At 38.2% G+C, this 242,043-nt stretch overlaps 6 protein-coding genes across 12 annotated transcripts in view; 5 read left to right on the forward strand and 1 right to left on the reverse strand.

Annotated features, from left to right (window-relative positions):
- The window catches only part of LOC125806135 (voltage-dependent R-type calcium channel subunit alpha-1E-like), a 12,244-nt gene extending 8,191 nt beyond the window's left edge, over positions 1 to 4,053 (forward strand). The window contains exon 2 of the mRNA XM_049486022.1: positions 3,947 to 4,053. Within this exon, the coding sequence (XP_049341979.1) occupies positions 3,947 to 4,053 (107 nt within the window). The remainder of the gene's footprint in view (positions 1 to 3,946) is intronic.
- A 5,039-nt stretch (positions 4,054 to 9,092) lies between these two features.
- Positions 9,093 to 100,656, forward strand: LOC103030200 (voltage-dependent R-type calcium channel subunit alpha-1E). Of its 3 annotated transcripts, none has more exons than XM_049485769.1 (45): positions 9,093 to 9,327; positions 11,067 to 11,206; positions 27,855 to 27,958; positions 28,205 to 28,363; positions 34,198 to 34,388; positions 34,539 to 34,642; positions 36,671 to 36,786; positions 37,933 to 37,986; positions 38,217 to 38,306; positions 40,545 to 40,754; positions 42,449 to 42,561; positions 43,134 to 43,246; positions 43,668 to 43,799; positions 44,124 to 44,193; positions 46,120 to 46,237; positions 46,645 to 46,712; positions 48,735 to 48,826; positions 58,970 to 59,725; positions 61,642 to 61,829; positions 62,590 to 62,692; positions 63,931 to 64,060; positions 65,909 to 65,968; positions 68,721 to 68,827; positions 71,855 to 71,951; positions 72,105 to 72,265; positions 73,661 to 73,798; positions 73,882 to 74,083; positions 74,461 to 74,625; positions 75,705 to 75,815; positions 76,087 to 76,167; positions 76,472 to 76,588; positions 77,907 to 77,972; positions 78,075 to 78,166; positions 78,267 to 78,426; positions 79,866 to 79,993; positions 84,189 to 84,285; positions 86,559 to 86,664; positions 86,967 to 87,074; positions 88,359 to 88,459; positions 88,547 to 88,653; positions 88,760 to 88,880; positions 92,514 to 92,612; positions 93,807 to 93,948; positions 94,098 to 94,270; positions 94,368 to 100,656. In XM_049485769.1, the coding sequence occupies exons 1-45, from the start codon at positions 9,235 to 9,237 to the stop codon at positions 94,854 to 94,856; spliced, it is 6,372 nt and encodes a 2,123-aa protein (XP_049341726.1). In that variant the 5' UTR covers positions 9,093 to 9,234; the 3' UTR covers positions 94,857 to 100,656. The 3 variants fall into 3 exon arrangements, with proteins under 3 accessions (XP_049341726.1, XP_049341727.1, XP_049341728.1); XM_049485771.1 differs by having other exon boundaries at positions 9,094 to 9,327; positions 59,087 to 59,725; XM_049485770.1 differs by lacking the exon at positions 92,514 to 92,612.
- A 2,764-nt stretch (positions 100,657 to 103,420) lies between these two features.
- On the forward strand, positions 103,421 to 154,700 carry si:dkey-21p1.3 (collagen alpha-1(I) chain). Of its 2 annotated transcripts, none has more exons than XM_049485773.1 (66): positions 103,421 to 103,684; positions 116,983 to 117,063; positions 117,220 to 117,295; positions 118,327 to 118,755; positions 120,108 to 120,178; positions 120,903 to 120,947; positions 121,065 to 121,184; positions 122,417 to 122,455; positions 123,489 to 123,542; positions 123,657 to 123,710; positions 124,212 to 124,319; positions 124,427 to 124,480; positions 126,395 to 126,448; positions 126,613 to 126,657; positions 127,637 to 127,690; positions 127,781 to 127,825; positions 127,908 to 127,961; positions 128,058 to 128,102; positions 129,603 to 129,656; positions 130,442 to 130,486; positions 130,567 to 130,620; positions 130,794 to 130,838; positions 130,961 to 131,014; positions 132,864 to 132,971; positions 133,793 to 133,846; positions 133,977 to 134,030; positions 134,175 to 134,219; positions 134,319 to 134,372; positions 134,538 to 134,582; positions 137,312 to 137,365; positions 137,450 to 137,503; positions 137,654 to 137,707; positions 138,214 to 138,267; positions 139,184 to 139,237; positions 139,416 to 139,460; positions 139,553 to 139,597; positions 139,678 to 139,785; positions 140,313 to 140,366; positions 140,460 to 140,513; positions 141,292 to 141,345; positions 142,327 to 142,434; positions 143,074 to 143,127; positions 143,227 to 143,334; positions 143,434 to 143,487; positions 143,562 to 143,615; positions 143,713 to 143,766; positions 144,398 to 144,451; positions 144,527 to 144,634; positions 144,747 to 144,800; positions 145,493 to 145,546; positions 146,378 to 146,431; positions 146,791 to 146,844; positions 147,203 to 147,256; positions 147,335 to 147,388; positions 147,476 to 147,529; positions 147,634 to 147,687; positions 147,777 to 147,830; positions 149,585 to 149,638; positions 149,727 to 149,744; positions 150,632 to 150,694; positions 150,795 to 150,875; positions 151,152 to 151,305; positions 152,031 to 152,137; positions 152,323 to 152,394; positions 152,935 to 153,144; positions 153,715 to 154,700. In XM_049485773.1, the coding sequence occupies exons 3-66, from the start codon at positions 117,232 to 117,234 to the stop codon at positions 153,847 to 153,849; spliced, it is 4,551 nt and encodes a 1,516-aa protein (XP_049341730.1). In that variant the 5' UTR covers positions 103,421 to 103,684; positions 116,983 to 117,063; positions 117,220 to 117,231; the 3' UTR covers positions 153,850 to 154,700. The 2 variants fall into 2 exon arrangements, with proteins under 2 accessions (XP_049341730.1, XP_049341729.1); XM_049485772.1 differs by lacking the exon at positions 103,421 to 103,684 and adding an exon at positions 107,153 to 107,397.
- A 1,497-nt stretch (positions 154,701 to 156,197) lies between these two features.
- LOC125806090 (zinc finger protein 665-like) lies at positions 156,198 to 159,408 on the forward strand. Of its 2 annotated transcripts, none has more exons than XM_049485789.1 (2): positions 156,198 to 156,247; positions 157,826 to 159,408. In XM_049485789.1, the coding sequence occupies exon 2, from the start codon at positions 157,935 to 157,937 to the stop codon at positions 158,934 to 158,936; it is 1,002 nt and encodes a 333-aa protein (XP_049341746.1). In that variant the 5' UTR covers positions 156,198 to 156,247; positions 157,826 to 157,934; the 3' UTR covers positions 158,937 to 159,408. The 2 variants fall into 2 exon arrangements, with proteins under 2 accessions (XP_049341746.1, XP_049341745.1); XM_049485788.1 differs by lacking the exon at positions 156,198 to 156,247 and adding an exon at positions 157,210 to 157,391.
- A 1,281-nt stretch (positions 159,409 to 160,689) lies between these two features.
- On the reverse strand, positions 160,690 to 214,234 carry kif5aa (kinesin family member 5A, a). Of its 2 annotated transcripts, none has more exons than XM_049485781.1 (30): positions 214,020 to 214,234; positions 213,722 to 213,889; positions 208,953 to 209,040; positions 204,073 to 204,146; positions 202,373 to 202,477; positions 200,933 to 200,981; positions 200,762 to 200,817; positions 200,488 to 200,575; positions 199,564 to 199,688; positions 197,604 to 197,708; positions 194,394 to 194,542; positions 192,067 to 192,215; positions 190,295 to 190,515; positions 189,446 to 189,514; positions 185,757 to 185,963; positions 183,308 to 183,454; positions 181,323 to 181,511; positions 181,016 to 181,133; positions 180,054 to 180,115; positions 179,652 to 179,755; positions 177,948 to 178,049; positions 176,584 to 176,644; positions 175,254 to 175,325; positions 174,409 to 174,513; positions 172,672 to 172,888; positions 172,432 to 172,573; positions 164,478 to 164,542; positions 164,335 to 164,362; positions 164,152 to 164,243; positions 160,690 to 162,316 (listed from the first exon to the last, which is right to left on the reverse strand). In XM_049485781.1, the coding sequence occupies exons 2-29, from the start codon at positions 213,848 to 213,850 to the stop codon at positions 164,165 to 164,167; spliced, it is 3,105 nt and encodes a 1,034-aa protein (XP_049341738.1). In that variant the 5' UTR covers positions 213,851 to 213,889; positions 214,020 to 214,234; the 3' UTR covers positions 160,690 to 162,316; positions 164,152 to 164,164. The 2 variants fall into 2 exon arrangements, with proteins under 2 accessions (XP_049341738.1, XP_049341737.1); XM_049485780.1 differs by having other exon boundaries at positions 179,652 to 179,758; positions 214,020 to 214,233.
- Positions 214,235 to 219,329: 5,095 nt separating this feature from the next.
- Positions 219,330 to 235,869, forward strand: stac3 (SH3 and cysteine rich domain 3). 2 transcript variants are annotated; one of them, XM_049485791.1, is made up of 13 exons: positions 219,330 to 219,476; positions 219,844 to 219,901; positions 222,753 to 222,831; positions 223,783 to 223,939; positions 225,773 to 225,870; positions 226,805 to 226,865; positions 228,522 to 228,619; positions 230,513 to 230,579; positions 231,412 to 231,458; positions 232,315 to 232,397; positions 233,157 to 233,208; positions 233,362 to 233,499; positions 234,578 to 235,869. In XM_049485791.1, exons 2-13 carry the CDS (start codon positions 219,885 to 219,887, stop codon positions 234,674 to 234,676), a joined length of 996 nt encoding a protein of 331 aa, XP_049341748.1. In that variant the 5' UTR covers positions 219,330 to 219,476; positions 219,844 to 219,884; the 3' UTR covers positions 234,677 to 235,869. The 2 variants fall into 2 exon arrangements, with proteins under 2 accessions (XP_049341748.1, XP_049341747.1); XM_049485790.1 differs by having other exon boundaries at positions 219,855 to 219,901.
- The last annotated feature ends 6,174 nt before the right edge of the window (positions 235,870 to 242,043 follow it).

The following is a 242,043-nucleotide window of genomic DNA, read 5'->3' on the forward strand; positions in this document are numbered from 1 at the left end:
GCTACTTGTTCTTAAAAAAAAATACTGCCTGAAAGGTCCAAATTATTATGTGGAATAATAGTTCATCAAAAACTATTTAATTTATGATTTTTAAATTATGATTATGTTTTTACTTTTTTACTCAAAGTACATTTTAAATTGAGTACTTTTTTACTTTTACTCGAGTAGATTTTTAGATGGGTACTTTTACTTTTACTTGAGTAGAATTTTAGCAAAGTAAAGGTACTTTTACTTAATTACAATTTTTCAGTACTTTTTCCACCTCTGGGGTTATGTTCTATTTTGAATCATTTCCATTCAACATATATATATATATATATATATATATAGTTGAGTAGCAGTTAATAGACATTCAGTTTAATGTTAATTGAATGTCAGTTGAGCATCAATGAGGCCGTCAAATGGACCATCCAAGTAATGATCCATTACACACACACTTATCAACTGAGGGTTGTTAGAAAAACTTCTCCAGAGAATTAAAACATGTTTACACTGTGATTTTAACCCTGTGCATTTTGGTTAAATCCTGAACATGATCTGATGACGGCTGAATCGACTGTATTCAGGCTAATGCTGTTAAAACTGGTTAAACTAGGCTGTTGCTTTAATGAAGCTGCAGTTGGGCAGCAGCTGTTCCCCCTCTGATCCCCACTGGGGTGGTAAGGGAAGTTCCCACTGAGATTATAATCAATAATTGATCCGTTAGTCTCCAGAGAGGAGGAGCTTTAGTGTTTTTCTGCAGAAAGGAGCCCACTTAAAGATTCTGCGCTCTGGTGTTTCTTCAGCACAGATAATGGCTTCACTCTGCACATTATTCTCACAAAATATACACTATACTATACGTGTCATTTATATGATTGTGGAATGCAGACTTTTTTAATAAAGTAAGTCAGTTTTACACCAACCAAAGACGGACGCACAAATCATTAGTTGGACACACAGAAAGGGGGAAAATATCTGTTTCTCAACTGCGCTGAAATTAATAGAATAGTTATTAATAGAAACATCACTATCTGACACGCTCGTCACACTAGAGGGTTAATGATCATCACTGACTCGCTTTTAGGTGATATTTAATGTGAATTTGAGATGAATTTAAGATCAATTGAATCAAGGTGAATTTAGGGTGAATATTAGGTGGATTTAAAGTGAATTTCAGATGAATTTAAGGTGAACTAAAGGTGAATTTACAATTAATTTAAGGTAAATTTAAGGGGGGGGGGTTAAAGTGCATTTAAGGTGAATTTAAGGAAAATTTAAGTTTTTAGTATAGTTGAAGATGAATTTGGGGTGAATTAAAGGTCTATTTAAGGTGTACTTAAGGCAGATTTAAGGCTGATTTAAGGTGACTTTCAGGTGAATTTATGGCAAATGTGAAGTGGTTTCCTAAGTGTCCATTGGTCAGTTTTACACCAATTGTAGACGGACACACAAATCCACCAGTTAGACACGAGGAAAGGGAGAAGATCCGTTTCTCAACTGCGCCAACATTAATAGAGTCACACTACAGTCACCTGTACAGATACAGGGTTAATTATCATCACTGGCATGCTTTAAGAATGGATGATTATTAAAATGTGGATATATTTGGAATTTAATGTGAATTTGAGGTGATTTTAAAAACAATTGAAGGTAAATTTAGGGGGACTATTAGGTGAATTAAAGGTGAAATTTAGATAAGTTTAAGGTATACTAAAAGTAAATTTAAGGTGAAGTTAAGGAGGATTTAAAGTGGATTTAAGGTGAATTTAAGGAAAATTCATGACAAATTTTAGGTGAATTTTAGATGAATTGTTGATGACTAGGGTGAATTAAAGGTGTATTTAAGGTGGACTTAAGGTAGATTTAAGGCTGATTTAAGATGAATTTAAAGCAAATGTTTGTGATTTCCTAAGTGTCCATTGGTCAGTTTTACACCAAACGTAGACGGACGCACAAATCCACCAGTTAGACACGAGGAAAGGGAGAAGATCCTGACATTAATAGAATAGTTATTAATAGAAACATCACAATCTGACACGCTCATCACACTAGAGGGTTAATGATCATCACTGACTCGCTTTTAGGTGATATTTAAAGTGAATTTGAGATTAATTTAAGGTGAACTGAAGGTGAATTCAAGTCGAACTTAAGGCGAATTTACGATTATTTTAAGGTAAATTTAAGGGGGGGTGTAAAGTGCATTTAAGGTGAATTTAAGGAAAATGTAAGCTTTTAGTTTAATTGAAGATGACTTTAGGGTGAATTAAAGGTGTATTTAAGGTGGACTTAAGGTAGATTTAAGGCTGATTTAAGGTGAATTTAGGGTGACTTTCAGGTGAATTTAAGGCAAATGTTTAGTGATTTCCTAAGTGTCCATTGGTCAGTTTTACCCCAAACGTAGATGAATGCAGAAATCCACCAGTTACACATGAAAAAAAGGCAGAAGATTCTCAACTGCACTGACATTAATAGAATAGATATTAATAGGAACATCACGATCTGACATGCTCATCACACTACAGGGTTAATGATCATCACTGACATGCTTTTTAGAATATCTGAGCATTTAAATGTGGATATATGTCGAATTTAATGTGAATTTGGGTCAAATTTAAGATCAGTTGAATCAAGGTAAATTTAGGGTGAATATTAGGTGAATATACAGTGGATTTAAACTGAATTTCATATGAATTTAAGTAGAAGTTAAGGTGGAATTAAGATTAATTTAAGGAAAATTTAAGGAAAATTTCTGACAAATTTTAGGTTAATTTATATGAATTGATGATGACTTTAGGGTGAATTAAAGATGCGTTTAAGGGGGACACAAGCTAGATTTAAGGTGAATTTAGGGTAAATGTAGGATTACTTTTAGTTGAATTTCAGGCAAATGTTTAGTGATTTCCTAAGTGTTCATTGGTCAGTTTTACGCCAAACAAGGTAAATTTAACATGAACTGAAGGTAATTTTAAGGCGAATTTGAATCAAGTAAAGTTATATTAGGTGAATTGAATGTGAATTGAAGGCAAATATAGGGAGACTTTAAGGTGAATTGAATGTGGAATTAGGGCAAATTTAAGGAGGTGGATTTAAGGTGAATTAAAGACAAATTGAGAGTGAATTTAAGTTAAGGTCAATTAAAGGTAAATTTAGGTCAAATATAAGGTAGATTTAAAGTGCTATTTAAATAAGTTTAAGGTGAAATGAAGGTAAATTGTTAGGTAAATTAAAGTTGAATTTGTTGTGAAGTTAAGTGAATTTAAGGTGAACAGAACGTGAATTAAAGGTGAATTTAAGGCAGATTTAAGGCAAATTATTAGTGAATTTAAGGTAAGTTTAAGGTAAATATATGGAGACTTTAGGTGAATTCAGTGTGAAATTAGGGTGAATTTAAGGAGATGAATTTAAGATAAATTTAATGGAAATTTAGGGGAAATTTAAGGTGAAGTTAAGGTGAATTTAGGGTCATTTTAAGGTGAATTTAAGGAAAATATTAGGATAATTTATGAGTTTAAGGTGAACTGAAGTGAAATAAAGGTGTATTTAAGGTGAAGTTACGTGAGTCTAGGGTGAAATGACCGTGAATTAAAGGTCAATTTAAGGCAAATTATTGGTGAATTTAAGACAAATTTAAGGTGAATTTAAAGTGGATTTAAGGTAGATTTTAGGCTTTTATTTTAAGGTGCATTTAAGGTTACTTTGTACTGTAGTAAAGGTGTATTTGTGGTGTACTTAGGGTGACTTTTATGTGAATTTAAGGCAAATGTAAGGCATGTAAATGTAAATGTAAGGTGTCTGTTCCCGACAGAGGTGCACTGGGTGGAGGCAGACAGTTTAAGCTTGATTGATTTTGCGTAAATTAGGCGCTGTGGCTTTGAGCCAGGTTCACTCATTACGAGAAGAAGCTCATTAGTGGATTTGCTGTGAAATGCTCTATTCTGGCTGTTTTTTGTCTCTCTGATCTCAGTGCTTATGTCAGAGACAGAGCCTGACCCCGCCTCGCCTCCGTCTGTGCCTCTCCTGGAGACAGATCAATCTGAGCAGGACGGTCTGCGTGAGGAATGGATGCATTAGTGCTGCAGCCGGTGGCTTTCAGTACAGATCCACCCAAAGAGAAAAACACAGGCTGAAGAGAGAGAGAGCAGATCTCAGTACTGTGATGATAAAGATCAGAGATTCTGTATAGAAGATCAACATAATTCACGCATCAGGTAAAAGCAACACTTCACAGGAAGTTTCAGTTTCATCTTCTTCAGCATCACAGAAGATATCAGAGCATTTTAGTGCCTGGGGTTATCACCTATAAAGTGTTCCAGCTTATGACTATGATTCACACTACACGTTTTTTTGCCCAGTTCTTCAGTCGCAGACAGTTTTTCAATGGAAAGTTTTTCGTCAAAAACTCAGCTTGATGGCAAATCAGGGATCTATCGGCTCTCGCCCCAGTCTTGTGGTGTGAACTACTGAAAGGCTCTTGCTGATCCGTTGCCGATTCATCATGCATGCTAAATATCTGACCCAGTGAAACACCAGACAGATAGGGGTGACGCTTGCCGAATAAAAGGTAAAGACTGGTTTATTTACAGAGCCGTAAACAGAAAAACACAGCCAGATAACAGATCGAACAGAACTCACAGTATAAACAGTAGAAGTAGTACAGGAAACAGTCCAAGATCCGAAGCCAGAGAGACAGTCCAATAATACAACAAATCCGATAAGGGCAAAGACAAAAGGCAAAATCCGTAATACAGGAAAAAGGGTCATAACAAAAGGGCAGACAGAAAATGGTTTGGAAAAACGCTCAGTACGCAACATGAGTCGACAATACCTCGCAAGGAACATAAGCTAACAGAACCCTATATATACAAAACATAGAATTACTATGAACCGGAACAACTTAGAACACAGGTGACTCTGAACGGGGGAGCGTAACGCGATTGGGTGAAGGTGAGCGGCTGACAGTGACGTCTTCACCAGTGGGTTCATGGGAAATGGAGTTCGGGAGTGTGAAAGGAGAGGCTAGAGACGTGACACCCAGTCTGCGACTGGGAGTCAGGAGCTGTGGCTACCCACAGCAAACTCTAGAGGGAGCTGCAAGTGAGTTCTATATGAATGGAGTGATTAATAAACTACTTGTTCTGAGTATTTCTTTAATTTTAGAAAGTTGAAAGTTAGAAAGTTGTGTATTTTACTAATAAAGCAAGTGTGTTTGTATATTTTAATTTATTCACAGAAAACAGGTTTTACACTGTAAAGCACTAGCATTACTGCTACTGTGAGCTGATCATGGAGCTACAGGTAGAGCATGTTTAAAAGGCTTATAAGTGAGGTTTAAAATGATAAAAAATGATGTCTGCGGTGCTGAAACATATGATATATAGTTCTGTGTTAAGGACATAAGTACGTATTTCAGTATAAAACTGATCAGACATTCATAAACTCGCTCAGTTTGTTTAGGAGGACTGCTGCAGGAGTCTCCAAAGCCTACAAAGTTGTAGTTTAAGATGTAAATGACTTATTTTACTGCAGATAAAAAGAAGTTTGTATCACCTGCATATGGGCCAAGGCATGTTAGGGGGTAAAATCCTAGCATCAGTCAGTGTAAACGACACCAAGGTGACCCATCACAGTGTTTAGAGAGGTGGAGTGTGGAGAGTCTGTGGTGAATATTGAGATGTTCACAGCTCCAGTTGGACGGCAGTTTTCAGTAATCCTGCACCTCAGAGAAGAAGCTGGTGTGGGGGTACCTGAGTATGAAGAGCTGTGTGAGTGGTGGGCGGGGCTTGTCGTCTCATGAATACAGAGTGTTGGTGGAAAAGTGGTGTGGATGGTCGATCAGGAGGACCTGACCATCTTTTCCACTGAAGGTCACTGGATTAGCTGGGATTACTGGTGTCTCCCCATCATTGACACCACTTCAGAAATGCGTGAACAGTGTTACAGATCAGATATCAGGTGTCTATTAGTATGGCAGTGCACTGCAAACTGTACTGTTATCTAATTCATATTTTTATTATTAATATTTATTATACCATTGTTAGTTCCGACCCTGCAATGTGATTTGCTAGGAGGCGTTTTATGAGTGAAATTATTAGCAATAACGCACTGTAACCGAAGCTCTCCATGTATTACTCCGCCACATACAGGTAACCTAGCAATGATGTGGCGCTTACAAGCCAAACACAAACCAAATGCTTTGTCATTTAACAGCTCTGGGAGGCGCTAGATCCCATAGACGCATTGAATAAACTGCATGTCTCCAATAGGCGGCGCAGACAAAGACGCGGTCCACACCAATAAATAAGCCGCAAATAAATAAATAATTAGAAAATACTCATTATTACACACATTATCAGCCACCAATTTCTGGTTAAGGGTTGTTATTATAAAAATAAAAGCTTAAAGCAGCACTAGGTAGGATTTCCTTGATTTTTGATCTTTTTAAAGAAGTAAAATTACAGCTTGAAACTCACTGCAGCGCTGCATTGAGGTGTAACAGGAGGAATAGCGGTGCTCTCGTGTCTGTGCCGGAGCTCCTCTGAGCTCAAACCAGATTCTGTAAGTTTTCCGAGGCGGCCACGACCATCGCTCGCGAGAACTGCGACCTGCTTTCCGACCTTTAGTTCTAACAGTTCTACAAGAACTACTGGTTAATTCTTTACAAACTAACATACAGACACTCTGGCAGAAGCTGGAAAGAGACCGAATATGTCTGTGAAAGCCAGAAAACGAGAAAGAGAAACTAAACTCCGCCTGAAACATTTATTACACTCTATAACTGTAGGGGGAGCCCACGAGCACAAAATGTCCATCCTACCTAGTGGAGCTTTAAGTGTATATATTTTCCAGTTAATATAGGGTATTTTAAGCTGAATGTACGGTGGACTCTTGTAATTCCGCAGGTCTCGCCGAAGGGGGTGCTGAAGTAAACATAACTTTAATTCTTAAAAAAAAACATGTTCTTTCAGTCAAACGAGCGCTGGACTTTAATCTACACAGATTTCTCTCCTAAAAACCATTAATTTGGGTGAGTAAAGCGCTTCTGTTTATTTACTGTAAGCTTAGATTTACACAATTTTGACTGAAATGGTCGATAATGCAGAGCTTACAATGCAGCTACAAACAGAGCAGTAATGGGACTATTTTAACTGGTGGAGTCTTTATAACCAAAACGATCGTATTTTCTCATCCTGTTTTACTCAAAATATTTCAATAAACAGTGATAATGGAACTGTGGTGTGATCGCAATAATACACTCGGGGTTTTGTTCTATAACATATCATGATCGCATCACAGCAGTGCCAATATGACACATTATAGCACTCCCTCTCGTGTATTATTGCTTAATTAATATTTATTTATCTGTCTGTATTTCTCTGCGTATCTGGCCTTGCCAGTTTTTACGATACAGATACTGTTGGATTTTTTAATTGCTGAGTAGTCTGATTGTCTGAGCAACCACCTAAGATACCATAGCAACCACCATGCAACAGAATAGAAGCTAACTGCCAGGCATAAACCATATCACAGTGACCACCTCGCAATACTGTCGGCAACATCGTAGCAATTAGCTGACGACACCATAGAAACCACCTGGAATACCCTAGCAACCCTGTAGAACACCTACATTTACGTCCCTGTTGTAGACAGCACACGTGTTCTGTTCACTGTCAGCGTGTCTCGTGCTTTCTCGTTTCTTCGAGTGTGTTTTGGCGGAGAGCGTGAGTCATTATTTTACCTCCATCTAACGAGATTTGGAGCCAATAACAGACACACACACACACACACACACACACATACTCACACACATGCAGACAGCACTGCGTTCCATCCACACTGCTATTTTTAAACCTGTGTGAGACGGTGTGATGTGTGTGTGTGTCTGTGTGATGTGTGTGTGTCCCGAAAGCTCTCATTAGAGACTGGGTTTGTGCGCAAGTGACACATTTCTTCTGGGTTATGATATGATTTATAGATCGTATTAATCTCCCCTACATCAATAACTACTGTAGCATACTGAGTCTATGTATAATCTGCTACACAACACACACATATACACAAGAGGCACACAATACACAACACACACATTGTACACAACACTGAGTGTTTCAGTGGGCTAGTATCTGATAATCACTGATTTAAATCCCCTATAATGCTTCTTCTCCATCAGCAGCCAGAGTCCGAGAGAGCACATTTGGTCTTGCTCTCTCTGTTGGTGGGTAGGTGGCGCTCTCTCTCCTCTCATTACTCCCATTGTGATGGTGGCTGGCACGGCCATCTGTTGGCTAGTGTATCAGAGCTGGGGATCCAGCCCTTTTTAATTGGCTGAGATAAATCAATTGAGGAACCAAACGGGATAAACAAATTGTAAACAAACACACAACACACTATTTAATATGCCTGTGTGTGTGATGAGGGCGCTCTGAGACGTTTTAACTGCTGCTGAGTTGTGGAGATGGGGCTGGAGCCTGTTGCCACGGATACAGCTCGCTGTCTTCGGTTATCAAACATCCCCCTCCTTCCCTTCCTCTCTTCCTCTTTCTCTCTCTCTCTCTCCCTCTCTCTCTCTTTCTCTTTCTCTTTTCTGGAGGTCAGATAATGTTGGTATGTTATCGGGAGCTGCCCAACTCACATAGTTCTCCACTTAACACTTAACCCCCTAATTCCTTAGCCCTATAACCTTTTTAACCCCCTTATCTCCTATCCCCAAGCTTCTTCTCCATCAGCAGCCAGAGTCCGAGAGAGGACAGTTGGCCATGCTCTCTCTTGGCGTGGGTGGGTAGGTGGTACTCTCACACCTCATTACTCCCATTGTGACGGTGGCTGGCACAGCTTTCTAACCCCTCAATCCCCTATATCTCCATAACCCATAACCTCCTTACCCCATCCCAATTACCCATCACCCCCTTATCCTTTATACAGGGCCACCTGCACCTTTTTGTCCCCTCAGGCAGGAGGCTGTGGAGTATCAAGTGCAAAAAAAAAAAAAAACAGACTGAGAAACAGCTTCATTCCATAAGCTGTAAGACTCTTAAACTCCTCCTTAACAACACACTGCACTGACATTTTATCTATTTTGTTCTATTCTATTTTTATTGTGTTTTTTTATTCTGTTAAGTCTCCTATTGAATCCCCCATTATCTGTAACTCCCTTAATCTCGATTCACTACTAGCCATAACCCCTAATTCCCCATTTTACAGTATGTGAATAATGTCTGTTCTCCTTAACTTGTGTGCTTTACTCCGTTTGAGTATATGATTCTGGCGACTATCATCGCTAACTGCATCGTTCTGGCTCTGGAGCAGCACCTGCCTGCAGAAGACAAGACCCCCATGTCCAGGAGACTGGTGAGAGTACACACACACACACACACACACACACACACACACTACTATTAACACAGCAACCATGTCAGTTGTTATGTGCAGATTCAAGTAAGAAACTTCAATTATAAAAAGGAGTGACACAAAGAGTAGTCAGAATCTGTAGGGTCAATACTGGAGCCAACAGGAAATAACATACCAAAAAGAGATAAACAGTCAAAGATTTAAATACAGCCAATCAGCAGTGAAGGGCAGACAGGAAGGAAACATGGAAAAGATCGCCTTGTAAAGCAGGAAAAACCAAAACAATCCTCAGCACTGAGTGAGCATTCTGAACAGTCTTATATACAGAGTTCTCCAGGTGATTAGAATTCTGGTGATTGACTTTCTGAAAGTGCCGTGTGCAGAGTCATGTGATCATGTGTTTATATGAGTGCGTGTTGTCATGGTGAGGTGTGTTCTGGGTAACGTAGGCCCAGAGGCCAGAGACTGAAGATCGCAGGCGTGACAGTCACTTTCACTCACTTTAGCAACCAGGTGCACTTTTCCTGATTCTGATGTTGATGTTATGTTTGTCTTTAAGGCAACAAAACACATCAGCCAATCAGATTATCCTAATTACTCTGACATCATCTGTGTAAATCTTGTCTGCCAATTAAAAATTGAAACCAGGAAAGCCAAAAAAAAAATGAATCAAGGTTGAGTCTTGCTTATGTTCCCCTACTGAAGTGATGGTTAGCATAGACCTGTGCTGTATATTTTCTCTGTTTCTTTAATGTAGCTGTTACTATGGAAACTAGCCAACTAAGTTATGTACGTAAATGCCTTATTGCAGGGGCTGGCAATAGGTGGCCCACAAGCCAGATAGGGCCTGCAAGCATGAAACATCTGGCCCGTGAGGTTGAAAATGAAATGTTTCTCTGGGGAGCTTTTGTTTACATGCCTCCCCTGTCTCTCTGTTGCGCTTGACATGACTTTAGTTGCTGCCTGTTCTAGTTTTTTCCACCAGTTTTTGGGCTCCCTGTCTCCTTATAAGGGCGTTTTTTTTCCAGCTGTGTCCCAATTCACTAGCCGGGTCAGCGGTAGTGTATTGGACCCTGACCCTGACGACACGGGTTTGATCCTGCGTGAGGAGCGGTGTGTTTATTTACCTGCTTTGAGATCAACTGTTCTGCAATTGGGTTCAGCAACCCTCTGGGCTGGAGAGCTGCTAGTCTGTAGCACTCCATCCCATTACACTTCATTGTCGAAAATGATTGGAAGATTGGAGATTTTTTGTGGCCTGCCACGTAGTAGCTTGGAAAATATATGGCCCACGGCCAAACTTAATTGCAGACCCCTGCCTTATTGGTTATAAGCTGTAAGGGAGAAAATTCTAGTATGTAATTTCTAAATATGTAATATGTAAATGTGATTATTTTTTGTTTCAGGTTTTGATTCACCTTTTTGTTTGAATGGAGTTGGAGTGGTTGTCCACCCACACACCCACACATACACACACACACACACACATACACATATACAGACACTCACATTCATTCATCACCATTATCCAACAGTTTTACCTTTAATGTAGCACACACACACACACACTTACTGTCTTACTCACTATTGTCTCCGGGCTAACCCTCTCTCGCCCTTTCTCTGTCTTACACTCTCTCTGACACATATTTACACACAGTAATATAAAGCAGTTTACCTCTTTTGTTAACTGTGTGTTTGTTTACTGGTGTTTCTCTTTCTCTGTGTTTCTGTTTCTGTAGGAAAAAACGGAGCCCTACTTTATCGGGATGTTCTGTTTTGAAGCGGGAATAAAGATCGTAGCTTTGGGATTCGTGTTCCATAAAGGATCGTACCTGAGGAACGGCTGGAATGTGATGGATTTCATCGTGGTGCTTAGCGGGTCAGTTCATTTGCAATTGGTTTAATTCTTTGTCTTCCCTCTCCAGGCTGGAACGATGCAACTGCACTGTTACCGTATAATGTACCTGGGATTTTTTTTTATTCCCAATTTACCTAGGCAGATTTCCCACCCATTTAGCTGCTACTCAGCTGTATATCCCCATCACTGGTGATGCTGTAACACAAGGACTGCAAAGACTAGCACATGCCTCCTCTGATACATGTGAAGTCAGGCAACGCCTCTTTTCAAACTGCTGCTGATGCAGTATTGCCCAGTAGCATCACAGCACAGTGCACTCGGAGGAAAGTGCAGCGACTCGGTTCTGATACATCAGCTCACAGATGCCTCGTGCTGATCAACATCCCCCTAGGAGGTGATGATGAGGGGAAAGAGAGCAAACTATCCACCCAGAAAGAGCAAGGCCAATTGTGCTTTCCCAGGGCTCCGGCAGCTGATGGCAAGCTGCATGACCAGGATTTGAACCAGTGTCTTTGGTGTGAACCTCGGCTGTGCACCTCATTCATTTGTTTTTGTTTAACTTTATAAAGTCAGAGCGAACGTAGTGGGAAAATGTTGAGACGTTGTTGGAAGGAAAAAGCCATGAGCCCAGAGTCGTCTGCTGGAGTTTCTCTACTGGGTGAGGAGTTGCCCCCCCACAAACCATGGAGAAGAGACCCTAACCACCCCTTTATTTCCTCTACTAGCCCAAATGGCTGCTCGCTCTACCTGAGCTCCTCATTCTGAGGCATGTTGCCCCTCACTCCAGGCCAAATTCAAAGAAAAAATTCCGAGAAGACTCTTTAGAATTGCTGTCAACTTTGAGTGTACCACCTTCTCTGCTGCATGACATGTTCTAGAGGGAACACCAGACCTCCACTGGCTACGACGGCATCACCAAGTGTCTCAGTGGGCACACTGAAGCCACTCCTGGCCTTGACTCCAGCCGTCATGTGTCCTAGAGGGCACACTGCAGCCATCCCTCATCTTGTAAGCTCTGCTATAGTTGCGAAGGGCACGCCAAAGCTGCCGCTGGCTGTGAAAGCACAAACAAGTGCCACAGAGGGCACACTGGAGGCCTCCATTGCTGACCTCGTGAGCATACTGGAGCTGCTGCTGACTTAAACAGAGCCGCCTCATGTCCCAGAGATCATGCTGAGGTCATTGATTGCCACCTTGGTGTGGCTACATGCCTCAGAGGGCACATTCAAACAGTCTCAAAGCAAGCCAGGTCCCATAGGACAACCTCCCTATACAAGGTGGCACCACCAGCCTCCTCAGCACATGTCCATTTGACCCTGGTGGTTGGTCACCAGTTTGGGCTGAAGAGCACTTTACCGAACCGGTGCTGCTTATAAGGGAAATCTGTTTCTGGGCTCAGAACTCAAGAACCAACAAGAAAGGGACTTCTCTAAGAGTATAAGAGATGCTAAAGACCTGGGACAGGAACTACATTATGTCGCATGACTTAGTGATAAGCATATTCTCCTCCCAGCACTGGGGTTCTGGGTTCAAGTCTCTTTCTGGGTACAATTTCCGTAAAACATTTCCTTCAGGGACTCTGGTTAATTGGTTGCTTAGATGCAGTCCTTTAGGTAGATGGTGTTTTCTGCTTGAGTATGCTGTGCATAATTGGCTGCTGCTTCTTGAGAATGCGTGTTAGTTGGATGTTGGACGTTCACACCAATTCTGATGTGTTTGTTGGTGGTGTGGTGCAGTGGATAACACCACTACTTGTGACTATGCTGTGGTAGACCAATAAGAGTCTTGATAAGAGTGTCAAATGCTATAAATGTAAATGTAATGCATGCAAATGTTTGTTGCCATTGTCGTGATGGAACACCCAATAATTTTTTAACCATCTGGCACAGTAGCAGAGGACTCTAGTTCTGGTGCGCCAAGTTCCTGCACATTTTGAGCTTTTTTCCTGCTCAAGAAGCACATTAGATGCACCTCACCTCACCTCACCTGGCCCACCAGAACTTCACCCCATGTCTATCGGATGGTTTGAGATTCTGCTGAAGAACTCTGCTAAAGAGAGACACAGTCATCCTTCCTTATTGTTCTATCCACGCTGTTTCTGTTCCACTGGCAGCAGCTCTACTGCATGATGCGCCCACCACCATGTTTAACAGCTGCTACTGGTCTCCATCTAATCTGACTGTAAAACATTTCTCTACAAGGCGTTTTCTTTCTCTATGAGCTTCATCTGCAAACTTTGGATGAAACGGATGGTGTGGATTTTTAAGACAGAGCTTTTTTTCAGGTAGTAGTCTGTCCGTTTATGGTATGGGTTGAATCTAAATAGCATTATTGGTGTTCCAGCAGCTTCCAGTTATTAGTAGAATGGTTCCTTGGTGGTTTCTTTGCCGGTTCCAGATGTTAGCTTACCCTGTAATGTCCGTACAGCTGTGTGTGTTGTATTTACAGATCTGGTTGCAGAACCAAGCAAGTGTTTCGAGTCTAGAATAAGGTGATACAGGAGATATTTTGACTAATTAAAATGTCCACAACATGCTAGAAGACACACACACACACTTTAGGAGATAGAGGTGAATTATTAATGTGTGTCTGTTCTGTAGAGAAGCGGGTTCTCGGTTCTTAGAGAATTTTACATGATCTCACATCCCGTCCATTATTAATGAACTCCGACTCTCCGGCTTTAGACGGAGTCAAGGGGGAGAGAGAGAGACACACACACACACACACACACACCTGTGGTGGTACGTTAGCGATGACTGCAAGGGGAGTGAGTCATTAAGAGCTGATAGAGAGAGAGAGACACTGTCAGTAATAAAGCTGAGGTTGGAGAGAGTAATAAATACTGTATTCCCTCTCTTTGCTATTTTCTTTCCCACTCATATGAACATTATAAAGCATTATAGAGCGCCCTCTACACTTCCTGTAGTGTATTACAGTCTGTCAGAATGAGTGTGTAGATCGTATGAACATTATAAAGGATTATAGGGCGCCCTCTACAATTCCTGTAGTGTAATACAGTCTGTCAGAATGAGTATGTGCATCGTATGGACATTATAAAGCATTATAGAGCACCCTCAACACTTCCTGTAGTGTAATCTAGCCTGTCAGAAGAAGTATGTGGATCATATGAACATTATAGAGTATTATATTGCGCCCCCTCATTTCCTGTAGTGTATAACAGTCTGTCAGAATGAGTATGTGGATCGTATGAACATTATAGAGCATTATAGAGCAATCTCTACACTTCCTGTAGTGTTTTACAGTCTGTCAGAATGAGTATGTGGATCTTATGAACAGTATAGAGCATTATAGAGCATCCCTAAATTTTCTGTAGTGTATTACAGTCTGTCATAATAAATATGTAAAACATATGAACATTATAGAGCATTATAGAGCGCCATCTACATTTCCAGGATCATATAAATTTTATTGACAATTGTAGAGCACCCCTTTACTTCCTGTAGTTTGTTACAGTCTGTCAGAATGAGTATGTGGATCGTATAAACATAATAAAGCATTATAAAGCATTATAGAGCACTCTCTACTCTCTAAGACTATTTTTTTTTATTTCTTGCTTATTGGCATCTGATTAGTGTAAAAACAAAAAAAATATCTTTTTACATGACGTAGTTTCTGAGAAAAAAAAATGTCCACATATGTGGACTTTAGTTTTATATTGAGATAGAACTCAATGAAGTCGCAGTTAATAATGATGTGCCAAACCTTTATATTTTGTACCTGAACACAGCATCATTTTTTTTTTTTTTGCATTTTTCTGAGTGTAAAACAAAAGTAGAAACAATAATTGTTGTCTCAATTAAAGCATAATTAAAGTGCTGCTTCAACACGAAGACATAAAAAGTAAAAACATAAACATTTACTGTTATTTATTTACTGTTCATGTACATTTCTAAACAAAATTCTGAACCAAATTGTAACGTGTTACACTCTTCTGTCACCACTAGGAGACTGTATAATGTGTATAATGGCCTCATACGTGGACACCAGGCCTTTGTAGAGCAAAATTTAGTGTTGCGGTCTACACAACCCGAAATGTGATATCCACACATGTGGTTGCCAGATTCTTGGAGGTTAAAGAGCATTATAGAGCATCCTCTACACTTCCTGAGTGTAGTACTGTGTCTTTGAATACATGTGCTAGTTCGATAAAAATCTAAAAAAACTAAAAAGCTGTTTGGCTTTTCTGTTCAGCTCTGCGTTGCTTCTAAGTTCATGTTCTCATGTCTTACATTTGTTCCTCCATGTTTATGCTTTTGTGTATGAGTGTGTTGTGGGGTTTTTCTGCGTTAGTGATCTTATGAAGCATGTGTGTGTGTGTGTGTGTGGAGGAAGCAGAGATTAGCTCAGTGTGGTGTCTGGGTGGAGGGCTGTGATTGTGAACCGTGTGTGTGTGAGAGAGAGAGAAAGTGTGTGTGTGTGTGTGTGTGTGGGTGGGTGGATGAGTGGATTGCTGCTGTCTTAAAGCCTGTTATCTGCAGCCTCAGGACTCCACTCATTTGAATGTAAATGCAGTGCTGGCGCTCTCGGTCCGGGCCTCGGGCCTACAGGCAACAGCAGCAGCTAAAGCAGGAGAAGGGGGCGGGTCCATCCTGCTGGAGTTAATGAGCACTGCTGTCTCACAATCACGCGCAGGCCTTTCATTAGCCCACTGCTCTGCAGCCTGTTCACTCCTGCCTGTCGCTTAAACATACCTCGTTACTACACGCCTCGCTGCTCTGCGGCGTGAGACGCGTGAGACGGTAAACAGGAGAAATAGTTCCGAGAAAAAGACACAAGACGCTTTTTGAGCGTCTTGTGGAGTTGATTTGACGCCGTCTTGCCCTTAAACGACTTGTGACTCCACGACTTGTGAGACTCAAGGCTTAAGTCATCATTCTGTATTAGTACTTTAAACTTTTAGGCCTGTTGTAACAAGGCAAGCAAACCAATCAATTGCCTAAGGCCCCAAATTTGCTAAGGGCCCCCAGACAGCGACTGGTTGTAAATTCAAATCAAATCAAATGTAATCAATTTTCAAATCAAATCAAACATGGGCGGCACGGTGGCTTAGTGGGTAGCATGTTCGCCCCCCAGCACTGGGGTCTTGGGTTCAAGTCCCTATCTGGGTGGAGTTTCCATGTGCTCCCTGTGTCCTTCCACAGTCCAAAAACATGGAGATCAGGTAAATTGGATGCTCTAAATTGTCCAGAAAAATTGATTACTCTAAATTGATCTGGTGTGTATGTGTAAAGTGTGTGGTAAGTGTGTGTGTATGACTGTGCCCAGATGTGGATTGGCACTCTGTCCTTGGTCCGGGCTGTAGTGCCCGATGCAGTCCTCCAGGTGGACGGTGGTTTCTGGTTGAGAGTACGCTGTGCGCTATTGGCTGCTGCTTCTCACCGGTGTGTGGATGAGTGTTGATGTGTAATGTGCTTGTGTGTAAAATGTGTTAATTGTAAAGTGTCCTTGGGTTTCTAGAAAGGCGCTATATAAGTTGAAATTCATTCATTCAAATTTATTTGTATAGTGCTTTTTACAACTGGTTTTGGCACAAAGCAGCTTTACAGAAACATAATCACAGGACAAAGAATCAGGCAAAACATTAAACATAAAAAAACAGAATACAGAACCCCCAGCGAATGAAATTGAATTGAATCTAATTGAACGTCACAAACTGTGTGAGCCCCCCTTTATATTTTGTGGTGGTCAATGCACGAAAGTTATCAGAATCACCCTTTAAGGAAGCCCCTTCCACTACCTCCCATAACGTCCTCATGCAATACAAAATGTGCCCCGCCGGACAGAGCTGTCAGCTTTCAAAACTTCCACATCAAACCTGAGAAAGCATGTGGTGGTGAGTATTTTTATCATTAAACAATCTGCTTGAATGTTAATAAAAAACATGTAAATAGCAGTTAAAGTATAGCAATGGCAATTTAAAATATAAAAATGAACTGTAAAACTGTAAAAATACAATATTAACTAAATATTGTTTAGATTATAATATATTACATTCAGCTTGGAGCCCCCAAATGCCTTAAAGCGGCTCTGACTGCACCATGAAACTTTGGTGGAGTGAAAAAGACAGTTACACTCCACATCTGTAAATCAAATATATTCATAAATAAAATCTTGCAGCAAAGCAGTTTAGCAGAAATATGGTAACAAGACAAATACTTAAAAAAATTAACCATCCGGTGAGCAAGCCTTTGGAATAAGCATATGATCAAACATAATCAATACAGAATGTACTGTGTTGTACTTTGGAAACCAGTGCGTTTGAGTTAAAGAGGTTTAAAAAGAGGAAATTTGAGGAAATCCGCTGAACAGATCCTAAGGTTCTTTCATGCTGAATTTTAAGTGCAACACTTGTGTGTGTGTGTGTGTGTGAATGAGTGTGTGTGGGTGTTTTCTCTCCGCACACACAGCTGTCGCCCCTCTGCAGGCCCTGACAGGATTTTACTGTCCGCTATTTTAAACAGCGCAGTGCTCAGAGGGACAGTGCTACAATGGAGAAACTCTGTGTGTGTGTGTGTGTGTGTGTGTGTGCGTGTGTGTGTGTGTGTGTGTGTGTGCTTTGTTGGTTTTCCCACAGTCCTGCTGTCTGAGTGTGTGTTGGAGTGTGTGTGTGTATGTTGGGACAGAGCTGTAATGAGTTGGACAGGTAGAGGAGCAGGTAGGAGAACAGTGTGAGGGACAGTGAGAACATCTGAGTGTTAATTACAGAACCTGCCTGCCAAGAGCTGTCCCACATTTGTGTGTGTGTGTGTGTGTGTGTGACTCATTTTCTGAGTCTACAGTGGCCAAGAAAGCTTCTGCACTGCTCTGGTTCAACAAGTAGAAAGAGAATCAGTAAAGACTGTCCCTTCCATGATTTTAGAGAAGGTTTTGGAGAACTCACCTGTGTTGGTCCTGCTGTAGATCATGATGTCATTGAGGTAGACGACCATATATTGATAAACAGGGGTTGGACAATGAAACTAAAACACCTGGTTTTAGACCACAATAATTTACTGTCCTGAAGGACAGTTCTGGTGGAAACAGGAGAGTTGAGGTGCACATTGAATTCTGCCGTGATTTGATCAGCCGTGGTTTTATGTTTTTTGGATACAATCCGGGTTAGCACCCGAACATCCCTTTCAGACAGCTTCCTCTTACAGCGTCCACAGTTAATCCTGTTGGATGTGGTTTGTCCTTCTTGGTGGTTAATGCAGACATTACCCTTGATACTGTGGCTCTTGATGCATCACAAAGACTTTTTATCTTGGTCACAGATGTGCCAACAAGAGGTGCACCAACAATTTGTCCTCTTTTGAACTCTGGTATGTCACCCATAATCTTGTGTGCATTGCAATATTTGGAGCAAAACTGTGCTGAGTGCTCTTACCCTGCTAATTGAACCTTCACACTCTGCTCTTACTGGTGCAATGTGCAATTATTGAAGATTGGCCACCAGGCTGCTCCAATTTAGCCATGAAACCTCCCACACTAAAATGACAGGTGTTTCAGTTTCATTATCCAACCCCTGTATGAGATCTTCCACTCATCATCTTCTATCATCCTCATCAGTTACACACTAGGTTGTACACATTGTGCAGGTCCAACTTGTTGAAGATGGATGTCTCCTGTAGAACCTCAAATGCTGAGGGGCAAAAGTGAAAACGGAAAAAAATGGAAATGGAAAAACTACCCATGTGGTGGAAATGTTTGAGAGAGAGCACTGAGAACAAAAAATAATAATACCAGGGGAAACACTAGCCACCTTAAAATTGGCAAAGAGAAGGATAATTATAATTTCTATAATAAAATATTAGCTCTTAGTCCTCTAAAAAGGGTACAGACTGTTTGTGTTTTCTCAACATTATACAAAGACCCAGCATGTTCCAGCTGCTTTTCTGCTCTTTCTATTGGTTGTTTAGAGTCTGTTCCAACCCTTACAATTCTAGTTTATAGGAGTGTTTATTCAGGGTGTTTATAAACTTTTTTTTTCCTATTCTAGTGTATAGATGTGTTTATTGAGGTGTTTAGAGACAAATATCTCAGATTCTAGTTATGTGAAATTAGTTGTTTTGATGTTTGTGGACTAATGTCTCCTATTCTACTGTATAGAAGTGTTTAATTGTAGGTGTTTATGGATTCAAATCTAATATTGTAGTGTATAGAAGTGTTTTTTTATGGGGGTTATGGACTAATATCTCTTAGTTTAGTGTGTGTTTAGTTAGGGTGTTAGAATGGATCAGTATATCCTTTTATATTGTATAATAGTCTTTATGATGTTTATTTGGGTGTATATGGACTAATATCACCTATTATAGTGTATAAAAATATTTATTGGAGGTATTTATGGATCAGAATGTCATATTCTAGTAAAAGGAGTGTTTATTGGAGGTGTTAGAATATCCATCTCTATGTTATAGGGGTGTTTATTGGAGGTGTATACAGTTTAGAATTTCATATTCTAGTGCATGAGTGTTTATTGCAGTTATAGACAAACATCTCCTATTCTAGTGTATAGGAGTGTTAATTACAGATAGTTATGGACTAATATCTCCTATTATAATTTGTATGAGTGTTTATTGAAGGTGTTTATGCACTAATGTTCCCTATTCTACTGTATAGGAGTTTTTAGTAGAAGTGTTTATGGATTAGAATATCATATTCTAGTATATAGCAGTGTTTATTGTGGGTGTTTAAGAATGAGAACATATTATTGTGTACTTTTCTAGTGTATATGAGTGTTTATAAAGGGTTTTTATGCACTAATCGTTTATTCTATTTTATATGCGTGTTCATTGAGGGTGTCTATGGACTAATATCGCCTATTCTAGTCTATATGAGTGTTTAAAAAGCATGTTCATGGAGTAATATCTTCTATTCTTGTGTATATGAGTGTTTATAAAGGGTGTATATGGACTAATATCTCATATTCTAGTGTATAGGAGTGTTTATTGAGGGTGTTTAAGGACTGATAGCTTCTATTCTAGTGTATATGTGTCTATATTGAGGGTGTTTATGAATTAATATCTCCTAGTGTATAAGATTGTTTATAAAGGGTGTTTATGGACTAATATCTCCTATTCTAGTCTAAATGAGTGTTTATAAAGAGTGTTTATGAACTAATATCTCCTATTCTAGTGTATAGGAGTGTTTATTGAGGGTGTTTAAGGACTGATAGCTTCTATTCTAGTGTATATGAGTCTATATTGAGGGTGTTCATGAACTAATATATCCTATTCTAGAGTATAAGATTTATAAAGGGTGTTTATGGACTAATATTTTGTATTCTAGTCTATAGGAGTGTTTATAAAGAGTGTTTATGAACTAATATCTCCTATTCTAGTGTATAGGAGAGTTTATAAAGAGTGTTTTTTTTGGACTGATATCTTCTATTCTAGTGTATAAGTTTGTTTATAAAGAGTGTTTATGGACTGATATCTCATATTCTAGTGTGTAGGAGTGTTTATGGAATAATATCTCCTATTCTATAAAGGCTGTTTATTGACTAATTTGTCCTATTCTAGTTTATAGGTGTGTTTATGGACTAGTATGTCCTATTCTAGTGCATAGTAGTGTTTATTAAGGGTGTTTAAAGATTAGAATATCCTATTATAGTGTATAATAGTTTTTATTATATAGTTATGGACTAATGTCTTCTATTCTAGTGTATATGAGTTTTTATAGATGGTGTTCATGGCCTGAAATATCCTATTCTAGTGTACATGGGTGTTTATAAAGGGTATTTTTGTACTAATGTCTTCTATTCTAGTGTATATACGTTGATGGTGTTTAAGGACTAATATCTCCTATTCTAGTTCATAGGAGTGTTTATTGGAGGTGTTTATGGACTAATATCTCATATTGTAGTGTATAGGAGTGTTTATAAAAAGTGTTAATGAACTGATGTCTCCTATTCTAGTATATGTTATTCATTTTCAGCTGCACTGTTGTTTGAACCAAGAGATCTGAATCTTTTAACTCTATGGTATTCGTCCTGTCACTCAAGAGGCTGGCACGGATGTGCTGTCAGTCTGGCTGATGTGTTTGGACATCTGTCCCCTTACTCCACACATCAGAAGATTATTTTGAGTGCAGCATGTCTCAGGACTGGAGGAACCCTTTTAGAATCCAGAGAAATTCAGTATGAGGAGAACACTGTACTCACTGCAGGAGATGATGCTAATAGTATCTTGTCCTGATTAATTAGCTGATGTTGCAGTATTGTTAATGTTGATGTGTTCTACGTCCCTGATCACATGATGAATGTTCTGCTGCAGGGCTCACTGGGTTCCTGAGGGTTCCTCCGATGTTCACAGGGTTTCTCTGGGTTTCTCAGGGTTTTGCTCCAGGCCGAGAGGAGTCCGTTTCCATGGTAACGCATTATTGTGTTGTGCCGCCTCCTGACAACACAGATGGCAAGTTGGGCAGCGCCAACAAACAATGAAACCAGTCCAAATACACCATCATTCAGCACCCACTAGTCCCTCTGCACAGCATGTATCTCCTGCACTCGGCTTTAGGGGGTTTATCTGTGTTTATTTTATCATAATAAAACACTAGTGCAGAAGATGATCATAAATTATAAATAGTGTAAATCTGAAACAGCAGTTCTCCATATTGACTGTAGTAACTGTGGTGAAGAAGCCTGTAGTTTAACTCTAGACCTGCCTTCACTACTGATACCCATATGATTAAGACTATATGATTGGCTGTTGGGTTGCTTTGTGTTTGTATATGATTGGCTGTTGGGTTGCTGTGTGCTTGTATATGATTGGCTTTTAGGTAAATTTGTGCTTGTATATGATTAGCTGTTCGGTTCCTGTGTGCTTGTATATGATTGGCTTTTTGGTTAATTTTTGCTTGTATATGATTGGCTGTTGGGTTGTCGTGTGCTTGTATATGATTGGCTGTTGGATTCCTGTTTGCTTGTATATGATTGGCTCTTGGGTTGCTTTGTGTTTGTATATGATTGTCTGTTGGTTTGGTGTGCTTGTATATGATTGGCTTTTAGATAAATTTGTGCTTGTATATGATTGGCTGTTGGATTGCTGTTTGCTTTTGTATAATTGGCTGTTGTGTTGTCATGTGCTTGTATATGGTTTGCTTGTATTTAATTGGTGGTTGTATTTGTTTGCTTGTATGATTGGCTGTTGGGTTGCTGTGTGCTTGTATATGATTGGCTGTTGTGTTGTCATGTGCTTGTATATGATTTGCTATTGGGTTCCTGTATGCTTGACTATGATTGTCTGTTGGGTTGTTGTATGCTTGTATATGATTGGCTGTTGGGGTGTTCTGATGATTGGCTTTTAGGTAAATTTGTGCTTCTATATGATTAGCTTTTTGGTTAATTTGAGCTTGTATATGATTGGCTGTTGGATTGCAGTGTGCTTGTATATGATTGCTTTTTGGGTTTCTGTTTGCTTTTGTATAATTGGCTTTTGGGTTCCTGTCTGCTTGTATTTGATTGGAGGTTGGGTTTGTTGACTTGTACATGATTGGTTGTTGAGTCCTGTGAGCTTGTGTATGATTGGCTGTTGGTTTGATGTGTGCTTGTATATCATTGTCTGTTGTGTTGATGTGTGCTTGTGTATGATTGGCTGTTGGGTTCCTGTTTGCTTGTATATGACTGGCTGTTGGGTTGCTGTGCGCTTGTATATTATTGGTTGATGGGTTGCTGTGTGCTTGTGTATGATTGGCAGTTGGGTTATTGTGTGCTTGTATATGATTGGCTTTTTGGTTAATTTGTGCTTGTACATGATTGGCTGTTGGGTTCCTGTGTGCTTGTATATGATTGGCTATTGAGTTGTTGTGTGCTTGTATATGATTGGCTGTTGGGTTGTTGTGTGCTTGTATATGATTGGCTGTTGGGTTGATGTGTGCTTGTGTATGATTGGCTGTTGGTTTTCTTTTTCCTTGTTAATGATTGACAATTGACTGTTGGGTTGTTGTGTGCTTGCATATGATTGGCTGTTGGCTTTCTGTTTACTTGTATATGATTATATTCAGAAACTGTAGTTATTTCAGGGGTGGGTTGTAGTAAGGTTATTTGGTTGAACAGGGGGTGATGTTTGAGGAGAGATTTGGGAAGAAGGTGGCTGGTGATTGGCAGGTGATCTGTTGGTTGATGGGTGTTGGGGGAGTGATGAATGACAGCGTGAGGAGCTTCCACAGTGGGGAACTGAGCTAAGAGGGAGCACAAATGCCAAACTCAAATGGCATGTGGTGTGTGTGTTTGTGTGGGGGGTTGTGTAGTAAATTCATTAAGGTCTTTAATAAAGGGTGCCAGAGTGCATTATTATTATTATTATTATTATTATTATTATTATTATTATTATTATTATTATTATTATTATTATTATTATTATTTTATAATAAACTATAAATGCTGGTAATAGTGTTTATGGTGTTTGTTATTAATGGTGTTGATTGCGAGTTTAGGGTAAATTGTGTTATTTTCATGCAAAACCAATGTGGTCAAGAAATTGAACCCTTATAATTCCTCAATCTCTTTCACTACAGTTCAGTTTGATCCCTCTCTCTCTCTCTCTCTCTCTCTCTCTCTCTATCTGTCTCTCTTTCTCTCTCTGTTAGCTCAGTGTTGCTCTTTAGCCCTGATGAATAATTGATCTGCTGCTGCTGTCTTAATCATTCATATCCCATCTGTCACAATGTACTGTGTGTGTGTGTGTGTGTGTGTGTGTGTGTGTGTGTGTGTTTGTGTGGGTAATTAATTCCAGTTATAGTACTGTAACTGAAATACAGTAGTGTTGAGGAGCGGCCTGTTGAATGTGTCATGACACATAATAGGAGAGATATTACCAGTGACATCTACCTCTGGACAGATTAGAATTACATTATATGAAATTATATTAACTCATATTTAGGTTCAAATATGTATTTAATAATATGTTCGGTAGCACTTTAAAATACGACTACCTTTATAAAGGGTTCGTAAATGGTTAATTACAACTACTTTATTAATAGTTACTAAATAGGTTGTAAATGCCTTAAAAATGATTAATAATCAGTTATAACACTTATAACACGTAGAAAGGGCAACAATGACCTGTCGTTTGCCAAATAGTGAACCCATAGCCATCTATATTGTTGCCCTTTCTACGTATGTGTTATAACTGATTATTAATGTTTTATTTAAATTAAGCCATTTTTACAACCTAATTAGTAACCATTAATAAACTAATTGTAAACCATTTATAAACAATTTTTTAAAGCAAATATAAGCACATTTTTAAAGTGGTACCAAATGTTCTGTATGTTTGGAACAGTGTTCATGTCTCCCATTGGAGACACACTCATTACCAGTCTGCAGGAACTTGCTCCTAACCCTGAGTCTGAGTTTAAATTGAGACTGATTAAACTGGACTCTGTGTTTCAGCACTGTGCTGTTTCTGGGAGCTGCACTAGTAACAGGGTTAATCTGACCCTCTTCCAGCTCAGGGTTAATTACAGTGCTACATTACATGCTACACTGCTCCAGTTTAAAGTAAAGATTCATTATTTAATTGTGAGAATACACTGTGGCATTTCTGGGCCGTTTTGAGACAAATTTTTGCCTTGCCCCTTTATTGCTTCCACTTTGTTAATAAACTGTGTGACTGGTATATATATATATATATATATATATATATATATATATATATATATATATATATATATATATATATAGTGGTAGGCCCCTGGGGTTAGGGGCGTGACCACTGTGACCCGGAAGGAGGAAGCACACAGATAACACAGACACAGGGAGTAAATGAACTCAAAACATACCTTTATTTGGTTAGATAACTTTTAAAGTGTTACATATGAGTCCGTGCAGCCTCAGCCCTCAGCTCCCCAGTGAAAGTCTTTTCTGAGTGAGGGCTGAGGCTTAGTTTAAATGCCTGTCCCAGCTGGCTGTTTAATCAGTCCTGATGCAGACCAGCTGAGACAGGCATGGTTGAACGTTCCTGCGTGGGGCGGACCCCCGGTTCCCCCACCTCCTCACGCCACAATATATTTGGGGTGTTACGATTCAGAAATCAATCGAAATTATGTCATGGTCTCGAGCCTCGAAGTCAAAAAGAGGATCGACGATCCCTCCATCTAAGCTACGCAAGCACGCGCGCTACACAAATGGTGCAGCACACTGTAGCCGACGCCGCGGACATTGTGACTGCTCAAAGAGCAGCCCTTTCTCCAGAGAATGTGGACATTTTCATCTTCTTAAATAAAAACTAAAAATAGAAAATAGAAAATGAACAGTGGTTTTGTCTAGCCTCAAATATGTGAATAAGTTTGTTACCTTAAGGAGCATCTTTCTCTCAGATAAAGTTAATAATATATCTAATAATATATAAACCTGTCATTCTCATGGTCCGAAAAGTCTTATTTTTCATGTTTAACTGTTATAGTAGGATAGAGTTCAGTTTGTTAAGGCTCTAATTGTTCTATTATTTTGTACATGATTTGTTATGTTGCACATTGCTGTTTTAATAGTGCACACTGCCGCTACCAAAAAGAGCCACTAGATGGCATTACATATATATCTTAATTAAATTATTTAAATTTGACCTTTAGTGCCTAATGTGGTGTATCACAGATCACTTGTATCACTTTGCATCACTTATATCAAGCCCACCTTTTGAAATAAAATATTGTAAATTTGATGAATCAAACCAATGACTGACCACAGACTAATCTAAAACTGGCATAGGCCTCTCTGCTGTAAAAAAATCAATAGTAAAATCGAGAATCGAATCGAATCGTGACTATAAAAATTGAAATAAAACCGAATCGAGTATTTAGATAATCGTGACACCCCTAATAGAGAGAGAGAGAGAGAGAGAGAGAGAGAGACATTTCGTTGTCAGTTTAGCTTCTTTCTCAGATCTTAATTAAACTCTGACACACCAGTGACACTCCAGATGGGACTGCCATCTGCAGAACAGTATAGCATTGTCTGTGAATTTGAGTGTGTGTGAGTGTGTGTGTGTGTTTGTAATTGGCTCTATTTTTGCAGGTAGTTTAATTTAAAAAGCTCCAGTATGAATCTGCTTTGTTCAGTGGTCTGGAGGGTTATGAGCTTTACAATTTTATCTGTATTTGTTTAACGTATGTATTGGAACCTTAAGTAGGGCATAAGTGCAGTGTTTAGAGTAGGTACAGGTCATTTTATTAATCCCACATGGTTTAATAATAAAGGAGTATGATGAAAATGTTAAAGAAAAGTGTGGAATGTTACCTGCACATGGGTGGAACAGGGGCTAGGTTGGTTCCAAGTGTGTGTGTCGTTGGGCTTCCATAATGGGCCCCACCATTACAGCCCACCTTAATCTCACATGGGTCCCATCTAGACCCTGTGTACAGTGTAGAATCCATACAGGCCCACATTTTACCCTTCCTGGTCCCATTACAGACCCTAATGGGCTGAATATGTGGAGTTAACAAGGTACAAATAAACAAAACATTTTGTTTCCCAGTTGGGATACCCTTATATGTCCCACATTGATATGTATCTTTCCATTTGGTGAGCCAAATTTCAACTAAACCCCGCCCCTCTCTCAAGAGTGTCCTCCACATCGGTGAATATGCAGAGGCATCTCAAAAATTAGAATATCTTTGAAAAGTTAATTTATCCCAGTGATTCAGTTCAAAATGTGAAACTCATCTATTATACAGATATATTACACACAGAGTGAGCTACAGGGGTTGGACAGTGAAACTGAAACACCTGTCATTTTACTGTGGGAGGTTTAATGGCTAATTTGGAGCAGCCTGGTGGCCAATCTTCATTAATTGCACATTATTGCACCAGTAAGAGCAGAGTGTGAAGGTTCAATCAGCAGAGTAAGAGCACAGTTTTGCTCAAAATATTGCAATACACACAACATTATGAGTGACATACCAAGTTCAAAAGAGGACAAATTGTTGGTGCACGTCTTGCTGATGCATCTGTGACCAAGACAGCGAATCTTTGTGATGAATCAAGAGCCACGGTATCCAGGGTAATGTCAGCATACCATCAAGAAGGACCAACCACATCCAAAAGGATTAACTGTGGATGTAAGAGGATTGTATCCAAAAAACATCCACCAGAACTGTCCGTCGAGACAATAAATTATTGTGGTCTAAAACCAGGCGTTTCAGTTTCATTGTCCAACCCCTGTATTTTAAGCGTTTATTTCATCTGTTGTTGATGATTATGGCTTACAGGTAATGAAAACCCAAAAATCAGTGTCTCAGAAAATTAGAATATTATATAAGACCAATTGGTACTTTTGGCAGTGTGGGCAGTGTGTTCGTCCTGCTGGAAAATGAAATCCACATCTCTATAAAAATTGGCAGCAAAGGGAAGCATGAAGTGCTGTAAGATTTTGTGGGAAAACAAAACTGCACTGATTTTAGACTAGATAATAAAACACAGTGGATCAACACCAGCAGATGAGATGTCTCTCCAAACCATCACTGATCATCAGTAAAATTAGCATTTTATTTGGAAATCAAGGGAGCAGAGTCTGGAGGAAGAGTGGAGAGACACACAGTCCAAACTGCTCGAGGTCTAGTGTGAAGTTTCCACAATTTGGAGATGATGATACTGATGATGATGATGATGATAATAAAGTTCAGAACCGATGATTGTTTGTAAATGATTGGCTGTGTGTTTGTGCATCTGCAGGATTCTGGCCACAGCTGGAGCTCATATGAACATCCCAGTGGACCTGCGGACGCTGAGGGCGGTACGAGTGCTGAGACCGCTGAAACTGGTGTCCGGAATTCCCAGTACGTTTCTGATCCGCATCCAGACTCTTTATTAAAAAGCTTTGTATTACCAAGAAGTAGATGACTGTATTGGATCTTGTTTGGATTGGATTTTTATCTGGGAAGCTGTGAAATAGTCCTTGTTTTCCCTTTCACCCAGTTGTTGAACAAAAATATTAATTGTTTATTTTTTATTACATTTGTATTTGAGAATCAAAATTAAACATAGAGAACCACTTAAAAGTTTGGACTTTGTGTGTGTGTTAGGTCTACAAATTGTGCTGAAGTCCATCATGAAGGCCATGGTGCCTCTGCTGCAGATTGGCCTGTTGCTGTTCTTCGCCATCCTCATGTTCGCCATCATCGGTCTGGAGTTCTACAGCGGACGCCTGCACAGCACCTGCCTACCCGCTGCAGATATACGAGGTAACATCTCTTTACTTCATCTCTTTGGTTTATTATATAAAATAAAAAACTGCTATATTATTGTAAGAAGGCGGGCTAGGCGGGGCTACACCTTGGAATGGAAGTGATTGACAGACAGACCGTGGCTGGAACTGACCGGTTATCTGTATTACATGGAGTAGCTGAGTTGTAGTCAAGTTGACAGATACTGTAGCTAAATACAGTTTGATCACCTCTAATAATTTTCATGATTTTCCTTTATAAATCATTGGTTATCTGGATCATATAGCAGATTAATAGAGTAATATGTGAGAAGTGAAATTAAGAAAAAATTTAACAAAATTAGGCAGGTGCCTATATAAATTTGGGCCCCCCAAAATAAAAATGTGAAAATTGCCCTGAATAATTGAACGATGCTCAGTTACACCATCTGCAGAGAGATGATGATGTAGGTCTTTCGTGCTGTGGAGGTCTGTGGGTTGACTATGACTGTTCTCACCATCCTTCTCCTCTGCTTATCTGAGATTTTTCTTGGCCTGCCACTTCGGGCTTTAACTAATTTAACTAATTTTACCTTAGAAAACCAACCTTAGATCCTTAGAAAAACCAACTGATGTCACTTCCTGTTGTAGATGTGACTTGTTGTAGAATGTTCCCGATGTTCCAGATGGGGTAATGTGTTACAGTAACAGGAATGAGCGAAAACCCAGGCACACAACCAAAATGTGTTTTAGTTTTAACTTAAATATTATGAATTTATTATGATATTATATTGTAATATTTATATATTTTTAAAGCATAGCTAGGATTTGGAGTCACACAACAATGCAAAAAAATAAATTACATCTCTGGATTTTAATAATTATATTTAATGATAAAGTTTGTAGTTAGGGACTATATTAGGGACAGGTAACAAATGCTATTTTTTTAGTGTTTTAATTAATAGTTTTTATTAAGGTTTTACTTTGGCAATTAGGTCAATGTACAAACTCTAATGTATTTTTAAGTTATTTTTTGTGCACGTTTATACATGTCATTTCCTAGGAACAGAAATGGCACCCATTTGGATACCATAACTGAGCAAAAAGTGCCGTAATTGGGCAGCACTTGGCTGAGATCCGTCTGCTGTCTGGGAGGCATTTAAGAAACCCTCAGTGTGAGTCAACTGGCATAATGTTGAGTCTCCAGGGCATCTGTTTTTAAGTTTCCTCACCCACAGGTGGGCACTGGTCTTGGCTGTGGAATGTGCAACTCGTCTGGCTCGACACTCGCTGTCCTCTCGCCAGGCACAGTAGGCTTACCTTGTGTCTGCCAATGAGTAGTTTATGATTTAACGTCTATGATCCTGTTCTCAGTCCAGCCTGTCTAATTCTTATTTCTTCATGTAGCTCTGGATTACCCAGAATCCTCAGGGTAGCCTCAATTAAGCGATGCTCATAATGATCAATATATGAATAAAAATTTGGGAACTCTGCCCCAGCTTGCATAGCCATGTTTATGAAGCCTTTTCGGGACATACACTACCGGGCAAAAGAGTAAATTCACCTTACATTCAGTGTTTTTTTTTTTTTTTTTTTTAATAATTTTATTTCTAATTTTTCCCTTTTTCTCCCCAATTTACACGGCCAATTACCCAACCCACTCATTAGGACTCCCCCTATCACTAGTAATGCCCCAACACACCAGGAGGGTGAAGACTAACACATGCTTCCTCTGATACATGTGAAGCCAGCCACCGCTTCTTTTCGAGCTTCTGCTGATGCAGCATTGGAGGAAAGCGCAGCGGCTCGGTTCTGATACATCAGCTCACAGACGCCCTGTGCTGCAGACATCACCCTAGAAGTGATGTGAGGAGAGGGCGCCATCTACCCAACCGGAGGGAGCAAGGCCAATTTTGATGGCCAATTTTGATGGCAAAGCTGCATGAGCGGGGGATCAAACCTGCGCTTATAGTGGCAGCGCTTTAGACCGCTGGACCACTTAGCGCCATATTCAGTGTTTTTTATCATTTTAAAATATTCTGCATTGTAGATCCATACTCAAGTCATCCAAACTATGAAGAGAAAGAAACCTATGCAGAGTATGTTTTATATTTTAGATTCTTCTAAGTAGCTAAGTAGAGTCACCTGGAATCCAGGCTTTCAGTTAAAAGCTGTGCTGAACTCGTCAAGAGTTAATTACTTGAATTTCTTGCATCTTAATGTGTCTGAGAGCATCAGTTGTAAAGTTATGAAGAGGTAGAGCTGGTAATGTTCTAATTTATATTATGGCAAGAACTACTCAACTACTCAAGGTCAGTCAATCTGAGTTTTGTCACAAAGTTCATTAAAAAAATCTTGATGGAACTGGCTCTAATCAGGACCGCTCCAGGAAAGAAAGAGCAAGAGTTGGTAATGCTTTATAATACAGCCCATGTTTTAGAGGGTAACTACTGTGTACTTACAGAGTAAGAATGGTAGAACACTGTACACTCCATAATACAGCCCACTGCCTGTTGTTTCTGAGTACTTACTGAGTAAGTACTGTGTACTTATAGAGTAAGAACAGTAATAATGAGGTGGGGTGCGGGTTTATTAACTATTAATATAAAACCATGTGGTTTCTGTGTATTAATGAATACATTTTAATTAAAATCTCAGCATTCCTGATTCTGTTATTGAAGATATATAATTATTACTGTATTTTAGTCTTGACACTACAAACTATATACTTTTTCTTCCTGCTCCACCCTGACTGTCTTTAGCTGCTCCACCCTAACCCTTTTAAAAGCATAATTCAGATTCTCGTCTTCGAGAGTGACTGGAATAAAGCCTTCATAACTGCCAAGAACAAAGGACAAAATGATTATATATTATTTTATATGAAAATTGCACCACAGTTTTAGGGAAATTGCAGGTTCTCCTGTGTTTTATTTGTACCTATACATTTAAGTATAATAAGGACCCCATAAGCGTTTTGTATTAACTGTTTTATAGAGAACAGTTACACAATAAGTGCTGGGAAAATACAAGGCTAATTTCAGAAAGCTATCTAGTTGTTACTCTTGTGTTCCTGGTTGTACTTTCTTTATACCTACAGTTAAGTGCTCGTAGGACCCGGTAAGTATTTTGAATGCACTGGTTCATCTAGAGAAGTTACACCGTGAGTAAAGGGATCTTACTCTCTAAAACGCGGGCTGTATTATAAAGCGTTACCCAAAAGTTTCCTCTGTTGTACAGGATAAGTTCATGAGCGTTACCAGCCCCAGAAACCAAGTTAACAGAACCTAGATAAGAGCACCTAAATGCTTCACAGAGTATTAGCAGAGATATTGGTTTGTTTAATACATTTTAAGTTACGTTTAAGTGGGAAAAATAAAGGATAAAATCGTTAAATGAGAAGATGCAGATGAATCAGGCCATGATTCAGAAGATCTGGACCTTTCACACCTTCTATTTTGGTTTGGACCCAACTAAAAAGTTTGAAAGTCTAGACCAAACAAGGTAGGTGTGAAAACAGCCTTGGTTTAAGTCCTTTAAACTACTACTGAGTTTCTTTAAACTTTATTTTTAAGAGACCAAGCACTAAAACTAAGGCTGCTGTCGCACCTACCTTATTGGGTCTAGACTTGTTTTCTGACTTTTTAGTTTGGTTCAACTTAAACTGAATTTCTAAGCTTTGAATTCTGATCTGAAAGTTTACACTTTTTTTTACACAGGGTTTAAGGGTTTTTCTATTACCTTGGTGTACCAATGTAATGTAATGTAGGGTTCTTGCCCAAGGACTCTTATTGGTGTAGCACAGCATGGTCACCCAGACCTGGAATTGAATCCCAGTCTCCCACGTTGTAGCTCACTGGCAGGCAGTGGTGTTATCCACTGCACCACACCAAAAGCAGTTGCATTGCTGCATTTCAGACATGTCTTAGATTTCAGTACCACAGATTGAAGTGGTCCAAATTTCATTTAATTTGAAAAGAATCAGATTTAGTGTGTTTTTGCTGTTCACACTCTCATACGTATAATAAATCTGTGTCCCATTTGACCATAAAATTCAAGTTTGGCCCACTTTTATATCCTGAGAGGTTGGCTGGAGCTGCAGTTACTGCCGGTTTAGACCTCTATCTAAACCTCGGGGGAATTTGTCAGTGGTGGTTTTTGACATTCTGGAAGACTGTGTCCTCATTCCTCCTCCAGATTCTGTTCTGTAAGGCGGGAGCTTCAGTCTGAGAACCTGACAGTTCTCTTACAGCATATGGAGTTAATCACACAGGGTTCCCGGGTTATCTCCAGTTCAGGATGGCATCTACAGATCATTAGCACAATAATATAATCTTGATTTACAATACTGGGATTATCAATAACATGATCAGCACTGTACCTCTGTACCTTTTCAGGTAAATTCTGTGTTGTATTATATAATATGGATAGCATTAAACTCTACACCTGTATTGTAAGTTGTGAGGTGTTATCTTGTGAGTAAGGCTAGACACTGGTCAGTGTGCTCATGGCAAGGCCAGGTGAAGTATGGGAGATGGAGTGAGAGTGAGGCCTGATAGTGGATGCAAATGGATGGAATGAAAATGAAATTTCTGATATTGAGCGCATATTTACTGTTACACTCCTCGACCCACACCCAGTGTCATGTATGTACCAGAAATATGCCGTATAAGGCTAATATTACCACCCACAGTGGACAGTGCAGTGCTGTTTGTGGTATTGCTGGTGAATCTGAACGTATGTTGGTAATTTTCTAAATATAATACAGTTACAGCTCTGGAAAAAAAATAAGAGACCACTCCAGTTTCTGAATCAGTTTCTCTGATTTTGCTATTTATAGGTATATGTTTGAGTAAAATGAACATTTTTTGTTTCATTCTATAAACTACGGACAACATTTCTCTAATAAAAATATTGTCATTTAGAGCATTTATTTGCAGATAATGAGAAATGGCTGAAATAACAAAAAGGGTCAGAGCTTTCAGACCTCAAATAATGCAAAGAAAACGAAAAGTTCATATTCATAAAGTTTTAAGAGTTCAGAAATCAGTATTTGATTAAATAATCCTGGTTTTTAATCAAAGTTTTCATGCCTGTTGGCATGCTCTCCTCCACCAGTCTTACACACTGCTTTTGGATAAATTTATGCGTTTACTCCTGGTGCAAAATTTTAAGCAGTTCAACGTGGTTTGATGGCTTGTGATCATCCATCTTCCTCTTGATTATATTCCAGAGGTTTTCAATTGGATAAAATAAAAAAAAAACGCATAATTTTTAACCCTTGTGTGGTGTTCATATTTTTGTTACTCGTTTACTTTGTTACTTGTATTTAATTCAGCAAAATTAAGCAATTCTACATTAAAATGCTTTACACATGCTCGCTTCACCTAAATTGCAAGCTTTATAAACAGCTTACATGGTTAATGTTTTTTTATTCGTTTTTTAATAAAATATAAAAGAAAATGAATTAAACTCAAGATATGAGTAGAACATTTGTTTAGTTTCAAATTTACAAATGAAACAATGTTTATTAGCCCTTGGCCAAACATACTGTATGTAATATAAATGTGTAGGGGGGGGGGGGGGGGGTGTACAGTGTGTGTTTATCGAAAATGTGTTTTGATATATGTTTTTCACAAAAAATTAGCCAATGCCAATGAGTTTGAGTTAGAAAAAATATTTTTTAGTATCATTTGATAAAAAATGAAAACGGACACCCAAACACCACACAAGGGTTAAGTGGTCTTTTATTTCTTTGTATATAATTAATCATAATAGTTTTTACATGATCCTGATCCTGGTCCAGCTGATTCTAGTCTAGATGTTTGAAGTTCTGTTTATTTTGTGTGTGTGTGTGTGTGTGTGTGTGTGTTGTAGAGAATGATACAGTGGCGGTGTGGAAGTTGGAGTTTCCCTGTGGGTTCAGGCCGTGTCCGAACAAATACTTCTGCTCAGATCAGTGGATTGGCCCGAATGACGGAATCACGCAGTTCGACAACATCCTGTTCGCTCTGCTGACTGTATTCCAGTGCATCACCATGGAGGGCTGGACCACCGTGCTGTATAATGTGAGTACTGTGTACGTAAGTGCTTATCCCAGTCCCAGTCTGCTCCCAGTGCTGATCTGCGCCCAGTTTATGGGTTAAGAGAATTCATGTATATAATAAAGAGATCATTAATATGAAATATTATTAATACAGTGTGTTCTGGTTATGCAGGCTAATGATGCTCTGGGTCCCTCATACAACTGGCTGTACTTCATTCCGCTCATCATAATCGGATCTTTCTTTGTGCTGAACCTGGTTCTGGGAGTTCTCTCTGGGTAAGTGCTGGTTCTGGGAGAGGTTTGGTTCTGGGTGAGTGCTGGTTCAGGGTGAGGTTTGGTTCTGGGTAATTGCTGTTTCTGGGTGAGGTTTGGTTCTGGTTAAATGCTGGTTCTGGGTAAGATTTGTTTCTGGGTAAGATTTGGTTCTGGGTAAGGTTTGGTTCGGGGTGAGTGCTTGTTCTGAGAGAGGTTTGGTTCTAGATAAGTGCTGATTCTGGGTCAGGTTTGGTTTTGGGTAAGTGCTGGAGCTGGGTAAGGTCTGGTTCTGGGTAATTGCTGGTTCTGGGTAAGTGCTGGTTCTGGGAGAGGTTTGGTTCTGGGTAAGATTTGTTTCTGGGTAAGATTTGGTTCTGGGTAAGGTTTTTTTTTCAGGGTGAGTGCTGGTTTTAGGTGAGATTTTGTTCTGGGTAAGATTTGGTTCTGGTTGTTTGTTCTGGGTTAGTGCTGGTTCTGGGTAAATGTGGTTCTAAGTACGATTTGGTGTTGGGTAAGTGCTGTTTCTGGGTGAGTGCTGGTTTTAAGCATTAGTTTTGGTTCTGGGTAAGGGTTTTTTTTCTGTGTAAGTGCTGGATTTGGGCGAGGTTTGGTTCTGGGTGAGTGCTGGTTTGAGGGTAAGTGTTGCTTATGGATGAGGTTTGGTTCTGGGTAAGGGTTTTTTCTGGGTGAGTGGTGGTTCTGGGAGAGGTTTGGTTCTGAGTAAGGGTTTTTTCAGGGTGATTGGTGGTTCTGGGAAAGGTTTGGTTCTGGGAAAGTGTTTTTTCTGGGTGAGTGGTGGTTCCGGGTGAGGTTTGGTTCTGGGTAAGAGTTTTTTTCAGGGTGAGTGGTGGTTCTGGGAGAGGTCTGGTTCTGGGTAAGGGTTTTTTTCTGAGTGAGTGGTGGTTCTGGGAGAGGTGTGGTTCTGGGTAAGGTTTTTTTTCAAGGTGATTGGTGGTTCAGGGAGAGGTTTGGTTCTGGTTAAGAGTTTTTTTCAGGATGACTTATGGTTTTGGGAGAGATTTTGGTTCTGGGTAAGAGTTTTTTTCTGGGTGAGTGGTGGTTCTGGAAGAGGTGTGGTTCTGGGTAAGGGTTTTTTTCTGGGTGAGTGGTGGTTTAGTTCTGGGTAAGTGCTGTTTTTTGGGTGACTTGTGGTTCTGGAAGAGGTTTGGTTCTGGGTTAGGTTTTTTTCAGGGTGATTGGTGGTTCTGGGAGAGGTTTGGTTCTGGGTTAGGGTTTTTTCAGGGTGATTGGTGGTTCTGGGAGAGGTTTGGTTCTGGGTTAGGTTTTTTTCAGGGTGATTGGTGGTTCTGGGAGAGGTTTGGTTCTGGGTTAGGGTTTTTTCAGGGTGATTGGTGGTTCTGGGAGAGGTTTGGTTCTGGGTTAGGGTTTTTATCTGGGTAAGTGCTGGTTCTGGAAGAGGTTTGGTTCTGGGTAAGTGTCAGTTCTATCTGGCGTTGGATCTGGATGAGAGCCAAGTGCCTATTTTAGAAAGGGGTCAGTGGGTCAGTAAGTGTTTGTTCTGGGCAGTTAATAAATATGAATGTGGGATATGGGCTGGTGGGGTTCTGGGTGATTGGTAGTGCTGGGTCACTGTAAGTTCTGGTTGAGTATGAGATCTAGTGTAGGCCAGTGCTGGTTCTGGTAAGTGTTGGATTAAGGGCTGCTATATTCTGGGAAAATATTGGACTAGGCATTTGTTGGTTCTTGGCAACTGTTGGTTCTGGTTCTGGCTGAGAATCAAAGCTAATTCAATTGTCAGTTCTGGGCAAATGTCTTATCTGGGCAGCTTCCAGTTTTTAGGTAGGTACATTTTTAATTTAGGGCCAAAGTTGTAGGCAAGTGTGGGTTTAAGATTCTGAGGATGTGTTGGATCTGGAAATGTTGGTTCTGGATCAGAGAATGATCTGGACACGTGTTGGTGTGATGACCTAGCGCTGGACTGCCAGCCTGGTTCTGGTACAGTGTTTCTGCAGATGCTCATCTAACTGCCTGTGTAATTAAATGTAATTTGTAATTAAATGAAGGTAATGTGATTAAACATGTGTGCAGGGAGTTTGCGAAGGAAAGGGAGCGGGTGGAGAACCGGAGGGCGTTTATGAAGCTGCGTCGGCAGCAGCAGATCGAGCGTGAGCTGAACGGGTACAGAGCCTGGATCGACAGGGCAGGTGAGGCTCCGCCTCCTACACATTACTCACCTAACCCAGTCCCAGTCCAGACTGGTACCCAGTGGAGAAAAGTCCTGATTATGGTTCCTATATGATTTAAAATTTGCCAAGCAGCAATTAATAATTATATATTATATTACTAAATAATTAATAAATTAATATTTAGTAATAAAATGTAGTTTTTGTTTTTTGTCTTTTTTCATATTCAATCATCGGGACATTTGATCTTCATGGGATTAATACTGAGAGATGGAGACTTATATACAGTGACTTGTAAAAGTATTCAAACCCCTTGAACCTTTTCACAATTTGTCTACAAAAAATGATACATGGTTTTTGAAAGCCCTTCTATATTAATACGTAGTAGAGCCACCCTTCAATACAAATAAAACTGCAGGTCCTTTGGGGTTTATCTCTACCAACTTTTCACATCTAGAGACTAGAGAGATTTTTGCTTCATTCTTCTTTGCAAAATAGCTTAAGTTCAGCCAGGGGTGAAGCTCAATGGGACTTTGACTGAGCCATTCTTACACATGAATATTCTTTGATCTAAACCACTACTTTACTGTAGCTCTGGCTGTATGTTTAGGGTCATTGTCTTGATGGAAGATGAATCACCTTTTCAGACTCAAGTCTTTTGTTGCCTCCAACAGATTTTAATCCAGGATTTCTCTCAAATTATCTTCATTCATCTTTCCATCAACTCTCACTAGCTTCCCTGCTGAAAAAAAGCATTCCCACAGCATGATGCCACCACCACCATGTTTCACAGTGCAGATGGTGTTTTCATGGTGATGAGAGTTTTACTTTGCTGCCACATGTAGCGCTTTGCATTTAGGCCAAAAAGTAAAATTATGATCTCATCTGACAAAACCTTCTTACACATGTTTGCAAACAGCACTTCTTTCATTTTCATTCCACTTCTACTTTGTAGTGGCCTATCACTTAAAAAACTAAAAAAAAATCCATTTATTTGTATAAGGTGACAAGATGTGTTCAAGGGGGAATAAATGTTTTTGTAAGCCACTGTAACTAAACACAACTGAAGGAAAGTCTTTAAATGTCATTTATAAAATATAAATAATAGAAAGGTAATTTTGTGTCTGATAGTTTGAGTGTAAAGGCTGTTTGCTCACTGTGTTTTAGAGGAGGTGATGCTGGCTGAGGAGAATAAGAACTCTGGACCTTCTGCGCTGGATGGTGAGTGGATCTGCAGCTTCTGGAATCTTTCAGTCTAATAGCTTTAGCTGTTTTTCTAAACCTCCCTACTGCACATCCTCACTGACGCTCCCCGTCCTTTACTCTAAATCAGTATAAATACTCACAACACTAATCTGAGGAGTGTTTATGGAGAGTTGAGAAACAGTTAGGGGTTTTTCTGTTTGTGTGATCTGAGCTCTGACTGAGAGCTGTCTGATTCTTCTGGTCAGTGCTGAAGAGAGCCACCACCATAAAGAGGCGAGGGGTGGACGCCATCAGGCGCGGTCCAGAGGAGCAGTACGCCGACATCGCTTCTGTAGGTAAGACCAGATTACACATCAATACAGACCACACATCTGCTGTAGAGGTCTTTAGACTGGGTTTAGACAGCATTTAAACTGGGTTTAGAAGGTTTAGATGGTCTTTAAATAGATTTAATACGGTATTTAAACTGGGTTTAGAAGGTTTAGATGGTCTTTAAATAGATTTAATACGGTATTTAAACTGTGTTTAGACGGCCTTTAAACTGGGTTTAGAAGGTTTAGATGGTCTTTAAATAGCTTTCATACGGTATTTAAACTGGGTTTAGAAGGTTTAGATGGTCTTTAAATAGATTTAATACGGTATTTAAACTGTGTTTAGACGGCCTTTAAACTGGGTTTAGAAGGTTTAGATGGTCTTTAAATAGCTTTCATACGGTATTTAAACTGGGTTTAGAAGGTTTAGATGGTCTTTAAATAGATTTAATACGGTATTTAAACTGGGTTTAGACGGCCTTTAAACTGGGTTTAGAAGGTTTAGATGGTCTTTAAATAGCTTTCATACGGTATTTAAACTGGGTTTAGAAGGTTTAGATGGTCTTTAAATAGCTTTCATATGGTATTTAAACTGGGTTTAGAGGGCCTTTAAACTGAGTTTAGAAGGTTTAGATGGTCTTTAAATAGCTTTCATACGGTATTTAAACTGGGTTTAGAAGGTTTAGATGGTCTTTAAATAGATTTAATACGGTATTTAAACTGGGTTTAGACGGCCTTTAAACTGGGTTTAGAAGGTTTAGATGGTCTTTAAATAGCTTTCATACGGTATTTAAACTGGGTTTAGAAGGTTTAGATGGTCTTTAAATAGCTTTCATACTGTATTTAAACTGGGTTTAGATGGCCTTTAAACTGGGTTTAGAAGGTTTAGATGGTCTTTAAATAGCTTTCATACGGTATTTAAACTGGGTTTAGAAGGTTTAGATGGTCTTTAAATAGATTTAATACGGTATTTAAACTGGGTTTAGACGGCCTTTAAACTGGGTTTAGAAGGTTTAGATGGTCTTTAAATAGCTTTCATACGGTATTTAAACTGGGTTTAGAAGGTTTAGATGGTCTTTAAATAGCTTTCATACTGTATTTAAACTGGGTTTAGACAGCCTTTAAACTAGGTTTAGAAGGTTTAGATGGTCTTTAAATAGCTTTCATATGGTATTTAAACTGGGTTTAGATGGCCTTTAAACTGGGTTTAGAAGGTTTAGATGGTCTTTAAATTGCTTTCAGAGGGTATTCAAACTGGGTTTACAGGGTCTTAATCTGAAAAGTTTAAGGTATTTTATCAAGGCTTTTTAAAACTAGGTTTAAATGGTATTTTACCTGGATTTACAATGTTTCTATCTGGGTTTAGATTTTTTTAATTGTGCTTTAGAGAGCCTTTAAACTGGTTTTAGAGAGTAATTAAACTGAGATTAGAAGGTAGTTAAACTAGATTTAGAGGGTCTTAATCTGGCTTTATATATCTTTAAATATTGATGGTCCTTACACAGGGTTAAGAAGGTATTTAAATTGAGGGTCTTTAAACCAGTGTTAGATGATCCTTTAAACAGGGTTTAGATTTTTTTAACTAGGTTTAGAGAGTATTTAACCTAGGCTTAGAAAAGATTTGGTATTTAAGCAGGTTTTATATGGTAATTAAACTGGGAATGTTAAGGTAGTGTTTAAGTTGCTTTCAGAGGGTATTTAAACTGGGTTTAAAAGGTCTTTAAACTGGGGTTAGAAGGTATTTAAACTGGGTATATAGCACATTTAGGAGAGTTTAGAATGTCTTTAAACAGGGCTTAGAGCGTCTTAAACAGGGTTTAGAAGGTTTTTTTGGGTTTAATTTTTTTTAAACTGGGTATAGACAGTATTTAAACTGGTTGTAGAGGGTATTTAAACTAGGTTTAGATGGTCTTCGATCTGGGTTAAGAGGGTCTTAATCTGGGTTTAAAAGGCATTTTATCTTTTTAACTGGATAAATCTTTTAAACTCGGTTTAGATGTTATTTAAACCGGAATTAGAGAGTATTAATCTGGTTTTAGATATCTTTAAACTTGTTTTTTTTTAACTGGTTCTTTAGAGGGTCTTTAAACTGGGTTTAGATGATCTGTAAACATGGTTTAGAAGGTATTTAAACTGGGTTTAGAAGATATTTGGTATTTAAGCAGGTTGTATGGGATATTTAAACTGTATTGAGTGTATTGTGGGTTTATAGGGTGTTTAAACTGGGTTTAAAGGGTATTTCTCCTCTGTTGCTGTTCTCAGGTGTTCCTCTGAACAGGGCGAGTATCCGCAGTGCTAAACGAGGACCGACGGCGTATTTCCGGAGGAAAGAGCGACTGCTGCGTATCTCCATCCGCCGCATGGTGAAAACACACACCTTCTACTGGACCGTTCTGGGCCTGGTAGCCCTCAACACCCTCTGTGTGGCCATAGTTCATCATAAGCAGCCCCACTGGCTGTCCTGTTTCCTCTGTAAGTGTTCACTGTCTCTCTATAGTTATGTTGTATATAGCTCAGTATTAAACTGTAAATAAGTAACAATTAAGTATGTAAATGTTAATGAATCCCATTTGAGACGTGATGCATGGTTGGTTGTGTAGTTCTGGAGATGTTTGGACCCAACAAAGTTCAGCATGAGTGATTACTAGTGTTGTAGTACTTTAAACAAAAAACAAGTGGTCTCGGTCTCTTGTTTGGGTCTTGTTTCGGTCTCGGGGTGAGGTGGACTCTGAGACCGTGGACGAGACCGGCCGAGTCTGAGTCCTCTGTCTGAGGAAGTTCATTAGAAACTGAACCTGAAACCTTTTTTTCTGTTGTTACTGAGCATCAACAATTCATTTAAACAGAACGGCGAAAAAACAAGCTAGGCTACTCCCACTTTTGTTCAGTATCCAATCAATGCACTTTTCATTTTGAATAGTCCGATGTTAAGTTGGTGCCCTTTTTCACCAGCTAGCTGGAGTTATACTCTTTGTTTATGTGAAACATTGTGACCTCGGGGACCACGATAAGTTTAAATTAACGAGCTACCTAAAATTCTAATGTTACCAGGAGGAGATCTGAAGCTAGTGACGAGCTAGCTAACCTTAACAACAAGCTAAATTACACATTAGTGTTACCGGGAAGTAAACTGATGCTAGTAAAAAGCTAGCTAACCTTAGGGATGAGCTAGCTAACCTTAGTGAGAAGCTAGCTAAAATACTAATGCTACCAAGGAGAGAACTACAGTTAGTGACAAGCTAGCTAACCTTATTGAGAAGCTAGCTAAAATACTAATGCAACCAAGGAGAGAACTACCATTAGTGACAAGCTAGCTAACCTTAGTGATGAGCCAACTAAATTTAGCATTGAGCTAGCTAAAATACTAATGTTACTGGGGAGAGAAATACCATTAGTAATGAGCTAACTAACCTTAGTAACGAGCTAGCTAACCTTAGCAATGAGCAAGCTCACCTTAGCATTGAGCTAGCTAACCTTAGTGACAAGCTATCTAAAATACTAATGCTACCGGGGAGAGAACTGACCATAGTAATGAGCTAGCTAACCTTAGTGACGAGCTAGCTAAAATACTAATGTTACTGGGGAGAGAACTATCATTAGTGACGAGCTAGCTAACCTTAGCGACAAGCTAGCTAACCTTAGCGATGAGCTAGCTAACCTTAGCAATGAGCTAGCTAACCTTAGCAACAAGCTACCTAAAATACTAATGTTACTGGGGAGAGAACTATCATTAGTGACGAGCTAGCTAACCTTAGCGACAAGCTAGCTAACCTTAGCGACAAGCTATCTAAAATACTAATGCTGCCGGGGAGAGAACTGAATATAGTAATGAGCTAGCTAACCTTAGTGATGAGCTAGCTAAAATACGAATGTTACTGGGGAGAGAACTATCATTAGTGATGAGCTAGCTAACCTTAGCAATGAGCTAGCTAACCTTAGTGACGAGCTGTTTGAGGGCAAATTGTGATTGATTTTTTACATTTCAGAATAAAAATGAATGGAATTTGAATTTGAATTTTTAGATTTAAATCTTCATATGGTCTTGGTATTGGTCTTGGAATTGGTCTCGGCTCTAGTGGTCTTGACTACAACACTAGTGATTACTGCTTAACAGTGAACAGTAAATTATATTTTTATATTTCTGTATATTTTTTTTTTTGCTGTAGATTATGCGGAGTTCCTGTTTCTGGGCTTGTTTCTGACGGAGATGTTCCTGAAGATGTACGGCCTCGGCCCACGCCTCTACTTCCACTCCTCCTTTAACTGCTTTGACTGCGGGGTGAGACCAACATCCGAAATGTTCGAACCACTAAGCGTCTAATGAGATTTATATTTAGGATTTTTGTTTAAAATATGATGTATTGTGGTGGCTGAGCATTTCTGGAGGCGTGAGCAGAAGATCACTGTACTAAATTAACTAAATTCTCAGCCTTTTTCCCCTCACAGCCCACCTGTTAATATCAAAAAGGCATAACGGCCAGCAAGAAAAAAAACGTTTAATGTTTGTTTATTTATTTATTTATTTATTTTAACTCCTTAAGATAACACAAAAATATTTTAAGCAGTGGCACCTTTTCACTGCACAAAGCCCACAGCATTGCTGTTCTGCTTCCATAAAGTTTGAAAAATCTTATAAAGATATAAACATTTTCCCTTGGTTTCCAGTTTTTATTAGGTAATGTCGGGCAAAGGTCACATGACTGGAAATCAGAGCCCATCCCATTTGAGCCGATTTATTGAATTTGAGTTTTTATATTTATTGATCAGTTTATTTCCCTCTTTAACTCACAGTCTAATATTTCTGTGTAATATGTATTGTGTGTGTTATGTGTGTGTTTCATGTGTGTGTAGGTGATTGTGGGCAGTATATTTGAGGTGATCTGGGGGTTCTTTAGACCGGGCATGTCGTTTGGTATCAGTGTCCTGCGTGCTCTCCGACTGCTGCGCATCTTTAAAATCACCAAGTGAGTGACAAACAGTGGGTGTGTAAAGTGTGTGTACAGTAAATGTATGTGTGTATGTAAAGTTTGTGTGTGTAAAGTGTGTGTGTGTAACACAGGTGTGTGTAAAGTATGTGTGTAAAGTGTATGAAAGTGGGTGTGTATGTATAAAGTGGGCGGTGTATAGCGTATGTGTGTGTGTTTAAAGTGGTTGTGTGTGAAATGTGTGTAAAGTAAGTGTGTGTGTAAAGTGTGTATGTGTAAAGTAAGTGAGTGTAAAGTACATGTGTGTGTGTGACAAGTGTGTGTGTGTAAAGTGTGTATGTGAAGTATGTGTGTGTAAAGTAAGTGAGTGTAAAGTGTGTGCACAGTAAATGTATGTGTGTATGTAAAGTGTGTATGTAAAGTTTGTGAGTGTAAAGTGTGTGTGTGTTTGGTTTTTCAGGTACTGGGCGTCATTGAGGAACCTGGTGGTGTCTCTGATGAACTCCATGAAATCCATCATCAGTCTGCTCTTCCTCCTCTTCCTCTTCATCGTGGTGTTTGCCTTGCTGGGGATGCAGCTCTTCGGGGGGCGGTAAGTTTTCTAGTGTTTTCATGCATTTGGCATGATCTCCTCCACCAGTCTTACACACTGCTTTTGGATAACTTTATGCTGCTTTACTCCTGGTGCAAAAAAATTAAGCAGTTCAGTTTGGTTTGATGGCTTGTGATCATCCATCTTCCTCTTTATTATATTCCAGAGGTTTTTCAATTTGGTAAAATTAAAGAAAGTCATAATTTTTAAGTGGTCTCTTATTTTTTTCCAGAGCTGTATGTTGTTCAGGCCGTCTTTTAAATGCTAGTGATTCTGAATAAAGTAAGAACTCTGGTCTAAGTCCTGCCTTCTTTTCTTTTGCAGGTTCATCTTCGAGGATTACACTCCCACCAACTTCGATACCTTTCCAGCTGCCATCATGACTGTGTTTCAGGTACAGAACACTGACTAACTGTGTTATCTCTCTTTAGTAGAAATGTTTGTTATCTGAACTTTCTACTCCTTACAATTAAAAAAAAATAGCCTTGTTACTCCTATTTCATTTCAGCTTGTTTTCGTTCCAGCTTCTTTTTGTTAAAAATAAACCCAGATAAATAGAGTGAATCTAATTGTAATTGGATGAGGAGTATAAACATATACTGTATACCAGGAGTGTCCAAACTTTTTTTGTTGGGGGCCAGAAGGAGAAATATATGTTTGAAGTCACGGGCCACACTCTGTAATAAAACAAATAATGAAATATACCACTTTAAATAATACATTTTCCTGATTATTTCATTTACACACCATTTTACTTGACTTACTATCTTTATCTTTGACAGTGTTGTGTAAACTATGATTTTTCAAATTGATGTTTAATTTCATGATGTCTCTTAATATAAAACTCCTTAATTACGGCAACTTTTAGACTCTTTGCCCCGTTTTTCTGTGCTAGAAATGCACACTCTCTCCGCTTTTAGACTCTTTGCCCCGTTTTTCTGCGCTAGAAATGCGCACTCTCTCCGCTTTTAGACTCTTTGCCCCGTTTTTCTGCACTAGAAATGCGCACTCTCTCCGCTTTTAGACTCTTTGCCCCGTTTTTCTGCACTAGAAATGCGCACCCTCTCCGCTTTTAGACTCTTTTGCCCCGTTTTTCTGCACTAGAAATGCGCACCCTCTCCACTTTTAGACTCTTTGCCCCGTTTTTCTGCACTAGAAATGCGCACCCTCTCCGCTTTTAGACTCTTTGGCCCGTTTTTCTGTGCTACAACTTCACTCCTGTCGCTTTTAGACTCTTTGGCCCGTTTTTCTGCGCTAGAAATGCGCACTCTCTCCGCTTTTAGACTCTTTGGCCCGTTTCTGACACCTAGCGTTCAAACTTTGAATCTCACATTATAAAAACCTGCTTAACAGCGGGCCAACTTTCATTCTATTTCTAAAATACCTCGCGGTGCCGCTCCAAAAAAGGAAACGGGCCGCAAATGGCCTGCGGGCCGTAGTTTGGACACCCCTGCTGTATACAGTGCCATATCACCCACCCCTAATTATCTTGTCAGGGTACTACTTTTTTTACTGTTTTAAGCAAAAGAAAAATTCACACTGTTTTCATTTCCCATCGTATATCTACTAGAGACAGATTATGTCTGCCCAGTATCATTTATTTAATTTTAATCCTGGACATATATGGAGATATTTGGAGTGCGTTATTGACAGAGACTGTAAAAAAGATGAACGTCGTCTCGCCGTTCCCATTCATTCACTGAAAAAATGAAGTGATTACTAAAATCTTCTGCCATGTTGGTGATCCTGATACCCGATTCTGCGCAGTAGAGACCAGAGGAGGGAGAAAGACTGTGGAGAGACAGCCTACTCATTTAAATAACCCCGCCCCTGAGGGCTGCCTCCACAGAGCTGGTCCCACCCCGGCTAGGTGTAACCCAGCCCTTTTACACACCAATAACCACACCTTTTTAAATAGAGCTGCATAACGTTTTAAAAAATGAATTATATGGGAATATAAAAATTTAACAATATAAGCAGAGGTTACACTAGAATTACAGTATATTGGGGAAAAAAAAAACATGCTTGAAAGTTGTCTGTTTTGCCATTGAAACCTATGGGGATGGGTGGAGTTACACAGCTTTCTGCAGCCGAACAGCAGGGGGCGCCTGACCTGTGGTGGCTTCACTTTTAAGAGACGATGCTCTGTCCAGCTATACACAGTCTATGATTATTGGTTAAATATTTTTTGTCATATCAAAAAGAGTATCGTTATCACTTTAAATATTATTATTAAATATTGTGATATTATTTTAGGGTCATATCGCCCACCTCTAGTCAATACTTTTAACACCTTTGGTAATGTGTCTTCTTCCTGCAGATCCTGACGGGAGAGGACTGGAATGAGGTGATGTATAACGGCATTCGCTCTCAGGGCGGAGTCAAGTCTGGAATGTGGTCCTCCATTTATTTCATCGTGCTCACGCTGTTTGGAAACTGTATCTTTTATCATATTTCGATATCTTCATCTTCAGTTTGGTAAATATTGGTTTAGAACCCAGCGCTGGACGCTGAAGGAGCTTCTTTTAGTAAATTCTCAAATTTTATTGTACCTCTTTAATAAAATCTACTAAATATTGGCTATTATTTAAACTAGTTTCAATCGTAATGTGTGATACATTCTGAATTTTTAGTTTAATATTTATGAACATAAGACAGTCCATTAGTTACAGTCCATGTCCAATGTTGGTCAGTGGCGTTATCCCAACATTTCAGTTATTCAGGTCCTGGCTGATTAACTGAATCTAGGCTCAGAGATCAATCATGTTTTTGAGATTTTTTACCAAACTGCGTGTTTATCAAGTGTTTGGTCCCCCTCCCAGCCCTGCCCTTAACTGCAGCTCAGATACCCTGCTGAACGTCTTCTTGGCCATCGCTGTCGACAACTTAGCCAACGCCCAGGAGCTCACCAAGGTGCTGCTTCCATCACATTCAGTGTTCATGCTCCTGCTGCTCTATGTGTAGAGTCAGATCACACACAGATTTTACAGCTTTTAACACCAGCAGGGGGGGCACACCATTACTGCACTCTATACACAGTATATACTGTCCTATATTAAAGCTTTAGGGAGTTTTCACACCTGTAGTTTGTATGTTCTGGTCTGAACCTGTTAACAGGTTTCGTTTGTGTTGTATTGTGCAGATATGCAGCTTTATGATTTAAACAGAGGATGAAAAAGTTTGCACACTTCAATAGGGCTACAAAAAATGGGATTAGGCCAAACACAAAGCGTTTGGGGTACAAAATAGAAATGGGATTGGGCAAAAAAAAGGAGAAGGGTTACAAATTAGACATGGGATTGGGTTGAAAACAAAGGGATAGGGTTACATATTATAAATGGGATTTGGCCGAAAACATAGCAGTAGTGGTACAAATTAGAAATGGGATTGTACTGAAAACATTGGTGTAGGGGTACAAAATAGAAATGGGACTAGGGTAGTGGTACAAGTTACAAATGGGATTGGGTTGAAAACAAAGGGCTAGGGGGTACAAATTAGAAATGGGATTAGGCCAAAAACAAAGGGGTAGGGGTACAAAAAGAAATGGGATTGGGCCAAAAGGAAAGGGGTAGGGTTATGAATTAGAAAGGGATTGGTCTGAAAACAAAGGGGTAAAGACACAAATTAGAAATGGAATTAGGCCAAAAACAAAGGGGTAAGAGGTACAAATTAGAAATGGGATTGGGCCAAAAACAAAGGTCTAGGAGTACAAATTAGAAACAGGATTGGGCCGAAAACAATGGGGTAGGGGCACAAATTAGAAATGGGATTGGGCTGAAAACAAAATGGTAGGGGTACAAATTAGCAATGGGATTGGACCAGAAACAAAGGGATAGGATTACAAATTAGAAATGGGATTTGGCTGAAAACAAAAGGGTAGGGGTACAAATTAGAAATGGAATTGGGCCAAAAACAAAGGGCTAGGAATACAAATCAGAAATGGGATTGGAACGAAAACAAATTAGAAATGGGATTGGTCTGAAAACAAAGGGGTAGGGTTACAAACTAGAAATGGGATTGGTCTGAAAACAAAGGGGTAGGGGAACAAATTAGAAATGGGATTGGGCCAAAAACAAATTAGAAATGGGATTGGGCCAAAAGGAAAGGGGTAGGGTTATGAATTAGAAAGGGATTGGTCTGAAAACAAAGGGGTAAAGACACAAATTAGAAATGGAATTAGGCCAAAAACAAAGGGGTAAGAGGTACAAATTAGAAATGGGATAGGGCCAAAAACAAAGGTCTAGGAATACAAATTAGAAACAGGATTGGGCCGAAAACAATGGGGTAGGGGCACAAATTAGAAATGGGATTGGGCTGAAAACAAAATGGTAGGGGTGCAAATTAGCAATGGGATTGGACCAGAAACAAAGGGATAGGATTACAAATTAGAAATGGGATTTGGCTGAAAACAAAAGGGTAGGGGTACAAATTAGAAATGGAATTGGGCCAAAAACAAAGGGCTAGGAATACAAATCAGAAATGGGATTGGAACGAAAACAAATTAGAAATGGGATTGGTCTGAAAACAAAGGGGTAGGGTTACAAACTAGAAATGGGATTGGTCTGAAAACAAAGGGGTAGGGGAACAAATTAGAAATGGGATTGGGCCAAAAACAAATTAGAAATGGGACTGGGTGGAAAACAAGGGGTAGGTTTACAAATTAAAAATGGGATTGGGCCAAAAACAAAGGGGTAGGGGTACTAAATAGAAGTGAGATTGGAATGAAAACAAAGGGGTAGGATTACAAATTAGAAATTGGGATTGGGCCCAAGTCTTTGTGGTGCAACCAACATTCTGCACATTCAGCTAGATTTAATCTAACTGCAATAATTTACATTTTGGACTTGGAACCCTTACTTACGGTCCAGCATACACTCAGCTGGTGCTACCGGCTACTGCTTTCTCTCACAGTGTTTGTCTGTGGTTTGTCTGCAGGATGAAGAGGAGGAAGAGGAGGCCTTTAATCAGAAGCATGCTCTGCAGAAGGCGAAGGAGGTGGGACCCATGTCCTCCTTCATGTGTTCAGAGTAAGTGGACTGAGTCCAGCCTGCCCGTCCCCTCCTTCTCTGCCTGACAGGATGCTAACATGCTAACACCGCTAACCCTGCACTGTGTCGGAGTCTCTGTGTCTGAAGGTGTCGGAGACGTCGTGTTTGTGATGGTGTTGAGTCGTACTGGGCTTACTGGTTCAGGGTCTGATTCTCGGGTGCGACAGGTTGGTAATGTGTGTGGTTAGTGTGGATCTGCTGGGTAGGGGAGATGTTTGGGGGGGTGTATAAGGTGACAGATGGCGTCACTGTCGTGTTTCTGTACCCAGCCTGTGAGCACTGTGGGTGGCTGAAGGGTTGCCAGGTCAGTCGGGTAGAGGGGGGAGGGATGAGCAAGTGAAAAATACCCCTTTTAACACTGGATTTACAGGTTAAACCCAGTTTACATGTCAGGAAGTTCTATAAAAACTATAACTCCTCCAAATTACATGCATACAAACAGTGACTTGCAAAAATATTGAAACCCCTTGACATTTTGTAACCATACAACCACAAACCTAAATGTATTGAATTGAGCTTTTAAGTGATAGACCAACACAAAGTAGCACATCATTGTAAAGATGACCACCTCCAAAGAGCTGCAGCATCAAACAGAGTCGCCTGAGGTATGCAAAAGCACACCTCAGTCGACTCTGTTTGTGGCGTGCTTTCAGAAATGGCTTCTTTCGCACCACTCTCCCATACAGCTTCTCCTTGTGCAAAGTGCGCTGTATTGTTGACCGATGCACAGTGACACCATCTGCAGCAAGATGATGCTGCAGCTCTTGGCCTGCCACTTCTGGGCTTAACAAGAACTGTCCCTGTGGTCTTCCATTTCCTTACTATGTTCCTCACAGTGGAAACTGACAGGTTAAATCTCTGAAACAACTTTTTATATCCTTCCCCTGAACAACTATGTTGAACAATCTTTGTTTTTAGATCATTTGAGAGTTGTTTTGATGAGCTCATGATGCCACTCTTCAGAGGAGATTTAAATAAGAGAACAACTTGCAATTGGCCACCTTAAAAACCTTTTCTCATGATTGGATACACCTGGCTATGAAGTTCAAAGCTAAATGAGGTTAACAAACCAATTTTGTGCTTTTGTGCTGTGGAAAAAATTCAAGGGGTATGAATACTTTTGCAAGCCACTTTACAATGTCTAACTATGACTAACCGGATACCATTAGTGCTAGCAAAGTAGTTTGTCCATATAGAAGCCACCAAACTGGTGGCTTGGGAACACCTGTCACTCTTGTATAAGTTATGAGGTGTTATCTTGTTAGGTTGATTTAGCTTTGGCCGAAGTACTCATGGAAAAGCCAAGTTATAGGTTATGAGAGTTTAGAGCATGTTAGGACGTGGAGGGAACTTCTTGTGGATGTTCTGCAGGTTCTGCGCTATGTTGCGATGCTGAAGCAGTGGCGGTGTGAGCTCAGGACAGTGAGGCTTCGTGAGGGATAAATCCGAGGGCTGTTGGAGTCAGAGGCGTTCCTGGACGTTGTTCAGCTCCTTATTGATAGATTACATTTATCACGTCGCTGAAGCCGCGGAGCGCTAATTCACCGTGAATCCAATCGCACGTTGTCCTGGCGACCGGCAGACTGCCAGACAGTGCGGGATGAGAGTATTGGGTTGTTATAGAGACATTTCTCCGGCATTAGAGGAGGATTACCGAGCAGATTTCTGCACTGTGATCTTACAGCTCAGCTTCAGTCACGCTCAGCTTCCAGATATTTCTGAAAAAATCTCCACCCACACCAACAGTCCAAACCAGAGCGCAGGAACAGCTCACAACAGAGAACAAGAACGAAGTTTTCAGCCGGCAGCTCCCTAACCGGTACCACTGCAGCCCACTGGGGGGCGACGGGGAACAGGTTCAATACTGCTGATCTAAACAATAAAACCACAACAGAGATTTAACACAACACTAACGCAATAGACATTTTTACTATTGATATTTACACACAATTGGAACATACAGGGGTTGGACAATGAAACTGAAACACCTGTCATTTTAGTGTGGGAGGTTTCATGGCTAAATTGGATCAGTCTGGTGGCCAATCTTCATTAATTGCACATTATTGCACCAGTAAGAGCAGAGTGTGAAGGTTCAATCAGCAGGGTAAGAGCGAAGTTTTGCTCAAAATATTGCAATGCACACAACATTATGTGTGACATACCAGAGTTCAAAAGAGGACAAATTGTTGGTGCACGTCTTGCCGGAGCATCTGTGACCAAGACAGCAAGTCTTTGTGATGTATCAAGAGACACGGTATCCAGGGTTATGTCAGCATTTCACCAAGAAGGACCAACCACATCCAACAGGATTAACTGTGGACGCTGTAAGAGGAAACTGTCTAAAAGGGATGTTCGTGTGCTAACCCGGATTGTATAAAAAAAAACCCACAAAACCACGGCTACCCAAATCCCGGCAGAATTCAATGTGCACCTCAGTTCCACCAGAACTGTCCATCAGGACAGTAAATTATTGTGGTCTAAAACCAGGTGTTTCAGTTTCATTGTCCAACCCCTGTAGTCATACTTTTATTATTAATAGTATTATTATTATTATCTCCCTGCCTCTGATTTATATGGAAGGCCAGTTCGGCAAAAATTAATTAAATAATAAAAACGGAAACAAAGCAAGAAACAAGAAAAGAGGAGCAGCTGCGCACCATAAATTTAAACCATAAATTGGATGCAGTGTATGGAGCGTAGATTTGAAGCTTAGGTTAATGTTAGGGTAAGGGTTAGGTGTAGGGTTTGATTTTAGGGTTGATTAAGGGTTAAAGTTAGGGTTAGGTGTAGGGTTAGATTTTAGGGTTGATTAAGGGTTAAAGTTAGGGTTAGGTGTAGGGTTAGATTTTATGGTTGATTAAGGGTTAAGGTTAGAGTTAGGTGAAGGGTTTGATTTTATGGTTGATTAAGGGTTAAGGTTAGGGGTAGGTGTAGGGTTAGATTTTATGGTTGATTAAGGGTTAAGGTTAGGGTAAGGGTTAGGTGTAGGGTTTGATTTTAGGGTTGATTAAGGGTTAAGGTTAGGGTTAGGTGTAGGGTTTGATTTTAGGATTGATTAAGGGTTAAGGTTAGGGTTAGGTGTAGGGTTTGATTTTATGGTTGATTAAGGGTTAAGGTTAGGGTTAGGTGTAGGGTTTGATTTTAGGGTTGATTAAGAGTTAAGGTTAGGGTTAGGTGTAGGGTTTGATTTTATGGTTGATTAAGAGTTAAAGTTAGGGTTAGGTGTAGGGTTAGATTTTATGGTTGATTAAGGGTTAATGTTAGGGTTAGGTGTAGGGTTTGATTTTAGGGTTGATTAAGAGTTAAGGTTAGGGTTAGGTGTAGGGTTTGATTTTATGGTTGATTAAGAGTTAAGGTTAGGGTTAGGTGTAGGGTTTGATTTTATGGTTGATTAAGGGTTAAGGTTAGGGTTAGGTGTAGGGTTTGATTTTATGGTTGATTAAGGGTTAATGTTAGGGTTAGGTGTAGGGTTCGATTTTATGGTTGATTAAGGGTTATGGTTAGGGTTAGGTGTAGGGTTAGATTGTATGGTTGATTAGGGGTTAAGGTTAGGGTCAGGTGTAGGGTTAGATTGTATGGTTGATTAAGGGTTAAGGTTAGGGTTAGGTGTGGGGTTTGATTTTAGGGTAGATTAAGGGTTAAGGTTAGGGTTAGGTTCTATTTTGAATCATTTACATTCAACATAGGATTAAGTTCAATTTAATGGACATTTAATTCAGTGTTAGTTGAATGTCAGTTGAGCATCAACAAGGCCATAAAATGGACCATCCAAGTAAAGTGTTACCGACATTCTTAACAAACTAGTTAACAAAGTTAATGTTGTGTTGCTTTTGTTAAACTGGGGAAATGGGTTGCATGGACTGTTCAGTAAACAGTGTCGGGTTTGGAGCCTCGAACACGAAGGAAAAGCATATTTTTTCAGAAATATCAGATGGTGGAGGACAGGTGATCTGAGCTGCCGGGCTGAGAATGGACGTCTAATACTCTGGTGATGAGCCTGCGTACAGCTGCATGTCTGCTGGAACTGAAACACTGCATGGCTGTGATGTGGGACTCCCGGTACCGAGCATGTGCTGACCCGGCTCTCCCAGTGGCACGGTGTGGGAGAAAATGGGTCAGCTCTCCTCTCACACCCGACGACTGACTCCCGGTCTCAGATCTGTGATATGTTTTAAACACACCCAGAGCCAGACAGCACACCGGCACCGAGGACCGGACCGGACCTCAGGACCTCGCTCAGAAAGCCCGGGTTCAGTCCGAATGCCGCCGCGTTCCTCGTTTTTTACTTAAGTTTTCTGTGATTATTTGTTTTTGTTGTTGTATATTTTCTGAGCTGGGAATGCAGCAGTGGGCCCTGATTGGACCCTGCATGTGGGGCGGAGAGACGGCATGAACCCGCACCAGAACTCTCTGAGACGTGAGCGCATGTTGCCCAGTTAGCATGAGACACAGCAGAACCTGCTGCACTGCTCCACAGTAAAGCTCTAGAACCTGAACGCTGATGGGTGTTCTCACTTCGTATCAGTAAATGTATGTGTTTGTGTGTGTTTTGTGTTTGTGTGTGTTTTGTGTGTGTGTTAATGCTTCTGCGTATGGAACCCATTTATATCTGTATTATATCTGTGCACTGTTCCTAAATGTCCTAAAATTCCAGATTACTGTGGACGCTCCTGATCTGATGCTGCTCATCCTGTTGTCATGTGACGCTTTTGCTGCCCAGTTACTCAGACCAAAACCAGTAGACACGACAAGACAACCATATTGACCAATACAGTATCCATATTTAACCTACCCATAAAGTGAACACATAGATACATATACTGTACATAAACACTATTGAGCTATAACTCTCAACAGTGGTCTAGGCCTTGGTATCAAACCTTTGACCTCATTTATTACCCAATTTATTAGTAATTATTATTACTTTATCAATGAACAAATGCTGTCATTGTTGCTGCTCCATATTAAGCTGTTTTTACACTGAACAAGAAATGTGCTAGGTATCGAACCCACAACCCTGTCATCAATAAACCGGTGCTCTAACCCGGAATTGTGCCACCACTGTCCCTAGAACGGTCCCTAGAACATATGTGGATGGTAACCAGTTCTATGTACTCAAGTAAAGGCAGCTAAAAGTTTAAACGAGCTCTAGTTCATTTGCACCCTTGGTTTGGTTCGTTTGGGAGGTGGGAACACTATATTGGCTCATGGGTGTGGACCAAATCAACCGCACCAAGATGCCAGCGAGAGCAGGTTGTCTTGGGCTGGTCCCAAACGCACTTTGGAGCAGTTTCTTTGTGGTGAGAACCGAGATCCAACCTCAGTTTGACCTTACTGTCTGTACAGGTGCAGGTTAACCTGATTTATTATCCAAATAATTACCACAGTTTTTAACAAATGCTGTTGGAGCAGTTAGAAAAGAGGTGGTGTCTGACTTCATATGTGTTGAAGGAGGCATGTGCAAGTCTTCACCCTCCTGGTGTGTTGGAGCATCACTAGTGATAGGCAGAGTCCTAATGAGTGGGTTGGGTAAATGGCCATGTAAATTGGGGAGAAAATGGGAAAAAAATTGAAAAAAAAACAACTGTACATATAGATAATAGGGAGGTGTATCTAATATAACAAAGCAGGTTATAGGCTCTGAAAAAAAAACATCTTGTTCGTACTAATTAAAAGAGTAGATTCCACTTGGTGTTGCGATTGGCCGATTGTTGATCCTTGGGAAACCTCTTTAACTGGTAACTGTCATTAAACCACAGCAACAGTTTTACTTGAGTATGTGCAGTCCTGTTACTCAAACTCCGCAAAGGGGTGTGGCTTTAAAAAAACTGCAGTATAGAGAGTAGACATTATTTTTGATATTTATTCAGTTCATTTAAGATACACAGTCATATAAAATATAAGATCACATATAGATATAAGATCATATAAGATGTTTACGCCATGCCAACCAAAGTTTTAATTAAATGTATTAAATGTCTTTATATATATATATATATATATTATTTTATATCATTTATTTCCCACAATACCCCTCTCTGTACTGGATTGTAGGTATGGTGAGTTTTGGACTGGGTTTCTGGGCTTGTTCTGTCTTTGTTCATAAAAGCACTAATGTCTTGTTTTCAACCAACTGCTCATTGATTACACGGACCTCACAAGAGTTCAAGCGCCAGTAAGTAACACTGTCTGTTCATTCCACTTCCTCTTCCTCTTCCTGCCTCTGGGTGAAAAGCTTTCCGTTCTGTCATTTTCTCAGACGTTTCACCTCACTGTCACTCTCCAGTGTGATCATCAGTTTCTGAATTCGTTTCTGAATTCGTTTCCTGAACGTCTTCTTTTGGTGTCCATTCTGAACAGACTCTTCTCCTAATACTCTTCTTTTGATATGATTTGGTTTTGTTTTAATTCACATCGACACCTCAAATCAGTTCATTTCCATCTGGGCGGTTTGAGCCGGCTGAATCGTACATTTCAAACTCTGAACTTCACCACAGTCGACCCTTTCTACAGTGTGCCCCAAACTCCTGCACCAGTGTTGGAACTGGGTTGAATTAAAGATGAATCCATGATAAAAACAGTAGACACCTTTACTGACCATCTTTAATATATTTTCTTTATACTTTGTGGAAATAATACAGTGTCAGTCAAATGTTTGGACACTTTTTATTTGGCCAAAAACATAAAACATTCTAAAATTTAAATTGGACCACTTTTAGCTTTGATTGCAGCACACATTCACTGTGGCATTGTTTTAATAAGCTTCTGCAATGTTACAAGATTTATTTCAATTCAGTGTTGCATACATTTTTCACCAAGATCTTGCAGCAGCATTGGTGATGGTAGAATTACAGCTGATCCTTTAAGTCCTGTTAGTGAAAATAAAAATGAGGTAAAACAGTTGTCTGCCAATGCCAAACAGCTTATTGTGCCATTGACTGGTTTGGTGTTGGACAATCTTCTTTGGACGCCCAATGCACACCCTGTTTCTGACATACCCGTTAAATAGAGCTTGGTCTTCAGTTTGGAGATACTGGTACCAGGGTTCACTCAAAATAATGCATTATGGGCCCTATCCAGATCAGTCAAACGTTGCAGGATGCCCATTTATGGAGCTCAGACACCTACTGACCACGGTAGCACAGTTCATGCCCACAGGTTTAGCACCTGCAGGAACCAAAGGCTCAAAACAAGATTCAATAGCAACTGTAAAATGAGCTGTTTTGCAGTGGCAGAGAGGATTTTGCAATTTGTTTAGGGGCGTAACCCATATATTCCTCTCACAAATGCATGTTCCTCATAAATTTGGCTTCATTTAAGTGAAATTACCAGGCTTTCCAGCATTAAAGGATTTACAACAAAGAACAAACACAAATGTACTTACTTTTTGTGCTCTGTGTAGAACCATGACAGCAAAGAACCATTGGGTAACACTTTCTACGAATTTCATCTCTATTAGACTCTATAAACACATTCATAATAGTATACATATAAAATAGTATACATCTAGCATTAATAATCTCGTTTAAAAATGAAAGTCTGACCTGTTATAATACAATATAAGTGACTACTAGTACCTAATAGTATTTTCAAGACAAGTATAATTTATAATTGATTAAAAACAAGTATGTCCAAAACAGCAACTTTACAGGAGAGAGATAAAACCTTCTTAACTTTCTAGAAATTTTAACACAGTGTGAGGGACAGTTTCTTTTTTTTTTTTTTTTTTAAATAATGTAGTAATCTAAAAATCCACAAAAATGGAGGTACTTGTTTTTCATTGGACAGTGAATTATTTATTTAGAATATTTAGAGCATTATATAGGTTGTGTTTATAAGTTGGAAGCTTTTTTAGGCATAATGCGTAATTCTGCAAGCTAGGACTAAGTTTCTTGTTATATATTAATATATAACATGTTATGAACACAGCTATTAATGCATTATGATCACTATTAATAATTTATGGTGCGTAATAAACATGGCTATGATGGGTTATACATTTTTATAAATGTGTATATTCATGTATATAATGCCATATGAATGCATTTATAATAAAATGTTATGAGTATGCTTATAGTGTCTTATAGAGATGACATTCATAGAAAGCGTTGCCAAACCTTTGGAATAATTAAATAGACATTATCTCATAAAACTATTAAACAGGTCTGAGACGGTCAGCTGGTCAGGATTTTGCATGGATTTGCCCCAATTTTCTGTTTAAAGTAAAAAAGAGACAAAATGTTTGGGTCACCTTTAGAAATGGTTTGTTTTTTTAATATAATTGACTTTAATCTACTGTAGATTGTCCAGTAATTAAAGCTGCAATTAAATGTTATTATGTAATTAGAGATCTAAGATATTGAGCAACTCAATCCTTACATCCCATCAGATGGTCCAGAATTCTGCTCCTACAGTAGACTTGCAGCAGGGACTCTGTCTGGTACTGTCTGGTGGGCTGGAAGGACTAAGTTGAGATGTGATAATTATTAAAGTGGCCTGCAAAAGTATTTATACCTTTTTTAACTTTTTTACATTTTTGTCACCTTACTACCACCAACCAAAATGTATTTTATTGAGATTGTAAGTGGTAGAACAACACAAAGTAGCACATCACTGTGAAGTAGAATGAAAATGATACATGGCTTTAAAAAAAATTATCAAATAAAAATCTGAAAAGTGTGACATGCAAAGGGACATTCACCTAATCCGTCTAAATCTACCTAAAATACACCAATTCTGTGAAGGCCTCTGTGGCTTGTTAGAGAGTGAACAAACAGCATCATGAAGACCAAAGAACTTACCAGACAGGTCAGAAGGTTTAAAGCAGGGTTAGGTTATAAAAACATATCCAAAGATTTAAGCATCTCAAGGAGCACCTACAATCCATCATCCAAAAATGGAAAAAAACGATTCTCTACAACTACAAACCTACCGTGGCCATGGTCCACCCTAACTGAGCAAAGAGAGCACTGGTCAGAGAAGCAGCCAAGAAGGCAAATATGGTCACTCTGATAGAGCTGCAGAAATCCACAGCTCAGGCAGAAGAATCTGTCCACAAAACAACTATTTCCGGTACTTCATTGAAGTACTGTTTGAGTTTATAAGAACCGTGGTGCATTTCAGCGAACCAGCCCACATTTCCATTAGTTTTAGTGGAACCGTCAAAACATCACATCATACGTCATCAAAAGAGGGCGTTGCACAGGGGTGGTGATAGACATGCCCACAGATGTCATCACAGTTCGTGCAGAAGAACCTAGTATTCTTCACTTCCCACTGCAAACAAAAGTTCCTGGTTCCGAACGGTTAAAAATTAGGTTTACGACTCGGAACAGTGGCGGTTCCACATTGGTGGAAAAGTGCTATCAGTGTCTAGATGCGCAAAGCTGATAGAGACACACCCCGAAAGACTTGCAGCTGTTATTGCAATGAAAGGTGCCTCTACTCTGTATCTATATACCGGGGTTGGATAATGAAACTGAAACACCTGTAATTTTAGTGTGGGAGCTTTAATTGCTAAATTGGAGCAGCCAGTTTTGCTCGAAATATTGTAATGCACACATTATGGGTGACATACCTGAGTTCAAAGAGGACAAATTGTTGGTGCACGTCTTGCTGGCGCATCTGTGACCAAGACAGCAAGAGCCACGGTATTCAGGGTAATGTCAGCATACCACCTAGAAGGACCAACCACATCCAACAGGATTAACTGTGGACACTGTAAGAGGAAGCTGTCTGAAAGTGATGTTCGGGTGCTAACCCGGATTGTATCCAAAAAACATAAAACCACGGCTGTGCAAATCACAACAGAATTCAATGTGCATCTCAACTCTCCTGTTTCCACCAGAACTGTAATTCAGGTGTTTCACTTCCATTGTCCAAGCCCTGTATGTACCATTTTTGTTCCAACTACGACTACTGTGTTGGTTTATCACTTAAAATCTCAATAAAATACATTTAAGTTTGTGATTATAAGGTGACATAATTTAAAAAGGTTCAAGGATTGTGAATACTTTTGCATGCCACTTTACATAAGTACAGATAGGTGGTTTTTCTACCTACAGGAGAACCATGTCTGACAGTTGATGGTATCTGACTGTGCTCTCTGTGTTTCTCCCTCAGGAGGAGGAGGAGGCCCTACCTGTACAGGAAGCGAGCGATCCACCGCAGCCGAGCCGCCTACTCTCTGGAGGAGTCAGACGTTCCTCCTCTCAATGCCTCTAACTCTTTCATGTCCAGGAGAGAAAGAAGACGGCGGCTGACCTTGTCCGTGTGGGAGCAGAGGACCAGCCAGCTGCGGCGCCACCGGCAGATGTCCAGCAGGGAGATCCTGTACACCAGCACCAACGAGGAGCGGACCTCGCCCTCGCACAGCATCCGCCGAACTGCCGAGGTGTCCAGACCGACGTCCCACAGCCTCAGACTCCCCACAGAGAAGGACGTCCATGCGTCCCTCAGCCTGAGACGACTTTCAGACCTCACTGCTCTGGAGCCGGCACCCCTGGACCTCTCCTTGGGCGAGGAGGACGTTTCATTACCTCTTCCAGAGCCGCCCATGGCAGTGAACATTCCCGCCCCAGACGCTTCCTCAAGCCTGCAAGTACCCGAGTCAGAAACCTCCCTCAGCAGCTCTCAGAGCTTCGGGAACCGCCTGAGGCTCAATGGAGAGAAGAGGCAAAGGGCGATCCGGAAACACAGACCACCCCCGGATTTGGATTCCAGGTCCTGGAGGCCGCAGCAGCTCAGAGACGCAGAGGATGACCAGAGTCGCTCCAGCAGCCAAGAGAGGAGGACGGGGAAAGAGGAGGAGCAAACAGAGGAGAAGAAAAACGGCAATGGAGGACAGACCAGCCCAGATGGCACCACGGCTGAGCAAAGGCAAGACAGACCATGTTCTCTGTAGCTTATAACAGACATTAGCCTGAATTGTCTGAATAGTCTCTTTCCATAAAGGGTTCTGCACATCCACTCGACATTCTAAAGCTCAGGGAAAGTGAATGTGTCAGGAGCTGTGAAGTCTTTTATTGAGTAAGTTAACCTAGGAGAAAACCTAAGAACTTCACAATAACCTGACGTATCCACTTCACCAGAGCTTCAGAACCGAGACATTTCTCTGGGTCAGAATGGTTTCTCCTCCAAAGAATGGTTTGTGGTGATCTTTTTAATTTAGTTTCTTCAACCACAGGATCTCTTCTCTGGAAGGTGGTGGATGTAAGCTCCACAGCATGTTTTTGTGTTGTGTTTTTAACCCTCTGATCTTTTTTCTTGTACTAGTAACACTCCAATATTTTTGTCATGTGTTCGTAACTCTCTGATCGTTTTGTGGTGTTCGTTATAGTCCATTTTTTGTGCTCTGTTCTTTAAACTCTTCTTTTTTTGGATGTTTGTAACACTCCAACCTTTTTTTGTTGTGATCGTAACTCTTTGATCTTTTTTTTTTTTTAGTATTAAAAACACTACAATATTTCTGAGTTGTGCTGATCTTTTTATTGTTGAGTTTGTAACTCTAAACTAATCTTTTTGTGATGTGTTCCTTTTTTGTACTCTGTTCTATAAACTCTACATTTTTTATGTTTGTAACAGTCCAATCCTTTTTTGTAATCGTAACTCTCAGATAATTTTGTTTTGTGTTCGTAACCCTCTGATATTTTTGCGTTGTGTTCGTAATCCTCTGATCTTTTTGTGTTGTGTTTGGAACCCTCTGATCTTTTTGTGTTGTGTTCGTAACCCTCTGATCTTTTTGGTTTGTGTTCTTAACCCTCCAATCTTTTTTTGTAGTGTTCATAACCCTCTGATCTTTTTGTGTTGTGTCCGTAACCCTCTGATCTTTTTGTGTTGTGTTTGGAACCCTCTAAACTTTTTGCGTAGTGTTCGGAACACTCAGATCTTTTTGCGTTTTGTTCGGAACACTCAGATCTTTTTGTGTTGGGTTTGGAACACTCAGATCTTTTTGTGTTGTGTTCGGAACACTCAGATCTTTTTGTGTTGGGTTTGAAACACTCAGATCTTTTTGTGTTGTGTTCGGAACACTCAGATCTTTTTGTGTTGTGTCCGTAACCCTCAGATCTTTTTGTTTTGTGTTCGTAACCCTCAGATCTTTTTGTGTTGTGTTTTTAACACTCAGATCTTTTTGTGTTGGGTTTGGAACACTCAGATCTTTTTGTGTTGTGTTCGTAACCCTCTGATCTTTTTGTGTTGTGTTTGGAACCCTCTAAACTTTTTGCGTAGTGTTCGGAACACTCAGACCTTTTTGCGTTGTGTTCGGAACACTCAGATCTTTTTGCGTTGTGTTCGGAACACTCAGATCTTTTTGTGTTGGGTTTGGAACACTCAGATCTTTTTGTGTTGTGTTCGGAACACTCAGATCTTTTTGTGTTGGGTTTGGAACACTCAGATCTTTTTGTGTTGTGTTCGGAACACTCAGATCTTTTTGTGTTGGGTTTGGAACACTCAGATCTTTTTGTGTTGGGTTTGGAACACTCAGATCTTTTTGTGTTGGGTTTGGAACACTCTGATCTTTTTGTGTTGTGTTTAACACACTACAATATTTCTGTTTTGTTTAGATTTTTGTATTGTCAGTAATACTCCAATGTTTTTGAATTGTGTTAGTAATACTGCTATTTTCGCTTTGTGTTAAGAGTACTCCGATCTTTTTCTGCTGTTTAAGTGTAATTCTGATCTTCTTCCATTCTTTAGGACATCCTTTAGCTGATTATACTATACTATGGTCCTGGTGTTTGTAGGCTGATGTTTTAAGTTGTCTTTACTCTGGGTTCTCTTTGTTCTCCACACAGTGAACCAGCAGATTCAGAGCCAGCCACACTGCAGATCACCGACAGCACAGTCCTGGAGCACAAAACGACCACCAGGGGCGCTACTGAGGCCGAGAACAACAATGCCCCCTTCTCTCTGGACCAGGATAAAACCAGTGTGATGATAGAGGTGACTGATCCTCAGCAGGGTCTGGAGCTGTCCACCACAGGTAGAGAACCTAGACTTTACTACTACTCTACTTCTCTTTATAATGGGTAGTAAATGTAATTGAGCTCTTTTGATTGGCTGCCCTGTACTGCCCTGTACAAATGTATTATTAAAAATGTATTCTGCAGTATCAGACATTTTTTAACTCATTATTGCTGGATTTTTGGAGAACAGAGATTGAGAACAGATTGTCTGAGTGAGGCTAAAGACCCCAGCTGATCTGTATATAACTATATACACTATATAAGTATAACCATATAACTGTATAGCTAACTAAAAAGAGGGAGCCAAAAGGTAACATAGACATGGGGGTCTCTAAATTAAACTCTAGGCTAATGCAGAGCTGATACACCTGGGCCGATGTCAGATGTTCTAGTTATATTACGCTGTAAAACCTGATAAGTTGACTCAACTCAATGCAAATAGATTGTGACAGAAGCCAATGGAAAAGAAGCTGTTAATGGCAACAGACTAAACTCAGTTATTATAAGTTGGTTCAATTCAAAGATCTCAGTTTGAATAGTACAGTATATGTGCCCACACATGTTCAACTAACTCAAAATAGTTGAGGATTGTTTAGAAATCTCCAATTTTATGTAAAACAGACTTACTTTATTTGAGTTCAAACAACTTCTGGGTTTACAGTGTAGTTTTTGTGGACTGCATTCTGAAACTTTAACAATGGGTAATAAACACACACATGTTAACATCCAAAAGCATCTAACTCATTTTTGTTGGATCTTTTGGTATTTCCTTAATAGCTAACAGTAAAGACCAGGAGGCCACAAAATCAGAGAAGGAAGATGAAGAAGTGCCAAAAGGTCCACCTCCAAACAGCATGTTCATCTTCAAACCTCACAACCCGTAAGACCGCCTCCTTCACTACCAGCACTCAGACACCAACTCTCTCTATAAGCAGAACCAATACAGTAATGTTACCACCAACTGAAAAATTACTCTAACCTAACTACCTCAACTCTAGAATACAGAAAATTCCAGAATTACTTAATTTCAGAAGTAGGAACTTGCAAAATTCCCTTTACTACAGAACTACCCTTACTCAACAACGTCAACTCTAAAAATATCTCCAAAACCACTCTAACTCAACTACCTCAACTCCAGAGCTATTGTAACTCCAAACCACCCAAAATCAACTACCTCACTTCCAAAGCCATCCAAACTCCAATATCATCCTAATTTAACTACCTAAACTCCCAAAATACTGTCACTCCAAAACCACTCTAACTCAACTACTTCTACTCTAGAACTATCCAAATTCAACTACCTAAACTCCAAAACTACCGTAACTCCAAAACCACCTTGACTCAACTACCTCAACTCCAAAACTACCGTAACTCCAAAACCAACCTAACTTAACTACCTTAACTCCAAAACTACCGTAACTCCAGAACCACCTTAACTCCACTACCTCAACTCCAAAACTACCGTAACTCCAGAACCACCTTAACTCCACTACCTCAACTCCAAAACTACTGTAACTCCAAAACCACCCTAACTCAGCTACCTCAACTCTAGAGAGATCCTAATTTGACTACCTAAACTCCAAAAATACCGTAACTCCAAAACCACCCTAACTTAACTACCTCAACTCTAGAACTACACTAATTCAACTTCCTCAACTCCAAAACTACCGTAACTTCAAAACCACCTTAACTTAACTACCTCAGCTCCAGAACTACCCAATTTAAAAACAACCGTGACTCCAAAACCACTCTAACCCAACAATGCCAACTCCAAAAAATACTGTAACTCCAAAACCACCCTAACTTAACTACCTCGATTCTAGATCCAACCTAATTCAATTACCTAAATATAACTCCAAAACCATGGAAACTACCAAAACCATCCTAATTCCAAAATCACTATAACTCAACTACCTTAACTCTAAAAACTTTGTAACTCCCAAATCACCTCAACTGAATAATTAACCTAATTCAACTAAATCAACCCCAAAAATCCCGTAACTCCAAAATCACCCTAACTCAACTACTTCAACTCCAACTCCAAAACGACCCTAACTCCAGTATGAATAAAAACTTCTCCTCTCTCTCTCTCTCTCTCTCTCTCTCTGTTTCTCTCAGTGTGCGTAAGGCCTGTCACTACGTGGTTAATCTGCGTTATTTTGAGATGTGTATCCTGTTGGTAATCGCTGCCAGCAGTATCGCTTTGGCTGCTGAAGATCCAGTGTCCACAAACTCTGACTGGAACAAAGTAAGACTCATCTTCACAGATATTATACTTATCATTTTAGGGTACCACTTTAAAATAAGACTACCTTTATAAAGGGTTTATACGTGGTTTACAATGAGTTTAATAATGGTTACTAATTAGGTTATAAATGCCTTACAAATCATTAATAATCAGTTATAACACATACGTAGAAAGGGCAACAATATAGATGGCTTTTTGACAAACATCAGGTCATAGTCGCCCTTTCTTCAAATGTGTTATAACTGATTATTAATGATTTTTAAGGCAGAATAAACAAATTGTAAACCATTTATAAACCCTTTAAAAAGGTAGTCTTTTTTTAAAGTGGTACCCATATTATACTCATCACATTATACACATCATATTATACTCATCATATTATTCTCATCGCATTGGAAGCAGGCGTTGGTCACGTGACTAAACACAAATGTAGCATTTATTTTACTGTCCAATCCCAGTGGTGATCCTGCACCAGTGTTCTGAGTTGGATTGGTGGAATGATAATAATGGTAAAATTAGCGGAACATATGAACTAATACATTTTTTTTGGGGGGGGGGGGGGGGGGGGGGCTATATTTGTCGCACTACCAAGCATGTATCCCTCCACCATTTTAATGATATGCGATTTTAAAAGCAGGTCTAAACCTCAAGAAAAACAGACAAATTTGTTTGTTTTATTTATTTATCATTTTTTTTGCAGATGCTGTGTTGTTGTTTTTTTTCGTGATTTTTGTTTGTTGTGTTTATCTAGTTCTGTTAAGATTAGAGATGCATTAATATTAATATTACTTTATAATACAGTAAGGTATCTGTTCTGTTACGCATGTTTGTGTTAATGTAATGAATATGAGTTTAAAACAACTTACGACTTTATGCTTCCTCTCATTTCCTAAAATGTAACAGTGATCCGTTAACCCTTGTGTGGTGTTCATATTTTTGTTACTCGTTTACTTTGTTACTTTTATTTAATTCAGCAAAATTAAGCAATTTTACATTAAAATGCTTTACACATGCTTGCTTCACCTAATATATATATATAATATATAATATAAACAGCTTACATGGTTAATATTTGCACTTTACCTTTCTTATGTTACATTTCTTTCAAAAAGTGCTACTTTTTTTTTATTAGTTTTTTAATAAAATGTAAAAGAAAATGAATTAAACTCAAGATATGAGTAGAAAATTTGTTTAGTTTCAAATTTACAAATGAAGCAATGTTTATTAGCCCTTGGCCAAACATACTGTGTGTAATAAAAATGTGTAGGGGGGGGGGGGGGTGTACAGTGTGTGTTTATCGAAAATGTGTTTTGATATATGTTTTTCACAAAAAATGAGCCAATGCCAATGAGTTTGAGTTAGAAAAAATATATTTTTTTGTATCATTTGATAAAAAAAAAATGAAAACGGGTCCCACAGACCCGAAACACCACACAAGGGTTAAACATCCAGCGTCGCACTGATTGAACGGTTCTGAGTATACTGGACTGAGGTTCTGCTACAGGCTTTGTTTTGGCTGTGGTGTGTGACAGGTCCCGCTGAGTGATGCCGTCTGCTCGGTGTCATCATTGTCGTGCTGCGGGCGAACGATGCTCCGGATTAAATGATCCAGAGACGCTGGAACAGAACCATCGTTTGGGTCTCATTAGAACGTTAATGACCGCCATTCATCCGCTTTCATTACTGCACTAAATGGACTGAGCGTCCAGAGATGATTTATTCTGTCTGTAGGGTGTGGGAGTGTGTGTGTGTGTGTGTGTGTTGAAATTGATATTTAATATTTAGAGTGTGTGTGTGTTTGTGTGTGTGTGTGTGTGTGTGTGTTTGTGTGTGTTCTGCCTTCTACAGGTGCTCCGTTACTTTGATTACGTATTCACCGGAGTCTTCACCTTTGAAATGATAATTAAGGTGAGTGTGTTTCTGCAGGCTGTGGATCTGATGGAGGTTAATAAAGGCTTATTTCACTTCCGGCGCTCGGCTTTGTTCACTCTTTATGAACGTTTAGTTTAATAAAGACTTTACAGAGAGTTCATTAACCCTTAGGACCCTACAGACAGATTTTCCGTCCAAAATCGCACCTTGTGTTCTCAGCCTAATTATTCTTCACACATAAACATAATCCATATATGGTTAAAAAGAGGCGGAACTTACTATTTCTAAAAATAGCAATGACATCCCACTCTGTAAAACCCGATAAGTTGACTAAACTCAAAACTTTTGTTGTAAACGATTACCTAATAAATTTTAAGTTCATGTAATATAATTTTTAAGTACAGTGAACTTAACAAATACATATACATATATATATATATATATATTTAAAATGAATATTTTCCTGAACTTGTATTTAGTCTTCTTTCTGGTTTCGTTCAACTATTTTTTTAAATACTCATAGAAAAGTAGATGAAAGAAAACAGTAAAGAATTAAAAGTACTGAGAGCACAGCGAGAACACAGAGTTACTGCAGCTCAGTAAATGATGCTTGTTCTACAGCCGACAACACAGAGACCAAGCATTTAATCATAATATGTAGGAAGCCCAGGGTGAATCACTACACACTGATGGTGAGTGTTAGTCAGAAACTGTTGGACACACCCAGTATGCAAATAGATTGTGACAGAAGCCAATGGAAAAGAAGCTGCTAATGGCAACAGACTAAACTCAGTTATTATAAGTTGGTTCAACTCAAAGATCTCAGTTTGAATGTATATATGTGCCCACGAATGCTCAACTAACTCAAAATAGTTGAGTATTGTTTAGAAATCTCCAATTTTATGTAAAACAGACTTAATTTATTTGAGTTCAAACAACTTCTGGGTTTACAGTGCAGTGCAGTAAAGAGAAAACTCTACAAGAAACCCATTGAGAAAAACACCTAAAAAAGTGAGATAATCTCCTTCCCCAACCAATATTATTTACCTTTAGTGCTTCACACATATTTATATGATGTTTCAAACCAAATAATAACATAAAAATACTCAGTAAAAGTGTCCCCAGAAAAAGTGTGAATCTACCTGCTTTACTTAAACTAAAGTTTTATATAGTTTTCATTTTACTTGCACATTTTTACTAAGTAGTTATTTTGCACTAAACATTTTTAGGTACCACTTTAAAATAAGACTACCTTTATAAAAGGTATATATATATATATATATATGGTTAATTACAATTCGTTTATTAATGGTTACTTATTAGTTGTAATTGTAAATGCCTTAAAAATCAATAATAATCAGTTATAACACATACATGAAAAAGGCAACAATGACCTGTTGTTTGCCAAATAAATATTCATGCATTTCCACTGAATTATTTTGCAGTCTGTTCCTATATTCTACCAAGTCATTCATCCTTATCAGTGGACTTATCAAATTGTTAAAACACTTTAAAATTTTCTCTTTTAAATGTCAGGGCCCTCAGAATTCTTCTACTTTAGTTTTGTTAATGGTGTAAAAAATGTGGTTGGTGCAGTGGATAACACCACCGCCTGCGGTTCATTTCCCAGTCTGGGTGACTATACTGTGATAAACCAATAGGACTCCTTACACTACACTGGCCAAACTCTGTAACAGGAACAACCATGTACGTCGCTCCAAATAAGAGCGTCAATCAAATGCCATGAATGTAAATATAAAAATAGTGATTTCCAGAGGTGGAAAGTAAGGAATTACATTTACTCATGTTACTGTAATTGAATAGATTTTATGAGTAATTAGTAATTTTTTAAGTAGTTTTTAAAATAGGTGACATTACTTTTACTCAAGTTCATTTTGACTCAAGTAATTTACTTCACTACATTTGAAAACAATCGAGTAGATTTTTAGATGGGTGCTTTTACTTTTATTTAAGTAGAATTTTAGCAAAGTAAAGGTAATTTTACTTAATTACAATTTTCAGTACTTTTTCCACCTCTGGTGATTTCTTTGCACGAGTAACGAGTATGCCCCTATCACTTGCATTTTAAGCCTGTTGGGAGCATCAGCTAAAATCGTCATATTTCTAAATGCTAAGGGGGAAGTGGAGGTGGGCTATTCAACAAAAGTTCCTTCTCGTTTTCATGTTTAGCTACAACCCAAGTCCATTTTACACCAGAGTTCTCCTTTAATGTGACCAAGAGCACAATACCACATGATCAATAATAGATTGAGTGAACTGAATATTAAATAAGTGCTCATCAACAAATTAAAATGCCATGTAATGTAGATAATTAATCTGTTCACTTTATTCCTAAGTGTAGCACAGCCTTCTTACAGTAATATAGCAGAATAAAATTTAAAATTCATAAAATTCAGTAACTGTGTTTATTGGTTTTTAATGATTTTGGCTAATGAGACAGTATTGTTGCTGTCCTATAAAAAACACTTATCTCCATTTTTGTCGTTTTTAGTTTACTACATAATTTCAACAGACAAACTCTCTTACAGTCTCTTACACTGTGCCAAAAATTCTTGATGAACGGACCAATAGAAACTCTTCAAAATGACCTGAAATAAACCATTTTTACATTGACTTCCATTGAAAGTTTAGAAGGTTTTTTCTCTCTCCTGTAAAATTGCTGTTTTGGAGATAAGTGTTTTTCATTGGACAGTGACGATATGCCAACATCATGTTTTGTACTTTAATATATGTGTGTGTGTGTGTGTGTGTGTGTGTGTGTGAGCAGATGATTGAGCAGGGACTGATACTTCATGACGGCTCGTATTTTCGTGATCTGTGGAATATCCTGGATTTCGTGGTGGTGGTGGGAGCACTGGTGGCGTTCGCTCTCACGTGAGTGTGTGTTTCAGAATGTGTGTGTACTCTGTGAGTGTGTGTGTGTGTGTGTGTGTGTGTGTGTGTAGTGTTTATAAGACATAATCAGGCAAACAAACACAATGCTTCTGATTCAATGTGTTTTCTTACTTTTTATTATTTTTTACATTGTAAGTTTAATATTGAAGATTATATTAAAGCTATACAGGAACACATGCAGAATTATTCTGTAAACTAAAAACAAATCAGAATATGTTTTATACTTTAGATTCTAGTAAAAAGTAGCACATTTCTCTTTGAGGACAGATCTGCACACTCTTAGTATTTTAATCTCAGTGTCTTCATGAGGGAGAGTCACCTGGAATAGTTTTCTCAGCATCTTGAAGGAAGGAGTTCCTGGAGGTGCTGAACAACAGTTACTGCTTTTCCTTCTTGCTGGGTAACTCCAGATCATCGCAATTAAATTACCCCAAATCACCATCTCAGTTCATCAGATTTAGATCAGGGACAAACACATTTTTTTTTGTATTACTCGTGCCATATATGTAAATTCAGATTCCACCTCTTTTCCAACTTCCAGTTCTGTCGTTTTTGGTGCTGTGTGTTGGTGTCGGTCCTCAGGGTTCAGTTTCAGAGTAAATGGGTTAATGAGTGAATCAATGAATAAGTGAATCAATGAATATATAACTCAGTAAATCTGTGAATGAGTGAACTAGTGAATTGGTTGTAAAATGAATCTGTCAATGATTGAATCAGTGATTGAATGAATTGGTAAATTAGTGAATCAGTGATTGAATGAATTGGTAAATGAGTGAATCAGTGAATGAGTAAATCAGTGAATGAGTGAATCAATAATTGAATGAATTGGTAAATGAGTGAATGAGTAAATCAGTGAATGAGAGAATCAATAATTGAATGAATTGGTAAATGAGTGAATCAGTGAATGAGTAAATCAGTGAATGAGTGAATCAATAATTGAATGAATTGGTAAATGAGTGAATCAGTGAATGAGGGAATCAGTGATTAAATGAATTGGTGAATGAGTGAATCGGTGAATTAGTGTTTCAGTGAATAAGTGACTAGGTTATTGAATGAATCGGTAAATTAGTGAATGAGCAAATTGATGAATGAGTAAATCAGTAAATGATTAAATCGGTGAATGAATGAATAATTAAATGGGTGAATCAGTGAATGAGTGAGTTAGTAAATGAGTGAATCAGAAAATTAGTAAATCAATGAATGAATTAATTACTGAATGAGTGAATCAGAAAATGAGTGAATCAGTGATGAGTAAATTAGTGAATGAGTGATTCATTGAATTAGTGAATTGGTTATTAAATAAATTGGTGAATGTGTGAACCAGTGAATGAGTGAATCTGTAAATGAGTAAATCAGTGAATGGGTTATTGAGAAAATCAGTTCAATCATCTGTGAATGAGTGAATCGTTAAATGAGTGAAGAAGTGAATGAGTGAATCGGTAAATGAGTGAAACAGTAAATAAGTGAATCTGTGAATGGGTGAAACAGTAAATGAGTGAATCAGTGAATGTTGTTAGTCTGAGATTGTTTGTTTGTAAATGTTCTAAACTGTTTATTTCACTCCTCTGCACAGATTCAGAGCTCTGCACTGTTTCCTGTTTATTTATGTGTTTATTTGTTTGTTTGTTTTTGTTGGTTTCCTGTGGATGATTGTGATCGCCTGCGTCTGCCAGGAATGTTCTGGGGTAAACCATTTTCTTCATCACTCGTAACATTGCCCCCCCCCCCCCCCCCCACCCTCCTCAGAGTGTGTGTTTACTGATGACCTCACTTCCTGTTGAGCTGCACTGTAAATGGGTCTGTTTACACTGAGCCTCTTCACATGTGATTAATGTACGATTGCTCAGATTCTTTACCCAGCTAAATTTCCTTTGGGATAATTAAAGTATCTATATATATATATATATATATATATATATATATATATATATATATATATATATATATGTGTGTGTGTGTGTGTTAGGAAACTTTAGATCAGGTCAGATGCTTGCAGAAACGGGCTAAAATACAGTTTAATTGAGCAAGGTAAAGCAGAAACTGAGCAGAGAGTCCAATACCAGGAGAGCCAAAAAGAAGGCAGATAAACAGTTCAAAAGGGCCAGAAGCAGACAGGAAATCAGACAATCGGGAATCAACAACCAGACCGAAACAAACAGGAAAACACTTGGTGTGCTCAGCTAAAACAGATTAACTTCTGATTGGCAGAGTGGATGCATGTGACAGAGCCCCTTAAATAAGGAGGATTATGGGAAATGTAGTGAAACAGGAGAGTGGAGATGGAATTATAGCTCCCGTTGGCCAGAGCATCCCTGGTAGAACTAAAAGTCTAACAGATCAGATTATCTACCAGCTTGAATAGACCACTAACAGAGGAATTAACTCATCATCTGAAGTAGTACAAACTAATGTGTCTATAAACAAACCAATCAATGTAAAAGTTCGAGATATCTAAAGAGCAGAAAAATGTTACAAGCTTCAGATCTCCAAATTTGCAACGTTACCTGAGAAAATCTTCTCAATTTACAATGGAAGATTTTTTTCAAGTAATTTTGGAGCATTTAATTGTTGCATTCATTTACAAATTTTGACATGATTTAGGGTGTAAGGTTTTATCTCCAGCATGACGATAGTATGGAACATCTACTGTAAGCTTCAAATGATCACTTTTGATCTAGAACAGCTATAAAGAATGCTCCAGTGTTGAAAGGTTCCAGTAAGTCATACTGATGAAGAACCACAGACAATTCTTTTTACACTAACCCAAAGAACTCCAGGAACCCGAAGAGACCTGGAACCAGTCGTAGATGCTTAGAATGCTTAGATTAAAAGGATCCTGATGGTTCTTTTGGGTTTGATTTAGAACCATTGCTTTTACTATTTAACCCCTGAAAAACCTTTGAAGAGGCTGAATGTAACCCGGTTCTATTATTGTTTATGAACGAGTGAAACCTTGACTTCACGGTGTGATGCTAAGTGTGTGTGTGTGTGTGTGTTAAATTGCAGGAATAATAAAGGGAGAGATATTAAAACCATTAAGTCTTTGCGGGTTCTGCGAGTTCTGAGGCCTCTGAAAACCATTAAGAGGCTCCCCAAGCTGAAGGTAAAGATCATTCCAGATTTACCATCATCAAGAGGTTTATTATCTTTTATCATTACTAAAGTACTGGGGACGCTGAAATGCTGGGAATGCTGGGAATACTTGTATGTATGAAGGAATGTGAATTACATTGTTTGTTTGTGTTTTTGACTGAAGGCAGTGTTTGACTGTGTCGTAACGTCTCTGAAGAACGTCTTCAACATCCTGATCGTCTACAAGCTCTTCATGTTCATCTTCGCGGTCATCGCCGTCCAGCTCTTCAAAGGGAAGTTCTTCTACTGCAATGACGGATCAAAAGATACGGAGAAAGAGTGCCAGTAGGTTTACTTTACATTACTATATTGCAAGCGCTAACAACCATTAAAAACCATTAACACAATTAAAAGATTACTCGTTTGAATCCCGGTCATGCAGCTTGCCTTCAGCTGCCGGAGCCCTGAGAGAGCAAAGTTGGCTTTGCTTTCTCTGGGTGGAAGGATGGTGCTCTAATTTACTCTAATCACTTCAAGGGGTGATGTTGATCTGGACAAAGCATCTGTGAGCTAACGTAGTCGCTGCACTTTCCTCCGAGTGCGCTGTGATGCTACTCTGCAATGCTGCATGAGCAGCATTTTAAAAAGAGGCGTAATTGGCTTCACATGTGTCGGAGGAGGCATGTGCAAGTCTTGTGACATCACCAGTAATGGGCCAGTTTTCCAATTGGCCTAGCTAGCTTGGGGGTGGGTGATGGAGGCAATGGAAAAACTCCCTGGAAAGTAGTATGAAATCTTGGAGAACTGAGGTTGTACAGTATGGAAAACCATCTTCTTCTAGTTGGCGCTAGAATGTAAAAGCTGTTTGGCTTGTTAACATGGAAGTTAGGAGTTCTGGGAATTGATTGAGGTATAGTTGTAAGTAGCTTGAATTTAATAACTGGCTAGGACACAACACAATCTCCATTTGCTTCTTCTTATGCCACACTTTTGTTGCCTTGGCTGTACTTTTTTGCTCATTGTCATGCTGGAAGACGCATCCAAAACACAACTGGCTGAGGCCAATTCTCATTCCAGATTCTATGGTACATGACCCTGTTATTCTCCCCTTAAAGAAGTCAGAGAAACAGCAGTATAGCAGAATTTTTCACCTATATGTTTGATAGTGGGGATGTTTTTTTGGGGTCATAGTCAACTTTTCTCCTACTCCAATTTTGGTATCTAAATCATTTAGGTGTTTATTGGCAAATTACAAATTACTATTACAATCTATTACAGCAAAGTGTGTTACTTGTTACTTGACCGTACCCCTAGCTCCCTTGAGATCATTAACAATTAACAAGCTCCTCCCTCCTTTCTCAGAGACATCTTTATTCCACAAGGTGAGATTATTGTTTTTGGGTTTTTCGAATGATCAGTTTCATAACCGGGCACATAACCGGTCTGTGGGGGTGAGAGCTCATGCTGGTTGGCGGGGGAGGGTAGAGAATGGCAGGTGAGGAGTCAGGAGCCAATCAGGACAGGGGCAAAAGCGGTAGAGAAAAATGTTGGGTTGGATTTTGGAGAAGAGGAATCCAACAGAAGCAGCATTAACCCCACTAACCTTATAAAAACTACCAACATTAACACCATCTAATTCTTTAACACCATTAACTGATTAATATCTGATTTGTAGCTGATTTAAAAAAAAATATTTATTGCTCTGTGTTTTTGTGTGTGTGTGTTTGTGTGTGTGTTTAGTGGGTACTACATAGATTATGATAAGGATAAGAAAGAGTTGAAGAAGCGCGAGTGGAAGAGGCACGATTTTCACTACGATAACGTGGTCTGGGCCCTGCTGACCCTCTTCACCGTCTCCACTGGAGAAGGATGGCCACAGTAAGTGTGTGTGTGTGTGTGTGTGTGAGAGAGTGTTTGTGAGTGTGTGAGACTTGTTCTGACCTGTGTTGTGTTGTGTATAGGGTCCTGCAGCACTCGGTGGACGTGACGGATGAAGACCAGGGTCCGAGTCGAGGGAACCGGATGGAGATGTCTATTTTTTACGTTATTTATTTCGTGGTGTTTCCGTTTTTCTTTGTAAACATTTTTGTAGCTCTGATCATCATCACCTTTCAGGAGCAGGGAGACAAGATGATGGAGGAGTGCAGCCTGGAGAAGAACGAGGTGAAATATGCACACACACACACACACACACACACACACACACACATACACACACACCAGCATAATGAACCTGACCAAGACATTTTAGTAGGATAGCTGAGCTGTTTGCCCAGCCTAATCAGACTTGAGCTTTACCAATAGAGGACGTGTTTTTATCTGAAGAACCACCTTTCCTCCACCTTCAAAAACCAGATTAGACCATCTAAAACCAGTTACCAGAAAAAAATGGGATTTTCCCCATAATCCCCACACAAGTGATTATGAATGGTATTGTTTTAATAGCAGAAACAAATTATGAGATCTCTTCACATTGATTTAAATAGATAAATGTGAATAAAGGTGTTTCGTGTCTACAGATGTGTTGTTCTGTGTTTCAGAGAGCTTGCATTGACTTTGCCATCAGTGCCAAACCCCTGACCCGCTACATGCCCCAGAACCGCCACACCGTTCAGTACCGGCTGTGGCACTTTGTGGTTTCACCTTCATTTGAATACACCGTGCTGACCATGATAGCCCTCAACACCATCGTTCTCATGATGAAGGTACACTGCATGTGCAAAAGTATTGGGAACCTTCGCATTCTTTATTAAGGGTGCTTTTACACCTGCCTGGTTTGGTCTGGACTTTCAGACTTTTTTTAGTTTGGTCCAAACCAAAGTAGCAGGTGTAAAAGGGGCCACGAACCAGGACCAGATTTTGGTCCGACCAAGAGAGGTGATCTCGGTCCGGATCTTCTGAACCATGGTCCGGTTCACCTGCAGTGTGGAAGTGCTTTTCTGGATGGTTCGAACTTTCGGACTTTCGGAGAGCGGAGGGGGGTGAGGAAGGGAGCGCGGTGTCTGTGTGTGTGTGTGTGTGTGTGTGTGTAAGTGAGGTGGAGAGAGAGAGAGAGTAACGCACAGTGACTTGGATAAGTAACTTTAATCTGATTACTGGATTGGAAATAGTAACGTGTTAGATTACTCATTACTGAAGAAAAGGGTCAGATTACAGGAACATTACTGACATCACTGGGAAAGAGTTAGTTAGCACTTAGATAACTTAGTGTGCTTAACTTAGTGGCTAATGCTAATGATGCTCCAACCTCGGTACTCGAGAAAATTTAACATGGTAGAATTCATACATAAGGTGCACCAGATTATAAGGCGCAATGATGATTTTTGGGAAAAAGGATTTTAAGTGCGACTTATAGTCCAAAAAATATTGTAAATGTCAGGCCCTCAGAATTCTACCAATAAAGTGTGGAGCTACTTTTGAGCTACTAAGTTTGTTAATGATGTAAAAATAGCGATTTGCTTGCCTGGTCAACGCTATTGCCAGCATTGTATGCCTGTTGTGAGCATCGATTAGAGCGATGTATTTCAAAATGCTGGGGGTGAACAGAAGTGAGCTATTCTACAAAAGTTTGTACTCGTTATCATGTTTCACTACAACCCAAGTTCATTTTACACCTTCTTCTTCAAGCTCAAAAATATGTATATTACATATTTTTTGTGACTTGACTAACAACAATTCAGTACATACTTGCACCTACTGGGAACATGGGAATTCCAGTGCAGCTTAAGACCTTTATTATTGGTGACAATCTCTCTCTCTCTCTTTCTCTCTCTCTCTTTCTTAGTATTACTCGGCGCCCCCTATGTATGATGTAGTTCTGAAACACCTGAACACGGCCTTCACCGTGCTGTTCTCTGTGGAGTGTGTTCTGAAGATTCTGGCATTTGGTTTTATGGTAAGCCTTGTTTAATATTAATACTCAAATTATTAAGTTTCAATGAAATTCAGAAGTAAGATAAAAGTTACCAGGAACAATAAATGATAAATCATTTAGACTGATATGAGCAATATTTACTGAGCTACAGATACAAAAGTAGTGTGTAAAGGAACATACAGACATCTCAGCATGGAGTGGTAGAGGTTCCTAATGGTGTCCTGGTGGTCTAAATGTAAAGAAGCACCAAAAAAATCTCAATCCTCCCATATTTCTCCTTCCTGTTTTCCAGAATTATTTCCGGGACACGTGGAATATTTTTGACTTCATCACTGTGCTGGGGAGCATCACTGAGATCGTGGTGGAGCTGCAGGTATCTGCTGATGTTCCTCTGTAGAATTTAAAGAAATATATATATAACTTTCCTTCAGTTCTTCAGACTGAATTGATTCTCCTCTTCCTCTTGAGCATCAGTGGATCTGCTTAGGTTTTTAACTGGTGGTAGACCAGAGGGTTGCTATGCTGTTGCTAGGCATTGCAGTGTTAAGCCAGGGGGTTGCTACAGTATATTGTTGCTAAGCATTGCTGTGCTAGACCAGGTGGTTGCTATGCTGTTGCTAGGTGTGATCAGACAGGCCTATTTATTGGTTCCTGTGTTCTGTTTGGACTTTTTTTAGTCAGCATCCTTCAACATGAGCTTCCTGAAGCTGTTCCGAGCGGCTCGGCTGATAAAGCTGCTGCGGCAGGGCTACACCATCCGTATCTTACTCTGGACCTTCGTCCAGTCCTTCAAGGTCAGACTTTTCATTAGTAATATTAGATGTTTCTCTCTTATTTCAGACTTAAATTATTATAAAAAAAATATTTGTAATTGTTTACGACTGCTAAACTGCGAACAAACAAAAACGAGCATCTACAGTTTCGGATACAGATGCATCTCAAAAAATTATAATCTCATTGAAAAGTCACTTTTTTTCAGTAATTCAGTTTAAAATGTGAAACTCATGTATTATATAGATGTATTACACACAGAGTGATCTATTTTAAGCAATTTTTTATCTTTTATTGTTGATGATTATGGCTTACAACCAATGAAAACCCAAACAATCAGTGTCTCAGAAAATTAGAATATCATATAAGACCAATTGGTACTTTTGGCTGTGTGTGCCAAGTCCTGCTGGAAAATGAAATCCACATCTCCATAAAAGTTGTCAGCAGCAGAGGGAAGCATGAAGTGCTGTAAGATTTTGTGGGAAAAGAAAACTGCACTGACTTTAGACTTGATAATAAAACACAGTGGATCAACACCAGCAGAAGACATGACTCTCCAACCCATCACTGACCATCAGTAACTTTTACATTTCATTTGTAAATCAAGGGAGCAGAGTCTGGAGGAAGAGTGGAGAGACACTCAGTCCAAACTGTTTGAGGTCAAGTGTGAAGTTTCCACCAATCAGTGATGCAGATTTCATTTTCCAGCAGGACTTGGCACACTTCCCAAACTGCCAAAAGTACCAACTGTTCTTGTCTAATATTCCAATTTTGGGTTTTAATTGGCTGTAAGCCATAATCATCAACAATAAAATAGGTATATAAAACACTTTGTGATTTTCCACTTACCTGTGTACATTTGTGGCTCCGCCCCTTAGTCTCAGGTGTTTCCTGTTTCCCGTTTGTGTCCACCGCTATTTATAGTCCTGTTTCCTTTCTCGTGTGTCGATCCTTGTACATTTTTTTTACGTCTGTTAGTGGTCCTTGTGTTTTTCCTGTTTATACTCAGTTCTGGTTTCTTTGTTAAGTTTATGTTTATTTTGTGTTTGTTTTCGATATTAAATTTAATATTGTTTGCATTTGCGTCCGCCTCCGCGTCCTCCCTGCTCCAAACCTGAAACACTTAAAATAGATCTCAATTTGTGTAAAACATTTACTATATAATATATGAGTTTCACGGTTTGAACTGAATGACTGAAATAAATGAAATTTAATTATTAATGATATATATATATATTTTTTTTTTTAGATGCACCTGTATATAGAGCAAAAGACACAGAGTGGGCATAAATGTCCTGCATTATTTTATTACTATTAATAATTTGGGTTAATGTTTGTCAGGCTCTGCCATACGTCTGCCTCCTCATCGCCATGCTGTTCTTCATCTACGCCATCATCGGGATGCAGGTAACCCCCTTTATATACACACATTATTACCTGTATTATTATTGATTAATTCATACTGGATCTGCTGGATCTGCTGGTTCTGAATGTTCTGGATCTTTGCAGGTTTTCGGTAACATAAAGCTGAATGAAGAAACTCACATTAATCAACACAACAACTTCAAAACCTTCTCCAGTGCCCTAATGCTACTCTTCAGGTAGTACTCACTGTCTGTGTGTGTTTGAAATAAAGGATGGAATAAAATATAGATGTTTATATTCATATGTGTGTGTGTGTGTGTGTGTATGTGTGTGTAGGAGTGCTACAGGTGAGTCGTGGCAGGAGATCATGTTGTCGTGTTTGGGGGGTCAGAATTGTGAGGCGGACCCCTCGCTGAACTCTGAGCCTGACGGGGGCTGTGGGACGGACTTCGCTTATTTCTACTTCGTCTCTTTCATCTTCTTCAGTTCCTTCCTGGTGAGACACACAAACTCATTTACCCACATAGCTTTACATTATTAAATTATACATGTATTATATTTTATATATCTCTATAGCTATATACAGTCATGGCCGAAAGTGTTGGCACCCCTGAATTAAAAAAAAAAATAAAATAAGTATTTCTCCCAGAAAATTATTGCAATTACACGTTTTCTTATACACATGTTTATTTCCTTTGTGTGTATTGGAACAACACAAAAACAGAGAAGCATGTTGATGGTTATAGAAAGCGATTGATTTCAGTTATTATTTCCAAAGGGTGTGCTACCATTTTTGGAGTTGATTATGTAAAATTATGTCAAATTTGCCTTTTTTTCCCTCTGTTTTTTTGTGTTGTTTTTGTGGGTCCAGAGCAGGCAGGCTGACAGCATCATATCTGACATGTAATTAACTTTATAAAACTTTAGAATAAACCCAAATAAACATAAAGTCAGTGGTAAATCAGTTAGAGTGTCTACCTGTAATTAACTTTTATATAACTTTAGAATAAACCCAAATAAACATAAAGTCAGTGGTAAATCAGTTAGAGTGTCTACCTGTAATTAACTTTTATATAACTTTAGAATAAACCCAAATAAACATAAGGTCAGTGGTAAATCAGTTAGAGTGTCTACCTGTAATTAACTTTTATATAACTTTAGAATAAACCCAAATAAACATAAGGTCAGTGGTCAGTGAGAGTGTCTACCTGTAATTAATTCTATAGAACATTGGACTAAACCCAAATAAACAAGAAGTCAGTGTTAAGTGAAAGTGTCTGCTTGTAAATAAGTTTATATAACTTTAGACTAAACTCAAATAAACATACAGTAAGTGTCTACCTATAATTAACTCTATACAATGTTAGAATAAACCCAAATAAACATAAAGTCAGTGGTCAGTGAGAGTGTCTGCCTGAAATTAAGTCTATATAACATTAGAATAAACCCCAAAAAATAAAGTCAGTGTTCACTGAGAGTGTCTACCTGCAATTAAGTCTATATAACATTAGAACAAACCCAAATAAACACACAGTTAGTGTTCAGTAAGTGTCTACCTGTAATTAACTCTATACAATATTAGAATAAACCCAAGTAAACATAAATCAGTGGTCAGTGAGAGTGTCTACCTGAAATTAAGACTATATAACATTAGAATAAACCCAAATGAAAAAAAATCAGTGGTCAGTGAGTGTTTCTACCTGTAAATAACATCATATAACTTTAGTATAAACACAAATGAGCATAAGTCAATGGTAAATCAGTAAGAGTACTTGTAATTAACTCTATATAACAGTATAGTGGGAGCGTCTAACTGTAATTGACTTTATATAACGTAAATAACTCTTTATACTATTAGAATAAACTGAAAGAAGCATTTAGACAGGTGATGTAAAGTAGTTGTAACGGTTGTTCTCTCTCTTCTTTTCTGTGCAGATGCTGAATCTGTTTGTTGCTGTTATTATGGATAATTTTGAGTATCTGACTCGCGACTCCTCCATTCTGGGTCCTCATCACCTGGACGAGTTTGTGCGAATGTGGGGGCAGTACGACCGAGCTGCCTGGTGAGAAGGGGGTCCGCACTATGCTGATGCACTCTTGCTGAAAGTCTTATTGTAGTGAAATCAGCTTAGAAAATTCACCTTTTTGGTGCCACTTTGTTCTTTTTTTTTTGCGGTTTTGCTAAAAAGCACATAAATCCATTGATGAGCAAAGAGTTTTGGCCCAGTAACTTGTGAGCACTGGTATTTTACAGTATAGGTTAGGTGTGTATTTGTCATTCTATAATAACGCATTAGTGCTATAAGCTGCTATAAGCTGCTGAATGTTAACAAATAAGTTATTTTTCCAGATCAGGATTGATCGTGCAGTTATGTTATGTGGTAAGTTAAGTTGGATTGGGCCTCCAGTTTGTTTTTTTCAGTCTGTAAAATGGAAGAATTAATGTTGCTAGAAATTAAACTCTTCTCTTTGCAGATCCAAGCTTAGAAAACCAGGGTCAGAACACAGGATCAGCCACCCGCACTCCATCCAGCTAGCCACCACTGCCCTTAAATACAGTCATATGAAAACGTTTGGGCACCCCTATTAATCTTAATCATTTTTAGTTCTAAATATTTGGGTGTTTGCAACAGTAATTTCAGTTTGATATATCTAATAACTGATGGACACAGTAATATTTCAGGATTGAAATGAGGTTTATTGTACTAACAGAAAATGTGCAATATGCATTAAACCAAAATTTGACCGGTGCAAAAGTATGCGCACCCTTATCATTTTATTGATTTGAATACTCCTAACTAGTTTTTACTGACTTACTGAAGCACAAAATTGGTTTGGAAACCTCATTGAGCTTTGAACTTCATAGCCAGGTGCATCCAATCATGAGAAAAGGTATTTAAGGTGGCCAATTGCAAGTTGTTCTCCTATTTGAATCTCCTCTGAAGAGTGGCATCATGGGCTCATCAAAACAACTCTCAAATGATCTAAAAACAAAGATTGTTCAACATAGTTGTTCAGGGGAAGGATACAAAAAGTTGTCTCAGAGATTTAACCTGTCAGTTTCCACTGTTCATAGTCACTGGTGGCCTGCTCATCTGGTCAATAGTGGAGGTGGAATCCAACTTATTCCACTTCTTCAATCTGACCTGCCTATGTGGTTAAATCATTTAACCACTAGCTCCATTGACCACTGCAACCATTGAAAACTGCTATACATCACCAAAAGCCCTCGCATTAGAACAGGGTCAGCAAAAGAAATCATACAGTGTGATACCTGAGCACTGTTACATCAGAAGAGTTAGCATAGCTAATGTAACTGTCTTACACGAGTTTATTGTAATTTTGTCTAATACTGTAACAACTGTCCTCTTAATGCTGTGTTGATGCAGCTTTCTCCATCTCCTTGAAGTAATTTTCCACACTCCTGTTGATGTGGAATTGAGGAGTAAAAGAAATGGATGTTAACTTATCCTGTTTTTGTGTTCCTGTTTTTTTGATACTGAACAATTTACAGCTCTGGAAAAAAGTAAGAGACTACGTAAACATGAGTTTCTTTGATTGTACCAAATTGAAAACCTCTGGAATATAATCAAGAGGAAGAGAAATGAAAAAAAGCCATCAAACCAAACTGACCTTCTGAAATTTTGGCACCAGGAGTAAAGGCTGGTGGAGGAGAACATGATGCCAAGATGCATGAAAACAAATATTGATTTTTGAACTCTTTTTTGCCTTATTTGAGGTCTGAAAGCTCTGCATCTTTTTTCTCATCTTTATTTCAGCCATTTCTCATTTTCTGCAAATATATGCTCTAAATGACAATATTTTTATTTGAAATTTGGGAGAAATGTTGTCCGTAGTTTATAGAATAAAACAACAATGTTCATTTTACACAAACATATACATATGATATATATTTTATACAAACACATACAAATAGCAAAATCAGAGAAACTGATTCAAAAATTGAAGTGGTCTCTTAATTTTTTTCCAGATTTGTATATACCTAACTTATTAGCTTGTCATTTAACCTAACTAGGAGGGAGTCTCATGAAGCTGGCAGTATACCTTATACTAGGGGTTCTTAACCTGGTGGTTGGGACACCTCAGGACGTCATGACATATTTCCAGGGGGGTCACGTTTTCTCAGCAAAATTTGGGCGGCAAACTTTATTTTTGTTTACTGAATCAAACTGACTCATTCTCAGGCTTGATTCTGGGTGCCACATGCTTTAAATAGGTTGCTTTTTTATAAAGTTTTCTTTTCACTGAGCCAAGCTGACTCATTCGTTGTTTCTACCCAACTCTTTTATCTCAATTTTGATTCAGAGTCACACGTGTGCCGTGGCTCTGCAAGTCCAGGCTGGTGTTTTTTAAAAGGTCAAGCTTCCAGGAACGTAAAAAAAAAATTAATATGATGAAATGTACTTGGAATATGGATTTACACAAACAAGCAAAGGAGAGCATGCACAACTGCAGGGTGTGGTTTGTGCCAAAGAATAATTCAGTTAAATGGCTTTTCTGTACTTGTCTCGAAAAAAGCACAAAAAAACAGAGCCCTCTCAATGTGGAAGATGATTTGCAACATTTTCTGGACCCTATTAAACTTATAATCGTTTAATGTGTGCTGCGAATGATGGGAGGGGGGGCTGGGGTGGGGGTGGATGGAGGGTTGCAACATTTTCTGGAGACTACAAGAGGGTCTTACAGTTACGAACAAAGGTTAAGAACCCCTGCCTAAAACTATTTTGAACTATATTGGATATTTTGAATAAGACAGCACTGCGTTTGGTTTTTGCAGTACACCAGCCTGAAATCAGCATTTCTAAGCACCACACTGCTCTAAAACCTCCCACTTGTCCATAATAACCAATCACAGTTAGTGAGAGAGGTCTTAGAACTTATCACTCTCCTTGTTTTGAGATCTTTTGAAGTCTGGTTTGGATCTAGTCACTGCATTCTTTGTTCTAAGATCTTCCCTTAATGAAGATTGATTCGATTTCAAGCCCTATTTGTCTTAGGGTCCTCTCCTGACTACAATTGGTCCTGGTCACCAATTGTTTCATTAAAGACCTCCTTCTGAGTGTGATTAGTCCTGATCACCACCTTGTTTTATCTGCTACTGATTTACTGACTTTCATTTAAGGTATACTGCCAGCTTAATTCTGAAATGTGTTTCATTATTATCCCACAGCTTTCCCTATGGTAATAAACCACAAAATGTGAATAAACAGCATTTTATTTAGACATTTCAAATCATTATTGATACTATGGGCTTTCAGATTATTTAATTAACTGACAAAGTGATTAGAAATATTTTGCTTGTTGAACTTTTAATAATAATTGCTGCAAAAATTGTAAAAATGACAAAATGAGTTAAAAATTCCCTTCATCACAGTAATGTCCAGGTTCTGCCTCTCTGACAGCTAACAGTCTGTGTTTCCTCTTCTAGTGGAAGGATACATTATAAGGAGATGTACAAAGTAGTGCGCACTATATCGCCCCCTCTGGGCTTTGGGAAGAATTGCCCCTACAGGGTGGCATGCAAGGTTTGGCTCACCCACAATCTACCCCACAACTTGATTCCTGTCCTCTTTGCATTCTTCCCAATTTCTTTTGCCCCTCCTCACACAGTCCAACCCTAAACCCCTAACCCCTCCCACCCTGCTCGGTCCTCTGGCCAAAGACAAAGTCAAAGCCTCTGTGCACACAGAGTAGGTCCTGCTGGCCTCTGTACAAGTCTTTAGGTGGTAAACTAGTCTCCTTTTGAGCGGGTTAAGTTAGGTAGAAGCATTGAAAGGGGTTAGGCTCTCTGTGTCTGGCTCAGATCTGGGGTTTATATCCTGCATGACTCTACCTGGCCTGTCTCTGTGGTTAAACACTGTAACCACAGCACTTTTATGTTCTTTTCTCTAATTGGACAGTTTCAGTTCAATACTTTCAGAACTCACTATAAACCCCAGATCCCAGAGGCTGACTCCTGATCTCTTTGGCCGTCCTGATGATTTCTCTCCTCAGATGTTTCTATGCTGAAGAAGCATAGAAAGAGCTCCAGCTGGATTTTCCTGTTACATGCTTTCCTTTTCAGTCTCTTTTCGTTATTTGTGACCGAGACACGTTAAATGACCTACCCTTTTCCTCTTCCTCTTCCTTTCTTTTCCTACTCCTCTTCATATCCTTCCTCTCCCTTCCTCATGGAAATGCTTCCTCCTGTTGCTACTCACCCTCCTTCATCACATTGCCCTCGGTGATGCCCCCCAGTGGCCGTATTCACTACACTGACATGTACGAGATGCTGACCTACATGTCTCCGCCGCTTGGCCTGGGCAAGAAATGTCCCTCCAAAGTGGCTTATAAGGTAGTCTGAAATGTGATATATCACTAAAGACCTGGCATTGGCTCATTTTTATAGTTGGTGTGCACTTGTGTGTGATGACAGTCTGCTCTAAGCTTTGATTCATTGGGCACTGCTACCTACTGTAAAATTGGACCAAACCCACATATGGATGGACACAAAAGAAATTCACATATTGTGTTACGGTGGTTGTTGTTCATCATCTCAGTGACACAGTTGTTACTTTAAGTACAAAACCAATTCCAAACAAGTTGGGACACTGTGTAAAATGTAAATAAATGAAAATAAAACCAGAATGAATTTTCAACTCACTCACTGGGTCAGTCAAAATTGAGTAACAATTGTAGAAAAAAGTTTCACAACGAAGACTTTGGATATTCCACAATCTGCAGCCGATAATATAATCAAAAGTAATCCCTGTTTGTAAGAGACAAGGCAGGTGATCAGTATTGGTCAGTAGAATGCTGGTGATCTTCCAGCTCTCAGGCACTGCATTAAAAACACATTTCACTATGCACTATCAACAGTGCAGTGAATTCTAGTAGAGAAACATGCCTTTTTTAATGCAGTACCTAAGGGCCCAAAGATCATTAGCATCCAATACTGATCACATCTTTTCCCTTATGCACAAGGACTTAAAATGTTGCTGCCATCAAGTTTTTATTTTTCATGAAATTGTAAAATGTCTCACTTTCACTATCTATTCACTGTCTATTAGGTTTACTAATCATTGCAATCTGTTTTATTCACATTAATTTACACAGCATTCCAACTTTTGAATTGGGGGTTGTATATTTCTGTGCTGATTTTTTACAAAATTATTAATAAATTGTACTTGCATCTTGCTTGAATATATGAGCTGTTTAATCTGATACACATAAGTTACAATAGTATGTTTGTGCTCTGAAAATCTGAAGTTTAAATAGAATGATTTCTTAACAGCTTGTGGGAAGTAGATTCAGTGATGCAGTCATTCCAGCCATTGTCTTACACTCATCGTTCTGCTTTCTGCTGTTTGATAAACTGTTAATTCACTGTCTCACAGAACTTTTCTCTGTTGACTTTGACTTGATTTGGAGTCCAAGAAGACTTGCAAATTTTCCCTGGTAACTTTTAGTTTTGAACTTTAGGGACTTGCAACTTGCACTCCATAGACTTCAGGAAGTAGTCAGACTGAAAGCCCACAGACTGTAGACTTGATTAGCAGCTTGAACTGCAGAAAATGTATTCATACCCTCACTCCAGACTTTACCCCTGAGTCAGAGTCAGACCTTAGAAATTTGAGTCAGACCCATATTCCAGAGACTCACCTCAGAGTTGAGACCTAAATCAGGCTTGTAACCCAAAAGGGCTTAAGACTTACAGTAACTTGGATTTGCATTCAAGAGACCTAGCTAAAACTTGAACCTCAGCTAGTTACTGACCTTGGACTCACACAGAGATTTAGGACCCTATTGTACATCCTCTGCCAGGTGTGTCGCTATGCTCATTCCTATCTTACATCCCATCGACAGTCTATTTTCACACCTTGGACCCACGTCATAAGAGTAGCTTTGTTTAGGAGTAATATAATCTACACTAATGTGCATGGTGTCCTGGAAGTAAGGTGTTTTCAGGTAGATTTCTGGTGTGTTGCTATTTTGGCTTCGTCAGAGTTGTGCAGGGCATATTTTTTGTGCCCTTACGATAACAAAGATACACTGACGTGCCCTTAACCCAGCTGCATGACCACAATTGAGACTTACAGACTACAAACTTTCAGAGGCTTACTTGTGTCCGAGGTTCGAGAATCAATTGAGACCTACACTTTAGAGCCTGGACTCTCAATTCCGACTTGAACTCCATAGATTCAGTTACAACTTAAGACTTATGCCTGAAACTTGAGAATTGGACTCAAACCATAAAGACTTAACATTGACACTAATCCCAAAAACTGTAAAATCTCAGAGACTTTACTGTAGAGACTTCAGACTAATACTCCAAGGACTCCAGACTTGGACTTTGAGCCCAAAGACTTGTACTTAAGTTTAAACCTTAGTGAACACTCATTAGTTCCACACTGTAAAGGACTGGATGTTTGAATTGTTCAGTCTGACGGTGGATTTACAGGGACAGCATCTGGTTTGGCTTTATTTGTCTTCACAGTGACCTCATGGTGTTACAGTGTCCTGCTGTCTGTCTATAAGCATGAGTAAACAGTAATGTCTCCATGGTGACCTGGTGCTCTCTGTCTCCGTGGTGACCTGGTGTTCTCATGGTGTTGTGCCTGTGTTCAGAGGCTGGTTCTGATGAACATGCCAGTGGATGAAGAGATGGCGGTCCACTTCACCTCCACCCTTATGGCTCTGATCCGCACGGCTCTGGAGATCAAAATTGCTCGAGGTTTGAACCTCCCACTTACTTTTTACTTTAGGGTCTTTAAGTCTCTTGCATTCTCTGTTTAAATTACTATTTTGTATCTATTTTGTTTTAATCTATCAGTTTCAGGATGCAAGCTGCAATTCGTTAGTGGAGCTTCTCCAGAATGGGAAATTCCTCTTTCCAGTGATATCTGGAGTTTTTACACTAAACATAAACTATCTACTGATTAGAGGAAACCCTGTGTACAGTACTTTATATACTTGTATAAGAGTATTTTCTGCATTTATGAATGGTATTTATGTGTGTGTGTGTGTATTGTGCAGGTGGTGAGGACAGGGGTCAGATGGACATTGAGCTTCAGAAGGAAATCAGTGTTATCTGGCCTCACCTCTCCCAGAAATCGCTGGACCTGCTGGTGCCGATCCACAAAGGTGAGACATGGGATGAGTTGTGAAGTTGGGGATGAACATCCTGACCCCACTAATGCTTATGGTGGTGAGTGCAATTAAAAAAGGACCTGCATTATTCTTTGGGAAGAAGAAGATATTCTTCTCTGTCGAGTCAGTTTACATCCATATGTTTAGTCTATAGCAGATTAGCTCTACCCACTCACACTCGTTTACTGTCACAGTGTTTTCACAGTGCTTTACATGCTGTTACATGCTGTGTCACATATCCTGTGTCTGGTCAGCATTTTAATTGTGCATATTTTTTTAAATAAATGCGTTGGGAATGTGATGCGTATGTGATGTGCAGTATACAATATCAGTCCAGTCAACAGTCCAGTGTTTTTTAAACAGTAGATGTGGAAACCTGGCCAGTGTCTCTAGTCTGCCCTCTTGTGGATGCCTCCAGTAACTTGCACTGTCTATTTCTCACAGTCTTGCATATTCTGCTTTTGTGCATAGATGCAGTGCACACAAAACCACTAGGGGCAGTACAGCACTTGCACATCAAACCGAGGGAAAGTTTTGAGGAGCAGCTCTGCTGATGCATAGCAAAAATTATGCTCTTTATAACAACTGTTGAGATGTCGCAGTGGAAACGTGTAAATTGAAATGGAAAGAAATCTGTGATGGCAAAGGGACCGATAGGATGTTTTGATCAGCAGTCATTAGACGCCTGAGCTGCCCTCCAGCCTACAATAACACACGGAGCACACAGGCAAGTGTGTGAACAGATAGGTTCACAATGTAGAAAGTCATCTATGAAGATGCATGAGCAAACAGAAAGTATGTATCTACCCTTAATGTTACAGTGCCAGTAGCAGTCTTAACCCTGAGGGTCCAGTGGTCTAAATCGCTGCCATTATGATTGGATGGAGATTGCTGGTCGAATCCTGGTCATGCAGCTTGCCATCAGCTGTGGTAGCCCTAAGAGAGAACAATTGGCCTTGCTCTCTCTGGATGGGTAGATGGCTCTTTTTCCCCTCATCACTTCTAGACTGACGTATTGGAACCGAGACACTGCGATTTGTTCCAAGTGCACTGTAATGCTACTCCACAGTGTTCAGGCGGTGGCTGACTTCACATTTGTTGGAAGAGGCTTGTGCTATTCTTCACCCTCCTTGTGTTGTTGCATCACCTGTGATAAGGGAATATGTGGGACAGTTAGCTAAAACAAATCCTGGAACTCACTCAATTAATTGGTTTGCTGTGGATTGTGATTCTGTTGAGCTGCACTGAGTCAGGTGCGTATGTGTCTGTGTCCTGCAGCCAGTGATATGACCATCGGCAAAATCTATGCAGCCATGATGATCATGGACTATTACAAACAGAGCAAAGCCAAGAAACTCCGCCAGCAGCTTGAGGAGCAGGTGGGTACAAATACATAAGCACACACATACACAGACACACACATACACAAACTATAATATGGGCTTGTTTTTGTGTGTTTTGTGTAGAAACACGCGCCAATGTTCCAGAGGATGGACGCTTCATCACTTCCGCAGGAAATTCTCTCCAGTGCCAAAGCCCTTCCGTTCCTCACCCACAGTGCAGGATCTGCACTGTAACTACCCTATATACAGTGTTTTGTGTGTATGACTGTGTGTGTGTTATCAAAAATTCTTTGTTTAAAGGTGTAAAGATGTCCATTACATGTGTTTTCTCTGCAGAACCAGAGGAGGTTTCGTGGCTTTGAGCCCAATCTCCCCTCAGGAACTTTTCATGCAGCCTCCGAGTCCAGAACCCGAGGAGGAGGAATACCGAGTGCAATACCTTCCCCCATCAGACCCGGTAACACACACACTCAAACACACACAGTCACAGTATGCGTATTCACTCAGTCCGTGATCATTACACTGCCCTCTTCAGGTTCATCTGAATCACTGACTGTATAATAGCCTGGGCAGCACAGTGTCTCTCAAAGTGAAGCCACTACCCATCTTCAGTCTCGTTTTTCTCCTGTAATCTGTCTTTCCATCTCCAGTGTGTAATTCCAAAAGTAAGTAAGGTGAGAGTTCTTCACTTAGAAATGAAATGATTGACAGCCTTGGCTGGAACAGACCAGATCAAGAGAAAAAATACGCTCTGCTTCTGGATGTTTAGCTTGAGCTGTAAACTCAATAAAGCCGGTGTGAGACACAATTGGTCTGGTACAAGGAGGCAGATAAATACATGTCTGGCGCCGCCTCTGGTTACAAATTTAAATCATGTAAATTCTCTTCAATAAGAAATCAGAGATCTGCCCAGGGATCGGGGGATCGCTGATTCAAATCCTGGTCATGTAGCTTGCCATCAGCTGCCGGAGCCCTGAGAGAGGACAATTTAGTTAAATGTGCTCTTTCCCTCTCATTACTCCTAGGGTGATGTTGATCAGCACAAGGCGTCTGTGAGCTGATGTATCAGAACCGAGTCACTGCGTTTTTTTCTCCGAGTTCGCTGGCTACTCAGCAATGTTGGGAAAGAGGTGGTGGCTGACTTCACATGTATCAAAGAAGGCATGTGCTAGTCTTCACCCTCCTTGTGTTGTGGCATCACTAGTGATGGCAGAGCTAAATGGGTGGGACAATTAGCCCTGTTTAGAAAAAAAAAAGAAAGAAAAAAAAAGAAATCAGAGCTATATTGACCAGATTTTAAATGCAGGATATCACTACGCAGGGTCCGTTTGAGTACAGTGTTCCTCTGTGGAGATCTGAAGCCGTCGCTTCCGGCAAGAAGTCCCTTTGTTCTTCCTGAGATGTCAGTCTGTCAGATCTGTCAAATCTGTCAGAACCTTCAGTTTGAAATTTTTACAGATGATGACATTGGTGTGGAGACAGGGGTTCTGACTCTGACATCAACAGAAGAGCCTTAGAGCATTTCACACATCAGGGTGAAAACGATGTTAAGAAAAAATACAAGTGAGATTTTCAACCTAAAATGTCTGGAAAGGTTTTAGATCTGAGTAAACAATGATAAATATACCTGATACACAAGCATTTAGAGCATCTAATAACAGAGAATAATGAAACATTTTATGTGTGCATTTTTACAGAGTCTGGAATTATGAGTGACTGTAATAATCTAATCTGATCACATAATTAAGTTTGGGTTTTAAATCTTGTTCTGCTTTAAATGTCTGCCTTTAAATGTTACCGTCTTTACATGTTATCATTCATTACATCATCATGAAGCTGCTTTATATGTAGCATATTTTTCTATAACTATAAGGCGCACCGGATTATAAGGCGCACTATTAATGAACGTCTATTTTCTGGTATATTTTATATATAATGTTCACCGGATTATAAGGTTCATTTAGTGACACTAGTAAGGATGCCTGCATGGAAGTGAGCAATGGTGTCGCCATGTAATGTAATTCCCTTGTAATGGGGAAGCTAGAAAAAGACGCCTAAGTCTAAGTAAGCTTAGACTTCCAACATTTTATCTAAGGATGAGTTTTCAGTGAAGTTTCTCCAGCACTAAGGCTGGGTGCAGCAGCATTAGCATTAGCCGCTAACTGCAGCGCTGGCGGGACGTTACTGTCGCCCGATAGCGCTAGACTGAGGAACCCTGAGTGTTCTGAAAACCCTAGCTGCTTGTCCCACGTAGATCTAATGCTGCGGTTAGCGGCTAATGCTAATGCTGCTGCACCCAGCCTTAGTGCTGGAGAAACTTCACTGAAAATTCACCCATATAACCCTGTACTTCAGCGGAGTGACTTTACTGCTCCTTAAGACCTGACTGGTAAAATTCGTACATAAGGCATATTGGATTATAAGATGCACTGTCGATTTTGTGGAAAATTAAAATATTTCAAGAGCGCCTTACAGTCTGTAAAATACGGTAATACAGACCATACTGCTCATATGCAGTTTTGTTCTGTATCATAACAATAGACTGTGTTATGCTATAGATGTGAACATTATTTGCTGTCACTCCATTATGTGTGTGTATATATTGCTTTTTTACAGACATTTTGTTTTGTTATGTATATATGTATATTTATATGTATACATATATATGCGTAGATATGATGTGTTTGTAATATCTTCAGAGTGCCTGTATCTACAGCACACCATACAGTACTTTCATTGTTACCATTAATTAAAAACAAATTGACACAGCCCAGCTGTGAAGCATGGTGGAGGGAGCCTCTGGGATTGGGGCTGATTTGAGTGCCCTGTGGTCACTGAGAAGGTGGTAAAAGCTTTACAGGCACCTAATATGCTGTGTATTAAACTCTGGTTAAAGAGCTGTGGGTGTTTTTGGCGTACGGTTTAGTTTTTTCCTGTGGTGTATTTCCGTTCTTCTGCTCATCTTTTATTTTATCTGGCATTATTTGATGCCAGCTCACTCTGGCTAAGTCTGCATGAGGCTTTTCTTGGTGCTGTGATGTCACACCAGGTGATAGTTGCTTATCTTCGGCTTCAGCTTTGGTGTTTGTGCTTGTGACACTGCAGTTTTGCCTCTGAACAGTTGTGTCTGCTTAGCTTCCCCCCTACCACCCTTTAATTTACCTGCTTTAATCCCGACACGTCTGTAAACAGGTAGGCCTGTCACAATAACTACATTATCGACTTATCGTTTAATAAATGGACATGACCTCCTTCATTTTAATAATCGTTATATTGTGACTGTACCTTTATTAGGAAAAATGCCCTCTATTAACACCCAAAACAAACTTAAAGAAGCATAGTAACAGCCCAATGCAGGTCTAGTTGCTTAACTTTAGTGTCTTAGGTTCGTGTTACCTCAGCCTTCTATTTACCATCAGCGTATCTCTGGAGTGAAGGCTGAGGCAGGTTCTTTATGCCGGTTCAACGCGTGCCAGCTGGGACAGACCGGGGCTGCACATCATGGTGTGGAGCAGACACACGGTTCCCCATGCCCCCGCACTTTACAATGTGTTTGTATATATATATATATGTAGTACACACTGAAGAACCTACTATATCCTATTTTTGTTCAAGCTGGAACTTTTTTTTAGTTATTTTATTATTTTATTAGTGCCAAATCATTGCTCTAAAAATGGCAGCAGTATCGTTTATCGCAAAAATTACTGGGACAAAATATCGTTTGCAAAAAAAAATTATCGTGACAGGCCTATAAACTGGTGTATCCTACAGGTAACAGGTGTTTGGGATTACAGGGCAGTCTGAATGTGATGTGAGTGGCCCCCTTCTGGACATTTGCTGTAATGCTGTTTGCTGGGACAGTGTTGTTTCAGTGGTTAGAGTGACGGGTGTGGGTTCAACACCCTGTTTCGGAAAGCTGCCACTGTTTAGCCCCTGAACAAGGTTCTTAACCTTCACTGCTCCAGAGTGCCGCAGTGATGGCTGTGTGTGTGTAAGCGTGTGTGTGTGATGGTGTGAGTTGGATGCTTGTCTTGTCTGTTTTCTCTGGTTCAGACTGTCCCTTCCTCTGCCCCCCTCTCTCTGATTGAAGGTACCTGAGCACAGGGACTTTAGTGCCATGCTGCAGGTGCCCGACAGAGCAGCGTCTATCCGAGCCTCCTCCATGCCCCGGCTGGCAGTAGAGCCACAGGTACTGCAGCCCAGATTAGCCTCCCCTCCCTTTTCTCTCGCTCTTTCTCTCTTTCTCTATTATCTCCCTCTGTGCTTACGTTTACATGGTGCTGGTTAAGTGGGTAAGTGTAGTCTTAGCAGTGAAGCTAAAGCTCATGTAGTTCTAAGCCTTTGTTTTAGAACCTGCTGGATTCCGGGTTCAGGGTTCCGGGTCATTCGGGTTAGAGTTCTGTTTATTAAGAGATCAGTAGGCCATCAGATCTGGGCTCATATGTCTATATGTCTGTTTCTGTGTTTCTCTATAGAGAAAATGTGTAATCATTTAAATGTGATTGATTAAATGTTATGGTTGTAAATAGTTGTATGTAATTAGTCTGTTGTGATTGGTTGGATGTGTTTTGATGGTTGTAATTGGTTGAATGTGGTTAGTTGGTTGTGATAGGTCGGTTGTGATTGGTTGGATGTGTTGGTTGTGATTTCTTGGATGTGATTGGATGGTTGTAATGTGTTAGTTGGTTGTGATTGGTTGGATGTGGTTAGTTGGTTGTGATTGGTCGGTTGTGATTGGTTGGATGTGGTTAGTCTGTTCTGATTGGTTGGATGTGTTGGTTGTGATTTCTTGGATGTGATTGGATGGTTGTAATTGGTTGGATGTGGTTAGTTAGTTGTGATTGGTTGGATGTGGTTAGTTGGTTGTAATTGGTCGGTGTAAATGGTTGGATGTGATTAGTCGGTTGTGATGTGATGGTTGTGATTTGTTGGATGTGATTGGATGGTGGTAATTGGTTGTCGGTTGTGAATGATTGGATATGATGGTTGTGATTTGTTGCATGTGATTATTCGCTTGTGGATGATTGTGATTAGTCACCTATGAATGGTTTAAGGTGGTTGGTTGGTTGAATGTGATTAGTCAGTTGTGAATGGTTGGATGTGGTTGATTGGATGTGATGAGTCAGTAGTGAATGGTTGGATGTGGATGATTGGATGTGATTAGTCAGTTGTGAATGGTTAAATAAGGTTGGTTGGATGCGATGGTTGTGATTTGTTGAATGTGATGGCTGTAAATGGTTGGATGTGATTAGTCTACTGTGAGTGGTTGAATGTGGTTGGTTGGATGCGATGGTTGTGATTGGCTGGATGTGATTAGTTGGTTGTGATTGGTTGGATTTCTGTGCATGTTTATTCTGTATTTTATGGGATGGATGTTTTGCAGGCGGGTTCGGAAAATAAGCTGATGAAGCGCTCGTTCTCCACCATCGGGGATCAGTGTGTTAACGGCGTGTGGCAGGAGGAGTTCTCTCTGGAGCGGGTCAGTCCGGACCGGCTGGAGAGACCGAGGCAGAGGAGCTTCAGAGGTCAGTCTTCATCACCCTGCTGCACAAGCATTCATATCTCCTGTAATACTGCAGTGTACATAAATCTAATAAAGCATTTTTTTCAGAACCAATATCAATTAAACAGAATGTGTGTTTATCTGTGTGTGTGTGTGTGTGTGTGTGTGTAGGTGTCAGGTCTAACCTAAGGGAGCCGGATAGGAGAGAGAGAGGGCGATCGAAGGAGAGGAAGCGGCTGTTGTCCCCCGACCCGTCTCGCTGTAACTCAGAGGACAGGAGCCAAACCCGCGAGGCACACTCCCGCTCACCCAGCCTGGGGAGAACACAGACACCACACACACAGGTAAACACACACCTCATATACATGTACACACCTCACACACACCTCACACTCAGCTTAAAACGCACCACAACATCCCATCTCTTCTCTGTTTTATTAGGGTGACCAATCAGCCAGTCCCCTGCACTCAGACTCCGGAACCCCCAGGGGGCGCCGTCAGCTTCCCCAGACGCCTTCTCGGCCCCGCCCGCACATCTCCTACTCGCCACTAGTGTGTCGTGGCCATCTGACGGCAGAGGACAGCCAATCACGGACCCAGCCCGTCGGAGAGGGGGAGGAGTCATCGTCCCGTGGAGCAGGCAGAGGGGTTATAAGCCACGCCTCCCCGCAGCGCTACATCTCAGAGCCATACCTGCCGCTACATGAGGACTTCAACAGCCCAGACGCCAGTTGCACCGAGGACACTCTCACCTTTGAGGTTGCCATAGCAACAAGCCTGGGCCGCAGCAACGCCATAAGCTCCGCCCCCCAGCTGCGGCACACCTGGCAGGTGCCCAACGGGCATATCCGTAAGCGTCTGGCGCAGGCGTCGGGGGGCACGTCGGGCTGCGAGCTGCTGAGTGACACTGACGAGGACGATCGGTGCTGAAACAGTAGCAGAACCGACTGGACTGACCCGACGGTCCGGACTCAACTCTGGACTTCATTACTGACCCTCAGTCTGACCGATCACCTGGTGATCAGTCATCGTGTGTTTGTGTCTGTGAACAACAGGTGATATCTGCTCTGCACTGCCCGGCCATACCCAGCATTCCCAGTCTAGACCAGCTCTCCCAACAACATCAACCAGTACAGAGCTTTACCCCATTAACCCATCTGTGTCCAGAACCTTCGTCACAACTTGTTCCAACTGGACAAAAGTCAGGAAGTTCTACACTACAGTTCACAGTCTAGTACACAGTCCAGCCAGAATATTATGACCACCTCTTTTTATGACACTCATGTGATTCATTAAGGAAACACCATGAAAACCTTCGTCTTTTTGAACATATTTAATGATAAAGATCTTTGAGCTTCATTTGAACAACATTAAGATGATGAAGAGCTTAAAGCTGATGTCTGTAAGTTTTGGGATTTGGGGGACTTAGTGCCCTCTCTGGTGAGAATAGGTAATTGCACTGAATCATTTTAAACTGGGTGGGTGTGATGCGGTCTCCTTTCCGAGTGGATAAATCTGATTCCAGGTTATGTTCAGTCATAGATAGAGATAGAGAGAGAGAGAGAGAGAGAGAGAGAGAGAGTGCTCAGTCAGAAACTTCACTCCTTCGTTTCTTTGTTTTTACTATGAGTGAATGAGCTACTGAGCTCTGAGTTTCCCCTTCTGAAGTCTCCATTGCTCCACCAGCCTGTCGTGTTCAGTAAAACTGAGCCGGATCCTCTTTTAGAGGCTGTACGTGTGACGTAAGTAAGTAAAGACATGTGATTTGGTCAGAAGAAGAACTCCCGTGAAAAGTGACCCGACACCCCAGATTTTAGAATTAATATATTATTATTAGGCTTAGCAGGAATGGTCGTTTTAGCACACTGGTACCACAATATTAAACACAATATTTTATTCCTTCTCCACTCAGAAATGCTTCTGCTAGAAAAGTAAATTCTTGAGTTTTATTTGTTTGGTAATATAATCTCCATCCCTTAATCTGTTCAAATGAACCTCAAAAGCACGTACAATTAAAATAGTAAAAAAAAACAACAAAAAAAAAACCCAAAGGTCTTAATGGGGGGTCCTTATTAAACACTAATCATTCTGTTTTTCGGCATACTTGATTATTATCATCTTGTCACGCTGTTCTTCAATACTCAGGATCCCACAGGAGAGAAAACACTGATTAGCATGGTGGTGGTGTATAAGGTGCTGTATGCTAGTTTGTGTGTTGTGCTGGTTTACAGTGAATGGGTCAGATGCAGCAGTGCTGCTGGAGTTTTTAAACACTGTGTTTAATCACACACTGTCCTCCACTCTATTACACACTCCTACCTACACCTGCTCCACCTTGTATTCTCTAGTCCTTCATCAGTGGTCACAGGACACTGTTGGTGGACAATTCTTAATCCTGCAGTGAAACTGAGGTGTTTAGAAACTCCAGCAGCACTGCTGTATCTGATGCACTCACTGTACCAGCACAACAAACATTAACACCTCATAAACCACCACCATGCTAATCAGTGTTACTCTGTGGTGGTTTTCTCTCCTGTGGGGTTTTTATTACAGAACAGGATAAAAAAGGACAATAATATGCAGTATACAGAGAAACAAATACAGAACTACAGTCTGTAATTATATAACTACATAGTGCTCCTATATATGATCAGTGGAGTTAATAAGATGGACACTAATTTGATGAACATCTACACTTACCCATATCAATTTTAATTAAATTTTGTTTTAGATATATTTATATGTATTTATATTAAATTGCAAACATCACTTAATCAGTAATCTTCTGTGACCAAAAGACACATTTATCCTTTTTGTTCACAATATTCTGATTTGATTCTGATTTGAGCTCAGACTCTAAATACAAATGAACCAAAGGTAATAACATTTCAGTTTACAGAACAGGAAAGTTGAGCTCAGTAGAACGTTCTCCTCCCTCTGCAGAACCCAAACACACAGGAGAAAGAACCATTTCTGAATACCTCTAATGTCACTGAAACTGTGTGCTTTTATTGGCGGATCACAGAAACTCAGGAGATTCACCTTCTCTAAAGACCTGGAGAAGTTCCATCCAATGCCGCGGTGTCCAGCACTGAGAGTGTGTGTGTGTGTGCTGAGAGTGTGTGTGTGCTGAGAGTGTGTGTGTGCTGAGAGTGTGTGTGGTGAGAGTGTGTGCTTTGGGGTATAAGGGAAGATTCAGTAATTAATTAGTCTATACAGGCTTCGCCCAAAACACATTCTAATATCTAATCATCTGTAGCTGCACCTCATTATGATATTAAGACTCTCAACATAAAGACTCGTAACATAAAGACTCATAAAGATTCGAAACATAAAGACTCGTAACATAAAGACTCATAAAGCTTCGAAACATAAAGACTCGTAACATAAAGACTCATAAAGATTCGAAACATAAAGACTCGTAACATAAAGACTCACAACATAAAGACTCACAACATAAAGACTTGTAACATAAAGACTAACAACATAAAGACCCATAATAAGACTCACAACATGACTCGTAATATATAGACTCGTAACATAAAGACTTGTGACATAAAAACAGGTAACAAAGACTTGTAACATAAAGACTCGCAACATAAATACTAACAACATAAAGACTTGTAACATAAAGACTAACAACATAAAGACCCATAATAAGACTCACAACACGACTCGTAATATATAGACTCGTAACATAAAGACTTGTCACATAAAGACTTGTAACATAAAGATGCGTAACATTAAAAACAGGTAACATAAAGACTTGTAACAAAGACTTAATAAAAACTCATAACATACAGACTCGTAACATAAAGACTTGCAACATAAAGACTTGTAACATAAAGACTAACAACATAAAGACCCATAATAAGACTCACAACATGACTCGTAATATATACTTAACATGAAAAAAACAGCTAACATAAAGACTCGCAACGTAAAGACTAACAACATAAGGACTTGTAACATAAATACAGGTAACATAAAGACTCATAACATAAAGACTAACAACATGAAGAATCATAATATAAAGACTTACAACATTAAGACTTGTGACATTAAAACAGGTAACATAAAGACTTTTAACATAAAGACTCGTAACAAAGACTTACAACATAAAGACTCTTAACATGAAAAAACAGGTAACATAAAGACTCGCAACGTAAAGACTAACAACATAAAGACTTGTAACATAACAACAGGTATCAAAAAGACTCCTAACATAAAGACTTGTAACATAAAGACACGTAAAATGAAGACTTGTACCAAACACATAACAAAAAGACCTGCAACATAAACACTCTTAACATAAAGATTCTTAAAACAAAGGCTTGCAACATAAAGACTCGTAAGGGTCCTGAATATTACCTTTACAAGAAAATTACATTTTCATAATTACATTTTATAAATAATATAAAAAAGGCCTTGTTTCACATAACTGTGTGTTTGTGGGCGGTGCTGGAGTAGATTGATTGATTGTAGTGTTTTTTAGGGCGGTGCTGGTGTAAATGGTGTATCTGCTTGCTGGGAGTGATGTGCTGGACAGTGCGTGATCATCTGCCCTCCACCAAAACAGAACCAGAACATCTTATTTTCTGAAGTCATCTGAAAGCCATGTTCTCCTGTACAACTCGTCCCGTCTCATATCAATCTCTTTCTACCTGCACCTGAGTCTTTATTCGGAGCAGCGGAGAGTGTTTATAACAGGAGTGTGATGTTCTTATGCATGGTGAAATCACCAGTGTTTAGTTCAGCCCTGCATGAGCAAGAGCAACACTGCTGATTCTACTTCCTCTTCCTCCTCTTTCTGTTCTGTTATTCCTCTCCTATGCTCATGTTCCTGAAGTTCCAGGATGGAGGATGGTGTGGGTGGCGTGAGTGTTAATGCTGGGCGTCTGCAGTGTTTGTGTGGTTCCGGTTCTGTGTGTGGTTCTGGAATGATGTGGTGAGCTGTGTGCTGGAGGTCTCCCAGATGGAGCACCATCACTGGGTTGAGGCTGTAGGTTGTAGGAAGTTACTGGGAGTATTGGTCAGTGTGATGGTAACTCAAGTGTCATCTTATCAGATATGAGCATCTGTCTAATATTAGTTTACAACAAAATTAAAGTATATAATTTCCCCCTCTTTTCTCATGTTGTGTTAGAATCAGGAGGTGGAACGGTGTGATATTAATATTATTAATCTGTAGCGCTGTAGAACGAAAACCTCAGACCTCTTCACGCTCTGCTGCAGGTTTTAGACTGGTTTGATGTCTAATGCAGTTAAAAAGGAAATAAGATTTCTGATTTATTTAAAATCTGATATTTTCCCCACTGAAGGCATGTTTCTGGGTCAAGTGTTGTGCTGTACTATTTTGCACTGATCAACCATAACATTAAAACCACTGCTAGGAAAAATAAATGACATCAATGATCTGGTTCCAGTGGCCTCTGTAACAGGGCCATATGTATATATATATATTTACATACAGTGGCATGAAAAAAAATTGCCCCCTCACAGATATCTTTTGTTTTTATATTTTTATTATACTTAATTTTTTTTTATTATCAAACAAACTTTAATATCAGACAAATAAAACCTATAAATATAAAAAACACTTTTTAAATGATGATTTGGTTTAACAAGGGAAATCCAAATCCAAATCAGTCTAGTCCTTTCTGAAAAAGTGTTTAATCACACTTTTATCATTTAAAAAAAGTGATTTTTATATTTACTCAGGTATATAAAAAATATAAAAATAAACATTTACTTTCTGGATGGGATTCGTTTCTGGAACGTCTGTGTGTGTGTGTTTTTCTCAGACATCCTTTAAAAAAAATACAGGCTGAATTGCCTACTGTTTTTCACTGAATTCCATGGTTTTCTAGTAATTTTAGTCCCATCCGGACTCACATCTCTGAGTTTCTTTACCTTCCCTTAAATAAAATAGCTATTTGTCCACTGCTACACACTGTAATTACACTTGTTCGTTTCCACGGAGATCCATGTAAACACAACAGCGAGTGGAAATGGAGGAGCTACTGAACATGATGTCATGTGACCCAGAAAGCCAAAAAACTAATTGGTCCTCCTGTTTTTTCAATTGCAGTCCAAATGCAAGAGTTTTATAACTGTGTAAAAGTGTGAAATATTTTTCAAAGACATCCCCCTAAGAAACTAATCCCGTCCGGATAGGACTTTTGTCTGATATTAAAGTTTGTTTACAAGTTTGTTTGTAACAAAATGAAAAAAACTTTAAAAAAAGGGGCAAATACTTTTTCACACCACTGTATACACACCAGTATATTAGTACCTATATATATATGTATTAGTACCTATATATAGAAGTACCTACCAAAAGCAGTATAAGCTCCATAAGTATAAGCCAACAACCAGTGATCCAGCTCTGACTCATGGTCATGTGATTAAGACTCACAGGTCAGAGCTGGAGTGGTCCGCACAATATTAGGCTGGGAGTTTTAATGTTATGGCTGATTGGTGTGTTTGGTGCACGTTCTTTAGCACCACAGCTGTGTGAAATGTGAGTTTTAAAAGGTTCCTCTTATGCCTGATACTGTGGTGTAGAACATGTAGGACGTGTACGAATAGTTGGAGAGTGTTGGACAGTTTGAACACAGACATTATGTGTTTAGAATTTGTTTGTGAAAAGATTTTGTTTTTAATTTTGCACTCAAATCCCATTGATTAATGATTCATATTTAATAAAACATCTCAGGCTTTCCTGACATTCTGTGGTTTTTATTTCTATCTGAATTACTGTACAGTATAACTATTAAATCTTATAAAAACTTCGCTCTAAAAGTATTGGAACAGTGAGGCTAATCCCTTTATTTCTTCAGTAGACTTAAAACATTTTAGATTGACATAAAAAAAATCAACATTTCAGCTTTTATTTTCAGGTATTTACATCTGGATCTGACATACAGTTCAGAAAATGTACATTTTCTTGTCTGAACCCACCCACTTATCTTGTGAGAAAAATTATTGTAACATGTGCCTGTCAGGCATGTTTTGTTGCTCATGTATGTCCTGATCCATTGACTATTCAAACATCAAATAGCGCTGAATGTCTACACCCAGGCTGTCCAGTGGGGCCAAGGAGGTCCATCCAACTGGCTCCAACTGGCTCCAACCCAGTCACCAAAGAGCACAGCTGGGGAAACGGTGCGGGGGCCAGTGTCCCGCATTCTCCACCACTGTGGCTCAGCCCTAGGGATAGGGGCATGGCCACCGAGGCCTGGTGGTAACCACACAAACAACAAGCTTAAAGCAGCATGATAGCTGTTTGCATCCTTAACACTTTTTTTTTTTTTTTTTTTTCGGTCTACAGTCTCTTTACAAAGATATCCTATTTAGTTTTCATTTTTAAATGTTATCTCTGAAAGCAATTTAACCCATTTTTTTTGGCTGGCCTCACTACTGCTCAAAATGGCATGCATTACACTGGCAGATTTCTTACTCTCTATATTGCTGTCAGTGGAATATACCTTTATTTAGTGTTCTCAACTGCCAAGATTGAGTGGAGTAACATAATCAATACTACGATAAATGTCTGGATTGTTAAACCTCTCCCTTCCTTGGTCTGCATGTGATCTTCCAGAGAAAATATTATCTATAATATTGGGGTCAGATTTGAGTTAGACAGGTGTGAGTTGTCTCAGGCTGCCTGGAGTCGACAGTTTTGTGGTAAACTTTACATCGGCCTGTGAAGTAAGACCAGGTCAGGTCTCTCTTTCAGTGTTTATCACTCACATACAGCTCGCCTGGATATGATAAATTCACTTAAAGAATTTGAGAGATGTTTTTGATACATATTTTGTAATGGTAATTGCTTTGCACATAAATTCTGCTTTGAATTTTATGGATGGGTGAATAAAATAGATTTGCAATCAGTTTTTAGAATACTCAAAAAATACTCATAGCCATCAAAATTAGATGGGGAAAAGTATAGTAAAAAGAGTATAGCCAACACAGAGTTAGCAACTCAGAAAATGATGCTTGCTTTTACAGCCTACAACATAGAGACCAGACAGTTAACATAATATATTTAGATCATAATATAATATATTTTATACCCAGCATGCAAACAGATGCCAATATAACAGAGCTCTGTTTGAATGCATATGTGGTTACTAATCTTCACTGAACTCAAAATGTTTGGAAATATCCAATTTTAAATCCAATCCAAACTAACTGTTTGTTTACAGTGAAACATAGGTTTTATTATTCTATTTCTATTTTTATTAAACCTAAACCTTAAGGTAGCACTAAATCCCTTGATTTTAGGTGACTCCACACCTTTTCAGAATTTAAAAAATGCAAAACAAATGGGAAGGGTTATTTGGGAGGAGCACTGGGTGATGTATGGGTTTAGGAGTGGGCCAGAAGGGAGAGCTGATTGGCTGAGCTGCAGTGCCAGCAGTGTTTCTCTGATAGCGGTGAGATGAAGATAATTGGACGTCAGCAGGAGGGGGAGGCGGCATTATTGATTGACCGATCTGCATATTGAGAGCGTTCTCTGACAAAATTATACAGAAACATTAGAAATAGAAATAGAAATTACCACAATACCACGTTTTAAGAAGCAGAAATGGTATGTTTACATAATTATTGATTACTTCAAAAAACTTATTTTAGCTATTAATGAAACAAATGTGGAAAAATGGTTTAGTGGCTCTTTAATCATCATATCAGCTCCAGGCCCATTTATTTTATTGTATTCTTTATTGTCTACAGGCTTTTAATCAGATTTAAAGAGAACTGTTCTATTTCCAGTTTATCCATGAATCTCCACCAGGTTCCCGTCAGGATTTATAGGAAAGTTGTGGGTGAGTTTAGTGTGTATGTGTTTGTCTCTCGGTGTGACCCACTCTTTACTGTAACTCAGGCGCTCTTGTGGTCAGTCTGCCACATTCCTCACTGGAGCAACACCTCCACCACACCAACCCCCCAGTGCTTCTCTCAGATGATTTCAGGCAGCTGAGCTCTGAGCCAGTCAGAATGTTCTGGAAGAGGTAGATATTACACTCTAAAAAATAGTAATATTAGTAGTAGTATTTTATGATTTTTAGTAAAAAAAAAATACAAAAACCTTATGCTAGTTTTACGCCATTTTTTGCCATTATTGAAGTAATGTCTGTTTAAAATGTGTAGGGTTCTCCTTAAAAATAAGGTTGTACTACATTTTAACTAAGCAAAATTCACAAATTATCATTTTATGTGAACTCTTCTAATTTTAATTAGCTAAATTTACTGAAGCTCAATATTTTTTTTTCTTTTCTTTTATAGTGTATTAACCCCAGATTATTTGTCCTTTTGCACCAGTAACAAAAGAACCAATTTATTTTTGGTTATTCTTACTAAAAATCATAAAATTATGCAAGTCTAAGTTTCACTACAGACTTTTATTTTGAAAAATCTGCTTCTCAAGTGAGTAACATGCAGCTTCTACTGACATAAACCCTTTATAAAACTGTAGCAGGTTTAAATTCCTTTTCAATACATTTATAAACATTCATAAGCACACAAATAAATCATAGACCATGTAAAATTAGCTTTATTTATTTTTAAAATATTTTTTTAGATTTTATATTCCTGCTCTGGCGGAGGTGACAGAGGGGATTCTTTTGCTTGAAGTGGCAGAAAGCAGCAATAGCAGCGCGCTAGCAACATCTGCGCTCCAACCACCAGGCTCATAGCGACATGCTAGCTGCATTAGCAACACCAGCGACCAGGTTTGGAACTGACTCTATCAGGTGACTAGCCAGCAAGCTAGCTTAGACAAATTAGCCATTTGACCTTGAAAAATCTACAGTTTCAGCTAGCTAGATAGCTATTTGATTGATTTACCTACGGCAGAACTAGCTATAGCCACTAGTTTAAGGAGGTATTGTATTGTATTGGTGGTTTAATACTTGCCTACTTCTAAGAAAGTGTTTTATAAACATAATTCACTGCAGCGCTGTGTCCCTAAAACCAACTCAGACTCCACACCTACAATAAACAGTCAATTTGCTCAAAACCTAGTAAACCTTCTTTAAGACTTTTTGCATGTTGGCTTTACAAAGTTTTCTTCTGTGTCTTGCATACCTGTCAAGTTTTAGATTTAAAAATAAGGGATATTTTCCTCTGTCCGCTTAAAGCCGTCCCACCAGCCCAACGAAGGTTCAGTATCCCTTACATTTTAAGACAGGTTTACAAAAAATCTAAAATAACCACATGTGAACCACTTACACACTACAATTAGATTATCAGAATCTGAAATGATGTGGACATTCCTACATATGTCATTCTTTTAATACAGCCAAATTAAAAATCCTTTCTAGATATTAAAAAAAAAGTTAAGATTTCATGTCTTTTTTGCCATAATGCACTCTTTTATATTATATATTTTTTTATTTATTTAATAGATTTAAAATTGAACAAAGGGTGCACAAATTCTGCAAAATGACTGTAGGTGACCTAAAAATAGTATTATGAGCTTTTACTTAAAGGACATGGACCAGATATATTCCATCAGTAAAAATTAGTCCTAAGTGGCCTACACAATTAATAATTTTTAATGAATACTTCTTTCTTTTGATCACTCCACCCCTGATCAGTTCAGTTCATTTCGGTCCTCTCCACATTTCTAGTTAAACTGAGTCACAAGCTGTAATTTTTTTATTTTAAAATGTTTAATCTGTGTGTTTTATTTCGGAGTATTTTTAAGCAGCTATCAGAAAAATCTCATCACAGTTTACATGATTAGCCTACCGTTACCTTTCTTTAAGAAAAATCTCTGAATATCCAGATCTGTTTTAACATCAGCAGTTCCGACTAGCTGCCTGAACTCACAGCGACTGGGGGCTTCACCACACTGACTCTCCTTTGCAAGCTGATTGGCTGTTTCTCCTGAAAGGCGGGACTTTCTCTTTGAACAGGCTCCACGATTGGTTAAGAGACACAGCGCGGTCAGTGTCCGGTCTCCTCAATAATATATATATTTTTTAATTTTAATATAATACGGGAAATTTACAGGAAAATACTAATACGGGAGGATGGCGGGAAAGAGGAGTAAAATAGGGTAGTTTCCCGGCCAAAACGGGAGACTTGACAGGTATGGTGTCTTGCCACATGTGGAGTCTTAAAATATTTTGCTCAATCCTGTCATGTTGACTTTACTTAAAATTTTATAACATGTTTCTGCAAAAGCCTGAACACAATGCACACAAAAAATATTGGTATGTACTTATTTGTTTAATTAAGCAAAGTTTAAAGGGTGTTTATATATTTAGGTAAAATATTCTCATTAGTATAAGTAAAGATTATGAGGACTTTATTTATATGAAATGTTTCTACAAATTTCTAAACAATATTCTAGGACATAAGTAGAATATCACTGAAAAGTTAATTTATTTCAGTAATTAATTTCAAAATGTGAAATTCCAATATTATATGGATGTATTACATACAGAGTGATCTATTTTAAGCGTTTATTTCATTTATTGTTGATGATTATGGCTTTTTTTTTTTTTGCTTTTTTATTTTGAGCAGAAGATATACAATACAGCTTCTCAAAAAGGAGTGGGAAGAAGAAAACTTATTTAAACCTACCCCTTTCTTCAAAATTAACATAACTTACATAACTTACATAGCCACTTCCCATCAACTCAAATTAAAAGAATTTAACAACAGAGAAAATTATATTTACAAATACTTAGAATCCTCTAACCTAGATACCAACGACGGTAGTAAAGAAAGTTCTAATACTATAAACAAGCAGCGACGCATAACAACATACCAACAATGGTAAGAGGGCAACAATATAAAACGGTAACAAATAAAAAAGAAAAAAAAAGAAGAAGAAAAAAAACAACAAAACAAACATACAAAGCACATACCAACAGTGATAAGAGAACAACAAACATGCAATGGTAAGGAAAAGAAACAATCATAAAAGACAGATACCCACAATATTTTTTTTTTTGGCTCTTTTTTCTTACAGCCAATGAAAACCCAAAAATCAGTATCTCAGAAAACTTGAATATTAAGACCAATTGACTTTAGACTTGATAATAAAACACAGTGGATCAACACCAGCAGAAGACATGTCTCTCCAAACCATCACTGACCAAACAATCTGACTTAAAATAGATCACTCTGTGTGTAATACAGCTATATAATATATATATATATATATATATATTAAATTTTGAACTGAATTACTGAAATAAAGTAACTTTTCTTTGATTTTTTAATCGGTAAAAACCCAATATTAAGCTGTACTTGCTGTTTTAATCAAGCAAAGTTCACAAAGTATAATTTTAGGTAAAATCTTCTCAAAGTTTATATGCTCAAGGATAATTTTTACAGTGTATAAACCCCAGATCATTTGTGTAATAACCAGTGATGGGAGTAACAGGGTTGAAATAAACTGCGTTACTAACGCCGTTACTTTTTTCAGTAATGAGTAATCTAACTAATTACTCTGACTGTCACTTTAACGGCGTTACCATTTCCCACACCCCGTTACTGCACGTTACTTTAGCCGCTCAATGAACTTTTTTGGGGGGATAACGCAATAGTAACGCAATAGTTACTTTTACTGGTAACTAGTTACTTTTATAGTGGAGTAACTCAGTTGGGGGATAACGCAATAGTAACGCAATAGTTACTTTTACTGGTAACTAGTTACTTTTATAGTGGAGTAACTCTGTTAGTAACTCAGTTACTTTTTTGGAGAAGTAACTAGTAACTATAACTAATTACTTTTTCAAAGTAACGTGCCCAACACTGGTAACAACAGACTCAATTCAGCTCATCCTCAAACAGCTAGCTTTCCAGTGGGAACTGAGACACAGGAGTGGACACAGGTCAGAAACACTACCATCCACTTCATCCTGTCCTCACTATGACTGATCTAAAACTGACCACATTCCGAACCTGTGACCTCCTGTGAGTGGCGTTATGAACAGTCCACTACTCAGACTTTAACTGGGTTCTGCAGACGTGCAGTTTTCTGCAGAGCGTCTATATTTATCCTGCCCGTCGCTTTGAGAGATGAAGGCCTCTCTTCATCTTGGCCTGTCGGTGTCAGAATCTGCAGGATGACGCTGTTCTTCCAGAACTTTCTTGAAAACCTCTCCTCCCACCTCTCTCTTCATACACAGCTCATAAAGCTATGAGGACTGAAAACAAACAGCTGCAGTCTGAGTGAGGAGCATGAGGAGAGCATAGTGTGGTCTTGGACAGAGTCGTCAGGTGGACGTGTGTGTCTGTGTGTGTGTGGTAGATGTGTGTATAGTGGCTGTTTTGTGTTTGAGCCACTCTGTGTTTTTGCTTCTGGGATATCTTTGCCATGGGAAGTTCTGGACTGTGCAGCATCAGCATTTTCCATTAAGGAACTTTCATTAGCATCATTTCAACCCAAAGCCTTCGTGCTGCCATGCAAGTCTCCAGTGCTCTCGTCCGGCTGCTGTGTTGTGTAGTAAGTGGCTTTTAATTTGCTTTTGCGAATTTTACGAAAGAATGGAGTAACTCATTCTAAAGGCTTGTTCTGATTAATGATTCCTTGGGTAAACTAAAGCCACAACGTTTCTGAAGGTTTTAACTCAGGGGTGTCCAAACTACGGCCCGCGGGCCATTTGCGGTCCGTTTCTTTTTTTTTGGAGCGGCCAGCGAGGTATTTTAGAAAAAGAATGAAAGTTGGCCCGCTGTTAAGCAGGTTTTTATAATGTGAGATTCAAAGTTTGAACGCTAGGTGTCAGAAACGAGCCAACGAGTGTGCATTTCTAGTGCAGAAAAACGGGGCAAAAGAGTGTAAAAGCAGAGAGAGTGCGCATTTCTAGCGCAGAAAAACGGGACAAAGAGTCTAAAAGCGGAGAGTGCGCATTTCTAGCGCAGAAAAATGGGGCAAAAGAGTCTAAAAGCAGAGAGAGTGCGCATTTGTAGCGCAGAAAAACGGGACAAAGAGTCTAAAAGCGGAGAGAGTGCGCATTTCTAGCGCAGAAAAATGGGACAAAGAGTCTAAAAGCGGAGAGAGTGCGCATTTCAAGCGCAGAAAAATGGGGCAAAAGAGTCCAAAAGCGGAGAGAGTGCGCATTTCTAGAGCAGAAAAACAGAGTCTAAAAGTTGCCGTAATTAAGGAGTTTAATATTAAGAGACATAATGAAATTAAACATCAATTTGAAAAATCTTAGTTTACACAACACTGTCAAAGATAAAGATAGTAAGTCAAGTAAAATGGTGTGTAAATGAAATAATCAGGAAAAAAGTATTATTTAAATTGGTATATTTAAATATTTGTTTTATTACAGAGTGTGGCCCGTGACTTCAAATATATTTCTCCTTCTGGCCCCAACAAAAAAAGTTTGGACACCCCTGTTTTAACTGAATATTTTCTGCCTATTGATTGAGAAAGAAGAGCTTAAGAACGTGAGACTGGTGAACCAGTGTCTTTATTATCATTATAGTTAGATCTGCAGCTAAATTTGGTCTGAACTTTATAAAATCAAGATGAAAGCCTATAATAAAGACTACACACAGGCTGATATGTAGCTCAGTTCCCGCTGTAAACCAGCTGAAATGACAAAGTATACACCTAACTCAGTAACACCACATTTGGTGGGTGTGGCCTTTTATCTAAACTGTTAACTGTGCTGTCAAATTTGATGGATTAAACCTCTCACAGCTGCTGGAAAATTTCCTTCCCAGGTTGTCAAAGGTGGAGTATGGAGCTAGTGTTTTTATTTCCTCCACTAAAGCTCTCAATTATTTTTGTCACTCTACCAAAAATACAAGAAAGTTGTGCTGTAAAGAGGTACAGTTGGTATACAGTGAATATCCATATTTGAGTAATGTTGTAATTCATATTATGGCAAGAAATACTCAATAGAATAAAATAATACATTACTTTGAAACATTTCAAGAACTTTGAAAGTATCCTCATGTGCATATTGATGAAACTGGCTCTCATCAGGACCAGCCTTAAAGTTATCAGCCTCAGAAACCGCAAGTTAACAGCACCCCAGATACATTTTTGGTTTGTTAAATGCTTTTTTAAAACTTTACTTTAAAACATTTACTACATGATTTCTTACGTGTTCCTTAATACTCTGGATAAAAATGTGTCCACACTTTTGACTGGTACTGTTATTAGATTTTTTTAAAAAATCTAACACTTTTTTTTACATTTAAAGGTCTAATATTAAAAGCTCTTCAGAAGAATAAAAGGTGTGATTATCATAATTAATCATAGAATTCTTAGAGAATTAATCTGATTATTTTAAAATCAATCAACACCACTTGTAAACTAGACAAGTTCCAGCCCTTTGAGGTTGGGGCTTTACTGTATATTAGACTAGTAGGTGTTGTCCGTTGCCTAATTTAGTGTGTCTGCTTGCTCTGGTTTCTAAGTTTCTCAACTGGGCTCTGATTGGTTTAAATCCCTGTCTGTTTATATTTGCTGTGAATTCAGCCTTTATACACATCAGGCCACAGGATCCTTTTTTGGACAGGTGATGTTCACACTCGCCAAACAAACACAGTTCATTTTGGGAAGAACTGCACTCCTCCTGTTTTTCCTCCCAGAAAAAAAACTGCTTCCTGTTGGAGCACACTGTCTTTATTCAGTGGAGCTGAGGACTGATAAAGACCCTGCTAAAGCGATTATGTAATGCCATGATGTAGAATTTCTGCTTTAATTAAGAGAGCTGATAATATTCAACAAATGATTTATACAATGAAGTAAAAGCTTACCTACGGTATTTTTCGCACTATAAGGTGCACTGTATTATAAGGTAAGGTGCACTATTAATAAACATCTATTTTCTGGTCTATTTTCATACATAAAGCACAGTGGATTATAAGGCGCATTATGCGACACTAGTAAGGAACATGGCTGTTGCTACGTTTTCCTTCTAATTTATCAGGTCTTGCCGCTTGGTGGCGGTGGGGGAGTAACTAACTAAGTTAAATAAAGTTAAGCTAAGTAAACAAAACTGTAATTATTAAAAAAACATATTCTATTAAATTCAAACGAGCACTGATTGTGAATCTACACAGATTTCTCTCCTAAAAAATGTTTATTTGGGGGAGTAAAGCATTTCTGTTTATTTACAGATTTCCATTAAGCCCGGGTGCAACAGCAATAGCATTAGAATTAGCGGCTAATTCTGCCCGACAGTGCTATACTTAGGGACCCTTGGTGTTCTGGTAAACCAGGGCGATATAATTACGGTTAGCAGCGTGCTACAAGCCAATAATACCTCTGAACAGCGAAAGAGCTAGCATCTAGTGCAGTTACTGGCTAATGCTAATTCTGCTCCAGCAGTGTAGCCGGGGTTTGCAGCAGGTTACAGGCCAATAATACTCACCTCTAAATGACAAAAGAGCTAGCGCGTAGTGTGGTTAGCAGCTAATGCTAATGCTGCTCCAGTCTCAAATCTGGGTGCTGGATAAACTTCACTGAAACTCCTGCATAACTACTGACTGGTAAAATTCATACATCATGTGTTTGGAAATATATATTGAGGTAAGAATGTGATGTGTAACAGTTTTGGGGGTTTGGAGGTGGCCTATTTTACGTTGTATTTAGGTCCTGTTGGATGTTCTTTTGAAGGAGGAATAGCAGTTTTGACATTATTTTACTGTAGATTGGAAAAAAAACACAATTCTACTCTCTAGAACTGATTCAAGGTCAATTTTAAGGAAAAAAATATATGTTTATTTCATCATTCTAAATTGTTCAAAACTAATTTCTCACTTCTTTAGCATGATAAAAGTTTTCTGCTCAATCAAGTGAGTCTGACTGTAGTAAGAAATTTTGAGTTGTGGATTATGATCAGTTGTTTAATTAAATTAATTAAGTTTCTCTTGACCCAAACCCAAACTGATCAGATTTCAGTCTGAAACAGCCGTGTTCTGTTATTCTGTGGTTATTACGTATGAAAATAGCATGAAGGCTTTTTCCTGATCTGCCGCATTCAGACCGCAGCGCTGGACCTTTAGCCTGAGTGAGGAATGTAAACACTGACCGCTGGTTCAGAGCCAGTTATGAAGGAGCAGTCTGTCTTCAGCTCTTTTGATGTTTAAAGTATTAAAGACCTCAGCACTTTTTCAGCTCCTGACAGTCTGTGCAGTGCTGTCCTGTGCTGCCCACTGTGTTTATATGTGTGTAAATTAAATATACCTGCTGGATTCTGGATTAACTGGCCAGGAGGATTTGATTAATGTCCAGCTCATCAAAGAAATTGTGAAAACTAGTCGTAAAGGAAATTAGTCATAAAGATTAGATGGGTACGATTCAATATGGCAGAGCAATAGAGGCTACTTTGGGCCCAGAACCAGGAAAAAGAAGGGAACAGTATTGGCAAGAGAACTCTGTAAAACCTCTATTGTTAAAGGAGCTGTTTGCAGCCAATCAGAAGCTTTCTCCAACACAAGGGCGTATATTAGGGGTGTCAACGCACGCTGATAATTTGGAATCAGTAGCGCGTTACTATTTTTTTTTACGCAAGTTAATTAAGACACCAAGTTTCCTACTTCTGCTATAATCTGCCCCGCCTCCACCCAATGCACTGATCTATTTTCTGGCTGAACGACTGAATGGCGCACTCATACGGTGTCCAGCAGTAACGCTCCGGTTCAGACTTCCAGCTCAGACCCGGTTAGAGTTCTCTCTCTCTCTTACTCATCTGCAATTTATCAGCATTCTTTATTCCAGCACCCTGCGTTAATTTGATCTCCCCTCAAACATATAAGTATATACCATTATTTTAATTGACACCACTAATATAAATATAATTGCATTTACATTTCTTACATTAATTCTTTTATTTACATTTAAATATCCATTATAATAATTTACGTCTGAAGAAAAACAAATGTGATTAATCGCAGTTAATCACAGAATTTTGTTGTGATTAATCGGATTAATTTTTTAATCGATTGACACCACTAGTAAATAAATATATATATATAGTTTTTTTAACAATATGTATCCTCATATATAATGTTTACCACTATAATGTGTAGTTATATCTTTTTTATTCAGTTAATTTAAAATGTAACTGTCACGGATGAGAGGGATGGACGTAGGTGCAGATATATTACAAATATATTTATTAAACAAACAAGATAAATAAAGCCAAAACTGAAAACAAAACACGGGTAAACGTAAAAACTCAGAAATATAAGACTAGGATATATTTTAAACTAAGACAAAGACAATGAAAACTAAGGCAACAAGAAACTCTAAAAAACTAACTTTAAACAAAGTATAACTAGAAAATACAAAAACAACAGACCTGGATCGTAGTAACAAAAAGATACTAAGGAACACAAAACACAAACTCTACTCACAAATATACAGTCACAAAGATACAAAACACTCTACAAGCAAACACTGGCTATTTATACACAGGGAGGGTGAAGACTGGTAACGAGGGGGCGGGGTTACAAACAATATACAAGGTGACAACACTAATGACTAGGGCAGGGCTAGGGCGGGGCTAGGGTGGAGACAGGACAATAACAAAACAATGCCATGTGCTCAAAAAAGCACATAGCTGGGAACACATGACAGGAAAACAGAGGGCAGGAGCACAAGGGACCAAATGAGGGAAAAACACAGGAGAGACATGGACTAAGGTGTGACATTAACAAAAGGTGCACAAAATCTGCAAAATAACTTTTGGTGACCTAAAAATAGTATCATGAGCTTTTACTAAAGGACATGGACCAGATATATTCCATCAGTAAATCCATTCCTTAATAAATGATGCATAACAGTACGTCAACAATACATTGCATGTAACAATGTAAACAATTCACTTGTTTCTAAATTGTTTTTTAGCTCCAACATAAACATAAAAATTATATCAGTCTATTAGTTTTTGAACTGGGCTCTGATTTGATTAAATCCCTGTGTGGTTCTATATGCTGTGAATTCAGCCCTTATAAACGTTATGCCACAGAATCCTTTTTTCGTCTGGACAGGTGATGTTCACACTCGTCAAACAAACACAGTCAATTCTGGGAAGAACTGCACTCCTCCTGTTTTTCCTACCAGGAAAAAAGACCAGCTTCCTGTAAGAGCACACTGTCTTTATTGAGTGGAGCTGAGGACTGATAAAGACTATGCTAAAGTGATAATAATAAACTTCTGTTGTTAGAAGAGCTATAGAAATAAACCTGTAGACCAGGAGTGTCCAAACTACGGCCCGCAGGCCATTTGCGTCCCGTTTCCTTTTTTGGAGCGGCCAACGAGATATTTTAGAAACAGAATGAAAGTTGGCCCGCTGTTAAGCAGGTTTTTATAATGTGAGATTCAAAGTTTGGACACTAGGTGTCAGAAACGGGCCAAAGAGTCTAAAAGTGGAGAGGGTGCGCATTTTTAGCGCAGAAAAACGGGCCAAAGAGTCTAAAAGCGGAGAGAGTGCGCATTTCTAGCCCAGAAAAACAGAGCAAAGAGTCTAAAAGCGGAGAGAGTGCGCATTTCTAGCGCAGAAAAACAGAGCAAAGAGTCTAAAAGCGGAGAGATTGCGCATTACTAGCGAAAAAAATCGGGCCAAAGAGTCTAAAAGCGAAGAGAGTGCACATTTCTAGCGCAGAAAATTGGGACAAAGAGTCTAAAAGCGGAAAGAGTGCACATTTCTAGCGCAAAAAAAACGGGCCAAAGAGTCTAAAAGCGGAAAGAGTGCGCATTTCTAGCGCAGAAAAAAGAGCAAAGAGTCTAAAAGCGGAGAGAGTGCACATTTCTAGTGCAGAAAAACAGGCCAAAGAGTCTAAAAGCGGAGAGAGTGCGCATTTCTAGCGCAGAAAAACGGGCCAAAGAGTCTAAAAGCGGAGAGAGTGCACATTTCTAGCGCAGAAAAAAAGAGCAAAGAGTCTAAAAGCGGAGAGAGTGCACATTTCTAGCGCAAAAAAAACGGGCCAAAGAGTCTAAAAGCGGAAAGAGTGCGCATTTCTAGCGCAGAAAAAAAGAGCAAAGAGTCTAAAAGCGGAGAGAGTGCACATTTCTAGTGCAGAAAAACAGGCCAAAGAGTCTAAAAGCGGAGAGAGTGCGCATTTCTAGCGCAGAAAAACGGGGCAAAGAGTCTAAAAGTTGCCGTAATTAAGGAGTTTAATATTAAGAGACATCATGAAATTAAACATCAATTTGAAAAATCTTAGTTTACACAACACTGTCAAAGATAAAGATAGTAAGTCAAGTAAAATGGTGTGTAAATGAAATAATCAGGAAAAAAGTATTATTTAAAGTGGTATATTTCATTATTTGTTTTATTACGGAGTGTGGCCCGTGACTTCAAATATATTTCTCCTTCTGGCCCCAACAAAAAGTTTGGACACCCCTGCTGTAGACAATTTGCACAAGAAGAACATAAATTGTATAGAAGGTAAGGGCATAAATGATATTCTAAACCAGGGGTGTCAAACTCATTTTGGCCGAGGGCCACATTGGCATATTGGCTGTCCTCTGAGGGCCAGATGTAACTTATAAATGTAATAAAATGTAACCAGATGTAATATAAAATTAATGTAATTACTCCTTAATGTTAAATAACTCTCAATATATTATTTATTCAATCAAATATTACAGTTGCATGGAAAAAAATGTTTGCTTGTTGCTCTATTAACATAAATCCTTTTAATTTGTCATGTTATGAAATCCAAAAACTCCACCAATCAAGAACCAAACTATTCAAGTGAATAGAAATGACATAAAATACAAGTTATATTAACTTTGATCAAAACGTTTAATACTGAAATAAGGCTTAATAAATATAAAATCAAAAATTGTGAGCTGTTAAGAACATGTGACAGATTTAGCATTTCCTCAGATTTAGCAGTTCCTCATCCAACCACTAGTGGGAGCTGCAGCAGCACAAGCCTGCAGTCTTTACTGAGTCAGAGCTACAGCCCAGCCACGGGCTACAGGGCTCAGCTGAGCCAGTCTGGAGCGTTTTTACAGTTTTTAAAGTTCTTCTGTATAGGAAATAAAGGTTTTAACCGCACTAACCGGATAATACAGCTCTCTACAGTTCATCTTTCAGCCCAAGCAGCTAACAGCAGCAGGTTAGAACAGCCATCCCGGAGTCACTGCTCGGATTACATTATAAACAGGTCAGTTAGCGCGCTGCTAACCTCAGGATGTTTATAACTACGGAGTTTAGAACACACCACGGCTGCAAGGTTAGACTATAGAAGGCTCCTGAAGACTATTAAAGGCTATTGGAGGTTATTGAAAGGGTATTGGGGGCAGAAATCAGTACAGGCTGGTTAGATAAGTGATTCACCTCCTCGTCCTTTGCTGGGTCACAGTGATGTTTATTAACATCATTAAAACAGATTTTGTCAGCTATTGTCTTATAAATATTTACACATAACTTATATCTCTCCTAAAAAGCGTTTATTTTGGTCAGTAACACTCTTCGTAACACAAAAGGCATACCGGTCTTTCGCCTTGAAGCACAGCCGTCCGTCTGCATCAGCTTCTTTTTTTCTGGACATTATGGGATAAACATTTATATGTCTCAATTCCACCCGCGAAGTTACACCTTCCCTCCGGCAGGGTTTCCACATCAATGACTACACTGCCGTGTAGTGGCAGTAAGCCGTAACTTTGCGGGTAATACAATCGACAAGCATTGTGGGAAATGTAGTTTTTGGTCAAAGAACGCTTCTGACCTATTTATTATAGACACTAAGATTTTACAAGCTCTCGCGGGCCACATAAAAGGACGTGGCGGGCCACTTTTGGCCCGCGGGCCTTGTGTTTGACACATGTGTTCTAAACCATACCTAAGCTTTCTCCAACATAAACAGTAATTATAGTAAGAAAATTATATTGAAATTACTCTCATTGTTTTCTCCATGTTGGCTATGCATTTATTTTATTTAATGTTTGCCTGTCATGTTAGTGTATGCTTTTAAACACACATGGTATTTAATAAAATTGAATTCCCTGTATTCTGTCCTTCGATTTTCTTCCTTCAAACTTCTATTCAGCTGTTTATAGGCTTGTCTCTGTGTTTATTGATAGATGATGTTAATCAACCATAACAAAGCAGGGGATAACTGATGCACTCTGCACTGTGGAAAACTATGTTAGCTAGTTAGCTAGCTACATTCTTAATGTTTTACAAATTATTTTTACAAATGATATAGCTATACAATAATATTCTACATCCAAGTTTACCCCTCTGAGTGTACACGTAGCTAGCTAAATGCTACAGACATTATGTATTTCAGACAATTGTAGTCAGCTGTATTGTTGAAAAATACTTTTAATTGCTTTCATAACAACATTGAAACTGCTTTTATGGCTGTGCACAGTTGTCATTTATTTACCTCCTTATTGCTGCATTCGTGTCATACCCTTGCCCTGTTTTCCCTGTGTTCCTCGTTTCCCAGAGTGATCCCCAGTAATTTTTTTTAATCACTTGTGTGTAATTTGTAGCTCCGCCCCTCGTTACCTGTTGCCCCAGGTGTTTCTACTTCCCTTGTGTATTATATAATCCTCCTGTGTCAGTGTTTGCTTGTAGGTCTTTGTTGCCTTAGTTCATATTTCTGTGTTTATTTCCCCTTGTTTATTTCTAGTTTATTCATTTGTTTATGTTCCTTAACCTGTTTAGATTTTTTTCTATCTTGTTTTAGTTTCTTGTTTTTGTTTATTAGCCTCCCCGTTGTTATTACTATTATCTCTCGTTTGTTTTTCGTTCCTTTCTCTGTTCCTTGTTTCTTTGTTTATTTGTTATTTATTTAATAAATGTACCACCTTACCTGCATTTGCGTTCGCCTCCACGTCTCCCTGCCTAGCACAACGTGACAATTAGCAACATGCAATGTACAAAATGAAAACTTTATTCTTATCAAAAATAAAGGAACAAACAGAGGAAGATAAATATAAAAAGGAGAACTGCTTTATGCTTAATCATTTTCTGTTAGTACTAAATGGATTATCATGTCAATATTCAGTGTACTAACCTGTCAAAACCACACTAATCAATAATCGTATTCCTCTGTTCTCAGCAAATTTCAACACTGAGTATTTCTAAATGTTTCCTGATAGGCTGCCGTGCAGCAGGTGGTTGCTGTGACGTTCCAGACTGCGGTTGCCGAAAACCACTGTGAGGATTTGGTCTGTGTTCAGGTATGAAACAGTGTTGCAGAAACTCTACAAACTAGAAGCACAGGAGCAGCCATACCTGTTTTATTCCCAATGATGAATATGAACGAGAGAGTTATACTTCTGGACAAACATTGTTCAGGGTGTCTAAATAATTCTGTTCGGTTCTTGTTTCTGCAGGAGGATTCAGGGATGGGAAAACAGAGTGGAGAACCTGTGCAACAGAACCACACCAGAAACAGTCTGGACCCAGAAGGTGCATCAATTACTGTCAGATTACTGGGCCTAATCTGACAACATTTTGAGGAGACATCTGATGATCTTATAATCTAAAGATGATTATGATTATCTGATAATCTGATGATGTTTTTGATGACGCTGTAAGAGCTGTCACACCCAGACAGGGTATATAACACAGTACATAACCAATAATAGACAGTTACTTTAAATTGTATTATACAGCTTATTGACATCCTGCTTTCAAGTAACTCCAGTGTGGGTGATGGACAAAAGATGGAGAATCTGATCAACAAACCAAACTTAAAAATCAAAAATCTTGATCTTGATGAAATTTATTGTTGTCAGATTGCTTTACCTGAACTTCATAAACAAATAATTTGTTACAGTGCTCTCGCTGCATAGCTTTATTGTGAGGCGGGGCATATTCTCTGTTAGTCAACAGTTACTCAATTGTGCTATATCTATACTAGCGCATCTCAAAAAATATCAAAGAATATAATTGAAAAGTTACTTTATTTCAGTAATTCAGATCAAAATGCGAAACTCATATATTATACGGATATATTACTAGTCCTGCTGGAAAATGAAATCCGCATCTCCATAAAAGTTGTCAGCAGAGGGAACCATGAAGTTCTGTAAGATTTTGTGGGAAAACACAGTCGAAACTGTGTATTTATTTCTGTTGGAAATTAAGGAAGGGACTGTGTGTCTCTCCACTCTGGAGGAAGAGTGGAGAGACACACAGTCCAAGCTGCTTGAGGTCTAGTGTGAAGTTTCCACCAATCAGTGATGGTGTGTGTAATACATCTATATAACATATGAGTATCTCATTTTAAACTGAATTACTGAAATAAAGTAACTTTTCAATGATATATATTTTTTTGAGATGCATGAGTATGTTTTATTATAACATCATCTGTTTCTAATAAGCATTACGAACCCCTGCACTTTGAGAGTCTTAACTGATCTGGGACTTTCTATTCAAGAACAGTTAGTCAAACATTGCAGTTCTGGTAACTCTATCAGTGGCTGTTTTTTCTCTTACAGCGCCCTCTAAAGGCCTGGAGTTAGACTCAAATAAAACAGAAGAAACCGGAACTGGTAGCAGTGCAAACTCTTCTACAACACCAGCGCTGGAACCACCTGAACCCACAGTGGAGGAGAAGTCGTCAAATATAGAACACCCTACAGAACAAGAAGCTGCAGATCTGAAAGAACCTGCAGCTACTGAGACTGAAACAATGGTTCCAGATGTATCCCCCACCCCCACAGAATCCAGAGAGGCTAGCTCTGTGGGTAATAAAGGAGAACCAGCAGGAAAGTTCAGAGAAGATCTCCAACCCGAGGAGGAGAGGGAAAGTACTGGTCACAATCAGAACAGAACAGAACCTGAACCTGAACCTAAACCTGAGCATGGCTCGACTGATACATGTGATCCAGACTCACAGTGCAGAACCAGAACAGAACCACAGACAGGTAAAGTAATGCTGGGCTAGAGTCATTAGTCCACTAATAAAACCTGTTTATTTATGTCTCTTTGTTTGTTTCTTTGTTTGTGTCACTGAGTGGTCAGGGGTTGGACATAGAGAGGAAAACACCAAGGACAGGTTATAAATGTATGCAAATATTTATGAAAGTATATATCGTTTGCTGTCCAATGAAAAGCAAGTATATCCATTTTTGTCAATGTTTAATTTTCTGCATATTTTGAACACAAAAATGGTCCCTAACACTGTGTCAAAATCTCTTGATGAATGGACCAATAGAAAGTCTCAGAAATTACTGAAAAATAAACTATTTTTACCTTGACTTCCATTGACAATTAAGAAGGTGTTATCTCTCCCCTGTAAAGTTGCTGCAAAAATATTTACATTGTATATTATTATATTAACTACTGGTGATATAAAAGGGTAAAACAAAAGAGGTAGGGACAGTGAATGAATGATTTGCTGGAAGCAGGGCTTGAACCAGTAACATTGTCAGTACTTGGCAAACACCCTACCACTGCACTACTGACAAGGATGTGTAAAAAAAGGAGAAAAAGATAGGAAAGACAAACAAAGAAAACACCAATATTGCCTTGTTTAAACAAAAAGAAAGGTAAAACCGAAATACAAGCAATTTTAACTAGGGGGGGGAAATATTATACCTTTTTTACACAGGTTAGAATAGGTCTATGTTCTATACAAAACATGTTTTAGATTTTTTTTTTGCACAAAATCACTCTCATATTGTTTACAATTAGAGTCTTTTTCTTTTTTTAATGAGTCGTTTAAGGGCTCGGTCCCCTATTATGCGTCATCTACTGACTTTTCACGGGCAGTAGGTACAGATCCCTCTCTCAGATGAAGTCTGCTGGCTATTTCTGTCAACCAAAATAACCGAAATGGCGAATCTTCAAGTGATCTACTGGGTGGGGTTCTGATGGGGCTTGACGGGTAAGGGGTGGTGCCAGGGTGGTTCTATGCAGGTTACCTTATTGTGGCAGCATACAGGATTCCTGAAACCAAACTGTTTCAAGTGATTCAACGGAAACTGGAAATTGAAAAAAAAAAGAAATTAGTAAGCCCTTTTTTTGTCTTTTCTCTTTCCTGTTTTTTTTTGTCTGTCTTTTCTTTTCTTCTCTTTTCTCCTCTTCTCTTCTGACAGCATACCTTACTACTGACAAATGTAGGATACAGGTGGGCACCTGTGACCTTTACAGATTAAATGTTCTAAGAACGTTCAGAATTGTTATTATGGGATTTTGAGTTTTCCTGGGTAACAGTGACTGTCATCTACTGGCAGCAAAGGCTGAGCCTTACAGTCTGTTTCTATATTTGTTTTAGGTTCTGTTCCACTCGGGTCCAACCAGAGAGAGGGAGTACACACACACAGAACCCAAACCAGAGGACCTCAGGTATTACACACACACACACACACACACACAGAACCAGAGGACCTAAGGTATTACACACACACACATGCACACACACACACACAGGAATGGGCCTCATAGAGTCTCAGGTCCTCGGCAGAAAATTGTGTTTGTGAAGATTTAATCGAATTAGAGAGAGAGAGAGAGAGAGAGAGAGAGAGAGATAATGATCTCACAGGGGGTGGAGTATATGCTTAAGTCATTTCAGGATGCGCATTGGCGCCCTCTAGTGGAAAGCAAAGGCCTTACAGTACTGAAAGGGAGCACAATGATCATATTAACAGAAATACACACACACACAAAACACAGGCACACACAGAACTGGGTGCAAAAAATGGTAATAAGAGGTTTTTGTAAGATAACATATAAACCTAACAGACATGCTCAGTGGTTAGTGTACATTTTACTGATACTTTGGTACTGTACACTTTAATTTATACATTACTGTATGCTTTACCTGTACACTTTACTGTACGCTTTACTTTACTGTATGCTTTACTATACACTTTACTGTTGACTTTATTTTACACATTACATTTTACTTTATACATTACTGTATTACTGCATCACTGATGCTTTACGGTAAACTTTATTGGTGCATTACCTTTTGTTTACTGTATGCTTTGCTGAAACAGAGATGTTCCTTCAGGTTCAAGAACAACTTTTAACTCTTTTATTTTACTGTTTGTTGTGTTCTCTCTTTCAGGGTCCACCAGGGTTGCCAGGTCTTCCAGGACCAAAAGGAGAAAAAGTACATGAGCTTGTTATTCTCGATAGACCACAGTCTCAGAGTAACACTGCTGCTACTGGAACACTACCTGTATTTTTTTTTAGTAATACTATTTGACTTTGTTCTCGTTTTCCGCAGGGTTATGCCGGAGTCATGGGCCGGACCGGAGTCACCGGATACAGAGGCCCAGTTGGACCCCCCGGGATGCCGGCAATTATAGTGTGGAAAACATCTGAGGAGGAATGGCAAGCCTTTAAAGTAAGGAAAATTAAAAATAAATTATTTAAATATATATATAAATAATGCTACAATAATACTGCAGACTTTAATAATCTTGTCCCACCCCAATCCCTTTCTGGCCCATCCCCAATCCCATTCCTGTCCCATCCACAATTCCATTCCTGTCCCACCCCCAATCCTGTCCCTGTCCCATCCACAAACCTGTTCCTGCCCCAACCCAATCCTATTTATGCCCCACCCCCAATCCCATTCCTGTACCACCCCCAATCCCAATCCTGGCACATCCTTAATCCCATTCCTGTCCCACCCCAATCCCATTCCGGCCCCATCCCCAATCCCATTCCGGCCCCATCCTCAATCCCATTTCTGTCCCACCCGAATCCCATTCCTGTCCCATCCACAAATCTGTTCCTGCCCCACCCCAATCCCGTTCTTGTCAAACCCCAATCCCTTTTCGGCCCCATCCCCAATCCCATTCCGGCCCCACCCCCAATCCCGTTCCTGTCCCACCCCAATCCCTTTCCGGCCCCATCCCCAATCCCATTCCGGCCCCATCCACAAACCCGTTCCTGCCCACCCCAATCCCGTTCCTGTCCCACCCCCAAACCTGTTCCTGCCCCACCCCCAATCCTGTTCCTGTCCCACCCCCAAACCTGTTCCTGTCCCACCCCAATCCCGTTCCTGTCCCACCCCCAAACCTGTTCCTGCCCCACCCCCAATCCTGTTCCTGTCCCACCCCCAAACCTGTTCCTGTCCCACCCCAATCCTGTTCCTGTCCCACCCCAATCCCGTTCTTGTCAAACCCCAATCCCTTTTCGGCCCCATCCCCAATCCCATTCCGGCCCCATCCACAAACCCGTTCCTGCCCACCCCCAATCCCGTTCCTGACCCACCCCAATCCCTTTCCGGCCCCATCCCCAATCCCATTCCGGCCCCATCCACAAACCCGTTCCTGCCCACCCCAATCCCGTTCCTGTCCCATCCACAAACCCGTTCCTGTCCCACCCCAATCCCGTTCCTGTCCCACCCCCAAACCTGTTCCTGTCCCATCCACAAACCCGTTCCTGTCCCACCCCAATCCCGTTCCTGTCCCACCCCCAAACCTGTTCCTGCCCCACCCCCAATCCCGTTCCTGTCCCATCCCCAAACCTGTTCCTGTCCCACCCCCAATCCTGTTCCTGTCCCACCCCTAAACCTGTTTCCGTCCCACCCCCAATCCCATTCCTGTTCCACCCCTACCATCCCTGCAGAACACTACATTCTACAAGAAGCTGGTGTCCTCATGGCCGGTAAGAGACACATGTATTTATTAGATTAAGAATTAATTCTCTATTTAATTCCCTCAGTACAGTAATTCCATCAGTGCAGGTTATACGGTTAGAGTTTTAGCACAGGAACAACCAGAAGACTAGAATTAAAGTTTTTGGGATACAGAGCATATTCTATTTGTAATGTTAAAAGTCATTTTTTTTTTTTAAGTGAGCTATTTCAATTTGAACAGGTTATTTTCTCTTTTTTATTTTATTCCCATCTGAAACGCCATGTACATGTTTTTCTCTGACGTACTCTGAGAAAATTACAGGCTGTTTTTTGTTGAACTCCATGGTTGTTCGGTTATTTTAGTTCCGTCCGGAAGCACAGTTTCGTCACCTCGCATATAATGAAATAGCTATTTGTGCATTGCCACCCACCTTAATGACACTTTGGGTGAACGTTTCCACGGAGATCCACGTAAACACAACAGCGAATGGAAATGGAGGAGCTACTGAATGCGATATCACATGACATCGCGTTCAGTAGCTCCTCCATTTTCATTTGAGTATTTCCATTTCCAGTAGCTCCTCGATTTACAAGAAAGCCAAAAAACTCACTGGTCCTCCTGTTCTGATGCAAGAGTTTTATCTAGAAGTTGTCCCCCTGAGAAACTAAAGCCGGATAGGGCTTTAAATGTAGGTTTCATTAAATCAGACGTTTAATGCATATCATTAAATTTTGTCGAGTTTACTTAAAGGAATTTTGTTTATCATTTTTTTTTACTTAATTGCATTTTGCCAACTAAAGTCATTTTTACTTAGACTGAGTATATTCTGAGCTGTTGTTTTTTTTTAATTCCCTAAGTGTGAAATTTGGTGTGAAATTGATTAAACATCACCGTAACTCAACCCTTGTGTTTAAATGTTAGAAATTTAGTAAAATTATAGTTATCTATAGTTATTTATGTTTTATGCTCTTTTGAATGAGTTGCATTGATTGTAGTTATTACAATTGTATCTCATGCTAAAAGTATGAGGAAGTCACATTTCTTTTCGTTGATTTCTGTAGAGGGTAAAAGGTCTGATGGGCCTAGTTGGACCACTAGGAGATCCTGGACCCCCTGTAAGTGATGACAGACAGATTCCAATATTGTACATGTTTCTATGCTTGACATTAAGCACAGTGTGACATGTGATCAGACTGTGATCTGATCTAGTTCTTTGCCTTCATTTGTAGGGACCGCCGGGAATTCCAGGGAAACAGGGAAGGAAAGGAGAGTCTGGACCAATGGTAGGAATCCACAGATTCCCTCTATACACTAACAGGTTCTGTCTACTGTACACACACACACTAAAGCCCCAGTGTCCAATATCATAGGAAGGAAGTATTGTTACAGAGTATCTCTGGCTTTTTGATAGCTCTGGATGTGGATGGTGGATCTTCTCTTTACAGCACCAGTCTTAGTACAAGAGTAAACAGCTGATCTGTATTTCTATTAAGGGCTTAAGAAGTGCAGTTAATAAGCAGGATGTGATACATCAGCTCACAGATGCATTGTGCTGATCGACATCACCCTAGGAGTGATGAGGGGAGAGAGCGCCATCTACTCACCCAGAGAGAGCAAGGCCAATTCTCAGTTTCTCCAGCAGCTGATGGCAAGCTGCATGACCAGGATTCGACCAGCAAACTTCCAAGAGACTGCTGGACCACTCAGCACTATTTCACTGAACTCCACCAATATCCCAAACATTGTGTTGAACAGCCTCCATTACTATCTGTTTATCTGTGTAGGGAGCAGCAGGTCCTGCTGGGATACCGGGACCTCCAGGAAGACCAGGACAAGATGGTTCCCCTGGAGAGGACATTGAAATGGGCCAAACCGGACCCAGAGGAGAAGATGTATGTCCTCTTTACTCAGTTTCATATTTATATACATTTATAAAATTCAGATATGAGCACTACTATAGATGATGAGGGGCACTAACTGTAGGCTGATATGTGGGCAGGGCCCTCAAGGATACAGAGGAGAGCAAGGCTGCAAAGGGGAGCCGGGTGAGTGGGTAAGAGTTCTTTATGAATCTGAGTAATGATAACAGGAAAACACGTGTTTAAACCTTTTTCTTTTTTCCTGAAATCCCTACTGATTAATACTGAAAGAGGGAGGTAATATAACTCCTGATTAAATGTCTTCATATCTATAATAATGATTTAGGATCACCGGATAGACAGCATGCTCAGAGGAAAGTGCAGTAACCCAGTTCCTATACAGCCTCCAACAGACGCCTGTGCTGACTGACATCACCTTGGGAGTGATGTAGGGAGGGAGCACCATCTACTTAACCAGAAAGAGCATGGCTATTTGAGCTCTCTCGGACTCCGGCTGCTGATGGCAAGCAGCGTGGCCCGAGATTCGCACCTGTGATCCTGAGTCTGAGTTTAAAAAAAAAAAAAACTTCCAGAGTCATCACAGACTACACTGAAAAAAATGATGCGTAAAATTTAAATTAAATTTAAATTTAAGTAACTTCAACTCGGTTTCAAGACTTAAATGTTACATAGAGTAAATAAGTGAACTGAACTTCAGTCAATCCTTTCTTTTAGTAAACTTTACTTCATTTATATTTGCTGAATAAATCCATTCTTCTAGTAACCTTTACTTAATTTCTGCATACAATATTACCTAATTATAGTTACTTAATTTATACAATATTATTATATATAATTTCAGTTAAAACACACATTCAAATATTTACATACTCTCAAAAATGTATTTTGTAAACATACCAAGTCTCACTGTCTCAACACATGGTTTTAGTATACTAGTATAAATAATGTATTAATTGCCATCCATGTGTTGAGACAGTGTAATATGTGTCTTTTAACTAAAAATATTTAAATTTCAGGAATTATAATATATTATGTATCATAAATTATTTGAGTAATATTGTATAATTTTGTCACATCCTGCTCTGTTTCCCAGTGTGTTTCCCCAGTTATTTTCCGTCACGTGTCTGTAATTTGTAGCTCCTCCCCTCTCCCTAGGTGTTCATTGTTTCATGTTAGTATATATAGTGCCATTTTGTCTATGTTTATCTGTCGGTCTTTGCACCTTTCCATGTTGTCTGTCTTGCCACGTTTGCCTTTGTTTATTTCACGTTTACCAGTTTATTCCTACGTTCCTTAGTTCTTCGTTTCTTTATACTCCTTGTTTATTTCTTGTATATATTTACGTATTTATCCCTTGCATATATCCCTATCTCTGTTTAGTTTGTTATCTGTTTAGTTTAGCTCCTTGTTGTTCTCCTAGTTTGTTTTATTAGCCTTCCTGTCTATTTATGTTATTATTATCTCTGGTTTGTTTTGGTTTGTTTCTTGTTTATTTGTTTATTTACATATTAAAGTCTGTCTTACCCGCTTTTACGTCCGCCTCCAGTCTGCTCTGCCGTCACAAATTTAAGTAATTGTAATTAGGTAATATTGTATGCAGAAATTAAGTAAAAGTTACTAAAAGAAAGACTTGATTGAGCAAAAATAGGTTAAGTAAAGTTTACTAAAAGAAAGGATTGACTGAAGTTCAGTTCACTTATTTACTCTATGTAACATTTGAAAGTCTTGAAACCGAGTTGAAGTTACTTAAATTTACATGAAATTAAATTGACTTAAAAAAAGCAAATGCAGAAAATTGCAAAACTATTTTTAAATAAGCTTAAATAAGGTTTAAATAAGATAGACTACATTCTAATGATACACAGTTTGTATTTAGTTACTATACTATATTATCTCTATCTCTCAGTATTGATCATATGAATATCAAATGTCTAGATTATAAAATATGTACAAAACATTAAAATAGGTTCTAATGTTTTGTCCAGTGATATGATTGCATACACTCTGGTTCAACACGTATGGGGGCTGAAGAAAGCTGTTATATATAGTTTTATGCAAAATTAAACAGGTATTGTTTGGTTTTTCAGGGTTATGTTGGAGAAGCAGGACCTCAAGGGGAGAAAGGGAGGAAAGGAGAGAAGGTATAATAACATTATTAATATTCATAATATATATATATATATATATATATATATATATATATATATATATATATATATATATATATATATAATTAATAACGTCAGAACTGCACTTCACATAAGTATTTTATGGCATTAAGTCTGGTGTTTCTTTTGTTTTATAGGGGAATAAAGGAGATGTTGGCCTGATTGGAATAACAGGTTATATTGTACGTGAATTCATGTATTTATTTTGTGTTTAATTGCTGAGCTAAAAGTTTTTGGACACAGCTCTGTCATCCAAAATTTGGTATTCCACAATTCAGCTGAAGGTATTTTGACTTTAGCATTTAATTAAAAGTTTTTGGACTTTAGAATTTAACCCAAATTTTTGAACACAACTCATTAAGCCAAAAGTATTGGTATTCCACTGTTTAGCCAAAAGTTTTTGGACACTACTTTATCAGACAAAATAATTACCATTCTACCATTTTAGCTAAAAGTTTTTGGAGACTACTTTAGCAGAAGAAATAACGTTAATTAGCATTCCACCATTTTAGCCAAACAATTTCGGACAGTACTGTATCAGACAAAAGAATTAGCATTCTACCATTTTAGCCAAATGATTTCGTACACTACTTTAGCAAAAAAAAGAATTAGCATTCCACTATTTTAGCCAAAAGTTTTAGACATTACTTTAGCAGAAAAAATAATTAGCATTCCACCATTTTAGCCAAAGGTTTTTAAACACTTCTTTATTAGACAAAATAATTAACATTCTACCATTTTAGCCAAAGGTTTTTGGACACTACTTTAGCAAAAAAAAGAATTAGCATTCCACCATTTTAGCCAAATGTTTTCGTACACTACTTTAGCAAAAAAAAAAAAAATTAGCATTCCACCATTTTAGCCAAATGTTTTTGGACACTGGTCTATCAGCCAAAGCGTCTGTATTTCACCATTTAGCCAATAGTTTTTGGACAATACTTTAGCAGAAAATGAATTAGCATTCCGCCATTTTAGCCAAAAGCTTTTGGACTTTAGCATTTAGCCAAAAGTAGCAAACACTCTCAACTCTTCAGACCAAAAGAGCTAAGCAACCATTTAAAAATTTTAACGTTGTTAGCACACTTTTCCAAGACATTTAAAGTTTGTTCAGCAACTTTCTCTTTCTACTTGCTTATGTTAATGAATCTTGCGTGTCTACAGGGAATACCCGGACCCAGAGGACAGCGGGGGTTCGTCGGAGCGTCCGGTTCTCCTGTACGTTGTTTTTATCTGTGCCTCATAGTGAATCATAGTGAGGGGCTCCGTTTGTCATTCTCTGATAAAGCTGATAAAGCTGTTTTTCAGGGGGATCCCGGGGGGGCTGGACCTGCAGGACGTCGAGGACCAGCTGTAAGTTACAAACTCTGATATCCTCAGATTCTGATCTTCTGTGATCCAGTTTAAGAATCTAACCTCAGAACTGGGCTTACAGGGCCGGACAGGAACCAGAGGCCCAAATGGAATGATTGGTGTTAAAGGACCCCCAGTAAGACCACCCACCCATCAGTCCTGTTCTTATTATTCTTATTATATATCTTATTCCTTCAATACAGTTTAACCAGTAAAGTGTGTTTCTGTACAGGGTCAGCCAGGTGAGACCGGACTGAGAGGAGCTGCAGGCAAACAGGTGAGAAACAGATCAGAACCTCTGGTTGAGAACATTTGATGGTTACCGTATTTTCCGCAATTTCAATAAACGTCTATTTTCTGGTCTATTTTCATACATAAGCCGGATTGTGCGACACTAGTAAGGAACAGGGGTATCGCCATGTTTTCCTTCTTATTCAGCAGGTCTCGCGGCTGGGTGAATTGCCTTAGTAAACAAACAGTGTAATTCTTTAAAAACACACTTTTTTGAAAGTCAAACAAGCACTGGATGTTAATCTAAACAGATTTCTCTCCTGAACAGCGTTTATTCGGGTGAGTAAAGCGCTTTCGTTTATTTACAATAAGCTTAGCTTTCCAGGTTTCCACTAAGGCTGGGTGCAGCAGCATTAGCATTAGAAGCTAACCACTAGCACTAGCAATTAGCAGAGTGTTCCAATAAACAAGATTGATACTAGTTTGCTAGTAGCTTGTTTTAACACGGTAAATGGGCAGGCTACAAGGCGATAATGCTCACCTCTGAATGGTGAAAGAGCTAGAACTTAACGGCTAATGCTAACTCCTCTGAATGTCGCAACAGTACAATATAGACAACATAAAGTGCAAACGTGCAACAGATTGCGCATAATAGAACTAGAACACTGCAATAAATACAATAAATACAGCAGATATGAGGCAGTTTAACAGAGAAGTCAGTTCAGAACTGATACAGTACAGTCTAAAAGTGTGTGGTGAGGATAAGGTGCATAGATATGTTACATACTGTAACATATAAATCATACATGATCACAGCAGTTACTGAGATATACACAGAGAATATAAAGATCTCAATGCAATATATAATTAGCAGCAAATATTGCTGATAGGGATAGAGACTGTTTTAGTCTCTGTGTGCTGAGTGTGTGTGTAGAGTGATAGCAGGTTTTAGTTCCGTCTTAGTGTGTTGAAAAGTATAATTGCCTGGGGGTAAAAGCTGTTGCAGAGTCTGGTAGTGGAGTCTCATGTGCTCCAGTATCCTCTGTTGTATCAGAGCAAAGAGATTGTGTAGGGGATGAGTGGGGTCGTCCACAATGTTGGTGGTCTTGCGGATGCAGCATGTGGTGTAGATGTTCGTGATGGAGTGGAGAGAGACTCTAGACTTCTAACTCTAGTTGCTGTGATTTCTAATTGTGAAAATGTGGTGATTGTGGTCTGTACAGACTGTATTATTTCTGTTCCACCTTAAAAAGTTCTGTGGTTTGGGATATTTGCTTGCACCAGAATGTGGCTAATGTTTCGTCAAAATTTGTATAATCATGAATTGAATGAGAAGCTGCCTAATAAGATGTCGACTTTAGCTTTGTATGGTGGGAGCTGAAACATTTCATCACGAAAGAATAGAGAATACTACTTCCTGTGTGTACTTTTGGCACTCAGCTTCCATTGGCCGTAGACAGGAACAGTTCAGACTTACATAAAAAACAAAAACTGAATCTGCACTGATCCACTTTGCTTTATTAAACACAGTGTAAATGTGTTACAGGGTGAGTCGGGTGCTGATGGCCTTGATGGTTTTCCTGGAGATCGTGGACTGCAGGTATTCACATTATTTCATATACTGCACATTGGTTTAAAAAAAAGACTGTGAATCTGTCAGTGAACACCTGAAACTAACACAATATGATTATTTCGACTAAACCGAAGACATAGGAATAATTGTCAGACTGCAGTTAGCTAGCTTTAGCTATTAATAGGACCTACTAATCTAACAAGCCTATTGCCATAAAACATCAGCCATTAACAACATCACCAGTTAGCTGTTTGCCAATATGGCTAATCTGCCATAATAGGTCTCATAATAAAAGTCCCCAGGCCAAATTATATAAATGAAAAGATATATACTACTAAAAATAAAAAAACATTTTTTTATTTGCAGTGTATTATTTTATTTGGATTTTGCTGATATTTGCATTTAATTTTTAAAAATTTTAAGCAGGGCTGGTATATTTTATTATAACAGAGCAACACATTTCAGCTATTAATGTAAAAATGTATTAGTGTCTCCCGATAATAACCTCTGGCATGTGTATCCTTTTATTCTTCTATAATTGTTTTGTAACATTTGATTACATAATGATGCATCTATAAAACTTTGATGTTCATTACAGAGAGCTTTTAAGTCTATACCAGTTATTCATTCATTAATTTGCTAGATATTCAATTAATCAAATAAACATGTAATTAATTAGATATTTTTAAATCAATGACTAGCACTATTATTTATTCCAGTTATATTATTATTACTTATTATTATATTATAACATATTATAACATAACATACAGAAACAGTAACATTTTCTCTCAAAAAATGTGTTTAATAAGGGTAACCCAGGAGCTGATGGACCTCCAGGAACCAAAGGAGATCAGGTAAGTGTGCTGCAGTAATTCTAAAGTAAACTCTACTCTCTAAACATCTTCATTCATTTTCTTTATCTCTTTTATAACAGGGAAAACCAGGAATTGAAGGGGTAATAGGGGACCCTGGTCTACCAGGACCTACAGTAAGTGTCACCAATGCTCTGAAGGATTAGGGAGGATACATGCATATATTCTATTCTACTTTTATATTTTGAATTCATGAAAAATCTATTGAGTTTTTTTTTAATTGAGTTAGCACACTATCTAAATTTAAGGAAATGATCTGTCCTGATGAGGTGTTTGAATGTTATTTTAGGGTTCCACTGGAAAAGCAGGAAAACCTGGACCCTCAGGTGATCCAGTAAGATTAAACTAAACTAAACTGTTTACAATATTACTGTGATAGAAATGTGTGTTTATTATAATTAAAACAGTTATTCCACTTTTCTGTCCATCTGTTTCTGCATATGTCACGTGGTTCAGGGAATCAAAGCAAACCGTGCTGATAAGGGTGATTCTGGGCAAAAAGGAGAGCTAGTGAGTTTTCTGTTTCTTAATAAATATTGCTTGTAGTTCTTATACCATTTCAAATATTTGTAATTTAATCATTATTTAATCATTTTATTTTGCCTGTTACCTGATGTGGACTGCACAGAAATTTTCACCTGTCATTAAAGGCACACTAAACAACTTTTGATCGGTTTTCTTACGAGGCTCCCCCTACAGGCTGGGAGTACCATATTTTAAAGACTATAAGGCACACTGTATTATAAGGTGCACTATCAATGAACGTCTATTTTCTTGTCAGTTTTCATACATAATACAGTGTATCTCTTCTAATTCAACAGGTCTCGTCGCTGGGGGCACCTAAGTAAACAAAACTGTAATAAAAAAAAAATCCTTCAAAATCAAACGAGCGCTGGATGTTAATTTACACAGATTTCTCTCCTGAAAGCTAACTTACTTATTTGGTTGAGCAAAGCACTTCTATTTATTTACAGTTAGCTTGATTTCCAATATTTTAGCGCAGTTAGCAGCAGCGCTGTCCGCACTGTGCCGCCCGACAGAGGAACCCTGAGTGTTCTGGTAAGCCATGGTGCTATCTACTAGCTGTTTTGTCCCAACTAGCTTGTTTTAACTCAGTAAACATTCAGGCTACAGTTCAATAATACTCACCTAGAGCTAGCACTCTAGGAGCGTAGTTAGCGGCTAATGCTAATACTGCTCCAGCCTCTGTGCTGGAGAAACCTTACTGAAACTCCTGTATAATATTGAAAAAAAAAATATTTTTAGTGTTTCTTACATTCAGCCTTTTAGCTTTCTCACTTCGGAGAAGGCTTGCCTGATGTTTGCCTGTTCCTCACTGCTCCGACATAAGTTTTTGCTGTTTTCTTACTGTTCCGCCATGATAAACTATAGACTACATGTCTATAACTATCATCATCTTGATTTTAGAGCAGCTGGCAACTAGCCTATCCCTAGTATTGTCCCTAGCGTGTCCCTAGTATTTGCTGTGATTAAGGTAGACTGACTCTCGCTATCCCCAATCATAGACTGTATATAAAGATGGACGCCGTGTCGCCGTTCCCATTCATTCAATGAAAATGAAGCCAAAATCTTCTGCCATTTTGGCGATTCAGAGACCAGAGTCTGCGCAGTAGAGACCAGAGGAGGGAGAAAGGCTGTGGAGAGACCGCCTACTCATTTAAATAACCCCGCCCCTGAGGGCTGCCTCGCGGTCACAGACTGCAGAGCGGGGCGGAGCGGAGCTGACGGTCTGTTATTGGTCCCGCCCATAAGCAGCCCTTTTACCATAACCACACCTTTTTTGAATAGAGCCGAATAAAGTTTTAAAAACCGAATTCTGTGGGGATATAAAAATTTGACAATATAAGCAGAGGTTACACTAGCTGTTGCATTTAAATAATGGAGGAAGAATTACAGTATATTAGAAAAAAACGTGATTGAAAGTTGTCTGTTTTGCCATTGAAACCTATGGGAATGGGTGGAGTTACACAGCTTTCTGCAGCCGAACAGCAGGGGGCGCCCGACCTGTGGTGGCTTCACTTTTAAGAGACGATGCTCTGTCCAGCTATATACAGTCTTTTGTCCCCAATACTTATTGGGAGCTGTTGGGTGCAGGCTGAGGACTCCTGAACTTGCAGGCGTGTTTTTTTTTCCCTTTTTACCTCAAGGGCGGCCGAGAGAACCTTCATTTGTCTTGTTACAACCCATTCAATCATCTCAAACAGTATAAAACACATTGATTACCTAGAAAATGTTGCTTAGTGTGCCTTTAATCTTTTATAAACCCAAAGCAATGAGAAAAGCAAGATTTCCTTCTGTATACATTCATAAATTATTATTATTATTTTTTTTTTTTAAGGGACCCCCTGGCCCACCTGGTAAACGTGGATTCAGCGGTCAAAGGGGTTCTTCTGGTTTTCAGGGAGAAACTGGGCCGATTGGACCTGCTGGGTTACCAGGACCTCAGGTCTCTGTTCCTTATTCATTATTTTTGTAACATGGTAGCCCACCTCAAGGTGGATTTGAACCAACATCCTTTTGGGTGGGAGACCAGATTAAACTAAGTGAGCTACCAACTGAACTATTTATAGAGAGAGCCAAGTGCAGAGTTGAACAGAAGCAAGGAACAAACTTAATAACTGAGGGCAACTGCAGAAAGTGTTCAAATAACTGGGAAGGATGGACAGGGGAATAATATATTTTTAATAGAGACTGAAAAGCTTAGGGCCAAAGGGAAAACTTAGACTGCCAGGGGAAGACTGGCCAGCTCAAATATCACAGAGCAAATAAAACTCAAGACTAAACTTCCCAAACAAATAAACAAGGGGCAAGCTAGCTAAATGAAAGGAGAAAAATTAGGGAAGACTATTTCTTTCCTTTTTACTTTTTCTTGACTGGGAAAGGAGAGGTTCCAGAGAAACAATGAGGGGGAGCCTCAAAGGGGTACGTCTAGGATAAACAATAGTGAAGAGAAAAGAGAGAGAGAGGAGAAAGAGAGAGAGAGAGAGAGAGAGAGAGAGAGAGAGAGAGAGAGAGAGAGAGAGAGAGAGAGAGAGAGAGACTTGTGTGTGTCAGGAAAACTCGAGACTGAGCACAGGGCTCCTTAAATAGGAGAGGAGTCTTGCTAATTGCCTGTTATCAGGGTGTAGTGGTTCTGGGTTTCCCTCTGGTGGCTGGGGGTGGCATAGCAGGTTGCCCAGCCACAGTCTGCACCCTTAAAATTTAGTTGTTTGCTTTTCATAAAACAAGCTTTCTATAAATTATAATATATGTTATTTCTCTGTTTAGGGTATAGATGGAAGTGCTGGCGATCCAGGAAAGCAAGGCCAGGATGGAGCAAAGGTAAAAACAGGGGAGGAGCCAGTCTCTAAAACCTACAAACCTAAAAACCGTTTCAACACCACTGCTCTACAGACAGCTAAACTAAACTAAATTCACATTTTCCATTAAATTATAATTTCCTAAACTTCAGGGGGATCGAGGCAGTGGTGGCATAGCTGGTGGTCCTGGACCCAGAGGTGAAAAGGTACACAAGCAGTGTAATAATAAAAATACCTGTCTTTTTAAAGCAAAATTTACAATATTCTTAAACATTATACAGAAACTGTGCAGCTAGCTGTAAATATAATGAAATAGTTTGAATAAAACTCTGTGGTGTTGTGCTTGAAAGGGTCGCCCTGGAAGGACTGGGTTTACTGGTTTGCCAGGATCTTTGGTAGGTGCACCATCATGAATAAATTCTGTAAAAAAAAACTGTAAAATATATGAAAATATGTTTAATATTATTAGATACTGATTCTCATGCTTTTTGTAGGGGGAGATGGGAAAGCCAGGAGAAAGAGGACCTGAAGGAGATCCTGGTATTAAGGTTCCAGTGTACACTAGACTATCTATCTTTGTAGTGATAATGTGTAGCTTTATAAACAATACTAGAAGCTTGATATAATGGTGTTTTAATTTGTTGTGTTTAAATCTTTTGTCAGCACAGTCTCAGAACAGTGTAATGTTTGGCTCTGTCTGGTTTGGGTTACAGGGTATTCCAGGACTTTTGGGAGGATCTGGATCTACAGGACTGAAGGTAAGACATGGTATTCTTTTTATTTTTGGATAAGGATTTTTTTTTTTTGCACTATAAGGCGCACCGGATTAAAAGGCGCACTATCAATAAACATCTATTTTATTGTCTATTTTCATACACAATGTGCACCGGATTATGAGGCACATTATTTTTAAAGTGCAATAAGTGCTATAATATTAATCTACACAGATTTCTCTCCTGAAAACTGTTTATTTTGGTGAATGAAGCACTTCTGTTTATGTACAGTAAGCTTAGATTTCCAGACTCCACTAAGGCTAGCTCGACAGTGCTACACTGTGATATTAGCTAGCGGTTCGTCCCACGTAGCTTGTTTTTGTTTGATATGCCTGCCTCTGAACGGCAAAAGAGCTAACTAGCACTTAGCACGGTAATTAGCAGGTAATGCTAACACTTCTCCAGCAGTGCTAGCCAGGGTTAGGAGCAGGCTACAGGCTGATAATACTCACCTCTGAACGGCAAAAGAACTACCTAGAGCTTAGCGCTGTTAGCAGGTAATGCTAATGCTTCTCCAGCAGTGCTAGCCGGGGTTAGGAGCAGGCTACAGAGTGTTTTTACTCACCTCTGAACGACAAAAGAGCTAACTAGAGCTTAGCGTGGTTAGCAGATAATGCTAAAGCTTGTCCAGCAGTGCTAGCCGGGGTTAGGAGCAGGCTACAGGCCATTAATACTTACCTCTGAATGGCAAAAGAGCTAACTAGCACTTAGCATGGTAATTAGCAGGTAATACTAATACTGCTCCAGCAGTGCTAGCCAGGGTTAGCAGCGGGCTACAGACTGTTATTACTCACCTCTGAACGGCAAAAGAGCTAACTAGCACTTAGTGCGGTTAGCAGGTAATGCTAATGCTTCTCCAGCAGTGCTAGCCGGGGTTTGCAGCAGGCTACAGGCCATTAATACTTACCTCTGAATGGCAAAAGAGCTAACTAGCACTTAGCACGGTTAGCAGGTAATGTTAATGCTTCTCCAGCAGTGCTAGCCAGGGTTAGCAGCGGGCTACAGACTGTTATTACTCACCTCTGAACGGCAAAAGAGCTAACTAGCACTTAGTGCGGTTAGCAGGTAATGCTAATGCTTCTCCAGCAGTGCTAGCCGGGGTTTGCAGCAGGCTACAGGCCATTAATACTTACCTCTGAATGGCAAAAGAGCTAACTAGCACTTAGCACGGTTAGCAGGTAATGTTAATGCTTCTCCAGCAGTGCTAGCCGAGGTTAGGAGCAGGCTACAGGCTGATAATTCTCACCTCTGAGCGGCTGAAGAGCTAACTAACACTTAGCGTGGTTATCAGGTACTGCTTATACTGCTCCAGCAGTGCTAGCCGGGGTTAGGAGCAGACTACAGACTGTTATTATTCACCTCTGAATGGCAAAAGAGCTAACTAGCACTTAGCACGGTAATTAGCAGGTAATGTTAATGCTTCTCCAGCAGTGCTAGCCGAGGTTAGGAGCAGGCTACAGGCTGATAATTCTCACCTCTGAGCGGCTGAAGAGCTAACTAACACTTAGCGTGGTTATCAGGTACTGCTTATACTGCTCCAGCAGTGCTAGCCGGGGTTAGGAGCAGACTACAGACTGTTATTATTCACCTCTGAATGGCAAAAGAGCTAACTAGCACTTAGCACGGTAATTAGCAGGTAATACTAATACTGCTCCAGCAGTGCTAGCCAGGGTTAGCAGCAGGCTACAGACTGTTATTACTCACTTCTGAATGGCAAAAGAGCTAACTAGCACTTAGCGCGGTAATTAGCAGGTAAGGCGAATGCTTCTCCAGCAGTGCTAGCCGGGGTTAGGAGCAGGCTACAGGCTGATAATACTCACCTCTGAGCGGCAAAAGAGATAACTAGCGCTTAGCGCAATTAGCAGCTAATGCTAGTACTGCTCCAGTCTCGAGTCTCAGTGCTGAAGAACTAAACTATAGAACTAAACTTTAACGCTGTACTTAAGCAGAGTGGCTTTACTGCTCCTTACAACCTGACTGGTAAAATTCATATGTAAGGTGCACCAGATTATGACAATAATTATGTAATTTCTGTAGTAATACATAGTAGCATGCTGCAGAGAAGGAGAATAAAGCAGTTTTAATCATCACCCATAGTCCTGTTAGATTTAAGATTAGAGCTATGGACCTTATTTTTTACAGAGTGCTCAGAAGAAGCAGGGCTGTACAGATTTCAGTGCACAGACAGCAGTATGAGTGTGAGTTCAGTCGGTCCAGGCACTGTGGGCATATTTAACCCTTGTGTGGTGTTCATATTTTTGTTACTCGTTTACTTTGTTACTTGTATTTAATTCAGCGAAATTAAGCAATTTTTCATTAAAATGCTTTACACATGCTTGCTTCACCTAAATTGCAAGCAATATAAACAGCTTACATGGTTAATATTTGCCCTTTACCTTTCTTAATTTAACTCAAGATATGAGTAGAAAATTTGTTTAGTTTCAAATTTACAAATGAAGCAATGTTTATGTTGGCAAAACATACAGTATGTAATATAAATGGTTGGGGGGGGGGGGGTGTACAGTGTTTGTTTATCGAAAATGTGTTTTGATATATGTTTTTCACAAAAAATGAGCCAATGCCAATGAGTTTGAGTTAGAAAAAATATTTTTTTAGTATCATTTGATGAAAAATGAAAACGGGTCCCACAGACCCGAAACACCACACAAGGGTTAAACAAACACTAATCTAATTTAATGTTCGTCTCTGTTTAGGGTCTACAGGGTTTTCCAGGCAGTCGAGGGCAGGATGGGATTCATGGAGCTCCAGTAAGATCAGCCACATAGTGGAGATTCTGTGGTAAATAAGGACAGCAGGTTAGATCAGCTGAGTAAGATTATATTGTTTTGTAGGGACCCACAGGACCTTCAGGAACCAATGGAGAAACTGGTCCTTCAGGTGCAAAAGTAAGTAACAGGTAGAGTTTATAGGAAATTAACTGATTTAATTTAATGAGATCTGTGCATGTGATATCACATAAAGATTCATTCTTTATTTGTATTTTACATAATATTTATTATCATTAATATTTTGCTTCTCTCTGTTTGTGTAAGTAGGGCTTGCCTGGGAAGTCTGGAGCTCCTGGTGTTCAGGGTGCTGTTGGACGTCGTGTGAGAACTATATTCATTATTTTATCAAAAGATCTTAATCAAACTGCTGTAGCCAAACATCTACATATTAATCAGCTCCTGAAATTAATAAGAAATGACTTTAAAATGAATCAGTTTCTCTGATTTTGCTATTTATAGGTACATATTTGAGTACAATGAACATTTCTGTGATATTCTATAAACTACTGATATTTATCCCAAATTGCAAATACAAATATTGATATTTGGACATTTATTAGCAGAAAATGATTAAGAGCTTTCAGACCTCAAATAATGCAAAGAAAACAAGTTCATATTCGTTTAAAAACAACAATGCTAATATTTTAAGATTTCAGAAATCAATGTTTGATGAAATAACCTTTGATTTTTACATCATGCTCACCTCCACCAGTCTTACACACTTTGGATGACCTTACACAAAAACTCAGACAGATCATGTTTGATGTCTTGTGACCATTTAGTGTAATCTCATAAAGCACTAAATATTACACTGAATATAATTACAGGGGTATCCTGGAGGTACAGGACTTACTGGGGAGCCTGGGAAGCCTGGAGTGAAGGTAAATAATAAAAGCAAAAAATATTAATTATTGTAATCAGGTAGTTTTGGTCATTCCTGCATGTTAAAATGTCAACTTTGCAAATAAAATATTGAAGTGTATAAGTATTAATAAGGAGAAATACAGTCATATGAAAAAGTTTGGGCACCCCTATTAATCTTAATCATTTTTAGTTCTAAATATTTGGGTGTTTGCAGCAGCCATTTCAGTTTGATATATCTAATAACTGATGGACACAGTAATATTTCAGGATTGAAATGAGGTTTATTGTACTAACAGAAAATGTGCAATATGCATTAAACCAAAGTTTGACCGGTGCAAAAGTATGGGGACCCTTATCATTTTATTGATTTGAATACTCCAAACTACTTTTTACTGACTTACTGAAGCACAAAAGTGGTTCGGTAACCTCATTGAGCTTTGAACTTCATAGCCAGGTGTATCCAATCATGAGAAAAGGTATTTAAGGTGGCCAATTGCAAGTTGTGGCATCATGGGCTCATCAAAACAACTCTCAAATGATCTAAAAACAAAGATTGTTCTACATAGTTGTTCAGGGGAAGGATACAAAAAGTTGTCTCAGAGATTTAACCTGTCAGTTTCCACTGTGAGGAACATAGTAAGGAAATGTTAAGCCCAGAAGTGGCAGGCCAAGAAAAATATTAGAAAGGCAGAGAAGAAGAATGGTGAGAACAGTCAAGGACAATCCACAGACCACCTCCAGAGCCCTATAGTTCTCATAGTTCTTACTTACATTTTGGTTTAATTACATTTTTGCATTAAACTGTAAATAAAACAGCAAAGAGCTGATGATCAGTTGCTTGGTAACAGAAAGGACTATTGATTATTGACTTTGAGTTATTTATAGCATTATCTGATCTGTTGTAAGTTAAGCAAACCTACATGTTTTTTTCAGGGGGTGAAAGGCAGACCTGGGTCAGAGGGGCTTCCAGGCAGCGCTGGTCTGAAGGTGAGATACAGTCCTGGAGAGTCAGAGTTCAGCGTTTGATTGAACACGTCTCTTAATGAATCATGCTCTGCTGAACACAGACCTGCTGGATTGGAGCTTAACATTTGTGTGACTAGTTATGATCTAAATTTGACTATATCTGACTATATATGATATATAACTAATCACTGATCTGCAGGGGGTTCGAGGACCAGAGGGTCCTAAAGGAAAACCTGGACGTGCAGTAAGTTCTTACTCGATTTCCACACAGTTACTTATTAGTTTTTATTAGTTTTATAGTGTTTTATTCAGCTCTGATCTTTATTTAATCTGCAGGGGTTGCGCGGCGTTCCAGGACAGAAGGGTTACCGCGGTTCCATGGTGATTAATTACTCACACATTATTATACAGTAATTATTCTGCATTCAAATCAGTTCTAATAATATAATATTATTTTACAGGGGATTGAGGGAAACATCGGCCCATGGGGAAAGGCTGGTCGTCAGGGGCCGCCGGGTGACAGAGGGCCACAAGGTCCAGCTGGACCCGCGGGTGTGGCCGGTTATTCGGTACTGTTGATTAAAGTTTTTTTTTACAACACCATTTTCAATGGAATACACTACAAAGACAAGATATTTAACCTTAAAACTATAAAAACTTTATTTGTTTTTGCAAATATTCACTCATTTTAAATTGTTAATGCTGCAACACGTTCCAAAGAAGTTGGACAAGGGCATCAAAAAATTAGTTCTCCTTTAAAATAGCATCAGAGTTAGTAGTTATTAGGAATAAATCTACATTGATGTGCGTGTTGGTCTGGAAGTGAGGTGTGTTCAGGTAAATTTCTGGTGTGTTGCTATTTTGGCAGCCGAAAACACAGGTGCTCCACTGACTGAAATAAACCTAGACAACAGTTAATCATCAGTCCATTCCTATTGGTGCTCCCAGTGCCCGTACACCCCCACTCGTTAAATACACACACGGACGCACTGCAGAGCACAAACCCGTATTTAAACTCAACAATAAACAGAATAAAGAATAAAATATCATCTGATCATCATGACTGTGCTCTTTATACAATTTTTTTCTGTTTTAGGGTAAAGATGGACCAGCAGGAGATACTGGACCTCAAGGAACCAAAGGTGATCAGGTCAGTTAACCAGCAGTCTGCTTTGATCACCTGTCAATCAACAGTTTCTGCACATCGTGTATAATAACTCTCTGAATGTGTTTGTTAATGCAGGGATTTAAAGGAGCAGCGGGGATGAAGGGGGTCGCTGGTGTCGATGGTGAGGAGGTAGATTATTTATATCCTGTTATTTTATGTTGTTTGTTTTATATTCATTCTGGGGTCAAACCTACTGACCTTTTTAATGAAATGCAATTTTAATACCAGACTCTAGAGCTGAGTTGACTGAATCTTAGTAATTTAATTATCAAAAGGAGTGTTTAAGTACTATTTTTCACTTTCTGGTTCTGTTCTGTGTCTCTCCTGTCTGTCTTTGTTTTTTCCTGCCCTCCTGCCTTGTTTCCCTTGCCATGTGCTCCCCAGCGTATCTCACCTTTAGTGCATCTTTGCGCCCTCGTTACCTGTCCCCAGGTGTTTCCTGTTTCCAGTTCCCTCCATGTGTATTTAAGCACCTTAGTTTTAGTGTCCACTGTCGGTTTTAGTGCGTGTTTAACGTCTGTCAGATGCAGCAAGAAACGGATGGGGAGAGCAGACGCAATTGCAAGTAATATATATTGAAAAAAAACAAACAAACAAAACACATAACCAAACAATAAACGTAAACTAAAGCAACATAGTGACGCAGAGTACATTAAAGATAAAAAAAAAAGGAACATACAACCTGCCAGATGTTAAACACGCACAAAAATCGACAATGGACACTGAAACAAAGGGGCTTAAATACACATGGAAGAAACAGAAAACAGCAAACCTCTGGGGACAGGTAACAAAAGGGCGGAGTCACATTGAAAGTGAAGATAGAGCACATGGCAAGGGGAACAAGGCAAGATGGCAGAAAAAAAAAACACGAATTTTACTACACTGATATTTACTTTACTTTATTTAGGGCGGAGTCGGTGGGAGTGGTCCAGTCGGGCCTGTGGGACTTAAAGGACTTCCTGTAAGTTTTTAGGTCTAAACAAAAACAATATCAGGTTTCTGTGGATAGAGCAAATATTACCCAAATTAAACACCTAAGACACAAACTAAAAGGTACTTAACATTTACTTAACAAAGAGAACTTATTTCCTATTGGCTCCTGGCATCATTTATTTTCATACATAATAGGTGTAAGCCCCCAACTATGGCGTCACATCAATGTCAAAAGTCAGGGGTGCAAAAATACCAGGTGAAAAAAATTAGCCTGCATGTTTTAACATTTTGTGTGTAAATTTATCTTTTACGAGCGCAAATGTGAAACTCGTGAGAGAGAAAACTGAATCATGTGCACGCTGAACTAAATATCGCTCTCGAGCTTCATTTTTCTCCTCTCGGGTGTTTTTTCCTCTCACATTCACAGTTCTCCATAGATCTGAAGTTTATATTTTAGCATAGCTAGCTAACTTTCCAGCTCTCCTTTTTTCTCACCTCTCTGTTGGTAGTAGGCTTCCATCACAAACCCTGGAGATATCAGACAATAGCATTCGCTGAGGGAGGTGACCCTGACCCCGCCCCCAAACTGTCAATACCACCCCTATCTACAATTGAGTGTAAAAGCTTCATTTGAGCAAAAAGAGCAGCCTCAGACGATTTGCATAGCATGCGAGAACAACTGTGAATTTGAGAGAAAAAAAAACAAGATGGAGAAAAATTAAGCTAAACATTATTCACTTTTTTCGCTCGCAAATTTCACATTTGCACTCATGAGAAGTAAATTTACAAACACAAAATGTTAAAACATGCAGGTAATTTTTTTCTCTATTGTGTGTAGTCTTGCCAACCAGGGCGACCTTTCCTTTGAGTATTTATTTAATACTTGAAAGAGCATTGGGGAGCATGGTTGCCAGCATTCATTTCATCCACTATATGATATTACTTATTAATCACACTTTTATTCAGATGAGTTTAGCTTGTGTTCTTGTTTCTTAACACTGTTCTGTAGGGGGGTAGGGGGAGTCCTGGACCGCCAGGTTTTTCTGGACCTAAAGGAGTCAGTGGAGCTGCAGGTCCCATAGGAACACCAGGTGTAAAAGGTTCTACTGGACGAGAGGTGAGAGAGGACAAAAAGTGACAGAGGACAATGCGGGGGTATAAGAGGGGCAGTAGGTGTAGGAGGACAGTGGGTGAGAGAGGACAGTGGGTGAGAGAGGACAGTGGATGAGAGGACAATGGCTACTAAGAGACAGTAGGTAAAAGAGGACAGTAGGTGAGAGAGGACAGTACGTGAGAAAAAAACGGTACACAAAAGAGTGACAGTGGGCGAGAGGGGACAGTGGGTGAGAGGGGACAGTGGACGAGAGGGGAGAGTGGGGGAGAGAGGGCAGTGGACGAGAGGGGAGAGTGGGTAAGAGGGGACAGTGGACGAGAGGGGAGAGTGGGGGAGAGGGGACAGTGGACGAGAGGGGACAGTGGGGGAGAGAGGACAGTGGGCGAGAGGGGAAAGTGGGGGAGAGAGGACAATGAACGAGAGGGGACAGTGGGGGAGACGAGAGGGGACTGTGGGCGAGAGGGGACTGTGGGTGAGAAGGGACAGTGGGGGAGAGAGGACAGTTGGTGAGAGAGGAAAAAAGGTGAGAGTGGACAGTTGGTTAGAGAGGACAGTGTGTGAGAGAGGACAATAAGCGTTTACAGGAGGACAGACATTTGAGAGGATTAAGGTTTAAGGTAATGATGTTTTTTTGTGGTTTAGGGACAAAGTGGATCTCCTGGACAGAAAGGACATCCTGGACCCGCTGGAGAAAAGGTGGGTTAAACATTTACACTTACATTAATACTAATAAAGACCCCCAATAATGTGTGTGTCTGTGTGAATGTGTGTGTGTGTGTATGTGTGTGTGTGCAGGGTCAACCAGGCACCAGGGGGCGCTCAGGTTTGGCAGGAATATACGGCCCAGGAGGCGACATGGGGGCAGCAGGAGGAAAAGGTCCCAAAGGTGAAAGTGGACTCACAGTAAGTGAACACATTGTTTACTATACATCACACACTCTCCACTACAAGTAACTTTCCCTATACATTACATACTGTGTACTGTTCACTTTTCGTTTTCAGGGAGAGCCGGGGATTATGGGGCGTCCGGGTCCAGCAGGTCCAACTGGGCTGCCAGTAAGTCTTTAGATTCTTCAGGTTTCAGAACTTTCACAGATTCACATCACTAATCCTGATCTCTGATACTGCAGGGTTTACCAGGAGGCAGGGGTTTAGTGGGTCAAAGTGGACATCAGGGGCCAAAGGTCAGTTTTATGTCTTATAATGAAGCTCTGAGTTATCATTGGTGTTCCAGTTCCAGATACACTAGTTAACTGGTTCTAACCAAACTGGTTCTAACAGGGAGATTCTGGAGAGCGAGGAGATCCTGGACCACGTGGCGAGAACAGACCAAAAGTAAGATTGGTACAAATCTGTGTACAGTAACAGGGGTTGGACAATGAAACAGAAAAAATGGTCTTAGACCACAATAATTTACTGTCCCGACGGACAGTTCTGGTGGAAACAGGAGAGTTGTGGTGCACATTGAATTCTGCCGTGATTTGATCAGCCGTGGTTTTATGTTTTTTGGATACAATCCGGGTTAGCACCCGAACATCCCTTTCAGACAGCTTCCTCTTACAGCGTCCACAGTTAATCCTGTTGGATATGGTTGGTCCTTCTTGGTGGTAAGCTGACATTACCCTGGATACCGTGGTTTTGATGCATCACAAAGACTTGCTGTCTTGGTCACAGATGCGCCAGCAAGATGTGCACCAACAATTTGTCCTCTTTTGAACTCTGGTATGTCACCCATAATGTTGTGTGCATTGCAATAGTTTAAGCAAAACTGTGCTCTTACTCTGCTAACTGAACCTTCACACTCTGCTCTTACTGGTGCAATGTGCAATTAATGAAGATTGGCCACCAGGCTGCTCCAATTTAGCCATGAAACCTCCCACACTAAAATTACAGGTGTTGCAGTTTCATTGTCCAACCCCTGTAATTACACAATGCTTTCCGTTCTAATGTTTTGCTTTGTTTCCAGGGCTTTGCAGGTCAAAGAGGAAAGAAAGGAGAGACTGGAGGAAGAGGAGGAGCGGTAAGATCTTTTTCTGGCTTAAGCCTAAGGCCCCTAAGTCAGGTGACCACAACTCACTTCTATTTGATTCTGTAGGGATCAGTGGGGCCGCCAGGATCTAAGGGTACTACTGGAGGAAAAGGCAGACGAGGAGTTGCTGGACCCCCAGGGGATAAAGGGATACAGGGTCAACCAGGGTCAAAGGTGAGCGACCAATTGTGTTTGCTTAGTAAGATGCAAAAAAATCATCAAAATGTTATTAAATGTAATTTTTTTTTTTTTTACGGGGTTTTTATGTTTTATGTTTTTCAATAAGGGGAAGAAGGGTACTCCAGGGAAAAATGGCAGCAAGGGTGTTGCTGGAAAAATGGTGAGTTTAAAAGCATTTTTTTATTTCCTCATTATAAAATAAGAAGCCAAAAAATGTCTGCCATGTTGTAAAATCTGCAAAGTGGGTCTGTGCAGGAGAGACCAGAGGCGGAGTCAGACTCATCCTACCCATTTGTTTAGGTCCGCCTATTCTTCCAAGCATCTCTCATCCTGCTTCAGGATATATATATATATATATATACATGCCTCCAATACATCAGCTCACAGACACCTTGTACTGATCGACATCGACCCTAGGAGTGATAAGCTGAAAGAGCTACATCTACCCATCAAGAGAGAGCATGGCTAATTGTGCTCTCTCAAGGCTGATGGCAAGCTGCATGCCCAGGATTCGAACCCAGTATTAAACAAAGAGAGAGATCAGGTTATTTCTGACCCTGGGTTTACAAACATTTTGTTGTTGGACCATTTGTTGGACATATTTCCATCATATTAGAGTACAGGAGCTCAGCTCTGTTTGCTGTTAAGGTAAAAAAAAAAGCTAGTATGGTCCAGTTAAACCACTATGCTGCTGTGAGAGAAAGTCACTGGTATCCATTAAAATAACAAAAAAGAATGTTCCATTTTGCTTTTTCACAGCTTTTTAAGTCGATCTATTGTTTATAGATTGTTTTAATCAGAGTGAATGATTTAAGTGAACTGTCAAATATTATCATGACTTTTGTTTTGGAGGGAGCTCGAGGTCCAAAAGGCAAACAGGGTGCTCCAGGAAAACCAGGAAAACCAGTAAGAGGACAATAATCCACTACACTACACACACTGCTGATTATACATTACATAACTGTCCACTATACATTACATACTGCCCGCTATACAGTATACACTGTATTCTATACATTACACACTGCCCACTATACAGGGGTTGGATAATGAAACTGCAACACCTGTAATTTTAGTGTGGGAGGTTTCATGGCTAAATTGGCACAGCCTGGTGTTCAATCTTCATTAATTGCACATTGCACCAGTAAGAGCAGAGTGTGAAGGTTCAATTAGCAGGGTAAGAGCACAGTTTTGCTCACAATATTGCAATGCACACAACATTATGGGTGACATACCAGAGTTTAACGAGGACAAATTTTTGGTGCACGTCTTGCTGGCGCATCTGTGACCAAGACAGCAAGTCTTTGTGGTGTATCAAGAGCCACGGTATCCAGGGTAATGTCAGCATAACACCAAGAAGGACCAATCACATCCAACAGGATTAACTGTGGACGCTGTAAGAGGAAGCTGTCTGAAAGGGATGTTCGGGTGCTGAACCGGATTGTATCTAAAAATCATAAAACCACGGCTGCCCAAATCACTGCAGAATTCAATATGCACCTCAACTCTCCTGTTTCCACCAGAACTGTCTGTCGGGACAATAAATTATTTTGGTCTAAAACCAGGTGTTTCAGTTTCATTGTCCAACCCCTGTACAATACACACTGTAATCTATACATTATGCACTGCCCACTATACATATCACTATCACTATCTTCTGTCCTGCGGGTTATATTATTTATTTCTATATATTTCTTTCTAATATGTAATTTTTTTTTTTATGCTGCTTCACTGCAGGGTGTCAGAGGGACAGACGGTCTGCTTGGAGTTATTGGGAATGAAGGATACCCTGTGAGTTCACATGCGGATAGTAAACTTCTTGATATGTTTGGTTATTTATCAGTTTTATTTTTCTCCAATATCTCTGTTAAAAATAGATCAGTTTCAGCCTAAATAATTGATTACTGTCTGTAAAGATAACTTATGACCATCAGCTAAAACTAAAGTCCTCATATGTGGACATCATTTTTCTCAGAAACTACATCATGTAAAAAGATCATTCTTTGTTTTTACACTAATCTGGTGCCAATAAGCCCAAATAGCAAAGAAAAATAAAAATGCATGCCATGCAAGGGTTTGGGTCTTGGGAGATTTAACAGTTATATAGGAATTATGATTAAGTTGATTATGATTATGATTTTGTTTGGCAGGGTGATCAGGGGCACAGAGGGGCCGCTGGCAGAGCAGGACCACCAGGCAGTCCAGTGAGTGGGTGAATGTTTTACACACTTTTATGCAAATATTTTAAGCATTAAAGAATGTTAAATGTATAGAAATGTACCATGTGAAAGGTCTTAAATTATTATTAATTGACAGTAGTTAAGACATTATTAAATGTTTAACCAATGCCTCAGTTGATTAATATTTACAGCATTATTTAGTTGTAATGAAATATTTAAATTTATCATATTTAATAATAATACTTATTGTTAAAGAGTGAGTTAATAATTAATGAAGACATTATTTAACTATTCGACTTATGTTTATTAATGTTTATTAAGTATTTTGTGACATTTTATGTCTGTTGTTAAGTGTTCTATATAAACTCTATATAACACACAGGGTCTGGCTGGAGCTCCAGGGACACAGGGCATGCTGGGATTGGCTGGTCTAAAGGTACGGTCAGCGTTCAGCACCAGAACAGTTCTGATTATTTCTTTACTGATATTTATTTGAGTGTGAACATCTCTACAGGGTTCCTCTGGTCACATGGGAAATCCTGGCCCGCCGGGACCACTCGGACCTGAGGTTCATACCTGATTAAAACTAAATCTGCTGGATTAAATGTAATCCTTTTATATCAGACATAATCTTCAGTGTGTTGTTTTAATGCAGGGAATTCCTGGAATACGAGGAGGGAAAGGAAGTGCCGGTTCTCCAGGACAAAATGTACATCTGCTTCCTTCAGATTATATATATATATATATATTAAATCTAGTATCAAATGTTTAAATTAATGATTGAACTTGAATGACTCAAATCTCTCAAATCAGGGACTTCCAGGTGTTCGAGGCTCACAGGGGCCGGCTGGAGAACAGGGACAGAAGGTATTTTTAACTTCAGATCCAGAATCAGAGAACAGATTGTGTATTGTTCTCCTCTGACTTTGTTTTTTGACTGTTGTTTTTTTTTAAAGGGAAAACCAGGCGTTCCTGGACCTGTGGGCCCACCAGGACGAAGAGGTGCTCAGGTACCAACTCTACTACTGCTTCAATATCAGTTATTGTGTTTTCAAAAAAATTCAGCATTGCTGATTGGTGTTTATTGGTAAATTGATGTTTATTGGTAGATTGGTGTTTATTGGTAGATTTGTGTTTATTGGTAGATTTGTGTTTATTGGTTGATTGGTGTTTTTTGGTTGATTGGTGCTTGTTGGTAGATTGTTGTTTATTGACTGATTGGTGTTTATTGTTTGATTGGTGTTTGTTTCTTTGGTGTTTATTGGCTGATTGGTGTTTGTTTTTTGGCGTTTATTGGTTGCTGTGTATTAGTTGATTGTTGTGTATTGGTTGATTGGTGTTTATTGGTTGTTATGTATTGTTGATTGGTGTTTATTGGTTTATTGATGCTTATTGGTAGATTGTTGTTTATTGACTGATTGGTGTTTATTGTTTGATTGGTGTTTGTTATTTGGTGTTTATTGGCTGATTGGTGTTTGTTTTTTGGTGTTTATTGGTTGCTGTGTATTAGTTGATTGTTGTGTATTGGTTGATTGGTGTTTGTTGGTTGTTATGTATTGTTGATTGGTGTTTATTGGTGATTGGTGTTTATTGGTTTATTGGTGCTTATTGGTAGATTGTTGTTTATTGACTGATTGGTGTTTATTGGTTGATTGGTGCTTATTGGTAGATTGTTGTTTATTGACTGATTGGTGTTTATTGTTTGATTGGTGTTTGTTTCTTTGGTGTTTATTGGCTGATTGGTGTTTGTTTTTGGTGTTTATTGGTGATTGGCGTTTATTGGTTGCTGTGTATTAGTTGATTGTTGTGTATTGGTTGATTGGTGTTTATTGGTTGTTATGTATTGTTGATTGGTGTTTATTGGTTTATTGATGCTTATTGGTAGATTGTTGTTTATTGACTGATTGGTGTTTATTGTTTGATTGGTGTTTGTTATTTGGTGTTTATTGGCTGATTGGTGTTTGTTTTTTGGTGTTTATTGGTTGCTGTGTATTAGTTGATTGTTGTGTATTGGTTGATTGGTGTTTGTTGGTTGTTATGTATTGTTGATTGGTGTTTATTGGTGATTGGTGTTTATTGGTTTATTGGTGCTTATTGGTAGATTGTTGTTTATTGACTGATTGGTGTTTATTGGTTGATTGGTGCTTATTGGTAGATTGTTGTTTATTGACTGATTGGTGTTTATTGTTTGATTGGTGTTTGTTTCTTTGGTGTTTATTGGCTGATTGGTGTTTGTTTTTGGTGTTTATTGGTGATTGGTGTTTATTGGTTGCTGTGTATTAGTTGATTGTTGTGTATTGGTTGATTGGTGTTTATTGGTTGTTCTGTATTGTTGATTGGTGTTTATTGGTGATTGGTGTTTATTGGTTGTTGTGTATTGTTGATAGGTGGTTATTGGTTGATAGGTGGTTATTGGTTTATTGGTGGTTATTGGTAGATTGGTGTTTATTGGTTGATTAGTGCTTATTGGTAGATTGGTGTTTATTGGTGATTGGGGTTTATTGGTTGTTGTGTATTGGTTGATTGGTGTTTTTTGGTGATTGGCGTATAATGGTTGTTGTATATCGGTTGTTGTTTATTGGTTGATTGGTGATTATTGGTTGTTATGTATTGGTTGATTGGTGTTTATTGGTTGTTTTATATCGGTTGTTGTTTATTGGTGATTGGTGTTTATTGGTTGTTGTATATTGGTTGGTGTTTATTGGTTAATTGGTATTTATTTGTTGTTGTGTATTGGTTAATTGTTGTTTATTGGTTGTTTTAGGGGGACGTGGGCCCCCGTGGTCCCCCAGGCCGGACTGGATTCCCCGGTGTTCCGGTGAGTCACTTGTAAAGATCAGTGTTTTCACTGCTTTCGGTGGAAGTGAATCTGATCTAAAGTTTTGGTATGTTCTTTTTTTCCGCAGGGTCTCTCCGGAAAGAAGGTTAGTGAGTTTCTTCTGGCCAGGAGGAATTTCCATTTATTTTCTCAATCTGATAATCTGGTGGATCAGCTGAGTAGAAATGACAGTGATTTAGTACTGAGGACATACGCAGTTTGTAATAATTTTTTTTGTGAATTCTTTTTTAATACATTAAAATTCTTCCTTTAGCCATGGAGGTGATATTTACAGAGTTTTGAAATTAACAAGAAGTTAAAACAATGATGCATTTTATACTGAAAGGATGTTTAACGTACCTTCCTCATCTCTATATGAATTTTGAGCTCATAAATACCATAAAACACTTTTCATTATAGACATCACAGAATAAAGAAAAACATTTTCTATTTCTGTTTTCTAACATGCATCAAACATGCACCGGTACTGTAAATATGATTATAATATCAAAATGTTTGGACATCATTGAACACATTAGATTCTTTTTTTAATGATTGTATTTATTTTGTATGATGAGTGTGTAGAAATTGTTAATTTTCCTAAAGCAAGAAATAGATATAGAGATAAAGACAACAGAGTTACACACACACACACACACACAAAAAAATATATATATATATATATATACTTGTACTAATTGATTGAACAATGAATTCGGAATTGTATTAGGGAACTCTAAAGGAAAATGTCAGGGCATCTGTCCATGAACTGAACCTCAGGTAAAGTGGGATCATGCAGCAAGACCATAACCCCAAGCATACAAGTCGTTCTAACAAGAAATGGTTTTAAAAGAATTATGAGAATCTTAAATCATTTAAGCCAGTGTGCAGAATTGATCGACAGTTAGGAACAGTTCAACAGTTTAACATCTAAAAAATCTAAAATTATTTCTAAAAAAGTTTGGGTTTCTGACATTTTAATTCCACAAACAGGGAATGAAGGGAATTGGAGGATTGCCAGGGCCAAAGGGGAAGCGAGGACAGAAAGGGGAACCGGTATGCAGGTCCAATATCTAGAACTTATGTTAGATATTAAATATTAAATATCACTGATGCTCCACTGATATGATCTTTCTTACCATTACTTTCTCTTAAGGGGAAGCCCGGTGTTCCCGGTCCAAAGAACCTGAGACAAAAAGCTCCACCTCCACCAACCCGGAGACGAGGGCCAAAGCTTGTGAGTCTGGGTTAAGTTCAGTTTATTTATATCAGGTTCCTCTCTCTGCAATCCTACAAATAAAAATGCTATAAAAGATTCTATTAGCGATGTCATGAAGAACCATTTTTATTTTTATGAAGATCCATGTTTGTACGAGAAATGAGATACAAAGAACCACCACTTAACGTAAATGTTTTCCCATTCTCGTGTACAAATTCATTTATAAGCTGAGATTTACTAAAATACTTTCAGCCTTTTCTTCTGAAGCGTCTCTTGTATCTTGTTCTTCCTCAGAAAACTAAGCTCCAGCCTCTGAGAACAGCGAGGACTAGAAATTTTCAGTCTGATGAAGAAAGTCCATTGGCGCCCGACGGCTCTTGGGGCAGCAGAACCAGTTCTGCCTCCACCTGCCGAGAGTTAGGCCTTGTTCTTCCAGGCTTGACTGATGGTGAGTCTGAATGGTCCACACTTTCACTTCTACTTAGAACTCATTATATATATATATATATATATATATATATATATATATATATATATATATATATATATATATATATATATATATATATATACAGTGAACATGTGCCCAATTGTGCCCAATGTGTGTTTATGGTCAATGGATGTACAGCATGGCACTTCATGGCAAAGAACTTTCTGCGGATGTGATAAACACAATTGTTGCTCTCCACAAAGATGTAAGAATATTGCTTACACCCAGAAACTGATCTACAGCACAGTGGTCGAGCTAATACTATGGGTTTCCATGATAAGTTCTGCTCAAAACAGGCCTTGCTGGAATAAAAAAAAAGTTGAGTCCACATGTTCAGCGTCTTATCCAGAGGTTGGCTTAGATCGTAAAAACATAGATGCATGAGTGCTGCCAGCATTGCTGCAGAGGTTGAGGATGTGGGAGGTCAGCCTGCAGTTCTCACACCATTAGGCTACATATCAAACCTCCTCAATTTTCACTTCTTGGTCATTTTTTATTTCATTGTTTTATTAGTTTCATATTTTCTAAGATTATGAATATTTTATACTATGGTTCTATACTATTGTTTATCTTGTTTTTCTTTGAAGAGTACATTGGTTGACACTTGATGTTCTTTAATTGTTAATTGTTACATGGTAACAATGTCCTTTAATTTCTGTCTTCCACTTCTGTGTTCTTTGCAGGGCTTTATTACGTGGATCCGAATCAGGGCTGTCCGTTTGATGCCCTGAGCGTATTCTGTAACTTCACTGCTGGAGGTCTAACCTGCATCTCACCTGTCCAATCACAGGTAATATAGACAGATACGGACATCTCTGCCCAGAACAATTATCACACACCACTAGAGATGTCTACCTGACACATCACTGCCATATCACTCCTGTCGTGGGTCCAATAAGCTGATTGACACATTTCACACCCAAAAATTATAAACGCATTATTATTTCATGTGAAAATCTGACCCGATTGTTGCAGATTGAGGGAGAATGGCCGGCTACCAGATCAACCAACAGCAAATGGTTCAGTGAAATACAGAACGGAGTCAAGGTAAGAACATCTTCACACTGAAATCTGATCTCCAGCCCTAAAAACTAATCCTGTTCTCCCAATGTTTTATTTATACTGTCAAACTCAAGTTTGCAAAGTTATTTTAGCAATTTTAGTAAATTAGTGTTTCTGTATCTTTAGCACCATTTTGCAGAGCAGACACTGAGAGGGTTCACTATTGTACAGGAGCTTCTTAGTGTGGATCACTGATAATCTGGCACCATATAAATAAAATAGTAAAAAAAATAAATATATATATATATATATATATATATATATATATATATATATATATATATATATAGTGAAAAACATCACTTAAATGTAAAGGTCAATAATAGTTTCAAATTCAGCAGGACTAAAGGCAATTAGGCCATCAATCCTCAATCAGTGTTTGATCTGATTACTTTTACTTGTGTGTGATTTTTATGTTTAGGTCCTAAATAAATGACTAATAATTTAATGTTAAAAGTGCTATTACAAAAAACTTGTTATGAGTGTATGCTGTTGTACCCTTTAACTGTGATTTGGTGTGTCCAGGTGGAATACCCAGGGCTTGATGTCGTCCAGCTGAGATTTCTGCGTCTAAACAGCAACTCCGCCTACCAGCAGATCACCATTTCCTTTCCAACCAGTGCCAATCTGACAACCAGTCAGAGGAAGAACACACCCAACATGGTTTACTTGCTGGGGGATTCAGCCAATGAGATCAGATCTGCACATGTTAAAGTATCAAGATCTGACTGTGAGGTAATAATCAAATTACTCAAAAATCTGCAGTAAATCAACATGTACTTACTAACCAACCCAGATTCACTAACTAACCCTGATTCACTAACTAACCCTGATTCACTAACTAACCCTGATTCACTAACACATTTACTAACTAACCCTGATTCACTAACTAACACTGATTCACTAACTAACCCTGATTCACTAACCCAGATTAACTAACTACTTAACTAAGTAACTACAAATTAACTAACTGACTAACTAACTAATGTGATTCATTAAGTATCCCTGATTCACTACCTACCCATAAACCCCAGCGCTCATCATACTCATCATACTCACTCATGCCTCTTCTGTGACCTTATGACCTAATTATCTCATAAAATAATCACGTAATGACCTTAATGACCTATTCATCTAATGACCTAATCACCTTGACCTAATCGCTTAATGATCCTAATGACATTTCTGATTCTGTGCTTTCTGCATTCTGGTAATAATTTCTTGGTCTTAAACAGAATATAAAGGGTAACATGAATCCTCGTATGCAGCTGTACTTCTGACTTTTGTTGACTGTTTGATTGACAGGTACGTGTGCGGGTGAAGATAAAGCAATATTCTGAAATGGAGCTGCTGCCGATTCGAGATTTCCGTGTGGAGGGCGGGGACAGGCGCCGGGGGCGGGACTTCAGAGCGGTGCTTGGACCCCTGTGCTTTTTATAGCCTTCTGCTCCCTCATATCGAGACTCAGCACTTCATGGACAGAATTATGCGTGTTTGTGGCTCTTCACCGGTTCTCGTCACACTAGAATGAGATGAGATCTGCTACTATTCACCAGTAGACCAGTTTCACTCACTGGTTAACTGGAATAACTGCATCTGACTGGAACATTGTCTGGAAAGCTGTTCATCTGAACAGTACAGGTTATTTAATTAAACATTACAATAAAAACTGGACAGTATTTTTGGGATTGTTGTCTCCTGAAAAAATCCAGAAGCCCCAGTTCCCCTCCAGTCCTGTTTATTTAACCAGTGCCTTGTTAGATGGAATTAGGTGATCTGCTGGTGGAACCGAACTAATCCATACTGGGTCTGAAGTTCACAGAGTTCTTCCAACATATTAATAGCTTTACAGACCAACAGCACTTTCTTACTCTATTCTATTCTATTCTATTCTATTCTTCAGTAGTGTTGTGTAGTCTAGTCTATTGTATTGTAAAGCTTTCACATTTGAAAACTCCAACATTTATTTTAAATATTTTAAACAGCTCTGAATGTCTCCTGGGCTGAAATGTTTCTGTATTTATTATGGTTGTTTAATGCTGTACAGAAAGTGGTGAACCTGAGTTTCTCTGTCAGCATGATAATGATGTTTCTAAATGTATATGGATGTTATTTTTATGTGTTGTGTGTGTATTAAGATGTATATGTTGTTGTATATGTGTTTTAAAATCAGTGCTTTGCTACTGATGTAAAGTCTGGGATGTATTAGTTCTGAATAAAATTCAACAATTTTCCTTGATCCTGTCAGCCGTGATGTTAAAAAATCACCCAATAAATGAAATAATAAAAAGGTTTCTTTAATTGTATCTTAATTAAACCAGTGGTGGGGGTTAAAGGCCTTATATATTTCCTAGAATGGTACATTTCCTGAACGAGGTCATGGTATGCTGTTGCTAGGTGGTTTTGGTGTTGCTAGGTGGTTGCTAAGGTGTTGCTAGGGTGTCCAAAGCACCCCATCAGACTGCACAGTTTTGAGCTGGAAATGTGTCGATATCTCTAAAGTAGAAGCATTTTGAAAGAAATGACCATAATAAATAATATGCAATGCGCAACCATAATAATGCCTGATACCATATTTTTTGCTCTATACGGCGTAGTTAAAACCCTTTATTTTTCCCAAAAACTGTCAGTGTGCCTTTTAAACCAGTTCGTCTTATGAATTAATTCTACCAGTCAGGTTGTAAGGAGCAGTAAAGTCTCTGCTGAACTCTACTGAAGTGCAGCATTTTACTGGAGTTTCAGTTTAGTTCTCCAGCAGTTAAAAAACGAAAGGTTTATTTTGCCCAAAATTTTGCACTTCAAGAGAATGAAGCAAATCAGACACGCATTCGGTGAGTGATGTTTTTATCCCATTAGAACCGTGAATCATACTAGACGTTTACGTTTTAAACATTTTTAAAACTAATTGCTAATAAGCTGAATAAACAATATTTCTGACAAGATTTTGATGCAGTTTAGGGGTGTGTGAAATCATATTACACGTTTTTTCCCCCAGAAATGGATACTGTAAAATCTATTATAATATTTAACATTACAGGTAAAATGGTAAATCCATGTTTTTTGATTCCCCTCATACTATTGTTTTTTTTACTCTTTTGGGAGTTTCAGTATTAATTAGGGGGCGGTCAGACCATAGACACACATACATAGAGGCGACGGTGAAAGGTGTTTAATACACCTATAATAATTACAACTCTTACCAATTTTTGTTAAAAATGGCAGAGATGTAGTAATACTTTGTATTATGCTCTTTAACAAAAACAGACATAAAGTATGGCATATAAATAAGTGTATAAATGAATTAATTTACACACATATGTACATATAAATATAAAATAATCATTTATATTTTTTTAGTATGCTATACCATATGTCTGTCTGTGTTAAAAAGCATAATACAAAGTATTTCAGGATAAAAGCACATATTTGTAATGTGTGACAGCGTCCTGTATTATTAATACATCTCTGCTGTTTGTAACGAACCAAACCGCGTGTAAAATTGGTAGAGTTGTGGTTATTATAGGTGTAACACCTTCCGCAGTACTAATAAATGCACCGGGGGCGCGGGGTTGACTCACCCAATATGGCGGCCACGATGACAACGTATGGGTCAGACCCCCACGCTCACAGCGTCTCACTGTGTGTGTATTTTCACTCCTCCCCGCGGGGCGGCGCTACAGACTGAGAGTGGTGAGAGCTGGCTGGAGCTGTGGGGCCGCTGTGGTGTGAGGGGGCGGGGCTGTAACGGGGGAGAGCGAGAGAGAGCGAGCGAGAGAGTGAGAGAGAGAGAGAGAGAGAGAGCGAGCGAGAGAGAGAGTGAGAGAGATGGTGTTTAAAGGTAAGAGTTGATGTTCTATCGTTGAGATTCCCTTAATATATATTCATAAAGGTTCTAGATAGTAGAACACAGCTCACACTGGGTTCTAGTTCTAGATTAGAGGAGGAGGAGCCGCTGGAACCGTTTTTTTTTTTTTCCAGAGAATCTGATACAGAGATAAGGGGTTTATACTGGTGAGATTTTTTTTTGTACAGTGGAATGTTTTTAATTTACCTTTTTATGAGCTGACGGTATTCAGTTTTTGAAACAGGATGGGAGAGAATTGTGTAGTCTGTTATACCAAGGAGAACTCTGTTATAAAATTGAATTTGCCTGTAGTAAAACATGATAAAGAATGAATAGCACACCTCGGTTCTTCAAGGGGGCACAGTAATTTATTGTCCCGACGGACAGTTCTTGTGGAAACAGGAGAGTTGAGGTGCACATTGAATTCTGCCGTGATTTAATCAGCCGTGGTTTTATGTTTTTCTGATACAATCCGGGTTAGCACCCGAACATCACTTTCAGACAGCTTCCTCTTACAGCATCCACAGTTAATCCTGTTGGATGTGGTTGGTCCTTCTTGGTGGTATGCTGACATTACCCTGGATACCGTGGCTCTTGGTACATCACAAAGACTTGCTGTCTTGGTCACGGATGCGCCAGCAAGACGTGCACCAACAATTTGTCCTCTTTTGAACTCTGGTATGTCAGCCATAATGTTGTGTGCATTGCAATATTTTGAGCAAAACTGATCTCTTACCCTGCTAATTGAATCTTCACACTCTGCTCTTACTGGTGCAATGTGCAGTTAATGAAGATTGGCCACCAGGCTGCTCCAATTCAGCCATGAAGACGCCCACACTAAAATGACAGGTATTTCAGTTTCATTGTCCAGCCCCTGTATATATGTCTGTAGCTATAGGAGCTGTAGCTAACTCAACGGGTTGTAAACAATGGTTTTAAATACGTTTTTTGTGCAGTTTTAAAGTTTTTAACCTCTAGTTTAAAATTTTAGGGCTCTCCGGATTCTACCAAGGAGATGTGGAGCTACTTTGAGCCTGGATAACACTGTAGAAATTTAACAAGCGAAGCGGCTATTGTAAAGAGTGCTGGGCCAAAAGCACAAAATTACTGAATCTCAGAAAGCTGTAAGAGAGCAGAGGTGGGCTATACAACAAAGTACATTTTTTATCATGTTTTACTACACCCAAAGTCAGCTGTTTACACCAGAGTTCTCATTTAATGACATTCTTATTTTTGAGATGCACTAGTATATCAGACAGCAAGACTTTACTCTATCTGAAGATTTACTCTATCTATAAATCTGTTATCAAAAAATTTAAAATTAGTTCAGCTCAGAAAACAGTTAGCATCAGTGCTAACATACTCCGAAACAACATCATTTTTTTACCATTTTAAAAAAGATACAAACCTCACATTTTGCACATTTGTAATGAAATAAAATGAATTTATGCTTAAAACATGCTTAAAAGTCATGTAGACCAGCAGGGGACTTCAATTATGACAGTGATGTATTTGTTATTTTGCTTTATCTTTGTTAACCGTTTATAAATGTGATTTCTTTTTTTTTTCCAGATCTGAACTACATTATGTCGCTCCTGCTTCCAGGCTACACCTGAGCTCGAATTGATCTTTTATGATTACATCCACAAAGATGCTGTAGGAGGAGTTTCAGTACAGAAACATGGAATCCAGAGGAATCTTCAGTACTCAGGAAACAGACTCTAGTCCTTCGGGTGTAAAAACAGGCAGGGAAAGAAAACCTCACCACTGCTCTGATTGTGGGAGGAGCTTTACTCTGGATAGTGCTCTCAGAACACACCAGCGCATTCACACTGGAGTGAAACCCTATCAATGTTCTGAATGTGGGAAGAACTTTACTCAAAAGGGTCATCTCCAGCGACACCTGCAGAGTCACACCGGAGACAGACCCTATCACTGCTCTGACTGTGGGAGGAGCTTCACTCAACAGAGTGTCCTCAAAACGCACCAGCGCATTCACGCCGGAGTGAAGCTGTATCACTGTTCAGACTGTGGGAGGAGTTTTAATCAACAGAGTCATCTTCAACGACACCAGCGCATTCACACTGGAGAGAAACCGTATTGCTGTTTAGAGTGCGGGAAGAGTTTTAATCAGCAGACTCACCTCCAAATACACCAACGAGTTCACACTGGAGAGAAACCGCATCAGTGCTCCGAGTGTGGACAGAGTTTTAGTGTTCAGACTACTCTCCAAACACACCGGCGCATTCACACTGGAGAGAAACCGTATTACTGCTCAGAGTGTGGGAAGAGTTTCACTCGAGAGGCTCACCTCCAGCACCACCTGCTCAGTCACACCGGAGACAAGCCTCACAAGTGCTCAGAATGTGGGCGGGGCTTTCCTACGCAGAGTATTCTTTGGCGACACCAGCGCATTCACACCGGCGCGAAACCGCATCAGTGCACAGAGTGCGGGAAGAGTTTTAATTTGTGGACTAATCTCCAGCGACATCAGCGCATTCACACTGGAGAGAAACCTTACCAGTGCTCAGACTGTGGAAAACAGTTTAATCAGCAGAGTCATCTTCAACAGCACCAGCACGTTCACACCGGCGAGAAACCCTATCCATGTTCAGAGTGCGGGAAGAGTTTTACTCGACAGAGTAATCTCCAAACACACCTACTCAGTCACACACACACCTAAACGTAAAGTAAACGTAAACGTATTGTTAAAAAAGTGTATGTGTGAAATTGTAGCACATTATGCTGCAGACTAAAACATGCATGTTTTATTGATATTGACCCTGTTAAAGTATTACTCGATTAGATGACTGCTATTATATACAATTGGTAGCATGTTTTTTTATTTGTGTAAAAAAAAAAATCACCACCCTAATCCACAATCCCCATTCAATAAAGAGTAATTAAACTCTAAACCATATTTTGTTAATTATTAGCTGAAATAGATGTGTTCTTTTGAATTAGAATAAGACATACCAGTCCTGCTATTTTTTTTTTTATAAACGATTATTTTGGTTCATTTAAATTTTTGCCTCTGCAGCACCCTCTCAGGTTCAACTGTGCTATAGGTGAGAATGATGTGTCTGTGTACGTTGGTGCCAGTGTTCTGTCAAGTTGTGCTACCTTGTCAAACCGTGCTACCCTAGTAGTTTTTTTTTGTTTTTTTTTGGTTAAAAAAAAAAAAAAAAAACGCATCATGTTAGAAACCTTTTAAGAAGTTCTAGGTAGGATATGTGGATAGGCTAAATCACTGTATCAGGTAAAGTTTAAAAAGTTAAGGTCATATACGTGATTGGACGTTTTATAGTTTATTATTATTTTTAACTGCTATTTACAGTGTATATTTTTTTTTTTACAAGCAAGCATGTTGTTTAATGCTCCCAGTAAAAACTAATTGAATCATCATGAAAATATATTAAAGAATGTTGGTTGGAGCATGCGCAGTGTAAAGAGGCACACATCAACTGGTAGGAAAACTCGACAGAACACCGGCTATCAGTAATCCCCCAAACAGGCTCCAGAGAGGGGGTGCTTTTCTTGGTGGGGGTCCTAAATTTAGCACCACACCGCAGTGTTTGTTTAAAGAAATGTTGCATTACCGACATTATCTTGTTCCATGCTTGGGCATAATGCTCACATTGCTGCGCACACCGCGCTTGACTCCAAGTGAACCATGCTCTGGCCCACTTTTTTCAAGCGGCCAAGGGCATGGCACCAGTTGCCTAGTGTGGGTTAGAGTTGCGCGATGCACCAAACGTTCAATGCTTTTTCAATACTATGTTGACACAAGTGATTCAGTTCTTTAGCGTTCATTGCTTTCAATTCTGTATACAACCCAATTATTAGCTTCAAAGGAGTCAAATTAATATGCGCAACTTCAAAAGAAAACAAAATTTAGGATTTGCAAAATTAGGATAAACCTAGTACTCGGAACAAATGAATCAATTCGCAAGTATTTATTTGACTCGGTTGAGCGCCATGCACACGCAAGCCAGCAGCGAGAGAGCATCGGCGCGAGAGCAGCAGCATGCATAGAATAGCAACAGCCAAGATAAAATACATCCTCTCTTATCCGCGACTTGTGTTTCCTTATATCGCTAATGAAGACGGGAACCCGTTAAGATACACTCTGAAGCTTTACTAAGATTTACTAGCGACTGCTAATCCAACTGTTTAAGCGGCAGGGATAAGCTAGCCAATCGTCTTGCTGTGTGCAACCGAACAGCAGGGGGCGCCCAACCTGTGGTGGCTTCACTTTTGAGAGATGATGCTGAAATCTGAAACGGCAGTTAGACTGAAAGTATGACATGCCTTGCATAAATGACTTTATGTTTTGACAATTTTATTGTTGTGTTTTTTTTTCTTCTAAATATTATATCATTTTGGTATCGAGAATCTCTCTCTCACACACACACAAACACAAACACACCAAGAAATTGTTACAATTGTCTTTAATGAACATATACCCCTTGCAATTGGTAACCAACAAACTACATAAACTACATCAATGTACACGCCTGGAGCAGAACATAAAACATGGCTAACATACTTCAGCAGTTGTGTAGACAGACTCTCTCACGTCCCAAGTCTCTCCAAATCTTTCACTCACCAATAAGGAGGAGGGGCAGCTCTGCAGAAGTGGACGGTTACAGAAGGAATGTAGGTAAGAACAGCAGTTCTTAGTTCAGCTTCTACTCGGATAACTAGCACTAACTGTAACATACTCATACTGTGTCGTTACGTATATATATATAACTATCTTTTTAAGAGCAGTAAAATCAACTTTCCTCAATCGCTCATGTCTATCTTCTGATAAAATATGATATAATATAAGTGAGACAGTATACACACAGACCAAACTGATATTCAGGAGCGAGAGGGAGGGGGTGGAGTAATGGACTGGAAGACGACAGGCATAACAGACACACGTCTCTAAATGTCTTGAGAATCTCCAAGAACCCACTTTTGGTTTACAGAACCAACAACAAAACAACATAGTCAGCAGACGTTAACCCAACACTCCATTCTCTATTCTTACGCTTCATGCATGCAGCACACACGAGGTTAGCAGACCTTGCGTTTAAACGTGCTGAAGAGCAAAACTCACTCAGCGTAACACACTTTTTTTTCACACTTCCAATCGTTCTTTTCCTTTTCTCCTATCCTGATTGGCTGATCAGGATATCACTGGAGAAAGCGATTCGACCCGTCCAGAGATTCATCCAAAGTGATTCATCAAGATACCCAAGATAACCAGACTGGGTTTAACAATAAAACCCAACTTCAGTCCATTGAGATAAGCTGATAGCTCTTGCTGCGGATGCCAGATATAATATTATTACGATGCATGATTTTTTTTTTTCCATATTAATCCTGATATGACTGAACGTAACTAGATGGCTTTTTTAATAGCATTTTCACAATGATGTTAGAGTATCTGGAGGTAGTCAGTACATGGATACAGCGTGTGTATCAAAATGTGCACAGCAACACATGCACGCCTGCAGCTTCATATGATTCAGTAATATAGAGGCGTGCAAACGAGCGCGCACACACACACACACACACACACAGATCTGCATGATGGTGGTGGGTGTGGACAGTGGCTATTTTTAAGGCTCAGCAAAAGACTACTACAGGGGAGGAGTCTAGAAGATTCTCCAGTGGCTGCAGCTGTTTTACGTTTCTGGTTCAGATTCACCAAAGGCTTTAGTACATGTTAAAAATGCACATTTCCTATTTTTTTTTATTTATTCATGTACTAATGCAGCTTCAGCATATCAGCTCCAAAAAAGTATATGTATATGTGTGTCTAAATATATAAATTATGCTGTTTCTTTTAAACTATACAGAACAGACATGCAGAAGTGCAGTGAAATCTACAAGACAGGACTATAAGAGAGAGAGAAGAGAAGGCTGGAAACAGTAGGCAGGTGACATGGAGAGGAACCACTGAGTAATAATATACAGTATAAGACAGGACAGAGCAAGGAAGTCTGGGAAGTGGAGTTCTGCAAGCTCTGAGTCGGCGAAGGAAGCGGACAGCATGCAGAATATCGGAATCTGCAGTGAAAGAAAGAAGAAAAGAGGAAGGGATGTACAAAAAGAACAGGAAACGATTAGACTAGACAAGATAAGCAAGATCAAATACAACTGACAAATAAGCTGACAACAGACATTTGTAAATGTATTATTATTGTATGTTGTACACCTTATATTAAATGTATATATGTTTTCTTCCAGATTTATTGTTTAGGCTTAGCCATGTATAGGATTATATATTACAGACTACACCTGTGTTTTGAATGTGTTTCAGGTTTGTATAATCTGGGTTTTATCAGGAAAAATTCTATACAAGCAAAGCAAAAAACACAGTTTTCTTTTCATCAAAGTCTTGAAAAGCTGTTTATCATTTAACACTATCTCCTACTGATTTAAATAAATACATAAATAATACATTTTTTTTTATCATAGTCTTGAAAAGCTGTTTATCATTTAACACTATCTCCTACTGATTTAAATAAATACATAAATAATACATTTCTTTTTTTATCATAGTCTTGAAAAGCTGTTTATCATTTAACACTATCTCCTACTGATTTAAATAAATACATAAAAAATACATTTCTTTTCATCATAGTCTTGAAAAGCTGTTTATCATTTAACACTATCTCCTACTGATTTAAATAAATACATAAAAATACATTTATTTTTTTATCATAGTCTTGAAAAGCTGTTTATCATTTAACACTATCTCCTACTGATTTAAATAAATACATAAATAATACATTTTTTTATCATAGTCTTGAAAAGCTGTTTATCATTTAACACTATCTCCTACTGATTTAAATAAATACATAAATAATACATTTATTTTCATCATAGTCTTGAAAAGCTGTTTATCATTTAACACTATCTCCTACTGATTTAAATAAATACATAAATAATACATTTCTTTTCATCATAGTCTTGAAAAGCTGTTTATCATTTAACGCTATATTCTACTGATTTAAATAAATACATAAAAAATACATTTCTTTTCATCATAGTCTTGAAAAGCTGTTTATCATTTAACACTATATTCTACTGATTTAAATAAATACATAAAAAATACATTTCTTTTCATCATAGTCTTGAAAAGCTGTTTATCATTTAACACTATATCCTACTGATTTAAATAAATACATAAAAAATACATTTATTTTCATCATAGTCTTGAAAAGCTGTTTATCATTTAATACTATCTCCTACTGATTTAAATAAATACATAAATAATACATTTCTTTTTTTATCATAGTCTTGAAAAGCTGTTTATCATTTAATACTATCTCCTACTGATTTAAATAAATACATAAAAAATACATTTCTTTTTTTATCATAGTCTTGAAAAGCTGTTTATCATTTAACACTATATCCTACTGATTTAAATAAATACATAAAAAATACATTTCTTTTTTTATCATAGTCTTGAAAAGCTGTTTATCATTTAACACTATATCCTACTGATTTAAATAAATACATAAATAATACATTTTTTATCATAGTCTTGAAAAGCTGTTTATCATTTAACACTATCTCCTACTGATTTAAATAAATACATAAATAATACATAATAAAAATCTGTAAAGGCTGGTTCCAGGCAAGTTTTGCATTCTTCTGGCATCATGTGTTATTTTTAGTTTTTAAACAGATTTAGACTCTAAATCTGTTGAGAACTTTGTCCTTTTTCCAGTTCCTACATTAGTACAGGGGTGAAGCACTCACCCCTAAGCACAGTGGCCATGCAACATCATTTTAATGAACACATTTATTGATAATTGAGTGGAAATTGAGTTGAAATCTATGAACTGTGTTTTGTGTGTGTGTATATGTACAACATTGTACATTATTGTGTTTACCAGTATAAGGTGATTAACTGGCTGCAGTCTCCGGCTGCATGATGTAGTGTCTGGATGGATCCTCCACCATACTTCCACAGTGTACATCGCTCCTACAGCAACACAATATCAAACTGAGCATACCACCAACAGAACTTAGTGAAAATATTAAGTAAAATAAACATGTTTAGCAACAAGTAATACCTGTTGTCATTAATGTCTGTGCTGTTCCCTGATGATAAAACAGAAAATAAATGTTAGTGGCTGTGCACACCAAGAGATATAAAGGTTCTTACAGGTACACACACACACACACACACACACACTGTTCTGGCAGTCACACTAACCGTTCTCAACATCCAGTGGGTAGGAGCTCAGAATGTCTATGGATCTCACAGTGCTGTAGCCAACTCTGCAAAACACAAGAGCAATGATGTTAATAAAAGGAGAGAAGAGAAAAGCAAAGCTTAGATAAGAAAAGATTAAATTTGAGGAGAGAAGCGAAAAGAAAAGAAGAAAGATGAAAAGTAAAGAGTAGAAAAAAGACAAATGAAAAAAGATCAAATAAGTAAGAACTAAAATAAGTGGAGAAGAGAAGAGATGGAATATAAGAAGTAAAGTAATAAGAAGAAAGGAGAAAAGTAGTGCGAAGAGAAAAGAACAAATATGAGAAGTAATAAAAAGAAAGGAGATGAAAAAAAATAGAACAAGGAGAAGAGAAGAAAAGACAAAACATGACAAGAGAATAGCAGAGCTGAGAAATTAAGAGATACTACAACTAAGAGAAGATAAGAAAGAAAATATGAGATGAAAGCAGAAGAGAATCATAGAGTGAATAAATAAAAAAGAAAAAATATAAGAAGGAGAAAAAAAGAGTTGAAAGAAGAGACGAGAGGGGGTTCCGGTGACGTCATCCACCTGAATGGCAGCCTAAGATCTCGGCTCCTCCGAAAAACTAGCATTTCGCCCCTTTAAATCAGCTAAAACAATTGCAAGTTCATATTACTAAGTGGGGCAAGAATGGGGAAAAGGGACGTGAACAAAAAAAGCACTACAGAGGAGTCGACAAACGAGGAAAATGCAGAAAACAGCTCCGCACAAGCACAAGGTAACGAAGCTAATGCTAATCCTCAAGAGAGTTCTGGAGGAGATACGGGACTTTCGCAAAGATGCGAAGCAGCAGTTATCTGATATCAAGTCGGAGCTTAACAATATCAACCATAAAATAGCTCAGGCAGAGACACGGATTGAAAAGACGGAGAGTCGCGTACAAAATGTCGAACAAGTTCTGGACAAACTGATAAAAGTAGTGACCCAGCAAGAGAGCAAACTGCTCGATCAGGAAGGCAGGTCTCGGCGAGAGAATCTGAGGATATATAATGTCGCAGAAGGAGAGGAGGGATTGTCTATGGTGGAGTTTATCGAGACTTTACTACGGCAAACGCTGGAGCTACCCACGAGCACCCAGCTGGAGATTGAGAGAGCACACCGCTCCCTCGCTCCGAGACCCTCCGGGAGCAACGAGGATAATCCGCGGTCAATAATAATCAAATTTCTCCGCTACAAAACCAAGGAAGAAATCCTTCGCAAGGCATGGGGCCAGAAAAGAGTGCTTTGGAAAGGGAGACCAATATACTTTGACCAGGACTATCCTCCAGCAGTATGGAACTGCGAGTATTTTACAAGGACGGGACACAACTATATCACACAGTGGAGGAAGCGACTAAAGATATGAAGGACAGAGGATTCCCTGTCAACGTGACTACACCAAGAGAGAGCCTGACCGAGCAGCTCTCCCGCTCTGCGCGGGCAACAATGGGAGAACTGAGAAAGCAGAGGCAGGTGGAGGAGCGAGAGAGCAATATCCGAGAGAGGTTACGAACCTTCAGAAGGCAGACTTCACCTACTTTGGGCGAGTAAATACGAGTCCATTGACTTGGAAAATGCGGACAAGCTAAAATACAGCGCACAAATATGTATATATGACGCTGTCCTGTCATTGCCATGCATAAGATACTGCATTTCCTACGTACAGTAAGCCATTATATTGCTTTCTGATATAATATAATTTCTGATATAATTTCCCCTACTAATATCGTAACAAATACATGGGAGGAATACATGGGAGTTAATGGACAGTTTTTTTTCTCTTTTTGTTGGGACTGCTTCGGTGGGGGCCCTCTACACACAGATGGTAGAGGCCTTCCCCCACGGCTGGATGTTTTTTCCAGCCCCATATAGGGTCTATTATTTGAGATCCCAGCCTTGGAACCAGACTCAAGTTCACGTTCGAGTTTCAATGTTATTGGTTTTCTTTTTGTTTTTTTATTCAGGGCGTGGATCAACCAAGTTCTATATCTGTGAGTATAATTGGCCACCAGTCTGTAAACACATATGGCTAGTAATAAGGTAAAGATTATTTCTTTCAATGTAAATGGGCTGCTAAACCCTATTAAACGGAAGAAAATTATATCTAAAATGAAGAAAGAACAAGCCCATGTAGTGTACCTACAAGAAACTCACTTAAATGATAAGGAACATGAAAAATTAAGGGGGATGGGCTTTACTCATTTATTTTTCTCCTCATATAAATCTGGACATAGGAGAGGAGTTGCTATTCTTGTCTCAAGTAAGTTACATTTTGAGAAAAAAATGGAAATGGGGGATAAAGAGGGCAGATTTATTTTAGTACAGGGAAAAGTAGAGGGACAACCAGTCACCTTACTAAATATTTATGCACCACCAGGAAGTGACTTTAGTTTCTTCCAGAAGGAATTTTAATATGTGGAGGAGACTTAAATACACACCTACAACCTAAGTTGGATTCTTCTAGTGGAAAAACCAATGAACCAAAGACACTACATAAGAAAATAAACACTCTTTTTAAGGAGGTTGGTTTAATAGACGTATGGAGAGAACTATTTCCGAACAGACGGGATTATACTTATTATTCTGCTCCTCATTCCCATTACACAAGGATAGACTATTTTATAACATTTGCAACAGACAAAGATAATATACACTCCTGTGGAATTGGAACAATAGACCTAAGTGACCATGCGCCTATATATCTGTACGTTGACCTTGGTACTCGGCAAAAGACTACAATTTGGAGACTAAATTCAAGTTTACATAAGGACCCTTGCTTTAAGGAACAAATTAAAACAGAAATTACAAACTATTTGGAATTTAATGATAACGGGGAGGTTTCCCCGCCTATATTATGGGATACCCTAAAGGCAGTTCTACGGGGTAAAATTATAGCAACAACAACTTATAAGAAAAAAATAAAGAACCAGAGAATGGAGGAGTTGCAAAGGAAACTGAAGGAATTAGAAAAAAAACACAAGTCACGCGGGGCACAAAACATATTTGAGGAAATTAGGAACATTAGATATGAAATTAATAGCTTGACTACACAAGAAATTAAAACAAAACTAAAATTTCTAAAACAGAGATATTATGAAAGCGGGTCTAAATCAATGAAAATATTGGCTTGGAAATTGAAAAAAAAGATAGAAAATACAGTACATAAAATTAAGGATCCAAGAACGAAGAAAATAAAACACAAGCTAACTGAAATTCAAGATGCCTTTGAAACATTTTATAAAGCGCTATATTCAAAAATTCCAGGTGGAAGTGTGACCCAGATCGATGCTTTTTTGAACTCATTGGAGTTACCTACTTTAAATGATGAACAAAACGAAGTGCTTATTAACGACATAACTGAAGACGAACTAAATGCGGCAATCAGTAAACTCAAATTAAACAAATCACCAGGACTGGATGGTTTCACAGCGGAATGGTACAAGGAATTCCGTAAAGAACTGATTCCGGTTATGCTTCCTACACTGAACTGGGTTTTGAAAGAGGCACAAACACCACCTAGCTGGAAGGAAGCAGTAATTTCAGCTATATTAAAGGAAGGCAAGGATAATACAGAGTGTGGGTCATACAGACCAATATCTGTTCTAAATGGAGATTATAGACTCTTTACTTCTATTATGGCTAAACGACTAGAGGAGTTTCTACCCAGATTAATTCATAATGATCAGACTGGCTTTGTAAAACAACGCCAAACACAAGACAATATACGAAGATCCCTACATGTCATAGATCATATACAAAAAAACAACATAAAAGCAATAGTGAGGAGTGTTGATGCTGAAAAGGCATTCGATTCAGTTAACTGGATTTTTCTTTATAGAGTTCTACACAGATTTGGCCTACACGAAACAATTATTACAACTATACAGGCCCTATATAATAACCCAGTAGCCAGGATTAAGATCAACGGACATTTATCAAATAGCTTTACAATAGAAAGGGGTTCTAGACAGGGATGTGCATGGTCACCCCAGTTGTTTGCTCTATACTTGGAGCCACTGGCCCAATTCATTAGACAAAAGGAGGACATTATTGGAATTACAATTAAAGGGGTAGAACATAAACTAGCTTGCTATGCCGATGATATCCTCGTATACCTAGCACAGCCAACACATTCTTTACCCCACCTGATGCGGTCGTTTGAACTATATGGTCAACTTTCAGGATATAAAATTAATGTAAGCAAAACCCACCAGAAACAATTACAAATAGGTACCCTCTGACATGGCACACAGAATCTCTGAAATATCTAGGGATTACAATACCAAAAGATCTTGCAAAATTATCAGAATATAATTATCAGCCTATTAATGAAAGAATTAAAGAGGATATCACAAGATGGAATCTAATTCCTTTTTTTAGTTTTAGTTCAAGGATTGAATCCATTAAAATGAATGTACTACCGAGATTATTATATTTATTCCAAACCTTACCTATAGAAATTAACCAAAACCAATTTGATGAATGGGATAAAATGATATCGAGATATTTTTGGCAAGGAAAAAGACCTAGGGTTCGCCTTAAAACCTTACAACTAATTAAAGAAAAAGGGGGCTGGGGTCTACCCTCTCTGAGAGATTATTACCTTGCAGCACAAATGAGGGCTGTTATATATTGGTGCAACCCAATATATAATGCACACTGGAAGAATATTGAAGAAAAAGTCATCTCCATCCCCATACAGACAATCCTAGCAGATGACAAACTACAAGACTATATAAATACCATTGATAATCCATGGGTGAAATGGACCCTTAAAGTGTGGAAAATGATTATAAAAGAATATAAATTAGAAGGAGACATTGCAATTCTTAAATGGTGTGCATATGATTCTAACTTTACGCCAAATAAACTGGACTCCAGATTTAAGGACTGGACAACCAAGGGAATAACAGCACTGTGTACAATCCTGGAAGAAGGAGCACTACCTAGTTTTGAAAAGTTAAAAAAAAAATATTTGTTAGAAAAACAAGATTTTTATCGATACTTACAGATGCGAAACTTTATTACAGTTTTTCCCAAATGTTTAAACGCATTTCTATAAAATTGGCTCAATTTCTCAAATCTCTAAACACAAACTGCAAATTATTAACTGCTTTGTTAAAACTCCACAAATCTCCAGCAAAACTGATTCCTTCCACCAAAACACCTCACACAGCTATTTTATGCTTATCTCTTACAGAGCATCAAATAAACACTGACAAGATAAATTCAAAGCACTGTTATCAGAAGTATTTGGTTATGTTTTTGACTTCATGAGGCCTCTATTGGTTTGAGAAATGGGGAATATGGTGGAAGGTGCAGCACAACAAACTGTGGATTTAGAGAACCAATCACTGACCAGAGCTGCCCAGTGGAAACTTACATTATCCCAGATGGCAACATAGGAGGGCTGTATCAGTCACATGAGGCCTCTTTTATACTCTGACAAATGATTGAAACGTTCTGCTAATTAAGTTTACATAGCTACAACTTGTGTGAGACTACTTGGTAATTAGAGTTTTGTATTTGAAGCTCAGTGATTCTTAGGTGACCAAGGTGTTCTAAATGATGAAATTTGTGTTTAGCGATTTGCAAAGCTGTGATTTAGAATGATATTTGAGTGAGAACATATAAAATTGTGTTTAGAGTTTAGCAGTTTGGAGTCACAATGTCGACACATGAGCTTCATGTTTTTGGATTTGTGTGCATAGTTCCACATTTTTTGTGTAAACATTTGGGAAAAACTGTAAAACAAAGGCACAAAATATAACTGAGTTGAGTGCAGGTCTAATTGGATTTGTTCAGGAAAGAATATAATGCAGATACCGGTGGCAGAATTATTTCGTGTCTGTATGGAGCCCTATCAGATTTAAAACCACATTCAACTCTATATGTTAAAACTAAATGGGAGAGGGAAGGAGGGATAACTATATCAGATGAAGAATGGAAAACAATATGGAGATATCAATGGAAGTGCACTAGGTCCCTGTATTGGAGAGAGTTTGGTTGGAAAAACCTGATAAGATATTTTGTTACTCCCTCTCAGAAGGCCCATTATGATAATAACCCCCCAGTGTGCTGGAGGAACTGTGGAAATTTAAATGCTACCCATTACCATATATTCTGGGACTGCCCCGGTATTAAGGACTACTGGAAGAGGATACATGAATCCCTACAAGAGATACTTGAATGTGAAATTTCCTTAGAAAGTAAGACTTTATATTTTGGGCTCATACCCCAAAAGTGGGAGAAAAGGGATAAATATCTAATGAACATATTGCTGGTGGCTGCCAAGAAAACTCTTACTAGGAAGTGGCTATCACAGGAGTGTCCTACTATAAATGCATGGATGGATATTATAATGGATATATATGAAATGGAGAAGATAACTGCTTTTGTTAATCTTACAGTGAGACAATTCCTCTCAGACTGGAAAAAATGGGTCGAATATGTCACACCCCTTAGGCCTGATTTCATATTCACAAACTAACTATATCTCTGTACAGATAAGATCACCCCCTGTATGTATATAGTTTTGATATTGTGGGCACTATTCTTTTTATTATATTTAGGGAAAAAAAAAAAGTTTTAAGTATGGGGACTTACAGAAATGTTTGACCACTGTCTGTTTTTGATGTATGTGTATGCGTACATACACACACAAAGATTTAAATGTCCCATAATGACATGTATGATTCTGTATGACAATAAAAACATAATTAAAAAAAAAAAGAAAGAAGAGACGAGCAAAAAAAAGCACAGAAGAGATAAGAAGAGCAAAAAAGAGCAGAGAAAAGCAGAACTAAAAGAAGAGTTGAGAGATGAAGAAAAGAGCTGTGAGGAAACAAGAAGAGCTGAGACGAGAAGAGCTGTGAGAAGAAGAGAAGAGTTGTGAGGAGAAGAAAAGAGAAGAGAAGAGATAAGAAGAGCTGTGAGGAGAAGAGAAGAGTTGTGAAGAGAAGAAAAGAGAAGAGATAAGAAGAGTTGTGAGGAGAAGAGAAGAGCTGTCAAGAGAAGAAAAGTGAAGAGTTGTGAGGAGAAGAAAAGAGAAGAGAAGAGATAAGAAGAGCTGTGAGGAGAAGAGAAGAGTTGTGAGGAGAAGAAAAGAGAAGAGAAGAGATAAGAAGAGCTGTGAGGAGAAGAGAAGAGTTGTGAAGAGAAGAAAAGAGAAGAGATAAGAAGAGTTGTGAGGAGAAGAGAAGAGCTGTCAAGAGAAGAAAAGTGAAGAGTTGTGAAGAGAAGAGTTGTGAGGAGAAGAGAAGAGTTGTGTGAAGAAGAGAAGAGCTGTGTGGAGAAGAGTTGTGAGCAGAAAAGAAGAGTTGTGTGAAGAAGAGAAGAGCTGTAAGCAGAAGAGAAGAGTTGTGTGAAGAAAAGAAGAGCTGTGAGCAGAAGAGAAGTGTTGTGTGAAGAAGAGAAGAGCTGTGAGCAGAAGAGAAGTGTTGTGTGAAGAAGAGAAGAGCTGTGAGCAGAAGAGAAGTGTTGTGTGGAGAAGAGAAGAGCTGTGAGGTAAAGAGAAGAATGGTAAAGAGAAGAGAAGAGAACAGCTGTGAGGTAAAGAGAAGAATGGTAAAGAGAAGAGAAGAGCTGTGAGGAGAAGAGAAGAGAAGAAAAAAGAAGAGCTGTGAGGAGAAGAGAAGGTAAGAGAAGAGAAGTGCTGTGAGAAGAAGAGAAGAGAAGAGCTGTGAGAAGAAGAGAAGAGAAGAGAAAAGAAGAGCTGTGAGGAGAAGAGAAGGTAAGAGAAGAGAAGAGCTGTGAGAAGAAGAGAAGAGAAGAGAAAAGAAGAGCTGTGAGGAGAAGAGAAGAGAAGAGCTGTGAGGAGAAGGTAAGAGAAGAAGAGAAGAGAAGAAGGTAAGAGAAGAGAAGAGCTGTGAGAAGAAGAGAAGAGAAGAGAAAAGAAGAGCTGTGAGGAGAAGGTAAGAGAAGAGTAATCACGTGTTGGTTTTCTGGTGAACGGGTTTCTCCTCTCTCTGGAAGAGGACGTTACTGTAGGATGTGACGGGCTCGCTGGCTCTCACGGATACGGAGGTGGTGGGTGATGTGGCGGCTGCGTAGTGACCAGGCCTCACTGGCTTTGCTGAGAGAAAACAAAATACATAAAACATGAACCTCCACAACTTTCAAGAGAAAGCTAAGAAACAGACCCATCAACTGCAATCCACTGAGCTGCTGTACCAATCTGAGCTGTGTGTGGACGGCGCATGGAGTTGCTGACGCGCATGGCGCCCCGGATTCGCTCCACCTCCTGCTGGTAGCGGCGGCGGTCATTCATGGCACCTTGTTTAGCGTCCTTCAGTGCTGTCTCCAGCGCCCGAACGCGCTCAGCCGTAGAGCGAAGACGCTTCTCCAGCTTCGGAAGCTCACAGCGCAGATCTGCATTATCACGTACCAGCTAAAAGGAGATAAGAGAAAAGAGAAGTGCTTAATTTATAACCTCCTGAAATTCAATTAATTCATGCAGAACTAAAAATTATTGAACATTTTTGCATTGTGGGAATATATATATTTATTTGGTACCCAAAATAATCATGTCAAAATTAAATTCCACTCCACTTAAATTCCTCTCTCCAGCTACTGCACTATGAAACTTTGGTAAAACATGTACAAGACCAAATGTATATGAACTGCATGATGCAGAAGTCATGTATCTTTGAAACCTCGCAATATTATTCTACTGCCTCAGTTTACATTTTTTTTCACTTGCAATTAAGGCTAAGTATTGGCAAGATGGATGGATGGATGGATGGATGGATGGATGGATGGATGGATGGATGGATGGATGGATGGATGGATGGATGGATGGATGGATGGATGGATGGATGGATGGATGGATGGATGGATGGATGGATGGATGGATGGATGGATGGATGGATGGATGGATGGATGGATGGATGGATGGATGGATGGATGGATGGATGGATGGATGGATGGATGGATGGATGGATGGATGGATGGATGGATGGATGGATGGATGGATGGATGGATGGATGGATGGATGGATAGATAGATAGATAGATAGATAGATAGATAGATAGATAGATAGATAGATAGATAGATAGATAGATAGATAGATAGATAGATGGATAGATGGATGGATGGATGGATGGATGGATGGATAGATAGATAGATAGATAGATAGATAGATAGATAGATAGATAGATACTTTATTGATCCCTGACATCCAGCTGCAGGTATGTATAGTACACAAAGTTACAAAAAGATAAAATATAATGATACATATAAATACAACAAAAAAAAAAAATGAAAAGTATAAAAGTACAGTCTTTAGTGTGTGTGTGATGTAAAATGGAGGTAGTGCAGTTGAACACAATAGACAGTGAACACCAGTTGATGTGAAAAAAGTGAGGATAACTGATGTCAGCCATACAGAAAGTGCAAATACACAGTTATATAATAATTTAAATTTAGCTGTGCAAAAGATACGTAAACAGTAGATGAATGAACTAGTGAATGAACTACTAGTGCAAAATGGGGTAGAACTATAAAACTTGGCAATGATACAGGAGTTACGACTCAATATATTGCATCATTTTGCAATACTGTAACCAAGGAGATAGAAAAACTCTTATAAAAAATCATATATATAAAATCTGAATAAATAAAAATTGTCCTTTTTTTTTCAATCAGTTCAGTAAGATCTAACGACAAAGTACAACACTGCTATTTAGTGGGTGGGGTTTAAAGACACCACAAAATGAATCACTGGTCTGCCACCAATCTTTACATATAAACTAATATAACAGTACTTACAAACAAAATATTAGAATACTTTGATCTAGCGATGCATTTTCTGTATTTCTCAGTTTGTAAACTGCCTTTCTTTACTGCAGAGGAGGAAATTTATTTACTCTCCGCCTCTTTTTTTTCTTACACAAGTGTTCAGCAACGTACCTGTTTGTGAACTTTTGTAAGCTGGTCCAGGTTGTTTTCAAGAAAGGAAATCTTCTGTTTCTGGGTGTTAGACCCCCCACTATCATCAGGTCCAATTTCTGAACTCTGGACAAAAAGCAGGTTTAAAAAGAAGGAAAAAATGTATTAACCCATATTAAATGTATTGTTTTATACAGTAAAGTACAGTTAATTCAGTGTTTTATCATTATTTAAAAAAATTCTGCATGGCAGATTAATACTACAGTCATCCAAACTATGAAGAAAAATACATGAAATTATTTAGTAAATAAAAAAGAGGTTAAACAAACCAGAACATGTTTCAGCTAATTTTAGTTTCTAGCACTTCTTGCTTAGATGAAATACTTTAAGAAATGAAGGTCAGTCAATCACAAATCCAAATTCAGTCCCAAGACCATCAGAAACGTTATGATGAAACTGGCACTCATCAGGACCTCTCTAGGAGAGGAACAGCAAGAGTTCCAGCCTGAGAAACCACAAGTTAACAGCTCCCCAGATAAGAGTTCCTAAATGCTTTACTGAGTATTTTGGTTTGTTTTTAAGTTACTACATAACTTAAAACTTTTAAGTTAGTACATGATTCCTTATGTGTTCCTTCATATTCATTTCATGGATCACTTCAGCGTTAATTTACAATGTAGGAACATAAATAAATAAATAATTTAAAACATTGAATAAAAAAAGGTGTGTCCAAACTGCTACTGTACTCACCACCTGTACATACTGTATGTCACAGATAACATGCAAAAATACAAATTCTGTACCTTTCACACCTTCAATATTGCTTTTATTAGCGTGCGTTTTCTGCAGAGACATCAGGTGCTTACTTTTTTAACTCGAGTCGTGAGGTCTTGAACGAACAGCTTGCGCAGGTTGTGGAGGGTCTGGAGCTCACGGGCCTATCAGCAAACAGCCAGACAGAGATGAGAGAGTGTGAGAGAGGTAGTATGATGTGAGAGAGAGAGAATATAATAATATGTGTTTCCTGGAGATGCTTTTTTGGCAACTACTACTACAACACTGCTACTATGTCCACTTTATGTCCAAATGTTTGTGAATACTTCTTCTAATGAATTATTATTATTATTTACACTACTAGCAATAGTAGTAGTATTGTTGTATGTGTATATATGTATATACATATAGGTGTGTGTGTGTGTATATATATATATATATATATATATATATATATATATATATATATATATATATATATATATATACACACATGTGTGCATACAGGGGTTGGACAATGAAACTGAAACTCCTGGTTTTAGACCACAATAATTTATTGTGGTGACGGACAGTTCTGGTGGAAACAGGAGAGTTGAGGTGCACATTGAATTCTGCGTGATTTGATCAGCCGTGGTTTTATGTTTTTTGGTTACAATCCGGGTTAGCACCCGAACATCCCTTTCAGACAGCTTCCTCTTACAGCGTCCACAGTTAATCCTGTTGGATGTGGTTGGTCCTTCTTGGTGGTATGCTGACATTACCTTGATACATCACAAAGTCTTGATACATCACAAAGTCTTGATACATCACAAAGACTTGCTGTCTTGGTCACAGATGCGCCGGCAAGACGTGCACCAACAATTTGTCCTCTTTTGAACTCTGGTATGTCACCCATAATGTTGTGTGCATTGCAATATTTTGAGCAGAACTGTGCTGAGTGCTCTTACTCTGCTAATTGAACCTTCACACTCTTACCGCTCTTACTGGTGCAATGTGTAATTAATGAAGATTAGCCACCAGACTGCTCCAATTTAGCCATGAAACCTCCCACACTAAAATGGCAGGTGTTTCCGTTTCATTGTTCAACCTCTGTACATGTGTACATATGTGCTAATTTATAGATATACATATAATGTGTACTTTTTATTATTGGTCACGCTCGACTTAGTTTTGGCGGGTAAAAAGCAGATTTTAATAAAGAATGAAAATCAATAAACAAATGATTGAAAAAATAAAAGACCATTTTGCTTAATAGTGTAAGTTTGTATTAACTGCTAATCCTTAGCATTTTAGCGCTATACACCATACATACACCAACTTTAAATTAGAAGAGTATGTGTCCTTCCATCAAAAGCTCAAGTTGCAAGATCAAAGAGAAGAAGAAGCAACAACACGTGAGAGATAAATAAAGGAGTTACTCACGACAGTCTCCTCCAGGCCCTTGAGATCCTGTTTAGACTGCTCATGCCTCTCCTGCTGGAAGCTGCAAGGGTGAATGCAGAGTTCCATTATCCATCCATTAATGGGTTAACGTAGACACACACATGACTGCACACTAAAAAGCAAAAAGCAATGGCCTTCTCTACATGTCTTTATAAAGTGGTGTGCAGTGAGGCCCTTCTAACCCTTCAGAGAAGGGGTGACAATAAATGCATGTAAATAATTACATAATTTTTAAGCAGGAAATATATATTATAGCTATTGTAAGTGTAATAATTTATGTTATTATTTTATTTTATTTTAATTCAAAGCATTAGCCTGTGTTTTTTTTTACTAGCTACATGACTCTTTTTGATCGGTTTTAACCAATCAAAGCTTTTTAAAATGACTTCTGCCCCCTTGTGACTGCGTGGACCCTTCTCCTGATTTTGAGAAGGGTGTAGTAATGAATCTATTAGCAAAGTCGAAGGACAGTCTAACCAATCAGATTCATGATATTCACTCCGGGGGCGGGGCCATGGCTGTGTAACCCCTTCTCAGCGCTGTGGTGATGCTGTTTATGCTGTTAGTCATAAACGGAGCTCATGCTGGATTAATTCAATAGTTAGAGAACTATCATGGAATTGCGGCTGCAAATGAGACAAATATTGTGTCATATTATATTAAAAAGCCTTTTTAAAGGCTGTCCTTCAATGTGCAACTAAATCACAATAATAGACCGCCTGACTGGTGAGTTTTTGTGTGTACTTAGAGTTTTGGCTGCTCTTGTGTACTGTAGACATACAAATGAGTGATATTTGTTGAACGGTTGTACTTGTAGGTAAATTAAGCGTTGATTGTTGGGTCTATTGTATACTTCTGTAGTTTGTAGCTGTTGTATTTGTGGGCTGTTGATTTGTATTAAGTTAATATAACTAAGTCAAGAGAGAGAATATGTAGTTATTATAATATTTATATGTGTCGGTCGGCCGGCGGCGGGGTGGGGGGGTATGGGGTGTGGTTGCAGAAGGGGTACCCACTATATTCACTGCACGCCACTGCTATAAACTCACAGCATATTCCACATCACATACTACCCACAATCCTGCAGTTAACCACATATCCCTCTGTTATCACTCTATTTGTGTGTTGATGTGGAGAAATACAGTCATGATTTAATCCAGATTTACACAATAACAGACATGTAAAACACTTATGGTATGTTTCTCTGACCTGATTGAGTCTAAGACAGGAATAACAGGCAGCAGAAAGTAGTACTCAGGAACAATTCTTACCTCTGTGTAACATATGAGCGGAAAAACCTGAATAAATATTATTTATCTCACTATGCTTCATAAGAAACTTACGATAGCTGCTCCAAGCGAGCACTCTTGGTGTCCTCCTGCATCTTCAGGTTGCTGAAGTCAGATCGCACATGGGCCAGCTCCAGCTCCAGAGCCAGGTTCTTACTGCAGGGAGAGGATACACATGGTTTACATTAGTTATATTAGTGAATGAAGCACTACACATATAAGCGATTTCCTGACAGTAATTAATGGTGGGGGGGAGGACCTTCTAACCCTTTAGAGAAGGGGTCACAATAGGTGCATGTAAATCATTACATAATATTTAATCAGGAAATATATTTTAGAGCTATTGTAAACTATAAGAAATTATTTTATAAATTAACTAAAATAAAAAACAGCAACTAATTCAAAGCATTAGTCTGTGTTTTTTTTAGTTGCTACAGGACTCTTATCTGACTGACAGCTGTTCTAACCAATCAAAGCTTTTTAAAATGGCTTCTGCCCCCTATGTGTCTGCGTGACCCTCCTGCTAATTTTTGGAAGGGTGTAGTAATGAGTATATTAGCAAAGTCCCAGGACAATCCAACCAATCAGATTCATGATTTTCACTCCGGGGGGCGGGGCCATGACCGTCTAACCTCTTCTCAGCGCTGTACTGAAGGGGCCACGCATTGTGTGATGTTTGTTGGCCGGCTGTACTTGTAGGAACATTAAGCATTGATTTTGTAGTTTGTAGTTGTATTTTTGGGCTGTTAATGTGCATTAAGCTCATATAACAAAAAATTTGTAGTTCTAATATAAATCTATGTGTGGGGTAAGGGGTACCCACTATATTAACTGCATGCCACTGACAGTAATATATGTAAACTAGGACTGTCAACATTTAAGCATTAACTCACGTTATTAATCTGTAATAAGTAAGGCGTTATTATTTTTTTTATGCAAGTTAATTATGCCACCAATTTTGACCCCAACTTCTGCCATAATCTGCCCCACCCAATGCACAGTTTCTCAATCCGATCTATCAAATATACTTCTTTTTAATTGAGCTAAACCGCTGTTTATTCTGATATATTAGCTGGATAATATACTGCTATGAAAAAACGCAGTCTCTGCTGCTCCATGCTGTTCACACACTGAGCACAGCATGTGCAGCATTCACTGCTCGCAGCTGCGTGACTCCGTTTACAGAATATTGTTGTGATTAACCCCTAATAATAACCCATATGTGTTTAACCCTTGAGTTGTCTGTTTAAACTGACTTGTACACATCCTACCCTGCAAAAACTAATTCTAGGGACATAGCTCCTTCACATTTTCACCTGCTTGTTAACGCTCCTTTATTCTGTTTATTGTTGATGTAAAAGTTGGGTTTGTGCACTGCTGCATGTCCATGTGTACGTAAGAAGATACACTGCCAAGATAGCAATGAACATCAGTCAGGGGTGCACCTGTGTTTTCTGTTGTCAAGATAGCAATATGCCTCTTTCAGTAAACTGCGATAATAGAAGCGTGGTATAATCTGAATAATACATTCAAGGTTCGTGCTATAACGTGTAATATTTGCGCTGCTGTGCTGGGTTGTAGGAATATAGTAATATAATAGTAGCATTATTACATGTTATACCACAAACCTCGAGTGTATTACTGCTAAAATATGCTAACTGTTTAAAGATACCAAACACATTGACTGATCATCTATGTTTGACACAAGGGAACGTTTTCTAGATGTAAATTTTACATTACATTTTTTGGTTCTCTTACTCAGTGAGCTCATCAATGAGGCGTTGTTTCTCGTTGATCTCATCCCGAAGACGGCTGAGCTGAGTCTGACGAGGCTCACGATGGCCTGAAGGACGGCGCGCTGCCTTCTGGGAAAACACAAACACAGGAGGAGAGACAAAGAAATTCATATCATCGTATATCTCAAGTAGACATCAAATTACATTACGGAGATACAGAGACTCAAGCATTGAATAACAAGCATCATGCAATCCTTCCATGCAGTAACTAACAATTTAACTTTCATATTCTAAAAGTTTGAAGCCACTTTGGACACTGGAATCTATACAGTGACTTTCAAAGCTTTCAGTGTTCGTATCAATGTTGATATCAGTCCGGCTTTTCCAGGTCAGTTAACCAGAAAAAAGCATAACAAGCACTTACCTTTCCATCAGTCTCCTCTGGCTCAGGCTTTTCTTCTCCGTCCTGCTGCTCTGCAGTGCTGCCTGTTGCAGAGTAGCAATATATTAACCCCTTACATCTCAAACTGCATGCTTGTTTCTGAAAATTACACGTTGCGTAAAATATGTAAACATGCGTAAAATGCATGTACTAATTCTCATTAGTAATTAATAATTAATTATGGGTTTGTTTTGAGCAGAACATGAAAGAAACCAATTAGTGTGCAAGACGTCATTTTCTTTAAGAGGCAGGTGTGTTCTGACTTTGGCGCATTGGTATCTTAACAGTGCGGTGCTTTTGCGCATCTCAGCGAAGGATACTAACCTGCACGTTCCTGCTGTGAAGATACACCAGCAGCTCATTTAAAGGAACAGCAAAGTGATTTTATTCTTTATTCTGTTTATTGATGGTTTGATTGCTGGGTTTGCGCTGCAGCGTGTTTAATTTGTGTGTGTAACGAGGGAAGTGTACGCACACGGCGCTCCTTTACAAATGAAGCAATGTTTATTAACCCCTGGCCAAACATACTGTATGTAATATAAATGTGTAGGGGGGGGGGGGGGTGTAAAGTGTGTGTTTATCGAAAATGTGTTTTGATATATATTTTTCACAAAAAATGAGCCAATGCCAATGAGTTTGAGTTACAAAAAATATTTTTTTAGTATCATTTGATGAAAAATGATAACGGGTCCCACAGACCAGAACACCACACAAGGGTTAATGTTATATAATAATCCTATTTAATAATAGGATAATAAACTTTTTTTTTAGTTTTTTAACTAAATACAGTCAATTTCTTGTCAATATAAATAATAATAATAAATATTTTAAAAACATTGTACCCAATTTAATTTATTTATAATTTATACAATCAAAGGGATGTCTAATAAACTGAAATCTGATTGGCTAAGCCATCTTAGAAACTGTAAACATTTCAGTCTTACTTGGATTCTGCAACAGAGACAGCTCCTCACTCAGAGCATCATAGTTATCCTCCAGCTGTCTCTTCTTCTGCTCCACATTCTGCATGTACTCGGTGAGAGAGCGGATCTTGGCCTCATGCTACACACACCAAAAAAAATAAATAAATAAAAGGGTGGTAAAACACTAGCAAAGGAATTAGTTAGCAATTCTATGAACCAGACAAAACAAAATATACATACATATAATGTATTGATCTTACATTTTAACACTTTAAAATAAAACTGAAAGTTACCAAAGCTCCACATAAACACACACACACACACACACCTGCGAGATGAGCAGCTGGCAGGAAGACAGTTCACGGCTGGTTTCCTCCATCTTGCGATGGCACTCCAGCTGCATGCTCTCCAGCTGCCTGCACCGCTTCACCATCGACTTCACCTCCGATTTGATCTTGCTGATGTACAGCCTGGCCACGGTGAACTCCTCCTCTATAGCCCCACTGATCTCCACCGGCTAAAACAGAGAGAGACAGAGATAACTTAATAATTATATGCTTATGATTACAATCAAACAATAAGATCAAATATTACAAAAAACATAAATTGAAAAAGACACAGATAAAATATCTCCGGCCAGCCTTTGTTTAGATGCCTCCCCTCTCTCTCTGTTGCGCTTGGTGAGACTTTAGTTTCGGCCCTTTTTTTCCGTCTGTTCATGGGCTCCTGATCTTCTTATAAGGACATTTTTTTTTCTCCACAACCTTGACGACATGGGTTCGATCCCCTTGTGAGGACTGGTGTGTTTATTTATTTATTTTTTACATTTTTACATTAGTTTACGTGCGTTGAGATCAACTGTTCTGCAATTGGGTTCAACAACCCTCTGGGCTGGAGAGCTACTAGTCTGTAGCAGCACTCCATCCCATTACACTTCATTTTCCAAAACAGATTTTTTATTTTTTTGGCCCCTGTAATGGCTCAGAAAATGTCTAACCCGCAGCCAAACTCAATTGTCGACCCCTGCCTTTACACTGTACCAAACATCGTACCTAACACGTACCCTATGCCGCACCTTACACTGTATCCTACACAGCTCCCTACATCATACACTACACCGTACCAATGCCTTACCCAAGCTGCCCCCTACACCATACCCTACACCGTCGACAGTTGCGCACCTAATTGGTCCACAGAGCCTCGTGTTCCCACCCACACATTCCCACCATCATGCAGAGCAACAAAGACAAACCAATTAATAATGTGGTAGGGAACTTGTGAAGGGCCCTGTGTTGAGAAGTAGTATAATTTAACCTTGGACGACAAAAGTAATTTTTTAAGACGGATTGATGCTAATTAAAGTACATCTGATTTTGTTACTGCACATACCCTGTTTAAGAAGTAGTTTGGAAGTGATAATAAGTTAATATTTTGTTCATTTCAGGTCATAATTTTGGTCTAAAGACTATAGCCTGGAGTCTATACCAGTTATCATCGGAATCTCTCTTCCCTCCATCACCGAGATCTACACCACAAGCTGCATACGCAAATCCACCAGCATTGTGGACGACCCCACACATCCCACACACGGACTCTTCGCTCTGATGCCATCTGGCAGAAGATACAGGAGCATCCGAGCCTCTACTACTAGACTCTGCAATAGCTTCTTCCACCAGGCAGTCAGACTCCTCAACGCACAGAGACAGAGCTGAACCCCACCCCACCCAACACACTCACTCAAAACTGAACTGAACCCCCCCCACCACCCTTTACACACACAAAGACTGAACTTCACCCACACACACAGACACCCACCCACTCAGCACACAGAGACTGAAATGTCTTTATTCCTATCAGCAATATTTGCTGCCACTCTCAAAAAACTATAAACGATCTACCTCAAAAACTGCTGTGATTATATATGTTCTATATGTCACAGTATGTTACACATCTCTGCACCTTATCCTCACTATACACTTTATTATACCGTATCGGTACTGCACTGTCCTGTCTTTTAAATTGTCTCGTCTTTTGTAATTATTGTATTTACTGTTATTTAGTGTTATCATTTTTTTGTTGCACTTTCGTCACTCCTGCATTTTATGTTGTCAATTGTTTGTTGTTCCATGTTGCACCATGGTTCCGGAGGAACGTAATTTCTAATTGACTCATTCATTAATTGAATTAAACAGTTTAAAATACTTCCTTAGCAAAACGTAATAAATTAGATTCATTTAGACGACTTAATCACAGAGCATGTGACAAAAAGTGTCACACTGTCATCATCTCTTTGAATCTCTTTGAAAGAATTACCAGCTTGATTTCTCCATTGCCCACGATGTTGCTGAATTCACTCAAGTCGCGCATGAGCCCATTCAACACATCGGCGATCCGCTTCCTCTGCTGAGAGCTCACTTCCTGCATCTGAGCCAGTTCAGCCTCCAGCTCGATTAGACAGGCCTAGAAAAATAGAGGAAAAAGAATAAAGAGAAAATATAAAGTAATGAATTTGTCACAGACATTCCCTCTTTATCCCTTCAGTCGTAAAAATGATTGCACAGTTAGCATGCACTCTAAAACTCTGGAGAAATTTCAAATACTTACAATTCTTGAATAAACTGTGAGGTAATCGAGGTCATAAATATTGACACATTATTGCTGACAGTATTTTAAGAGCTTTAGGGCCTTATATCTCTTAAGGTACTGTAATTAGCCTCAAGATATTCTCATTATAAGATGATTAACGAAGTTCTCTAAGGTACTTATGACAAGAAAAGGGTTAAAACGTCCTTAAAACATAAGCATCACATTTCTGTGATCGGCCCAATCTGGATCAGTGATGGGATCACGAAGGGATAAACATCTGGATTATACACACAGGCACACAGAAGCCCCACAGTGAGAATGTTACCTGGGATCAGAAACATGGTAAAAACATGTATTTTTTGTTTAAAATATTGTTTAAAGTAGCTTAACTGGAACGGCTGCAATTACAATAAAGTGTTATGTGTGATTTTTAAGCAGTATGGGTATGTGTACAGTGGCTTGCAAAAGTATTCATACCCCTTTGAATTTGTACCCATTTTGTCACACTTCTAAAGTTAAAGTTTGGTCTCATCCGAACACAGCACCTTCTTCCACATGGTTTCCGTGTCTCCTACATGGCTTGGGCAAACGAAAAAATCAGCGTGAACGAGTTCCAAAGAACGCGTTCATTGAACACGCTCATTTTGTCGTGAGCGTTGAACTGAACGCAACACATTTTTTAATAAAGAACTTGAACGTGAATTAGTTCACATTATTTGTCATGAACGGCAGACATCACTGTAAATGAACGTTGGCTAGTTAATAACATACTGGCAACGACGCGGAGAGCGCGGAGCGTGAGAGAGCGATACAGAGAGAGAAAGGAGTAACAACGCGGAGAGCGCGAGGGCGAGAGAGAGAGAGAGAGAGAGAGAGATACAGAGAGAGAGAGAGAGAGAGAGAGATACAGAGAGAGAGAGAGATACAGAGAGAGAGAGACTTTTGACTTTTAAAACCCCTTTTATTTAAACAACTAGTTCACATGCTAAGAAAACCCAAAACAGAAACAAAACACTTATACACCAGCACAAACACACACATAGTTCACCAGTGAAATTGTAACACACCTGTATCCTCAACAGCTGCTATGCTGCCATTTATACACCATTTCTCCTCAAAACCAGAAACATTATAAGAGTCTTTATAAAACACATACTCCATCCTGATACGCGACTCCACTAAAGCCTGGAACAGCTGAACCACCTGCACAGACCGACCCTCAGACTTCAGCCTGAAAGATTTCCACACAGCAAGTTTCGCTTGTCCAGCTAGAAAATTAGCCAGTGTACATTTAGCCCTGTTAGCCTTTGAGTATCTGCACCCAAAAATAAATAAATTTTTTTTTTCAGAGAGAGAGAGAGAGAGAGATACAGAGAGAGAGAGAGAGAGAGAGAGAGAGAGATACAGAGAGAGAGAGAGATACAGAGAGAGAGAGAGAGAGAGAGATACAGAGAGAGAGAGAGATACAGAGAGAGAAAGGAGTAGCAACGCGGAGAGCGCGAGGGCGAGAGAGAGAGAGAGAGATACAGAGAGAGAGAGAGAGAGATACAGAGAGAGAGAGAGATACAGAGAGAGAGAGAGATACAGAGAGAGAGAGAGATACAGAGAGAGAGAGAGATACAGAGAGAGAGAGAGAGAGATACAGAGAGAGAGAGAGAGAGAGATACAGAGAGAGAGAGAGATACAGAGAGAGAGAGAGAGATACAGAGAGAGAGAGAGAGAGAGAGAGAGAGATACAGAGAGAGAGAGAGATACAGAGAGAGAGAGAGAGAGATACAGAGAGAGAGAGAGAGAGAGATACAGAGAGAGAGAGAGATACAGAGAGAGAGAGAGAGATACAGAGAGAGAGAGAGAGATACAGAGAGAGAGAGAGAGATACAGAGAGAGAGAGAGATACAGAGAGATACAGAGAGAGAGAGAGAGAGAGAGATACAGAGAGAGAGAGAGATACAGAGAGAGAGAGAGATACAGAGAGAGAGAGAGATACAGAGAGAGAGAGAGAGAGATACAGAGAGAGAGAGAGAGAGAGATACAGAGAGAGAGAGAGAGAGAGATACAGAGAGAGAGAGAGAGAGAGAGAGAGAGCTCAAGGGGTATGAATACATCTGCAAGCTACTTGAGTGTATATGTGTGTATGTGCGTGTGCGTGTGTGTGTGTGCGTGTGTGCATACGCACCATCTTGTGGCTGAGCTGCTCAGCGAGCTGCTTGTTATGCAGGCTCTTCTCCTCCACCTCCTGGCTCTTCTGGTCGTAGTTGACGGCCAGCTCCTCCAGAGCCTGCAGCACCTCCCTCACCTCCGCCTTCGCACTCTCACTCTCCGACTGCAGCCGGCCCAGCTCCGTCTGCACCTTATCACTGTCCCCACGCGTAGAGGCCAGCAGCTACAACACAAAAAAAGACATATACATTCAGATATATACAGTCATATGAAAAAGTTTGGGTACCCCTATTAATCTTAATCATTTTTAGTTCTAAATATTTGGGTGTTTGCAACAGCCATTTCAGTTTGATATATCTAATAACTGATGGACACAGTAATTGTCCATCAGTTGGCTGTAAAGTTCAAAGCTCAATGAGGTTACCAAACCAATTTTGTGCTTCAGTAAGTCAGTAAAAAGTAGTTAGGAGTATTCAAATCAATAAAATGATAAGGGTGCCCATACTTTTTCAAATGGTTTAAGGCATAATGCACATTTTCTGTTAGTACAATAAACCTCATTTCAATCCTGAAATATTACTGTGTTCATCAGTTATTAGATATATCAAACTGAAATGGCTGTTGCAAACACCCAAATATTTAGAACTAAAAATGATTTAAGATTAATAGGGGTGCCCAAACCTTTTCATATGACTGTATACATTGGGGGGTTACTCCCTTCAGTCTCCTTTTAAGCAGGTAAAATGCAGCTCTATCAGGTTTAAATCTGTATTCACTGTAGGGGTGTGCCATATTTTTTTAATATCGTGAACGATATTATACCCTAAAATATTGTGATACATCACCCATCCAATTTCCCATTATATATCTACTAGAGACTAGAGATTATATCTGTCCAGAATCATTTATTTTACTGTAATTCTGTATATATGGAGATGTTTGGAGTGCATTATTATTAGTATCGTGACATTCTGGGTCATTGACTTCTGTTACAAATCTGATAAAATTATTATATTTTTTAATATCTCACTTAAGGGGGGGTGCAGTGTTATATTGTATGTAATAATAAAATGTATATTTTTTATTTTCTTGCAGAGTAGAGTGTATTTTAAAATAGTTTTTTTTTTTTCAAGGTGTTTTGTCATATCGCCAAGAGTATTGTTAACGCGAAAATACCATGAAATATCATGATATTATTTTAGGCCCATATCGCCCACCACTAATTCACTGGGTCAATCTAAAACCTTGAGCAACACATTAAAGACCACAGTTTATTGGTAGAGCAAACACTATGAGATATTTAAAATGATCTTAATGCAAAAAACTGGGCTTTGGCACTATATTCTGATCACTACTCCTTTTTGCATTTTTTATGGGTGCAGACATTTACCTATCATAACCTTATCTTCATGAAGCTCCTACCTAGTCTCCTACCTAGCAAGTTAACTCTGTTAACTAAACTGAATCTACTGTGTATTATATACAAATTAACAAAAACACCTCCAGAAGTAAATACCGTATTTTTCGGACTATAAGGCGCACTTAAAAACTTTTAATTTTCACAAAAATTGACAGTGCGTCTTATAATACGGTGCGCCTTTTGTATGGATTTTACTCGTCAGGTTGTAAGGAGCAGTAAACACACACTCCGTGCAGCGTTATAGAGAGTTTCAGTGCTATACAGAGTCCAGAGCCGTGCAGCTCCGAGGCTGGAGCAGCAATAGCATTAGCTAGATGCTAACCGCTAAGCTAGCTAGCTTATTCACTGAGATCAGTATTATCTAAATTTTACTCGTCAGGTTGTAAGGAGCAGTAAACACACACTCCGTGCAGCGTTATAGAGAGTTTCAGTGCTATACAGAGTCCAGAGCCGTGCAGCTCCGAGGCTGGAGCAGCAATAGCATTAGCTAGATGCTAACCGCTAAGCTAGCTAGCTTATTCACTGTTCAGAGATCAGTATTATCTAAATTTTACTCGTCAGGTTGTAAGGAGCAGTAAACACACACTCCGTGCAGCGTTATACAGAGTTTCAGTGCTATACAGAGTCCAGAGCCGTGCAGCTCCGAGGCTGGAGCAGCAAATAGCATTAGCTAGCTTATTCACTGTTCAGAGATCAGTATTATCTAAATTTTACCCGTCAGGTGTAAGGAGCAGTAAACACACACTCCGTGCAGAGCCGTGCCGCTCCGAGGCTGGAGCAGCAATAGCATTAGCTAGATGCTAACCGCTTAGCTAGCTAGCTTTTTCACTGTTCAGAGATCAGTATTTTCTAAATTTAGTACTTTTAATACTGCTGGAGCAGTATTATTAGAGTTAGATGCTAATCGCTAAGCGTTCACCGTTCAGAGGTGAGTTATCGGCCTGTAAGTCTGTGCTGCTTTGCCTGGCTAGCATTAGCTAGATGCTAAGCGCTAACTCTCTCAGAGGTGAGTTTTATCAGCCTGTAATCTGCTTGTTTACCGTGTTAAAACAAGCTACGGGGGACGAATCGCTAGCTAATATCTCACTGTCTTACCAGAACACGCAGGATTACTCAGTGTAACGCTGTCGTTTAAGTTTGGGTTAACTTTACTAGTTTAGGTGACTAGCTAGCGTGCTAGCGGATAGCTATGCTAACGCTGGTGCAGCAAGCCTTAGTGGACATCTGGAAATCTAAGCTTACTGTAAATAAACTGAAGCACGTTACTCACCCAAATAAACAGTTTTCAGGAGAGGAATCTGTGTAGATTAATATCCAGCACTCGTTTGACTTTGAAATAGCTAGATTTGTATACTGAGACGCTCCACCGGCAAGAGACCACCCCCGGTGGGGGAAGGGAAACATGGCGCCACCCCTGTTCACTTTGATATAGGCACCCTTTCTAGTGTCACTTAACGCGCCTTATAATGCGATGCGCCCTATGTATGGAAAAATAGCAGAAAATAGGCGTTCTTTGATAGTGCGTCTTATAATACGGTGCGCCTTATAGTCCGAAAAATACGGTAAGTAGTTTGGTGCTGCATTACTCAGCTCATATCTTATGTAATATGAAATTTGACAATTTTCTATTATTGGCCCATACATAAACCAACATAAACCAACCTGTCTTATTGTAAAATTAAATTAATTTAACCCTTGTGTGGTGTTCGGGTCTGTGGGACCCGTTTTCATTTTTCATCAAATGATACAAAAAAAATATTTTTTCTAACTCAAACTCATTGGCATTGGCTCATTTTTTGTGAACAACATATATCAAAACACATTTTCGATAAATACAGACTGTACACCCCCCCCCCCCCCCCCCCCCCACACACACACACATTTATATTACATACAGTATGTTTGGCCAAGGGCTAATAAACATTGCTTCATTTGTAAATTTGAAACTAAACTAATTTTCTACTCATATCTTGAATTTAATTCATTTTAAATTTTATTAAAAAACTAATAAAAAAAAGAGTAGCAGTTTTGGAAAGAAATGTAACATAAGAAAGGTAAAGAGCAAATATTAATCATGTAAGCTGTTTATATTGCTTGCAATTTAGGTGAAGCAAGCATGTGTAAAGCATTTTAATGTAAAATTGTAAAATGTAAAGTAACAAAGTAAACGAGTAACAAAAATATGAATACCACACAAGGGTTAAATAAAAAATATTCTTATGCTTTTCCCCCACCACTTCCCGCATGAGCCCAACAGTTTAAGCATCTGTGATCTGAGGCCTTACCTCATCTTGAGCCAACATCTGCTGCTTCAGCTTCTCAACCAACTGACACTGCAGATTGATCTCATCATCCTAAACACACACACACACACACACGTGCACACACATACACATATGATAAGACATCAGCTTAATAAGTAAAATCGAGTGGAGCAGCACAAAGCTGATTAAAAATTAAGCCTAAGCTACATTTTTATATCCAGACCATGCTGATAACACTGTCTTTGTGTGAGTGTGTAGATGTGTGTAAGTGGATGGGTGAGTGTGTGAGCGGATGTGTGAGTGTGTGAGTGGATGTGTGAGTGTGTGAGTGGATGGGTGAGTGTGTGAATGGATAGGTGAGTGTGTGAGTGGATGGGTGAGTGTGTGAGTGGATGGGTGAGTGTGTAAATGGATGGGTGAGTGTGTGAGTGGATGTGTGAGTGTGTGAGTGGATGGGTGAGTGTGTGAATGGATAGGTGAGTGTGTGAGTGGATGGGTGAGTGTGTGAGTGGATGGGTGAGTGTGTGAATGGATAGGTGAGTGTGTGAGTGGATGGGTGAGTGTGTGAATGGATAGGTGAGTGTGTAAATGGATGGGTGAGTGTGTAAGTGGATGTGTGAGTGTGTGAGTGGATGTGTGAGTGTGTGAGTGGATGGGTGAGTGTGTGAGTGGATGGGTGAGTGTGTAAATGGATGCGTGAGTGTGTAAGTGGATGGGTGAGTGTGTGAGTGGATGTGTGAGTGTGTGAGTGGATGGATGTGTGAGTGTGTGAGTGGATGGGTGAGTGTGTGAGTGGATGGATGTGTGAGTGTGTGAGTGGATGGGTGAGTGTGTGAGTGGATGTATCCGTGGTTTTACATGAGAGGTAACCTTGTCATCCAGCTGGCGGTAAAGCTTGCGGATCTCCTCCTCATACTTCTGCCGCTCCTCCTCTGAGATGCGCACGACGATGGAGGACGTATCCGAATCCCTCTCTCTCTCCCTCTCCTTCTGTCTCTCCGTCTCTCTCTCATTATCCAGAGACGGCTCTTCGCTGCTCTCCAGTTTCGTCACGTCAGCAGTGGTCTGCTCCGTCTCCGGCACTTCCTCTCCTGGGAAGAGACGGGGAGAACAGACAGCAGCGTAGTGAAGAAGCTATTCGATTTTTATTAACGGTAGTGCACTAGAGGCTCCTGTGGCACCACCTAAGCTTTTGTACTTAATGGCATTTTTTCTTTTACATTACTTTTACTTTTATACTTTAAGTAGTTTTGAAACCAGTACCTTTAGTATTGATACCTATACTTCTACTTGAGTAATGAATGACAGTATCTCGTCCAAACAATAACAGTTACAGTGTCTCACAAAAGTGAGTGCACCCCTCACATTTGTGCAGATATTTAGGTATATATTTTTTTATTGGGCAACACTGACAAAATGACACTTTGACACAATGAAAAGTAGTCTGTGTGCAGCTTATATAACAGTGTACAGTTTATCTTCCTTAAAATAACTCAATATACAGCCATTAATGTCTAAACCACCAGTAACAAAAGTGACTAAAAGAGACTAAACCACTAAAATGTCCAAATTAAGCACTGCTTGTCTTTTTCCCTCCAAAATGTCATGTGACTCGTTAGTATTACTAGATCTCAGGTGTGCATAGGAAGCAGGTGTGTTCAATTTTGTAGTACAGCCCTCACACTCTCTCATACTTGTCACTGAAACTTCCAACATGGCACCTCATGGCTAAGAACTCTCTGGGGATCTTAAAAGATGAATTGTTGCGCTACATGAAGATGGCCAACACTCTGAAACTGAGCTGCAGCACAGTGGCCAAGATCATCCTTCATTTAAAAAGAGCAGAGTCCACTCAGAACAGACCTTGCATTGGTCGTCTAAAGAGGCTAAGTGCACGTGAAGCTCAGTGTCACGTCCAAATTCTGCATCGCTGCAGAGATTGAAGAGGTGGGGTGTTAGCCTGTCAGTGCACAGACCATCCTCTGCACACTATATCAAATTGATCTGCATGGCTGTCAACCCAGAAACCACTGCTTTATTGAAGAGGCTGAGGGCAAAGGTGATGGACTGGCCAAGCATGTTTCAAGACCTAAACCCAATAGAACATCTTTGGGGCATCCTCAAGCGGAAGGTGGAGGAGCGCAAAGTCTCGAATATCTGCCAGCTTCGTGATGTCGTTATGGAGGAGTAGAAAAGCATTCCAGTGGCAACCTGTAAAGCTCTGGTAAACTTCATGCCCAGGAGAGACACTTTGGAACCTTTCACTAAGGGGTGAACTCACATTTGTTGCTGTTGGTTTAGACATTAATGGCTGTATATTGAGTTATTTTGATGGAAGAATAAACTTACACTGTTATATAAGCTGCACACAGACTACAATTCATTGTGTTAAAGTGTAATTTTGTCAGTGTTTCCCATGAAAAGATATACTTAAATATCTGCACTCACTTTTGTGATACACTGTATCTCAACAGAGATGACAGGCAGGTATTGGTTATTAAACCTCAGTCAGCCTTGAGATATAAGGGTAGCAGCTGATACTAAAGAAAAGGGGTGGAATAATTCCCTCTTGATATGGCTAATTTCAGAGGAAATGCTGGAGGTTAAGATACACACTGTATATACTGGACATGGCCTCTCACCATTGCGCCAGCGTTTCAGCTCAGCCTCCAGGCTCTGGATAGTTTCCCTCAGAGTCTTGTTCTTCTCCTTCTCCTTCTCATACTTCCTCTTCCACTGCTCAGCCGTCAGCTCCAGGTTGATGGAGGCCGTGTTCTTGATTGTCTTAGCGCTGAGGCACACAGAAAAACAACAATGATCACACAAGAGAAATCTCACTGATCTAAAAAGAAATCTAACTCTAGTAAATCTAGTGATTCACACATTCAACTTCATATCACATAATGAGTGCAAGCATTATGTAATGCTGCGTAATCACCCTGTAATATTACTGTACAGTGTCAGTCCACACAATTCTACTTTTTAAAGTCTTTCTAATGTTCTGCATTTCTTAGTTCTCCAGATAAATGCCTGTGTTTTATTGGTGGCTCATGGAGCAAATTACTCTTGCCCAAGTAAAAGAAATGCCAACTTTCATATAAGGCCTCATTAAAGCTCTCATTTCATCATTTTTTATGTATTTTAAAATATCTAGTTGTGGCCTCAAGTATGAAAGAATGCCATGTGAGCTTTTTATTGTAAAAAAAAAGTGCTCAGGTGTTTCTATTTAGCCCTGTTTTAGATCACTGCATTAGAGGTCTCTGAAGAAAGACAGGTTCTGGCTCTTGGTCATGAATATTCATACATTCAAACACATCACCTCTGATTGGTTAAGAGCACTGAAGCAGAGGACGCATAGCTGCCTTCCACCCACAGTCAATTTTTCAGCTCTAAAACTCATAGGACAAAATGTTTTTGATAAATGAGATACAGCCTTGGTTAAAGATATACAGTCATAAGAATCAGTTTGATATATCTAATAACTGATGGACACAGTAATATTTCTGGATTGAAATGAGGTTTATTGTACTAACAGAAAATGTGCAATATGCATTAAACCAAAATTTGACCGGTGCAAAAGTATGGGCACCCTTATCATTTTATTGATTTGAATACTCCTAACTACTTTTTACTGACTTACTGAATCACAAAATTGGTTTGGTAACCTCATTGAGCTTTGAACTTCATAGCCAGGTGTATCCAATCATGAGAAAAGGTATTTAAGGTGGTCAATTGCAAGTTGTTCTCCTATTTGAATCTCCTCTGAAGAGTGGCATCATGGGCTCATCAAAACAACTCTCAAAAGATCTAAAAACAAATATTGTTCAACATAGTTGTTCAGGGGAAGGATACAAAAAGTTGTCTCAGAGATTTAACCTGTCAGTTTCCACTGTGAGGAACATAGTAAGGAAATGGAAGAGCAGAGGGACAGTTCTTGATAAGCCCAGAAGTGGCAGGCCAAGAAAAATATCAGAAAGGCAGAGAAGAAGAATGGTGAGAACAGTCAAGGACAATCCACAGACCACCCCCAAAGAGCTGCAGCATCATCTTGCTGCAGATGGTATCACTGTGCATCGGTCAACAATACAGAGCACTTTGCACAAGGAGAAGCTGTATGGGAGAGTGATGCGAAAGAAGCCATTTCTGCAAGCACGCCACAAACAGAGTCACCTGAGGTGTGCTTTTGTGCTTTTGCACAACTATATTGAACAATATTTGTTTTTAGATCTTTTGAGAGTTGTTTTAATGAGCCCATGATGCCACTCTTCAGAGGAGATTCAAATAGGAGAACAACTTGCAATTGGCCACCTTAAATAGCTTTTCTCATGATTGGATACACCTGGCTATGAAGTTCAAAGCTCAATGAGGTTACCAAACCAGTTTTGTGCTTCAGTAAGTCAGTAAAAAGTAGTTAGGAGTATTCAAGTCAATAAAATGATAAGGGTGCCCATACTTTTGTCCATCAGTTAATAGATATATCAAACTGAAATGGCTGTTGCAAACACACAAATATTTAGAACTAAAAATGATTAAGATTAATAGGGGTGCCCAAACTTTTTCATATTACTGTAGCACTGAGAGCTAGGTAAAGTTAAAACCTAAACTTTACTTCTGCAAGTAGAGACTGCCCGTTGCGATGCTGGGCCCCCCGTGGCAGCGTAAATAACCCCCTCCTCGAGGTCGCAACACCACTATCCCCTGGCAGCGCGGATAAACAGAGCTGCTAGCTCCACCTTAGCTATAGCTCCTACTGCTGTAGCACGAGTTTAGCACTGCCTGTGGGCGGTCCCGAGCCGAGGTGGGTGAGGCCATAAAGTCACTGATTGGCATAAACACCTAACATCAGTGATTGAATTTGGTTTTTGTGTTCCTGGGCCAAATACACTCCAGTCTGGCTTTACTCCAGTACACAAATTCCTAAAAAAAAAGAAATTACAAAGTAAACACTATGAAGGTATGTGTGTGTTACCGTTGTCCAAACATGAGAGTAGATTTGGTTTCAGCTTCGTTGTAGCTGGAGGGAGAGCAGCAGATGAACATGGTGGTCCTGCAGTTTCCTCCCAGAGAGTCCTGCAGGATCCTCGTCATCTTGCTGTCACGATACGGCACGTGGGTCTTCTGCTCACACATGAAAACAAAAAAAAATGATTAAGTAAATAACCAAAGGGTTCTGAGATCTGATTGGCTGAGGCTTGGTGAAGGCCACTCTAAAATACAGGAATCCAGATTCATCTTGGAATCTGTAGATAAATCTGCAACTGAGGACATTTTTAGTCATTAGTCAACTAGTCTATCAATATTCGTGTTCTCTATTGGTGAGGCTCCTGATATAATGCACGTTTTACTGCACCTAGACAAACTATACAAAAAATATACAAACTATAATTAATATTACAGGAGATATTCACACAGGCAGGATGCTGTTATTTTTTTAGGAGATTCAAGGATACTTAAAGGTACATTCTGTAGGAATTGAGAGCTAGTGTGTGAAATGGCTACAGCAGTCCAATTTTAAAACGCCACAGAGAGTAGTCCCAACCCTCCCCAGCCTTGAAACTACCTCGGGTTGCCAAATTCAGCAGGCTAAATCTACACAACCATACAAAGTTTAGACTGGTAGGAGAGGCAGAGAACTTAGATTACGAGTGAGAGGAAAGAGGAGAAATACAACAATTCTAAACTATTTTCACTACTATCACCCGTATTTAGTGCTATATTGACGAGGGAGGCTGTGCCCCATGGGAGGGAGACAGCTCCAGTCTCGAGTAAGCACATCGGCTGTGCCCCACCCGAGGGAGACAGCTCTAGTCCCTAGTAAGAACATCTAGTGGTGGTGATAAAGGACGTGACTGAATTAGCTAGCCAGTTAGCTTACCTGTTCAGAAGAAAAGTAGAGCTCTGGTTCGGGCTTGTAGTCTATTTGAGCTCTAAGTCTCAAACTCACTGCCAATATTCACTCTTGTTATATTCCTTCTTTGGTCACTGAGCTTTTTGAGACATGCTGAGGCCTTTATAAGCTGTGTAGCAGCTGAGGTTTAACTGAACCAGCTCTGCTAGCGTAGCAGAGCTGTAGCTGTAGCATAGTGTTACGTGCTGGTAACCTAATATCTGATGATACATCCTGATTATTTTATCATTTACTACTAAAAATTAGTTACATATTGGTTCTTTAAGTAGGAAGTCAGTTGAAATGTAAATATTGTCAGAATGTATATATTAGTTTGAATCTCACCATGTTTTGACCAAAAATTTAATGAATCTGCTCTATTGTGAGCAAGTTTTTTTGTATTAATATAAATGTATAAAAAGTGCTTAATAACAACTGACACGAACAGTATTATCTTGGTTGTCCTTGGTTTATTTAGTTTTCTTCTTTGTATCATGTTGTGATAATAACATTCCTTTATTCCTTAACCTAATAACTCGGCCAGTCATGTGATCAGCCTCTCCTCTCTACCTGCTCTCTCAGCAGCAGCAGCAGCAGCCGTTACTCGCAGTAAATTCACTCTCTGCTTTTCTTCATCAATTCAGAACCAGCAGAAGCCACTAAACGGATTTAAACACTGAGAATATGTTTAAATGTATAATACGATGACATACAGTGAGAACAGCTGTTGTCTTGTCCTTTATCTGGCTTGTTAGACATTTTTTGAGACACAGAGAATGAGGCGAGTGTGTGAGCCCATTACCCCTCCCCCATGTTTTTTTTCCCCACAGCTTAATCCCATAATACTGACACGTCGACTATGAAATTTTAATATAAATTCAATACATAGTTTTAGCCTTTGTTAAAGTTGTTGAGTATGCCGACACTGCAGCCCTAATCTGTGGATAATTGCTAAAAATATATCATTTATGTCACGCCCTGCTCTGTTTCCCTTTGTTTTCTGCGTTTCACAGTGTCTTTCCCCAGTTATTTTCCATCATGTGTCTGTAATTTGTAGCTCCGCCCCTCGTTTCCTGTCTCCCCAGGTGTTCATTGTTTCCTGTTTGTATAAATAGTGCCCTTTTGTCTATGTGTATTCGTCGGTCTTTGCACTGTCCTCTGTCGTTTGTCTTGCCACGTTTGCTATAGTTTGTTCACGGTTTTCACTTCGTTTATTCATTCGTTTTTCTCTTGTTTATTTCTAGTTCTTTGTTTATCTCGTATATTTCCTTGCATATATCCCTTTTCCTGTTTAGTTATTTTTCTGTCTAGTTTAGTTCCTCTTTGTTTTCCCTGTTTGTTTATGTTTACCTATTTTCTTGTTTATTCCCTGTTTGTTTGTTTATTTGTTATTTAATAAATCTGTCTGTCTTACCCACTTTTACATCCGTCTGAATGATAATAGATGCTAAAAAATCTGCTTTAAATCTGTTTTACAATCATTAGCTTTCATACCTGCACACTAAGAAAAGTAAGTACAGATTTGTTCTTAAAAGAGTACAAAGCTTATCGCTGGGGCTGTACCTTATATTGAGGTACAAAACAGTACTGTTCAGTGAAAGTCCTTTTTTGTACCCATGTTTTTTGTGCCAGTAAAGATTATAAACATTATCATCAACTGAATATGTGCTAAGAGTTGATCATCCAAAATTGTCTGGCTCTTTAAATAAAAAACTGTGCAATTAAAATATATATATTGTTTGTTAGTACAGTGATACAGAATACTGAATGTACCTTTTGGCTGGTTAAATGGTACAAATCTGTACTTATTGCTGTTTGGAATGACTTTGTGCTTCAGAGGGAACAAATCTGACCCTGTAAAGACCATTATAGCGTACCTCTGTTTTTTAGAGTGTGTCTTTAAATAATGTTACATTTTGCTATAATGAACCCCGCCTACGCGATGCGGGGAACTGTGATGAGGTTACTTGGGGTACAGTTCAGAACAGCTTGAGACGGTTCTCAAGCCAGGTCCCCCCCACAGCTAGGTGAGTGATTAAGATGAGGGTGGTGATGGGGTGGAGGTGGGTGCGAGGTCGAAAGTCACAAAGGTGAGGAGCACCTGGGAGGTATATATATATTGGACCAGGGGGAGGAGCTTGGGAACTTGAGGCGTGGTTCATATCCCAAAATTATGTTAATTCTTAACAACACTTATCTGTAAAGTAAATACAAATATTCTTAAATTTCTGCTTTTTTTTATACAAGTTTATGTTAACTTATTTTTAAGGCTGTGTATGTAAATGAGCTTACCGTTCCCTCAGCCAGAGCAGAGATGACATTTCCCAAAGATGAGAGAGACTTGTTGATGTTTTTAGCCTCGTCCAGCACAGCTCCAGCAGCCCCCGTCTTACTGACCTAAGAACAGAGACAAGGCCAAGGAAAAAAGATTAATATTAATGTTAACGTAAAAGTTAAAATATATGAACTGCCTCATGATTATAGAGGCTACGCTGTAGGACCTCACATTCAGTGCTACCTTAAGTACCTTAAATCTATTACTACCTTAAAACCCCTGCCACCTAAAACAAATGGCTAAATGGTGAAATGTATACATGTTGGCCTAAATTATCTTTATTTAAAAATCGTTTGACTAAATGTTGAAGTAAAATACATTTGGCTAAGTAGGCCAAATGGCCAAAAGTTTGGACACACCTTCTTATTCAATGTGTTTTCTTTATTTTCATGACTATTTACACTGTAGATTCTCACTGAAGGCATTAAAACTATGAATGAACACAAATGAGCTGTCCTCCACAGTCACCAGACCTGAACCCAATCCAGATGGTTTGGGGTGAGCTGGAGCACAGAGTGAAGAAGACAAAAGGGCAACAAGTGCTACTAAACACCTCTGGGAACTCCTTCCTTCAAGACTGTTGGAAAACTTTTCATTTCAGGTGGCCACCTCTTGAAGCTCATTGAGAGAATGATGCCAAGAGTGTGCAAAGCAGTAATCAGGGCAAAGGGTGGCTATTTTGAAGAAACTAAAAAAAAAAAAAAATATATATATATATATATATATATACATATATTTATATATTAGTTATTTTTTGTTAAGTACATAAAACTTTATATGTGTTCATTCAAAGTTTTGATGTCTTCAGTGAGAATCTACAATGTAAATAGTCATTAAAAATAAAGAAAAAACAATGAAAAAGAGAAGGTGTGTCCAAACTTTTGGCCTGTACTGTACGTCAGATTCAAGCCATCTTAATAATACACTTTTTATTAAACACACAGATCGTACTAGCAATGAAAAAACAAAACATTAACCTAATAATTACATTTAGTCTATTTAACAAGTGATATGATTATTATAAGACTGTTATAAAATAACTATTTTAACCTATAACTAATTATAGATTACATTAATTAAAAGGAAAACTTGTAGCAGTTGGTTTGCTCATTTGTTGTTGATGATTCAATGTCATAATTAGATTAAGGAATTAATACATCAGCACATACATATAAAAACAAATCTTATCTTATACAGTAAAACATAAAGTATTTAACTAAACATAAAGTATTTTTCTTCATGCCCAGTTATCTACAATTCTGTTTATGTAATTTGCAGATGGTCTGGCAAGACGGAAGTAAGAGGAAATAAATGCAAATTTTGGATTTGTGAATTATTCAACTATTAATACACAAAAGTAAAATGTAAAACTCATTAGCTTGTGGGGGGTTTATATATTTCTATTTTAGGGTATATAAGACTAAAGTAATGTATTATCAACATAATGAAATAAATGTGGCATTATGTAGAGAGTTATTAAGAGTGTTTAAAGGCTTAAAGCAGCTGAGCAGTTTTGTCCAGCAGGTGGTGCCGCCTCTTCTAATCAATGCAGATCAGGAGGCCATTTTCTAGCCTGTATAGAAGAGGGTTGGCTGAGGGAAATGTTTATTTGTATTTAGGAACCCTGTATGTTTCTATACTGGTAGTAGACAGTAATCTCGTCATTGTTGCATACGCCATATCCTCATCTTGCACCATCATTTTTGACCAAAAATCTGTAAGTAGTTTCAATTTTCAATTTCATGATTAATGGACCAATAGAAATCCTCTAAAATAAAATGCTCCCAAATCATTTTATATTGACTGACTTTGAAATGTAGAAACATTTTGGATACACATCATTTTTGTGCGATTATGACAATAGTTGACAACAGATAACATTCAAACATGCATGTGGATCTCTCTTTAGCTACACACCTTCTCACTGCCAGCCAGATCCACCAGGTACAGCTTTCCACACAGTTTCTGCTCAGTCTCAACATGCTCCTGCTTGATGTTGATCAGAAAGATGCTGTGGCTCCGAGAGCTATGCTCATTCATGTCTGATAGAGAAAAAGAGATATTTATTATTAGCAATTTAACCCAAAAGAAGCCTTTAAAATATGTCAAAGCTGCTGACAGCATGTTGTCCTTCACTTTAACTCTTAATGAAGTCCTTAATGTGTGATGTATACTGAACGTCCTGCGAGCATCACTACAGCACAGTGTGTGAAGACATGATCATGTGACCTTACTGACAAAATGTTTGTGTGCTTGGTTAGTGCTTGGGTTCCCAAAAGGTTCACAGTATTAAGATGATTGATTATTAGATGGTCGAGCGAGCTCCACACTGAAAACTCTGTCTAAATGCTCGTACACCCCTGCACAAACCCAACTTTTACATCAACAATAAACAGAATACAAAATAAAATAACATTGCTGTTCCTGTAAATGAGCTGTACAGCGTGAAAACGCAGGTAAGTTTCCTCTGCTAAGAAGTGCGGAAGCACTGCACCATTAAAATACCAATTCCGCCAAGGTTAGAGTGCACCTGGCTCTTAAAAGGAATGGGAAGTGACATGCTGATTTCACACTATGCATTATACATTAAATAATCTACCAGAAGACATTTAGATGCTCAAAAATTAGTGACGCATATTTCAACCACATTTCAATGTTGAAGGTCGGTTGTGTGCCAGCTGGGTAGAATCATACACATATTTCTGATTCATTCAGAAATACTTATTTGAACAGTGGCGTAAACTAATCAGGGATCATCAAAGAATCATCTTTATCCAAAGTCTGTATTATATCAAGGAGAATTGTTAATATTAGGCAAGGCAAAGTGTTAATCAGACTTACTGGTCACAGCAACATGACGGTTGGATTTTCCTTCATCAATAACATCCATCACCTCCTCCGGGCTGGAGACAAAGCGCTCGGTACAACCCTAAACATCCAAAAAAAACCAAGATATATTAATATCTTTACTTCTCAGATACTCAGACAGAATTAAAATATCTTTATTTATCATTAATTTACATAGGGAAATGTTACAAAACTTAGAGCATAGAGTAAAACATTATTTTCTGTATTATTATCACTATTCAAAGATGTAAAAGTTGATTCTGCTCACTTTCACAAAGGGAACACGGTTCTTGTCCTCATGCACAGAGAGGTTGGTCTTGGTAACTGGACAATAAAGAGGAGCATGACTTAAATTAAATTAAAGTAAATATGAACAAAATTTGTATTTAAGAACAATGAAAATCACAAAGTTCACAAAGTAAAAAAATTAGAAACAAACCATCCAGAAGATCACGAATCTTCTCCATGTAGATCTCAAAATAGGACACCTAACAGAGACAAAAAAAGAGAAACATGAAACATAAACGAGAAGCATAACAGAAAAGAGGTCCCTTTATTGTACAAGCAATTCTTTTTTTTCTTTATGATGATATGGTACATTATTTTGTCTCATTTAAAATAAATTAATGCATATCTTAAGAATTAATTAAGTAAATTTGCAGTATGCTATGTTAGAATTATGTGAATTTGTTACATTCTCTTGTATTTTTGGTACTCATATATATTTTTTATACTGTTTGTATACTTTGAAAGTTTGAACATTTGACTACTGACAATTTTCCAGCTGATTAAAAAAAAGCCAATCAAAAAAAGCCAATCAAAAATTGTTCCACTGATCTTCTTCACCAGAGTACTGATTTCACACACCTGTCTGTCATTACTCTCTGTGTATTCATGACTGTCTGTTTAAATCTTCTCAGAGCAAATTACTGCCAACCTGATCCAATACCATGTTTAACCCTTGTGTGGTGTTCATATTTTTGTTACTCGTTTACTTTGTTTACTTGTATTTAATTCAGCAAAATTAAGCAATTTTACATTAAAATGCTTTACACATGCTTGCTTCACCTAAATTGCAAGCAATATAAACAGCTTACATGGTTAATATTTGCCCTTTACCTTTCTTATGTTGCATTTCTTTCAAAAAGTGCTCCTCTTTTTTAATTAGTTTTTTAATAAAATGTAAAAGAAAATGAATTAAACTCAAGATATGAGTAGAAAATTAGTTTAGTTTCAAATTTACAAATGAAGCAATGTTTATAAGCCCTTGGCCAAACATACTGTATGTAATATAAATGTGTACATGCGGTCGTACAGTGTGTGTTTATCGAAAATGTGTTTTGATATATGTTTTTCACAAAAAAATGAGCCAATGCCAATGAGTTTGAGTTAGAAAAAATATGAAAACGGGTCCCACAGACCCGAAACACCACACAAGGGTTAAACCATGTTTTTTTTATGTTGTTTTAATTATTTGGTGTCATTTCTTGTGTTCCAATTAACATGAAACATTGCTGTTCTAACATTACTCTTATAACTTCAACCTAATGTTTTACATCTGTGAGCATCTGATTTCTTAAGAGAACGTTACAGTAAGGTTTGAATAATATATAAAAAAAAAATTGTACTGTACATTCTGAAAAACACAGTCCACTTTACTACCAACATTAGTACATTCAGCATGGTTTAATATTGGCTGTGCGCTCAAATAATTCATATTTTTGTAAAATAGCTTGTTTTTTGAACCATTTGTGTAATATTTTTTGCATGAATGTGGATGAATGAATAAGCATTAGCAGCACCTTAATATTATAACTATATTATATCTACGCTTATGGCAGAATATGTAATAAAAGCTCTTTATGTGTTTCATGTGTACCTTGATGTGAAACTCCAGGTTTTCATCCATTGAGAATATGTGGTTGAAGATGTCCTCAGCAATACGGGGGATGATTCCCATATTCTGAGGGTCATGCAGGCTACCCTGGAGAGAAGAACCAGAGTCTAATAATTACAGCAGTTTAGGAGAATAATTGTAGTGTATTGCATTACCATCCATGCAGTTAGCTGGGTTATTTAATTCATATGACCATCTGCATCTGTCTTCACAAAATAAATAATATATATTTTTTATTATATCTAGTCTTCATAAAATATGTCGGTACCACTTTAAAATAAGACTACCTTTATAAAGGGTTTATAAATGGTTCACAATTAGTTCATTAATGGTTACTAATTAGGTTGTAAATGCCTTAAAAATCATTAATAATCAGTTATAACACATACGTAGAAAGGGCAACAATATAGATGGCTGTGGGTTCACTATTTGGAAAACAACAGGTCATTGTTGCCTTTTCTACGTATGTGTTATAACTGATTATTAATGATTTTTAAGGCATTTACAACCTAATTAGTAACCATTAATAAACTAATTGTAAACCATTTATAAACACTTTATAAAGGTAGTTCTTGTTTTAAAATGGTACCAAGATGTCTCAGCTACCAAAAAATAAATGTTTAGTTTTCTCCTAACATTGAGGGAAATTTGAATGTTGAAGGTTGGGCAATGTTTTTTCAAACGTTCCATTTAAATTATAAAATGGAAAAAAATATATAATTTTTGATAATAATTTCATCCCAGAATTAAGTCAAAATTTTTCAAAAATTAAAAAAAAAAAATCCATTCTGTTAAAATCTTTGTCCCAGAATTGTATGGAGAAAAAAGTGTGCTCATTTATCTGTATCATGGGACATTATTTCATCCTGTAACCTGTCAGAATCTTTAAATATACACTTTAAAGATTAAGAAAAAACAGATGGGGAAAAGAAATCCACTATGTGTTCATGGACCCCTGTTTCCATCTAGACTAACAATGTAACAGATAAAATCAAATTCAATGGGCCCTAATTTACCGACCTTTAGTCTATAGGTCAATTGCAGATCACACAGCTGGATTTAGGGCAGGTCGGTGTATCTTTGGTATTGTGAGGGAGCAAAAAAATATATACGCCTTGTGCGGCACTAATGACTAATTTTCTTAATTAATCATGGGTGTGTTTTGGGCAGAACGTGAAATAAACCAATCGGTGTGCCAGTTGTGATTCCCTTTAAGAGGCAGGTGAGCTCTGTCTGACTTTGGCGCATTCGTATCTTAACAGTGTGGAGCTTTTGTGCGTCTCAGCAGAGAATACTGACCTGCGTGTCCATGCTGTGAAGATACACCAGCAGCTCATTTAATGGACCAGCAATGTTATTTTATTCTTTATTTTGTTTATTGTTGAGTGTCGGGTTTGTGGAGGAATGGACTCTGGCGATTGACTGTTGTCTAGGTTCATTTCAGTCAGTGGAGCACCTGTGTTTTTTCTCCACCAAGATAACAAAAAGCTAGAAATGTACCTGAACACACCTCACTTCCAGACCATCACACCCATCAGTGTACATTTATTCCTAAACTCTGATGCTAATTTAATGGCGCAGGCACAAGCTGTGAACAGCAAAAGACTGTTGAGAGGGTGTAAGATAGCAATGAACATTGCGACAAGCATTGCGCAGGGTGTACGATAGGGTCCAATGGTTACCTCCATGGTGTGGGTCTTTCCAGATGACGTCTGTCCATAGGCAAAGATGGTGCCATTGTAGCCTCCCAGCACATCTGTATGCAGAAAAATCACATTAAAACATACTTTTATATAATTTTTATACTCATATCTTTACTGTATATATATATATATATATATATATATATATATATATGTCCTGTCCTGTTTTGTATTCTGTAAATTTCATAAAACATTTTACGAAATCTGAACTAATGATATTCATATTTAGGCCTGTCACGATAATTACATTATCAAATTATCATACAATAAATGAACATGACTTCAATCTTAATAATAACTGATCATCATAATACTGTCTACTGTGTTTATTTGGATGTTTGTTGACATATTTAGCAGTGAACGGTATTTTAGCGTGAAGAAAAAAATATTTATATTTCTCAAACTGATATTTTGCTATAATGAACCCCGCCTACACGATGCGGGGAGGGGAACCGTGATTAAGTAGCTTGGGGTACAGTTCAGAACAGCTTGAGACGGTTCTCAAGCCAGGTCCCCCCCGCAGCCAGGTGAGTAATGAAGATGAGTGATGAAGATGAGGGTGGTGATGGGGTGGAGGCGGGTGCGAGGACGAAAGTCACGGAGGTGAGGAGCACCTGAGAGGTATATGTAGGACCAGGGGGAGGAGCTCGGGAAATTGAGGCGTGTTAATTCTTAACAACACTAATTACAATGTTCTTGACTTTAATAGGGTAAATTGCTTTGTTATGCTTTGTTATATTCTATTATCATTATTTCACAATTATTGTGACAGGCCTATTCATATTATATACCGGCAATACATGTTTAAGGTGATTCAGCTGTTTCTCCAAAACCCTCAAATGATGTAATCACTCTGTCACAGGTTCATTAAATTTTATACACACTTGCCTTCACAATGAAGTCATCCCTAGCCATGAGGTAAAGCCATGTTTTAATCAGCAATGCAATGCGGCTGATGATTCAAAGTTGCCATGTATCACCAAATTTATTAGTTTAGTCTGCTTTCTAATGTATTGCTTTATTCATGTTTTAATATTCATTAATTGTTTCAATTTGTTGTAATGTTGTAAAAAAAAGAACAAACGAAAAAAATATGCCTGTTCATTATTTTATCAAACACAATTTTGGGAAAAAAGAAAACAGACGTTATATTATATCATTATATTAACCCTTTTAGATCCTGCATCCATTGCAATGGTGTTTTCTATGGTTCTTCTTTCTTGTGTATTTTTTCAATTCACACAGATTGAGACCTATTATTCATAAGAATAGACATTTACTAGCCAATCAAACAACAGATTAGCTCCACCCACTGCATTGGAAAACTTATATCTTAAATCTGCACACTGAAGTAAAGCATGTTAGCATCCCAGCTAATGGGGCAGAGTAAACAGTTTCATATCATGGCATGGAGTTTTTTTTTTTACTGATTAGAAATAATTTGTGAAAATATATATAAATATATATCAAAATGTGTGTAGAATAAAAAGTTTTAGAATAAAGAAAATAATTAAACAAACAACTCCACTGCAGCAAATAGACAAAATACAAATATTCAGTTTGATATTTATTTCTTAATTTATTCATTGATGTTTTTGTTGTTTTTGTTGTTTTACTGAATCCTGCTTTTGAGTGCATTATAGGCACAAAATAACATTCTTACATTGTTTCATCACTTGAACATAAGCCAGGTATGAAAGGGTTAAGTGATTATCTTAGCAAACTGATTGTACAGTGTATAGTAAATATATTCTTGTGCAAAACAGAACAAAACAGAACAAAACAATAACCAAACTTTTTTATTCTACACACATTTTGATATATATTTATATATATTTTCATTAATTATTTCTAATCAGTAAAAAAAACTCTATGCCATGATATGAAGGCATTTACTCTGCCCTGTTAGCTGGGATGCTAACATGCGTTACTTCAGTGTGCAGATTTATAGTTCATTTCAATTCTTTTTAATGTAACATATGTAATTAATAAAAAGGACAATTCTGTGATTGTTAAGTTTGTCTCTTAAATATTTCTTTCGTTTACTGTCTCAGATTAAAAAGCAAAAAATTTAGATGCAACACAAATGGAAAAGAACTTATGTGTTACTAGCAACAGATCGCTAGTACAAACTTGCTCATTCTTAAAAGACCTGTAGACTGTTTTTGTGTTTACCTGATTCAAAATAAACCTTCTTGGTTTTATCATCAGTACAGACGAGCTCTTAACCAGTAGCTGTGAAACACTTCAGCCACAGCCTTAACGAACACAAGAGGAGCTTTACCAACAATTCACTCTCTGCTAACGTCTCACTTTCACACACTCTCACTCTTTGTCTCTATAAACACACATATATATATATATATATATATATACGAGCATGCACGCACTGGAAGTGCATACCTAAAGGCTTAAATAACATATTTCTGTTTTCTTTTTAATGATCTGTTTTCTATATCTGGTTATTGTTTTGTTCTGTTTTGCACAAGAATATATTTACTATACACGTGTTTAGTAAAATTAGCCAATGCTGACCTGCTAAGACAGGTTTCAATTCATTTAAAGTAAATTAAACTGTGATATATTGTAAAGATTTTTATCTACGAATAACGATAAATGGCTAATTTAACCCCCCCCCAACCCCCACTAATACAGTACTGAAACTCTGCACTACAATACACAAAGTACTGGTCCCTTCCAAACGGACTTGCACTACACACCCAATACCTGCACTACTGATATACTTGCACTGTCAATACGCACTTTAATTCCCCATAAACTGTGAACTTTAAGAACTTTACACACTTATAGCATATTTGCACTACTGTTATATACTATTTATACTGTCATTCCATCTCAATCACCATCAATATCAATATTGCACTATTGTCTTCCGTCTACGTATGTTTATTGTGTCTTGTTTATATTGTACATATAGCATACCTGTCAAGTTTTAGATTTAAAAATAAGGGATATTTTCCTCTGTCCGCTTAAAGCCGTCCCACCAGCCCAACGAAGGTTCAGTATACCTTACATTTTAAAACAAGTTTACAAAAAATCTAAAATAACCACATGTGAACCACTTACACACTACAATTAGATTATCAGAATCTGAAATGATGTGGACATTCCTACATATGTCATTCTTTTAAAATTCTTTTTCAATTAAAAACCCTTTTCTAGATATTTAATAAAAAAGTTAAGATTTCATGTATTTTTTGGCATAAATGCACTCTTTTATATGATATATATTTTATTTATTTAATAGATTTAAAATTAAACAAAGGGTGCACAAATTCTGCAAAATGACTTATGGTGACCTGAAAATAGTATCATGAGCTTTTACTAAAAGGACATGGACCAGATATATATTCCATCAGTAAAAATTAGTCCTAAGAGGCCTACACAATTAATAATTTTTAATTAATACTTTTTTTTTTTATCACTCCACCCCTGATCAGTTCAGTTAATGTCGGTCCTCTCCGCATTTCTAGTTAAGCTGAGTCACCAGCTGTAATTTTTTTATTTTAAAATGTTTAATCTGTGTGTTTTATTTCGGAGACGAGTATTTTTAAGCAGCTATCAGAAAAAATCTTCACAGTTTCCATGATTAAACTACCGTTACCTTTCTTTTAGAAAAATCTCTGAATATCCAGATCTGTTTTAACATCAGCTGCTCCGACTAGCTGCCTGAACTCACAGCGACTGGGGGCTTCACCCCACTGACTCTCCTTTGCAAGCTGATTGGCTGTTTCTCCTGAAAGGCGGGACTTTCTCTTTGAACAGGCTCCACGATTGGTTAAGAGACACAGAGCTGTCAGTGCCCTGTCTCCTCAATAATATATATTTTATATAATATAATACGGGAAATTTACGGGAAAATACTAATACGGGAGGACGGCGGGAAAGAGGAGTAAAATACGGTAGTTTCCCGGCCAAAACGGGAGAATTGACAGGTATGACATATAGTCTCTCCCACTCTTTTATATTATATATCTCTTTTTTTTCTTTTTTTTACTTTTATTTTATATATTTTTTTTTATTTTATTTATATATCTATTTCTCCCCCACAATACTGCACCTTGTTTTTGTCTCATATATGTCTATTGTGTCCCTGCTGTATTGTACACATAGTGTCTCCCATTCTCTTTTATTATATTTATTATCTGTAACTGCTGTAAAATTGGGAAGGAGAGTAACGTAATTTCAATTCTCTGTATGTCCTGTACATATGCAGTATTGATAATAAAACTACTTGACTTGACTTGACTAAATGATAAATAGTAATGATGCTCTCATCATGATCTCATCGTGTATAAGATAAAACTAGATGACAGCAAGATACACGGTATGTTCCCATGGTTTTAACATTACACTAGAGTGATCTGCAGAAGTAATAGAAAAGTTCTGTAAAAAATATATAATTTTAAAAGCTACCGGATTTAAAATGAGAAGAATATGACAGCATACAGAAGAGAACATTATTTCTTTCTTCTGTAAGCAGGATTAAAGCTTTTTCTCTAAACTCTTGCTTTTTACTCAGTGCGTCCTCAAGGCTTCAAGTTGGATTAAGGCCACTGATTCTGAAAACAACAGAAAAGCTTGTGTCTGAAACATGCCGGCGTTTCACTGACATTCCAAAACTGAGAATGAATGCTTAGAATTGAATATGCAAATACATTTTTCATTTTTAATATTGTTAAATGTCAGGGCTGCCATCCTTTATACAACCTGCTTTAGGATTTACATATATATACATAGAAATAAACACATTTGCATTGATTCTCCAAATACATTTTTAACTGTTATGATTAAAACACACGAAAAACACAAATGATCAAAAGCTCTAAATATTTCACCTTTCACTATCTGCTTGGCACAGGTGTTGTAGACTTGCTCCTGGGTGGTGTTGGTGGGAAACACCCGATCAAATGCGAAGGACTTCCCCTGATGACAAAAGAGCCGAACCGATTAGAATCATGTATATAAAGGTATTACAATGATACACAGAAATGCTTTAACAAAAATATGAGAATTATATATATGTTTAGTTTTAAACTGATGCAGTGAATTGTTTTCTCATGTTGTATCTCTGTAACTTTTTATTGCATATGTATGTATTGTACTCCAAAAGAACATGATGATTAGGTGATGTTTGCTACATGGCTAAAACGACAATATTTAATTAACTTCACCCTTTAACCCTCTATAAACCAATGTCATGCTTCTCATGCTTCTCTATACCACTAATCCAGGTTGATGGAGGTACAGGTACATATACATTTTTATGAACTGGCATTTAAAAGAGTCTATGTATATTTAAAAAAAACTATACACCTAAAAACATACTATTCCTACGCTCATAACTCAAACTTAATCAGTTTCCCATTTTGCATCATTTTTAACAACAGCAACCTATACAAGAGTTTTATACAAGACTTACGCAGGAGGTGTAAGTCTCTTAAAAAGACAGAAATAATGAGAAAAACATTGTATCTTTACTGCAATCATGTAATATAACAAATGTACTGTAATTCTATTCAATTCAGTAATTTATATATATATTTTATATTTTTTACCAAATTGAAAACCTCTGGAATATAATCAAGAGGAAGATGGAGGATCACAAGCCATCAAACCAAACTGAACTGCTTGAAAAGGCATACAGTTATCCAAAAGCAGTGTGTAAGACTGGTGGAGGAGAACATGCCAAGATGCATGAAAACTATGATTAAAAACCAGGGTTATTCCACCAAATATTGATTTTTGAACTCTTAAAACTTTATGAATATGAACTGTTTTTATTTTTTTTTTTGCATTTTTTAGGTCTGAAAGCTCAGAATCTTTTTGGTCATTTCAGCCATTTATCATTTTCTGCAAATAAATGCTCTAAATGACAGTATTTTTATTTGGAATTTGGAAGAAATGTTGTCTGTAGTTTATAGAAAAAAATAACAATGTTCATTTTACTCAAACATAAACCTATAAATGGCAAAATCAGAGAAACTGATTCAGAAACTGAAGTGGTCTTTTAATTTTTTTTCCAGAGCCGTATGTTTCATGCAAATAAATAAAACACATTTTACACATTGACACACATTTTATTTACATGCATTAATTAAAATTATAGATTGGTAGTTATTAACATTTATCTGCATTTTCATATTTAATAGTCTCATGCAGACAGCAGGCCTGTCTGGAAGGCTGTTGATGTCTGCTAATGCACTGCAGTGAGGTATCAGCAGACAACACAGAATTTACTTGTGCAGCATCATCCTCCCCCCCTCTCCCGGACCTCCCACTCCTTATGCTCCCACCCCAGGTCTGTTATTAGCCTGTGACTGCTGCTGATGGGCTCAGGCAGAGTCTGGATGCTAAAAATTGCTCATCCCTAACAAGGAGACATAATCAGATGTGATTGTGACCATGGATGACTACATATATTCGTATCTCTGTGAAAACACTGCTTATTTTACATTATATATGACTTATATGGGCTTATATATATATGTATCTCGCAGTACGTGTAGCCTGTGTCTTGCAGAACAAAAGAACCCACAGGTCAGCTCGGTCATTTAAGCACGATCTTAGTTTTTATCTTTAAAGAGACGCCAAATTCTAGTTAGTCAAAAAGCTGCTTGTTGGGCTCTGAGTGGTCCAGTAGACTAAGGTGCTGCCATTATGATCAGGAGATCGCTGGTTTGAATCCCGGTCATGCAGCTTGCCATTAGCAGCCAGAGTCTGAGAGAGCAAAATTATCCTTGCTCTTTCTGGGTGGGTAGATAGCGCTCTCTCTCTTCCCACATCACTCCAAAAGTGATGTCAGTCAGCACAGGAGTCTGTTAGCTGATGTATCAGAGCTGAGTCACTGCGCTTTCCTCCGAGTGCGCTGTGATGCTACATGGTAATGCTACATCAGCAGCAGCAATTTAAAAAGAGGCGGTAGCTGACTTTACATGTGTCGGAAGAGGCATGTGCTAGTCTTTACCCTCACCCTGGTGTTTGGCATTACTAGTGATAGGTGTCTGCAGCTGAGTGGGTGGGATAATCAACACAGCTATATTTGGGAGAAAAGCGAGATGATTTTTAAAAACAAAACCCTGCTTGTTAAGCCACATGTAAATTTCTTGATATAGCTTATTCTAGAATTGTAGGTACATTTCAATTATGAAAAGATTTAACTCATTAATCAACTCTGTTATCACTCTTTAAATATGAAACAGGGTTGTTCATGATTGTTCTTAATTATTTTCATGTTTTAATATTAATTATTTAAATAAATAAGGAAATGAAGAAAAATACTGAATGAGAAGGTGTGTCTCTTTTGACAGGTGCTGTATCTCTCTGACTATCATACATTTTATACGTTTCCAACCAGAGAAAGTGACATTAGGTGCAGGTCACAGGCCTTTATTAGAATGGTTTGCAGATTTTATGCAATTTTATGTCAGAGATAACAAAGCTGGAATGTTATTTATATACTACTGCAATAAATAAATAAATAAATAAATAAATATATATGTGTGTGTGTGAAAAGTTACTTTATTTTAGGAATTCAGTTGAAAATGTGAAACTTTTATTATATATATATATATATATATATATATATATATATGTATTACACATAGAGTGATCTATTTTAAGCATTTATTTATTTTACTGTTGATGATTATGACTTACAGCCAATGAAAACTTAAAAATCATTGTCTCAGGAAATTAGAATAATATATATGAGTTTCACATTATGAACTGAATTACTGAAATAAAGTAGTAAAATAGTTCTCAATGATATTCTAATTTTTTGAGATCTTTTTGTGCATATTTTTGTGTATATATTTTTAAGCATATCATGGATATCAACAGTGCTTAAAAAACACTGGCCCAACTTTATGCAATTTAATTGAATACATTTCATCCAATACATTTTATTTTGAATAAAAGTATTTGTACTTGATTGTTCTTGTTTTGAAGTGTTTGTATTTTTTAAAGAGATTATTACTATTTTTTGTAAATTTCACAATATTATCTGTATAGAAGGGCTGAGTGATATTGTAAAAAAAAATGATCTCCATATTCTTCAAATACATGGGTAATTCTTGAATACTATTACAATTTTTAGTTCTTACATCCATTTTTTTTACAAAAAGTATGCAGCTGCCTTTAACCTTATATGCAGCTTTTATATTAAACACAGTGCAAAGATACTTTACTGAGATTTCATCTGACAGCTTCTATATGTAAAAATGTACAAGCTCAATTATCTATTAATTATCTATCTATCATTAAAAAGGTTATTTGATTAATCAAATGGATTCAAAACTGTCTATAAATACTGTGAAATCATAGTTTTGCCATATCGCCCCAGCCTTATTTATAGCAGTTAGTAGCGTTCAATTTTTTTAATGTAAAAAACAAATGGACTGTATTAATCAGGAGATGGAGATGGTCAATAATGTGTGGTTGAGATTCATTTAACTATTATTTTGTATGTAAATACAAATGCCTAAAAAACATACATCAACAGTATTGATGATCCTTGCTCTCTCTGGGTGGGTAGACAGTGCTCTCTTTCTCTCTCCACATCACTCACAAAGTGATGTGGATCAGCACATTGTCTGTTAGTTGATGTATCAGATGTGGGTCACTGTGCTTTCCTCCGAGTGTGCTGTGATGCTACACGGTAATGCTACATCAACAGCATTTTAAAAAGAGGTGGTGGCTGAGTTCACATGTAGGGGGAGTGCAACTGAATGAGTGGTATAATAGATACAGCTAAATTGGTGAAAAATTTAGATAGAAATTTGAAAAACACTATTTAAATAATTAAATAATTAAATAGTCAATAATGAGTGGGTGGGATTCATTTAGATAATATTGTGTATATATGTACACATACAAATGCCTAAACATATATAAATTAACAGTAATTAATAGCAAAAAATGAATGCAATTAATTTATTAGAATTATTATATGACACTGATTTTTTAAAAATCAGATTTATTATAGGGGGAGATGCAAAACCCCCACAGTACCCTCCCTTCAGTTGTAGAATGAACCTGTATATCAGCATCAGCATCTGTAACATCATCATCATAATTAAAAAAAAGAAAAACTAAATACAAAAATAAATCACTGCCCTTTTTCAGGTCTTTTTTTTATCAGTAAACGGATATTTAGGCTGTGGATCTGGAGAACCTGGGTTGATCGATCAGAGGGAAACGTGGCTATAAACAGCCTACGGGCCTACATTAATAAACACTAACGCAGAGCCCAGCAGAGCCCAGCATCTAACCAACCATCTAAACAACCAAGCAGAGAAAGACAAAAACACCCGGATCTACATCACCCCACTGACCGCAGCCTGAGGAAAAAGCTTCTACACAACGAAGGTTAAATGAATGGCTCGGGTACCGATTTACAGCAGGGAGAATAATGATAAACGAGCGGTGATTACGTCATACGGCCCATCCTCAGTATGCCTCAGCATCATCCTCAGCCAACGCCATTTCTCCCGTTCAGTAAACCAGCCTCTTCCTCACAGCCGTTACACTGTATATATTACATCTCTGGGTTAAATTAATCATATTATGTAAAAAAAAAAAAAAGAAGCTAGATAAGCAGCCCTACCCCAACCACGACGGTGTCATCCCCCTGGAAGGTGGGGAGAAATTTATCTCCGCGGTGGATCTCGGCCTGATTCAGAGGGCGAAAGCGGCACAGCACCTTGATGTTGCATTCTGCGGCGGGCTCGGTCATGATGCACACTGAGACTGCACGAGACTGGAGAAAAGCGGGCTGGAATAATAAAACAACAACATTCGCGTTATTAATATATATATATATGATTCAGACTGCATTACAAAAATAAAGGTAAATAAGGCTAATAATAATAAATAAATAAATAAATCTGCCAGTGAAAGCTTACGTTGCGTAAATATGTTATATCCGCCGCTGCGATGCAGAGAGCAGAGCCGCAGATTAAAGGTGGAGCTGCGAAGATAAAAAAAACCCGGTAAATCCGCCGCTGTTCGCCCGCCCGCTCTGCTCTGTTCCGCTGTTGTTCTTGGCGAAGGTGAAGCAGCTCTTGTAGGGCGAAGGATGCTGAGCTGCCTGTAGCCTCCCGGACGGCAGGGCGTGGTCTATCCGCTGCTGTTAAAGCGGTACTCGCATCCGCGCTAGTATAGCTGTGTTTCACTCCCCACCCGCATTCAGACAGACCACGCCCCCCGCGCTGCGATAGGCTGACAGGATCTGTTTTCCCGTAAGAGGAAGAATGACGCGCCCACTGTGTGTTTTTATTTGTTGTTAGAAAGCAGGGGGTTCACTGCAGTTATTCAGCATTTTTTTTTTTTTGCAAATTTGTTTTTTAAATATTTTGTTAGAAAGCAGTGGTTTCACTAAAGTTATTCAGCATTTTTATTTTTGGAATATTTTATTAGAAAGAAGTGGTTTCACTAAAGTTATTCTGAATTTTGATTTGTTCTTTTTTTGTTATCAAGCAGTGGTTTTACCACAGTTATTCAGCATTTTTATTTTTTTGTATTTTGTTGTTAGAAAGCAGTGATTCCACTACAGTTATTCAGAGTTTTTATTTTTGTTAGAAAATTTTTTGGTTTAAAAATGCTAGTTATTTTGCATTTTTATTTTTGTTAAAAAGCAGTGGTTTCACTACAGTTATTCAGCATTTTTTTTGTAAGAAAGCAGTGGTTTTACTACAGTTGTTCAGGATTTTTATTTGTTGTATTTTTTTTATTAGAAAGCAGTGGTTTCATTACAGTTAATTAGCATTTTTATTTTTTATTAGAAAGCAGGGGTTTCCCTACAGTTATTCAGAGTTTTTATTTTTTATTAGAAAGTAGGGGTTTACATATAGTTATTCAGCATTTTTATTTTTTATTCGAAAGCAGGTGTTTCCGTACAGTTATTCAGCATTTTTATTTTTTATTAGAAAGCAGTGGTTTCACTAGTTATTCAGTGTTTTTATTTTTGTTAGAAATCAGTGGTTTCACTAGTTATTTAGCAATTTAATTTTGGTTAGAGAGCAGTTGTTTCACTACAGTTATTCAGCATTTTTCTATTTTTTGTTAGAAAGTAGTAGTTTTATTATAGTTCAGCATTTTTATTTGTTGTATTTTTTATTATAAAGCAGTGGTTTTACTACAGTTGTTCAGCGTTATTTTTTTGTTAAATAAGTCACAAACAGAAGGATGAGAGGATGGACATAAATGCAGATAATATCAATTAAATGAAATAAAATCAAGCAAGATAAACAAAAGCAAAACAGAAAACACCGGAAATGCAAAAACACAATAAACAACACTGGGATAACTATTTAGTTAGACAAGTACAAAGACTATTCAAAACAATAACACTGGGATCAAATGGCTAGGACGGGGCTAGGGCTGAGAAAGGACAATAACAAAACAGAAAAACAGAGGACAGAAGCACATGGAACCAAAAGAGGAAATAATTCAAGACAGACACAGGCTAAGGTGCAACAGTTTCACTACAGTTATTCAGCATTTTTTTTTGTCTATTTTATTAGAAAGCAGTGGTTTCACTACAATTATTCAGCATTTTTATTATTTCTTAGAAAGCAGTGGTATCACTACAGTTATTCAGCATTTTTATTATTTCTTAGAAAGCAGTGGTATCACTACAGTTATTTAGCATTTTTATTTATTTTTGTTAGAAAACAGTGTTTTCACCACAGTTTTACCGCATTTTTATTTGTTGTTAGACAGCAATGGTTTCACTGCAGTTAATCAGCATTTTTGTTTTTGTTAGAAAGAAGTGGTTTTATTACAATTATTTAACATTTTTTGTTAGAAAGCAGTGTTTTCACTAGAGTTATTTAGCATTTTATTTTTGTTAGAAAGCAGTGTTTTCACTACAGTTCTACTGCATTTTTATTTTTGTTAGAAAGCAGTGTTTTCACTACAGTTATTTAGCATTTTTATTTTTATTTTTTATTTTTTTTGTTAGAAAGCAGTGGTTTCACTACAGTTATTTGGCTTTTTTATGTTTTGGGTAATCTCTTAAAATCTGTACATTATTTGTAGAAAACTGAAAAAATACAGTTACTACTGCCCTATTCATTTCCACGTTGTGTCCTGCGCTGTGATTGGCTTTCCGTCTAGAATTCTAGCCAATCCCAGCACACGAGGCAAAGCCGGTCTGAATACGGGTGGGAAAGAAAACAACATAAATACCCAGCGCTGAAGTTCTCGTTAAAAGACCCTGATTCTGCAGTTCTACAGCAATGACAAAGCACATTGTTTCACAACACAAAACAATCTGGTAATGTTTTAAAATGTTCTTGATATTTAATGCAGATAGAATGTGTACAGCCTATGAACATGCAGATCTGATGCAGTCACTTTGTCTAATTAGGGGCAAGGGGTCTATGGGGTCATTGAGATTATACCCCTGATTCTTACTTTCTCAGACTTTCAGTTCTTTAAACGGTTCTAAAGTGGACGTTTGGTATTGATTAGACTTTAATACAAGTATATCAGCAGCACACTGTCTTATGGATACAGAAAATTGGTGTAAATGTCTGGTTCTTTTAATGCCCTGTAAACATCAAACAGACAGCAGACAGATGGACAGGTAGGTAGGTAGGTACATAGATACTTAATTGTATCCAGTAGCTTCAAACATCATTATCAAGAATACACCGGAAGAATTGATAGATATACAAAATAATTAGGATTATATGAATTAGACGGGGCATATTCCACATATCATTTCATTTACTATTATTTGCATGTGTGTAGGTCCCAAAAACAGTTGCAATTCCATTTATCAGAAGTTCTTTGTTACTGTACAGGAAAAAAAAATGGCTCAACTTAACTCAGTCAATTCATCCTTTTGCATTGACTCCATTAAGTCGTAAATATATACAATTTTAAGTTTATTCAACTTAACAGATTTTTGTTCACACAACAATTATTTAATTTCTTTGGCTCAACAAGCATTTTTAAGTTTTCAGGTTAAAGTTCTCTGAACTCATTTTATTGAGCTTTACTGGCTGGTAAGTTCTTGCAACTTGATAATATTAGTTTTTCTGATTAAAACACAAAATCACTTTAATAATGCTATAGATAAATAATCTCTATTCTGAATGGCTCAGTAAATGTAGAAACCCTCCTTAAAAATTCAGCGTAAATGGGTGGAGCCTAACTACTGTAGGCTGACATCCGAAAGGCAAATTCAGTTTTCATCTGCTCATTTACAAATCATAAAACAATAAAACACAGAATTAGAGAACTGATAAGGGCTGACAAAGTAAAAAAAGAGCTCAACATAGCTGTCACTAAAATCCCCAGACATTGATGTATTCTCCAGTGATGAAAAAATATTGAATAATAATCCACTTTTCTGTCTATGATGCACTCCAAAAAAGGTTCAGCAAATAAAAAAATAAATGTATTTTCTGTTTATTGCAGTGAAGTGTGAAATTTGTTTAGCACTGTTATTTTTACTCCATATAATTTTTATATAACTCCTTTATATAAAAGTTTTTCACAATCATTCATAAGCATTTCTAAACTCATAAAATCAGTGTTACTCTGCCATATTTAGCGCTTTACTGTGCAGACTTTTACTTTTCCATTGCCGTGGCAGGGCTAAACTGCTGTTTGGCTGATGTATGTCTGTTCTGATGCATAATAGGTCTCAATCTGTCTGCAAGAATACATAAAAGAAGAAGACAGATGTTTTCCTTTGCAATGAACACATGGTTTGAAAGGGTTAAAACGTACGTAAAGGGTACTTTTTTGAATGCACTCTAAAACTTAAGGACTGTCCATTTCTACCACTTCTGACACATACAAAATGCAAAAAAATGCATAAACTCAGCTTGTCTATTACCTGCAAAGAATCATTGCCAATAGAAATGGACTCTCTAGAACAGAGAAAAAAGTTTTAGGCAGATCTGGGCTAGAGGGATAAAAACCTCTGGAATGATGATGGTGCTACCTCCAACATTTGGGAGGAGGTGAAATCATACAACATTCTGACCTCACTAATTCAGTTTTTCAAAATGCGATCAAATTATCACAGCAGGGGTCAAAAATCACTGCAAATAAGAGACAGGTACTTATTTGATACTTATTTAACTTAACACTGATTTTGGAGGAAACAATGAATGAACAGGTCCCAAAAGTCCCAAAACTTTTTTTCATATCATCTCTATCCAATGAAAAACAAGCCCCGCCCCATAAACTTATTTTGTAAGCCTGAGTTCGATTGAATTCAAACATTGTTTTAGTAAGTAGTTTATTATAACTCTGCTTTTTGAAAACATTTTTGGGCTGTTTAAATGAGCGAAATCTGTTCAAAATCATGATAGTTAACATTGCAACACTGAAGAAGCATAGACCTGTTATTTAAGAAAAATGTTTATTAGGAACTGATCTTCCTGTCTACTCTAATGTAATAAATAATGTCTAAGAATATAAAACACTTTCTGAACAAACAGTTTTTTTTATTTTAAACATATAGTCTTAGTGCAAAAGACATAAAACAACAATAAGGCTACGGACGGACAAGCGAAGGAGCTCCCATTCGAACCTCGAATTTAAAACACAGTTTGATTTGTTACTTTGCTATATTGTGATTATTCTATAAAATAAAAACAGCTTTATAAAACAGTCCCAGCCTGAGGAAAGTGGTAGGAAATCTGGGCCCGGGTCGGGTTGGGTTTGGGCAAAGAATCTAAGCTTTACGAAGAAGTATCTCAAAAACAGCAACTTTACAAGAGAGAGATAAAACCTTTTTGACTTTCAATGAAAGTCGATGTTAAAACAGTTTATTTCAGGTAATTTAAGACATTTTAACACAGTGTAAAGCACAGTTGGTTTGTTGAAATTATGTAGCAATCTAAAAATCGACAAAAATTAAGCCTTTTTTTCATTGGACAGCGACAATATACTTTATTAAAATTAAACCATTTCATGGAGCTGCTTAAGTAAACTACAATCAATATCAATGATCATTATGCGACTGTAGACAGGAATGAGGTGTAGATGTGTGTTCCTTAATTTCAGGCATGGTTGATTGTAAAAGCTGTGCTTGTGAGTGTGTGTGAGAGAGAGAGGGACTGTAGAGAGGGAAGTAACCGAGTGTCTTATTACCCCTCGTCATCCACCAGCTGAGGCATCCAGCAGCTGTCTGAACTGCTCAACATGATAGACAGACAGACACACATACACAGTGCCCATTTTAGTGACCAATAGAGCCACACTGTACACACACACACACAGCCAGGGAGGAAATTGATAGCCTCAGCCAGTATCTGACCAGTATAATCTGGACTTCTGAGATCAATCTTTAACTCTGATCTGCCAGCTGGATTAAAACCTTGCTCATTTAGCAGGTATGTGTGGCCTACATTGCTTTAATGTTTGTGTGTGTGTGTATGTGTGTGTGTGAGTGTGTAATTGTGTGTGTACATGTTGTGAGTGTGTGTGTGGCTAAAGCAAAGTCAAACCTGAAGTTTCTCTAAAAGTTTTAATGCTGTTTGACAGATTGTCGTAGCTAAGTGAAGATGTGCATTAGATATGTAGATACTCTTATTGTCTGCTGTAGCTCTGCCTGACAGGACTCCCAAATTTAGCCCGGCTGCAGTATACTAGCTTCACTGGCCAGGAATAGAGGTTGTGAACGTGTGTTTGGAGTTCTTATGTGTGAAACTATTCCTTTATTCCTGTTCTCTTTCTTTTATACTACCATCATCATAACAGAGTGACCACAGCCTCAGCCCACACAGCTTCACTTCAGCACCATGGCTCAATACGACCAGTGAGTATACCTGAGCGACCACCTCCCGCACCAGTGGAACTGTAAACGCTAGCTTATGGTCCTTATTCTATATTATTTAACTATACTTTCCTGCTCATTTTTAGGGTTCAAGCACCGAAGGTGCGTAGAACCCTATTGTTTTTGCTAAGATTTTTCTTCTTCTTCTTCTTCTTCTTCTTCTTCTTATTATTATTATTATTCTTTTTCTCCTGTAAAAACAGTTGTGCAGCCTAAACCGTAAGTCATAGAGAAATGAAACTTGGTAGGTAGATGTAGGATCAGTGCATCTCGGTGGACAACAAAAATGGCACCGATTGGTCAAGTGGTGGCGCTATAAACAAGGAAATTCATTTTTCACAATTTTCTCAATAACTCAAAAACCATAAGACCTACATTCAAAATTCTTTTTTTGATGGATTCCTTGGGTCAATACCAACAACTTTCCAATTTGGACCATGCACTTCTGTCTATATAGATTTTGTGCTAATTTGCATAATATGCAAAACCTACTTTTGCAAACTAGTCCTAGGAATTTTGACCAATCCTGGCATGTTTGGTATCAAAACACTCGTGAGAGCATGCGTTTCAATATTCATTAAGAAAAAAAAGTTGAAATATGTAAACAATATGGCCGCCATATGCAAATTAGTCCTTCCGGATATATGCCCCATTCACTTCAAGAGGTAAATTTGGAGCACTGTTTCTCAGCAACCGTGCAACCTAGCAAGTTGAAACTTTGCATGCAGAATCTATCATACAGCCTCTAAATGATGTTCAAAGGGCAACTTAATCAATCAACATGGCTGAACACCATCAGCCAATCAGCATTCAGCAGACATTTTGGCAGGCTGAATGTTGCCCAATCTGGATGATATTTGGCAGTTATGTTCAGGTGGAGACACTGTAGTGACCTGCAAAGTGCTGAAACAATCCGCCCACTGGGGGGCGCTGTTCCAAAAAAACGAGTATATGTCAATCATGCTGTACTATTTTGACATCTAATTGTTTTTGCCATATTTAGTACAGTGGCTCTGACAAATTTCTCAATACAACTATGTTTAAAAAGTGCTTTGTTCATTCATAATTGCTAATTGTTTGAAAATAGCTATATTGAAACTACTCTCTGGATATTTGGCCTATCACCTCCATTTCAGTCTTGCTGCACACTGTAGAGTCTCTAGGTAAATGTTCATTAAAAACATTTGTGAAAATTTCACATACAATACTCTCCAGGCATCAAGCAATCTGTGCGTCCTTGGAATTTCTAACCTAAATTGCTGTAACTCTGCAGTATTTGCTGTAATCTCACAATGTTAAAGACCTCTGTACAATATCACTCTGATGAAGCGCCATTTAATACAGAACTAGATTAAGAATAACTTGACATTACATGTCATATCAGAACATTCACTCCTTTGTGCCTCTTCTCAACATTAATAACAGGTGAAAGACTTTTGATCATTTTAAATGTGACAGAATGTCTCCAATTGTGTTAGACCTTCTTACACATCACCATCCTATGCTCTAGTAGGCACCATTGTGCTAGTTGGTGCTTGATGAAGCGCCATTTAATTCAGAACTAGATTTATAATAACTTCGTAATTACATGTCATATCAGAACATTCACTCCTTTGTGTTAATTTAAACTTGTTTGGTCAAACATTTCAGCTTGTTCTGCAAAGGTTCAAAGGTCAATCTGAATACCACTTTGTGAACATTCTGGTTGAAGCCACCTGACAATAACATGTAGACACCTTTTGACTAGTTCTAACTCACTTAATGAATATCCTACAAAGTTCACTAGATTTACATGTGAATTTAAGCACTGATCAGGTTGAAAGGCCTCTGCTCAACATTAATAACAGGTGAAAAACTTGATAATTTCTAAATGTGACAGGGCATCTCCAATCATATTAGACCTTCTTACACATCACCATTCAATGCTCCAGTAGGCACCATTGTGCAAGTTGGTGCTTGAACCCGATGATTGCCGCTTGCGGCTATATTTTTGTTTGTTTTTTGTTCGTTTTTTTCCTTTTGTTTTCACACTTTACAATAAAGGCCAATAATAATTACATATGGAAGTAATAAATATGTATGAATGGTTAATTAAAGTCTAATTAATAACTAATTAATACCTGACACTAGATAAGACATTATTTAACATTATTAATCATTTTAATGTGTAGGAATGTTGTAAATAATAATGAACTGAGATTGATTAATAATGTCTTAACTAGTGTTTTTGAGACATTCTGCTGTAAAGTCAAAAAATTAAAGGAACTTATCAGAGACGTGTTATCTTTCTTTCTTTCTTTCTTTCGGTTTGGTAACACTCTGCCAAAAGGACCAAATATAACAGTACATAAGGCAGTAATAAACATTTATACATTGTTAATTAATTAACTAATTAACTAATTATAAACTGACACTAGTTAAGACATTATTAAACATTACTAACTTTTAATGCTTAAGACTTTTATAATTAATAATGAACATTATTTTTTAAAAATTGTTGAGGATTAATAATGTCTTAACTAGTGTCAGATAATAATAAGTTGAAAAATACTGTCATAAATACAAAAAATAAGGGAACATTTATTTATTTTTGCTTGTTTTTTGCATGATTTTGACTTTTTTCATGTGTTTTATTTTTCTTCAGTCCTGCTTTATTCTTTTCTTCCTTTTGTCTCTTTTTTCCTGTTTTCTTTATTTTTTGCTGGCTACTTGCTGGCTGTCTTTTGATTGATATATTTGGTACTTTCTCTTTATTATTCATACTTGCTTTATTTTTGTTGATTTATGTCTTTCTTTCTTTCTTTCTTTCTTTCGCATTTTCTGTTTCCATCAGACTTGAAGATAAGGACTCACTGGATATTCATGATAATCCACCAGTACCTGAGAATGTGGTTCGAGAGGATGAAAACACTGTATGTCTCACAGTCACTGAACACCCTGCCAATTAATTTCCATACTAATCCTTATAAATAATTTTATGTCATAATAAGTCATATTGTCATAATAAGTGAGCAGTTGCACAGTGAGTCACAAACGGATGTGTAATGATGATCAGTATAATATAATATCTTATTAAATGTAAGAACCAACCAAGGTGGTTTGGATGCAAATGCAGGCAGGCTTTATTAACCCAAAAGGCAGGGCAAAAATCGTAGCCCAAAATTACATGCAAAGTTCAAAACCAGAAATAAATCACAAGGCAAAATTGTAGTCGAAGGCAGGCAAGGATCAAGAACCAGAAATAACAAAACACAGACGTAAACGCTCGATAAGACACTAGTGTGGCAATATCTCACAACTAGACTAAGCAAATGTCCCAGTATATATAGTCATTGTAATCAGCTGATGGCTCACAGGTGTGTGAAAAGGGCGGAGTCAGCTTATTAGTACTCCGGTGAGGCTGATCTTAAAGGTGCAGGTGTGACATTAAATCAAAAACCTGTAAATCAAAGCTTTTGATTTAAATTATTGCTTCAATAAATCTCTTATTGATATTATAGACATCATGACATAGAATTACGGCTCCGAGATCTAAATTAACATATTCACAAAGACAAGCCACACATTCCAGATTAATACAGTTTCTGTCACACTGAAACATCATATAGAACAGCGAACAAAAAAGAAAACAATGAACATTTGATCATACTGTGCAGCATTACGATAAACATTTAGGAATTCTGCTTTAAGCCCATTATTTAAGCTCTCGGGTCATGTTATTCTCTCCTCCCAAATATCTAAACTGAAATATCACAACTAACAATTTGGTGATAAAAATGTTTTTTTTAAAGTGCCATTTAGAAACAAGCATATGGAACTATTACAAAGAAAATTATATAACATGCCATCTTTCTCTCTCGCAGGTGTATTTTGTGTATGATGAAGAGGTGGAGGAAGAAGAGGCTCCTCCTCCCCCCACTCCTGAGCCTGTAGTGCTGGTAAACGACAGACCGCATAAGTTTAAGGACCACTACTGCAAGACACCCAAGTTCTGCGATGTGTGTGCTCGAATGATCGTCCGTGAGTCTGATTATAATCTACAATGCATCACTAGTCCAGTCCTAAATCTGAAAAAAATCATATTACGATAAACATGTATATTTAACAGTCTTTGTTACAGATATAGTTCAATGTCAAGGTAATGTGTCCCTTAACTATATGCAACTCGTGATTTATGACTTAAGCTACACTAAAAAGGTAAAATAACAGAGAAAACTACCTGTTATATAAAGGGCTGTTATCCTAAATTCTTCCAATCCTACTTCTCTTTATCCTTAAGAATTAAACTAAAGGGTTTTACTATTGCTGTGCCTTTAAAAGGTAATCAAACCTGATTCCACGCTCAACTTAAATAAAACAAAATGCACAAAAAATTGTGAGGGGTAGTTTGGAAGGGGCACTGGGTGATGTATGGGTTTAGGGGCGGGGCAGGAGGGAGAGCTAATTCAGCTGAGCAGTGTGCCTCTTATAGCAGTGAGACGCAGATAGTTGGATGTCAGCAGGGGGGCGGGGGGGCGGTATTATTAATTGACTGACCTATTTTGCATATTGTGAGTGTCCACATAACAAAGTGCACAGACACGTTATCCACGCCTATAGCAGAGTTGAACCTGAGAGGGCGCTGCAGAGGCAGAAGTGACCACAATAAAAGTGTTTTTTAAATGTTAGGAAATATTTATACAAATTTTAAGCAGGACTGGTATGTTTCATAACTTCAGAGGAACACATCTCAGCTATTAATAAAAATATATATAAGTTTATGGTTTAGTGCTTTCTTAAGGTCAATATAACACAGTCTGTTTAAACTAATACCACACAAAAATGATATGTTTGCATGGTTTTATTGAACACAACATGTTAACATTCACAGTGAGGGGGGAAATTAGTATTAGTTTAAGCAGTTTAAGCAGTATTAGTTTAAGCAGACTGTGTTTGTCTATTGTTGTGACTTGAGATGAAGATGAGAACACATGATTTAATGACCAATTCATGAAGAAATATAAGTAATCCCAAAGGGTTCACACACATTTAATATTTAATATATAATATAATGCTATAAGATCCCATATCAGCCAATCAAGCTAGAAATGCATTACTCCCTTAGTCTGCAAATTGAGAAGATTTTATTGATGGATGCAGTGCAACATGCTGTACAGTTTCACTGCATGGACAACAATGTAATAGATTTTATCTTTCATTTGATAATTTAATTGTAACATGGAGGAGGAGGCTGGATGCAAACGCAAGTCACTTTTATTAGAGATTAAGAAACTAACAAAGAACAAAACACTATGGAATAATATAACAAAAAGGTAACTAAAACAAAACACTATGAACCAGAAGAAAAACTAAAATACTGAAACAAACAAGCCAAAATAACAAATAAAGAAATAAACTACATAAAGCAAACCTTGAAAACTGAAGACAAAAAAGACAGCAGGTCTGAGGCTAAATAAAACATATAAACACAATCTAAACAGAGTAACAGCATAAGGTCAAACAAAAAGCGCGACAGATAACAAAGGAGCACATGGGGTATTTATACACAGGCAAACATAAGGGACACCTGTGGGAGCTAACAAGGATTACAACAAGAACGGCTAAGGCGGGGCTGGGGCGGAGACAGAAGGATAACCAAAACAAATGCCATGTGCTCAAAAAAGCACATGGCTAGGGACACAAGACAGGAAAACAGAGACAGACACAGGCTAAGGTGTGACATTAATACACAATAGACATTCTTGAAAACTAAAACAACACGTTGTAAATCATCCTAAATCATTTAAACATGGGTTATTTTTATGGATTCTATAGTTTTTGGTTTTCTTATCTTTCTATTTCTTCTGTTCTCAGTCAACAACAAATTTTGTCTGCGCTGCAAGAACTGCAAGACCAACATTCATCACGCATGCCAGTCATATGTGGAGTTCCAGAGATGCTTTGGCAAAATAGTGAGATGCTCCTACCTAATAACATTCATCAATGTGTGGAATTAATAAGTTGAAACAGCAGCATAATTGTTAACCCTTTCAGACTTGAATTATGTTCCAGTGAAATATAAGAAAATATAATAATACTTCTTTTTATGTCTGTAATGCACACAAAATAAGACACTACTATAATAAAGTAAAATCTAAATTAAAAACGAATACAACTAACTAACATTTTTATTGCTAAACATAATAAAAAGTGTTCTAAATCACAAAGAATTAGTTTGGTAACCGTGGTGGAATTGGTTCTGTAGTGCTGACCTGCCCTAATGGCTGAGTTTTGTCCAGTGCAGTGGGCGGGGCTAATGGGGATACTGTTTCATTGGCTGGTTTATGATCTATTCTGAGGGACAACAGCTCTCAATTAGTGTTCTGTGCAACAACATGTTTAAATTGACTGAATGGGTTAAATTACAAGGGACATCATGTATTTTCTTTATTTTTAAATGTTTTGTTGCACAGAACACTATTTGAGAGCTGTTGTCCATCAGAACAGACCATAAACCAGCCAATGAACAAGTTTAAACATTAATGAAACAGAGACTTTGCTCCGCCCACTGCACTGGAAAAAACAGTAGCACTAGAGCCATTGAGGAAAAGTAACAGCTAATTTTTTACTAATTTAATGTGATTTAGAACACTTTTTATTAATGTTTTACTGATTAGGGATGCTTTATGAAATAGAAAGTTAATATAATAAAATATACAAATATTACACACGGGCTCCAAATGCAATGGAAATAAAAAAAAAAAACCTATTAAAATTTTTAGTTAATTTGATTTATTTGCTATATAGGTTTTATAGTAGAATATTTATAGTAGAATCTTCTTTTCTGTGCATTACAGACAGAAAACTAAAAGGCTTAAAAGTTCATTAAAATGTTCTGTTCTTTAGCCCCCAGGTTTCAGACGAGCCTACAGCTCCCCTCTGTATGATCAGGAGATAAATAACCCTGGTGAGTGTCTCACACACACACACACACACACACACACACACACAAACACTATCCTCTGGTATTGTCTGATGATGGTTTGAGGCTTAGGAGTGCTTTTCCAGAGCTTGGTAATGAATTAATTATTGGGGCTTAAATCTCATACCTTTACCTGGCAACATCTATTTGTCTATGATCTGTTCTATATCCAAGTCAAGGCTACTGACAAATATAATGTGTCTAAAATATTAACACAAAAAATATATGTTCATTCATGTCATTTTATTCAACCATAAAATCCACACACTCATATAGTATGTGAACCCTTCAGTTAATGACCTCAAAAAGTCAAAGCTAATTAAAGTGAAGTGTTAGCAACCCTAGGGCCCTATCCTACACCCTGTGCAAGGTGTGTCGTGATGCTCGTTGCTATCTTACACCCAGTCAACAGTCTATTTTAATGCCTTGCTGTCCCGCCATTACAGTAGCGTCGGAGTTTAGGGATGAATCTACATTGATGGGTGTGGTGGTCTGGAAATAAGGTGTGTTTAGGTAAGTTTCTAGTTTGTTTCTATCTTGGTTGCAGGAAATACAGGTGCGCCACTGACTGGTTAAACCCCTGACAACAGTCAGCAGTCAGCTGCACAGTCATATCTTAGCCATGCAGGAGTGTCGTAGACTCAGTGCGTGTACACCCCCACTTGTTACACACTCAAATAAACGGGCTTCAGCATGCAAATCCAGATTTTACATCAACAATAAATCAAATAAAGGACAAAATAACATTGCTGTTTTCTTAAATGAGCTGCTGGCATACCTTCACAGCGTGAACAAGCATTTCAGTTTCCTCTGCTGAGACTTGCAAAAAAAGCACTGTGCTGTTAAGATACAAATGTGCCAAAGTCAGAGCTTACCTGGCTCTTACTTAGAGAGAATTAGTTCATGCCTTTGGCAGATTTTGAGTCACACAAGGCCTATTTTTTGCGGTCTCACAATACCAAAGACACATCGACACGCCCTAAATCCAGCTGCATGGTGGCCAATTGACCCTTGCACTATAGATTGCTAAAATAGGGACCCCAGAGTCTTGCTAATTTGGATTAGAGCTAATCTGACTGATAAATGCTTTTATTTTTTCAAATTATTTGTTTGCATAAAGGAGGATACTGTTACAAAGTGATTTTTTAAACTTTAGAAATTCACTACTCTACAGTAAGACAAAACATCTACAAATGGAGACAATTTGGGACTGTAGCTACTTTGGGTCAACCAACTGATCACCCTGATTACAGGGGTTCACTTACTTTTTTCACTACCAGTTTAAGTGTTGAATGACTATGTTAATGAAGACCTACAAGATCATATATTTTGTTGTGTTATCATTTGAGGCACAATAGATTTGCCAGTACCCTTGACATGGTAGTAGATCATGTAAAAAAGCATTATAAGTGTGTTTTGTCCAAATGTAGAATATGAGACCTTACATTTGTTGAACATCTGAAGGAATGAAGTAGCAGTAAAACAAACCAGTCATACTCATCCCAAAATACGCCCCAAACAATTACTGATTTTACACTTAAATATTGTATCAATACTTTTAGAAGCAACCGATTATGTGCTTTTGATATTTTATAATAAAGTCTATCATAGACAGAGTTATATGTGTTTGTGTGTTTGTAGGTCAGCAGAATCGCAGTGACCCGGTCTTTGATACTCTGCGTGTTGGAGTTATTATGGCCAATAAGGAGAGGAAGAAGGGATCAGAAGATAAAAAGAATGTAAGTTCATTCTGGATGTGTGGCACATGTTCAGTATATGGCATTCCATACATTTCCTGGTCCTTCAAGGTCAAGCAGAAACATGCTCTCTCAGGGCTTCGGCAGCTGATGACAAGCTGCATGCCTGGGATGATCTCCCAATCATAGTGGCAGCGCTTTAGACCGCTGGACCATTCAACATTCAAAAAACTTTGTTTAATGAGCACTGTAAAAAAAAGGATTTTCACAGTAAAAATGAACAGTATTGTCCCTAAAATATTTTTTCCTGAAAATGACAAGAATAGACTGTTTTTTTTGGAATGTATCATGTGATTGTACAAACAAATTCAAAGTGAAAAAGATGAATGATCTGTTTTAACTATTTTTACTTTTCTTTAATTTTAAGAAAACTAAATGTAATATATATATATATATAATATTTATATATATATATATTATATATATATATATATATATATATATATATATATATATATATATATATATATATATATATATGTAGTCTTTGTTACAAAATTAGGAATGTTTTAGATAAAAAAAAGTACTGTTGTTTGGCTGATATATCACTTTTAAAATACAGTTAATGAAAAAAAAAACAAATGTAATAATTTATGAGATTTATATTTATATTATATTTTGCTACTATGATGGAAACTAAGCTCAGACTAAGCTTTTGTGGGTGTATTAGTATCAGAGTTATCTCTATACTAGAAACCCCATGTGAAAACAGCCTGTTATACAGTTATGTTATGGAAGGATGGAAGAAAATATATATATATATTTTTACATTGTAGACTGTTTGTACTATTTAGAGCACCTATATGTCAATGTTGAAATACTTTTATGAACTTTTTATATACATAAAACATTAACAAACTGTAACTGTAGCTCATCTTCTTCCAGGCATGTTAGTCATCCTGCAGCCCTTCATTAGAGGTCAGTTTCTGACCACAGGACCACTGCTGGCTGGGTATTTTTGGTGGCTGTGCTATTTTCAGTCCAGCAATGCTTATGATAGTCTAGTTTTTGAATGGTAAAGGGGGCTTCCAAACTGTGCAGCAATATTATCAATGTATAAGTTTAAATTCAATAATAAATTATATACAACAGCAAGTTAATTTTAAGTGTACCTGTTATAATCGGACAGTACTCAGACACATGCAAATGCAATAAACATACTTTATTAAATAAAGACAAGAGGTAAGACAGAGAGCGGAATCAATAACAGAACGAGCAAGGTCAATAACGGCAAACAGCAGCAATAAGGTACCTACCAAGGTACAAAGACACTCCAAGGATCATACACAGCAGGGTGATATCACAGGGCAGGCAGAAATCAAGGTTGAAGAAAAACAAAAGAAGGTTGGTACACAAAAGAGAGAGAGAAACACAGGTATTGGTAATGCTTTGTAAAGTGGGGTAAACCAGACAATACCGGGCAAGGTGTGAGTGAAGTGAAGGTGTATATATACTGAGGGGAACAGGGGAAATCAATACTCTGGTGATTGGTTCCCGGGTAGTGCCATGGTATGTGCAGTGACATGTGACTGTGTGAGGCAGTAATGTCAGTGTGAGGTGCATTCTGGGTATTGTAGTCCGGAGACTAGGGATCGCTGGTAGAGCAGAGTGTGGGAGAGACAGGAGCGCCTTCAAAAAAGTCGTAGATGCAAGATACTGTGTACATGTTCCACATCGATACAAAAATAATCTCCTTAAAAGTCCAATCTCCTTTACCTCATTTCACACATTTAAAATGCTACGGTTCAGTGATCGAAACAAAGTTCACTCACACAAACACACAATATGTGTTATTTATTATGAATTAATATTATTTGTTTTGTATATTTAAAGAAATAACATGTGACATAACATTTGACATCATTCTCTCCCAAGATGATGATGATGATGATGGAGGAGGAAGAAGCCCAGCAGCCCAAAGAAGATGAAGAAGTGGGTGAAGGTAAGAGTATTAGCAAATATTTAATGATGATTTATTGCATTATTTATGGACAACATTCTCAGAGTGTGACCTAGCCTATAATGTGGCTGATTTACAGTATACTACTTCAGTTTTGCACTGCATGTTTTAGCTGTATTTCAACTGCCTTTAAAGACGAGCGCAGATTCCAAAAACCCAATTTATTAAGTAAGAGATCAGGCTTATAAGAATAGTCAGAGACAGGCAGGGTCAATAACCAAAGGGCAGCATGAACAAACAAAATATCAGAGTGAGCAGGCAAGGAGGTCATACACAGGAAAATCCAAACACTATAAATAGGGCAAAACAAAAGGGTAGTCTATCATACAAAAAGTCCAGCAACGAGAAAACAACAAACAATACAGGAATAGGCAAAAAGGGTAGTTGGATAGGCAAAAAGCGTCAGTAACAAATGGTCAAACAAAAAAGAAACGTGAGGTAGAAGAGCTATGAAAATAAATTCAATATCAGGCAACTAGGGAAAGAAAGCAGGGGCTATTTATACTGGGACACACAGGTGTGAGCAATCTCAGAAGCATGGTGAGCCGGAATGCTGTGTCCATTAACAAACCTGCTAGATATCAGTACAGGAAGCACATTACAGGTTTTAACCTATCACTATCCTTCAAACGCTGCATCCTGTGTAATCAGCCTGAGGAGAAATGGTGTTGTGACAGAGGAATAAAGAAAATTCTACCAGAACTACTTCCACCATTTCCTCCTAACAGGAAATGAAAAAAGCATATTATCTGATTTAAGCCTGGATTTCACAATAACTGAATCCAGGACAAAGAATTTTCTGATTTTGTTACAGGGAAGCAGGATGGAGATAAGAAAGATAAAACAGCTGCAGATGACAAGGTATTCAGTATTCAGTATTTATAATCACTGTTCTACATTACTGTTTCATGTTGTAAGAAAATATGAAAACATCACAGTGTAACAAATAATAATAATAATAATAATGATAATAATAATAATAATATATAAACAAACTATTGTATATACTAATTATTTTTACTACTTATTTTATATACTTCTTCTTTCATACAGTAATTATTTCATCTACTAATTATTTCTTCTACTAATTAATAGAATCTTTTTCTTCACTGACTGATTAACCCTTGTGTGTTGTTCATATTTTTGTTACTCGTTTACTTTGTTACTTGTATTTAATTCAGCAAAATTAAGTAATTTTACATTAAAATGTTTTACACATGCTTGCTTCACCTGAATTGCAAGCAATATAAACAGCTTACATGGTTAATATTTGCCCTTTACCTTTCTTATGTTACATTTCTTTCAAAAAGTGCTACTCTTTTTTTATTAGTTTTTTTAATAAAATGTAAAAGAAAATGAATTAAACTCAAGATATGAGTAGAAAATTTGTTTAGTTTCAAATTTACAAATTAAGCAATGTTTATTAGCCCTTGGCCAAACATACTGTATGTAATAAAAATGTGTAGGGGGGGGGGGGGGGGAGTGTACAGTGTGTGTATGTGTTTTGATATATGAGCCAATTCCAATGAGTTTGAGTTAGAAAAAATATTTTTTTAGTATCATTTGATGAAAAATGAAAACGGGTACCACAGACCTGAACATACCACACAAGGGTTAAAAATGTTTAATAAATATTAGTCTTTATATGAATTCCATTATAAAGCAGTGTTAGTAATAATGGCAGAAATACTGATGATTGTGTTTGTAAATGTTTCAGAATAAGCAGAACTTCAGTCAGAGTCACTACTACATGGCTCTGTACCGTTTCAAAGCTATAGAGAAGGATGACCTTGACTTCCAGTAAGTGTGAAGTTTTTTTAAATTTGCAAATGCATTTAACATATTTTTAAACTTAATTCCTAATCTCATATTAAATAATCCTATTTTTATTATTCATATACTGTCAAGTCAAATGCAAAATCTTAGAAAACCATAAAATCATTCATTTCCACAGTTGCACACATTATATAACATATAACAATATACTGCAAAAAGTGGTTTATTCATTCTATATTAATTTTAATAAGAGATTTACCAGATAAACTTGTTAATAACTGTAAATACTGGCCTTCCTTAAGGAGAACTCTGGAAAAGGATAGATTAAAGTTAACTTCAGCACACAGACAAGACTCGTCACACATTTTCTCAGATGACTGTTTCACACTGCAGACTGCAGACTGATGACTTTATATCAGTTATATATTAACTGGAGTGCTCAAAAGCCCAAACACAAAAGCTTACACATATATAAACTACTACAACCCAGAAAACTATTTTATTTTTTGCTCTTTTTTATCGGTTTTACTTTATTATTATTGCACAATAATTTAAGGCATCCTCAGTGTTAATAGTTCCTTGTTCTGTATACTTTATTTTTTATGGCATAAAAAAGTGATAATTGTGATATCAGAAGTGATAACAAAAAAAAAGTATATTGTGAATGTCAATTTTGGAAGCACACACTGGAAAAATAAAGAATTACAAAAAAAAAAACATATATAATCTAATTATATATATATATAACTGAAACTGTGTATGTTTGCATATATGTGTGTAAAGCCCCGGTGATCGTATCACAGTTATTGATGACTCCAATGAAGAATGGTGGAGGGTGAGTTTTACTTCTTGCTGTGTGTGTACATACTGATGAGTGTGTTCTGACAAACGAAGTGTCATCAATAGTGTAGTAAACTGAGTGTGTGTGTGTGTGTGTGTGTGTGTGTGTGTGTGTGTGTGTGTGTGTGTGTGTGTGTGTGTGTTGCAGGGTAAGATCGGGGAGAAGACGGGTTATCTGCCAATGACGTACATCATCAGAGTGCGTGCAGGAGAGAGAGTGTATAAAGTGACTCGCTCCTTCGTAGGGAACAGAGAGATGGGTCAGATTACACTCAAAAAAGACCAGGTATGTGTGTGTATAAATGTGTGTTTGTTTGTAAAAGAGATTAATTAGATCTGTAGGTTTACTGTGCATCAGGGTTTTATCTACATTTGCTTAATTTTGTATAAAATTGTATAGAATCTGGATGTTTATTAAAATAATATATAAAAGTAACATAATAATACTGCACAATATACAATTTTTCTTGATGCATCTACTAAGTTTAGAACCACATACAGCTCAGTCCATAATTAAAAGTTTCCTATTTATTGTAGATTTTACAGGGCTGTCCTATCTGAATTATTTACATATACTTTTATTGATGTTTAATTATTGACAAACCTCCACATATTTGAACCCCGATGCTTCAATTATTATCGATGAGTTGGAGCCCCCTACTGGTACAAAAGGGCAGTTGCATGCTGGCCCAGTTCATTTCTCTATTGTACCCTACTCCTTGTTTTGAAGTGATAATTTTTAGTACTGTGTGTGTATGGAGCAGCTATTGGATAAAACAGCTATTGGTTAATAGTTTGGACACCCCACACACATAGCCACGCAATGTGCTTGCAAATATTATAATCTTATTTATGTAAATACATTACTTAGCAACCACCTAGCATCCACCATGGATACCATAGCAACACCACAGCAAACACCTCACAGCACCTTAGCAACCACCTAGCAAGCACTTAGAAACAACATAGCAACCACAACGGATAACATAGCAGCAACTTAGCAACCTCCTAGCATCCACTTAGCAACACCCTCACCACAGATACATAACAACACCTTAGTAACAACTTAGCAACACCTCAGCATCCATGTAGCAACCCAACAACGTAGCACAGATAACACAGATACCATAACAACACCTTAGCAACCACATAACAACACCTGCCAACAACATAGCAACCACCACAGACACCATAGCAACACCTAAGCAACTGCCTAGCAAGCACTTAGCAACACTGTAGCAACCACCACAGACACCATAGTATTAAGATAGCAACCACTTAGCAACACCATAGCAACCACCACATATACCATAGCAACACCTTAGCAATCAAAAACACATTTTTTCTTTGTGTGTTTTGTGCAGATTGTGGTGAAGAAAGGAGAGGAGGTTAACGGCTACCTGAAGGTCAGTACAGGCCGAAAACTGGGCTTCTTCCCTGCTGACCTGCTTGAGGAGATCTAAGCAGCACCACCGTACCTCTGTTCCAAGGCAAATGCAAACGAGCAAAGAAACAATACAAATATATAGTGCCAGTCAAAAGTTTGGAAACAACATTTCATGAAAAAATTAAAAAAATAAATTACATTGTAAATGAATACTGAAGGAATCATGTAGTAACTTAAAAGTGTTAAACAAACCAAAATACTCTGTGGGGTGCTGCTTGATTGCGGCTTTCCTTTTCTGGGGCGGTCCTGATGAGTGCCAGTTTCATCGTAACGTTTTTTAAGGCCTTTGTGACTTCACTTAAAAGTACGTCATACAGCTGACTGATAAAGTGCCTACTTTAAAGAATCTAAAAATAGAAAACTATTATTTTATTCAAATAATGTTTGCATATGATTCATAGTTTGGATGACTTTATATATTAATATTAATATACAATGCAGAAAAATCACTGAATTTAAGGTGTGTCCAAACTTTAACTGGTACTGTACATACATTTATACGTATATACATACATACATATATACATACATACATACCAACAGACATACACGGACACCAAATGCAAATAACAGCAATTTTAAAAGGTATTGTTAGAGTGAGCATATCTGAGCCTTAATAATTGTGTTACTATGGAAAGCACTGTTAGCACACACACACACAATACCAAAGTAAATAGGCCTTTTTTGTACCTTTATGACTATTCTAATCACCTGTGCTGCCTGTGCTCGCTCTTCTTTACTTTACACCGTTTACTGTGGCCTTTATTCTTGTTTATATACTGAGTAAAAAAGATCATTTTACATATAGGTCAAATATTTAAATTATACATACATGAATTTTATGTTTAATGAGCTAATAGGATGAAAATGTGTGTGCTGTGAAATTGTAAAGCTGAAGTATTGGATTTTTTTTTAATGTACAGCAGTGTAAAATGAGATGTGAGCAGTTTTACGTCATACACAGTAGCTGTGCATGGAAGGTTTGGCTATCTGTCCATCTGAAGACTTTCTACATTCTGTAGTTTGCTCTGCTGTATATTTAAGCATACCTGGTGCCTGCTGTGTTAAACTTCTTGCTGCTAATGTTGAGAGATCCAAAGATTTATGGCAGCTTATCCACTGGAAACTTGTGTTCAAGTACAGGTTCAGTTTCAGACTCACAGTGTAAACACAAACCTCCTAATAAAGGCAACTATTTTTTGTATATCATTTTATGTTGATGTATATTTCTTCCCATATATGTGCACATGATTATAGGTGTGTGTGTGTGTTGTGTGTACATGTGTTTTTATTACAGTGTATTTAAGTGGAGACGTACGTATTAAGTTGCTCAGATAAAGTGCAAGAAGCCCCCCACCACCCACATACAGTACATATTTACTGCTGCTGTAGTCTTTCACACTAATTAATTAATGGATACACATACATCTCATCTCATCTCATCTCATCTCATTGTCAACCGCTCAATCCGTGAAGGGTCGCGGGGGGGGGCCTGGAGCCTATCCCAGCAGGCATCGGGCAGAAGGCAGGATACACCCTGGACAGGCCGCCAATCCATCGCAGGGCAGACGGACACAGACAGACAAACAGACACATTCACTCACACACTCACACCTAAGGGACAATTTTCAATCAAGTTCCAATTAGCCTGAACGTGCCGTCTTTGGACTGTGGGAGGAAACCGGAGGAACCCGGAGGAAACCCACGCAGACACGGGGAGAACGTGCAAACTCCACACAGAAAGACCCGGGTCGCCCCAGCCGGGAATCGAATCCATGCCGTCTTGCTGTGAGGCGGAAGTGCTACCCACTGCGCCACTGTGCCGCCCACACGGACATCTGTAATTTCTTTTTCAATGCAAGTCAAATAAACCTGATAGTAACAAATAATAATAGTTTTATCTTACAAAATATGCCTTATTGTCACGAGTTTAGAAAAAATATGTATGCTAATTTATTTATGTAATTATTTATTCAAACATATTAATGACCTTATTTTCATCTTGTGTTTTGTATGCAATGTTAACCACCTAGCAGCCACCACAGATTCTACAGTTACATCTTACCAACTATTATAGATGCAATAGAAACACCTAAGCAAGCACTAAGCAACACCATAGCAACTACCTCGCAAGACCATAGCAACCCACAAGCAACCACCATGGATTCCACAGCAACATCTTTAAAAATACCATGGATACAATGGAAACACCTTGGGAGCCATCTAGCAACACCTTAGCAACCACCTTCCAACACCTTAGAAACCACCCAGCAACACCAAAGCAACCACCACAGATATCATAGCTACAACCTTAGCAACCACCTAGCAACTCCTAAGTAACCATCAAGCAAACACCACAGAATTCACAGCAGCTCTTTTCCTTTAGCAACCACCTCAGATATCATAGCGCGTTAATTGCACAGTTTACATTTCCTTTAAAAATAGAATAAGCCCTAAAGTAGAACCCTGTTGCACTTCACACATTTTAGCTATTAAAGAAAATAACAATACCATAATCTTTGCTTTAGAAATAATAACAGAACTGTTGTAATTTTTCCAAAAGCATTTTAGGATTAAAAGCATCTTAACATGGAAAGAGAGAGAGAGAGAGAGAGAGAGAGAGAGAGAGAGAGAGAGAGAGAGAGAGAGAGAGAGAGAGAGAGAGAGAGAATGTTTAGTGTAAAGCTCACTCGATCGTCTAAGAATCATCTAAACGTTAAGAACATTTTGGGAAAGCCACCTCTGTTTATTTAGGGCCAAAGGGGTTTTAATGTAGTGGAATGGTGTAATGAGAAGCATTCTCCACTAGAGGGTGATAATGATATTATGTATGTGGTGTGTTAAACCCCTCATTGGTGTATTTTATTGTATTATATAGAAGTTTATAATACATTATAGACATATTAACTCCTACAATTAAATATTTTAATGCCTGAACTGAAGTCTGAACTCCAAAAGTAACCATTGGAAGCAGTACAATTTTACAATATTAAAGGTACCTTTCATTGTTAAAATCAATTAATCTTATTTCATAATTAGAAGTCAATATATCCACACATAAACATACATATTATACAATATATATTGAATTTTGACTCACAGTAAAATTATTTGTGTTCACAAAGCCATTTTTCACATGTAAGCAAAAAATATATATTTTATTAAATGAATATACACTTTTTTACATTTTACATTACACTGTTAGCTTTGCTATATATATATATATATATATATTGTGTTTGTTTTTTTTTATGTTGCTATCCTTAAAAAATAGCTTAAGATTGTAATGTACGTAGGTGTGAAGCTCTCTCTGAAAGTTCTCTAAAGTTCAGTTCACTCTAATTTGAGCTGAACTGTGTTTAAACAATAGGCAATTCACAAAGCAGCTTTACAGAAACTGCAGTGCAGAAGAGTAATGAGCACACTGAGAGCCACACACGCGCACACACACGCACACACACACACACACAGTCTCTGTGTTCTCTGTAGAGGGAATTCAGTGCACCAAATGTCACACTGTTCCCACTGCAGCATGTTCTCTGATTGCTCTCAAGGGCAGATGTCATCCTCAGTTCCACACCTCACTCTACCATCACTAACACTAACCACCCATCTCACGGTTTCACTCTTTATTTCAGCACATATCACACCAGTAGCTGAGTTATTAACTCAGTTTATAACTAATATAAACAGTACCTTCATCACTACAGCGCTACAGTTTCTTCTTCCTGCAAGTTTAGCAGATAAACATTTTTAAAATGGGTTCAAGTAATCATTATAGATTTACAACTGAAAAAGTTAAATAAATATAAATTATATTTTGAATTATATGTTTTCTTAATGCCTACTATTCCAGTGTGTTTAAAACTGTGTACTTTAGTTGTATTTACCTTATTTATGTGTTTACTTATATTCTGTAGAATTTAATTTAGTTGGAAAAGTTGTGTAATTGATGTGCAATTGATAAAAACATAGTAATAATAATAATAATAATAATAATAATAATAATAATAATAATAATAATACTTTGATTCTTCTTCTTATTATTCTTATTATTCTTATTATTCTTCTTCTTATTATTATTATTAAAACAATAATAATGTTTGTTTATATACCTTCCTTAGCACATGACACTCTCTGTTTTCTCCTTGTCTCCGCCCATGTCTTCAGTGCTTCCACCTGTGTTCATTTATAGCTCCACCCCCTCATTATCTGAACTCAGGTGATTCCTGTTTTCTGTCCCCTCCATGTGTATTTAAGCCCACTTTCCTTATGTACTCAGTGTTTCTTTGTTAATGTTTTTGGTTTATTGTTTGTTTGTTTTTCTTGTTTGTTATTAAATATTACTTTTTTTTATTAAATATTACTGTTTGTGTCCGCTATCGGTGTCCACTCCTTGCTGCCCCGGATATTTTTAGTGACATTATTTGAATAATTTGAATTGAATTTATAATTGTTTTATAATGATAAACACACACACACACACACACACACACACACACACACATATATATATATATATATATATATATATATATATATATATATATATATATATAATTTTAATATTGTTATTTTTATTTGTATTTTTTTCAACAATAATAATGATATCTTCTTTTGTATTATTATTATTATTATTATTATTATTATTATTATTATTATATATTTATATGTATATATTTAGTAACTATTAAAGCTAATTTTAGCCTCCCCCAGGATCTGCTGCTCCTCTGCGCTTTTGATCTTCTCCAGATCTCTGACAGGCGTCCTGCAGGGACAGCAGTGAAGGAGTCACAACGGTCCCACAGAAGCTGCTCTGGCTCTCTGCAGAAGCTCCTCGTGGCTTTAATCACTGCTTTATTATAGCACTCTGTAAAACACCAGCACAAATTAAACACTGCTGATAAAAATAAAAAATCATCAGTCATAAATAATTGTTTACTGTTACATTTTTATGAGACTTGGCAGCAAAACAACAAATGGCTATTTTTTACATTTCTCAATTAAAAAGAACACTTTAAAAACTGTGAGAGTGTTTACAGAGTAGATTATATTCCTGCTGATCCTTTTCCGTGATAAAGGGCTATTTAACTAAACAATAATGAGAGAGAGGAACTGGGTGGAGACAGAAGCCCATTAACAGATCCAGGGTTCCAGAGAAGAATCCACCGCTCCACCAGAGTGGAACACTTTTTTATATATGTATGTATATCTGATCCAGTATATGCTTATACTTTATACTATATACTTTATCAGGCCATATTTTACTGTGCCATTCCATCATCATACATTGATGATGTATTAATTGATTGATTATTTGATTATTATTTTACTTGATTATTTCCTATGTATTACTATTATTATTAAATCTACTGTAGATACAGTATGTAAAATTCTTTTAAAAATGACCAAATCATTCAAATGTGCACAGTACAACTAGTAACAGCAGTATCAACATTGGAGAGTATTTTTTTTATAATTTTTAACTTTATAATCTAACCTTTTGGATAAGAAATCAGTTATATATTTTTTCTTATTATATTTTTAATTGGACAATGTTTTTAACATTCAAAATCTTAAATGTGTTTTATTTACAGTATATGATTAATAGTATTGAGACATTTCTACGAGGATTTATTGATGTCATTTGATAACTGCTGGATTTTCTGATGTTATAAGACTTCTGATTTATACAAAACTGAATGGGCACTTTTCTGCAGTTTGACTCTACACTACTACAAATTGCAACAGTAATATTCCTTGTAACTTTTAAAATTAATAGTAAGGAATGTGTACTTTAATGATTTAATGGTGATTTAATAACTGTTTGATTAGCTGGTTTTATAGGACTTGAAATGGAAACTTTTCCTAAGTTTGACTTTCCATTACTCCAAAACGCTACAGTAATATCACTTTATACTTCATTAATAGCCATGGAATTTAATTAAGGATTTAATTATGTCATTTGATAACTGTTTGATTTTCTGGTTTTATAGGACTCCAAATTCTGGTAAAACAAACAAAAAAAAAATTCTGTGCAAAACTGAAAAAAGGTTGACCTCCCATTAATCCAAGATGCTACAGCAATATATAATGATTCTTATATAATTAATAGTAAATAATAGCATTGAAAACATCAAGGGTTTAATTGTGTTATTTGATAAACGCTTGATTTTCTAGGATTTGTTTTGACCTCGAATGTTAATAAAGAATTTTAAATGATTCAGGAAAGTAACAGGAAGTGTGAGGACAATGCTGGTTGATTTTTAATCCAGGTGGAGGCACCGAAGGTGAAAAGCACGCCTGCCATTTAATTCACACAAAAGAAGAGCACACAAAGAATCAGCTATCACATCTCAGCTGAGGAGAAACTAGATCTGCTCCAGCTGCTTCTGATTTTCAGTCTGTGCTTAAAAATGTACATAATGTACCTAAATGCACAGTGTGTGTACTGGTGAGGTCTGGGAGTGCACTACAGATGAATGAAGCCATATGTGTGGACTGAACGTTTCGTAACTGGGCCTCGCTCATCAGCTAAATACATAAACAAGTGTTATAGCACTGCTGTAAGAGGCAGTGCTAAATAAACAAGTGAAGGAAATGGCTGTTATATAAGTTAAGCTCATGCGGGATCATTCTGAAGTGTGTTTTGAGTGTATAAGAGTGTGTATGAGTGTGTGTATGAGTGTGTTTTTGAGTGTGTTTTGAATTTATGAGTGTGTATGAGTGTGCAAATGTGTTTTGAGTAGTGTGTGAGTATGTTTTGAGTGTATGAGTGTGAGAATGTGTATGTGTGTATTTTAGTGTGTGTACGAGTGTGTATGAGTATGTGAGTATGTTTTTTGAGTGTGATAGATAGATAGATAGATAGATAGATAGATAGATAGATAGATAGATAGATAGATAGATAGATAGATAGATAGATAGATAGACGTGGTTTTATGTTTTTTGGATACAATCCCGAACATCCCTTTCAGACAGCTTCCTCTTACAGCGTCCACAGTTAATCCTGTTGGATGTAGTTGGTCCTTCTTGGTGTTATGCTGACATTACCCTGGATACCATGATATACGTGCACCAACAATTTGTCCTCTTTTTAACTTTGGTATGTCACCCATAACGTTGTGTGCACTGCAATATTTTGAGCAAAAATAGATAGAGTGTGTATTCATTTGTTTATGAGTGTGTTTTGAGTATGTGAATGTTTATGAGTGTGTATGAGTGTAGTATGTTTTGCGTGTTTGTGTGTGTGTGTGTGTGTGTGTGTGTTTGCGTGTGTATGAGCGTTTTGTGTGTGGGTATGAGTATGTGTGTGTGTCTGAGTATTCAGAGACTTTTATTTTTTATATTGTTGTATGCTGCGTCGCTGAGCTTATAGGATGA

This window comes from Astyanax mexicanus, chromosome 12 (genome assembly GCF_023375975.1).
Source record: "Astyanax mexicanus isolate ESR-SI-001 chromosome 12, AstMex3_surface, whole genome shotgun sequence".
NCBI lineage: Eukaryota > Metazoa > Chordata > Actinopteri > Characiformes > Acestrorhamphidae > Astyanax > Astyanax mexicanus.

Coding starts and splice junctions, on each gene's coding strand:
- LOC103030200 (XM_049485769.1), top strand. CDS start 9,235: ATGATTCTGGCGACTATCATCGCTAACTGCATCGTTCTGGCTCTGGAG. Junction 84,286..86,558: donor CCTCCAAAGTGGCTTATAAG/GTAGTCTGAAAT, acceptor GCCTGTGTTCAG/AGGCTGGTTCTGATGAACAT. Junction 88,460..88,546: donor GCCAGCAGCTTGAGGAGCAG/GTGGGTACAAAT, acceptor TGTTTTGTGTAG/AAACACGCGCCAATGTTCCA.
- LOC125806090 (XM_049485789.1), top strand. CDS start 157,935: ATGGAATCCAGAGGAATCTTCAGTACTCAGGAAACAGACTCTAGTCCT.
- kif5aa (XM_049485780.1), bottom strand. CDS start 213,850: ATGACCGAGCCCGCCGCAGAATGCAACATCAAGGTGCTGTGCCGCTTT. Junction 200,576..200,761: donor ACCGTGTTCCCTTTGTGAAA/GTGAGCAGAATC, acceptor TTGGATGTTTAG/GGTTGTACCGAGCGCTTTGT. Junction 192,216..194,393: donor ACTCTCATGTTTGGACAACG/GTAACACACACA, acceptor TGTGTGCCTCAG/CGCTAAGACAATCAAGAACA.
- stac3 (XM_049485791.1), top strand. Junction 222,832..223,782: donor TTCGAGAGGATGAAAACACT/GTATGTCTCACA, acceptor TCTCTCTCGCAG/GTGTATTTTGTGTATGATGA. Junction 228,620..230,512: donor GATCAGAAGATAAAAAGAAT/GTAAGTTCATTC, acceptor TTCTCTCCCAAG/ATGATGATGATGATGATGGA.
- si:dkey-21p1.3 (XM_049485772.1), top strand. CDS start 107,356: ATGCAAGTCTCCAGTGCTCTCGTCCGGCTGCTGTGTTGTGTA. Junction 139,461..139,552: donor AAGGAAAACCTGGACGTGCA/GTAAGTTCTTAC, acceptor TTTAATCTGCAG/GGGTTGCGCGGCGTTCCAGG. Junction 145,547..146,377: donor CAGGAAAACCAGGAAAACCA/GTAAGAGGACAA, acceptor GCTTCACTGCAG/GGTGTCAGAGGGACAGACGG.